Source organism: Diospyros lotus, chromosome 8, assembly GCF_014633365.1.
Source record: "Diospyros lotus cultivar Yz01 chromosome 8, ASM1463336v1, whole genome shotgun sequence".
Classification (NCBI taxonomy): Eukaryota; Viridiplantae; Streptophyta; class Magnoliopsida; order Ericales; family Ebenaceae; genus Diospyros; species Diospyros lotus.
Genome location: NC_068345.1, coordinates 595553 through 865776, shown reverse-complemented (window position 1 = coordinate 865776; position 270224 = coordinate 595553). Strand labels below are relative to the sequence as shown.

General features: G+C 35.7%; 25 protein-coding genes, 2 long non-coding RNA genes and 5 other non-coding genes across 66 annotated transcripts; 17 read left to right on the top strand and 15 right to left on the bottom strand.

Annotated features, from left to right (window-relative positions):
• Window positions 1-942: 942 nt before the first annotated feature.
• On the top strand, window positions 943-7934 carry LOC127808408 (sugar transporter ERD6-like 6). Its single transcript, XM_052346935.1, has 18 exons — window positions 943-1413; window positions 1542-1604; window positions 1684-1773; window positions 1872-1931; window positions 2035-2100; window positions 2192-2257; window positions 2361-2436; window positions 3583-3647; window positions 3734-3826; window positions 4189-4269; window positions 4379-4463; window positions 5475-5521; window positions 5634-5696; window positions 5796-5855; window positions 5965-6030; window positions 6126-6185; window positions 6871-6985; window positions 7680-7934. Exons 1-18 carry the CDS (start codon window positions 1204-1206, stop codon window positions 7790-7792), a joined length of 1479 nt encoding a protein of 492 aa, XP_052202895.1. The 5' UTR covers window positions 943-1203; the 3' UTR covers window positions 7793-7934.
• A 4670-nt stretch (window positions 7935-12604) lies between these two features.
• LOC127808325 (3-ketoacyl-CoA synthase 4) lies at window positions 12605-16306 on the bottom strand. 7 transcript variants are annotated; one of them, XR_008024915.1, is made up of 5 exons: window positions 16149-16306; window positions 14328-15915; window positions 13345-13581; window positions 13186-13263; window positions 12605-12964 (listed from the first exon to the last, which is right to left on the bottom strand). XR_008024915.1 is itself a non-coding variant. In XM_052346825.1 (3 exons), the coding sequence occupies exon 2, from the start codon at window positions 15895-15897 to the stop codon at window positions 14338-14340; it is 1560 nt and encodes a 519-aa protein (XP_052202785.1). In that variant the 5' UTR covers window positions 15898-15915; window positions 16149-16306; the 3' UTR covers window positions 12605-13581; window positions 14328-14337. The 7 variants fall into 7 exon arrangements, 3 of the variants coding, with proteins under 3 accessions (XP_052202785.1, XP_052202784.1, XP_052202786.1); XR_008024918.1 differs by having other exon boundaries at window positions 13186-13257; XR_008024914.1 differs by having other exon boundaries at window positions 13186-13581.
• A 3089-nt stretch (window positions 16307-19395) lies between these two features.
• On the bottom strand, window positions 19396-26691 carry LOC127807076 (uncharacterized). Its single transcript, XM_052344689.1, has 9 exons — window positions 26527-26691; window positions 25934-26005; window positions 25791-25865; window positions 25135-25218; window positions 23189-23258; window positions 23023-23114; window positions 20936-20977; window positions 20760-20840; window positions 19396-19674 (listed from the first exon to the last, which is right to left on the bottom strand). The coding sequence occupies exons 1-9, from the start codon at window positions 26551-26553 to the stop codon at window positions 19600-19602; spliced, it is 618 nt and encodes a 205-aa protein (XP_052200649.1). The 5' UTR covers window positions 26554-26691; the 3' UTR covers window positions 19396-19599.
• A 2573-nt stretch (window positions 26692-29264) lies between these two features.
• On the bottom strand, window positions 29265-32138 carry LOC127807077 (protein RADIALIS-like 4). Its single transcript, XM_052344690.1, has 2 exons — window positions 31882-32138; window positions 29265-29289 (listed from the first exon to the last, which is right to left on the bottom strand). The coding sequence occupies exons 1-2, from the start codon at window positions 32136-32138 to the stop codon at window positions 29265-29267; spliced, it is 282 nt and encodes a 93-aa protein (XP_052200650.1).
• Window positions 32139-48613: 16475 nt separating this feature from the next.
• On the top strand, window positions 48614-55107 carry LOC127807340 (probable LRR receptor-like serine/threonine-protein kinase At2g16250). The gene is made up of 4 exons (XM_052345079.1): window positions 48614-50785; window positions 52536-52664; window positions 54003-54025; window positions 54220-55107. The coding sequence occupies exons 1-4, from the start codon at window positions 48831-48833 to the stop codon at window positions 54870-54872; spliced, it is 2760 nt and encodes a 919-aa protein (XP_052201039.1). The 5' UTR covers window positions 48614-48830; the 3' UTR covers window positions 54873-55107.
• Window positions 55108-55345: 238 nt separating this feature from the next.
• On the bottom strand, window positions 55346-87261 carry LOC127807341 (uncharacterized). Of its 6 annotated transcripts, none has more exons than XM_052345083.1 (18): window positions 86674-86822; window positions 86397-86476; window positions 84431-84741; window positions 83330-83407; window positions 82941-83161; window positions 82347-82439; window positions 80716-80799; window positions 80218-80334; window positions 79334-79439; window positions 79188-79247; window positions 78749-78802; window positions 78234-78291; window positions 77126-77202; window positions 75420-75490; window positions 58271-58331; window positions 56043-56102; window positions 55814-55876; window positions 55346-55718 (listed from the first exon to the last, which is right to left on the bottom strand). In XM_052345083.1, exons 3-18 carry the CDS (start codon window positions 84710-84712, stop codon window positions 55557-55559), a joined length of 1647 nt encoding a protein of 548 aa, XP_052201043.1. In that variant the 5' UTR covers window positions 84713-84741; window positions 86397-86476; window positions 86674-86822; the 3' UTR covers window positions 55346-55556. The 6 variants fall into 6 exon arrangements, 4 of the variants coding, with proteins under 4 accessions (XP_052201043.1, XP_052201044.1, XP_052201040.1 ...); XM_052345084.1 differs by having other exon boundaries at window positions 86397-86535; window positions 86674-86817; XM_052345080.1 differs by lacking the exon at window positions 86397-86476 and having other exon boundaries at window positions 86674-87261.
• A 4158-nt stretch (window positions 87262-91419) lies between these two features.
• On the top strand, window positions 91420-91492 carry TRNAA-UGC (transfer RNA alanine (anticodon UGC)). The gene has a single exon. It is a non-coding gene; the product is annotated as a tRNA-Ala (tRNA).
• LOC127807970 (uncharacterized) lies at window positions 91484-107190 on the top strand. Of its 4 annotated transcripts, none has more exons than XM_052346239.1 (7): window positions 91484-91788; window positions 91887-91994; window positions 92097-92227; window positions 92737-92837; window positions 104846-104905; window positions 105482-105590; window positions 106898-107190. In XM_052346239.1, the coding sequence occupies exons 1-6, from the start codon at window positions 91563-91565 to the stop codon at window positions 105564-105566; spliced, it is 711 nt and encodes a 236-aa protein (XP_052202199.1). In that variant the 5' UTR covers window positions 91484-91562; the 3' UTR covers window positions 105567-105590; window positions 106898-107190. The 4 variants fall into 4 exon arrangements, 2 of the variants coding, with proteins under 2 accessions (XP_052202199.1, XP_052202198.1); XM_052346238.1 differs by having other exon boundaries at window positions 106866-107190; XR_008024837.1 differs by having other exon boundaries at window positions 91485-91788; window positions 105482-105667.
• A 1631-nt stretch (window positions 107191-108821) lies between these two features.
• Window positions 108822-110524, bottom strand: LOC127807969 (uncharacterized). Of its 2 annotated transcripts, none has more exons than XM_052346236.1 (2): window positions 110047-110524; window positions 108822-109465 (listed from the first exon to the last, which is right to left on the bottom strand). In XM_052346236.1, the coding sequence occupies exons 1-2, from the start codon at window positions 110522-110524 to the stop codon at window positions 108822-108824; spliced, it is 1122 nt and encodes a 373-aa protein (XP_052202196.1). The 2 variants fall into 2 exon arrangements, with proteins under 2 accessions (XP_052202196.1, XP_052202197.1); XM_052346237.1 differs by having other exon boundaries at window positions 108822-109450.
• LOC127807967 (probable methyltransferase PMT28) lies at window positions 110483-119434 on the top strand. 2 transcript variants are annotated; one of them, XM_052346231.1, is made up of 9 exons: window positions 110483-110631; window positions 113014-113928; window positions 114020-114169; window positions 115794-116064; window positions 116177-116269; window positions 116965-117139; window positions 117824-118066; window positions 118232-118426; window positions 118870-119434. In XM_052346231.1, exons 2-9 carry the CDS (start codon window positions 113050-113052, stop codon window positions 119066-119068), a joined length of 2205 nt encoding a protein of 734 aa, XP_052202191.1. In that variant the 5' UTR covers window positions 110483-110631; window positions 113014-113049; the 3' UTR covers window positions 119069-119434. The 2 variants fall into 2 exon arrangements, with proteins under 2 accessions (XP_052202191.1, XP_052202190.1); XM_052346230.1 differs by lacking the exon at window positions 110483-110631 and adding an exon at window positions 112438-112772.
• A 401-nt stretch (window positions 119435-119835) lies between these two features.
• LOC127807968 (S-adenosyl-L-methionine-dependent tRNA 4-demethylwyosine synthase) lies at window positions 119836-126031 on the top strand. Of its 5 annotated transcripts, XR_008024835.1 has the most exons (10): window positions 119837-120803; window positions 121451-121566; window positions 122639-122814; window positions 122947-123137; window positions 123236-123322; window positions 124574-124731; window positions 124827-125037; window positions 125136-125311; window positions 125403-125434; window positions 125508-126031. XR_008024835.1 is itself a non-coding variant. In XM_052346234.1 (9 exons), the coding sequence occupies exons 1-8, from the start codon at window positions 119946-119948 to the stop codon at window positions 125274-125276; spliced, it is 1938 nt and encodes a 645-aa protein (XP_052202194.1). In that variant the 5' UTR covers window positions 119837-119945; the 3' UTR covers window positions 125277-125311; window positions 125403-126031. The 5 variants fall into 5 exon arrangements, 3 of the variants coding, with proteins under 3 accessions (XP_052202195.1, XP_052202194.1, XP_052202192.1); XR_008024834.1 differs by having other exon boundaries at window positions 125136-125434; XM_052346234.1 differs by having other exon boundaries at window positions 125403-126031.
• Window positions 126032-126240: 209 nt separating this feature from the next.
• LOC127807971 (uncharacterized) lies at window positions 126241-127999 on the bottom strand. Its single transcript, XM_052346240.1, has 2 exons — window positions 127432-127999; window positions 126241-127349 (listed from the first exon to the last, which is right to left on the bottom strand). The coding sequence occupies exon 2, from the start codon at window positions 127279-127281 to the stop codon at window positions 126898-126900; it is 384 nt and encodes a 127-aa protein (XP_052202200.1). The 5' UTR covers window positions 127282-127349; window positions 127432-127999; the 3' UTR covers window positions 126241-126897.
• A 9685-nt stretch (window positions 128000-137684) lies between these two features.
• LOC127807246 (uncharacterized protein At1g01500-like) lies at window positions 137685-140104 on the top strand. The gene is made up of 3 exons (XM_052344940.1): window positions 137685-138004; window positions 138740-139425; window positions 139732-140104. The coding sequence occupies exons 2-3, from the start codon at window positions 138811-138813 to the stop codon at window positions 139951-139953; spliced, it is 837 nt and encodes a 278-aa protein (XP_052200900.1). The 5' UTR covers window positions 137685-138004; window positions 138740-138810; the 3' UTR covers window positions 139954-140104.
• Window positions 140105-141137: 1033 nt separating this feature from the next.
• Window positions 141138-145208, bottom strand: LOC127807112 (uncharacterized). Its single transcript, XM_052344747.1, has 6 exons — window positions 145064-145208; window positions 143600-143701; window positions 142971-143147; window positions 142170-142268; window positions 141832-142077; window positions 141138-141738 (listed from the first exon to the last, which is right to left on the bottom strand). Exons 2-6 carry the CDS (start codon window positions 143663-143665, stop codon window positions 141439-141441), a joined length of 888 nt encoding a protein of 295 aa, XP_052200707.1. The 5' UTR covers window positions 143666-143701; window positions 145064-145208; the 3' UTR covers window positions 141138-141438.
• Window positions 145209-149841: 4633 nt separating this feature from the next.
• On the bottom strand, window positions 149842-158608 carry LOC127808757 (uncharacterized). 5 transcript variants are annotated; one of them, XR_008024972.1, is made up of 6 exons: window positions 158312-158608; window positions 158092-158157; window positions 152665-157981; window positions 151052-152375; window positions 150219-150318; window positions 149842-150108 (listed from the first exon to the last, which is right to left on the bottom strand). It is a non-coding gene; the product is annotated as an uncharacterized LOC127808757 (long non-coding RNA). The 5 variants fall into 5 exon arrangements; XR_008024973.1 differs by lacking the exon at window positions 150219-150318; XR_008024971.1 differs by lacking the exon at window positions 149842-150108 and having other exon boundaries at window positions 150115-150318.
• A 5727-nt stretch (window positions 158609-164335) lies between these two features.
• LOC127807639 (uncharacterized) lies at window positions 164336-168977 on the top strand. The gene is given in 6 exon segments (XM_052345659.1): window positions 164336-164961; window positions 165344-165411; window positions 165504-166909; window positions 166911-167823; window positions 167933-168083; window positions 168214-168977. Coding segments are annotated over 6 exon segments (3408 nt in total). The 5' UTR covers window positions 164336-164720; the 3' UTR covers window positions 168843-168977.
• A 5210-nt stretch (window positions 168978-174187) lies between these two features.
• Window positions 174188-174260, top strand: TRNAK-UUU (transfer RNA lysine (anticodon UUU)). Its single transcript has one exon. It is a non-coding gene; the product is annotated as a tRNA-Lys (tRNA).
• Window positions 174261-179865: 5605 nt separating this feature from the next.
• On the top strand, window positions 179866-183722 carry LOC127808096 (glucan endo-1,3-beta-D-glucosidase). 2 transcript variants are annotated; one of them, XM_052346460.1, is made up of 5 exons: window positions 179866-180014; window positions 180174-180838; window positions 181011-181334; window positions 182821-183112; window positions 183538-183722. In XM_052346460.1, the coding sequence occupies exons 1-5, from the start codon at window positions 179948-179950 to the stop codon at window positions 183573-183575; spliced, it is 1386 nt and encodes a 461-aa protein (XP_052202420.1). In that variant the 5' UTR covers window positions 179866-179947; the 3' UTR covers window positions 183576-183722. The 2 variants fall into 2 exon arrangements, with proteins under 2 accessions (XP_052202420.1, XP_052202421.1); XM_052346461.1 differs by lacking the exon at window positions 183538-183722 and adding an exon at window positions 183269-183485.
• Window positions 183723-184416: 694 nt separating this feature from the next.
• LOC127808097 (protein LIKE COV 1-like) lies at window positions 184417-188186 on the top strand. 2 transcript variants are annotated; one of them, XM_052346462.1, is made up of 6 exons: window positions 184417-184753; window positions 185377-185429; window positions 187165-187271; window positions 187502-187669; window positions 187745-187972; window positions 188066-188186. In XM_052346462.1, exons 1-6 carry the CDS (start codon window positions 184493-184495, stop codon window positions 188161-188163), a joined length of 915 nt encoding a protein of 304 aa, XP_052202422.1. In that variant the 5' UTR covers window positions 184417-184492; the 3' UTR covers window positions 188164-188186. The 2 variants fall into 2 exon arrangements, with proteins under 2 accessions (XP_052202422.1, XP_052202423.1); XM_052346463.1 differs by having other exon boundaries at window positions 184423-184753; window positions 187748-187972.
• Window positions 188187-189308: 1122 nt separating this feature from the next.
• Window positions 189309-189380, bottom strand: TRNAE-UUC (transfer RNA glutamic acid (anticodon UUC)). The gene has a single exon. It is a non-coding gene; the product is annotated as a tRNA-Glu (tRNA).
• A 752-nt stretch (window positions 189381-190132) lies between these two features.
• On the top strand, window positions 190133-209944 carry LOC127808065 (glucose-6-phosphate isomerase, cytosolic 1). The gene is made up of 24 exons (XM_052346406.1): window positions 190133-190242; window positions 190988-191038; window positions 191123-191199; window positions 191610-191691; window positions 191771-191818; window positions 192059-192214; window positions 192291-192387; window positions 192531-192573; window positions 193321-193388; window positions 193488-193572; window positions 193966-194014; window positions 203984-204056; window positions 204133-204193; window positions 204460-204526; window positions 204873-204929; window positions 205029-205082; window positions 205159-205287; window positions 205646-205709; window positions 205878-205951; window positions 206107-206160; window positions 206242-206310; window positions 208787-208876; window positions 209097-209204; window positions 209571-209944. Exons 2-24 carry the CDS (start codon window positions 190988-190990, stop codon window positions 209619-209621), a joined length of 1707 nt encoding a protein of 568 aa, XP_052202366.1. The 5' UTR covers window positions 190133-190242; the 3' UTR covers window positions 209622-209944.
• A 399-nt stretch (window positions 209945-210343) lies between these two features.
• Window positions 210344-214247, bottom strand: LOC127808066 (uncharacterized). Its single transcript, XR_008024858.1, has 3 exons — window positions 214081-214247; window positions 213912-214003; window positions 210344-210602 (listed from the first exon to the last, which is right to left on the bottom strand). It is a non-coding gene; the product is annotated as an uncharacterized LOC127808066 (long non-coding RNA).
• A 1687-nt stretch (window positions 214248-215934) lies between these two features.
• Window positions 215935-225607, top strand: LOC127808064 (protein ESSENTIAL FOR POTEXVIRUS ACCUMULATION 1). 3 transcript variants are annotated; one of them, XM_052346404.1, is made up of 10 exons: window positions 215935-216145; window positions 217305-217393; window positions 218174-219079; window positions 219159-219279; window positions 219378-219590; window positions 219858-220658; window positions 220821-223437; window positions 224357-224526; window positions 224598-224657; window positions 224881-225607. In XM_052346404.1, exons 1-10 carry the CDS (start codon window positions 216097-216099, stop codon window positions 225270-225272), a joined length of 5418 nt encoding a protein of 1805 aa, XP_052202364.1. In that variant the 5' UTR covers window positions 215935-216096; the 3' UTR covers window positions 225273-225607. The 3 variants fall into 3 exon arrangements, with proteins under 3 accessions (XP_052202364.1, XP_052202362.1, XP_052202363.1); XM_052346402.1 differs by having other exon boundaries at window positions 215936-216145; window positions 224333-224526; XM_052346403.1 differs by having other exon boundaries at window positions 215937-216145; window positions 219378-219569; window positions 224333-224526.
• A 2565-nt stretch (window positions 225608-228172) lies between these two features.
• On the top strand, window positions 228173-231193 carry LOC127807952 (uncharacterized). The gene is made up of 3 exons (XM_052346205.1): window positions 228173-228506; window positions 228933-229148; window positions 230746-231193. Exons 1-3 carry the CDS (start codon window positions 228240-228242, stop codon window positions 230821-230823), a joined length of 561 nt encoding a protein of 186 aa, XP_052202165.1. The 5' UTR covers window positions 228173-228239; the 3' UTR covers window positions 230824-231193.
• Window positions 231194-231910: 717 nt separating this feature from the next.
• Window positions 231911-237668, bottom strand: LOC127807951 (protein ESSENTIAL FOR POTEXVIRUS ACCUMULATION 1-like). 7 transcript variants are annotated; one of them, XM_052346197.1, is made up of 3 exons: window positions 233889-237667; window positions 232810-233003; window positions 231911-232502 (listed from the first exon to the last, which is right to left on the bottom strand). In XM_052346197.1, the coding sequence occupies exon 1, from the start codon at window positions 234837-234839 to the stop codon at window positions 234000-234002; it is 840 nt and encodes a 279-aa protein (XP_052202157.1). In that variant the 5' UTR covers window positions 234840-237667; the 3' UTR covers window positions 231911-232502; window positions 232810-233003; window positions 233889-233999. The 7 variants fall into 7 exon arrangements, with proteins under 7 accessions (XP_052202157.1, XP_052202164.1, XP_052202161.1 ...); XM_052346201.1 differs by lacking the exon at window positions 231911-232502 and having other exon boundaries at window positions 232523-233003; window positions 233889-234949; window positions 235076-237667; XM_052346200.1 differs by lacking the exon at window positions 231911-232502 and having other exon boundaries at window positions 232523-233003; window positions 233889-235000; window positions 235082-235102.
• Window positions 237030-237112, bottom strand: LOC127809067 (small nucleolar RNA R16). Its single transcript, XR_008025070.1, has one exon. It is a non-coding gene; the product is annotated as a small nucleolar RNA R16 (small nucleolar RNA).
• Window positions 237213-237295, bottom strand: LOC127809068 (small nucleolar RNA R16). Its single transcript, XR_008025071.1, has one exon. It is a non-coding gene; the product is annotated as a small nucleolar RNA R16 (small nucleolar RNA).
• Window positions 237669-243108: 5440 nt separating the features above from the next.
• LOC127807611 (LOB domain-containing protein 18-like) lies at window positions 243109-243621 on the bottom strand. The gene is made up of 2 exons (XM_052345613.1): window positions 243388-243621; window positions 243109-243345 (listed from the first exon to the last, which is right to left on the bottom strand). The coding sequence occupies exons 1-2, from the start codon at window positions 243619-243621 to the stop codon at window positions 243109-243111; spliced, it is 471 nt and encodes a 156-aa protein (XP_052201573.1).
• Window positions 243622-249979: 6358 nt separating this feature from the next.
• Window positions 249980-251641, bottom strand: LOC127808455 (uncharacterized). The gene is made up of 3 exons (XM_052347003.1): window positions 251134-251641; window positions 250709-251047; window positions 249980-250552 (listed from the first exon to the last, which is right to left on the bottom strand). Exons 1-3 carry the CDS (start codon window positions 251425-251427, stop codon window positions 250046-250048), a joined length of 1140 nt encoding a protein of 379 aa, XP_052202963.1. The 5' UTR covers window positions 251428-251641; the 3' UTR covers window positions 249980-250045.
• A 1241-nt stretch (window positions 251642-252882) lies between these two features.
• Window positions 252883-256978, top strand: LOC127808961 (outer envelope pore protein 24B, chloroplastic-like). Its single transcript, XM_052347715.1, has 3 exons — window positions 252883-253167; window positions 253267-253626; window positions 256572-256978. The coding sequence occupies exons 1-3, from the start codon at window positions 252970-252972 to the stop codon at window positions 256650-256652; spliced, it is 639 nt and encodes a 212-aa protein (XP_052203675.1). The 5' UTR covers window positions 252883-252969; the 3' UTR covers window positions 256653-256978.
• Window positions 256979-258439: 1461 nt separating this feature from the next.
• LOC127808431 (uncharacterized) lies at window positions 258440-264268 on the top strand. The gene is made up of 11 exons (XM_052346967.1): window positions 258440-259118; window positions 259198-259252; window positions 259366-259465; window positions 259551-259815; window positions 260209-260262; window positions 260358-260497; window positions 260721-261291; window positions 261475-261589; window positions 261677-261726; window positions 263051-263194; window positions 263674-264268. Exons 1-11 carry the CDS (start codon window positions 258573-258575, stop codon window positions 263926-263928), a joined length of 2295 nt encoding a protein of 764 aa, XP_052202927.1. The 5' UTR covers window positions 258440-258572; the 3' UTR covers window positions 263929-264268.
• Window positions 264269-265279: 1011 nt separating this feature from the next.
• LOC127808432 (uncharacterized membrane protein At1g75140) lies at window positions 265280-267723 on the top strand. The gene has a single exon (XM_052346968.1). The coding sequence runs from the start codon at window positions 265604-265606 to the stop codon at window positions 267572-267574; it is 1971 nt and encodes a 656-aa protein (XP_052202928.1). The 5' UTR covers window positions 265280-265603; the 3' UTR covers window positions 267575-267723.
• The last annotated feature ends 2501 nt before the right edge of the window (window positions 267724-270224 follow it).

The window sequence follows — 270224 nt, the reverse complement described above, 5'->3', positions numbered from 1 at the left end:
ATGTGTATTTAGGAGTGCATAATTGATTTGAATTGACAAGATTAAAAAGGTTTTAGTTTGATGATTGAAGACCAGATTGATTATTTAGCAAATTCAAATGACATGATTTAATTCAGTTTGATTTAATTTAAATCGATTTAAATGATTGTCAAATCTTGTCTCTTAATTATTTAATAAATTCAACTGATACGATTTAATTCGGTTTGATTTAATTTAAATCGATTTATAAGATTATCAAATCTTATCTCTTTTTTATTGATTGAGTTGGTTTTAAATAAGTTCATATTTTAAAAATAATTACTAAACATACTAGACCTTAAATAATTATAGCGGTGAGAATCACACATTTGTAAAATATTCATAATATTATTTGTAAAAGAAAAAGAAAAAAATGAAGGACTAGTTCTCTTTAATATTTTTAGACCGTTTTTAGTTTTTTAAAATAATAAAAATATGTTTATTTTATTATTTTTAAAAATATATTTTTAAAAATAAAAAAAAATTCAAAACAATAAAAAATTATTTTGACTGTTCTTAGTTAAAATAACCAAAACACAAAAAAGATGGGATAATTTATTTATTTATTAATATTTTATTCTTATAATGAAAAAAATATTATAAGATTTATCAATTTAAAAAATATATATTTCTTAATAATATATTAATATTCAATAGTTTTAATTTATTAAATAATTAAATTTATTAAACAAAATATCATTAAAAAATTACCTTTAAAATTTCAAACACAACACGTTTTCTAATTTTTTTATTTTAAAAAATAATTTTTCAGGATGTGAAACATAACGCATTTTCTGTTTTTTATAAATAAATTATTAAAATAAAAAAGTTAAAAATAAATTTAAAACTTAAAATTAAAAATTTAAATTTAAATTTAAATTGAACGCAACCTAAATTAGAGTGGCGTAGGAGTTGAGGAAGAAGCAGAGCTGTAAAATTAGAAGAAAAAGACTAAAGCCAAGGGCTCAAGCAATGTGCATGAGTCACACAGATATCGATCATTGCTTCATCTCTGTCATACTCATATCCATCTTCTTCTTCTTCTTCTTCTTCTTCTTCTTGAAGATTCTCTCACATACAGTTGCTTGCCCTTTCTTTGTCTCTGTCTCTTCTTCTCATTCAGCAATTCAACACTGAAATCTACTTCCACAGCCTATTGTGAGACCGCAAGAGCAGCTTCAAAAGATGAGTTTCAGAGAGGAGAGTGACGATGGAAGTGGAAGTGGAAGTGGAAGGGATCTGAGGAAACCGTTTCTTAACACGGGGAGCTGGTACCGAATGGGCTCGAGGCAGTCCAGTTTGATGACCTCTTCTCAGGCGATACGCGACAGCTCCGTCTCCGTCCTCGCCTGTGTTCTCATCGTCGCTCTCGGACCTATCCAGTTCGGGTTCACTGTAAGGCCTACTTTCTATTCGATTTTTTTTTTTTTTTTTGTCTTCCCGCAGTTTTACGGGTTTCTTGAATTTACGTTATGGTTTGTCAATTACGTGCTGATTGAGCGATTTTGCTGCTTCTTCTTCAGTGTGGTTACTCTTCACCTACACAAACTGCTATCACCGAGGATCTCAGTTTAACAGTGTCTGAGGTGTGGTTGAGTCCTTGCTGGTTTGCTTTCAATCAAGGGTTTGTTTCTATAACGTTGCTAAACCTAATTATTGGATCAGTTCTCTTTGTTTGGTTCTTTGTCAAATGTTGGTGCAATGGTCGGGGCAATAGCTAGCGGTCAGATTGCTGAGTATATCGGGCGAAAAGGGGTATGATTGTTCCAATGGTTTTCTGGGTGCCCTATTAAGAGTCTTGTTGTTGGCTCGATTTGAATTATCTAAATAGTTCCTGCTTTTGAAAATTGCAGTCTTTGATGATAGCAGCCATCCCAAACATTCTCGGTTGGCTTGCCATTTCATTTGCTAAAGTGAGTCACCCTGATTATCTATCAATTCGATAGAACTTCTGCAGTTGCACAGAAAATGTGATCTTGGACCTGTATTTATTGTTATACTTGTTGCTTTGCTTAGGATTCATCATTTCTCTATTTGGGAAGGTTGTTGGAAGGATTTGGTGTAGGAATAATCTCTTACACAGTAAGTATTCAGCTTTTATGAGGTTGTCCGAGAGCAGAAATGCATGATACGATACCTTAATTAAAAGCATCTCGTCTTTGCTTAACCGTAGGTTCCTGTATATATAGCTGAGATAGCACCTCAAAACATGAGAGGGGGATTGGGTTCAGTTAACCAGGTTTGCTTCTTTATAAGCTTATTATTCTTACATAGTCAATATTGTCATAATAACAATTGCACTTTCCAAATCCATTAATTTAAATATCTTTTGTGGTTTTTAGCTCTCTGTCACTATTGGAATCATGTTGGCTTATTTGCTGGGGATCTTTGTTAATTGGAGAGTGCTTGCAGTTCTGGGTAATCCTTTAAAGCACTTACCTTATCACCTACTACTGATTCGCTCGTGCTACATTCTCATTTTGATTTACTCAAGTGAGTGTTGATAAGTGATGATTCAATTGGAGATGCTCAGTTCACAGGAATCACTCTTATCCCAAATTAGACCCATTTTCAGCATGAGAACAACTTAAAACAGAGTGGTTTGTTGAAAGAAATTTGAAGATTATCTCAATCTAAGGTTACCAGTTTGGTGCATCATAACATGGTTTTTCCTAGAAGAAGCAGAGAAATGAAGTGTTTACTTGTTTCAGAAAGTGAAGACAGGTTTCCGGATTTGATTTCTGTGTGGACCAATTATTGCAGCTGAAATTTGTTCAACCTCAAATAGTAAACCTGATTAAAAGTGACCCTTGGCAAGTCAAAAAGGTCAAGCCAATGATCTGATGCACTTCATTGTATCCCTCTTTCCTTTCGGGTTTAGAATTAGGGAGAGGGTGATGCAGTAACATTCCTAATCCTGAAGAAAAAGAAACTAGGAATCTCAATTAAAATATGAAAGGAAAAAATAACATTCCTGAACAATTAAAACTCTAAAATAACTAGAACTTTTGATCTTCGTCATTACTGCTTAAATTTACTCAAGCTGAAATAGTTATCTGACAAGTTATGAAGGTAAAGTCGGTGATCAGTTGCAATTTATTTTGTCTTTGTTTTGGGGTTTAGGAAGAGGGGCATACTGAATATACGCAAAAGTAAAGGAATATATAAACATAAAGAATGCATATCATGAAAAAGGAGTATACTAAATGGATGGAGATGATTGGGGAGCTAGAATCCATGTTAATCGCATGTAAAACTAACGCATGGTGTGACTGTTGTTCTAGGAGTATCCTACATGGAGAGACTACAAAGATCCAAACAGATGACTTGAGGGTCAGCTCGTGACCTGAAAAAATTCACCACCTGCCATACTTGGAATATTTTTATTTTCACAAAAAATAAAAAAAATAGAAAATAGAAAATATAATGCTCCATGTAATTGAGATTGTTCTAGATCCTTTTAACAACCAAAAATAGAACACAAACAATAATAGTTTGTGCAATGCAGTATTGGTTAAATTCCAACGTAGGTTTTCTGGTATTAACATGATTTCCATTTTTCAGGGATATTGCCTTGTCTAGTATTGATACCTGGCTTATTTTTCATTCCAGAATCGCCTCGGTGGCTGGTTAGCTTAATTAAGTAATTTATTTTTGTGTCTGCAGTTAATTATGTTGTCTGGTAACTGGAGCAAAATTTCTTTGTTGAATCCAGGCTAAAATGGGATTCACAGAAGATTTTGAAACATCTTTGCAAGTGCTTCGAGGATTTGACACTGACATTACTTTTGAAGTAAATGAAATCAAGGTAAAGATGTAGAATTTATCACAGCTTTGGGCTTGAGTCATATCTCTTGCCCCCTAACAGGAAAGATGATCGGGCTCAGTGTTCAATATAGTGAACATGTGCAACTTTTTCCCTGTATTATACAGTACCGCTCAAACTAGTTCCACTACCATTTTTTTTAACCCAGGAAAAGTAGTTTTTCTTTTCCTTTCAAGGGGGAAGGAGTTTGGGGTATGTTATGGCAACTATCATGTACAATTCCTCATTAAAAGCTTATGAGGGAATGTTTTGCTGTTTACCTTCACAAATCGGCATTTTTGCAGTTAATTTATTTGTAATTTGTGCTCCTGTACTCTTATTTGGAATGTGTTTGGCTGCTGCAGAGATCACTAGCGCCAAGCAGCAGAAGAACTGCAATTCGTTTTGCGGACCTCAAACAAAGAAGATATTGGTATCCCCTCATGGTAATACACGGTCTCTTAAAGTTTTAGTTTTCATTTGATTTCGTTCTTCTGTACTCTAGCATGACAAACCATCAAGACTAATTATTATGTTCTACCTGGTATCCTGCAGGTAGGAATTGGATTACTAGTCCTGCAACAGTTGACTGGAACTAATGGTGTTCTCTTCTATTCCAATACCATTTTTGAAGCTGCTGGTAAGTTAAGTGATTTGTTATCCTTACCATGTATTTCTGCAGGTGATGGTCAAAAGCACCTTTCGTATTGTTTTGCTATTTTATTTATTTATTTGGCTTCATTTTATTTTTTCATCAACTCCAAATTGTCAGGTTTGTAATTGTTCCTGCCAGAGAAGCTTCTGGAACTGCCTTTTTTTTCGAAGTTTGTGGTTGCTCCATGGCAGTTTGACTCAAACTTGAAGGCAGTTCTGGTTGCTCCAAGCTTCTACATTTTTATTGTAAATGATTCTTTTATTACAGTGGAATTGATGTCTGCTGTTGAGCGAAATTCTTATTCTCCTCAATTTGTCCGCATCCTGCTGAAAGTTTTGCTCTATACTTTATCTTCATATGTGTGCATGTTATTTTATCTAAATAACTTAAAAATTTGTGACTTTATGAATAATTTGATTATTTTTTTTCCAATATAGAATTAATTGGTAGCAAGGGAAAAACTTTACTATAATTCAAATTACATGGATTTTAATGGTTGTTGTTAGGGGTTACCCCTTGTTAGGATGAGATTGCATCTATCACATACAGAAATCATGAGAAAATAACACTATAATGTGGTTCAACCTCAATGCATAAACTTACAATGCCTTTGCAATGAGTTAATCAGTTAGCCTGTAGTTTTGTATGGAGAAACTACAAAACCCTCCCATGACCATTTTTGCATGGACAAAATTGGAAACCCTCTTTGTCCTCTCTAATCAAAGTACCTGCTGCAGACTCTGATTATCTGGCTGTGGGACTCTTTGGACACACAACTACAGTAACTTGGCTATATCATTTCACAGATTACTAGTATGACCTGTCAACAACTGAACTAGGGGTGTCTATTTACAGACAACAATGCTAACTAGATTAGGTCTTGTTTACCTATCATCATCCTCTACCCACAATCAGGTTGAGTTTTATTTGACAGACTCGATCTCCATCAGATATGAATTTGAGGAGTTATCTAATAGCTGTTTTGAATTTGAACAGGGATTTCATCAAGTAGTATGGCTACATTTGGACTTGGTGCTGTTCAGGTATGGTTTGATAGATAATTTACCAAATTGTTTTTCTCTAGTCCTGCTTAAATTCAGTCTCGTTTTTTATTCCCCTCAAGCAATTAACTAGAATTTATAACAATATTTATAGGTTATTGCCACTGGAGTTGCTACATGGTTGGTCGACAAATCAGGCCGTAGGCTTCTACTTATTGTGAGTTTGAGCAACATAATATTTTTTTAAGATATCAAGGTGACTATACTACTTTGTATATTTGAAATTGAATGGTTAACCTTTGATCCCTCGTTGTAGATCTCTTCATCTGGAATGACTGCTAGCCTGCTCCTTGTTGCAGTTTCATTCTTCATAAAGGTTGTAATGTGGTGGATTTTATATTATGAACAGTCATTTAAGTTTTTATTTCTTCTCATGTTATAACATCCTTAATGTTTTCTTTTTACCCTGTTTTAATGAGTATCAGGATTTTGTATCTCATGACTCAAGACTTTATAGCATATTGGGCATCATATCTGTAGTTGGAGTTGTGGTATGTCTTTTTTCAATAGTTGCACAAGCATATATGTTACTGGTTTAACTCTTGGAAGTTTTCTTGGTTTATCTGATGAACTTTACTTGTCCCAGTGTATGATAATCGCATTCTCTCTTGGAATGGGACCAATTCCATGGATCATAATGTCTGAGGTACCCATTTTCAGTTCACTATGAACTCTTTATTTTGCTAGAGACTAGTTTCTCCCTTTGCAACTTTCTAGAGTGAATCAGGCCTTGTTTGGCCTTGAGGTGAGGTGAGGTGAGTTAAAATGGTAAAATGACTAACAAGATATGAAGAATGATAAGCAATATATTATTTTTTAATTATTTCACAAAGGGTAGAATTCTAATTTGATAAAAATTACACGCCGTTCAAGGCATCAAAACATTGCAGCCCTCAATGCACCCCAACTGGGGTGCGTGAGGCAGCTGGGGTATTTCCAAACACCCCAGCTGCGCGGGGCAAAGGGCGGGGCCAAATGGCCCCTTAGTCAGAGTGCAATTTTGTGCACCCTGGGGTGACTTTACCCAGGGGCAAAACAGGTCATTTTGAGGGGTGGGCCCCATTTCCCAAGGGGAGATAGAAAGAGATAGAGAAATGGGGCCCACCCCCCAAAATGACTGTTTTGTCCCTGGCGTAAAGTCACCCCAGGGTGCACAAAATTGCACTCCCTTAGTCAACTAGTAGTTCTTAAGCATTCTCAAGGTATTCTTAAATCTTGCTGTTCTGCACCATATGCAACTGTTATGGCAGTACCAAAGATAAAACTTTGCCCTGTGGTTTACTGCAATTATGCACTCATTCCCGTCTTTTCCTCCATATCTGGCATTGCAGATCCTTCCGATCAATATTAAGGGCCTTGCTGGAAGCATAGCAACACTTGCCAACTGGTTCTTTTCCTGGGTCGTTACAATGACTGCAAACTTGCTATTGGATTGGAACAGTGGAGGTTTGGCTTTTTCTCTGTCTCATATTGAATGTTTTGCCTGTATTCAAGGTGCAAACACGTGAATATGAACTTTGCCATCATTTTCATTTACAACAACCATGATCACAAGCCTTATTCGCATTAGATGGAGTCAGCTGAATGAATTTTAATCCGTCAGCCATCTCCATCCATGGTACTTATACCGTCTATAAGACCATTATCTTCTTTGTAAACCTCATACGCTACCACAATAATATATGTGTAATACGACTAGTTGTCATCCCAAAGCACTAGCTAGTGGTGACTTATGATAGTTTTATATGACCATGTAATATACCCTGCAACAATAATATATCTTTAATACGACTAGTAATTGTCATCCCAAAGCACTAGCTAAAGGTGACTTATGATAGTTTTATATGACCATGTGAAATTGCGCCGGGACAATATCAAACCTTAATCCCATGAGTTCTAACTCGCCAATCATTTCTATCTATAGTTATATATCTTATGTAAAACTTTATAACTCATATTGTACTTAAGAGTTGTCATCATCTTCATTTAAACGTATTGATTAGCATAAGGCAATCTCTGCAAAACATTATTAGAACTAGCATAGAAGAAATGGATTTGGGCAGTCTTTTTCAACATTTTATTTTGATATTAGCATTAATTTCAGGCTTGAATTCTAACTGCAATTCCTCCGTCGTGACAGGAACTTTCACCATTTATATGCTTATGAGCGCTTTCACGGTGGCATTTGCCACCATCTGGGTGCCTGAGACAAAGGGAAGGACCCTGGAAGAAATCCAGTGGTCCTTGAGATAATTTCTCTTCTTCTCTTTTTTCGAAGTTTTGTTTGTTTATTTGTTGTATCTTATTTACTATTTTACAGAGTCGAGCGCATACACACAAACATTTGTTCATTTGAGTTTAATTTTGAAAATGAAAACCTTTTTTTTTTTTTTTTCTTTTTATAGTGGTGACTTTAATTTGTTATTATAAGTTCATAAATGCTGACCAAATGAACCATGTTATTAGCAAGGCTGACAGCGAATTGGGTAGCTTCTCTTGTTTCATTGCTTCGTAGCAAATTGTTAAGTCTTTGGAGATGTGATTTAACACGCGAGTTTCTTGTAGAAAGGTTGGTCATGACTCGTGACACGATGGTACACATGAAATGCAAATTGTAGTTGAAATTCATGTGAAATACAAACATAATGTAATCTCAAGTTTCTTAAATTTTTATTTTATCCAAATTATTAAGATCGGCCCAATTGGTAACACAAAAAGTATTGGTTAGTTTTAGGAAGTAAATTTACTTGATCAACAGTGGTTAACTTTTGATAAAAACAGAGGATACTTGAGTTTATTCTCACATAATTAGAAGTGTTTATTCAAGTAATTAACAACCTTTATTTATAAATTATTTAATTCCTTCTTAAAATCTGTAAACAGCTTTGTTATGTGTAAAAAGTGATTATAATTTTTAAATGATAATTAATTAAATATAAATAAATATTGTTAATTCATTAAAAAAATACTTATAGTTGGGTGTCGAAATTGAGAGTACAAAAAATAGCATTATTTATGTTACGAATAAATTTACTTAGTAAATCGAGAAAATCACACACTATTGTAACGAGACTTGGTAACAAAAATAACGTTATTCACTTGTAATTAAAAAATTCCTGAATTTAAATTATAAAAATATTCTTTAAAAAATAAATGTAAAACTATGTAAAAAAACAACATTGAAGCCGAACACTTTTCACAAATACTACAAGGTTCACAGAATCACGTTAAATAGTGATATATCTTGTGATTTTGGCATCCGATTTTAGCAGTCGAAATAACAAAATGACTATTACTCATGATACTTAAACCCATCTCATTTGTAAAAAGACATCTTGTAGTTTAAAAATATTTTTAGAACTCTTTATGATATGTTTTTTTGCTCAAATATCTCATTCGGAGACATTTTTAAATTCTTGTGAACTAAAATAAGAGATATTTGTCAAAAGAACTTAAACCACAAGAGGACTAAATGCAATTTAAATCAAATTATTATCCAACCACATTACAAAGTAGACACCAAATAAGCTAAAGAGACAAATATTCTTTTAAGTGAGATTTTACATGAAAATTGCACAAATTAACCATTCACCAAATAATAAAATTCGTTTCTTACCCCTTTTTTTAAAAAAAAAATCATTTTTATCATTCCCAAACAAATTAATTGCATGCTATACCCACTTTACCACTTATGATCCTACTATCTAATCTGTCATATTCACTCTTTATTTAAAGATTTAAAATAAAAATAAAAATATTAAAAGACCAAAATAGCCTTCACAAATTGAAAATACTAAACCCAAAACCCAACAAACCCCAACCCACCAAACTCGGTAACCAGGTCTTGTTGCCCACTAAACATGATTTTAAATTTTTGACTTCTTTTTTCATTATTTTTTTTTTCAAATTATGCGATAGATCCAAAAAGAGATTACTATTTAAAAGTTACATTTTTATTTTTAAATAAATTTATTATTATTATCATTACATCAAAAGACATTATTTTAGTACTAATTGACCCCTATAATTTATAGGGAAAAAAAATTAAAAAAATAACCAAACCCGATGATCAAGTTTTGTTGTCCACTAAACATAATTTTAAATTTTAAACTTTTCTTTTGTCTATTGATTTTTTTCAAATTACACGATAGTCCCAAAAAAAAGATTACTATTTAAAAATTACACTTTTATTTTTAAATAAATTTATTATTATTATTATTATCATTACATCAAAAAATATCATTTTAGTGCAAATAGAACCCATTAATTTATAAAAATAATAATAAAAAATTAAAATCAAGTTTAGTAGGCAACAAAACCCGATGACCGGGTTTTGTGGACTATCAAACCCGGTGACCGGGTTTTGTTGCCCACCAAACCCGATTGTAAGTTTTTTTTTTTCTATAAATTAGTAGGTTCTATTAGGACTAAAATAATATTTTTTTACTATTCTCGAGTTAATTGAATGTATAAATTACAACAAATAATAATATCTTTGACTTGGTGTGTGGCCAATATCAACGCAATTAATGTATGATCAAGTGTTCTAACTACTAACAACACCAAAAAAAGATTATTGTTTAAAAATTATATTTTTATTTTTTAATAAACTTATTATTATTATTATTACATCAAAAGACATTATTTTAATGTTATGAAACCCCTTAATTTATAGGAAAAATAAAAACAAAATTTAAAATCGGGTTTGGCGGGTAACAAAACCCAGTCACCGTGTTTTGTGGGCAACCAAACCCGATGATCAGGTTTTATTACCCACCAAACTCGATTTTATTTATTTATTTATTTTAAAATTAGTGAATTACATTAGCACTAAAATGATATCTTTTTACTATTCTGAGATTAATTGAATGTATAAATCATAACAAATAACAATATCTTTGACTTGGTGTATGTAGCTAATATCAACGCAACCAATGCATGCTCAAGTATTCTAACTACTAACAACAGCAAAAAGAGATTATTGTTTAAAAATTACACTATTTTTTAGGATAAATTTATTGTTATTATCATTATATTAAAAAACATCATTTTAGTGTTATGAAACCCTTAATTTATAGAAAAAAAAAATCAGATTTGGTGGACAACAAAAATCGGTCACTGGGTTTTGTGGGCAACCAAACCCAATGACTTGATTTTGTTGCCCACAAACTTGATTTTAATTTTTTTTTTTATAAATAAGTGGATTCAATTAGCACTAAAATGATGTCTTTTTACTATTCTCAAGTTAATTAAATGTATAAATCACAACAAACAACAATATCTTTGACTTAGTGTGTGTGGCCAATATCAACGCAACCAATGTATGATCAAGTGTTCTAACTACTAACAACACCAAAAAGAGATTATTGTCTAAAAATTACACTTTTATTTTTGGATAAATTTATTATTATTATCATTACATCAAAAGACATAATTTTAATGCTAATAAAACTCATTAATTTATAAAAAAAATAAAAAAATTAAAATTGGGTTTGGTTGCCCACCAAACCCGATTTTAATTTTTTTTATTTTTTCTATAAATTAGTAGGTTCTATTAGTACTAAAATGATATCTTTTTACTATTCTCGAGTTAATTGAATGTATAAATCACAACAAACAACAATATCTTTGACTTGGTGTGTGGCCAATATCAACACAATCAATACATGATCAAGTGTTCTAACTATTAACAACACCAAAAAGAGATTATCATTTAAAAATTACACTTATTCTTGGATAAATTTATTATTATTATCATTACATTAAAAGACATCATTTTAATACTAATGAAATCTCTTAATTTATAGAAAAAATAAAAAATAAATAAAATCAAATTTGGTGGGCAACCAGACTCGATGGCAAGGTTTTGTCGCCCACTAAACTTGATTTTAATTTTTTGTTTTGCCCATTGGGCAACCAAACCCGATTTGGGTTTTGGTTGGCTAGGTTTTGTGGCTCACAAAACTCAGTAATAATGTGCAGTTTTGAAAAAAAAAATTCACACAAATTAATATAGATTTGGATTGATATCTAGCAAAATATATTCTACTCACAACCACAATCATTCTACACAGTATTAATAAACAATGTGAACATAAAAAAATATTTTTAAAATTAAAATAAATAAAAATCAAATCGATAGCTTGAGATTGAGTAAAATTGTTTGTTTGAGGGAAAAAAAACTTGTTAAATGAGACTTCAATGAAATCGCTGCAATTTATGAAGAAGATTAAATGACCCAACAAGCAAAAAGATTGAATGTATGAAGAATGATTGAATTTGGATAATTTGATAATAGAGAAAAAGAGAGTAACATGAATTTGAAAGAGGAAAAAGAAAAAATGTTATATGAAAGAGATAATGGTATTTTAATAAATGAGGCTAAGGGCAATATATTTTAAAATCTCATTTAGGGTATTTTTAGTATCTTACATAAAAATGATTATAAAGTCTAATTAATTTATTCAAATAGTCAAAAACATTTTTGTTTATGTGAAAGGGATAAAATGATTTTATACATTTGACCCAGACTAATTATGAATTCCTTTCACATTTTACTAAGTGTTTATAACACCATATGAGTTATAGCTTCTTTGATAACTATGAGGACCAAATAATCAAATTGTGAAAGTCAAGTCACGAGCTCTGCAAGTTGTGAAAAGTAGATAGGATAATCAACTAGCAGCGTCAGCAGTTGCCGGCGAAATCTACAAGATTTTGGCACGTTCAAAAACTTAGTCGTCAACAAGATTAATGTCAAAGATTGAGGGTGGCCATTAAACGTAGGGCGGCGGCGACTATCTTTTGAGATTTGGTTCAAAGAAGTCTTCCTCTGGCAGGTTCTATCGCAGTAAATGTATGCCCAATAGCAATGCTAAATGGTTTCTCTCTTGTCATTTTTCATGACGCCACTAAATGGTAACCACCCCATACCAAATAACAGATTGTTTGAACCTGCCCTTGAGTCACCCTCTTAAATTCGGATCATCAGTAAATGTTTAGTTTCTATCTTCCCTTTTATCCCGACCTCTTTACCACCCCTAAAAATGCTTTTTGTACAAAGAATTTGTGCACTCAAATTTAATGCATTATACATTTTAGTGTTATAAACTCTTATGTACAAATAGCATTTCTGACTACCAAACAATAGAAAACCCCAATCAAACGTTGCTAAGTTGCTGCCAATATTTGGGAGGTCATACTAAAATGGGGCCGAAGTTTCCTATGTTTTCCCATGTAATACTACTACAAGTACATCAAAAAGAGTAAAACTCCAGCTGTAAGATGCACAAAAGAACACAACGAAAAAGAAGCTTGTTGTTCACCAGATTTCAAATTTATATCCATATATCAAAGGGCCAGCTAATAGTAACCATAGCAGTCTCCATCAAAGGCTGCTTCACAAAGAAAATTGTCTGTTTCACTCTGCAAGCGAAGGTTGAGAACAAATTCATTGAGTGTGTCTCAAGATCAAGCACTTTCTCAAAGATTAAAGACATGCAATTTATTGGAAAAACACACGTGCTAGTCACTTCCCCATGCCATCAATAGAACATCCAAAACATTTTTAATGGGGCTGGCAAGATTTGCCCATCAGAATAATTGGTGCAATTGAAAAACAGCATTAGAACATTAGTAAGACTCACATTTCCCTGGTTAAACCATGTCTTTGTATGTCTCATCCGAGCTGAAGTTTTTTCGTAACTTCACGCCTTTACCTGTATCTGCCACATTGACAACATCCAGAACTTCAACTGGAAAGTATGGAAAACGAGGAAGAGAAAAAGAAAAGGAGGAAGTAGGACCTTGAAGGAGCCGCGTTCCTCAGTTAACTGATCATGGAACATTCACTTCAGTGATCTTCATATGGGCATGCCATTTTACCAATAGATGCTTTCTCTAAAGAGATGACACATATCATGTAGATGCCTCGCCCAGTAATGTTGTATGTGTACAAGGATAGGTATCTTCAGCATGTTGCATTATGTATTCACTCTTAAATAAGATTTTGTCAGATTCAAATGAGTTCTGAGGCAAGATTACTACACAGGAAACACACAAATGACACAGAGGTAAACTTTCAGCACTTTAACATTTCTATCAAAGCTTTGGGAAAAGCTTCACAAGTCCTTGTTCTGATATTCCTTGTATCAGGATGATTAAGAAGCGCAACAACTTAAATCACATGTTTATTTCTTTCGCAATAATTAGCTAACTCCTACTAAATAAAATACAAACATCAATCATTTCTGCCTGATTTTAATCTTTTTGTGGTACATTACCTCAAAACAGTTACATGCCAAACCAGTTCAGTGCTGAGCAATATAAAATGAGTCACACTTTCATGTGCACATAATAGCACGGAAATTTGAACGGTACCATAAATCATGCCCGATCTTAATCCATAAGTGGCATCATCTAATACCAATGTGGCTAATGGTGAACAGTGCAAAATAAAAAGTCACACTTTGATGAACAATTCTACAAAGCAACAGTAACAGAGAATAAGGAATCATACTTTAATGAATGCATTCACAACATTATCATGATCGCATATTCGTGCAGCATGATATATCCTTATATAGTGTACATTACAAGATCAACAAATAAATAGATTAGTACTCTAAACAAGAGTAAAATTAAACAGGAAAACACAATTAACGATCAAATGGAGAAACTCAAAGACAATTTTTATTTTTTATTTTTTTATTTTTGACAGCTACTTGCAGTCTTGTAGAACACAACACAAGCTACTGATGAGCAATATCTTGAATGAAGCCTAACCAACCTCATGGTGACTACAAGAGTAGCTTCACAGGGTATTTGTCAATGGAATCCTCCCAGGGGCCCTTATGAGAAGGCTTGACATTTTGAAGTGCCTGCCAGACTGCACTATTACATTTGAAGCCACTCCCAAATGCAATCTGCCAGACCCGGTGCCCCTTCCGCATCCTTCCTTTGGCCTCAATATATGCCAATTCATACCAGATGGAGCTTGATGAAGTGTTCCCAAATCGGTGGAGAGTCATCCGAGAGGCTTCCACATGTAATGGCAGTAGCTGTAAATTCTTCTCCAGCTCATCAATCACTGCCCTTCCACCAGCATGTATGCAGAAATGATCAAAAGCCAGCTTGAAATCCGGAATATAGGGCTTGACCTTTCTATTAAATAACTTCTTAACAACCAGAGTAGCAAAGAACAGAAGCTGCTCACTAATTGGGAGCACCAAAGGACCCAATGTAGTTATGTTTGTTTTAAGAGCTCCACCAGCAATTGCCATGAGTTCTTTAGACAAGGACACGCCAGTTTTCCCTATATCATCTTGCTCTTGATAAACACACCGAAAGGCCTTATCATCTGCACCCTTGTGTGTCCTCACTACATGAACAAGCTTATACTTGGCCCGTCTGCTATCAGCAGACTTATTTGACAATAAAACTGCGGCACCACCAACTCTAAATAAACAATTAGGTATCAACATGGACTTCTTATTCCCAAAATACCAATTCTGAGTGATGTTCTCGGTACTAACCACAACAGCATAAGTATTCCGATGAATTTGCAGCATATCTTTTGCAAGATCAACTGCAATCACCCCAGCGCTACAACCCATACCCCCCAAATTGAAACTTCTAATATTACCCCTCAATTTATACTTATTCACAATCATGGCCGAAAGAGAAGGCGTGGGGTTAAACAAGCTACAATTCACAACCAGAACTCCAATATCCTTGGGTTTAACAGAGGTATTAGCAAAAAGATTGTCTAAAGCGCCATACATAACCTGCTCGGCCTCATCTCTCGCTGCCGCCATGGACGGGCGCGGCGGAATGTAATGCATCGCATCGGGGACGTACGTCTCCTCGCCGAGTCCCGAGCGCTCCAAAATCTTGCGCTGGAACTCCAACGACGACTCGTCGAAGTCCCCGGTCAGCCGCGAATGCTTCATGAACCGCTCGTGCGGCGCTTTCAAGTGATCGGGGGCCCGATAACACGAGTAATCGACGAGATAAACCGGTCTAGGCCGAGTCATAATATAGACCGTCGATCCGAAGACCAGAACAGCCGAACAGATAATCACACTCACCAGATTGTACTGCAGGTGAAGCCACAAGTGGCGAATATCGGCTGGATTCATTTGCGAAGCCTCGATTAAGATCATGGCCATTACAGGCACCAGACAGAGAGTCAACAGATTCGAAATCAAGTAATGGTAACCTAGCTTTACATACTTGAGATTCACGCTCTGGAGGAAGTCCGGCAGTCTCCGGCTCTGCCCGTGATGGATCTGCACTCCGACCGTGGCCGCCGTAGCAGCACCGCCGCCGTTGACCTGCGCGTCGCCTCCTCCGTCCATGCCGGTGAACGATCCCTACTGCAAGGAGAGAGATGATGACCTAGATGCCAAATGTATACATACAGACGCGCTTGCATATCTCTCTCTATCTATATATCTATCTATATATATATATATAAATACACAATTATACAACGTCTGAAATCGGATGGTATATTAAAATATATGTGAAGTTGAAGAAATCGAAGAAGAAAGGTCAAACTGAGAGTTCTACTTTCGTAGCAGTAAGTAAAAACAACCGTGAATTTCACCTGTGACAGCGACTGGCAGATTACAATCGTCCTGTTACTCTCCTGCTCTGTTACTGTTATCCTCTTCTTCTTCTTCTTCTTCTTCTTCTTCTTCGGCTTCTTCTCCTCCCTCCTCCTCCTCCTCCACAACTCATCCTTATCGCCTCCATTTATTCCAAAATCTTCCCATCATCTGTTCTTTAAAATTTTAAATTTTTAAAACCCTATTATTTTGTTCCACAACATTATCCATCCTTTACTTTTCTAAACAAAAATTAAAAAAAAAACAAATATTTTAAAATAATCATTAAAAATGCCTTTTTTAAATAATTTTTGTAAAAATATTTTGTGAATTTTGACCAAACATAATAAATAATTATATTCAGGAAAAAAAAAATACTTTTCTTATGTGCCATGAAATCAGCCCACCCATCATTAGAGTCTAGACCAGACCAAATTGGTCCTTTTGGTCTTTGATCAACCTAATTGGCTCGCTTCATTAGTCTCTTATCTCTTTTTGCTTTTAAGTCGGACAGAATGTTGATGTCTTTTTTTCTTCTTTTTAATTGAATTGTGTTTTAATTTTGAATTTAACGGGCTAATTTTCTTGAAATTGAAATATCTAATTAGCTTGTTTAAATCTTTCTAAATTGAAGTCGGTATGTTTAACTTGAGCACTTAGTATTCTATCTAAAATATACTTTTTTTTCAACCAATCCCTAAGACTAGACTGTAGATTGGGAGAAAATTTATATATTTGTACAAAGAAATATTCTTTTGAAATAGACATATTTAATTAATTAGTAAGTTTAAAATCTTTACTTAACACCACATCAATACATTTAGCTCGCCCTCTTAATATTTCTATCTAAAATAACATTTTTTTTTAATCAATTCCTAAAGATGACTCCAATAGAAAAGTTTAATTACTTATCAAGTCAAAATCTAACGAGTCAAACTAAAAGTTCAACTTCCAATGCTGCTCATCATCATCAAAATTTTGGCAAATTCCAAAACCTTTGCTAGATTTGGTGAGTGAAATCAACTAACCCACCCTCGTCATCTCCCCTTTCCCCCCCCCAACGGCCATCAACATTAGAAAAAACCCAAGCTAAGGCAATGGAAGATGAAATCGATCAAAGAACATGGGTTACAAATGCAACAACTAGTAAATTCGGAAAAAAGAAATTACAGACAAGGCAAAAGAGAAAATCGGGGATATGACGACAACCACGTGCAACAGAAACATTGGCATCAAAGAGTAAAACTAGGGGCGATGAGACGAGCGGCGGTGTATTGTTCATCATCTTGCACAGATTTGAGTTTGTGCTTTTGAATTTTTTATTTATTTACGTATTAGATAAGTGATAGTGTATTTGGTTATTGATATTATATATGTGCGTATTTAATTATTTTGTATATTTAATTATTAATTTTAAAATTTATTAATAAATAAATAAAATAAGAAGTTAAATAGAGAGGGGAATAAAAAAATGTGGTTAGAACAAGAATAATTTTTGAGCTAAACTTAAGATATGGAGTAAATTATTTATAATAAAAAAAACAAAGAGTTGTGTTGGGGGGTGGGAATTTATATGTTTGTACATTCTTTTAAGTTTAAGTCTCTTCCTAATAAGAGTTGTGGTCCGGCATTTGAGTTAGATTCTGTGTAATGTGAACTGTGATGCGAAAGCGACCAAACATTTCAATGAATTTGAAAGCAGCAGAGTTCTGATATTTCTAGAACCTTTAGTCAGGTCCCAAATTAGCGGCTTCTTTAATTCGGCCCAAATGGGGCTGCGACACCTGGGATGTATAAATGTAGGATCCAAAAATTAATTCAGTTTAAGCTAGCCAAATACATATTTTTACCCTTATATTTTTGTATTTTTATGATATATTAATTTAAATTTTTTATTATTTTTATTATATTTTTAGGAGAGTACACAGTATGATTTCACCAATTTTTAACATTTTTAGTATGCTAAATTATGTGTAATTTTTTTATCAAATCAAATCACAAGATTTAATTTAGTACGCAGAAATTGCACTGCATTTTAAGGTGCAATTTATACGATTTGTTCAAAATATTAATTTGCCTATTTTTATTATATAATTTTATCAATCATTTAGCCTATAAGGTAAAGCTACTTAATCTCATAAACTTTTAATTTACATGATACCTAACCTCCTACGCTTTCAATTTATCTTCGCACACAGCAAATCCAAAGCATGAATCAGCAAAATAAAAAAAAAACACACACACACACAAATCCACTACAATAATGTAACTTTACACATAAATCATCAATTAATTATAAACACACGTGTATATATATAGAGAGAGAGGGGGGGTGATGGTTTAACTTACAGCTCAATTGATGAAAGTATCCCAAAAATTTGTGCGGTGCAGTGCGGACAATTTTTACGATTTGTCAATTTTTTTAATACCCCTAATATTTTCAAATGATGCATTTTTGAATTAATTTTACACCTTATTAAAATTGAATTATAGTGTACAATACATGAGCACTGATAAATAATTAACAAAGAAATAGTTAAAAAATGAAAAATAAAAAATTAGAAATGCACCGAGATAAAACTTCAATGATTGAATATGACTATAAGCATCGACGTCGATACTACTTAGTGTTTTCACCTAACCTTTTGTTTTTGGCACCAAAGGAAAAACAATGCTGCTGCGAGTAGAAAATTGATTCCGGTCACTCTACATGCTACGGTAGCCATCATGTGCCCCTTCTTGTAGTGATTATTCCATCCACCACTAGATCCATCCCGCCACCACCCTGATACCTCACTACTCACATTTTTTGCCTCTAGCAACAAAATGCTTATCACCACAATTCATGTGCTCGCTCCGTCAAATAACGACAACCTCTCTTATAGATATTTAATCAAGCTCAAATGTGTCGACAATGAGTTCTTTATCATACTAGGAAGGTATACAATTGACTAAAAATTATATAGTTTAAAAATATAATCGAAATAACAAAAAATAATACATATTATCTAAAAATAGAATGCATTTATTAACACTTAACCATTGCCTTAATAGCAAGCAGAAACAAATCACAAGATTTTAAAATATCTTATAATTTTAATTTTATTATAAGATAAACATGTGACATAGGATGCTAGTTATCACTTAGACCCATCTTTAAGAACATTAGAAAGATAACTTTATTGACATAAAAGAACACATTTTATTATTGGTGATAAAACATTAAAAGTGCTAAAAAAAACCATAAAAAAAAATTGTAGCTTTATTTGCTAAAACGAGGAGAGTTTCCTACCAACCAAGATGCCACAAATCTTTGTTCCATCACAATATTAATTAACCCAAGAAAATGACCCATGATAGTGAAGCTACAATGTATGAAGGTTAAATTAGAGGGCATGAAACATTCATTAAGGAATTAATAATGGGTAAAAGTTCCAAATTCAGATTGGACTAGAGGAGAGCCTCCTTTATCAGTTTTTCTGTGAGAGCTTTGGGGAGTCCCATGACACTATCAGTGGTTCCAACCTGCACAAACAGCAGCAATATGGTATTTGTATCATAATATATTTTCAGCATCATAATGGGTGTTCCAAAAGTACTTACTAGAAGAAAATAGTTTCTTTTTCCAATCAATTCAAATAAAATTAGAACTGTTCTTCTCAGAGAACTAATTTACATGATATGACTAGGTATAGCATTGAAGTAGTTGATCATGAGACAACATATTTGATGGTACAAGAATGCAAGAGAGTCATTTTTATATAACCAGAAATGAGAAACCTCCCATTCCATCTGCAACTAAGTTTGAAAGTCCATTATTTTTGGGGCAAATTCATATTTTTGACCATGTACTTTCACTTTCACTTTTTTTTCGCATGATTATCCGAATTTTTTATTTTTTTATTATATAGCTGAACCTAAATTTTGAGTTAATTTAACCCATGTACTTTGATTTTTTTTTCGTGTAATAACTTGAACTTTTTGTTGTTTATGTTAAACCTCTAGACCTATATTTTCGAGTCAATTTAACTCTGTACTTTTATGTGTAAAAAAGAAAAAGGTAAAGTTACATGACAAAGTACTAGTCACACTCTATTTATGTCAAAATACATGGGTTAATTTAACTCGAAAATATAGGTTTAGGGGTATAATCGAAACAATGAAAGGTTCGTGTTACCACACACAAAAAAAGTTTAAAGTACAAGAGTTAAATTGACTCGAAAATGCAGGTACAATGGTGTAATCGAAATAACGAAAAAATCGAATGGTCACACGAAAAAAAACATAAAAGTATAGGGGCTGAAATATAGGTTTGGAGTCAATAAAAACACAGTTTGGCATGCTTTATCAATTTTTTTTTTTTTTTGGGTTGCGGGGGATGAAGAAAGTGGAGATGGACTGAGCTCAAAAGATCTGGTTTGAGGAGAGGCCAAAATCGATTACCACAATGTCATCATTGTCATGACTAATCTTTTGGATCAAACCGGACTCTGATCTTTGCTTGTCCATGTGTTGTTGATATTCTATATATTTATATATATACCTCCTATGGCTAATATTTGCAAACAATGCTAGAAATTAGGTGAACTGGGAAAGGTCATGAGACATACCACTTGTTTAACATAGGGTAGTACCAAAGGATGTTCTATTATTAATGCTCCAGCAACATAGAGAACCTTCCCTTCCTCAATCTGAACTCAGAAATAGGAAGAAACTGCATGTTAACTTACTATATAGGTTTTGAAATAATGAAAGAACAAACAATTACAACAAAAACTTTGTGTACCAGGTCATCAATGACTTGATCTGGTATGTCATGAAAATAGATCTGCAAAGTCATCCACACAAGAATTGTTTCACTTGGTTTGCATGACCATTCATTAGGAAGTTATATATATACATATATATATATTTATATTTACCATGCAAGAGGAACACCAATTGGAAAACAGATTACACACAGTGGCGGAGCCAAGAAATTTTAGGCACGGTGGGCAAAAATTAAAAACTAAAACTCTAAATTATGTTTAAAATTAAATAATATAAGAAAATTAAAAATAATATAATATTAAAATATATATATCAATAAATTATACAATCGACGTATTTTCATATTTTAATAACATCGCATAATAATATCATTATCAATTTTATTAAATATCTATTTTTTAATATACACAACTAGGTTGTCGTTCAATCATTAATCTCCAATTTGATTGCGTAGTCGAGTCTTGATAAATTTCATGATAGACTGTCATTCAATCATTAATCTCCAATTCAATTACGTAGTCGAATATTGACAAACTTTATGATAGAAAATATGTTTTTTGCCATAGTTTCAAATATGTAATTGACAAATTTATAACAAAAAAAAAAAATTAATCCCTTTAATTAAAACATAATTAAAGAAATGGTCAAGGGAGGTTAACATACACAAAAAAAAAAGTGGATCAAATTTTCATATATCTTATTTTTAATTTTCGGCTAATACTGAAAAAAGCACTGACAGTCGCCACTAGCCACCATGACCGATGGTTTTCGACGATTAGAGGCAATCACTTGACACCCTTATTCCCATCAATCAACATACACAAAAAATCAATAAAATCTAACGGCCAAATTTCATAAAACTAAGCTTAAACTTTTGGCCAAACCCAATACGCGTAAATAGACTAGAAATTGCCACCAGCCATCGTGGCCGATGGTTTTTGGCAATAAGAGGCAATCACCCGATACCCTTATTTTCATCGACTAATATATCCAAAATTTAGAATTTTTTAAAAATTCAGGGTGGGCATTTAGAAAAAAAAATTAAAAAATACTAAATTATTATATATAATATTTTTTTTAAAAATCCAGGGTGGGCAGTTGGCTGCATGTGGCTCCGCCACTGATTACACATAAACTTCCTCATGCAGATTGAAGGATGCATATGCCAAGTATAAAAATCATAAGAAACATTTTCTTTCACATAAGATCATTGCATTTCATTACATGCTTATGTAGTGAAACCAGTCATAGTTTCAACATTTTCTACCATGCCAAACAGAGGAGCTCAGGTATCTAATTATAGAAATTCTCAGTACTGCATAACATTGAACTGAAGAGTTTGTATCCAGGAAAAAGAAGACCATTGACTCTTTCCACATAAGACCATTGCACACTGTGCTCATGTAGTCAAAACCAGCCATGATTTTAGCATTTTCAACCATACCAAACAACCAGAGGAGCTCACGCATCTGATCATAAAATTTTGCATGGCATAAAGAAGCTCTAAACATATATAGCAAGTGAAAGTGAGGGTTATTAAACGTTATAGTTGAGTTTCTTATCAAAATTTCAGCCAGCATTTATCAAGCTTCAGACAGCATCCTTATAATTTGTGTGAGAATTTCACACACATGACATTTAAAGTACCTATACCAGGCTAACAAATCTATCTAATTCTGAGATTCAAGAATTCTAAACCCAACCTGTATGTTTTCCCTACCATAAAAAATTGTCACTGATGACTGATATAGCAATAAAGCTGTTTAACATCCGTGAATGATTTCTTCAGCTTTAGAATGTCTAGGAATGAAGCACTCATTATTAGTTAATTTATCTGCTCGCACCAACATATGACATGACCCTCTTACAAGATAATAATAACTATAAGACATGAGAGAACATATTGTTTGGGTCACATAATCATTCCTCCTGTTCTAATTTTTTAGCTCAAACCAGGCGTTGCATAAATTTCATCAATTTGGTTGATTTAAAAGACTGTATAACAAAAAAAAAAAATTCCCTATACCTCAGAACAACAATTACAAAAACTTTTGTAAGGATTTCAAAATGATTCATGAAGCTGAAAATAGAATAAAATCATACCTCCACTTTATCCCACTCTCCTCTTCTGAATCCATTCTTGACATTTGTAACAAGAACAGAGCTTACTGTCGCTGCATGCCCACCAGAATAACCTAAAGCAGATTTGGTAAGATTACCGGAACCATAAACTAATATAATAGGAAATTGTGGTGCAAGTGAAACAAACCTTGGATGAATTGCCGTGCTTCTTCCATGTTCAATGGCTTTTCCCTGACAGTACCTTCATAGACAACAACCTCCAAATGATTGCAAGTTAGCAATGAGATAATGCAAAGTCTTAATCCACCACTCAACAGATCAGTAAAGGGAGCATTGCCAACAATGTTTACCAGAAGTGCATTTTTTATGTTTGAGGATACACAGTACAGATGCAGCGAACATGTCTGCTCATAAAAGGCAACTGTAGCAGATCTTTGTTCCTTTAGGTAATGAATAGACACAACATCTAGCATCCACATATAGGGTTTATGTGGATGTATAGATATGTGATTCTCTCATAGTGCATGCAAGCTATGTATGTTAAATAGGACGAACTTTGCTCCACAGTTCCACCAAAATGGAGTAGGGTATCCCACCTACTAGAATAAGCTCCAGTTCAAATTCCTTGCCCAAAATTATCCCATCCTTACCCTTCTCCTTGTATATAAACATTTTGAATCTTTATCAGCTACCAGTGGTCCTTTGATGGCCAATACAGATTAAGACAATACAAAATTCTTATCAACTTTCAGTGATAGATGTGCCGCCAGTTCTAGCATATACTCAGTATCCCCTTGAGGAACTTAACAAGCTGAATTCACTCATCACACCTTCTGATAGAACAAAAACAACATATCAAGCCTTTATCCTACCATGTGGGGTCTGTACCACACATTTCAATGTAAAATAGTTTTTTAAGTGAAAAATAGAAGAAAACTCAAGGTTTTGGGCCAAGCAAACAGAACCAACATTGACCGAAATAGACCTGAGAAAGCAAATGTGAGTCAAACAGTGGAATGAACCTAATGTATCCACATCATATTTTAGTACAAATGCAAGCACAGATACAATACTCTTCTTTTATAAACATCTCTCCTATAATTAAACTTCAATTCCTTTTCTGCAGCCCTTTCATTCCAACTCTCACCATACAATTGTCCTAAAAGTGTGGAACTACATGAATTCTAGATGTCAGCCTTGAACTACTAAATAATTTTTTTTTTCTCTTTCCTGTGTCCCAGAAACAACTGAAAAGTTCCTGTTACTAACCCTCTGATCTCCAGTACTCTACCTTGTTCAGGGGGCAAAGTGCTCACAGCTAATATCTAATATCACCAACATGCCAAATCAAGAAACTTTAACCTCCAGGAAATAGGTATTCTTCATATAACCAGGCAGTTGAATAATAACCTAAATCAAATGCATGTTGTTGGCTACTTGCAGAAAGATTTCACTCACCAAAACATGTACAATTAATTAAGACAGGAGGCTCAGCATCCTTCTCCTAATTACTAATTAGACACAAGTTTACGCATATACTGGAGGCATGTTATCACATTATCAAGATCAGCTGTTGATATCCTCTCCCTTCCTGAAAGCATGATGGGTTCAAATTTCTGATAAAATCTTGAACATGGGTAGAGACTACCCAACTAAACAACTTGGACAACAACATATCAAGCCTTAATCCCGCTAGGTCAAGCTGGCTATATGAATTTTAGCTCAATCATTTCTATATATTCTGACAAAATTATTACAAAGCATTTACATTCCCAAGTAATTGAATATAAAGCACAATTGCTGTAGGAAGTGGATTTATCCCAAAAGAAATCATCAAGTTGCCACATTTGAGCAGCCTAGAACCCAATACAAGAAGGTACATAGCGTGCTTAGAATGCATCCGTACATCTCATTGAAGTAACTGGTCATTTAAAGCACCAAAGGTGAAATCTTATTTTTTTTAAACTTTAGATGCCAAAGACCAAGAAGACATCCCAGTTTCTTTGTTTGGGGGGGGGAGTTCCTCCAGAATGCAAAATATCCTCCATGCATAGATGATGCCGGATAATATGCAACTTGATCCAAAACACTAATTAAAATAGGCTGTAGCAAGAGAAAATAAACAGCACATACTGTGTCAGCTGCAATTAAAAGTGTTGGTTCAGCATCCATCCCATGGTTTTCAGATTTTTGGAGCTTTGATAAGATGGCATCAGCCTGAGATTCAACGCAATTTACAGAATCAATGAACAACACTGTAACAAAACCATTCCATCTTAGCTATGATGCTTTGCAGATCAAGACAGCAAAACACACACACAAAACTCTATTGAGTTGTATAGCTTCGGAAAGCAAATATGATTTTAGAGGTTAACCAGATTTTTATCTTCATATATTATTAGATAAGTTAAAAATTGTTATGTAATCTCAACAGGATATAACGGAATACAATTGTATCCTTGAGGACAAGATATAATAGGGCATCCCTAATGCATGAGACTCCCACTTTGCAGGGGTCAGGAGAGAAGGTTGTTTTTGTACACAATCTTACTGTTGCTTTGCAAAGAGGCTGTTTCCACAACTCAAAACTATGACCTTCCAATTACAAAGGAGCAACCTTTCCATTGCCACCAAGGCAATTATGTAATATTTGGAATTCATGTGTAGAGATGCACGAAGGTCTAAAATTCATGTAGCCGACCACACCTAATGAAATTAAGGCTTTGGATTATTGTTGTTTATGTAATATTTGGAATCCCATTGTTATTATTCTGAAGGATTTTACATACCTTTGCCTCTGCAAGGGCCATTACCAACTCCTCTGGTTTTTCTTTCCGAATACCCTTCTCATCTATATCTGCAGTCTAAAACCATAAAAGAGTTAACTTCATGACAACCATCATATATACAGCAGATTTTAACCAGAATATACCATAATTGCGAAGTCATATCCCATCTCAACGAGTATTTTGCGACGGGCTACCGAAGATGATCCCAATATTATCTGCACAATAACAAAACGCTTGCATAAACAAGATTTGAAACATATTTTCACAGTTATGATGTGAAAAATCCCCTAGCATTTATGCATACCAAGTGTTTGAAGTTAAACACATAATGTTTGCATTATACTCCATGGAAAAGAAGAGTTGTTCTTTCTTATTCAAATCCAACCGTAAAGATACAAACATCTTCTAACTTCGACTTTGCTCTCTTTTGGAACAAAAACAAAACAAAATTCCTTCTTCGCTTGAGAAACCCAACATACAAGTTAAACCTCATCCCCTTCCTAGGAAAGCAACATAAGATGTGTTTTGGAACAAAAACATAATTTCTCTCGGAAGAGCGTGTGATAAATGGGAGCAAAGTGGTGAAAAGAAACATTGCCGAAATTTGATCATAATTTTCCATTGCTTTCCCTCGGTTTCTCGGGAAACAAATGTACATTTCTTCTCTCCCCAATTCAAGTTGTTCGAGTTGAGATCGGAGAGAAAGAAGAAAATTTGGGAGTTGGAATATCCAAACCTTGAACAGTGAAGAACCGGGCTCCATATTCCTGGGAGAGCTACCGAGCAGTTGCTCGAGTCCCAGCAGACCTTGCTCCAGAAGCGATTGAAACGGCACGACAAGACAACAAGCCACGTTCCCCAATTTTAAGGTTACAAATTGACTATAATCTATAGTTAGATGATGAAGTGAATGAATCTCGTAATAGGATCCTTTGGAACGAATGAATCTTAAAATTTGCTAATATAAAAAAAAATAATTGTTATAAAAAAAGAAAAAAATACATACACAAAGTTTTATATTTGCAATGTGTATATATATATATATATTAAATTTCAAAATTAATTTTAAAAGTAAGTAAAAATAAAATAAATAGGTAGAATAAAATTATATCCAAAAAGAATTTAACCTGCAATCTTCAATATTGACGTCAGAGGATGAAACTGACACTAGTGACAACCAGCATACTATTGGTATCTTTTAGATGACATAGTAATAAAAATATTCTTCGTGTTTTATCACTTTAGGTGAAGGGTATTTTAGTAATGCATTTCATCGCCTCATGCTATCTCATTGCCTCACCTCACCACTTTGAATAATAGGTATTTTAGACATTTTAACTATATTATGTGATTCAAAGTGTAAAGTATGATATATCAATAACATTTTTCTAGGGATAATAAGGGGGAAAGAAAGGGGATATTTTTGTCTACAAACAGTGGAGTTTAGTTTAGTGTAGTTGAATTCTGTAACTTTTTTTATTTCAAACATAAAAGTTGGAATTGAAAATAAATTTATTCATTTCAACGAGAGGTTAACTTAGCATTTTAACTAATAGAGTTTAGGGCTTATGATATTATTAAAAATATTTTTTATAAATTTTTTATTTAAAAATCAAATATCTAACTTGAATTTTGTGTAGGTGAATATGTAGACACGATTGTCTTATATAGTCGATGTACTTACCTTCTCAAATAGTAGTTAAAATGCTTCGTTGAGTTTTTTATACTATAAAATCTTTGTATCCAAATCTTTTTATTTATACATATATATTTTTCTTAAAAAATACGTTTAAGTAGTATTTGTTAATTAAAATATAAACTTCGATAAGATATGAAAAACATTCATGACAAAAGTATTTTTTATTATATTTATTATTTTTTTTAAAAAGAAATCATATGACTTCTTATCTTAAATTTTCAAGATAAATTTATCTTTTCTCACTATTCGAATAACTTATCTTAAACTTTACAGATAAGTTATTTTAATATAATTTTATATTACTCATTTTAACAAACACTATCTTAGAGAATAGTTAAAATTAGTCTTGAATTTGCAATCTGGAAGCCCAAAGTGGCACGTTTTGGCAGTCATTTTTGCCTTTTTTTACTTATTTTTATTTTTCTCTTCCTTTTATTTTCTTCTCATTCTCATTTTTTAGACCCTTTCTGACACCAACCATCTATTATTGTTTTTTCTCTTCTTCTTCGACGAGCCACCATCCTAGCTTCAACCATCCCTCATATTCTCTTCTTTTTTCTTTCTCATCTTTAAAACCCTTTCGAGCATGTTGTATATTGTTTCAAATCCTTTCCCGAGCATGCCATTCCAACTAGGACAACGACTCATTAGAAAGGAAGAGAAAAAGATGAAAAGAAAAGAAAATTGAGATATAGTTGGCCTCAAAAAAGGTTTCTATTAATCCCACGATTGATACAACCAGGCAAAAATGAAATCAAGAACCAAGTTGAGAAATTGAATCAAAAAAATAAGCCAACTACACCAAGAACACAACACAAAACAATACACACAATATACGTGTTCAGATCCGTAAATGAATCCTAATCACGGCAGAGATTTTTGCCCTTAGTCAATCCACTATATCAAAGAGAGTACAATGCAATTACACCGAATCAACAAAGAACATAACGATTACATTATTGCATCAAGAAGACATAATACAAACAGAGTACAAACTGCATCAAACCATGCAAACACAATACTCATCACTGTCTCTTAACATTACCTCCCACAACGAAGCGATTTGAATCGGAGATAGAGCAATACAATGAACATTCTTACCAATCGAAGGATTCTTGGGTTGTGTCACCTATCTCTTAGCCGATTAGGATTTCTTGATTGTGAAAAAATGACGGTTAGAGTTTCATAAGGTCTTTAAATACTCAAACTAAAAGAATGTAAACCACACGATCATCGCTTATAAGAAATCAAAGGCTGTTATTAAACACAACCAAATAATGTTGTAATGCAAATGAAATTAAAGCCAAATAACATGCACACGAAATGCAGATAAAATGCAAACATTTATCATGTAATTTTGAATAACTTATCACAACAGTTTCAAAGATAAATAAGAAAAGAAAATAGAAGAGTAGGCGAAGAAGGCCAAAACAATGCCATTTTAGCCCTTCGGACTATAATTTCATTTGTAGTCTGGACTAATTTTAGTTGTTCTCGTATGTTTATTTAGATTTATATATTTTTTAGAACAAAAAAGAAAAAAATAAATGAATGAGTTTAAAAATATGGGTAAAATGTATTTATTGATATATATACATACATACATATACATATATATATGTATATACCTTATTTTTTTCACTCTCCTCGTTTTGTTCCTTCTCCTCTATTCTCAATACACAAGTGTTGAAAAGAACACAAATGAAAGGTAATGGAAAGAGCTTGATTGTGTCTTCTAACTTCTCCTTCTTCTACTAATATTCCACGTTGAGACTTCACTCCAACTTCATATGCTTCAGCCTACAAAGAGAGAAGAAGCATTCATTTTGAGAATAAGATTCTTAAAATTGAAATGAGAATCTATAAAGTCGAATTTTAAATTTAGATCGTAAAATTATAAAATTTTATAAATAATTAAAAATATATTTTAATGTATATAAATATATGTTTAAATGATAGAATTTTATAAAAAATAAATTAATATTATTTAATAACATGATTATTACAAAAAAAAAATATAAATAAAATATATGTATTTATTTTAAATTAACTTTATCTATTAATTTTAAAAATACTAAATAATATAAAATTTCTAAATATTAAATATATCGTAAGATTTCACCAAGTTTACTAAGTTGGCTGACTAAACTTCGATTCAATATAATTTCAATTTTATTATTGAGCTAATTCATTTAGAAGTTCTTGACACGTAAACTCAAACGAATTGCCTCACAAATTTAACAATAACAATTAAAAAAATTTAAGATAAATTTCAACATTTATGGAGACTTGTGCGGGTTAATTTTTTTGATATTTAAAGTTGTAGTTTATTTTTTTTTTATAAACATTGCATCTATTAGCATGATAGACAACCAAAGGATCCAACAAATAAAAAAAGTTAAAACTATAAATAAATCAATCATCAAAAATGGGCTTATAGATACCTGGCAAGCATTAGCCTTTTACCCTAATCAACAAACTCGTCAGTTGGGCACCGAGAAGTTATGTTGCATGGAAATGAAAACGGGAAACGTTTTCAATAGGAAACGGAAACGTGGAAACGGACATTTTTCTAAAAAAATAAGCATAAATAGGGTTTGAAACAAAAATAAGAAACATTTTCGATAGGAAACGAAAACGTGGAAACGGACATTTTTCTAAAAAAATAGGTATAAATAGGGTCTGAAACAGAAATAAGAAACGTTTCCGAAACATTTCGAAAACGGAAAAACGACACTTCTGAGGTGTTTCCATACAACATAGCCGAGAAGTATGGATCCTAGTCCATACGAGGGGGTTAGTTGGAATATGCTTCATGTCCCAAAAACATGATCACGAAGAGCATTGGATTTTAAAATTACACAAAAATAAAAATAAAAAATAAATTTGACATAAAATAAAAATAAAAAAATATTATTTTTTTAAAATGTAAGAACTAGAAATACGAAAAAATGCTTAAATAAAAAATATGGATTTTTTTATAAATATAATTTTTAATATAAAAATATTATTTAATCTAGAAATAAATATAAATTGACAAAATATATATTTTAACATAGGTAATTGTACATTTTTTTCATTTAAATACTCGAATTTTTTTATGACTTTAGAGACACCTTGAACTTGCAATTTTGAGTCAATTACATTCTTGAATTATATATGTAATTTCGAGTTAATTGCACATCTTAATAAATTTGTTGAGAGCAATGAATTTAGAGGTACAATTGAAACAATAAAAAATTTAGAGGCACAATTAACTCAAAATTGTATAGTTCAGGGTGTCCTTAAAATAACAAAAAATTTAAGTATGTAAATGAAAAAAAAGTGCAAGTATATGAATTAAAATATCTAATTGATCAACATAAATTTCATAATGCATTCAAATAAATTTTAAAAATAAATTTAAAAAGAATTAAAAATTTTGAGTTAGAGATGAAGAAAACCTCGGAAATCGTGTTTTTGATATTTTTATAATATTATAAATGGCCCCAAAATGTTTATGAAATTGTAGAAAGGGTCCAAAAATATTTTTTAGACTTTTTTGGTGTTTCAGAAATAAAAATGTTTCGAAAACATTAAAACGAGAATTGCAATACGTTTCCATGCATCATAGCTAGATGCCAATGCACTCTCTATGAGAAGCCATGGTTACGAAAATAACTATGTGACTAGAAACCCTTGGGTTGGATAGAAGGAACCAAGGTAGAAGAGAGAATTTATATCTACTAACCAGATTCATATGCTCGCACAAGATTTCTGGACTTGTAACACACTACCAGATGTGTAGATCTTTGGAACATTGAGTCGAGCACTTGTTCCAGGGTCTCGTGAACCAATCACGGTACCCTTTCTAGGAGGATGAGCAAGATTTCTGGACTTATAACACACTACCAGATGTCTAATCTTTGGAACATTGGGTCGATCGAGCACTTGTTCCAGGGTCTCATGAACCAATCACAGTACCCTTTCAACAAGATTTCTGGACTTATAACACACTACCAGATGTCTAGATCTTTGGAACATTGGGTCGAGCACACTTGTTCCAGGGTCTCATGAACCAATATTCACAGTACCCTATCTAGGAGGATGAGCTAGATTTCTGGACTTATAACACACTACCAGATGTGTAGATCTTTGGAACATTAATGAGTCGAGCACTTGTTCCTGCAGGGTCTCATGAACCAATCACAGTACCCTTTCCAGGAGGATGAGTTAAGTGTCGATCAATTTGAAGCCCATTAATCCACTCAGCAAGCCCTTAAAGACCCATTTAGAACATCGACAACTCTTCTTATCTAATTAGTTTCGGAGATCTCCGTACGTACGTAAAAACAAAGGCCATTGAATTGAATGAATACCCAAAAACTTCTTAGTCAGTCATATATCAATTACCTCTCTTGTTCATCGATGAAATCGAAGGCCTTCTCTCCCGCCGGTTTGTATCGGGGCAACGGAACGTGGCCGGATTCGATTTGCTCCACATCTTCCACCAGCATCTCGTAGTGCCTCTTCGCTTCCTCCGCCGTCTTGCCGCCCACCGCCCTCGCCACACGCCACCACAGCTCCGGCGATATCCCGCCGCCTAACACGACCAACGCATCCTCGAACAGCTTGTTCTGTTTGGCGGTCCACGTTGAGTTTGAATCCATGTTTCTAGAATATTATCTCTATTGCTGCAACCAACTACTTTTAGGGTTTCATACAGCTCCCCAAATCCAATGCGGTGCTGTGGACAGAAGCGTGAGGCACTTGCTCTGTGTATTCATATATATATATATAGCGGAAACCGAAAGGTGGTAGAAGCTAAACTTGGATCCATGCTTTGATGGATCACGACGACTGTGCAGTTGCTATATTTCCTCCTCAAATTCAAATCAAGTTTGACGTTGAATATATAGCGATAATAAGCAAGATAGATAAGAGTAGACTCAACAATTAATCCCAACCAAGGGAATGGTCATGGTAATGGGGCACATTAATATTGGAATTGTGCTTGGTTTTGGTGTTATTGTTTAGTGGTAGGATCTATGTGATATTGGTGAGCTCAGGATCTTAAACTCGAGTCTCGTGAATGATCTGTACTTGTTCTTTGTGGATCTTTAAGTGATATAATTTAAGTTATGAATATATATATATATGAGTAAAGATAAATTATATTTTAATTTTAAATTTGTATATATATACCAGCAATTGTCATGAATTTATCTCATATAAATGAAAATTTGTTAAAATTGAACCATGATAAATTTCTGCATATTTTATCTTTAATTATAAATTTTTAAATTTTTAAATAGAAGAAATTGAGATGTGGCATATATATATATATATATTTTAAATTACAAATTTAAAAATGACAGGTTTTTGAAATTCACATGCCTTATTGCAACCTGAAAGACATAACTTTTTATGAATAAAAAAAATATGAAAAAAATTGTAATAACCACCCCTGCATTTAGTTTAATTGTAAGAACCATGCATCCTCATGTTTCAAAAATAACAATAACATGCCCTACTGATAGAAAAAAAAAAAAGAAAAAAAAAAAGAAAGAAAGGATAAAATGATCATTTGCTAATAATAATATTGCTTCCATGGTGTCAATATAAACCAAAAAGTGTAAATCATATTAAGTATATATGCTCAAATACATATGAGTCTAGGTTGGTTGGCATAATCCTCCATGTTATTAATGTTTCATAGCCAAAATCCCAAAAATGTCTTAAGGTTCAAAATAATTTTATGGGCTAAAAATGTGTAATTTTTCCCTTGGGGGGGGGGGGGGGGCGCAATGTGCAAACTAATTCTAAAAAGATCTCAAAATATCAAAATAAATATTTTTCATGAATCTTAATTCTAATAGATTTTAGAATGTCAATATATATAGATATTATTTGGAAGGATCATAATTCTAGAAGATTTAGGAAGATTCCATACTTCTCAATAAATAAATATGTCATTGTTTTAAAATATGTATGTTTTTTACACTGATTTCAATACGATTTTAAGTTTTTAATATTTAACTTAAGTATCAGAGTATTTATGCTAGATTTTCTTACTCTTAATTATTCTATTTTTTACCGATTCTAAACAATAAAAATTTTACTTTATAAATTTATTATTTTGTTCAAACAACCACAAAATAATGAATTTCGCCAGTTCAATATTAATTGTCTCTCTTATATATGCTAGTTCAAAATTTTACTTAAGTATCCCAATATTATGTTTCGCTAGTAATCAAATATATCTTCTTAAATCTTACTAGTCAAGATAAAGATGAAGAATGATGCATGTTTTTATTTTATTGTTATTAATTGTCTCTCTTATATATGATAAAATATTATGAGATAATACAAGATATTTATCAGAAGATATCACATGTCACAATTCAAGAATTACAGGTTAGGAATCACCAAATGTTACACTAAAAAATTACGAAGAAAATTCTGCTATAAATCAAACTTGATCCATGTCAGGCTATATAAACACTAATCTCTCCATAAAGTTAGACAAATTTAAATATTAACCCTTTTTGAGATTATCGTTCTTACGTGATCTCTCGTGGCTTGTGTCCTCAATTTTGACATATGAGGTAAATTGTGAGCAGACCTTTGGCTCTTGTCTAGACTAAGTATCGAACTCGTGATCTACTAATATTAACTCCTAATGTAATACTTGACCGTCACTTGACATATATCTCGAGGGTTAAAATATTAACTCTTCTATTACTTAAGAATATCGCTCTTGTGCGATTTTTCATCGCTTGTCCCATTAATTTTGGAATAAGAGGTAAATAGTAGGTAGAGATTTTATTTTACTATATAAAATAAAAAATCAAACCCATAATGTATTAATACAAAGCTTAACTTATTCTAACCCAAATACTTGATCTGTGCAAGCATGAAGCCTTGTGTTACCTTGTTCACCTGCATGCTTCTTAAATATTGCGTGCTAATTTAATCATAAAAATGCATTTCAGAAGACAATAGTTCCGTACTTATAAAAATCTAACACTTAATGATTCAAATCCCAATGCCCGACGACAACATCAATCACTAATTAAGCTATAATAATACATGTAAACTAGGCGTGTCTGTGGACTTGCTTGTGTTTAGATACTCGGCTAAATCGCATGACATAAAAGGACATGGTTCATAAAATAATATATCGATATTAATTTAGTGAGTTGTGAGTATGATCATTATTCTGTATAAGAATTAAAAACTCAATTTATGATTTATTCTTCTTAATATAATCGATGGCACAAACACAAGAGGCGACGTAAGAACGATCATCCCAAAATTTATTTAGATTTGAGAATCTATGCCATTTATTTAGAATTTGGAATTTAGTATTTTAAAATCCAAATCATTTTATGAGAAGTATTTGGATTTGAGTGTAAATCTAACATTAATTTTGAACCTAAAGATTGAAATAACATGTATAAAAGGTCTTCTTTTGAAATGAGTTACATAATTTGAAATTTAAAATAGTAAAAGTAAAATTAATATTAAAAATATTGTTAATTCATACATTAAAAATTGATGTGTCATACTAAAAATACCAAAAAAGACCCCAAAAAAGTAAATATTAAGAAATATATAAAAAAGCCCGAACAAACCTAAAGAGCCAAGAGACCTTCCTAATTTCCTAGAGACCACCCTCCGAGAGACCATGCAATATCCTAGAGATCGGTTGTGATCTCTTGAAGATTGATCTCAATCGGGTGACCACATGCTCTCCTGACATTCGGTCACCACCAGGAGACTATGCATGTGGTTTCTCGAAAATTGGTCAAACTCTTGGGAGACCTATGGTCTCTCGAAGATTGCTCGGCGACAAAATATTGAGAGATCATTTCTATCCCTCGAATGCAGTAAACCGCTAGGAAAATTTCCCCTTAATCCATGATATGCATTCTGCATAACGCACAAATTAAATAATTATGACATTTGAAAATCTCTCTAATAGTCTTGCAAAAAATGATAGACATTATTCATAAAGAATTCTAATTCTAATAAGGTATCAAAATGTTAAGATAAACATTATCCATACGAATCCAAATCCTAATAGATTATAAGATGTCAGGATATACATTATTCATAAGAATCATAATCCTGTGGATTTAAGCTCCATGTTTTTCTATAAATAAGTTAATACTCATCTTAAAAAATGTACGTATTTGATATTGATTTTAATACGATATTCAATTCTTTATTGTTTTCAGTGTCTGATTTATAAGTATCGGAATATTTGTGTAAGGACTTGCCAATGCCCTTTAATCATTCTTTTTCTTGCAAACTCTATGCTACTTTATGACGACGTTTCTACTTTATAAATTAATTATTGTATTTTAGCGGTAACAAAAATAATATTTAAAATTGTATATAAATACACACAGAATTATGCTTGTATATATTAATATTGTATAAAAATTTTGTATATATATTAAAAATTGATATATTAGTAGTAAATATTTATAAGCATTATCTATATATTTTAATATAAGAATCCAATATTGAGAAATAATTATATACATTTTCAGGATTCAAACTCTATAAAATATCAAAAAGCAACCTTAGCGAAAATGAAAATCAAGAAAATTCCCCATAGAATTTTTTTTTAAATGGGTTATCACTAATTAAAATTTTGAATTGTAAAAATAAAAGTTGATTAGATTAATAAAACTCATTTAAAGTGATCCAATTAGGTTTATGGACCCAAATCTATCTCAGCATTTATATGCGATATGAAAATGTGTAAAGAGTCCATAAGTTACTATTGAATCGCTTGATGAGGGTGCTCATTAAAGAAGTCCTAAGACCAAGTCTCTCTCTTCTATTCACACTACAATTGTTTATGTAAGTAGAAAATTATTGCGAGTTGCTCATCATATAGTTATCGAAGAGGGAGACTGATTATCTAATCATAATATATGAATTTTCTTGTGTTGTTCCGATCAATTAATATTGCCATAAATGATTTTAAGCAACTCTTATTCTTAAATTGATATGTTTTGAGGTGGAAATGCTTATTGTCCTCATCTTTTAGACTTTTAGTTGCCATAAATGATTTTAAGCAACTCTTATTCTTAAATTGATGTTTTGAGGTGGAAATGCTTATTGTCCTCATCTTTTACACTTTTAGTTGGTGAAAACTCATCTTTGTGGATGCCTTTCTTTTGAACTCTCGTAAGCTTTAAGACCATTGCCCTTTGCCTTTGGATCTTGGCCTCTTAAGGTGTTGAAATTTAAGTCCAATTCACATAGGGACCGCAGCCAAGTCTCTATCTATTTTTGGTCCAGTACCAAAAATCAATTATGTTTATTAAAAATTAATAATAATATATTTTAATTATGATTTACAATAAATAATAATAATAATAATAACAATAATATTGATAATAATTAAAGTAGAAAATAATACGTAATATATTATGTATACATAGTACATATGATTTTTTAAATTATATTGAAAATAAAAAAAAAATAGTATGAACCAATTTGGATTGGTTCGGTCCAAGCAAATCCTAACCTCAATTGGTCCAATTTTCGATTCAAGATATTTGTGAATTCTAATATGAACACTCCTCTCTATTAATTTTAAGGGACCAATTTGCATGATTTGTATTTATAAACAAATGTGTACCTAATTAAGGAGGTTTGACCTCTCTATCTACATAAGAGAGAGATAAAAAGTTAAGGTTTAGATTAATTGTTGTCTCAAGATTTGAAATATGATAAGAGAGAGATAAAAAGTTAAGCTTTAGATTAATTGTTGTTTCAAGGTTTGAAATATGATCATTTGCCAGCTAATAACTAAAGCAAAAATGTTCAATTATTTTGACAATAAAAAATGTTCGATTATAGTAAATATTTTACTATTATTGAGCCCTTCTGTATATAAGTAGGAATGATATAGAAACTAAATAGTTGTCATGCAATCAAAATTATTGGACGAGAGATTAGGTTGGGTCGAGCCCATCTCTTGTCGTGGTGAAAGTCAAGTTGAGCAGAGTTATAGTCGAATCGTGACAAGATGGGTTATTACCATTGAAAGTAGATTATATTTTTAGAAAAATAATAATAATGATAAAAATAAAGAATTAAACATTGCAATAGACAACAACAAAAAACAATAAGTCAATAAAAGAAAAAAAGTTTAAAAAAGCCTATGGATTGAAGCAAGTTAAATCGTTGTTCTTAGAGAATAAACAATCTTACTACACTGGAAATATTGATTCATATTTTCTCCAAAGATATGACAATCCGTTGAAATGCACTTAAGAGAATCCCCAAACCAAATAATCTCCCAAGAACACTCATAATCAAAAATTAGATAAGAATAATTTTGAATGTTAAAAAAATAAAAAATAAAAATCTGTAGAGAAATGGAGAAGAATAGAAGTGATCGGTAGTGATTTTTCTTTTTTTCAAAAGAAAAACTTTCATATTTAAAGTCTTCTCTCCCAAAGCTAAAAAATAGGAATATAAGTTATTATAATACCCCTTTAGAGAAACTAATGGGATTTTATTCCTAAAGAAGAAGTCCTCTTTTATCTATTCTAATAAAAATATAAATTTTAAATTATAAAAATCAACGGCTACATTTTAAAGAAATAAAATTACACATTTACTAAGAGTTAAGTTTTTAGTCTGATGATAAGTTCTGCTATACATATTTCTCATACTATTTCTTATGAATTAGACTCAATCTAATAGGCCGGTCCAATCGCTTAAAGCCCGGTAGGCCCAGTCGAGCTTGTCAGGGCAAGCTCACACATAGCTGAAATCTGAGATCAGATCGCGGAACTAAGCGAGTTCATAGCAAGGATTTCAGCGATATACTCGGGGAGCTTCCAGTAATGCTTCTAGCTCACTGACCTAACTGATCAATTTGCCGGTTAAACTATTCAGTTCGCATAATAACAAAGTTGCTGAACAACCAAAAACAGGGACTCACTTACTTTATTTCAGACAAGTTAGATCCCTCGTAATAAGGATTCCACTCTCGATTTTATACAGATGGTAAGGACAGCTTGTCCCCCATCATATCATCTTTATACTTTTATATCTTATACAATTGTAAACACCCATCGCTATAAATAGGAGTCAAAAATACCATTGTAAAAAAACAACAATAATAACATATTGTTATTAATAACCAGAGAACAGTCGTAGAGTAAACATTGTTCTGACCAAACCACGTAAAAATTTTCTTGTGTCTGTTCTATTCCATTCCTCCTCTTTGCATTTTAGGCTTCTATCTTCATTACGGGTCTACAAATCACGATCAGTTGAATCTGAATGTCGACAAGCTCCTAATCTTATAAATAAAGAAAAATACAAAAAAAAAGAAAATCATTCAAAGACCAAGTCATAAGCCTAAAGAATAAAAAGAAAACTTTTCCCATTTCAATCCAATCTCATTCAATGACCAAGTCATAAGCCTAAAAGAATAAAAAGAAAACTTTTCCATTTTAATCTAGTCACATTCAATGACCAAGTCATAAGCCTAAAGTGTATGCGTAGGGGACATGCAAGCCTTACAAGTCTTCATATGAGGGACACACATGTCCCTTTCCATATTCTTTAAAAGAAAAATTAAGAATGTGTTGGACACACCATGCAAGTGTGTCAGATTATACGCGGATAATTAACACCATGTCTATGAAGTATCCATACTTTACTTTATATTGCTAATGGCTAAAAATATCAGTCTCATGGACTCTTTTGTTATAAATCTACAACGACCAAACTCATATTTTTTCTCTCATGATTTCAAGTTTTTTTTTTTTATTATTTATTTTTTTATTATTTTAATTATACTACTAAATATATATTTTTAAGTTAATTTAATCTCTGTATTTTGATTTTTTTTGCGAGCGACAATTCAAATTTTTCGTTATTTCAATTATATTTTTTAGTCAATTTAAAATATATATTTTAATATATAAAAAAATAAAAGTAAGATGAGTCAAGTTAACTTTTTCTTTCTTTACACGTCAAAATATAAAAATTAAATTGAGTTAAAAATGCATATATGAAATATAATCGAACTGATGAAAAATTTGAATTGTTAAAAAAAAAATTAAAGTATCTAAGTTAAATTAACTAAAAAATACAGATAAAACTATATAATCAAAATAATTAAAAATTTGATTGATTATATAAAAAAAGAAAAATATAAAAACAAAAATACGTAGTTGGCGTATCTACAACTAATGGAAAGCAGTGATATCTACGGCAAAAATATTCAATTATTTTGACGAATACTGCTCTGTTTGGGTTAGTTTTCGGCAGGCCCACCTCCCCCGTTAAGCCACCATCGTCCTTTATAATCCGACCATAACCGGTGTTGGAAAGCACTCAAGTTATGATTGTAACATTGCGATGGCTCGTTGACTTTTGTGGCGACTTAATTTATTGGTAATTTGTTGGAAAATTTTGAAGTGTGTTATTTGATTTTATAAATTCATAAATTATATTTAGTTTGTGTTCACGTTGGGAGTTGATTGACAGTGATTTGTAGATTCGCAATAAAAAAATGAGCATAAATACAAAGAGGAGAAATAGATAGAACAAATGATAAATCACACATGAAAATTTTTACGTGGTTCAACTAGAATGATATCTAGTCCATAACTGTTCTCTAGTTATTTCGACAAAATAACAATATATTATTATTGTTGATCCCCTTTTACAATAGTCTTTGACTCCTATTTATAGTGTGAGGTATTTATAATTTTCATAAAATTCAAAAAAAAAGGATAATTTTATGGAGACAATATGTCTTTATGAATTTCATAAAATTTGGAGTGGATCTCGCATTATCAGGAGTTTGGTTTGTCTCCGATAAGATAGGTGGGAATCGCATCTGATTATTCCGCAGCCTTGTGTTATGCGAGCTGAACGGTTTCGCTAGCGAGTTGACAACATCGTTGGGAGCTCGCTTGGTTCCGTGGTTTGAACTCGAATTTCAGCGATGTGCGACCTTACCCTGACGACCTCAACCTTAGACCTGTTAAGCTTCAGAAGGTTAGACCGACCTGCTGGGTCGAGCCTAGTCCATAAGAAATGTGATTTGAAAAATACTCATAACAGTTAGTATTTTTAGATAAGGGCTCCCGACATTACAAATATTTCAAAACTGTGGCCAATTTATATTTTTGTTATTGTATTTTTATATATGTTTTTGTATGGTTAGTTGAACTTTTTATTATTTTAATTACACACCTATATATTTATTTTTTGAATTAATTTAATTTTTATATTTTGACTTATAAAAAAAATTAAATGGATTTATCTTATTTTATCTTGTTTTTTTTACACATCAATGTATAAGAATTAAATTGACTCAAAAATACAAGTATAATGATATTATAGAAACAAAGAAAAGTTTTGATGACTACATAAAAAAAAAAGAAATAAAAATACACTAGTTAAATTGATTTAAAAATACAAGTTCAGATGTGTAATCAAGACAACAAAACGTTTGAGTGACCACACAAAAAAAGTATGAAAATATATGAATTAAATTGATTCAAAAATATATATTTAAGAGTATAATTGAAGTAACGAAATATTTAAGTGATCACACAAAAAAAATGTAAAAGTATTAGAGTAAAAATATGGGTTTTGCCATCCTAAAACCAATATGGGTGAGTCAAGAAAGTGTTTTAAATCTAATTTGGATCACGATCACATTGATCGATATGAAATTTTTTGTTAATTATTAAAGAGGAAGAGATTGTCACGACCCAATTCTAAATCATAGAACTATCACACTATTCTTCATAGAACTAGTCTTAACAATGAGTCCCAGTTTGGTGAGCCTCTTTGGCATTGGTTAGAGCCTGTTTGTTAGCTTCAATCCATCATGAAGGTGGTGACAATGAATCCCGGATTTGACTACAAGAGACCAGAAATTATCATTTTCTCTCTGCTTTCTTTCTGTGATGGAAAAGTCTGTGGCCTCGATTATGTTCCATAAACAGTTAACATCCTGTGATGGCTTGTCATGGGGTGTGGAAAGCTTTCTTCCAGACACCCAACAAACCCTAAATTGAAGAGGAAGAAGAGAGAACGGTGATAGTGAAGCAACCCTAATAATTAAGTTTAGAATTAGGTCAGTAATGGAAGAGAGACCTTTCCTTTATATTGTGAATAAATTATTTTCACAAATTTTTTATCATTGATTTTGATTTTTTTTTTTTTGTAAATAAGAATTTTATTAAATAAAAAAATCGTTAAAGCGGCTACAGTTATATATGTTAGGGTGCCATATCCCGAGCAACATAATGAAATACTAAAATATAACAAAACTAAATAAACGAACAAAGACTTCCTCCCAATAAAGAAATAAGAAAAAAAATAAAAAAACTATACAATTATATGTGTTAGAAGAAGTCTTTAAAAGTCTACACTGAAAAAATTAACTCTCGATCATGATCATTCATAAACATTAGAATGATACATTTACGTAAATGTTATCATTTGTGATGTCAACTCTCTGATTATTTTCCAAACAATGACTTAATTAGAATACTAAAAAGAATACTTATGAGTTAATCATCGTTTTACGTAAAAATTGCCATCTATAATATTAACATTTGTTGATGTTTGTTGTCTCTATAATTTGAGTTTTTTTTTAAGTAGTTGCTTGTTTAGGTCAAGAGCATCCAATAGCTTCCTTATAATTTTATTTTCAGTATTTCAGACTCCATGGTCGATTCGTAATTTTCATAGATTTAAATCCAATTTAAAAATTAATCTATCTGGACTCCTTTTAATAAAAAGGAAAAAAACATAAATCATAGAAATCTGAAATATCAAAAGTAAACCATAAAAAGTGTATGAAAATGACCAAATCACCAACAATAGTACAATTTACTCTTTTATTTTCTTTTCTTTAAAAATCCTAATTCTCGATATAACCTAAAAGAATAACAAGAAACCTAAAACTTTAGTCATGGCTAAGGTGCTTGGGGAGGCCTCAAGTTCAAGTCCTCTTGTGAGTTTACCTCATTTTGTCACTTGTGGCTTGGTTGTTTTTTTTTGGCTACAGCTTTGGGTATTAATAAGGAAGGAAGATGACCTATGATATTGCTAAGGAGATCTCTAATAGAATTTTACTTACAAACATTGAATGGTGAGAAATTGTTTAGTTTTGAAAAATCGACTAAAATTGATTTTTTGAAATTTTTCTTGTTAATTTAAAAATTTAGAAACAGTGATGATATGTTGTCTATTGGCGAACAATATAACATTTACCCGCCAGTGAAGGGGGTGCGGGTCCCATGCATGTGGGCCCCACGTGCATGGGTCCGCACCCCCCTCACTTGCAGGCAAATATTATGTTATCCGTCAATGGGTAACATAGTATTTCTGAATTTAGAAAATGTAATTTTTTTAAAAAAAATTATAAATTAATCATTTTTATCTCATTGTAACACAGTTACGTGGCAAAATTTATTACTCTATTTTCATTTTATATCGTATTCACTTCTCATTTTTATTTAGTGAAATCTAATCCTTGGGCTCTCCAAACACTATCTAGATCTCGTTTGGATCCAATGTTCAAATCTTGCTGACGGCGAATTTAGATACATTAATACATTTAGGTTTTGGATTCTAAAGCTGTGTGTGGACACAGTTTTGAATTGGAATAATCAAAAGTTTGGTTTCACAATAGACTTTGGATGATTATCCTTCAATTATTAGGCCGGGAGATAGAGACATTGTGATCCTGCATGAGCACGTCCGTTTGGTCGACGACTTGGTCAATGAGCCCTTTGTGCTTTGGCTGCACTTAAAACAGTTAAAAGGGCCAACAAAGCGTGTGTGCCCCACCGTGGAGCCCGGTTGGGCCTAAGAGGTCATTTGATTTGACAAAATAAATTTATAATTAATAATGAATTCTCAAGCGAATAAAACATATATATATATAATAATTTTATTTAAAATATTTGAGATACTGTTCCTATTATTGATTTTTTTTTCTTTTTTGGGACAAACGATCCCACAAGTAACTCTGATCCATTTATAGTTAAAAAATGTTAATGGTATTCCATGAGTTATATCATTAAGTACGTAATATAGTTAAAATATTTAAAATACCCCTCACCCAAAGTAATGAAGTGAGGCGACATGAAACAGTAAGACACATGACTAAAATACTCTTCATCCAAGATAATGAGGCGGTACAAGATGCTGAAATGTAGTGAGACAAGATAGTAAGATGTGAGAGATATTTTTGTCATTTATGATGTATTATGTAATTTATGGTGTAATCCATAAAATACCTATAACACCGTCCTTCATAGTTTATCGTGTGTTTTGTTACGTGAAAGTTCAAGACAAAGATAATTAACTTTGTTATTATGATTAATAATTGACAAATTGAGCTTTAATAATCCATTGTTTATCACATTTGTGTCATTATTCAGCATAAAAAACGTTAATCATTACTAGTAGTAATATTGATGTTTCTACCAACTTGGTTCAATCAACTCGTTACAAATTTTGACGTGTTTTGAAAAATCTTCACGATCCACCTAATAATATCTTTTTATAGTGATTGTAACCATCAAGACTAATATCAAATATCCTAAAATATTGATATTTTTACCAATTCTATTCAATCAGCTCGGCGCAAATTTTAGTGTATTTTGAAAAGTCTTCACGATTCACCCCGTAATGGGTTTTTATAGTGATTGTAGGCATATCAACCAATATCAAACATTCTAAAATACTGATGTTTTTATCAACTTGGTTCAATTAGCTCGCTGCAAATTTTGATGTGTTTTGAAAAGTCTTCACGATCCACTTAATAATATCTTTTTATAGTGATTGTAAGCATCTCAACCAATATCAAATTTTCTAAAACGCTAATTTTTCTACTTTCTATCAACTTAGTTCAATTAAAACATTATAAATTTTAAAATATTTTAAAGAGTCTTTATGTATACTCAATAATGACTTTTTATAGTAATTGTAAACATCTCAATCAATACCAAACATCCTAAAATGCTAATATTTTTACCAACTTAGTTCAATCAGCACGATGCAAATTATGATGGTATCTAAACACACACACACACACACAAAATGTCACTAAAAACAATGGGATTGAAAAGTAAACAATTTGAAAAGTAAACAAAGTAACGCGTTTTCAGCCCAGTCCTTTCAATTTAATCAATTCCATGTGTGACCCCACACTTTGTACAAATTCGTTCGTCCATTTATGATTGGCCCTATTGAACCTGAGAGTGACTGAAGATGAAAGAAGGATTCCCTCATCTGCTCTGACTGAAAATTTTCTTTTCCATACTTCTTAATTTCCAGCCACCTTCGCCATTGATGTATTTGTCTCAGCTCGTTTATTGATCCACTCATTTATGAGTTAAATTTTATAAAATAATATTTATGTTCCCACTTTACTCAATTAAGCTAAACACATGTGAGTTCGAACAATAAATTATCGAGTTCCTTTATGAATAAAAATATGATCATTTATAGATGAGGTATTTTTTTTTAATGAGTACTTATTTATATAATTATATTATTTAATAAAATCATAGATTTCAAAGTAAAATAAAGAGCTAAAAGTATATTAGAGATATATGTATTCTTGTTAACTACAAGCAAACGAGTTTTAATGAATTTTAAATTAATTATAAAAAGCTCATTTGTTAAAAATAAATGAGCTTGTTATATCTGATCCTATCGCTTTTAAAATTATTATTATTTTACATAATTTTTTCAATGTGACGATGCTCTTTTATAATTATCAAAATTATCCATACATATGAAAATGTTTATTGGATGGGACTTTCAACTTTTGTCTTTTCTTTAGCCTTTATTTTATGACCCCGTCATCTCTGGCCAGTCAACATTTTGTCGGAGCATTTCTTTGTCTTATAATAGAAAAAATATATAACTAATTATATAAGGAAGACTTGTTTGTTAAATTATTTTCAAAAGTCGTCTTTATTTCATTTTTAAATGGTAATATTGTTTTGAGGGAATTTATATATAATTTTGTATATATTTGTTTAGTATATTTGAGTCATGATTAATGATGGGATCATCAATTATGTCACGCCTATTCGTTAGAAAAAGTATGTTTTCTCTGTTTAATACACTTCTTCAATGAATATATGATACATAATTGATAACAGACATAACTTATAACATTACTCTAACGAAAAAGTCTAGAGAACTCGACGGACTTATCGATCGGATTATCGAAAATGGGCAAAAAGATAAATTTGCCCTTAGGCCTTGCTCTCTCTTTTCCCCTCCCATGAATTGCCTCACTCCTGTTCTTTCGTCTCCCTTCCTCTCCCATGGTCTTCACATCGCCTCGTCGATAATCACTGCATCGACTGTCGGCGAGACGAGGCGAGGCGACGGGCATGGGAGCGGAGAAGAAAGAGCAAAGGCAGGGGCGGAGGCAATGGCCCACTTTGTAAATTTGTAAAGTGTGAGGGGTCAAATTTGTCATTTTACCCCTATTCAATGAGGCACTCGGTAGAGTTGTCTGACCCTGTAAAACGACTCTTACTCTAACTAATAACTGAGACTATTTATTATATGCTTGCTTATAGGTTAAGTTTCAATAAATGTACTTTGTTTTTAAATAAATTCTATTATTTTTAATTTTAAAATAATTTTATTAGTTACTAAAATATTGAAAAACACAATTCATTTATCGTTTACCAAAAAAATTATTTTGGAATTGAAAATAAGGAAATGCTATGGCCACAAACAAGTATGATAAACAACACTTACCAACTCACGTGGCACATACAAATTTATAATATTTCTACTTAAAGTTAATAACTGTTCATGATAGTGAGTTAATTTATTATTTATCAAACTTGTATATAGGTATAACATTTCACTTAAAAATAATACATCTCATTTAAAAGCGAGATGTATTTATTGAAAAATAACTATAATCTTCGAGTTAAACGATGATTTAATTCATGAGCATATTGTTGGCGGTCTACGTTATTACTTGAGACTTAATCGGGTGTTTTCATCACAAATGTTGCCATTAACGCGAATGTATCTTATAACGTTTAGGAATATTTATACATTGATGATTTTCGGGCTTGTTATGTCTTCTCCAAATATTTTGTAGGTGAATAATCAGGTGTTGGTATCACCACAAATGTCAGTATTTACATTAAAAGTCTTAAAGTGCTTGGGGAGATTTGAGGTGCAGTCTTTTGAAGATGTTATTTGATGTCTATATACTGTTAATCGGATAAATATTTTTTATTTATTTGTTTTTATATTTGTTACCTTTTTTAGTTTTTTTGTTATGAGGTTCGGGATATGCCTTATCTTTAAACTATAGCCCCTTTGTGTTTTTGTTTCAATGAAATCTTTATTTACACAAAAAAAAAAAAAAAAAACTATAATATTTAAAATAGTTATTAGCATTATCCTTTGAAAAAGATATGCCAACTGGCTACTATAGTTGAGTAACATTTTTCAAACTTTTCGGTTGCCTAACTGCGAACTACAAATAGAAAGGAAAGGAAAAATAAGATAATTTTCCATTTCGAACGGAAGAAAAATCAAACCCATAAAATTGCAATTTCATCTGAATTCTTACCTTTTCATAAATCATAAGTTTCCAACCAAAAGAGAGACCTACAAATTATCTTTGTGGAATGAAAATATTATTTAAACATTAAGTTATGATATTTTTAATATGTAGTGGTAAAAAAAATATGAGCTCAAATAATAAAAAAAAAAAGGCACAAAAGCCTATTGAAAAAAGAAATCAATGAAAATAAGTTACAGCTGCAAAAAGTTATCGGATGATCTAGACATGTCAATTGAGTGACCAAAATCAAATGACTGAGACTAAGAGACAACCAAGTGACCTCACCCGAGAGCCTTTCACCATTCCAAGAGTTCATACGTCACTCGGCTATTACTATTTAGGAGACTTTTGCTGGTCTCTAATATCCTCACCTACAAATTCGAATGAAAGCTCAAAATATCTATTAAGGATTGTAATTCTCTCTTCACTTGTCAATCTTTTTTTTCTTATAAATAAGAGATTCTTCTAGCATATGTACATTCAGAATTCTATTTTTACTGTAATTCTACTTTATCTATATTCTGCACACTCATTCAAAAACTGAATTAATCATCAAATGGCTCACATAGAAGATTATCCGCCTCCTAACTAATGTCTTTTTTATAAGTCACTCGTGAGCTTTGAGGTTACTCATAGGCTACCCCAATTGAGATATTTTCTCACACAATCAAAAAAGAAATTATTATATCTTAATAATAATATAATAATATTTATATATAATAATATGTTATATTTTACTTCACATAAATATATAAATATTATTAAATCGATAATACCATCATTAATACTTTGAACATTATTCATTTTAAGAAACATTTCTCTGTCCTAAATTAATTTTCGCAGTTTTAACTCACTGAGTCATTAATGGCTTGGGTGACCGTACAAGTCCCCCATTATTGCCCCGTTTTCTTGCCCTTTCTGTCGCTTCATAATTATAAGATGATCGAAGTACTAATAAATCAATTTTTCCTTTAATTTTAAATAATAAAATATTACAAAATTAAAATATAATAAATTATTTTTTTGCCCTTTTCTTCTGTCTCCTCGTTGGTTTAAATTTAGATTTAGATGTAAAAATAAATAAATTATTTTGACAATAAGTTCACTGATCTAAATTTGGATGTCCCGACAAAGTTAGGTTTGGTCAAATTAGAGTATGAAAAGAAAGGAGGAAAAGGCTTTTTTTTTTTTTTTAATAAGTATTTTGTAAAATGAAAATAAAAATAAAAATAAAAAATAATTTTAATTTATCGATCTCAAGCATCATAATATTTTTAACCCGAATATTAATATTAATATTTGTGATAATAACACTTAATTATTTATTAAATTAAATGTTGAGAGAATCACAATTATCTTGTCATATCATCCCCCTTGAAATATTAATAGGCTTTTTGATATGATGTTGATATTTACAAGTAGGCTTATGAATTTTGCTGAAAAATTTATGATTTATGTGTGGTGGTAACGCACATAAAATATCGACATTATATATTCATAGAGAGAAGCATTAATTTTGCAGACACCCACTTTCAAAGAATAGGCTCGTATTAGACCAAGAACAATCAAAATTTGTTCTTGAATTGAAAGAGCGCAGCCTCAAGTGGGTGGAATGAGAGAAGGGTAATGGCATGGACGGTGGTATGATCAACAAAAGCAGTAATGGCAATGAGCCAAGAACAAGAAGCAACTGCTTAAAAAACTGCCATTCTTCATTTTCTCCATGTTCAGGCTACGTTTGCTGATCATGGAAGCCAACCCGGTTCTTCTCAAGGTAGCGACGATGGTACTCTTGCTTCTCAACTCGGTCTCGACTCAGGACGATGCACCACTGAGTTCCGAGGCCGACCAGTCGGCGTTGCTGGACCTCCGGTCGTCTCTGGGCCTGAGGGCCAAGGACTGGCCGAGAAAAGCCGACCCGTGCTCCAACTGGACCGGGGTTGAGTGCCGTTCCGGCCGTGTGGTCGGGATAAATGTGTCCGGTTTGAAGCGGACTCGCGCCGGCAGGGAAAACCCCCGGTTCGCCGTCGATGCTTTGGCCAACTTTAGTCGTCTAGCTAAGTTCAACGCGTCCGGGTTTTCGTTGCCGGGGCCGATGCCGGCGTGGTTTGGGCAGAGACTTAGTGCGCTCCAGGTGCTCGACCTTATGTCTTGCTCGTTAACTGGTTCAATTCCACCGTCGCTGGGAAGTTTGAGTGAATTGGAGGCCCTATATTTGTCTGATAACTTGCTTACTGGTGCAATACCTTCTGCGTTGGGAAATTTATCTTCTCTGAAGTTTCTTAACCTTTCGCGAAATTTGTTGACAGGAGCAGTTCCATCAGCCCTTTCAGCTCTTCAAAATCTTACCTTGCTTGATCTTTCTTCGAATTTCTTATCTGGGCCAATCCCATCTGGTCTTGGTTCACTTTCTGGTCTCCAGTTCTTGAATCTGCGCAACAATATCATGGCTGCTTCTGTTCCTGCTGAAATGGGTAAACTGTCTCAACTTATTGAACTTGATCTCGGGAACAATTATTTGTCCGGTTTTTTACCAGAAGAATTAGGAGGGTTGAGAAGTTTGAAGAAATTATCAGCTGGGAATAATAGTTTGGGAGGTTCATTGCCATATGTTTTGCTTCAGAATCTCACTCAGCTGAAGTACATAGATTTGAGTCGGAACGCTTTTGATGGCAATCTATCTTCTGTTCTGTGGTCAATGACTCAGTTGCATTTTCTTGATATCTCGGGCAATAATTTCACAGGTGTTTTGCCAAACATTACTGTGCCGTTTAATGCCACTGGTGCCCGTTTCAACCTTTCAAACAATCTGTTTTTTGGAACTCTGACTGATCTTGTGCTGAAGTTTCGTTCTATAGATCTGTCTAATAACTATTTTCAAGGCCCAGCTCCCAGTAGCGTGGGTAACAATGTTGTTATCACTGGAAACTGTTTAAGGAATTTGTCGAATCAGAAGAGTTTCCAGGATTGTTATTTGTTTTATGCTCAGAGAGGCCTAAGTTTTGATGATAATGTAGCCCCAGCACCTTCACCTAAATCTTCCTCAAGCAGCAATAAACGAGTGACATATATAGTGGTGGGACTGTTCGGTGGAATCGGTTTCATTATGCTTTTAGTATTAGTGCTGCTCGGCCTTCTGAAAACATGGGGCAAGGGAAGTGCAGATCAGAGGGCTGCTAGTGTGGGGCCCATTCCAGGTGGTGGCTCACCACCTTCCAAAGCTTCTATTAATTTGTCAGGTTTGGGTGAATCATTTACATCTGAGCAGATGCTCGAAGCCACAGGTGATTTTAGTGATACAAATCTTATGAAACTCGGCCACTCTGGGGACCTTTTCCGTGGAATATTGGAAGGCGGCTTCCCTGTGGTTATCAAGAGGGTTGATCTGCATTCCCTGAAGAAAGAATCTTACATGTTGGAGTTGGAATTTTTTAGCAAGGCTTCACATCCAAGGCTGGTCCCACTCTTAGGGCATTGCTTGGAGAATGAGAATGAGAAGTTCTTGGTTTACAAATATATGCCACATGGAGATTTGTCTAATTCATTGTACAAGCTTCCAAATTTGGAAGATGGTGGGCTACAGTCGTTGGACTGGATTACAAGATTGAAAATTGCAATAGGAGCTGCAGAAGCTTTATGTTATCTACACCACGAGTGTGACCCACCCATTGTTCATAGGTACTTCACCACTTGGCCTTTTCTCTGTTTTAATTATCGTGTTTCTGATGAAATACATTTACTTTATTATGAGTGATAGTTTGTCTCGTGGCTGTTGGATTCCCGTCACGCACACTACATTTAACTATCACTTTATAGTGCTGATTTTGTGCTTAATTAATTGGCAACTGTTTTTGCTATTTGCTGCTCTAACCACTTAATTAACAAGCAGATAATGAACGTTAGGCGTGCACAACTTCTATGAAATGTCTAATATGAGTTCAACTTTTCACTTGATTTCTGAATTGATGACTGGTTCTTCATTCTTATTAAACAGACAGCATGCTTGTGTGTGTCTGTGTGATGTAGCCATGTTTTAAGTTCACAATGGTGGGAATGGTCACTGTGTCGTCTTGACTGCCAAATGCCAATGTTAACTGGACACTAACAAACTCTAGAATCAGTAGTTTTACTTGAAGTATGCAGATGGAACATTTTATTGAAAATTGTTTCATTTAGTTGCAAAAAGCAAATAATGATGGACGCTAATGTTGATGGGGAAAAAACATACAGATTCCTGGTGGGTAACATACTTAAAGCTCAAATACTTTATAATAAAGTCTTAATTCAATAAAAGAAAATGGAATCAGGGATTGAACAAGCTGTGGCACCATGGAATGCGTCGTGGTGCAGCCTTAAGGTGTCTTGGGAAACTCATTGTTTGGTTTTGGAATAGTATAATCTTGGGAAACTGTGGCACCATGGAATGGGTCATGCTCCTTGATATTGTCATTTGGAGAAGGTTTAATTATCTTCATGCACTGCCATCTCATGAAAATTTTCCACAGAAAGATGGTATTGGAACTTTATTTCATCATTCCCTCTAGGGGCGGACTTATGTTAGGGTGCCCCTCTAGATTTTTGAAAATCCCTTCTAGTATATACTAAAAACAAAAAATTTAGGAATTTTACTAATATTGCCCCCTGATTTTTGAAACCCCTTCTGTATATAATAAAAACAAAAGAAGCTCAAAATATTACTATTATTGGCCCCCCAACTAAAATCAAAATCCTATAAGCTTAAGGGACTTGTACACCTAGGCATATTAAGAGACTATCTAAGGCATAATTATCCTAGTGTTGAAATCCCCCCCCCCCCCCCCCCCCCCCAACCTTCCATCCTATGTTTGCCATTGATTCCCTCACTAGAGGGATGCGTTAGGAAGGGCATCTGGTATAAATTTTTCTACATTATTCTTTTGAATGGATTTGTAATTTTGTATTGTCATTGTGACTTTTAGAAGTTAATTGATATTATAAATGTCATGCTACTGATCCTAACTTGGTTAGGATAAGGTGCAATTCATGATGGAGAAGTTCGAGTTGTGGAAACATCCTCTTTGCAAAGCAAGGGTAAGGCTGCATACAGAAACAACCTTCTCTTAACTCTTTCAAAGTGGGGAGCCTTGTGCATTGGCTGGGGATGCACTTTTGTAATAACTGGTTTTTCGTATGTCAAGTGCCGTGATGGCTGTATTTTGATTGAACCTTCAGTTTTCTTGTACATGAAAGTAACTTGCAGAGGTATATCTGTGAAGTGATGATTCTGAAACTTATTGCTTTTTACCTAATAACAGTGTATGGTCTCAGAGTCCAAGTTTTCTATCAGGGTATACGCCCTCCTTGTCAATAGTGTATAGAGTTGTCTTCATGCTATAAAATTTTGTGTCTACTGGCAAATAATTACTGTTATTTTTTTTACTTTTTGAAGAGATATCCAAGCAAGCAGTATCCTTCTTGATGATAAATATGAAGTGCGGCTTGGAAGCTTGAGTGAGGTGTGTGCTCAAGGAGGGGATACTGGCCAGAATGGGATCACAAGGTTTCTGTGGATGCCACAGTAAGTATTTATCAGTTCATAACCTTCTGGGGCATTTTGAAGCAATGCCGTTTCTTTTTCTAGGTATTTCTAATTTTGCATTCGATTTGAACTACAGGAGATGTTATCAGTTTACTATAATATGTTAAACTATTAGCTTTAGCATCGATGTCTCTCATACAGGACCAACTTTAATCTTTGCTTGCTTGCTCAAGTGCCATTACCACTCCTCTTTAGTCTTCTGCTTAAAGAAGAAAATATTACTTCTTCTTTTCCCTTATACGCTGAAAGCTTAATGAGCATGTGAAGCTGGCCATAAGTACCTCTCTTTAAATTATCCATCTTTAACTAAGGGGGTGATGCCAACTAGTTCAATTTAAACAATGCATGCAAGTAGAGGTGCATATTTGTCGGGGGACCAATAGGGGATGGATTAACAAGCAAAAGAGGGATCTAAACTGTCAAAAGAAGTAAAAACAACATAGGTAAGTCATTGTAACTGATAAACTATCAAGTGACATTACATGAGTGATAATACAACATGAGGTTTGGGGATTAATGGTGTCAAAGGAACCCCCAAAAAAAAATTTCTACCCTGTATTTCTTGTAAATAAGGCAGACCAGGTCCTCACAATTCAGGAAATCACTTTATACTTGATTAGCAAGCCAGTGGAACCTGTCATACCCAGATATCATGTATGATGATATTTATGGTGAGAAATTTTTTGGCCCTTCAATGTACACATTTTTGAAAGAAAATATGTTTTGGCACATAGAATTAAGGGGTGTTGAATGTGGAAGTTGGAAAAATTTATCTGTAACTTTGCTCAAGGGTTTACGAAATCAGGGTACTTTGTATTACAAAACTATGTTAGAGTAGCAGAAGAATGATTAAAATCTATACAAAACATGTAAAATACCATATATGGAAAGTATTGAAATGGACCACAATAACCTCATTAGTATAATACAACTAGGAAACAGCATACCCAAATTTGATAAGACGTATCCACCCACCCATTATAGTTTTTCTTTTTCTGCCTCCTCCCCCCCCCCCCCCCCCCCCCAAAAAAAAAAGGGGTGGAGAACTTGTGTAGTTACAGTGAGGCAGAAACTAATTCTCTTTCATTATCCACCACCACCACTGCACATGCATGTGCTGCCCCTGTTTTAGGAGCTTATATTTATGTGGAAATAGATTATGACATTTGGCCGTGTAAGACTAAAGATAGTACATTTAGATTGTGGTTTTACTGAGACTGCTTATAGTATTATTGCTTTCAATGAAATTGATGTTCCCTCTGCATTTTTCAAATATTGTTCAGCATTTTAACTCACTTTGTTTTTAATGATCTGCAGGACCTCGGAACAAGGCCCTTCTGGTAAGTGCAGTTCTGAACTTTTGTACTCCTGTCAAAGTGAATGATGATTAGCTGTTTCTAGGGCAGAGATGATATGGTGTTTATGTTCCTAGGAAGTAAAAAAGAAAAGGTCTAATGTGTGACGTCTTTTAGGTCTTACCACTAACACCAATCCATTGTTTTGCTTACAAATTAATTGTCTTGGAAATTGACAGGCTCATCTTCAGCTACATGTGCTTATGATGTCTACTGTTTCGGAAAAGTCTTGCTTCAGCTTGTAACTGGTAAACTCGGGATCAGCAAGTCAGACGATGTCAGTACGAAGGAATGGTTGGACAAAAATCTACCATACATCAGTATAAATGAGAAGGAAATGGTGGCCAAGATTGTTGACCTATCCCTGATTGTGGATGAGGATTTACTTGAAGAAGTATGGGCCACGGCAATAGTGGCCAAACACTGCCTTCATCCCAAGCCTTCAAGACGTCCTCAAATGAGGCATATCCTCAGAGCACTCGAAAACCCCTTGAGAGTGGTAAGAGAAGAAAGCTACAACTCTGCAATAAGAACAACTTCATCAAGGAGGTCCTGGAGCGCTGCTTTCTTTGGCAGTTGGAACCACAGTTCATCGGATAGTGGCAATGGTCATGCTGGCCAGGCAAACCGGGAGGGTCTAAGCCTAAGCGGCTTAAAACAGCCCGGCAGAGCAGGAGCAGGTTCACATTCACAGGGAAGCGGAATCTATGAACTCTCCTCTTCACACAAAAGATCATCGAGTGAGATTTTCCCTGAACCAGCTGATATGCAAGATCTAGAAAGGCAGGTTCAGAACCAGGCGGGCAGAGGGTCGAAGAACATTGTGTTCTGATTTGTGATCCATTCATTCGATGAAGTGTTGCATTGGTTGCAAATGACCCTTTAAAATGGAAGGATGTGGGAAGGCCTGGATTTGAAGAAAAATAAGCTTCTACATGAGGGTGAGGGCAAGAGAGCCCTTAAGGAGGATTCTTTTATTAGTTTTAGCCATAGATTTTCTCCGCACGGTCATTGTTGTTGCAATCATAGTGTTCCACAAGAAGTGTAAATTGTAAAAGAATTGGCTCTCTCTGATCTAATCACATTTATAATTTATTAAAAAGTTGGGAACAATTTGATCTTAAAACTTTTAGTTTTAAAACCCAACACTCCACAAATGCCAGGGCTTCATTTGGCTACTAGATGCAAGACCAATTTACTGAGAAAATAGTTGCTTTTAATTGACTTGAACCAGACATACTGCATCAGTTGGCAGCCATTCTAAATCCTCCTATGTTTTATATTTGAATCAAACATGGCCCAAGAGGGAAGAATTCACAGCTAAGCTATCCACATTTGAAACAAATGTTGCAGGAAACATTTACAGTGCCACATGTCACTTCGCAACACATAAAAATCCATCTACGACAACAAGACTAAGCAAGCAAGAACACAGATGAACAAGGCAAAATGAGAAACTTGATTGAAAGCTCCGGTTCCATGCTTTCCAAGAAGCCAAGCAATTAATGATGTTTCCTCAAGTTGCATGACTCATCTTGTTGGATTGAAGATCTTGCCACATGTCAAGGATGTCAAACTCATGGGGCATGAAGTCCTCGCTTGGTCTATAGTACTTGTCCGGGGAATAGAGGCCGAGGTTGCTCACCTGGCTAGTATAGAGGCAGGCAAATCTTTCCACCTATGTAATTTGCAGAAAAAAAGTTACCCACCATATATGGTGTTGGATAGGCCATCTAATACTGAATCACCATAAAGCAAGACATCTCAATTGACCTGATGTGCAAAGCGGGAATTCTGATAGCCAGTCTTCATGAGTTGTCCCCAAACATTATGAAACTGAAACAATTACAAGAAACATGTCAGCTGTTCATTGAATAGGTGAAAATCTCTTAAGAAATGAACTAAAAAAATCATCAAAAATGGTCGGTATAAAAATTTTAAAGACTGACTTCCAGCTGAAAATAATTAGTTTCCAGTTTGAGAGCCCTTGTCAAATGCATACCTTTTGGTGAAATTGCCGCAGAGCTTGTTGATGACTAAGACGAACCTCCTCTCTTTTAGACTACCAAAAAAAAGAACCATCAAGAAAAGTGTAGTCACTGATATCTGCATGCTTTACTCAACGCAAAACACTCACTACAGTTATAAGCTGATCACAAAATTTGGTGCGCATTGAACTGAACGCTTACCAAAAACAAACAAATAAAGCAGCAGGTTCAAATAAGGTACTGCTAACTAGCTAGAGTTGATAAAGATTTGGGTACACCAAATTTGATGAGGGATGCTATTCTGAAAATATGCCAAGCTGAAAAAGATGCATCCTCTTGACAGTATTCACAGAACTGGGACATCCCATAAAAAACATATACTCTTCCATGAATGCGGGACATGCAAGAAGATAATAAGTACTAAGCAATTACTGTTGTTAGATCTGTTCAATTTGACCCTGCTATATTTATGATTTATAAACACCTTTAGTGGTAGAGGTTATGACATTAGGTAGGCTTAATTATAAAGAAACTTATATGCCTTCAGGGTTTTTGTCTTAGGGGTTCCATAGAGGATACAAATACATCATACATAGCAATCCTTAATCTAAATAGGTGGGGTTGTCTACATGAATTCCAGCTTATTAATAATTTTTATCTATGGTCACTGGTCATATGTTTGATCAGGCCTTTATATAATTCAAATCATACCTAAGAATTCCCCAAAAAACATTCTTGGTCTTTCCCTACCTCTTCCACTAAAAACATCTTCCATTTCATCTATACAACCCTCCATTGATCTTTCTCTCACATAACCAAACCATCTTGATCATTTATTACACATCTTATTGTTAATAAGAGCCACTCCAACCTTATTATGAATAACCTCATTTTTAGTTCCATCTTGTTTTGTATTGTTGCACATTGATAGCAACATCTCCATAACATGTCGATGCTTTACTAGCCCATATCTACATCATACAACAAAGTTGGTTTTATAGCCTATCCTGTAAAATTTCTTTTTCGCTTAAGAAAATTTTACTATCACATAAAAACAGCATATCCACTTTTTCTATTTTAATCACCTTGCCTTAATTCTATAAGTAACATTCTTATTAATCTCTCCATATCTTTAGGTGATCGATCCAATATATTTGAACTGATCTTTTCTTGGGAAGTTTTAATCATCAAGTCTCATCATAGCATCATCCATATTTATATTTTTTCTAAATTTACGTTCCATATATTTAATTTTCAATTTGATTAACTTGAAATCATTAGATTCCAAAGTGTTCCTCTATATCTCGAGTTTAGTACTCACATCTTCTTTGTTTCATCTACCAAGACAATGCCATCTACAAATAGAATACACCAACCAAGGTACCTCTACTTAGATGTGTTTAGTGGGTTTATCCATTACTAGAACAAAGACATAAAGGGCTTAATGCAAATCCCTGACGTAATCCAATTATAATTGGAAAATCCCTAGTATCTTATCTACATGTTTCTACTCCATGACACAAACATTTAATGTCATGTATATAAACAATTCAAGCCCCTCCGTTCTCTAAGACCATCCATAAAACCTTTCTTTGGATTTTTGTCACAAGCTTTTCCTATATCTATATACAACATATGTGCATATCCTTTGGTTTATCTCCAAATATTTCCATTAGACACCTTAACAAGTATATAGCTTCTATTGTTCACCTACTATACATGAAACCAAATTGATTTTCAAACAAATTAGTTTCCTTTCTTAACCTTTGATAAAAGCATACAAATTGGCCAGATTAATGGAAGGTGAAATAAGCTTTCTAAAAATAAAATAAAATTGAATATTTGAAGAAATTTATGATCTCTCAGAACCCTTACTCCTTTATTTCCTTGTTGCTCATCTCTTTATCTTCTCTACTATCTTGTTCTTTTTAACTATATGTCTCTTTCTCTAAACCATGCCTCTCTCATCATTATCCACCTCCCTTTGCATACTTCAGTCACTCTAGTCTTCTTTCTCAATTTTCTATCCTATCATCTCTTTCCTCAACAATAAAATTGTTACCCATCACATATTAGACAACAGTAACCAAATGATCATGCTAAATCGAGCATGTTTCCATCTAATTCATTCCAAAATAGAAAAATATGTAATAAGAAGAAGTTTCCACCATGGGTTTTGGGTGTCAAAACAACATGATTCCATCTATACCAAATAATAATCAACAAAGAAACACAGACCAACCTCCAACTGCGCAAGCTCAAATGATAGCCCTTGCTTCTCCCCACCATCAAGTCCTTCAAACCTAAACCAAGAAATGGAACCTTTAATTACAATAATAAATGGACTATATTGAGATAACAACATTTAGAAAAAAACACAAGCCAAACAGAAATACATAACATTTCTCGAAAACAATAACCAATATATCAGAAATTGTTGGAATATCAAATCAAAAAATTTGAATACGAATAAGACCAAGAGATAAGGTTGGTTGGAGATAAATTTGAATACAGATGAGACCAAGAGATAAGGTTGGTTGGAGATAAGGGAAGATTCAAATAATTAAACTGATAAAGAGGTAAGTTCTTAAGAAATAGGAGACATTTGATTTCAAGTGATGAGTCCAGCTTTAGTGATAAAATTTATCCTTTAAAGATATTCAATTTTCCTGTGTTTTAGGAGATCTTGTAGAGGAATTCTTGTATATATATGCCATTAGTATACTCAATAAAATTATTGAAGCAGTTTTCCATTTCATTAAGATTTTTTTCTTCCTCTCTAATCAAGCATTCTTCCAACATTGCTTCAATCAGCTGTTTTTTCACTTTTGTTCATGGTATCAGAGCCAGCAATTCTTCTGGCTGACTCCTTCCCTTCCGATTATCTCATCTAAACTTACCCATCCCTGCGCTCATGGCAGATAATACATCTTTCACTGATAATCCTTCTGCCACCTCTTTGATTCCCGATGCTCCATCTCAATCTATGCCTTCCATCACTTCAAACCTTGATTTCCATTCCCTTCAAAATACCCAACACAAATTGAACGGGACAAATTTCTGAGAATGGTTCCAATTAGTCTTGTTGGTAAAGAAGGGTAAAGGAAAAGTAGGTTAACTTGATGGATCTCTTCCCATGCCTCCTAAAACAGCACCTAACTCCTTAACCTAGGAGGCTGGGAATTCTATTGTAATAGCTTGACTCATAAATTCCATGGAACCAAAAATGGGAAGGACTTACCTATTCTACAAAACTGCAAAGGACATTTGGACAGCAATGCAAGAAATCTATTCAAATCTCGAAAACACCTCACAATGCTTTGAGATTCGATAAGCCATCAAGACTACTCAACAAGGTAATATGTCAGTGACTGAATATTACAATGTTCTAACAGCATTATGGCAAAAAATGAATCTATTCTATGACATAAGCTGGCACTGTTCTAAAGATAGTGCCATATATGTCAAAATGCTTGAAAAGGAAAGAAAAACAACAAACAACAACATATCCAGCATTTATCCCACTATGTGAGGTCGGCTACATGAATTCTAGACTTCCAAGTATTTCTGTCTTTTGTCATATCTCATTTAGGCCCATACACTTCATATCAAGCTTTAGTGTCTCTCCTAAAGTCTTCTTGGATTTGCCTCTACCTCTTTTTTTGACTAATTATTTCATTTCATCAACTCTCCTCATAGGAGCGTCTCTTGGTCTCCTTCTCACATGACCAAACCATCTTAGTCTAGCCTCTCTCATCTTCTTCTCGATTGGCACTACTCCTATTTTATTACGAATAACCTCATTTCTAATTTTATCTTTTCTTGTATGACCGCACATCCATCTTAGCATCCTCATCTCCGCTACGCTCGTCTTTTGCTCATGCTGGTATTTGACTGCCCAACATTCTGAGCCATATAACAAGACTGATCTTATAGCTGTCCTATAGAATTTTCCTTTTAGTTTTAATGATATTTTACCATCACATAACACCCCCGATGCATTTTCCATTTTAGCCAACCTGCCTTAATTCTATGCGTGACATCCTCGTGAATTTCTCTATCTTTTTGAATCACTGATCCCAAATATCGAAAATGGTATTTTCTTTGTAAGATTTGGTCTTCCAATTTTATTACAACATCCTCCACTCTTACATTCTTACTAAATTTACATTCCATATATTCTGTTTTCCTTCTACTTAATTTAAATCCCTTAGATTCTAGATTGTTTCTCCACAACTCAAGCTTAGTGTTCACTCCCTCTTTTATTTCATTCACCAACACTATGTCATCTGCAAATAGCAAACACCATGACACTTCTGTCTGAATGTGTTTAGTGAGTTCATCCATTACTAAAGCAAATGAGTATGGACTTAGTGCAGAACCTTGGTGCAGTCCCATTGTAATTTTAAACAGTTTAGTATCCCCTCCGCATATTCTGACCATTGTCTCTGCACCGTGATACATGTCCTTAAGGGCTTGTATATAAGCTATTCAGACTCATTTCTTCTCTAAAACTCTCCATAATACTTCTCTAGGGATCCTATCATAAGCCTTTTCTAGATCTATAAACACCATATGCAGGTCCTTCTGCTGATCTCGATACCTTTCCATTAGGCGCCTCAATAGGTATATAACTTCCATTGTTGATCTACCAAGCATGAAACCAAACTGATTTTTCGAGACATCTGTTTCTTTTCTGAGCCTCTGCTCTATTACTCTCTCCCAAAATTTCATGGTACAGCTCATTAACTTAATTCCTCTGTAATTTTCACAGTTTTGAACATCTCCTTTGTTCTAGTATATGGGAACCAAAGTACTCTTTCCTCCACTCATCTGCCATCTTTTTTTATTTAAGGGTCGCGTTAAATAATTTTGTTAGCCAAGAGATGCCCTCTTGTCCCATGCATTTTCATGCTTCTATTGGTATATTATCCGGTTCCACCGTCTTATCATTTTTCATCTTTTTTAATGCTTGCTTTATTTCATTTGAACTTATGCGTCGATAAAATGTATAGCTCACGTTCCCTTCGAAGTTATTAAGATGTCCCAACCTAACTCTTGTGTCCTCACCATCATTGAATAATTTTGTGAAATACTCCTTCTATCTCTCCTTAATTGCTCCCTCATTCACTAATACATTTTGATTTTCATCTTTTATGCATTTCACTTGATTTAGATCCCTTATTTTTCTTTCTCTTGCTTTAGCTAATTTATATATATCCATTTCTCCATCTTTTGTATCAAGTCGTTTTTATAAATTCTTATATGATTTTGACCTTGCTTCACTAACAGCTCTTTTTGCTGCCTTTTTTACTTCTTTATAATTTTTTAGGTTTTCTTCATTGTTGCACTGATATACAGCCTTATAGCAAGTTTTCTTATTTCTAATTTTCAATTGTACCTTTTCATTGCACCACCAAGACTTCTTAAGGTTTGGGGCTCTACTATTTGTCTCTCCAAGTACTACATTTGTCGTGCTTCTCAGGACAGTAGCCATTTCCCTTCACATTTGATTTGCCTGTCCTTCTCCATTCCATTCCCTTCTACCCCTTAATTTTTCTTTGAAGATTAATTGTTTCTCCCCTTTTAAATCCCACCACCTAATTCTTGGATTTTGTTTTATGTGATTTTTTCTCTTCCAATTTCTTACTTGGACGTCAAGTACTAAAAGTTTATGTTGAGCAGTCAAACACTCCCCCGGTATCACCTTACAATCCCTACAACATAATCGATCCTCTTGTCTCATGAGGAAGTAATCTATTTAGGTACTTGATGTGACATTTTTATATGTGATTAAGCGTTCGTCCCATTTTTTTAATATAATATTGGTTATAATGAGCTCATATGCTATGGCAAAATCTAAAATAGACTTACCCTCATTATTGATTTTTTGCATGAACGCAACAAGGACTTGGATGAAGTTTGTGGCCGACTCCTAGGTTCTAAACATTTTCCCTCCATTCATGAGGCCTTTGCTGAAATTAGAACAAAGGAAAGTCGCAAGAAGGTGATGCTTAATAACTCATCTCCGGATATAGGTATTCAAAACTATGCTTTGGTAGTTCATTAGAATAGTCCATTCCATCAGAAAAATCAAAAGAATAAAGACAAAAATCTATGGTGCGATTACTACAACAAACCTAATCACACTAGGGAGACTTGTTGGAAACTACACAGAAAACCTACAAATTGGAAATCAAAGAATCAAAATGACCAACCTTGATTGGAAATGTTGAAGGAAAAAATGGTCTCTATTTTTTGTCTAGTCCCATTCATTACAAATCTTTAAATTTAGTTCATGTGCCTCATTGTGATATTATGTTATGACACAAGCGATTAGGTCATCCTAGTTTTGTACCCTAGATTATTTGGTAATAAAGACATTGTTTCTTTCAATTGTGAACAATGTGTTCTTGCCAAACAATCTTGTAATTCTCATCCTCCTCGCACTCATAAACCTTCTGTTAGATGTATACAAAGGAACAGTTTGTATATTTCTCAAGAGTACAACATAAGCATATATATACATACTGTTAGATGTATAAAATATACTGATTGTATTTACTCAAGAGAACATTACAAGAATATATATATGTGTGCATTTACTTAAAAGATAATACTCTAATACCCCCATACTTATCATATTTAACACTCCCCCTCAAGCTGGAGCATATATATTGAGCATGCCCAGCTTGGTACAAATATAATTCACACGAGACCCTCTAAGAGACTTGGTAAGTAAATCAGCCAGTTGATCTTTGGAACCCACATATGTTGTAACTATATCCCCAGAGAGCACCTTTTCTCTAACAAAATGGCAATCAATTTCAATATGCTTAGTTCTTTCATGAAACACAGGATTAGAAGCAATATGCATGGCAGCCTGGTTGTCACAGATCAATTGCATAGACTTAACCTGTGTAATCCCTAACTCCTCAATTAATTGCTTCAACCACACTAGCTCACATGTTGTTACGGCCATTGCCCTGTATTCAACTTCTGCACTGGATTTAGCGACAACAGTTTGCTTTTTACTTTTCCAAGAGACTAGGTTTCCACCCACAAATACACAGTATCCAGATGTGGATCTCCTGTCACTAGGTGATCCTGCCCAATCAGCATCCGTATATCCCACAATCTGACTGTGCCCATGATTTTGATACAATACACCCTGACCAGGAGTAGCCTTAATATACCGAAGAATACGTATCACTGCATCCCAGTGACTATCACAAGGTGAATCCAAGAACTGACTTACCACACTCACAGCAAATGAAATATCAGGACGAGTGACTGTGAGGTAATTAAGTTTCCCAACTAGTTGACGGTAGCGCCCAAGATCAGAAAGGGGCTCCCCCTGTCTCGGTAACAGCTTTATATTTGAATCCATAGGGGTATTTATAGGCTTACATCCAAGCAATCCTGTCTCCTCTAGCATATCCAAGGCATAATTCCTTTGAGAAATATAGATGCCTTGCTTTGATCGAGTTACCTCAATACCCAAAAAATATCTCAAAGGACCCAGATCCTTAGTCTGAAACTGTTGGTGAAGATGTGCCTTCAATTCAGTGATACCAACATCATCATCCCCTGTAAGTACTATATCATCAACATACACCACTAGAAGAATGTGGCGGCCAGACTAGGAACGATAAAAAACAGAATGATCAGCTTCACTCCGACTTAACCCAAACTCAAGAACAGCTGAACTAAATCGACCAAACCAAGCTCGAGGAGACTATTTTAAACCGTGTAAAGATTTTTGAAGGCGACACACCAACCCAAGCTCCCCCTAAGCAACAAATCCAGGAGGTTGCTCCATATACACCTCCTCCTGTAAATCGCCATGGAGAAAGGCATTTTTGATGTCCAGTTGATGAAGGGGCCAGTGAAACATAGCAGCAAGGGACAAGAAAAGGCGAACAGAGGAGATCTTAGCAACAGGAGAAAATGTATCGCCATAATCAAAACCAAAAACCTGAGTGTATCCTTTGGCAACAAGATAAGCCTTAAGACGATCAATCCGGCCATCAGGGCCAACTTTAACAGTGTAAACCCAGCGACAACCAATAGTAGACTTACCCTTGGGAAGAGGTACCAAGTCCCAAGTCCCGGTAGAATGTAAAGCAGACATTTCTTCGACCATAGCAGCCCGCCACCCTAGATGGGAAAGAGCTTCGGGAACAGATTTAGGAGGTGAAACAGAAGATAAAGAAGAAATAAAAGCAGAATATCCAGGGGACAAATTATCATAGCTAACAAAATGGGAAATAGGATGGCGAGTACCTTTACGAAGAGCAATAGGCAAGTCAAGATCAAGAGTCGAAGGCGACGAACCGAAGGAGGAAGAACGAACTGGTACAGGGGATGAGTCTGGAGACGGCTCCCGCGGACTAACGACAACTGTCGGTGCTGGTTGGGCCACGAGTTGTGGACGCCGTTGATAGACCTGAAGATCGGTGCGATCAAGGTGAGAGGTAAAGGATGGTGGAGAGGGTGAAGACATTGGAGCTGGAGATGATGTTAGGTCAAGAAAAGGGATAGGCAAAGGTAACCCAACAGACACAGAATCGGAGATCGCAGATGAATAAGGGAAATAAGGAGATGACTCAAAGAAGGTAACATCCGCTGAAATAAAATATCAAGTTAATTGAGGAGAGTAGCAACGATACCCCTTTTGAAGGCGAGAATAACCCAGAAAAACACATTTGACGGAACGAGCGGATAACTTATCACGACCTGGAGCAAGATGGTGAACAAAGCACGTACTCCCAAAGATACGAGGAGGAAGAGAATATAAGTCAACTCGAGGAAAAAGAATGGAATGAGGAATCTGGTCATTAAGAACAGAAGATGGCATGCGGTTAATTAAGTAACATGCAGTTAAAACAGCATCGCTCCAGTATTGAAGTGGAACATGCATATGAAGGAGAAGAGTACGGGCTGTCTCAATTAAATGACGATTCTTGCGTTCAGCTACCCCATTTTGTTGTGGGGTTCTAGGACACAAAGTCTGGTGAAGAATCCCATTGGATGCCATATAAGATTTAAATGGGAGAGACAAATATTCAAGAGCATTATCACTACGAAGAACACAGATAGGCAAATTAAACTGTGTTCTAATTTCAGCACAAAATGTAGTGAAGACTGAAAATAGCTCTGAACGCGTTTTCATTAAATATAACCATGTAATCCGAGAGAAATCATCAATAAATGTTACAAAATAACGAAAATCGTCTTGTGAACTGACACGATTGGGACCCCATACATCTGAATGGACTACTGAAAAAGAAGAATTAGCACGTTTATTGACTCTACTCGGGAAATAACTACGACTATGTTTCCCAAGTTAACAAGACTCACACTCTAAGGAAGAAATACTAGAGAGACTGGGAACCATCTTCTTAAGATTGGGAAGAGATGGGTGCCCCAACCGACAATGGACTTGTAGTGGGGAAGTTGTCGTCGTGCACACCACTAAAGAAGCAAGGAGAGACAGATAGTAGAGACCGTGAGACTCAAGCCCCGTGCCAATCGTCCGTCCAGTCCTCCGATCCTGCACAATAACAGAATCAGACGAAAAGGTTATAAATCAATTAAGACTGCGAGTGAGTTGACTGACAGAGAGCAAATTAAAGGTACATTGTGGTAAATGTAAAACAGATGATAATGGTAAAGTAGGAAGAGGTAATGCAGTACCAATACCCGTGACTGAGGCTTGAGAGCCATCAGCCAATGTAATAGGAGGTAGAGACTGCGAAGTTTGAACATGAGATAGGAGAGAACGATTACCAGACATGTGATTGGTGGCACCGGAGTCGAAGATCCATGGGCCAAGGGAAGATGAAGACTTAGTAAAGCAGGCAGTAGGGTTACCAGTGTCAGCAGAGAATGTGACAAGTGAAGTAGCCTGTTGTGCTGCCCGAAACTGAAGAAACTGAGTATACTCCCCCTCGGAGATAGTCACTGGGTGTGATAGATGCTTGACAAGCGCCCACAATCATGTTAGCAGTTTTGGCTGCGTGAGGTGGACGACCATGTAGGCGATAACAAGTCTCTCTAGTGTGACCAAGACAATTACAATAGGAACAATGGGGCCGAGGACGACCACCACCCTGATGACCACGATCAGTCACGGGTGTGGACATGGTGGAGCGGCTTGTGGATGAAGATGAAGCCATGACGCGGAAGAGCAGATCTGGGTGCACAAAAATAGCAGATTTGGAGCAATGTCAGATCTGGGCGCACAAAAGTAGCAGATCTGGAGCAGATTGGATTATAGGACCAAAGAGAAGGAAGGACAGATCTGGAGCAATGTCAGATCTGGGCGCACAGAAACTGAAGCTGTCACCGGAGTTGAAGAGGATGGCCGACCGGATCTGGGCAGGCGCGGCGGTAGCGAGGGCGAGCTCTGGGCGAGCCGGAAGAGGATGGCCGGATCTGGACAGGCGCGGCGACGGCGGGGTCTGGGGGCGACCGGAAAATGGCCGGATCTGGAGAAGGAGAGCCGCGATAGCCGGATCTGGAGAAGAGCCGCGATGGCCGCGAAACCAGCGAAGCCAGTGGCCGATGAAGGAACCGGCGGTGATGGCGACGGCGGGCGAAGCGACCGGCGGTGATGGCGTCAGTTGACAGCGACCGCAGTAGCGGCTAGGGTTAGGGTTTGGGTTCTGATACCATGTTAGATGTATAAATATACTGATTGTATTTACTCAAGAGAACATTACAAGAATATATATATGTGTGCATTTACTTAAAGATAAATACTCTAATACCCCTATACTTATCATATTTAACACTTACATTTACTTAAAGATAAATACACTAATACCTCCTTATTTATCTTATTTAACACTCCCCCTCAAGATGGAGCATATATATTGAGCATGCCCAGCTTGGTACAAATATAATTCACACAAGACCCTCTAAGCGACTTGGTGAGTAAATTAGCCAGTTGATCATTGGAACCCACATATGTTGTAACTACATCCCCAGAGAGCACATTTTCTCTAACAAAATGGCAATCAATTTCAATATGTTTGGTTCTCTCATGAAACACAAGGTTAGAAGCAATATGCATTGCAGTCTGGTTGTCACAAACCAATTGCATAGGCTTAACCTGCATAACTCCTAACTTCTCAATTAATTGTTTCAACCACACTAGCTCACATGTTGTTATAGCCATTGCCCTGTATTCAGCCTCTGCACTGGATCTGGCAACAACAGTTTGCTTCTTACTTTTCCAAGAGACTAGGTTTCTACCCACAAAAACACAGTATCCAAATGTGGATCTCCTGTCACTAGGTGATCCTGCCCAATCAGCATCCGTATATCCCATAATCTGATTGTGCCCATGATTTTGATACAATATACCCCGACCAGGGGTAGCCTTAATATATCGAAGAATACGGATCACTGCATCCCAGTGACTGTCACAAGGTGAATCCAAGAACTGAATTACCATACTTACAGCAAATGAAATATCAAGACGAGTGACTGTGAGGTAATTAAGTTTCCCAACTAATCGACGGTAGCACCCATGATCAGAAAGAGGCTCCCCCTGTCTAGATAACAACTTGATATTTGACTGACAGAGAGCAAATTAAAGGTACATTGTGGTAAATGTAAGACAAATGATAATGGTAAAGTAGGAAGAGGTAATGCGGTACCAATACCCGTGACTGAGGCTTGAGAGCCATCAGCTAGTGTAACAGGAGGTAGAGACTGCAAAGTTTGAACATGAGATAGGAGAGAACGATTACCAGACATGTGATTAGTGGCACCGGAGTCGAAGATCCATGGGCTAAGAGAAGATGAAGACTTAGTAAAGCAGGCAGTAGGGTTACCAGTGTCAGCAAAGGATGTGACAGGTGAAGTAGCCTGTTGTGCTGCCCGGAACTGAAGAAACTGAGCATACTCCCACCCGGAGATAGTCACTGGTGAGGAATCATTGGGTATGATAGATGCCTGACCCTCTGAAACGCCCACAACCATGTTAGCAGTACTGACTGCATGAGGTGGACGTCCATGTAGGCGATAACAAGTCTCTCTAGTATGACCAAGGCAATTACAATAGGAGCACTGGGGCCGTGGACGACCACCACCCTGACGACCACCACGACCAGTCGGGGTCGTAACTAGGGCGGAGTGATCTCCAGGAACGGACATGCCACGATCAACAATAATAGAGAAGGCTCTAAGTAGTCTGGCAAATACCTCTGTCAGAGGAGGAAGAGAGGCACTGCCGAGGATCTGTGTCTTAATTGAGTCAAGCTCTGGTCGAATTCCATGAAGACAGAGGATAGAAAACATTTGATCGCGTTGTTGTTGTTGTTTCTTGATATCGGTATCAAATGGCATCAACTCGTTAAAGTCAGTAATAGCAGCTTGAAACTTACCCAAATATGTGGTCATATCCAAATCAGTCTATCGTAAATTGAACAAAGCACTAATCACATCATAAATACGAGTGATGTCACTAGTATACAACTCACGAGCCCGAATCCATAGGGCACTACACTCCCGAAGAGGTCGAAATATCGGCATTAAGGTCGGCTCAATGGTCTGCCACAATAAACTCAATAACTGGGCATCCACTCTCCGCCAAAGAGGTTGATCCCCCTCAGAAACAGTTGAAATAGTCTTCGATAAATAATCCTCAAGGCCATGACCAAGAAACCAAATTTCAACTGCACATGGCCAAGCAGGATAATTATGTCCGCTCAATTTCTCCGTTGTAATAACCGGTGTGCCCGAAAAATGGGGAATGGTCACCGGTGTGGACATGGTGGAGTGGCTTGTGGATGAAGAGTGAGCTGGAAATGAATCCATGATGCAGAAAGAACAGCAGATCTGGAGCAGATTTGATTACACAACCAAAGAGAGGGAAGACAGATCTGGAGCAATGGCAGATCTGGAGCAGATTGGGTTACACGACCAAGGAGAAGAAAGAACAGATCTGGAGCAATACTAGATCTGGAGCACAAAAGCTGAAGCTGTCACTGGAGTTCGCCTGAGGATGGCCGGATCTGGACAGGCACGGCGAAGGCGACAGAGAGATGACCGGGACAGAAGCGACAACAGTGAGGGTGAGCTCGGGCGTGGGCGACAGTGAGGGCGAGCTCGGGCGCGGGCGACAGGCGACAGTGAGGGCGAGCTCGGGCGCGAGCGTGGGCGTGGCAACGGTGAGGACGCAGGAGCGGCGACGACGATGGAGAAGGCAAGATCTGGGCGCGGCCGGACTGGATCTGGAGAAGAGGAGCTGCAATCTGGAGAAGAAGAGACGCGATAGCTGAATAACCAACAGCCGACGAAGAGACCCGCGGTGATGACGATGACGGGCGAAGCAACCGGCGGTGATGGCGTCGGCTGACGGCGACGGCTAGGGTTAGGTTAGGGTTTGGGCTCTGATACCATGTTAGATGTATACAAAGGAACAGTTTGTATATTTCTCAAGAGTACAACATAAGCATATATATACATACATTTACTTAAAGATAAATACACTAATACCCCCTTACTTATTTTATTTAACACCTTCCATACCCTTTCATCTCATTTATACTGATATTTGGGGACCAACCCGAGTTCCAACCTTAACTGGTACTTACTAGTTTATTACTTTTATTGATGATTATTTAAGAGAGTGTTGGGTTTATCTATGAAAGAGAAATCTGAAGCCAGTGCAATTTTTATTCGATTTCATAAACATGTACAAAATATGTTTTAGTCCTCTATTCATATACTTAAACCAGATAATGGGAGGGAATACTTTGGCACAGATTACACAAAATACCTTTTTGATCATGGTATTTTTCATCAAAGCTCTTGCCCTTACATCTCCCAGCAAAATGTGATAGCTAAAAGAAAAAATAGGCACCTCCTTGAAGTTGCTAGATCCATTATGTTCTCTAGCAATGTTCCTAACTCCTTTTAGGGGGAAGCTATGTTAACTGTTGCATACCTAATTAACATGCTTCCTTCTAAAACCCTTAAATTCAAAACTCCTTTGAGTTTTTGCTGAAAACCTTTCCTAACATCCATATTCTTAACTCTCTTACCCCAAGGGTCTTTGGCTGCACTACTTTTGTTCATATTCCATCTATACATCCGAGTAAACTAGATAACAAAAGTCGAAAATTTATTTTTGTTGGCTATTCTCTAACACAACAAGGATACAAGTGTTATTCTCCTACAACCAAACCATTCTATGTGTAATGTGATGTTTTCTTCCTTGAACACCAACCCTACTTCTCTTCAGGGGGAGATATCTATAGAAGAGAAGCAGTGGGACTCATCTCTATCTCTTCCTATTGTTCTGTCTCCCATTGTTTCTACAAATCCTTCTCCATTGAAAAAGACGAATGTCCCTAAACATATTCCAGAATTATGTGCAAAGGGAGCAAAAAACTCCATTGATATGCCTCAACCCTCTAATCAACCCCTTAAAGTCTATTCAAGGAGATCTAAAACTTCTTCTCAAATCCAATCATTTGAGCTAAATGCAAGTTCTAACCTAGAAGAAAAAAGAATTGAGGATAATCTAGACGTACCTATTGCTATAAGAAAGGGAGTGAGGTCTTGCACCTAACATCCCATCTCAAACTATCATACTTATGCGAAGATATCTCCAAAGTATATGGCATTCACTGCTTCAGTTGATGAGGTAAAAGTTCCTACAAATATACAGCAGGCTTTGAAAAATCCTAAGTGGAAAGAGGTTGTATTAGAGGAAATGAACGCCTTGGTTGACAATCAAACTTGGGACATTGTTGAGCTACCCAAAGACAAGAAAATAGTGAACTACAAGTGGATATTTATAATAAAATATAATATTGATGGAAAAATTGACAGGTATAAGGCATGGTTGGTTGCACAAGGCTTTACTCAAACATATGGAATAGATTATGAAGAGACTTTTGTCCCTGTAGCTAAATTGAATTCCATTAGAGTATTACTGTCTATGGTTGCAAATCTAGATTGGGAACTTCACCAATTAGATATAAAGAATGGCTTCTTGAAAGGAAGTATGGAAGAAGAAGTTTTCACGCGAATACCTCCTGGTTTTGAATCATTTGAAAATCAAAGTAAGGTATGCAAACTAAAGAAAGCTCTTTATGGTGTAAAGCAATCGCTCAGGGCATGGTTTACAAAATTTAGTGCAACTATGAAGAAACTTGGCTATCAACAAGGGCAGGCTAATCACACTGTGTTTATCAAGCAAACTAAAAATGGAAAATCTATTCTAATCGTGTATGTGGATGACATGATTCTTACAAGTGATGATGTTGCAAGGATTCAACAACTAAAAGAGTGTCTACAAGCTAAGTTTCAAGTGAAAGACCTTGGAACACTTAAATACTTCCTTGGCATGGAAGTGTAAGGAGTAAAAAAGGTATTTTCATTACTTAGAGGAAATATACTCTAGATCTTCTCGCTAAAATAGGAAAAATATACTCTAGATCTTCTCGCTAAAATAGGAAAAATAGGTTGCAGACCTGCTAGTACTCATTTGGAATAGAATTGGAAATCAAGGAGCACAAAGGCTTGAATATCCTATGAATAAGGCAAGATACCAAAGACTGTAGGAAAATTGATCTATCTATCTCTAACAAGACCATATATTGCGTTTAGTGTAAGTGTTGTAAGACAATTTATGCATGCTCCTACACAAAGACATCTACATGCAATAAACCATATTCTCAAATACCTCAAGGGTACACCAAGAAAGGGCTTATTGTTCAAAAAATGTGATAACCGTGAAATAGAATGCTATATTGATACATATTGGGTAGGAGTTGTTGAAGACGATAAATCTACTTCAGGATATTGCACTAAATTATAGGGAAATCTAGTTACTTGGAGGAGTAAAAAGCAATCAATGGTAGCTAGACGTAGTGCAAAAGCAGAGTATAGAGTAATTGCTAAAGGAATATGTGAATTAATCTGGTTGGAAAGACTGTTACACAACTTAAAGGTATCATGGGATGCACCTATGAAGTTGTACAGTGACAGCAAATCAGCCATTAACATAGTTCACAATCCAATTCAGCATGTAAAGATTGATCGACACTTCATCAAGATTGAAATTGAAAACGGGAACAATTATTGATGTGGTCACAAATCAAGACCCGACCCAAAGCCGACCTAACCACGCCGGAACAATATTTTAATACTTCTTAAGTTTTAGAATTCTACTTGATTTAGAATTCTACTTCTTGTTTCTACTTGATTTAGGATTCTATTTCATGTTTGATTAGAATTTATTTCTATTAGGATTCTAGTTGGATTTTGTTTACAAATATTAGATGGATTTGGATTAGCCAAACACTATAAATATGCCTAGGATCTAGAGTTTTATAATCAAGTTTTTCTCAATCAAATTTCAGTAACCTATTTGGGTTTTCTTAGCAAAACAGTCTTATTTTTGCGTCTTCTTGAAAGTTAAGCTTCGGCTATTGAAGTTTGTTTTTTCAAAGGTTTATTTGGTGTGTGTTTTTTTACACATGCGCTACACGCTGCGTCAGGTGGTATCAGAGCAGTTCATCAACCAATCAGATGGTCAATTTTGAAGGTAATGGTAGCAACCAGCCTCATGACGGTGATTAGGGGTTGCCCGCGGTTTGGAGAGCAACAACGGAAAATAACTCGTACAATGCAGCAACAATTGGAGCGAATCCGCAACCAATTGGGAGTTTTACAACGAGTTAAAGATAATCGAAACCGGACTAATGGTGTGAATCAAGACGACTATGTTAAACCGGGAAGACCAGCCATTAATCCGGTCTTCGTTAATCCTAAAAGACCAATGATGAATGATAGCGACGATGAGGATGATCTTGGTCGTATGATAGCAAACCCTAGTGGTAGAAGTGTTAGAAGGAATGCGCAACAACACAACCATTAGGGAAATGATTAGTATAAACTAAAGAATGGATTTTCAGTGAGTTTGGAGCTTAATCTCGAACATTATATTGTCCCAGCAACCTCCACGTTTGTAAACTCAAGTCTGATTTATGCTGCTAACATGACAAAAACTCCAAGGTTGTTGACTCATACTGGGGTGTTTTCTAGTCCCGATGGCTCAAGCATTGCTTCGCTATCCAAGAATGGTGGTGTTTCTTCTAATCGATGTGCGACTGTAAAGGAGATGAAGCCCATGGTAGCAATTCCTTCTACAATTTATTCAGGCTCTGGCATGGTTGGATCGAAGGCAATAGGAACATATTCATTTTTGCGATTGCAAAAGCAAGATGATCACAGGGGTCTCTATGTGGAAAGGGGTGTTGGATATCCCATGCTAGTTAACTTGGGTAGTGCAACTGCTTTCGGTATTAATCTGAAATTAAATTCTAAAACTAAGAATACTGTAGCAGTTGATGCTATAGCTGATCAAGTGTCACCAAAGGAGGATTCAAGCATCAATATTTTAAGTGATGGAGAGACTATTGAAAGTCATGGAATAAGCTTCTATTTAAAACAGTTGCAAAAGAATACTTTTCCAGGCAAGAAAAATCTACGAATGAATTCGAAAGATGTTGAGGAATCAAAATCAAGAAAACTGATGAGAAGAGAATGAGATGTGATAAGATCTACCAGATTAGATAAGCGCTCAAGATGGAATGTTCAACATCCTCAATCTAACAGTAATAATACAATGGAGGCAGAGGGCAACAAACATGGCGATGGTTGGACCCATGCCAACGAAGATAGGGCTAAGAGGGGGAGGAATGTCTTTGCTCATGTTCCCTTAGCAGAAAAGTTCAAGCGGTTCAAGAAGATGTCAAACAAAAGTTGCACAAATAAGAAGTACAAGGCGACAGCTGACAAGCATAGGAAGCACAAAGTGTTTGAGATTGGAGATGAAGTCAAGATATTCTTGAAGAAGGAACGGATTCCAGCATGACAACAGAACAAGCTCAAGCCAAAGAAGTATGATCCTTACACAATTACAAAGAAGATCAATGATAATGCTGATGTTGTGGATTTGCCTAATCATATGAGTATTTTCAAACATTGAATGTGGTTAATCTCTCTTTGTACTTACCAGACGTGGATTTGTCCTACCTAGATCAAAATTCGAGGTCGAATTTTTTCTCAAGTAGAGGTGAATGATGTGATCACCGATGTGGTCACCGATCAAGACTCGACCCAAAGCCGACTTGACCCAAAGCCGACCCGACCACGCCATAACAATATTTTAATATTTCTTAAGTTTTAGAATTCTACTTGATTTAGGATTCTACTTCATGTTTCTACTTGATTTAGGATTCTATTTCATGTGTGATTAGGATTTATTTCTATTAGGATTCTAGTTGGATTTTGTTTACAAATATTAGATGGATTTGGATTAGCCAAACACTATAAATATGCCTAGGATCTAGAGTTTGTAATCAAGTTTTTCTCAATCAAATTTCAAAAATCTATTTGGGTTTTCTTAGCAAAACAGTCTTGTTTTTGCATCTTCTTGAAAGCCAAGCTTTGGCCATTGAAGTTTGTTCTTTCAAGGATTTATTTGGTGTGTTTTTTCCACACACGCGCTACACGTTGCATCAATTATCCTCTTGTACATTCCAACTCGATATCAAGAGGCTGATATTCTAACTAAAGCTATGTCCAAGCCAAGTTTTGAAGTGTTAATTAGCAAGATGGGAATTATTAATATCTGCTCACCAGCTTGAGGGGAAAGTGTTGGAATATCAAATCAAAAAGTTTGAATACGAATAAGACCCAAAGATAAGGTTGGTTGGAGACAAATTTGAATACAAATGAGACCAAGAGATAAGGTTGGTTGGAGATAAGGGAAGATTCAAATAATTAAACTGATAAAGAGGTAAGTTCCTAAGAAAAATGAGGCATTTGATTTCAAATGATAAGTCCAGCTTTAGTGAAAAACTTTATCCTTTAAAGATATTCAATTTTCCTGTTTTTTAGGAAATGTTGTAGAGGAATTCTTGTATATATACCCCATTCGTATACTCAATAAAATTATTGAAGCAATTTTCCATTTCATTAAGATTTTTTTCTTCCTCTCTAATCGAGTATTCTTCCAACTTTGCTTCAATCAGCTATTTTTTCAGTTTTGTTCAGAAATTAATTCCCCAATGCTACAGTTAATATTTTGATGGCTCCAAATAGAACAACGGTTGAATCATGCTGTATGGTGCATATACTATAGTATAGTAGGATAATAATAGCTTGGACTTATAAAGTTGTCCAGCAGATCAGGATTTTGGACAACACCCATCCAGCATGGAATTGTCAGATTTTCACCCCCAAGTCACCCTCATAGCAGCTGCCCCAAGTGGGAAGATGAACTCTTCCTATGTGCCTAGTACTTGCCAAACTTTGCAATGTAGCATAATGTGGCAAAATATGAAAAAACAACTTACTTTAGAGACCATTTCAGACGTTGTATTTTGCCTTCAACAAGGTCACGCTCTTTCCTCAACAGTCGAAGTTCCTGCATATAATGGTCTCATTAGTTATGAAGAATGAATTACATTAGCAAGCCAACTGGTTTCTTTGAACCCATCAGAGTAATAGATAATTAACTGAGAATTCAGCAAACAAACAATAACTCTGTCATCGGCAGGAATGCTCTTAGTTCTAATCACAAATAAAATTTAGAGACCAAGTCAATACTTATCCCCAAAGGATTGCAACAGAGAAAGAGAGAGAGAGAGAGAGAGTTTATCTCCTAGTCAAATGGATTTCCGCAGTCTATCCCTATCCCCGGACAGGGGTTTACTGGATTAAGGCAGTTTTTACTCTTTCTATAAATCTTTACTTAACACAAAAGGAAATAAATACACATACAAGGAATCAGTGCCGAATTGGTTTGACACCCTGAAAGAGCCAAAATCCACATGGAGGACTAACATATGAACCTATGGTACATCAGATGAAAACAGGAAGATACAATAATTCTCCTCTTGGATATTGAATTTTTAATAGATTTGTTTTATAGGTAAACCACCTGAAACTTTGAGTCTATTATGTCAATGCAGCCAAAGGAAAAGAAAAACTATAAGCTGGAAAGAAAAGGGGAAGAGCAATGGTATTTCAATATCTGTTGTACAAATTTTTTGAAGCGCATTGAAGTACTAAGCAAGAAAAATGGACAAGGATAAAAGAGACAATTAGACAGTTAAAAGAAAATGTGTTTCATTTACAAAGTCACAAAATGATAAGCTTGGAACGGGATGGTGAAAAAAATATGTCCTTACATGTATACATTAGAAAAATCAAGAAGAATAGAAACAGACATGGGACTATGGGAGACAATATGAGACATTAAAAAATGTATTCATTTTCAAGCAAGTCAAAAAATGGTAAGGTAGGCAGAGAACAATGAATGAGTATATGTATTTACATTTATACATTAGAAAATAATGATTTCTTCATATTCAAAAATATACTTATTGTTGTTTAGCAAAATATATATACTTAATGTTTAATGATATCAATAATAATCAGTTTTCACATTCAACTTATCAAGAAAAAAGTGTTTATAAGAAATCCTAGTACCTATTTATTTTGAATTGCCATGATCACAACTTTAGAAAACTCAATTTGTAAAAAATTTGAAATGTCCACTTTATAATTCCTGAAATTAAAAAGCCCAAAGAAAAAGAGGCTGACAGGTATTAATCTACATTTTATGTTAAATGGATTCTAAATGATTTTCTTCAAACTCGCAGTATGTTTATTGTTTGATATTTTCCTATGTGATGAACGTGTGTGCCACCAAATGTCCTAATCATGTCCAAGTTGGGAGAAAAAGGAAGAGTGGGTAGGACAGATTTTGCTCGTGTGAGACAGAATCCAGAAAAATGGAGTTGTTGACAAACAAGTGAATTACATGGACATGGCAATGCTTCAGAAATAGTTAAACTTCTAAGTTGCTCATTGACTACAGAATGAACATCAAATAGTAAATTAACTTTTTCACCAAATAGAGAACATCAAACTGTTGAATAACGCAAATATTAAAGACACTTAAAGATACTAGTCTCTTTTTTGGAGCCATCACAGCTAGAACTAGAAACCATTAACTGAACAAAAAAGGACAAGAAAAACCCAGGTGTATCAATACCTCACGGGTATCCCTCAGATCCCAAAGGAGCTCTACCTCCTTCTCAAGCTCAGGAACAACTAGCATTGTTCTCCACCCTGTTGAAAAGAGCATCAAACCAAAATCTATTTACTCAGGAAATGGAAGAACAAATATCATACCCAGGGCAACAAAAATAAAATCCCTTTTTTCTTTCAAATGAGGTGGGGATCTAATTAATCTTATTACATATATCCTTCATTTTTGGCCATCACTGCAGCATATACAATGCTTCCCAGGCATAAGTGCAAATTTTTCAATTGAATTTTTTCTTAATTATTTTATTTATTTATTTTTGGTTATTATTATTATTATTTATCTATAATGCTTGAGAAATAGTTGTCTTTTTCATTCAAAAATGCAAAATGAAAATTAAAAAATGCGGTATGTATTACTAAAAGTAGGCAAACCAAGAGTTACAAGATACATTCATTAACATTTATGCTTCATGCAATTGGAAATTCTAGGATCTTTAGCAAGCTTGCATGAGAATAATTTCTAAAATAGAAACAAGATCAAAAAGTGTTCCTCATAGGATCTATATGGAATTAAAATTGGGACCTTTCTAACCAATTAAGACTGCTATTACTTTCAGATGCCTTCAACAGTACAAACATGATTAGCATTGTGGATTTTACCTGATACTACTTTCAAATGCTTTCAATGCAAGTATGATTGGAAAATAGTAATCTGAAATGTCGTGCCCAAAAGATATTAAATAACTTTCAAGGCCCCTTGTCAAGATAGAAGAATACACTGGAATAGTTAACTGTAAGATTATAAGTACTGTCATGTTCAGGAGACATCTATTTTATAACTCAAATTGACTTTAGTGTCTCAAGAAAGGTTCGCCAATATTTTTAAGTCAAACCAAATTGGACTTGCAGCACTCTTCAATACCCAGAAAAGACAAACATTACACATCTGTTCTAAAATTTCTCAACATATTTTGAAATCAGAAGTCAAATGAAGCTATTATAGATCCCAATACAGACTTCATAAACCTTTTTTATAACTCTCATCAAATTCCAGTCAACAAAAGAAAATTCATATGCTACTGCAACTAGTAAAAAGAGATGCAGAAAGATACCTAGAACCTTTTTGCTGCGTAAAATGTCTCCATATATATGATCCCCAACATAAAGAACCTGAAAATTGTATGCATACTAGAGCTTAGCAAGTATAAGAGCTCAATGGAGAGAACATGATCATGATGTCAATAGACATAATTTCCTTGAGCATTTCTGAAAATGTAAATACACTAAATATGGAATAAAAAGAAAACTAAAGTGACTTCCGAAAGACCTTGTTTACTTAGCAACAAAAATAAGCAATTAAAGATGAATAATCAACTAGTAAGTTCCTAACTGAATTGCAACGTAACTGGTTGATTAAAATGAACTTCACAAACTTGCGATACAATTTACTGCTAAACAGATATCCATACTTCGCCTCATACTTCCACCCTATACCAAAAAAAAAATCCAGAAGAAAAATACACCTAAAAGGCAAATAACTTAATTAAACAGACACAACAGCTAAGACAGTCATTTATGGACAATGTTGAGGAATGATTTTAAAAAGGTGTGTAATCATTGTACAAACCTGCGAACTCGACTCAATACCAAGTAGTTTATGGAGATGACCGACATTACCACCCTGCACACATCCAAACACACAAGTAGCATAAGTATTTTACCAAATGAAGTTTAAAATCGTAGAAAACTGGCCTAGAACCAAAAGTGGACCATACAACCACATTAAACAACAATAACGAACAAAAATCACAAGCCTAAATCCAACTAGGTGGAGTCAACTACTTGAATTCTAAACCTCCAATCATCTCTATCCATTGTTCAACCAAGTTCTCCTGGGCCTTCCTCTCCCCCTTTTGCTAAAAATTTTCTCCATTTCATCCACCTGCCTTACAGGTGTATTTATCGGTCTTCTACTCACACAATAGTTTATTTTTTCTTTTTTTCTTTTTTCAGAATAGTACCATAGTTTTTCTTCCTAGATAAGTATATACAGCTTTAAGTGTTACCTGGAATACTCGACAATCCTTATTCATGATTTTTAGTGGATGGTGTAAAGCAGCTCCCACCTAGGCAGATGAAGATGTATGCATAAGAACACAATAAAAGAGCTGACAAGCATGGAGAACTTGTACAGGTGGAAATGTGCTTCAACCTGAGGTACAGGAGTGCCATTATCAGTGTTCAGTAGCACTCCAGAGTCAGGTACAACCTCAAAGAGGTTGGCACGTTTCTCATCATGGAAGAAACTTGGTTTTGCACTGTTTAAGAAAATAAATTGCTTTTTCAGAATATTAACAGAAGGAATTGCATAAACTGAAAAAATACCAAAAAGTTGCTGTTTGTAATTGTTTAATAAGATAAAATAATCAGTTTCACAACTTTGATGCACTCTCCTATACCAATATGGCTTCAGATCTCAAAAAACAAAGAGACTTGCGGACTAGTTTTAGATAACACATCAAAGTCCTAAGAACAGAGGAGTCCATCATAGGCTGCCACCTATTTGGTCTCCCCCCAACCCTTTCTAAAGCCCACCCACAATCAAAAAAAAAAAGAGCAAACAAGTTTACAAACACGCTAAAATGGGTGGAGAAACGGGATCCAGCACAGGAGAAATGCCACACTTAAATAACAGTAGTAAACTCAGATGAAACCACCACTTCCCCTTAGTAACTCATCTTTGTCCCCAAAACAAGATTACAAGAAACTGTAGCATACTTCATTAGTTAACCCAAACATTTTGCAATTAGATTGGATCATTTCAATGCAACAAGCAGTTACCTGGTCCTGTAAACTAAACTAATAAAGATGGTACTTTCCCCATTCGGATGTGGAAAAAAAAAACAAATATTTAAGAACCATTACAGTGGAAAAAAATACACCGTGAATGCAAGTGCCAAATAAGATTCATAGTGCTAGACATATTTAATCACAAGTGAACTGTAGGTGAATGGGATAAAGGAATGAAAACAACTGCAGCTGCAGTAGCCTTTGCCAATTGTCAATGATAGGTTAAAATGAGAAAAAAAACAGAACCTTCCAGTAATGACCACATCAAATAATCGGAGCCACTCAAATTTTGAAGTGGAACTACCATCCGCTGTATGAGGCCCACAGAGAAAAGTCATTACTATGTTTGTGTAGTCCCATAGACTGCAAAAGACAGAAGTGCAAGCCGCAATAATATTAGTTCTAGTGATAAATATAACAAACTTCAGAAAGCTACAAAACAGAATTCATATACAAACCCAAGAAGTACTTATAGTATAAAAGGCCATAATGAGAATGGGACCAAAATAAAAATCTTTCAGATAAAAAAATATGCAAAGGACAAAATTACTGGCCTCCTTTCATGTTCATTGCAGAATTTTAGAGGAGAGTCGACAGGCTCATGAATCTTCTCCGAAGTATATGTCAACTTGACAAGGCAAAATCGCAATAACACTATCTACAGAATGTATATACCATCCATCCAAAACTTCACTTCTAGTAACATTTTTCAATGAAAAGAACTTGGTGCAGAAATAAACTAACCTATTTGTCACCAAAAATGTTGCACGGCCAGAGTCTCTGAGCATTTTCAGCATGGGAACAATTGATGCATCCTCATTGATATACCTAACACAAAAGACACAATTATCACGTAGGAAATAAAAAGACTTGGTTGGACAATTTTGCAGTCATGACAAAGATCAAATAAAACAATGTAACTCCAAGTCCAATAAAACATGTTGCCAAAAAATAGGTATGCATTTGCTATTGAACTCATGCTGTTTGATCTAAGTTTCTTATGATTTCTCTCCAGTTCATTGAACCAAAGCATCCTCAGATACAAAGTCTATTTATATATTTCAGCTCTTCTTCTGTCCTCTATTTTTTCCCCAAATGGAAGAGGGGAGATGGAACAAAGTCTTTAAGAAAAGAGGTACAGGAAGATGAAAAACAAAACAAAAAAAAACTTGGCGGGAGAATCTTAGTAAGATAGAAATGATAGGGGAAGTAGAATTTATATAGCCAACCCCACATATTGGGGCTAAGGCTTGATATGTTATATTTATTGTTTATGGAAAGGGGGGAAGGGGGAGTTTCCAACTTCTCTCAACTCAAATAGCAATCCAGAGATAACCAAAATAGCAATTACACTAAATTGAACAGTAACATAACAGGATTTTTCCATACGAAAAAATGACGTTAATAAGAAAGTAAATCATACACAAAATAAGCTGATGTTCAAGATGAAGGATGAAGAAAGTTCTAACCATAAATGTTAGAAATACAAAGACTTGGACCGGCAGGGGATTGTGTCACTAAATTATTAGATCGCTAATTTCTCAAAAGTTTAAATTGTTAGGAAATTGGCTTAACTAGGTAAATCAAGCTATCCAACACTCCCCCTCACATTTGACTCGTCATTCATACGGACAAAAGAGGCAAAGAAATGAATTAAACAAGGTGCACAGGAATATTGTCCCAAAAAAAAACATAAATGGAAAATGCATTTTTAGGACAACTGAATCCAAGACCTCATAAAATTAAAGGTCTGATTCCATGTTAGATCACCAAACATCCCCAAAAGTTTTAAACAGCTTGGAAACTGGGACAATATGTCAAGCTATCCAACAAAATCAAACTTCATCCAAGCAAATTTAGCCCCTACTATATTAAGAAGATATAATCTAAGGATAATAACTATTTATATATATAGTTCCCCCTCAAACAAATCCAGCAAGGTTCTCCTCCTAAAAGGACTCAAATTCAAGTCTCTGTGAGTTACCAACCAAAAACTTATAAACTTGTCCCGTCAGACAAGTTATCGGGACACCAATTCATTCTTGGCTTACCATAAATGATGATGAAGCATATAAAAGTACCAACTACTATTTCAGATTAGGACTGAGAGGAAAGTTCATACAATCTTAACTCATATTAGGAATGAGTAGAAAGGAAGAAGAAAAGCATAAATGGACTTCAACAAATATCTAACAATTTTGAAACTCTTAAAAACAAGCAATACGCATAAACTAGAGAATGATCTTGTCACAAGAGATAAGCATCCTGAATTTTTAGGCATAAAGCCTTAAAAGAGAAGGAAGCCCATTTGCCCTCTTTTATTAACTTTGTAAATCTCTTATTCATGACACTGAAAAATAAAAGTTGGGACTTACATTTCAGGATTTTTCGCGACCATTTGCTTCAAGGTCCCATCCCGATGGCACAAGTCCACAGCAGCTCGAACATCTCTGTACATACGAGAATAGCTGCAAATAGTTTTTCGTATTAGTTACATTTGAGAAGAAGAAACATGTGACTGGTCAAAAAAACAAAATAAGACAACATATATTGAGTAATTTGCCATACATTAATAATAAAGACAAACAAGACCCAAGGATAAAATGGAAAAGGGCAAGGGGACAGATTTTGAAGCACTGTAGCACCTTAAGAAACCCTGGACTCTGGAGAAGATTCTTCAGTGGGAAGTAAATTTGCTAACAGCATTTACTTATTTGACAATTTTTAATCCCATCACTTGCTGCATTTTTGGAGGATTCTCTTTCCTACTTACCAGTGACAACATTATGTCCACGCTTTCCTTTCCTTCTCAGTAATTTGCCATATGGTTTACATGCTCCCTCTCAAGTTTATCAAAGATATATTATCATTATATATGCATTTAACAATCAGTTGACAACCTTCTTTTCAGTGGGAAAGCAATTGGAGGGGGGGTTGAACCTATTAAGTCTGAATGTAGTATTCCTTACTCTGTGCCATCTGGAACTTTTCCAGGATTATTGTCCTTGAAGTCAACAAGTTGAGCAAACAAGTATGCTTCAGCCAGAGAAAAAAGGGTATCAATAAGGGCATAATCAGGTTCATCAAATGAATCTCGAGTCAGAGTGCTTCCGTATGCGGCAACTTTATCTTCTTTTGATAACTCTCTAAATCCATGATAAGCTACTTTTACATATTTATGCCTGTCCATCTGCATATCAATAATCAAAGTAGTAAACAAAAAACATGTTCCAAATTAAGGAAAATTGTATGGAAATAATAGAATCAGCTAGTAGCTTCTGATAAGACTGTTGGGCGTGTGTCCCTTTGGGTGGGATGGGGTGGGGTGGAGAAAAAAGTACATGAGAAGGTAAGCCACCTTCAATATATTGCCCCTCTTTTTATCGAGAACCAAACCTCTGACCATGTACTTCCAGTCAAAAGTCCACTCCAACAACTGCACAAAACATCCCATCTGTCAAAAAAGCTGCTGAAACTTGTTTCAAATGCTAGAATAAAAAAAAAATGCTACTAACTGAGAATATGACAATGCTTGCGTATAATGGCATATGGGCCCTTAAAATAACAATATGAAAAAGAAAAAAATAGTTAACAAATTTTAAAGCAATAAGAAACGAGTAGTGCAATCTATAAAAAGTAAAAGTAGCCAATAAATAAAGGATGTCCCTAGTGCATGAGACTTCACACTTTGCAAGGGTTGTTCTCTGTACGTTGCCTTGCCATTGCTTTTTTGCAAAGAGAGTGTTTCTAGTCCACAACTCGAACGAGATTCCAGTAAAAAAAAAAAGCAACCTTACCATAGCTACCACAGCTCTAAAGTAATAAATAAGTATTCCCTCAAAATACTGCAAAGACTGAAAGCATGTCCAATTATTATTATAAATTGCTTGGATATAAATCAGAATTGACAAACTTCAAGTGAAAACACTAAGAGGGATGTGCATAAGATGATATGTGTACAACTTTCTGATGGATAATAATGATTAGTATTTTTTTTAAGGAGTCTAGATGTTTGTAGCAGGTTAGTCTTCCAACCTAGCCTTTAATTGAGTCCATGGAGAGTTTTGGGGAAAACAAGTCAGTTAAGGAGTCTTGGAAAGTTATTTTTTGTATTTGAGGGTCTAAGTAATTAAGAGTGGGCCAAAAGTCAGCCAAATGTCATTTATCTAGTCTGTTAGAAGTCCAATATGTCCTAGTACCTGGAGGGGTCTATAAATAGGGGTTTCCCTCCATGTTTTGAGGCAGCTTTGAAGAATATTTCAGTCTAATATCTTTTGATATTAACTCTTATTTTCTCGGATCAGTTATCTGAATTCTTCAGGTTTCTATCCAAGGAGGTGGACTCCTCCCACACATCCAACCTTTTACTATTTTTCCTCTGGGCAGCATCACTTTCAATGCAATAACATGGAAAAACAATAACTTAAGCTGTGCAGGTTGAGTAAAAACGAAAACTAACCTCTGAAGCATACCCCAAATCATACACCAGCTTTTTAACAGTGCCATTGTACGCAAGAGACTCAAACGTTTCCGATTTGTATTGCGCGAGGGTATAATCCATGTCAAAACCCACCGCAACAATATTTTTCATATTTAAAGATCGATTACAAAATATATGTTTCCCTATTCGAATGTCGCTGCCGCCGCCACCAGGAGATGACCAAATACACGGGCCCTGACCACCTTCAGCAGTCATACTCTGTGATTGCGATACATTGTCATCAACACTAATCCCTTTCATTGTACAACTGGAATCCAACTGATTAGCTCCTGAAATCATTTATCAAACAAAAAAAGAAAAACCAAAATAATTAGCGCCTGTTAGCAACTAAGAATGGAAACAAGCTCACATTTTAACTGCACAATGGATAAAATCAACATAAATTAACTATTGAAGTAAATATGAATAACAATGCATGAAAAGCTGAAACGAACCAGGTATTTGACCAGTCTTATAGTATCAGCAACTGAACTGCCAATATACAAGTTACCAAAATGCCTAGACCATTTTAATATGCACTACAGTATGGATGCATGCTTCCATGTGTTTTTTTCCCGTAAAGTCGGAACTTGATTCTGGTACATGCGCAGGCATCCAAGTCACCTTTACAATAAAGCAACCACTACCTCCAAGCTATCTTTCGGAATAAAATAATAAAAATATTAACCTAAATTTGGGATGTAACGAATTCATTTGAGCATGTGCGCATTCCATTAATTACGTCAAACACAAACTTCATTAACGACCATGAACAAATATTAAAGCGTCAGAGATATCCTTGGATGGAAATAAGAAGAAATGCATCAAAAATAATCAAAGAAAGTGGTATATGGTAGTAAAGCAATCCAATCACAAAAAGAATAACTTCTACATGCATTCTTTTTTGCACCAGTTGGACTGATTTGGTATTACATCCAGATGCACATTAAATCACTAAACATTCAACCAGCTAACCAGAGAAGCAAAACACCTCCAGCATGAGCATACAAATTCTAGTGAAGCAGGCTGGAATTGCACATTGAGCAACAAGAAGTTTGTGCTTCACATGAAAGAATATTGAACAGAAAAGATTCAAGTGCTTTGGATCACATTTAGTGACAAATCACTCACAAAGCCGTTACAAAGACAAAAACAGTTTCCATTATGATTAGGCCATATTATTTTTAGGATTCGTGTCATTCAATTGTCTCAATTCAGTACTTCCTTCGTTATTTTTGTCTCCTTCTCTTGACTATGCCTTCATTATGATAACAAACTCACTCTTGAAGATAAATTCCCAGAGAACTGAGTAACTGTTATGTACAGAGCCCATACAGTCAATATGATAGCTTTAGTCTATGTTACTCCAACTACATGCAAAGATATAATGATTATTCCAAACCTTTCATCCGAGAAAACTTACAGAGTTCATCAGACGATCCATACATTCTAAAACTTTTCAAGAACCCCCCCACAACTGGCAATATGTGTTACTTTATACATATTATTATATGAAGATTGAAAAGCGAAAACCAAACCTCATATCAAAGACCAAAAGAATTATTTTGAATGCAATTTTATTCTATATTAATCCATATTACTTACCATGAACCAGTACTACCCATCAGTGATATCAAGTATTTGAAACAATTGGTACTCCGATCTCAGTTCATAATGTGGATCCTCCCATTCAACAAAACTTAAGACTTTGTCAAACGACCCCACCATTTTTTTAAAAGAACCTCATCTCAACAGTCACTGCATTATACATCTATTATATTGTGTGTAAAAATTGAAAACCGAACTTGGTGTTAAAGACTAAAAAGGAGTTTGGAAAAAGAAAATAAAATGAGGAAGAAAGAAAGGGATATGAAGCGCAAGTCAAAGTTCAAGAACAGGAAACAAGACTTCTGCAGTTCGTACAAACAAAACGTTAATGGCTTACCTTCAAAGACCCTCGAAAGAACACGTCGTTGTGTTTCCAACTCTCAAGTATATAGCCCAAGTTTTGCTCCAAGAACCCACCTAACAAGTCCAATTCCTCACATAAACAACTGTACTTCTCTGCCAATCACTCTACAAAACTAACCGCCTACTCCAATTAAACCCCTCCCCAAGAATCAACAACCAAAAGAAGAGCATGGAAGCAAACACATAACAATCCACAACAATTCAATAGAAAACCCTAAAGTCATCAAATAAAAGAAAGAAAAAACACACACCTACGGTGGGATTCGCGCTTGTTTTGCAGGAAGAACGACGGAAAGCTCTCGAAGAAAGGGAGCGAATGGAATGGAATTCGGAAGGGGAAGTAAAGAAGAGTGAAGAGAGGGAAAATGAAACGGTAGGTTTCTTGGGAATTCGCATTTTGTGCTTAAATACGCATTTTTGAAAGTGGGCAAGCGAGGAATCGGAATCGGGAATAAGCTTCGCCTTGGCGGGATTACTATTTGGCGCTGCACTTGCCGAAGGCATTTAAAATTCATACGAATTGTTGGAATTGTTATACAGCTTTCATTGCCGGTTTTGGATTGGAGGGATTATTCGCGGTTCGGATGAGATTATCCATTTCGGGATGGAAACGGAATCCAATTCCTCCAAATGCGCTTCGGTTTTTGTTTTTCGGCGAAGCTGACGTTGGACAGGATTGCCACGTAAGCTGAGTGGCGGCCAATGCGGCGGCGCCGGCGTGCGGCGGGGTTCTAGGCTTTTTCCGGCGGTGTTAACTGAGAAGCAACCTGGCCGCGGAAGCGCATTTTAGCCGGGAAGAGCAACCGGGACAGTCGTGGACATTGCGCTTTCTCGTTGTGTTTGTGGATGCCATGCCACTAAATAAATCTCTATTTTCTTTTTTATTTTCAGGAAAAACGTTGTCCACTTCAGATTCTGTTTTTTCTTTTTTTCCTAATTTAAAAATAACAAATGGACAAGACCAGTTGGGCGAGAGTGTGCGCGATTGATGTGAAATGTTTAATTTGCCCTTACAAAATATTTAAATTGAATAACTCACCTTGAGAACAAAGAGGGGATGGATTGGGTATTTCACCTAATTAACCTTCAGGTAATAAGAATGTAAGCTTTCATTTACCTAGTTGACTAACCCAGTGTGTTGTTTTAATTGATAATATATATAATTTAATTCTTCATTATTCTTACAAAATAAACAGTTCACACTAGCTCCCTAATATAAAAAGTAAATTTTATTAAATAAAAGAGGTGGAGCATAACAAATAACAAGGGATTAGATTATACGTGAAAGATAAACAGCGAATTATTTATTTGATGAAAAATTTAATTCATTATATAAGACCATTCGACTCTTAGTTTAAATAGAAGATTAGTAGTATTGAATATCTCAAATAATAAGCAACTATCATATTTGAATAACGAGATCAGAGATTAAAGTAAAAATTGCACAAGATAAGTTATGTTATTTGGTAGTCGTTCCACAATAAGAGTGGAGCTGCAATGCATAAAACAATCAGAAGACGCACAAGAATTCTTCCATATAAGTTATATGATACTCGAGTTAAATATATTTTTCATAATACTTTGTATAAGCAAGTGAAACAAATATAAACAAGCAAGCAAATGTTATAAATAAACGACTTAAGTTGTCTGATATAGGTATACGGCGTTCCTCCAAAAATATAAGTAGGTATTCAGTGTATGGGAAGATAAACAATAGAAAAAATTTCAAAAGCCTCATAAAATATAGGATTGAGAGTAATCATACTTGTTTGAGGTCGGTGAAATGAACACGTGGCACACATGTATTAGGGGTACAGGTGATGGTCCCAGGTTAAGCATGGAACAGTTCTGATGATAAACCTATATTAAGGAATAGTCTTTCGAGATAAGGGATGTCTTAAAAGTTAGTTGTCATTGCGTTAGATAGTGATGGGGTATAATTGTCTGGGATAATGGTTTCTTTTATTTTTTTTCAAAAATGATTCAACCATATTTATGTAGTGTGAAGTTATACTTAGCAAAGACAAATTGTTTGAAAAAACTTATTATCATTTTCTAAGAGAGCATGTTTCTTCTTATGAGACAACTACCTTACTCCCAAAGATTAGGGTACAACACTCACCATAATACAAGATATTATAATTTATAACCACCGCTGATTTAACATCACTAATACAAAGATATTCTACAAGTGAAATTACGTCATCCCACAAACCAAAAAAAAACACATAAGGTAACCCTCAAAACATTCAAATATCACTTGATGGGTGGGATATTCCTTTCCCACTTACGAGAATAAAGGAGGCAACAACTAAAATGTGACATCTTTAACAACCATGACTTGGTTTCACTTTGTTGGTATGAATCAGATTCCTGAGAGCAAACATGCAATAATTAGAAGGGGCTTCTTGTGCACCTCAGCCACGAATAACAGTTGAAGCACATTCCATCGCTTTCTATTTCACTTGGTTGACGAATCCACTTCCATCTTTTGAAAATGGATAAAGCATGCACGTGTATCACGTTATTAAGGGGTAATCACGTTAGTTTCACTTTATTTGCAAAAAGATTAATATTATTTAATTATTTTAATTTTAATGATTAAATTCAAATTCACTCAATAGAGTTCAATTTTATCAAATATGTAAAATTGATATAGATAAAATATATTTATGTTGATTTGACATATTAAGTATCATATAATAATAATAATAATATTATTATTATTATTATTATTGGACCACATGTACACATAAGATTATGTGTAATAAGTTTTAATTTAATTTTTTATTATTTTACTTATATGTATATGTAGGTCCCACAAATATTAATCTTATATAACACTTGAAATACAAAGTCAATATAAATACACTTTATTTTAGATGTTAAATAAAATTGCATTAAATTGAGTCAATTTAGTCAAATTTAGAATTAATTGTCAAAATTGCAAATGATTGAATAAAATTGTAAATTCATAAAAATGATTTGATTATTTTCATGTTTAATCATTTTTATTAATGGAAGTGTTATTTTGTCACTTAAATTTAATATTTGTGATGATATTTTATATTAATTTTTGTACAATATATCATACGATAAATATATAACACGTTAGTGTAAAATGTCATCATAAATGCTAAAATTAATTATTTAAATAGTATTTCTATTTTACTAGTCAAAATACCAAATTATGCTTGATATTGGATCTGATTCTCATCCAAATTGTTTACTTTTTTGTTTTTTTGTTTTTTTTTTTTTGTAATTGGATCCGATTCTCTTTCAACTTGTACGCTTTACTATTTGTACAAGTATGGGACAAAATTTATGAAATTTGGTAAAATTACATTATAAACTTTACTCTTTTTAAAAATATCATATAATTTTATTATAGGTAACTAATTAAATAAGTTGACAATCTTGTTCCTAATTTTACAACTTATATTTGTTTTCATATTACAAAATATTTCACTTACGTTATCTCCTTCATTTGCTTTGTTGATGCACCGCTTGTTATCTCCTCATCTTTCTCTAAGTCATCAATGGTCTAGAGACATCTCTTTGTTTTCGATCTCTATTTATTCTGTGTGTCTTTATCAATAACCAATAAAATTCATAGAGATCAATGGTAATTTCAATAATAAGCATTTCTTTATGACAATTTATCAACTAATGAGATTTTATCATAAATCTCATCGATTCTGTCAGTTCCATAAATTTGAAATCTTATCGCAATGAAAATAGACTTTATTTCAATTATCGAACAATCTCTCTTTCTCACACACACACTCTTTCTCTAAATGACTATCTCTTAGTTGGATTTTCAATGACATTTCACCCAAGATACCAATGATTAGTTCGAACTCAAAATTTTAAGTTATTTATTTTCATTATTTGGGTATGTCGAACCCATATTTGCATGCATCTAGCAAGTGTCATTGCTTAACATTTGTAATTTCTTTGTATTTTTTGTTTTTTTATAATAATAGTGAAAACATGCACATCTTGAAAATTTTAAAAAGTTAACAAATATTAATTAATGGCACGAGATTAAGTGATTTATGTTTATAAAACTCACAAAAGATTTATCCCACTTCTAAAAAATATTAAAATAGTACTGGTATCATTTGACATACATTTTGCATGTTTTTTGTTTTGATATTATATTTATTGGACATATAATAAATATTATCACTTTTATACGTGATTTTGTTATTGCTACTATCTCACATCTTTATTTTCTATCGCCTCTTATAATTAGTATTTCATTTGATGTCATTAGTAACTCTGATTTATTTATCGAAGAGTTTTCTCATTATTAACATATTTTACAAAATGTAAATTGCTCAACCATTGAGCCAAACGAAAGTTAAATTGACAATTAAGAAAGGATAAACTATAAAAACAAAATACTGAACTTCTAGATTTGTAATAATTTTAGAATTTATTTTTAATTTTTATTATTCACTAATTAAATTTGTTAGTTTGTTGCAACTAAAGAGCACAAATAGAAACCATTAACCTTTGCCATTAAATGATTATTTAGTGAATAAGTTGAATATAAATAAAGATAAGACAGCTAAATTACGTGCTTTTAATTGATTAACTTTGAGAAAAATTAATAAATATTATGAAATATTAGTGAGTAATGAACACAAAACTCACATTATTAATAACAATTAATGATTTCTAACAATATTATATAATTATAATAAACTGATAATATAAATTATAACAAACTTTTGTCAATATTTTTTTTTTGTAATTTATCATCTTCTAAATATAAAATCCAAAATTTTAATAATATTTTATGATTGTAACAGATTTACAAATTTAGAAAATAAATTGAAAAAACAAATTTTCATAAAATTGTAATTCAATTAAAGTTCATATAAAATTATGACAAATTTAAAATTTCAAGATTTTTTGGGTAATCTATTCAATAAAAAATGATTATTTTTAATTTTATGTAATTTTATTAGGGCCGATCAATTCAGCCTGGGGATGTAGCTCAAATGGTAGAGCGCTCGCTTTGCATGCGAGAGGCACGGGGTTCGATCCCCCGCATCTCCATTTTCTTTCGTTAAAGTTTATTTTCTTTTTAAATTTCGAGCCGACCCCAAAAACGCCACCAAACGCCGCCATGTCTCCGCCGACGGCTTGCCTTATCCTCTCCGGTTCTACCCCGTTCCCGCCAAAGCCCCCCATTATTTCACCACCGCCAAAACAACCATACGGCCATCACCAGGGGCTTCATCGTTTTCGCATCAACAGCTCGCGCAGAGAAGCCACTGCTCTTTCATTGCTAGCAGCCATCGTTCCCTGCCTCCAGCATCCCGCGGCCTCAACTGCTCTGTCCATCGGGATCTGTACGGACTTCTATTCGCTCTCACTCCTTGCTTTCACTTTGAACCCTAATTTATTGATTCACATGCACCAACTCTTCGTTTTCTCAACGTGTTCTCAGCAGGACCGAAGGAGTGGCTCAGGGAGCAGAAGAAGAAGTCGTCGAAGTTTCTCTTGGCTCCCATCGACGCCTCTCGCAACAGCCTTAGCGCTGCTTATCTCTTACTAAGTCCGCTTTATCTCTCTATCATCTTTCTGTGTTTTCGTGTTTTTGTTAATTGTTAGGCATTTTTGTTGCTTGATTCGGTTGAGTTTGGACGGCGATTCGCAGCGAAAGGTGGTTCGGATTTGGGTGATAGCGACTTGGAGGAAGTTCAGAAGCTGCTGAGATCTGCTGCTAGGGATTGCGTTCCTGAGGACAGGAATTCTTTTGTCACCTTTCAAGCTAGAACGGGAGTCGAGGTTTCATGTCCTCTATCTAATTAATCTCCTTTGATATACAATCTTAGATGCATGTTACATGCTTATTTAAAATTTTATTGAAGGAAAACACCATTAAGATAGGAAACCGGCTTCCAACAAACGCTGTTTGTCAAGCTTGCAATATGATTCACTTGTGTGGTACTTGAGGCATTTTCTATTATTTGTGGTCTTTGCTAATGCTGGGTGTACGATAGAAGAGAATTTCCTTCAGTGGGATTTGAGGACTGTAAAGAGAGGAAACTTCTTACTTCGCACAAAAAAGATAACAAGAACTGTTCCAGTGCAAAAAAGAACACTTCAAATGTCACAGGGGGATTTAGGATTAGCAAAATAGAAAAAAGAGGTTGATAATGCCAGGCATACACATTCCAAATTTGGGAATACCATAGTCCATAGTGGCGCATACATTACTAACTGAGGAACGAGGAGAGGAAATGCAAATCTTATTTTCCCAATTGAAGTGTGGGCTTAAGTTATGGAATTGGCAGGTTTGCACGTTCAGGTTGATTCTGAAGAATGCGTCTTCATTGCTTGAGGATAAAGATCCCCTAAAGTTGGAAGCTGAAGTTAATCTTACTGACCTTTTAAGGTAAGTGAATGTTTATTTTTTTATTTTTTTCCCTTGCCAAGATAAGCTCAGGTTGTCAAATAGTCATTCTAACTTGTCTTCAATGCTTTCTAACATGTTGGTGTCCTTTATGCTTCCCGCCAAGTTATAGTAATGCATATTTAACCTACTCATTAGTGGGATAATGGCTACTTTCAGATCATGTTGACTTGCTTGTTGCTTAAACCAAACATTTATGAACTTAGCCTTTAGTTTGGTATTTTCCTGGATCTTCTGCAGACATCAGCATTTAATACTGTATTCATTATCATTCTTGTTACTGATTATAGCAACAGTGAACGAATTGGTTGGAGAATGAATAACTCTTCCACCATAAAAATTCTATTGATTAAGAAGATATATATACAGCAAACTACCTAAATATTCTCCTGAAAAATCTCCTATTTTCTCTCCATTTTACAGGGATAAGAACATAACTTTAGACTAATCTAATTTATATCTTGGATTTCTTTAGCTGATTCCAAGATTGCTTTTATCTTCTACTCTCCTTTATTGATTAGGATTAGAATACTTTAGCTGTGATCTCTTTGATCACTCTTGATCCTTATCCATCTAGCTCCTCTCTCTCGTCTCTTTCTTCTTCCAACACTCACCCCCAAGTTGGAGAATAGATATCCATCATTCCCAGCTTGTTTCGAAGAGCTTCAAATCCTTGTTTTTGCATAGCCTTTATTAAAATATCTACTTCTTGGTCTTCAATAGGGACATAAGTAAGCCTTATGTCTCTTTTTTCTATCTCTTCCTTCACAAAATGTCTATCAATCCTTACATACTTCATTTAGTCATACTGTATCGGATTGTTTACTTTGTTTATAGCTGATTTGTTGTCACTATAAAGCAATTTAGGAGAATCGACAGGCATAGAGAGGTCTTTCATTAACCTTTCTATCCAAATCAATTCACAAATACGCTGTGCAATAGCCTTGTATTCTGCTTTTGCACTGTTGCGAACAACCACTTGCTGCTTCTTGCTTATCCATGTGACCAAGTTCCCCCATAACTTGGTGCAATATCCTAATGTGGACATGTTGTGCTCAACAGATCAGGCCCAATCTGCATTAGCATAACACTTTATTCCTCTTTCTTTGCTTTTCTTGAACATAAGTCCTTTCTCGGATGTCCTTTTTAGATACCTTAAGATATGGTATGCAGTTTCAACATGCCTTTTTGTTGGAGAATGCATGAACTGACTGATTATACTCACAACATAGGCAATATCTGGCCTTGTGTGAGATAGGTAAATTAACTTACCTACCAAACACTGAAATCTCCTTCTGTCAACTTTACTGTTTTCATTTCCTTCTTCTTTATTCTTCCAATTAGGCTCTAGATGAGTGCTTGCAGGCTTACACCCGAACTTGCCTGTTTCTCTGAACAAATCATGGGTGTACTTCCTTTGTGATATGAAGATACCCTCTTTGCTTCTAGCAACTTCCAGATCTAGGAAATATCTCAGGTCTCCCAGTTCTTTAACTTCAAATGCCTCCCTTAGTTGATTCTTCAGATTTTCAATCTCTTGTATGTTATCACCAGTGATGATTATGTCATCCACATAGGCTATTAGAATAGTCCTTTTCCCATCAGCTCCCATCTTTGTAAAAAAAGTGTGATAAGCTTGATCTTGTTTGTATCCAAGCTGCTTTAAAGTATCAATAAATCTCTTAAACCATGCTCTAGGAGATTGCTTTAGGCCATATCAAGATTTTTTCAGCTTGCATACCAGTTATTTAAAAATCGACCTAGGCGGCCGCCTAGGCGCTAGTTGGCCCCTGGCCGTCGTGATTTTTGCCTAATCAGCCCCCGTAGGCACCAGCTTGGCTAATCGGTGCTGAGTGGTGCCTAATCGGCCACAGCGGCCGCTTAGCCCCATGAATCGCCTCGGTCGCACATTAAGTTTAGTATAAGTTGATTTAGGGTTTCTTCCCCCTTACCCATTCTCTTTCTCGTCTCACCGTCGCTGCTTGCTCTCTCTATTGCCGCCGCTACCGCCGACCGTCTCTCGTCACTTTCTCTTTCTGTCTCAGCCTCTCTTGTCACACGCCGTCACCATCTCTTGTGGACAATGAACTCGCCGCCGCCGCCGCTTACTCTCTTTAGTTGCAGTCGCCGTTAACGTTGCCATCCCTGCTTGCAAGAAGATTTCCTCTCTCTGGTTGCTCTCTCTCTCTAAGTCTCAACATTTGTTATTTAATATTTATTATTTAACTTGGTTTAATATGTGTTAATGTTCCTTTGTTATATATGCACAATATTATATATATAATATAATAATTCTATTAATATATAGGTATATCATATATGTGATCTGTTTATAACTTTATATATATATATAAATAGAGATAGATTTATATATATAGTCTCTATATATATGATTTGTTTATATATATATGTATATATATATGTATGTGTATTTGGGATAATATAAATTTTATTTAAATAATTTTTGTATGCATTGCCTAGGCGCTAGGCCCCAGCCTAGCGCCCGACTAGCGTTTAGCGCGTTTTAGAACACTGTGTCAGATCTTTGGATCTGGCTTGGAGTCTCTTCCGAAGTTTGGGAAGAGATTTGGTGGGAAGAAAGGAAATCAGAGAGAGAGAGAGAGAGAAATAAGAGAGAATAGAGATTGAATTAGGAGGGAAAGGACTTGTGGATTAATCTTCACCTCCCCATCCTCGTGAGCAGCTTCTTATTTATAAGGGTTGGTTACACTAGAGACTTCCTCTAACTACTTCTCTAGAATCTCCGAGTGGCCATGTGCCAAGTAGGCTGCTATGTGCCAAGTGGCTTATTACAGTTACACCAATCTCCCTTTATACCCGGCTACACAACTCTAATTACAGACCAACCCTTGGGTTGTGACACTCCCCACCCCTTGAAATATTTCTTATCCCCAAGAAATTAGAGAAAACTGGCCACCCTGGGATAACGCTAAAGGAGCTCCGGAAAGTATTCCCAGGTGGTATTATCCGGATGCAGGTGTGTCCATTGGACTAGAACTTGAGTGATGGGCAGGGAATCCTTGTAAATGACACGTCAATCGAGCACTGCCTTAGGCTTGATTTCCAATACCGTATCATCTTGTAGGTCGGGAATTTCCCAGCTAGTATCAGTCGTGATTCCTCTCGCTGGCTTGAGAAGAGACACATGAAAGACCGGATGTAAACCCACGCCATTAGGCAATTGCAGCTTGTATGCCACGGTTCCTATCTTAGCCAGTATCTTGAAGGGACCATAGTATTTGGGGCTAATTTTAGAGATAGGTCCCTTGTGAAATAAGTGTTGTTGGAACTGTTTTACCTTCAAATAGACTTCGTCACCCACCTCAAAGGTTATGTCCGTGCGATGGCTGTCTGCCCTCTGTTTCATCTTCTGTTGGGCCATGCTAAGGTCCCTTTTTATTATTTGTAGAGCGTCCTGCCTTGTTTGCAGGTAGTGGTCATCTGATATTTTTGCGGGAGTGTAATGTATCAATGCCGGAATTATAGGTGGAGGGTAGCCAAATAAAGCCTCAAATGGGGTCCTTTTGTGAGCTGTATATGGAAGTTGGTGTTGTACCACCATTAAGCTAGTGGTAACCAACAACTCCAACTTCTGGGTTTTGTAAAACAGAGGCATTGGAGGTATGTCTCCAAGCACTGGTTGACGCGCTCCGTCTGTCCATCGGTTTTTGAATGGTAGGCGGATAACATTTGCAGCCCTATTCCCAACCCTTGACATAGGGTCTTCCAAAATTGGCTTGTAAAAATTTTATCACGATCTGAAACCATAGCCTTCAGTACTCCATGTATTTTAAAGACTCCGTCCATAAGCTTCCTAGCCACTTCAGTAGCTGTAAATGGGTGGGCAAGGAGAAGGAAGTGACTGTACTTGGTCAATCTATCTACTACTACCAAGATGGTGCCAAACCCCTCATACTTAGGTAGGGCCTCAATGAAGTCCATAGAGATCTGTTCCCAAGCTTGGGAGGGAATCTCTAGTGGTTGTAATAGGCCTGGGTAGGGTACTTGCTCATGTTTGCATCGTTGGCAGGTGGTTCATTGCAACACATATTTAGTGGCATCCTTCTTTAGGCCTGACCAATAGAATAGTTGTCTTACCCGATGATATGTTACATTAAGCCCTGAGGCCCCCCTATGGGAAAATCATGTAGTGCTTGCAAGATCCTGCTTCGCAGTTGATCATCTTCCCCTATAACCACCTGACCTTGGTATTTTAGCAAGCCTCCTTGGAAGGAATATCCTGCCTCCCCTTGAGGGTGTACTGTCAACCTAGTTATTTTCTCCTTAATCCATGCTATGTGCTCGTAATTGTTAGTGATCTCCTACATTCAATTTGGTACCAAGGCTGAGATGACGTGGCAACTAATTGGTTCCACCTTCCTTGATAGTGGATCTGCCACTAGGTTTTCTTTGCCCTTCCGGTATTGGATGATATAGTCATACCCCATTAACTTAGTGATCCCTTTACGTTGCAATTGGTTGTGTGCCCTTTGTTGAGATAAGAACTTCAAACTTTCATGATCTGTTCTTATAATAAATCTCCTACCTTCTAGATAATACCTCTATTTGTCCATCGCCACCAACACAACCAACAATTCTTTATCATATATGTTGAGGCCTAAGTGTCGAGGTGCGAGGGTTTGGCTCAAATAGGATACGGGTCTGTCCTCTTGGCTTAGCATAGCCCCTACTCCCACATCACAAGCGTCCGTTTCTAGCACAAATTCTTTCGAAAAGTCTGGGAGGGCCAGCACCGGAGCTTGTGTCATTGCTTCCTTTAATTTCGCAAAATCCTTATTTGCTTCACTGCCCCAATGGAAGTTATCCTTTTTTTGTAGAGTTGTCAAGGGCTTACTCAATATTCCATAGCCTCTGATGAACCATCAGTAGTAACCAATGAGGCCTAGGAATCCCCTCAACTCTTTTAGTGTTTTTGGTTTAGGCCAATTCTTCATAGCTTCCACCTTCTGGGGGTTTGTACTTACTCCCTGACTAGTGATTACATAGCCTAGGTATTCTACTCCTGGCTCGGCAAAGGTGCACTTAGACTTATTCACAAATAGTTGATGGCTTTTGAGAATTTCAAATACCTTTTGGAGGTGGGTTACATGCTGGTTTAGGCTGGGGTTGTAGATTTATATGTCATCAAAAAAGACCAGCATGAACTTCCTAAGTAAGATAGGGAGCAAAAATGTGGTTCATGAGAGCTTGAAAGGTGGCAGGAGCATTAGTAAGGTCGAAGGGCATTACCAAGAACTCATATTGTCCTTGGTGGGTTCTGAAAGCTGTTTTATGGCAGTCATTTGGGTTCATTTTGATCTAGTGGTATCTGGAGGTAAGGTCTAGCTTCGAGAAGATGGATGCTCCTGTTAGTTTGTCTAGGAGATTCTCAATGATCGGAATGGGCAATTTGTTTTTGTCACGGTCTCAGCCTGACAATGAGAGTCTCTCCAATCCGGTGGGGATTTGGAAGCGATTCAGAGAAATAGAATAGAGTAATATATATATATATATATATCACAGAGAGAGAGAACAAAGAATGGAAAAGAGAGAACATAATTCAGTATTCTCATTCACTGCCTTCCATCGTGGAATGGGGCAGATATATATAGGCTGTTTGGAGGAGATATTCTCTTGTTAGAGGTGGGCGCGCACCTAGTACAATTCTTAACAAACTATATTCCTCCTACCTCCCTTACACGTGGCCCTTTTTATACTCTAATATTGCTAATATAGAAATTGCGAAGCAAGTAAATGCAGAAATTAAAAATGGAACTAAATTAAGGGCTGAATTCGTGACAACTCCCCCTCTGTTAGCTGTTTCTTGTCCCGTAAGAAATGCTAAGGAGGCTGGCGGCTCGTGGGAACTGCTTGAGAAATTCCGGAAGGTATTCCCATGTGTTGTCTTCGGATGTGCTACCATGCCATTTGACCAGTGCTTGGATGAGTGGAGCCCCATGTTTATACACTACTCTTCTGTCGACAACAACTTCTGGTTCGGTTCTTACGCTGACTTTTTTGGGGAGGGCTGGTAGTACAGGACTCGTTGGTTGAACCCCCACCAACTTCTTCAGGAGCGAAACATGGAAATCAGGGTGAATTTGTGACCTTGCAGGAAGCTTTAACCGATAGGCCACCTTCCCTACCTTGGCTTCGATAGGAAATGGTCCATAATACTTGGGGCTAAGCTTAGTGATCCTTTCTCAAGAGATTGACTTTAGGTGGTTATGCCTCAGCCTTAGATACACTTCCTTCCCCTCTTCTCACTCCTTCTCACTCCTTCTTCGGTCAGCATTCTGTTTCATTCGATTTTGGGCCAAGGCTAATTCTTGCTTCAACTGTTGTGTTATTCTCCTCTTTTGTTGTAAATAGTCTTCAATTGAAGCCACATTAGAGCCTCCTTCCACTGCTGGTAGCATGGGTGGTTTATACTCAAATAGAGCCTCAAAAGGGGACATTTTAATTGCTGAATGGTGGTTGGTATTATACCACCATTGGGCCAGGGACAACCACCTATGCCACTCCTTAGGCTGCAACAAACAATCGCATCTTAGATATGTTTCAAGGCTCTGGTTCACCCTCTCAGTTTGGCTGTCAGATTGAGGGTGATATGCAGTAGATAAATTGAATTTTGTTCCTAGAGACTTTATCAGCTCTTGCCACATCAAGCTGGTGAAAATCTTGTCCCTATCAGAGATTATGGTCTTAGGGGCCTCTCGCAATTTAATCACCCTATCTAAGAAGATCCTAGCTACATCTTGAGCTGTGTAAGGATGGGTCAACCCTATGAAATGGGCAAATTTAGTCAACCAGTCTGCCACAACTAGGATGTTGTCCTTACTTTCTGATTGGGGCAGTCCCTCCACAAAGTCCAACTCACCATTTAGAAGGGATTCTTTATGTCTAATTGATGTAATCTCCAATCCAAGTTGATTGCCAAGGATAATAATACTCGAATAGAATTAAGTTTAGCCACAGGTGAAAATATTTCTTCATAGTTAAGGTCTTGAGTTTGAGTAAAACCTTGAGCTACAAGCCTTGCTTTGTTCCTGTCAATACTCCCATCTGATTTGTATTTGATGGTGAACACCCATTTGCTGCCTACTGTATTCTTCCCATTTGATAGTCCATTATCTCCCAAGTATCATTTTTTTTCCGGTGCTTTCATCTCTTCGATGACAATTGCCTTCATTTTTCTTTCTTTAATGCTTGATAGATGTCTTTAGGAAGATCCACATCATCCAAACTGGCTATGAAGGACCTAAACTAAGGGGATAATTTTGAGTATCCCTGAAAGTTTGAGAGTTTGAGATGGGGTGTTTAGTGCATGATCTCACCCCTTTCTTTAGAGCAATAGGAATATCAAGGTCATACTCTTCATTCTTTGCTTTGTCCTCCCCCCGACTAGGAGCCTCATCATTTCTGTTAGCTCTCTTTTGGACTTATCCTTGGTTCAGATGAAATGGTTAACTAGTCACGGGGCATCCTTGAATAAACCAAAAGGAGGCTTACTTTGAACCTGATCATTCTCTTGAGTTTTGTTTTCCTCGTTCTCTCCCCCTTAATGGGTTTGATTAGAGGACATAGGTACTTGACAACTTTCAGGTGAAGGTTCAGATGGCTTCAAGATTGAGCTGGGTGTAGGTAAGTGTTGTTGCCAAAATACAACAATTAAAATTTGTGATGTGGGGTCTACTCGAGCTTGTTGTCGGGTGAGATTAGGTTGCCGTAAAAGATGTCGCCTCAAGGGAGTTTGCCGCTAGGATGCTTGCCGCAAGGATTTGCCATAAGCTCTTGCCACAAGTTCTTGCCATAAACTCTCGCAACTAGCTCTTGCCAGAAGCTCTTGTCACTAGCTGTTGCCACAAGCTTTTTGCCTTCGTCGCTAGGTCTCTCCGCAAGCTTTTTCCTTTGCCACGAGGTCTCGCCACAAGCTTTTTCCTTCGCCGCAAGGATTTGACCCCATTGATGCTCAAAAAATGGGTTAGAGGGCTCGCGGGAATCTTCTCCCGCGAAGACCCTCCGATGCCAAAATCAGTCTCGGATCCCAATGACTATTCGCGAAAATAGTAAAAGTGTATTCTAAGTGATAAGATTTACCGAAGTTGGAAGTCCTCATTAATGTCCTGTAGCTGGGTATTTATAGGGCACGATTCTCAAGGGTGCTTGGTGCTGACACGTGTCGTTTGTTGAGTGAACCATGTTCAAGGCGTGTGACTACAATCAAGTCTTTGATGCAAGGTCTTGCCACAAGACTTACCGTTAGGTTTTGCTTTTGCCATAAGGTCTCGCCGTAAGGTTTTACCTCCGCCACAAGGTCTCGCCGCAAGGTCTCGGCTTCGCCACAAGGTCTCGCCACGAGGTTTTGCCTTCGTCACAAGGTCTCGCCGCAAGGTTTTGCCTTTGCCACAAGGTCTCGCCGCAAGGTTTTACTTCCGCCACAAGATCTCGCCGCAAGGTTTTACTTCCGCCACAAGATCTCGCCGCAAGATTTTGCCTTCGCCTTAAGGTCTCGCCGCAAGGTTTCACTCCGCCATAAGATCTCGCTGTAAGGTTTCACTCTGCCATAAGATCTCGCCGCAAGGTTTTTCCTTTGCCACAAGGTCTTGTCGCAAGGTTTTACCTCCGCCACAAGATCTCGCCGCAAGGTTTTGCCTTCGCCATAAAGTCTCGCCGCAAGGTTTTGCCTTTATCACAAGGTCTCGCCGCGAGGTTTTGCCTTTGCCACAAGGTCTCGTCGCGAGGTTTTGCCTTTGCCACAAGATCTCGCCGCAAGGTTTTACCTTCGCCATAAGATCTTGCCGCAAAGTTTTGTCTTTGCCACAAGGTCTCGCCGCAAGGTTTTACCTCCGCCACAAGGTCTAGTCGCAAGATTTTGCCTTCGCCACAAGGGGGCTCGCGGCACACTTTCGCAAAGCTGCTGCCGCAAAGGGGGCTCGCGGCACATTGTCGCAAAGCCCTTGCCGCAAGTCACACTGCCGCGAGCGTTTTTATTTTTTCTTTAAAAATTCTCATTTTTTCTCAACTTATTTTCTATGGCACAACAGTAAGAGAATAGAATAATCTGGAGTGAGCACCATTGGATCCCAATGGTGTTCAGTTTCAGTAATGTTCCTTCGCTAGGAATGTATATGGAAGAATGGTTGTGTTTCAACAAATGAAACATTACAAGAGACAATGAATTTTTTTGTAATAGGATTATAGCATTTGTACTCTTGCTGAGTAGGAGAATAGCCCACGAAGATGCACTTGAGTGCCTTAGGATCCAAACACTTTAGGAGTAAGAGAGTTTAAGACTCAAGAATGATGAGGAAAAGATTCAAGAAGGACATTTAGGGGAGTCTTAAACTTTAGAACTTTTGAGTGAAGTCGGTTGATGAGATATGCAGATGTAAGTATAGCTTCTCCCCAATAGGAATTTGGGACTGAATGGGTAAACATGAGTGCCCTAGCTGTTTCAAGAAGATGGCGATTCTTTTTGTCGACTATCCCATTTTGTTGGGGGCTATAGGGACATGAGCTTTGGTGAATGATACCGTACTCTAAAGTACTGATTAAACTCATTTGAGAAGTATTCTCGACCATTATCAGTTCTTAAAACTTGAATTGATGTTTGGAAGACATTGTGCACCATTTGATGAAACCTCTTGAACACAAATGTCACTATGAATTAAATGAAAGGGTTTTGATGGAGAATACGCACGGTTAGGATGAGGGCTTCTGGTTTGCTTTGCAAGAATGCAATGTTCACAAGTAAAGTCTTTATTGCTTGAAAGAAAAGGATACAAGATTCTAAGATACTCAAAACTAGGATGTCCTAACCGTTGATGCAATAACATAATTTCTGATTCTGAAACAGCAGATAAAGAAGATTGAATAGGAAACCTAAATGCAGTAGAATGATCAAGTCTTGAGGTTTGATAGAGTCCTCCTCTCTTCTTAGCACTGCCAATCATCTTCCTTGAGGATAGTCCTAAAAAACACAATAAGATTGAAAGAATGTCACCAAACAACCCCTGTCCTTAGTTAATTTGCTTATTGATAGCAGATTACACTTTAAATCAGCTACATATAGTACTGATTTTAAAGTTAGTCCTGCTATATAAGCTGTTCCTTTCCCTTTTGCTAAGGATTTTGTTCCATCAGCCATAAAAAATAGTAATATCTTGATCACAAGGTTCATAATTGGACAGCATATGAAGAGAACCTGTCATGTTATCTGATGCTCCAGTATCTATGATCTAGCAGTCTTTAGGAAGAGTTTTGGAAATAAGAGTATTCGGCGTTACCTTGCTTTGCTAGGGATCTGAATTTTCAGTCTTAGCAACCTTAGTTTGACTCAAAAGTTGCTGAAGAGCTTCTAGTTGGTCTGCTGTTAAAGTGAAGTTTGTACTTCCTTTTCCAGCCTCCATCATATAGATGGTTTGTCCTCGGGGTTGTCCTCCCTTCCTTTGATTCATTGGTTTCTAGTTTGCTGGCTTCTCATGAATCTTCCAACAAGTTTCTCTTGTGTGGTAAGGTCTATTGCAATGATCACCATTATTTCTCCTTTTGAGACTCTCCTTTTGTAGTGATGATAGGTATTTTCCCTCGGGAAACGTTAAGGGCTGAGGTTGGGGTATAGACCTTGCTGTTTGAATACCCTGAATCTGTCAACATCACCTTTTCCTGCTTTCTTCTCGCTGTTAGAATGACCTCTCCGATGGAGAGAAAAGGCTTTGTATCGAGTAGCCTGCCCCTCACTTCATCAAGGTTTGAGTTTAGTTCATGTAAGAAGTTGAAGACTCTCTCCTTTTCCACCATCTTGTTATATTTCCTTCCATCCGCATAACACTCCCATGTAATCTCATAGAACAAATCTATCTCTTGTCACAATTCTGTTAAAGAATTATAATACTCAGTAACAAATCTTGTAGCTTGTCATGTGGTTCGAATGAGTGACCGGATCTGGAAGCATTGGGCTGTGTTTTCCATGTCAGATTATATTTCTTGGATTGCCTTCCAAATTTCACTAGCTGTCTTGTAAAATAGGTAGGTCTTTCCAATATTTGGTTCCATAGAATTCCCTAACCAAACCATAACAATGGCATTCTCGGCCTCCCATATGCATGCCATATGTAGTTGATTCAGTGCTCGGTTTGGAGACTGCACCAGTTAGGCATCCTATCTTTCCCTTACCTTTAACAACGAGTAAAACTGATTGGGACCATTCTCTGTAATTGGTTCCATTCAGTTTGTGTTGTGTGATCTGGAGAAAGTGACTTTCCATGGTAGTTGGAACAACTGGAGCAGCTGGAATTGAAGTATCCTTCATTGAAGGAGGATTAGAGGTAGAAGTCTCACTGGCTGCTTGTTTTTCAGCCATATCGTGGACTTTAAGACTCCTCTATGCAACAAGAAACCAAAAACAAATGCCACAAGAACTTGGCTCTGATATCATGAACAAATCGGTTGGAGAATGAATTAACTCTTCCACCGTAGAAATTCTATTGATTAAGAAGATATATATACAGCAAACTACCTAAATATTCTCCTGAAAAATCTCCTTTTTCTCTCCTATTTTACAGGGATAAGAACATAACTTTAGACTAATCTAATTTACAGATTTGGATTAGTATATAATATATCTTGTATTTCTTTAGCTGATTCCAAGATTGCTTTTATCTTCTACTCTCCTTTATTGATTAGGATTAGAATACTTTAGCTGTGATCTCTTTTATCACTCTTGATCCTTATCCATCTAGCTCCTCTCTCTCGTCTCTTTCTTCTTCCAACAAACAGTTATACATCAACCTAGTTCATTGTTTTAACTATGTAGATTCTGATTCTTTTTTGACACAAAATTATATAAAATGCGTTTGAGTGATGAAATACGTTTTAAATATATGTGTTTATATTGATTTAAAGTTTGAATCTCCTAATTGATTGTTTTCATATATGAATAGACTTCTTTTCCTCCACAATTGCAGGTCCTTTGCCTCTCTCAATTCCATGGCAAATGAAACTGATATTCAATTGCCTTCCAGTAGGTGCGTCTATTCTGTTTAAATTGGGAAGTTGATGGTGGTTTGTATTCCTGAAATAATTTCATACGAGTGTACCTCAGAAATTCTCTTCATTGCTCTTAAATTATTACTAATTCTTATGTTTGTTATCATAGAATATGCCAACTTGCCAAAATCTGGACCCGTAACTAGAACTTTGGAATGTCTCTGAAAATATTACACGTATTGGTTCTAAATTACACTGATAACCTTAGACCACTGAGATGTCTCTGAAGTTGTAAAACCCCTTAGCATCAGCAGTGCCTGTTCGGAACTTTCTGAGTGCTATTATTGCCTTTTCATTTGCATGTGCGTTTGTACCACTAATTATTAGGGTCTGTCTACCCTTATTAAGATCTGCATTTCAGAATGTTGTTATCGACATATTACTATTTTTAACAGTGATTTTGTTGTACGGGAGACTTCTAAGATCTGCATTTTCAAGTTGAATTCTGTAAAAGTCGGTCTTTTTTGGGCAGAAGCTTAATTCTAATAATAACTTTCTCTAGTGTTCTGTGTACTATTTCCGAATATCTAGTTTGTTTCTTTTGTTTGCTGCAGGCAGAAGGTGGCAGATGCACTAATGGCTACAATAACTTTCCTGAACAAATTCGAGCAGGGTGTCAAGGATTGCCTGGAAATTTGATTCTCTCAATCCTGCAGACTTTATGTACTGCTTTTCATCTCTTCTTGAAGTTTTTCAAAAGCTGCTTCTTGCTATGGGGATGAAGACATTGACTGTTAAAAGTATACTGCTTAGCCCCTCCCCTTTCAGATTATGTGGTTTCAAACTTATTTTGTTTGATGGAACTTCTTTCTTTTGTTAGTGAAGTCAATTCTGTGCAAAGGTATAGCATCTGCATTATCTTGATTATATTTTAATGAAATCAGTCTTCATCTTCACTTACTGTCTCTCATGGTTACCTCTATTTAAGTGACGTCCAAAAATTTGCTTGGGTCTGCTCATTTTATCCCATTTCTGGAATATTTGCTCTGTGCTAGACAGTAGCATAAGTACAAGCCCCTCTCCTACTCTGTGCCTCTATATTACATTTCTGGTAGAATATGAATCCTGCTAGATTTTCATTTTATTGTTCCTCTTATAAGAAATGAGTTTTCTGTAGGGTGATTGCTTCATGATATGCTATTGGGAAATGAGTTTTACCTAGAAATATTTCTATTCACATGGATATATATTTGTGCATTAAATAAATGGAAAATGAAGCTGTCTTAAGTAGATTTGTTAATGCATGGGGTTATATATGTATATGTATATATATTTGTGGAACTCATTTTGATTCTCTATATAACTTGTTGGATAGGTTTTGCAGAAAAAGAAAATTTGGTTTATTGGATTACTTAATTCAAAGCTATTTCCAATTGTTTGCATCCTTGCTTATAAACTATGGTTTTTATAGTTTGTCTGTATTATTTGTTCTACAATCTAATATTTTATAAAGTTTAGTGATTGCTTGAATTTAAACTCTGCCTTGTGGATTGAGTAATCCCCGTGGAACTTAAATGAGATTAAGGCTTGTGATTATTGTTTATGATTTCTTTGAATTTGATTATTATTTTGGCTTCTACTACCGCTCTCCCCTGGTGAGGGGTAATTCAAAGCTGATCCAAACATTAATACTTGGATTCCAGCAATTTCTGTGCTTCTGCTGTTATGCTTCAATTCTTTGAATGATAATATTATAATCTCTAACATTTTCTCGTTTTTCCTGTTTGGAGAGAAGTGGCTTAGAAAATTGTTGGTTACATAAGTTAATAGATGATATATGAGGAAAATTTTGCCTGCAGCAGCTGTAATGTGTTTATATTAAAAGCACATCTGTCGCCTTCTTCAGAAGTTCTGCAAAGCTATTGTAGTTTATCTGACATGTTGTAGAGTAAACTAGCAGGTTTTACTATTTTATGGTAGCAATTGGTATTTGTACAGGTGACAGATGTGTACAACTCTGTTGTCTGCAGAGCAACCTTACAATATGTTAGCAAGTTACATTAGGCAATGCTGAAGCTTGGTGGCAATTCTCCAGGTGGAGGATGTGTACAATTACTCTTGTCTGCAGAGGAACTTACACATCTTTGAATTGTTTAGCAATATAGAGGTAAAGCCAAGTCATGCTAGATTATTCCTGAATATTTTTCTTATTAAACCCCCTTTTAAGGTTACTCTGTATTCTTTCAACCGTGCTTTGTGGCCATGATGTGTTACAAATTTGATTCTGATCATTTTGATATAATCAACTGTGTTATTTATTTTAGATCCCTTTCTATTTAGTGGCCCCTTGGTCTGACATTCCCTCATCTGTTCCAAGGCATATCAACTGTGTTATTTATTTTAGATCCCTTTCTCTTTAGTGGCCCCTTGGTTTGACATTCCCTCATCTGTTCCAAGATGCCAGTGCCTGTATTTGTGTAATGTACAAGGATTGGCAGGTTTTTGAAGTCTAATTTATACACCTGTTTATTCTGCTCGTACAAAAAGTTATTTTAGTTAGAGATGGAGTGAAAATCCTTGCGTGTTGAGTGGGTCTGTCACAAGCTATCCCGTGGTCTGACCTCTAGCTGTGTCATCATCAACTGCCCCTTATCCTGACCAAGTTAGGATTGGTGGCATGACATTCATAGATTTTTAAAAGTCGCATTGACAATATAAATTCATGCAAAAGAATAATGTGGCAAAATTTTGTGCTAGATGCCCTTCCTAACTCAGCCCTTTATTGAGGGAATGACTGACCTCTAGTTATGTATTGGAAGAAATCTCCCATCACATTTGAAAATGTAGCCGTAAACTAACCAAGCTGTTCACTAATATGTTCTCATTTCAGACTTTTCAGTTCGTTATGTAAACCACTGACCTTGAACTCTATTTTTGATCATGTCTGCTGAACAAGCTAGCTTTGTCGAGCTCTACCGCCATGTTTGTGAACATACATCATCTGATTCATCTCAAGCTTTAATCCCACTAGGTGGGGTTAACAACTAGAACTCTAGCTCCCCAATTATCTCTCTCCATGGCCATATTTTTGAAAATATATAATTATATGTATACTGCAGATCTATGATACCTCTCATATAGAAACACAATACAAATTAAGCTGCATAATGTGAGAACTATGTGTTGGGCTTTTCCCATCTTCGTGAAAGCCCTCCATGTTATAGATTCTTGCACCAGAGCTTGAGATCACTCAAGGCCATACAAGTTAAAGCTACCTTATAGTTCTTGTTACCTTCAATTTGATTCTATATAATTGCAAATGAAACGAGCTATTAAAGAACAGTCTGGACTTGGCTCACCAATTAAAAGGCTAGCTTGTGTTTGCCCGATTAACAATTGAACTGAGCACAAACTTAAATTTTGGGCTTTAAAACCACTTAGGTCTTGGTTCAGCTCAGTCCATTTGCTTTCCAATATAGCCATTTTTTTTCTATTTTTTTTTAATATGCCAGGGGGTGGGGGGAAGCATGTTTTTCTCCATCTCTTCAAGAAAAAACAGAAAGTTTTTGTTCATGACATGCTTTACCAGATTACAGTTTATAATTGGAATAAACAATAATGGAAAAGTATCCTCACTCACAAACGATTTTTTAGTAATGCTGCCAGACAGTGTCTACTAAATTCAAAATATCTTGTAGTTTATATTTCTGACTTTCTTGGAGAATCATGTAATACTGATTTAGTATTTTGTTCAATTTAATTTGTATTCTGGAGGCAACACCACCAAAGAATGATGTCGACATCCAAACTATAATTCTTAACACCAATATTTTTTGGTTTTATTGACCAAGTGCAATCTGTATTACTGAGGCAACACTAACAAAGAATGATGCCTACATCTAATCTATAATTGAGTTAGACGTATAATATATAGACTTGTGGAGAGTTGGCTCTTTATGGAATTGTTTGACTGGGTGAACCAGAAGCCTGCACCAAATACAAGCGACAACACGGTGTTCCATCATCAGGATGGGTCTGAAGTGATCTGGGCAAGTTGCGAAGCTTGTTGAACAGGTTTAGTGGATCATGCAAAAGCCCAAAATGAGCATCTGGATCCCCAATTTGTGAAAGCTTAACATCAGAGAATCCTAGGGATGGCAGGAGATGATCTGGCCAATCACTATAGAAATGGAAAATGGAGCTGGAGAGCGTGGTTGATGGCTTGTTCATGAAGTCTGCTAAGAGGACTGTGCCAGTAAGAGTGCAATTATCAGCTATGATCTTCAATACTTCCATGGCTTGTGAGTGGGAGAGGTAATAAAGGATGCCTTCGAGAACCCAGACTGTATTCTTCTCTGGGACAAATCCTGATATCTGAAGCTTTTCAAGCCAGTCATTTTCTCGGATATCGGCTGCCACCTGTTTTAGAGATTTTGCTGTCATCATCACATGTTGACGATTGTCTGTTGATTCTGTTGCTGCCTGCAGAATAGTTGTCTTCATTTGTAAGACTTCAGGAAAGTCGACCTCAAAAACTTCGCTGTCTTTCAAGCAACTTAACCGGTATGCCCTTGTGTCCATTCCTGCAAAATAAGTAACTACATTCTGCTCAAAATTTGGTTGTTCCACTTTCAATTTTATTCTGGAAATAAGAAGTGAATGTGATAAGTCCTGCTTAGTGCAAAACCATGAATCTTCTGAGGCTGTGGACTTGTTTAAGAAGTAAACTCCGATGATCAAACATCCTTTATTGGCACCAACCTAAAGTTTTAAATTGATTGAGCTGCCCATGGATGCAGTTGTGGACACGCATGAATTAATTGTTCTTATGATAACTTTCCTTGCGCTGAATATCTATGTTAGGTGCCAACAGGTTTCTAAAAGAGACGTGGATATTTTGGCAAAAGTAAGGATTCTTTTTCTATATTGGACATTTGTCTGTTGGATACTCATTCCAACAGAAACAGGGAACTCCGGGAGGAATATCTCCTTCTGAGTTCTGGTAATTGCCCGTGAACCTTTAATTCATGCATTTTTTTTTTTTGGCGATAGTTGAAAGTTATTGAAATACTTGATTATCCATGAATGACCAAACATGAGCATTAAAGTTGCTACATTTTTACAAACTTTTGCTGCAGGTATTCATGCCATGAGAGAATGAGGGAAGAGAATCACCAACCTGCACCAAGAAGAACAATCTGTGCTGCTCCACCCTCGAATGAATCTAGAGCAGCTTCGATTTTGGAGTCGAACCACAGGGTTCGAACAGCAAGGATTACTCCAGACACCTCTCTAGCATTGTTATGACAATCCTTCTTTATCTTCTCATAAAAGCTTTTCAGGTACGTTTCTCCGGCAAGCAACTCTGCAAGCGGGTCATGGATCACGTGCTTCCACAACGCCCGCCCGGCCGCAGTCTGACAGGCCGATCGCCGAAGAGGATCCCATTCATTCTCAATAGCTGCATGGAGTTCCCGGACCGGGTCTGCAAACAAAAGGTCAGGTAGATTAAGCTCCGGCCATGTCCATTGTTGTTGGGGCTTGCCATTTTGCTCTGTTGACATGATTCTTGGTTTTGACAGAGGTGTTGAGTTGAGGGAGTGATAGAAGAGGAGCTTAGAGATAATGCAGGCTTTATAAAGGAAGGGGGGATTCATTATTGGTGAAGATGTAGGGTGAAGATAAGGAAAGAGAGCCACACATAATCAGCGCCTGGCAGAACAAGCTCAATCGTATCCAGCTTCTTTGCCTTAATGAAAGGAAGGTAATGAGGAGTCCACGACTACCACCAATTTAATTTTATGTACCTGCATTTCATCTCTCTCAAATATTCAACGCTACCGTGATATCACATCATTATATTGATAAAGCATAAATACATTACAATAAATAAAATAAACTCTATTTTTTATTTTTAAATTTATCAAAAACTATCCATTATCATTTATTTAAAATCTATATGCATGACAAAATATAAGTGAATTATAAATTTAATGATGACGTATTACAGTTGTATTAACGGTTTTCTCTTCCTCTTTCTCTACTAAACTTGTCATTTTTTTCAAGTGGAAAAAGTAAGACAAAGGATGGACGATGGATCCCACAGAAAAGATGACTGTTTATTTTAAATTATCAGGACTGAGTGGTTCTAGCCTGCTCATAAAAAATTCTGAGTGTTGTTGTTATATTGTCTAAAAGTACAGTACTAATCTGTTTTCTTTTGCTCATCCACCCCACGCTGTCCAGTCTAGCGGTTTGGGGTTGGGGTTTCAGCTACCAGTAACCACCACCAGGCACAAGGTCTGGGTTTAGGTGGGGGTAGCCTTAAGACTCGCAGGTTTGAATATTCGATCTTAAACCCTTCCATATGCCTGCTATGGGCGGCTCCAGCATGTTGATGCCAAACTTGGAAATGACAACTTTGCCCAATCTTATGGGTTCATTTGGACTTTGGAGTGGGTATGGGCATTGGGCACAATATTTTGCCCAATGGGGTGGGTATGAAGAGAAAAGAATGCTTGCACGTGTAAGCACAGGATGGGCAATGCGCCCCCCCCCCCCCCCCCCCCCCCTCAATCTATATGCATTAGTTAATATATATTTTTTATTTTCTTAAACATGGTCCTACTGTTTTACATACAAGGCTGGGCAAGTGTTTTACCTTAAACTAGTTGTTATCGCTAATGTGTTAAAGACTCACATCTATTCTTTTTGGGCAACTTTTATTTTGGACGAAATTGTTATATTGTTCATGTTGAATAATATAATTTGCTCGACGCAAATAAAATTAGAGAGGGAGGGAGTAGGCTCTTTTCCCTCACACCACTCCTTTTGTGTTGGGTTTGTCTGATGTAGACGAGAACATTTCTCTTATTTTGGATATAATTTAGTTAATAAAAAAATAACATTATGTCAAACCCTTAATTTAAAAGTGCAATAGTTTTAAATTTTAATTGATAATTTGAGATAATAAATTAATAAATGAGTTTTTTTTTTCTTTCAAATTTCAATTAGATGAATACATGCGATATGCACTAGAGACTAAATATATTAGGTGATGTGCATAAATATTAAGAGAATGTGGGTATAGATATAGAGGTATAATTAATTTGTGTTTTAGAAAATAAGGAGAAAAGGGAGGTCAAATTAAATGAGGATAGAATATCCATATGGTCAATAGCCATATGGGCCATATCTTAGCTTGGGCCGGTCACCACCTCATAGCCCACTGTCGCCCGTTAACATTCTTTCTCTCCACTCTTCTGGATGAGAAAAATATTAAATACAATCATGTTGTTTATTTTATTTTATTTATTTATTTGGCTGGAACGATGTTTATGTTAATGAACATATCGTGCTAAGTAACCCATTAGTTGTTATAGATCCAGATTTTGAATTATGCCATTGGGTGGTAAGCCCTTTTCTTTTAATTTTTTTAATATAAAAATTATATATTCAAATTAACAGATTAACAATTCATAAATAGCTTGTGACATTGTAGCGACTGTTTTAACTATTTTCTCCCGTTAAAAAGATGTTGATTTTCGCTTGTCTCTACCATGATTCCACTATATCCGGTAGACGCCTACAGAGTCGGAGGTGCACTGTCGACCCACCTGTGTAGGAAATGTAGTCTCAACTCGTCCGAACGTAAAGAAAATGAAAATTACGAGGACTGATTTGTTAGCAATTTCAAGGAAGACAAAAATTTTTACACCACTAAACTCTGGCTTCCTCCATACGCAAAAAAGGTTTTGGATTTCTGCAACATCATGGATCAGTATATAATAATGACTTTTCCAGGAAAAAGTTGAATTAGGTAGATGACGGTCCTAATTACCAAACAGGCCTCGAGCTTGCTCCCTCCTTCTGGAGTGGGTATTTGGAGTTCTTCGTTTCTTGATGGTAATTTAGCTACTGCAAATGTCTTCACTTACTATACATTTCGATAATCCGATGTTTAGCTTCGCGTGAAGGCTTCTTCAGAAGTGTGCTCTTCCCCTGTTTTTGATTTAATTTGAAGCTGCTGTTACATGGATCTTCGGATCCCTTTACTCTTGATGTGTACTTGGCACTGCTAGTTCTCTCTTGTTTTTTCATTGTGAATAGTTCTGATTTTTACTACTTGATTATTCTCTACGCATAGATTTGGTATTTGAATTATTGCTGGGTTTGGAGAGAGATGGCCATAGCCCGGTTCGGTCGCCAAGCAAAGCGCTCGTATGGGCTTTGCGTCAAGATGACGGCAGTGACTGTGTTGGGATTGTGTTTTGTATTCATTTGGTCGATGTTTTCGTCTTCTTCTTCCGTGGTTTCTCAGAGGAGTAGGTTTGGTGATATCACCGAATCGGTTTCTGCCAATGGGAAGCTTACTGGCTCTGCGATTGTGTCCGAGAAGAAAGAACCAAGAAAGGATCTTGGAAATAAAGATGACAAAAAAGCGAATTTTGAATCTGATTTGGAAGAGAAAGGTGGGAATAAGGTTAATGGGTCTTTGTCTTATATGCCTGCTGATGCACACAAGAGAGGGAATGGAGGTTCTGTGAAGAAAGAGGGAACTAACGTTAAGTCACCCAAGAAGGATGAGAGAAAGAAACCTGGGTTGGTGAGATCTGAAGGTGAAGAGTTGCAGAAAGATCAGGAGGGAGAACAAGAAGAGGAAGTGGAAGAAAATGAGACGGAAGAAAAAGCAGCAGATGGAGAAGAAGGTAAAGGAAATGAGGACCTGGAAGAGGATGCTGAGTCGCTTGCGGCAGATGATGTGAATCTGGAACCTGTGGAGAAGGTGGATGATGAGGGGGGCGGGTTGAAAGGTACTGGGAAGAAGAGAAAGATAAAAGGGCCTTTATTCGATCCAAAAGCTCATTATACTTGGAAATTATGCAGCACAAGAAGCAAGCATAATTACATTCCTTGTATCGACATTGAAAGTGCCAGTGGAAGGCTGCAGAGTTATCGGCATCATGAGAGAAGTTGTCCTAGGACATCTCCAATGTGCCTTGTTCCCCTTCCTCCTGAGGGCTATGCGACTCCATTTAGCTGGCCGGAAAGCAAATCAAAGGTATATGAACAGTTTAATGCAATTTATATGGTTGAACTTTGATGTGATGATTGGTCAAGTTACTTTTTTCCATTTTATTATGATCTTACAGATATTTTACAAGAATGTGGCACATCCAAAACTAGCAGCCTTTATCAAGATGCACAATTGGGTAGTCAAGTCTGGAGAGTATCTCACTTTCCCTCAAAAGCAATCTGAATTCAAGGGTGGAACCCTGCATTATCTTGAATCCATTGAAGAGGTATATTATTGGAGCTTTCTTGTATCATCTTTCTTACATTTTGACTGCTCAAAAGGCTTTTTAATCTATAGCACTACCAAAACTCAAAGAGAGGAGTTTAAAAAAGAATAAAGAGTAAATTAACATTTCCCTGGAGATAGATTTAGTTTTACATTGATGGTCCATTAACTGTGAGGTTGCTTCCCTAGCCTTGAATGGGAAAATGAACCAAATTAAGTTTTTACAGCAGATTTTGTGATCATATTATTTCTATACAAGGTGGCATGACTATTATTGAGTCCAATCTTGAGTAGTTTAGTTAAATTTAGGAACCTGTCTGTCCAAATGACTTGGATGTATTCAGGGCTATTTGATAGATCTTTCAGTTTTTATTTTTAATTTTGTGTTTAGTTTTCATTTTCATTTGAAAAAATGAAAACTTATATCGTGTTTGATTGTGCACTGGGAGCTTGGAAATCCAAAAATGTGTTTTTTATTTTTAAGAAAAGTGCTTTATGATTTTTTTTTCTTTTGTATTTTTTGGTCAAAATTAGAAAGCTCCTGTTGGCATCAAAAACTCTTTTCTCTTTTTGTTATTTCAGAAGCAAATGTAGACCCCACCTAATGGGGTTAAAGTTTGTGATTATTGTTGTTGTTGAAGCAAAAGCAGAAATTTTGGAGCTTCTACTGTGGCACAAAAATATAAGTAGAAAATAAAATTATTTTTAGTCAAAATTACTGTCAATCAACATTTAAAATTAGAAACATTACACTTATTGTTAGATAACTCCTTAAATTCAAAACTTGATAGAGATTGAGACTCTTAGATAAAATTTCAATTTGACTGTGAATATGGAATATTGATGAGTCTAGAAGATGTAATCCCATTAGAGTTATTGTTTTTTTATTGATCACATCTCAATAATTTGTGAGATAATATGGTTGGGTTATGAGGTTGTGTGTCCAGAGTGTACTGCAACTTGACAACTAGAGTTTTTGGACTGAGTGACTAGTTATTCGGAGTTTGTGAGGGTTAGAATGGTTTTAGTTTTGTCAATGCAAAATTATGTCGACAAAGGGTTTTGTAGTTTTTTTCATGCAAAACTACACATCAAGTGGATTTTATCTTATTGTTGTGGGATTAAGGACATTTTTTGTTGAGATTGAACCACGTTAATATTTTTAAATCTTGTTTTCTCTTGATTTCTATGTGTAATGTGCACGATTTGATTGTAACAGTTATCAATCGCATCTATTTTTTTTTTTTTTTCATCTTTTCACAAACCAGTCAAGACATAATCCATCTCCTTAGCAATTATAACATAAAATCACTTGTTGTGCTCCTTGCATCAGCAACACCCAGATATTCTATGGGAGTTGTCAACAAGTGGTCACCAGCAACACCTCTGGCAATATTTCCAGTGGCCGATGGTGAAGGATGTCGGAGGAGGGAAGGAAACGAAAATGAAATGAAAATACCTTTTTCTGGAGAATGTTGTGCTTTCATATGCAGGCTATAGTCTCTGCAAGTTAATGCCTATTTTGGATACTGCCAAAAAGTATCCACAGTAGGAGTAAAATTTCTGGCTTATAATTGCTATCCTTGTCATTTCTGATGCTATTGAATTAGATTTGCTTTTTGTAGATGGTACCAGATATTGAATGGGGAAAAAACATTCGCATTGTTTTGGAAATTGGATGCACAGACTCAAGCTTTGCTGCTGCTTTACTTGATAAGGATGTTTTGACACTTACTCTAGGTTTGAAGGATGCCCTAGTGGACCTGGCACAGGTTGCTCTTGAGCGTGGTTTTCCTGCAGTAGTCAGCCCTTTTAGAAGTAGGAGGATTCCTTTTCCCAGTGGTGTTTTTGATGCTATTCATTGTGGTGAATGTCAAACACAATGGCATTCTAATGGTTCGCACGTTCTTATCCTTCATCCTTTCTCCTTTGTCAATCTTATTGTCTGTCAGATTATTTTCGTGTAAAATCCAAGATTTAAAGCAGTTTACACTTCCACCACTTTCAGGAGGCAAGCTTCTTTTGGAGATGAATCGGATTTTGAGGCCTGGTGGATATTTTATTTTGTCGAATAAACATGATAGTATTGAAATTGAAGAAGGTTGGGCCACCATATCTGTTTAAATTCTTACTATTGCTTCTTGAATACTTAATAGCTGTCATTTAAGTAGTGGAATACTCAATTCCTCAAGAAATTGCAGTCATTTTCATTTCAGTTGTGATAGACATCATTACATTATATTTAAATAATATTTCCTCTCAAGGCATCATGATTTTTTTTGACATTTTTTTTCCTCTTGAATTCTTATACCAGTCTGATCTGGGATGATTGACAGTGTTAAATGGAGTGGTTGAACTAAAGAGACCAGCCTTTGTAAATGGCTTATCTTTCAAGGAGACTTATGATTCTTCCTTACCATTCTGACATAAAACAACAAAATTTGAGTTTTGCATTCTCGATATCAAAATGTTATTTTGATGATGGATTCCAGTCACATGAATGCTTCTACAGGATGTTGTTGCTCACCCTTTCTATCCATATAGCTGTTTAAATAGGAGTATGCTACATGTGAGAATTAAATGTTCCTTATTTTATTTGATGGAACCTGCAAAAACCGATGGTGATTATTGAATAGGATTTATTTAAGCTAGCTATCTTGAACTCATTCCACTCCATCCCAAAAAAAGTGCGTGTGCAACTATCTGTTTATATTAGTGTGTTTACAAAGCCTATAAGTGGCAGTCCATTATGGAAAATTTGTTTTTCTGCTTCATGACATTGCTTCCTTTTTTCAGCTATGTCCACACTGACAGCATCCATCTGTTGGAATATCTTGGCTCATAAAACTGATGAAATCAGTGAAGCAGGTGTCAAAATTTATCAAAAGCCAGAATCAAATGATATATATAAATTAAGAAGGAAGAAAGATCCTCCTTTATGCAAAGAAAATGAGAACCCGGATGCTTCCTGGTAAGCTGAGAGCAATCCTCCCCCCACAACCAAAATTCCAATTTATTGTTTTTGGTTCTTCACTTGCCAGTTGCAGTTTGTTGTACCATAAATGATGCTTCAGTTTGGCAGCAGCAAGATCAACCCCCTTGAAATTTAGTATGAAATTTCGTTGTTTAGAATTGCCTGATGTGAAGTGTTGTAAAGCAACAGATTTAGCTTAGATTAATTAAGAAGTTTACCTCTGAAAAGTGAAAGAGAAAACAAAGGGTCTTGTTTTTCATTCCCATAACAACTTGCTGTCCAATACCACTCATATTTGCTTCTTCCTTCACTTCATCAATTTCATCTAGCTGCCATATTTTAGCAGTTGATTACTATATGCATTGTTGGATTTAGATTTTTCTGGTTAACAAAACCATCCAACTACACCATGTTTATCTATGAAATTGGGCTTCATCTTGCTGATAAGAGGATGGCAATACTAGTTATGGCCTTATGGGTACAATTCTTGTCATTAGCATATTATTGGACTTTACAGTCAAGACATGCTGAAATAACAGCAGGTATGTTCTGATAAAATGTGGCAGCTAGGAGTACTGATACAATTCTTGTCACTAGGAGTACTGCATGTCTGGTCCCATCTCATATATTTTTCTTTTATTCCGTCACCTTTTTTATATTTTAGCATTTTGCTTGCCACAGGTATGTTCCGATAAAAAGTTGCTTGCACAACATTCCTGAATCTATTGAACAACGTGGAAGCGAGTGGCCTGAGGAATGGCCGAAAAGGTTGGAAACTTTTCCGGACTGGATGAACAACAAGGAGAAACTCATAGCCGACACTCAGCACTGGAAAGCTATTGTTGAAAAGTCGTACCTTACTGGAATGGGTATTGAATGGTCAAATATCCGGAATATAATGGACATGAAAGCAATACATGGAGGGTATGCATTACAACTCAAGTGCAATTTTGTATCCCTTTTTTTATTCTAGACTTTGGTTATGTTTTTTGTCCTCTCACCTAATTTGGTTTTCCAAAAATTAATTGTACTCTTCATTTCACATGATTTAGATTTTTGCCTCCCCTTTTTCCATTTCTAAAACCACAGATTTGCTGCTGCCCTTTCGCAACAAAAGGTTTGGGTTATGAATGTGATCCCTGTGCATGCACCAGATACACTTCCTATTATATTTGAACGTGGTCTGCTTGGTATTTACCATGACTGGTGTGAATCTTTTGGTACCTATCCAAGATCGTACGACCTTTTGCATGCTGATCATCTCTTCTCAAGGCTTAAGAACAGGTAAAAACCAAGTGTTTTCCTTTCTAGCTTTCGTGATCTCCTGTTATAGTTAGTCTATTCTAGCTGGGAAGGCAAACAATTCTTTTGCCTTGGATGAAAGATTACAATGGGCAGGACACTATGATAGAGCTTTTTAACTAGGAAAATCTATGCTTCATGCAAAGCAGCATATGGTGTTTAACAGAACTACTCTGGAATGAACAAATAGATTGTTCAGAAACAGTCCAGGTTCTGTTTTTTTTCCCTAATTTCAGCTTTTGTTTCTGCTTCCATATCTACTTCTGCATTATATTAATTTGTGATGCAACTAATTCATGGCTACCCACATTAGCAATCACTAACATCTTGGTCCCTTTTTATCCAATTTGCCTATGGCCAAACTGTTGAAATTACTTTTGGGTTGGTTAATTTTCATATTTTGGTGCCATATGACTGTTTTGCAGGTGTAAGCAGCCCGTGGCAATTGTTGTTGAGATGGATCGGTTGTTAAGGCCCGGTGGTTGGGCAATTTTGCGGGATAAGGTAGAGATACTCGATCCATTAGAAGGAATTTTCAGAAGTTTTCACTGGGAAATACGGATGACTTATTATCAGGACAAGGAAGGTATCATGTGTGTCCAGAAAACCTTGTGGAGACCCTGATTTTCTGCTGTGCTGCCTGCATTTTAGAGCCCTGCTTTCCTCTTTTTCGGTTGTCGACGAGAATCTGCAGCCGACCCTTTAGGTAAAAAGTCCTAGTTTCCTTACTGTCCTATGTTTCACGATCTCCTACAACATCCGATTGACAAAGCTGGTGCCCTGTATTAGGATTAAGGAAAGTGATTCTTGTAGTCAGTTTTGTTCGAGATTTAAGACAGATTTAGAGTAGTTTTAGGACACAACTCTGTATTTTTGTTGCGATTGTACTCGTTTGTTTTATGACAAGCAAACTTAAATGCGATTGCTTGTACTCAGCCTCATCTGTAATTGCCCTGTTATTTTCTTTTGACAAATTGGACGAGTTTCTTCTTTCTTTATGCACATAAACCATAAACAAAATGCAGAGTCATCTTTAAGGCATTTGTAGTTCCCTGTTTGGTTCATAGAAAGAAATGTATAGAGATAAACAGAAACAAAAGGGCTGATGCAGCCCTTAATTGTACACAAATATGTATATACATATATACAAATGATATGTGGGTGAAACCATACCTTAGGTTTGCTTTGTTAATGTAGAAGCACTCTCTAAGCCAATCTAAAATTGAAATTAAGCCAAAGGCTTGGTCTTTTATAAGAATAAATACTATTTTGACCAATTAAGACTCGACAATAAGAGGCGGAACGTTTGGTTAATGGGAGTGATGGCTAGTAGTTGATATTTCTTTTAAATTACCGGAGATGTTGGTATAAATAAGTAAAAGCACGTGCTCTTTAGGACAATTTGCCCAGCCGGTTGGGCCGGAGGCAGAGCGTTCGCGGAAGCGAGCACCAGAAGTACGAGCGCTCCCAAGAGAAAAAGGCGGAAGAATCGGTGGATGAAATGACTTGGAACACTCCCTCGCTGGCCGTCGCCGCCCGGTTCACCCTCCTCGCCGTTCTGTCCGCCGGCACCGTCTATTGCTTCTACAAGTCCCGCCGCCTCAGGAAGCTCGCCTTCCAAAACCCTAACCCTAAGCTGTCTCCTGCCAGAGGCAAGCTCTTCTTCGTCTCCCAAACTGGCACTTCCAAAGCCCTAGCTCAAAGGCTGTTCGATTTCCTCACTGCCAAAGGTCTCGCATTTGACCTCGTCAATCCGCAGGATTACGAGCCGGAGGATCTGCATAGAGAAACCCTAGTCGTGATCGTCGCTTCCACTTGGGAGGACGGAAAGCCGCCTCCGAACGGCAGTTTCTTGGCCGATTGGTTGTCGGAGAGCGCCGACGATTTCAGAGTCGGATCTTTGCTGCTGAGTAAGTGCAAGTTCGCCGTGTTCGGCGTCGGGAGCCGGGCGTACGGCGAGACATTCAACGCCGTTGCCAAGGAGTTCTCGAGGCGGCTGCGGGCGCTCGGGGCGGCCGAGATTTTGCCTGTCCGGGAGGGGAATGTTGATGAGGGTGATCTGGATGAGGTGTTCGATGGTTGGAGTGCGAAGTTAATTAGAGCTCTGAAAGGTGGGGCCTTAGAAAATGGGGGCTCTGTTGGATGTAAGGATGATAATGAGAGCGAGTTTGAGGTAATTAGCGAGTCAGATGATGATGATGCAGAAGACAATGGGGAGGAATCAGGGATTGTTGATCTTGAGGACATAGCCGGAAAAATTCCTCCTAGAAAATCAACCACAGTGGTTCAATCCAATGGAAAATTGAATGGTGAAAAAGAGATGGTGACCCCTGTGATCAGAGCAAACTTGGAGAAGCAGGTACAACTTGATTAGTTGAAAACTTGCAGAAATGTGGCAATTTCTGAACACTTATTATTTTTATTGTCTATAGTCAGAAAGCTATAAATAAAGGGATAAATTTTCAATTATAGTCATTAGTTTAAATTAAACGCAACATGATTTGTTTTGTTGGCCGGCTGGTTTAAGAATAAATTGACAAGGTTGGATACTTATTTTTCCTCTTGTAATGCTGACCCCTATTGTCATTTCGCCTATTTTATCTTTGCACTTCTTTAATATTTATATTATGTTGTAAACTTGCAACTTGTTTATTTCCGTTTTATTTATTAAGATTTTTGTTTATAATAATTATTATGAGTTTACTGACATCTATTGGTAAAATGGATATCACTCCTTTTTGGAATTGAAGCTTAAACCTCACTTGTACTTGTGCCACTTGGAAAAGTTATCCATCTTGATCTTAGAAAAAAATATTCTTATTTGGTGAAACTCATAATATTATTAGCATAAGCACAATGTAATATCTTTGTTAAAGATGGAATAGCCATCATCTAAATGACATAATCTTGATATTTATGATATCTCTGAGCATGTCCTAGCTCCATTTTCGTATTGTAGTCCCATTTTTTTTAACCCTCTCTTTCCAAATGACATCATCTTTGCAGGGATATAAAATCATTGGTTCACATAGTGGTGTTAAACTCTGCAGATGGACCAAGTCGCAACTTAGAGGGCGTGGAGGTTGCTACAAGCACTCATTTTATGGCATTGAAAGTCATAGGTGACTTCTATTGACTTTTTTTGTGTGGTTGTATTTATCATTAATAAAATATTGCTTAAAGTCATAGATGTTAGGGTCCATGGTGTGTTGGTTTATCTTTTGAGATCCTAATTACAGCATAGCAGTTTGAGTCTAAAAATACGTAGTGGGCTGCAAATAGTTTTAAGTATTGTAAGTATTAAATTTTGATGAACTCAACAAGGCCTTATAAGTTCAGAGTCTGATTGTATGATAACTCATGTAAAAGTTGATATCACAATAAAAGGATGTTGTTTCTTGTAAGTTTCAACATATAGGGGTTACTTTATATATGAAAGGGTAAAAGCATGGCCTCTAAATGGTTTCTTACAACCATTAGTTAGCCTTGTCATACAAATATAATTTATCATAACTTGTACATCCTTTAATAGTTTTTAGCCTTGTCATACAAGTGAACTGCAATGTTTTTCATAGAAATATAATAAATATACATCTGATTGACATAGGCTCTTGCATTGGCAGATTGCTGCCTTACCTTCATGTCATGGCCTGAGCCTGACAATGCCTTTCCTTCCAAACCAATATGACTTAGAAGGACCAAACACCGAAACAGAGAGCAGAAACAGAGAGAAAAAGAGAGAAGAATGAGGAAGAACAGAGAGAAGAGAGAGAGAGATCTTGCAGAATTCTGATATTTTCGTTAGTTTCCTTCATTCCCTGAATAGGAGAATATACACGAGCGTTTGGGAGGAGAGATTCTCCTGCCAGGGTGGGCCCTACAGCCTAACAAACTTGATATTCCCCTAACTTCCCTGCACATGGCAGTAACTACCTCTACACTAGGAATTACAGCAGTAAAAGTAATTAAACTAACTTCTACATTAGGAATTACAGCAGTAAAAGTAACAAAAATTTAAATAAGCCATGGTAAGGGCCCTTCTCGTGATGCTTCACTTTATATATGACGCTTTGATCTTGTGCTTACTTTTTTTCAATTACCTTCTCTTTCAAGAAAGCTTATAGTCATTAAAAATTGACAAACTGATTCTGTCTTTCTCTTCTTTCTCCCCCCTCCCCTTTCTTGATGAATTAGGTGCATGGAGGCTACTCCAAGCTTGGCATGTGCCAACAAATGTGTTTTTTGTTGGAGACATCACACAAATCCTGTAGGGAAGAGCTGGCAGTGGAAAATGGATAATCCTTTAGACATTGTAAACTCTGCAATAGATCTGCATACAAAAATGATAAAGCAAATGAGAGGAGTTCCAGGTATTTCTTATATTTTTGGTTTACTCAGGTGATCTTTAAAGTGTGTCAATCTTTGCCATATTACATTGTAATTTTTTTCATGTCACCAGTAACTGATTACCTCACTGGAAGGGTGGACTAATTTGCCTATAGGTGTTAAACAGGAGCGCTTATCAGAAGGCCTTTCTCCAAGACATTGTGCATTATCACTTGTTGGTGAACCTATTATGTACCCTGAGATTAATTCACTTGTAGATGAGCTTCATCGGAGGCGTATTTCTACTTTCCTTGTAACAAATGCACAGTTCCCAGAAAAGATTAAGATGCTGAGACCTGTCACCCAGGTTTGAGGCCTTCTTTTTCTCTTTTTAACTCTGATTTTTTAATGCTTTGGTGTTGATTTTTTATGCAAACCCATTTTGGACTTTTTTGGGTGATGCAGTTATATGTAAGTGTAGATGCTGCAACAAAAGAGAGCTTGAAGGCAATTGATAGGCCACTGTTTAGTGATTTCTGGGAGCGATTTGTTGTAAGTACTTCCCCCCCACCCTTACTCAAGAGCGGTTGAGAACAAGAAAGGGAAATTAAATAGTAGATATAAAGAAGGCATTTTACCAAATTATGAGGCATAAATAGAAAGATTTGACTGTGAGAAAGAACCAAGAATAATGATCCAAAACTCAAAAATGTTGCATGAAGGGTAATTGAGTACACAAGGCTTATGGTATTCTGGAGTTTGGGAAGGATCAGTTGTGTTTGGTCACATTCTTATTTAGAGAGTCTTATCCATAGTTTTAACCATAAAAAACCACGCAACTTGAACCATGGGACTAGGGTCATCCTTTTAGAAAAGCTACATGGATGGCATAAAAACATTCTGATGCCAGTAACTTTACAATTTACATTTGTGACTAAGATGGGTTGGACATGTGAAGAGGGGACCAATAAACACATAAGTGAGGCTAGTGGATGAAATGGAGGAAGTTTGTTGCAAAGAGGGAGAGAAAACTTAGTAGGGAACCTTTAAACGTGACATAAGATAAATGACCTTACAGAGGATATGCCTATGGACAACAATGGTTGGAGGTCTATAATATACATAGCCCATCTCCACCTAGTGGCATTAAGGCTTGTGATCGTTGTTGTTTTGCGAACAACTCACGTTGATATATCAGTGATCTTACTATGATTGTGCTGACCTTAATCCCATTGAAAGAGCATTAGACAATAAATGTAAAATCCTGATTCCCCACAGCTTGCTACTTTCTTGTAGATAACAGAACAGCAAACATCTATTGCTGAGTCTTGGCTAAGTGTAAGCTCAGCCAGAATAATAGTTGTGAATGCTTACTAGCAGGACTGGGAATTTCATCAAATATGCACCTGTCCTTTCTGGATAAAACATTGTGTCCTTTGTTCTTGAGACAAACACTAGTTCTGTATTCAACCTGTGACAATGTCCCTTTTCCTTTACCGTTTTGCCACTTAACTGTTACTACCTATGCTTCTGCATTGTTCTCATCTATTTACCTTCAAATGTAACTATGATTGATCGCAATAAGATTTTATGATTGTGGTCATCCAGTGTGCTCTATTTTGGCTGCCAAAGCTTTTAGGCCAATTCAATTTTTGGTCCAACTGCTCAAATTTTCATGAGAGGGAGGTAGCAGAACTGGTTTGGTGATAAGAATTTGTTTTTATGATCTCCCGGCATAATTTCCTCCCATCCCTTCTCTTCTAATGCCCTACTTATTTAAAGTACTGCAAAAATTAATGGCAGGATTCTTTGAAGGCTCTCATGGAGAAGCAGCAGCGAACTGTTTACCGTTTGACGCTGGTTAAAGGGTGGAATACAGAGGATGTAGATGCCTATTCTAGTCTCTTTGCTATTGGGAATCCTGATTTTGTGGAAATTAAAGGAGTTACCTATTGTGGATCGTAAGTTTTTCTTCTCTGGCTAGGCTTGTGTTTTCATTATTATTTTTGTTAATCACTGAACTTAAACTAACACAGGTAAGAGGAACTTTTGACAGGTCTGCTACATCAAAGTTGACAATGGAGAACGTTCCCTGGCATTCTGACGTGAAAGCTTTTTCAGAGGCTTTAGCTCAGAAGAGCGGAGGGACTTATGAGGTTGCTTGTGAGCATGCCCACTCATGTTGTGTTCTCTTGGCAAAAGTGGATAAGTTCAAGATTAACGGCCAATGGTTCACGTGGATAGACTACGAAAAGTTTCACGATCTGGTTTGTAGCTCCACCTCATCTAATACTGAATGTTCTAAAAGGCATCATGGATAAATGCATCTGTTCGTGAATTATGTACTCATTAATTCAATATCCAGGTTGCTAGTGGAAGACCTTACGACAGCAAGGACTATATGGCTGCCACACCATCTTGGGCGGTCTATGGAGCTGATGAGGGTGGGTTTGATCCAGAGCAATCTCGATACAGAAAGGAACGGCATCACAAATCAAGTCGCTAACTGTGAGCTTGGGCTGTCTATGGGAGCCAAAGAAGGTAGCTTTGATCCTTCACTCTCAGCACATATAAGAATGACAACATAAATCAACTACTGCGCATTCTGAAATTTTCACCATCGATACAAAAGGGTCGAGTGCAGGAATACTGCAGTCAAGCACGGTACGTATTCGTGTTGCCCCTGTTTTCTCAGCCGGCATTATGTTTTACCATATTTAGTTTCCTTATGGAGCAGTTGTTAACCAAGGAAGAAGAGGGGCTAAAAGCCTGCAGCAGATGTTTTGAGCATTAGAGGAAGGTAGGTGGAGGATGGCAAAGTGTCTTGTGTGTGGCATATCCCAAAAAGTTGACGTTGGGAGTGGGGTCATTTTTACACGCAGTATAGTTTTAGTTTTATAAAGAAGTTGTTTTCACGACTCAAAATCGTGATTTTTCGATCATCGTCTTTTTGTGGTACATTTTATATATGAAAGGGGGGAATTTGAATTCAGGTAAGCTTGTCAGTCTCAGATGTCGGTTTTGATTTAGGGAGCGTTATATGATGTTTTATGTAATTTATGAGCAGTGAAAGTTGGACTTTAGCACAATAGCAGTAAGAGTTTAGATTGGCTTGGATTTGGATGAGTTGATGGGTGGAACATCGGCCGCCGTCACCACCCTCCCTTTGTTGACTTAATTGCATGCAATGCAAATGCGCAACTACTAAAAGTTGATGTTGATGAATTATAATGAATGACTTTGTTCATTTTTTGACTTCCAGCTCGGCTGCCCCGTTCTTGCTATAACAAAGTTTGAATCTCTTATGTATTAATATTAATTAATTTACATGATGATAGCAATATTAACAGAACCATATTCTAGAATAATTAATCTGTTCTTAAAAGAGGGGTCTCCAAACGTTCTTTAAATTACAGAAATAGTTTAGAGATGTTGATTTTTTGTGTGTATTTTTTGAACCGAAACAACACTTCAAGATACGTTTATTATGTGCATTACAGATCGAACAAAGCCTCTTGGGTTTTTTTCTTTTTCTTTTTCTTTCTAGTTTAGATTTATTGAAACTTATTTAACATCGCCACAAGCGAGTAGCAGCTCGCTACCTACCCACTCTTGGATTAAGAAATTGAGAATGAAAGCACGCTCGAAGAAGTGTGAGTGGAGAAAGGAATTTTGGAGCTCCCAGAAAATTACAAGAATGTTTTCTGCCATAGCCATAGTGGCGTGGAGGTTGAGCTGGCTGGGCAGGGGAACGACGTCGTCCTCGTCTGACTTCTTCTTCTTCTTCTTCTTCCTCCTAATGCTGCTGCTGCTGCTTCTTTTCTTCTTCTTCCTAAAGAAGAACCAGTACCAGTACCAGTTCTCACCTCCCATTCATTGGAATTTACAAAACCAAGAACAGAATCAAATTACAATGAACACAATTCAATTCTCAAACCAGTAATCATAATATTACCCACTTTTCCCAATTCAAAATATTTAACCCAAAAAGAAAAGAAAAAGAAAAGAAAAAGAAAAGACTCCATTTTCCAACAGCAGCCTCCATTAACGACAGTTTCTGAGCAACACAAAGGAAATAAAAGGTTTTCCAGAATTCAGATTTGGACAATTGATTTGAGTTTCGGCTTTCAGCTGCTCTTACGGGGCTTGCTTTTGCGCCGAGCTCTGCTTCTTGGCGGCGGCTGCTGCTGCTGCTCTTCCTTCTCTCTCTCTTTGCCGCCCACAGAAGACGAACCCCCCGCCGCCGCGCCTTGCATCTTCGGCTCCTCCTCCTCTTCTTCTTTTTGGCTCGTCTTTGCTTTCTTCGAGTCCGTCTCTGCTGCAACTTCAGCTTCTTCTCTCTGTTCTTCCTTATTAATCATCTCTTCACTCTCAATTTTCTCGACGACTTTCCTCGGTCTGCCCCTTTTCCTAGGAGTCTGTTGCTGCGGCTGCTCGGTGCCTATCGACGATGATTCTGCTATTGCTACCGATAGTTCCTTCGTCTTCTTTGGCATCTTCTTCTTCCCCATCGATCTTTCCCAAGCTACCAACTGATCAATCCAACAATACCCAGATTGTCAGATAGGAGAATCGACGCCTGTTTTTCCACCAAAATCAAATCGTTTAATAATCTGATCAGGTTTCTTCCTCGAATCTTCACAGTTACAAATAGAACAAACCTGAACCAGTAAACAACAAATTTCTGGTAACATATACAAGCCCAGAAAGCCCCTCTTCTTCTTCGCCTTCCACTCCACCAGATTAAAACCCCACCCAATATCAGCAACCTCTGATAGCAGTAGTACTGATCAATTCAACGATACCCAGATTGCCAGAAATCCAATGAACCCCTTCAGTTTTCCCTGCCGAAATCATAATTTTTTCTAGGTTTCTAACTTGGAGATGAACAACTCTTCGCTAATACTCCCTCTGAGCGAGATGAAAAGCCCGAAGCGCCATCGAAGTCTTTCTTGCCCTTTTCATCACTCTGGGCTTCAATCCAACATCGACCAGAAAGCTTGACAAAGAGTTCGAAAAGCCATCATCAGTAAGCACATCTTTCCTTTTCCATCTCGGGCTAAAAGGCATACACACACACACACACACATATAGATATATTTATTTATCTCTATCTGTCCATTCTTTTGCTGTAGACTGTAGTTGCTCTCTCTCTCTCTCTGCGGAATAAAAGACAAAAGGATGAGGAAATAGGGCTGAAAGCCAGTGCCCTCTCTTTCTCTCTCTCTCTCTCTAAAGCCGTTGTGTAATAAAGGGCTGATCCTTGGAATGAAGAACAAAAATAAACTCGAAATTTTGGCATTTTCTTTTGTGATTTTAGGGAAAACAAAAGAAAGCAATTGTGTCAGTTATTTTAACAAATCAAGAAAAAAAAAAAAAGTCAACAAATAAATCATAAACAAAAAGAAGATAACCCTTTTCCTGTTTCCAAAGTTTAATATACTTTGTCGAACATTTATTTTTAATAATATTTATATATTAATCTAACGTAAAATATAATATATTATAAACAAAATACGAATAAGTGTCCAAATAAGATTTGAATTCTTACTTGTGTGTTTAGAATGATAAAAGTGAAAGAAAGTGAATTAAGTGAGTGTAGTTTGCAACAAAAATCTCACTTTAACTAAGAGATTGATTGTTGGCTTCATTTGTGCATATTTCTCTCGATCCTAATTGTTGAGATAAGTTGGTTTCTTAGTACTACTTTATTGTCTAAATATTGTCTTTCTCTTATTGTCTAAATATTTCTCTCCTTCTTAAATTATACATACGAGAATAGATACGATATGAAATAAAAATAAAATTATAAAAAATATCTATAAATAGAAAATATAATTTTTAATATAAAAAATAGTTAATCATTTTAAAAATAAAAATAAATTTTATAATACATATAAAGAAATTCTAAAAAAAATACAAATTTAAAGTCAGAAATATAGATGAAAATGATTTCTAATTTTTGATATTTTTTTACTATTTGTCAGAATGTTTTTTTACATTTTAAACATAAAAATATTTTAAAAATATTAAAACGATACTTCCGAGACATTTGCGTACATCATATATATATGTTTAATTATTGTGCAACAAATGCTACATCTAAACAATTTGATTATATTGTTGTATAAATTGTTTGTTGAAAAATAAATTATTTTAAATATTATTAATGAAAATAAATATACATAATCTTTGATAAAAGTGGGTAACCAAGAAATTTAAAGTTTAGTAGTTGTGTCGGAATGTATTTTTATAAAATAAAATAAATATATTAATAAAAGTTATTGTATAAATGCATTTTGACATGATGATTGAATAATAATTTTTTTTTTCAATTTTATATATTTTGATCTAACACAGATATTTATTTTCATCAATCAAATTTGAAATAAAAGAAATTACTTTTATTGGTATTTTCAAAATAAATTTCTTCTAAAGTTATAGCTCCCCAAATTGTTCATAAATTAGATTTATCAAATACCTGGTTTTAAGGGAAAGGGGTAAAATGGTAAAAGAGCAAGCGGCAGCCAGGGAGTAGGGCCAGCGACTCAGTCTGACCACTTGTGTCGCTTCTCCCGGGTTTCGAGCCGCTCTGCTGTGCTGTCCTCCACTCACGGCGACGTGGGCCGCCTACGCCCAGCCGTCCGATGCGTCCGTTCCACGACCATCGTACGGTCAACAGTACGTCTATCCTCCGGACAGCTGGTGCTGACGTGGACCGTCAGATATTTAATCACAACAATCCTGGCCACAGGATTGGAGGCTCTTTGAATTTGACCACACCCTCCATTCTTTCATTTCTACTCACATTCCTTAGGTGCAAAAAGGTGAATTCTCTCATGGTCTCACACGTTATTTCACATATATGGGAGAAGTTAATCATGAAATATGACAACTCTCAAGATAGGAGACACAATGTATAGTACTCATAAAAATCTATCCCCACAAGAAAATAAAATTCTCACATTGCGACTATTATGACTCGAAACTGCATTCTTGAGTGTAATTTTCTATCATGTGAACCATCCGTGCTATGCCCGTGGGACTACTCTCACATTCCTAATACTAAAATAAATATATACCTATTTTTTTCTCCCATCGCTATATGGAATTTTGATATAAAATTATATTTTGATTTTTTTAATTCTTAAGAAATTCAAAACAAGTCTCAATAAAAAGGTTTAAACTTACGTGATATTGTAAATAGTTTATCACACGCGTTTAAGAGATTGAATTATTATAAATTTATGAGTTTGAATTTATCTCTACGTGAATATCGATAATTTATATCTATTTGAGGTGTTAGGCGTTACTCTGTTATTTATCTGTTCATCTACTCAAGTTGAGGGCGTGACAAGTTGTAGATTTTAAAAAAAGTGATAATTCCAATCGAAAATCATATGTACTTTTAAATTTCTCACATTACAAAAAAAAAAAGATTTAAACTTATAACGTCATAATTATAATAAAAGATGGATCACACTTGAATCATCTTTAAAAATATCGTTTTAATTTTAAAAAAATTATTTAAATACTCAATTATGATATCTTTTTATAATATTCATGCATTAACATATATCACATTTTGTGTTATATAAATATTATTAAAAATACGAGAATATGGAATACTTTAATTTAAAATCACCACTTTTCATGAGCTAATCTTTTATATCAAAAGGGTCTCATCTATTAAGATAAGAGATATAACCCTTACAAAATTATCAACCCTTAAAACATTAAAACATGTTTGCACTTATTTTCTACTATCTTGTTGATGAAGAGCGATTATATCTATCAAAAGTTAAGATGATATCGGCCTAGTCTTAAAAGTGATGTGTTCTTTCTAATAAATTGTCACATGTTATCATTTTTTTCTCTTTAATTTATATGAAACATGTGGGATCTAGAAGCATCGGTTATGTATCGTTCTCAAGGCTATACTCAATATGGGTCATATCACAAACAAAGATTCAACAAAAATTGTGTTCAAGCTATTTTAGATCAAATTGCCTTTTTCTAAAAAATGGCCATATGTGGGCTCTAGAGTGGTCGAAGAAATATGGATCACACATCAACTAGAACCATATTCACATGAAATGGTTTAGTATAAATCACGCTCGAGCTATCTTGATTCGAGCTATATAAGTCTTGAATTCAAAACTTAAGATCTCGACCAATTTATTATTTTTCTCTGTCTATCCCTCTCTATTATTAAAAATTACGTTAAAAATTAAAATCCCCGTGCTTACAAAAATTATGGGACAGGGCCCGAATTCTAGTTGAAGTAGCATCACTGCACAAAAATTACTTTGATCAGAGAAATTGTCAAATGATGATGATTGCAGGGTTGGCCATGAGATTTTAGGGGCCTAAACAAGCTCACAAACTAAAATTTTATTGGGAGCTTAGATTTTCAAGATTTTAAATCAAATTTGATATTAAGGGTTTGCATGATTTGACTTTAAAATTTAAAAAAATTAACTAAAAAATTTTAAATGTTAAATGACTAAAACATTAATTTTTCTTACAAAATTTTGATACAAGAATGATATTTATTGTTTAAAAAATATTAAAATGTAGAAAAATTCACTAAGGAATTAATTTTTTTATAAAATTTGTGGAATTGGTATTTATTATTTAGCAAATATTAAAATTTAAAAAAATTCACTAAAACATTAATTTATTTTACAAAATTTGTGGGATTGGTATTTATTGTTTAAAAATATTAAAATGTAAAAAAATTCAAACGTGTTGGTGGAGTGAGTTAAATCAGTAATCTAAAAAACTTTTAATTTATAACCTATTAGTCAACTAACAAAACTTAAATAAAATTAGTGTAAATTATGTATTTTAATACGTATTTATTATATATTTAAAATATATATTCAAATTTCTAACTTAATTTTTAAGGGGCTTTCCATGTCCAGGGGCTTTAGACGATTGCCTTGATCACTTATCTTCAAGACCGGCCCTAGACAATCGTACACACGAGAGTTTATGTGCTTTGAAACATCATATTTTTAGAAAAGCATAAACGAAAAAGATAAAATAAAATTAAACAAACACGGAATATAGAAAACCATCAAATTGTTTCCACATTTGTGGTATTTTTCATATAATATAAATTTTAAAATAAAATTGAAATATTCCTTCGACATCCAATCTTATTGACGATATTTCAGAGCCTATTGATACCAAATCCCTCTTAAAGAGTAGTGCTGGTTTTGGCTAGGTTTTTTTTCAAGATGTTGGCCGTGCCGTGGTATTCAATCTCAAGCTTGCAAAAGGACAAAGCTCTACCCCCAAAAATATTGACGATTAAGTCCATTACAAATGATTCGAAGTAGACTGACGTGCATTTGTAATTATTGTGATTTAAAATTTAAATTTAATTATGATTAAAATATATTTATAATTAAAAATACTCATTTAACAGTTGGAACAAAGGGCAATAGGAGTTGGGTCAAGTGGGGATCAAACTTGAAGACCCAATTGGACACGAAGGTGGTTGACCGGTCTCGGTGGGTCCCACGACCCCCAAAGTAAAAAAGGAAATAGTCGTCTCGACGGTCGGATCGATGTGGGCCCCAACTCCGTCGTGTCCATTCAATCCGAATCGTGCCCCAAGATCTATCTGCCTTCTTCCTCTTATCTAGCTGGGCTCCATTTTCGTCCACGTCATTCGCCACTTGGCGCGTCCAGTCACACTCCATGCCATGAAAAAAGGTTTTTGATGCTGATGTGGGTCATGCACGTGAAATAATAATAATAATAATAATGATTTATTTTTAATTTAAAAAAAAATTTCAAATAAAATAAAATAAATTATTTTAATAATTAATTACTATTAAGATATTATTATAAGTATATAATTATAATATCCAAGAGGCTAAAGAATGATAATATATATCGAGAATAAGTAAGAAAATAAATAATACTAACTGAATATCTTTTAAGCTGAATGTAGACAAAAAATTCAAGCGTGCTAAAGCTAGGGAAGTTTAAAGATAGGTGACCCCCTGGGAAGTTCGTATAAGCCCATCAGAGTAAGTTATTTTACTCCTTCCTATCGCTCGATGCGAGATGTTACAAGTGGTATCAAAGCCGACCCCCGAGCCTTTGAGCGTAATAGTATTTTATTTATTTATAATAATAGTATAGATATTAATTAATATTTTTCCCATTTTAATGAAAGCAATAGTATTTTATTTATTTAATGCATATTGCCAATCCTTTATTATCTTTTAAATCACTTAGTATTTTATATCTTTTTGTTTTTACACATTGGAAAACAAAAACACAAACTATTAACGATGTTATACGTTATTCCCGTATCACTCTTTACGGGCCAGACTCAGTCCAATGGGCCGATCCAATTATCTAGATTTTAGAGAGTCCAAGCGACCTCGTCAAAGAAAGCCCATAAACCACCGAAATCCAAATCTCATAAAGCAAGCATTCTGTGAGCTCCTGGTAAAGCCCCTAGCGAGCTCTCAACGATCAATTGACGAGCTCACAATAAAACCCTCAGTTCGCTGGACCGCCCAGGTCGCTGGCCTAAAATCGCCAGCTCGCATAAGTGGTAAAACTGCTCAGAAGTTAGTGGTAGGGACTATTCACTTTATCTGCAACAACCCATACCCCTCGTAATAAGGATCCTACTTCTGGTTTTGTGCAGACGATAAGGACTGTTTGTCCTCCATTATGTAATCATTGTATTTCTATATGTTATCTAAATTGTAAAGGCCCCTCAGTATAAATAAGAATCAAAGATATCATGAGGGGTAGGGACAGAGAGAATAATCAGATACCGCCATTTTGAGAAAATAATCAGAGTGCGGTCGTAGAGTAGGTATCGTTCTGGCCGAATCACATAAAAAATCCTGGTATTGACTCACGTCTAAAACCTTTGTATTCTTCTTCTTGGCACTTTGGACTTACTCACTGCAGCCCAAAACGAATCACAGTCGGTCGAAATTGAACGTCGACACGAAGCAAACTCGAAACAAGCTAAGTCTACTTCAAATAGATCTAAATTCCTAGAATGCAAGAACTATAGAAAATGAAGATCTAAGATGATATGGCCAATTATGAGCCCAAGCTTAAGGAGAGATTTGGGTCAGAGAGAGGCTCGCAAGAGACTTGACTAGGGATTTACAAAAGCCTGCGTGAGACTTGTTGGAGACTTGGTTGAAGGACCCGCGAGAGACTTGTGATAAGCCATGGGAGACATTTTTGGGCGACTACAAATCTCTAAAAATTTAATCTCCAAATATTATTCACACAAAACTATGAAAGAATGAAGTTAATCTCACCTCTAATATTTTTGCCTATAAATTTGAAAGATGACTCAGAATGCCTGTCAAAGATTGTGATTTTTCCTCCACCTATTAGTCTCATCTCCCTTATAAATGAGAGATTCTTCCTCTAACAAAGATAGACTCACAACTCTACTGAAAATATAACTCTATTTATTTTCTGTATTTTATACTCTTATATATAGATTAACTTAAGTATTGGAGAGTTTTGTGCGAGAGATCACCCACGTCCTTGACCAATTTCTTCCTTGTAGGTCACTTATTTCTCACATGTCACTTGCTTATCTTATGTGACACTCTTTTTATAAAAAATATATATATATTATTGTATTTAAACAATAACAAAAAAAAAAAAAACATAATCATTGTCCAAATAAGCTAGTACATAGTATTTTACACCTTTGATAAATTACGCCTTAAATTTTTTCTTTAGCTTATATCATCTATATGTAAGCAAAAAAACAACCTTTCTCAATTAAATTTCGAACTTTAAGATTTAGTATAAATATAAGGAGTCAATCCTATTTTTTAAATCGCACTACTTACACAATCTATTCAAAAATTATATCAAATCATTTATCAAAAGATTATCTTATTATCTATATGGTTAGATTAAAATTACATGAATACAAAAATCACATTAATTTCTTAATGATTATTTGATTGATAAGAAATTAGTATAAGTTTTTAAAGGTAATACTAATTATTGCCTTAAATACAAGTTATATTTATTACATCTTATTTTTAATATTTAAGTAATTTTATTGATTGATTAAATGGTTTAATATATGATATATTTATTATAAAATTCTTCAAATATTAAAAACAAAATCCAATAAATGTATCTTATGTAAAATATAAGGTGAATTTATTTTTTTTAAGATTTTGCTAATCAATGCTACATTTAATGTATTTTGTTTTTATTATTCAAATATTTCTAACCAATAAAAATATTCAAATATTAAATATAAAATATATTAAATACGACACTCGTTAAGTAAAATTTATTTTTTAAATATAAAAGTAAACTCTTTTGGGTAGCACAGACAATTTGCTCACGCTTTTGAAAGTTTAAAATATCGAGAGATAGTGAATTTGATTTTATCTATGTACGCAACATTATACAATCACTTACAATTTATTTGAGAGGTTAGGTTCGGGTTTCGACTCTCAACTAATTTGCCTATACACCTAGAACCCTAAACTCTAGAGATGGTAGAATAATTTGGATTGAAAGTTATTTATGTATTAATTTTTTTTTAAGTTTCTGTGTTATAAAAAAAAATAAAGAATAGTGTATTATTAATTATTTTGAATGTTAGAAAAATAATGATTGTGGTCAATGAAATATTAACTCACAATCGAATCAATTGGTTAAAAGGGGAAAGTGAAGTACAAAGGCGGCCGCCCATTGTCTTGTGAAACTTTCGTCTGTCGGGCAATGTCACGAGAAAAGCCACTTGTCAATCAAATTTAACATTAATTTTTGGTAAACTATACAAGCCAGTCGTAGGATTAATTACATTAATAATAACTTAAATTTATATTCTATTATTATTTAATCATTAAAATTTTAAAATAGTTACTGATTAATAGCTAAATTTTAAAATATTATTTATTAGTCACTGATATTTCAAAACTGTTACTATTTAGTTACTGAACTTTAAAATGTTACCTATTAGTTATTGATATTTCAAAACTGTTACACTAAACTTTAAAATATTATCTGTTAGTCACTAATATTTTAAAATTGTTTCTTATTCGTCACTCGTGAACTTAAAGTTCAGTGACTATCGAGTGACGGGTGAAAAACGATTTTGAAATATTAATAACTAGCATGTAATATTTTAAAGTTTAGTTACTAAGCAATAACAGTTTTGAAATATTAGTAACTAATAGGTAACATTTTAAACTTCAGTGACTAAGTAGTAACAATTTTGAAATATCAGTGACTAACATGTAACATTTCAAAGTTCAGTGACTAAACAGTAACCGTTTTGAAATATCAGTGATTAACAGGTAACATTTCAAAGTTCAGTGATCAAATAATAATAGAATGCAAAGTTGAGTTATTATTAGTGTAATTAACCCCAGTCCATACCATATGTAGTACGAAATATGTTTTATTTATTATAAAAAGTATGTTATATAATATATCACTTAAATATAATAATAAATTTATTAATTAAAAAAATTATCGTTAAATTATTTAAACTTTATAAGAAGAAAAAAATGATTAGAAGGTGTAGGACAATCTTTGGGCAAATATTCAAATGTTTAAATCAAGCATCGAAAACTTTAATGATGTATTGAAATTAGTATTAAAAATATATATTTTTTAAATGAATATTTATCTATTTATAGAGAAATATGAAATTTTTTTGAAATTTAATGAAATTAGAATTTTCATGTATAATATTTATCCTTTTAGCATAACAGTTGAAGAGATTTTTGAATATTAAATTTATTTAACTTGCACTTTGTTCTGGACCCCCAATTAACAAAAAAAAAAAAAAGTGTTCTAGGTTGGAGCTTGGTTATGGTTTTCGAAAAAGTGTAAGGATCTTCTAGTGTATCGAGACTATAATGGACTCTTGAAAAATGTTCTAGGCTGGAGCTTTTGGGTATAACACATCAATAGCACTTATAAAGAATTGTTACAGAAATGGTGATCTTGTAGTCGTTTATTCATACAAAGTGAAAAAGAACTGCCTCCGATGCTTTAAGAACAAACTCTTCAATGCTTTAATTTAATTAATAGTTTTTGAAGTCTCAAAATTGAATTGTTTGAACTATAATAATAATATAATAATCTAATCTAAACCCGAATTTAAGTAGGAATCATTGGTACGTGAGAGGGAGTTACAAACCCGTCCTGGAGCAATGACGGCCGTGTGTTGGTAGCCGTTGGATGTTTCTCTAGTCGCCGCTCCACTCCATCGCCGTCCATGGCCATCCTTTTCAAGACGACCGAACGCTGGGACTATGAGTTTTCGATGGACAAAGATGTGGTCCGTTCATATGATCTGAACATGGTCCAATCGCATAGAGCTTTACCCACCCATCACGTTTCTGCGTTTTCATTAAACTATTTGAAGACCCATCACGGAATTTAAGGATTTGTACGATGCGGAGGAAGCAAAGCAAAGCCAAGCATACGTTTCGGAGAAACAGAGTTACAGAACCCAACCCAACTTTTAGTTGCACTACCACCACCACTACCACCACCACTTGTTTTTTGGGATAAAAGTGATTTGAAGAGTTGGGTTTTTTGTGCTTAAACTGACTGTTCTATTACGATTTGAGCCGCAAAAATTGAATAGCAGAAGATCAATATCAGCTGGGAGCTTGAGAGTGACTCTAGAGATCGTCATTCTGAGTTATTTAGAGGTTTCTGATCCATATATTAGGATCGAAAAGGATGGATTGAGCTAGCTCGTGGATGGTAGATTTTCTTGGTGAATATTTAATTTATGATATTTTTCTTGACGTGTATTTATCCATTCTTGTGGCTCTGGATATATCTTTCAGATGGTATATGCATACATACATATATATATACATATATATATATAGAGAGAGAGAGAGAGAGAGAGAGAGAGATTTGTCTGGATCCATGACGTGTGTTTACTACTAATTGCCGGCAATTCTCTGTCTAATTTTGAATCCATGGCGTGTGTTTATTACTAATTGCTAGCAATTCTCTGTCTAATTTTCTCGCTGGATCCATGACGTGTGTTTATTATTAATTGCCGGCAATTCTCTGTCTAATTTTCTTGCTCCCTAGTTCCTCACTCCCTCCCTCTGTCTCTCTCTCTCTCTCTCTCTGTGGAGAGTCGAGAGTTGCGAGGTGTTAATTTATCTGAGATCGAAATTGGAGAAGAACTCTGTTTAGCTTTGGATCCAGATAAAACTGGTAGGTTCACTTCTCTTATATAGTTCATAAATCAAAGTTTCGGGATTATGTTTCTTTATGTTCATTTCTTGTTTTTCATGACATTTATCTTCATAATCTGGCAGAAATATCTTTTTCTTGTCATTTGGGTAGAGGTATTCACTATGGGTCTGACTTATTTTGAGCAAATTTGATAATTTCCTATGAATCCAGTTGCTTCCAGTCCCGAAAATTTTATTCATTTTCTGCTCTATTTTGTGGGTTCCTGTTCTCCTGAAGTTCATCTCATTCTGCTAGGTGCCATAGGTGCTGAGTAGTCTTACTTTTAGGCTTTAGTCGGGTCTCAAATGGTAGACCGAGACTGCTCGCAGGTCAAGCTGAAGACGTCCCAGTCATGTTCACCCATCTTCTTTGCCACTAAGATAGCACCCTGGTGGCGTTAGGTGTGCCATGTTTGGCAATTAGATTTAAATCCTCTTTCAGTTGTGATTGTGATTGTGTCTTCTCTTTCAGTTGTGATTGTTTCCTCATATTAAGGATTTCTGTTCCTAAACTTGGTGTCTCTTCACTAACGGTCAACCCTTCAATTGCTGGGTTTTCTTGAGTTTCATATAGCATCAACTGGGTTTCTTGGTTTTCCTATTTAATGCCTTCCATCTTCTCATTCTCTAATATACCGAGAGAAAACTCCAAGAATATACTATTTGTAGCTCAGATTTCACTCCTAATAGAGAATAATCTGTTTGATCGGAACAGGGTTTCTCAGACTTTCCAGGAATATCTGCCAATGCTGGTATCAATCAAGGGTTGAGTTCAGCTCCTGAACAATGAAGAAAATTGGGAGCAAATTGGCGTTGCAGTGGTTTGATCTGAGAGTTTTCTATGTCAGAATCAGCAATTTCTCGGTTGAAGATGATCAAGCCCCTGAATTTCTAACCCTGAACCACATCCCTCTATGCCCTGACACCCTGCTCGAAGTAAATGGCTCGAGATGTACAATCAACTCGGAAGGAATCTCATCGATTCTTCGACGAGACAGAATCGACAAGAAATCCGAGGAAGCCACGTACGTGAGCACGGATGGAATAAGGTTTACGGGGAGTGTGAAATTTGAGGTTTTCGACGACGACGAGCTGCCTCTGCTCTTCGGGTTTCTGGAAAATGATTTCAATGGAGAATCGGAGTGGAGCATGGACTGTGAATTGGCAATGGCGGCTGCTGGTGGGTTCATGAAGGGAAAACAGAATCCTGGTTCGGAAACAACGATGTTGTTGTCGCCTAGAATTGAGGTATACGTTGCCGGTTGTTTCTTGGGAAAGCCGGCCATTCTAACCAGGAGCTTGCAGATTGGTTCCCGGAAGAAGCAGAATTATTGGAAGGGCATGCTGCATTCCATCCCGGAGTACGACACCGTTGATTCCCGGAAAAATGTTGCTCTGCAGGTAAGAAAATTTTTGAATCCCAGGACAATGTTGGCCCGTTTGGTAACGGATGCCGTTTTGGGCTCCGCTGTCCCTTCACTCACCGGCAATTGTGAGTCGCTAGAAGGTGGCCGGAGGAGTAGTTAGCTACTCCGGGTGTCTCCTCCGGTCATCGACAAGTTCTAGAAGAATAATGAAAGATTGAAAATGAACACAAAGACCGAAAAGTCTGTTAAACGGCCTATGTGTGTTGGTTTCCTGTTGTTTCTGCAATGCAAATACAACCGTTTGTAGATAGCAATTTCAACATGGTGTTTGCTTTGGCAGGTAGTCGACTACAGAAGCTACAGACCAGAGAGTGAAGAAGATTACAGCATGTACTGGGGGAGAACACAGTTGATGGAAGGTGAGGAAGATGGGGAGCTCTCCTGGTTCAACGCCGGCGTCAGGGTAGGCGTCGGCATTGGCCTCGGCGTTGGGATCGGAGTCGGCCTGCTTGTCAGAACCTACCAGGCCACAGCTCGAAGCTTCAGAAGGCGACTTCCATGATTTATCTATTTCTTCTTCTTCTTCTTCTGCAAATTTTCATCGGTTCAGTTATTTCGTCTGCTTTGTGCTTTTTTCATCATCTTCTTCGATATGCAACCATGCCATTTGTGTAGCAGAAGGTAACTTGTATTAGGGCCTTGGGTTTCCGCCATTCTTACAGACTTGAAGTTGCATTCATTCTCCTGTAAATAATTTCGTTCTTCCTCCATAGCCAAACCTCAGACGACGATTTGCTGCTGGCATAGGCATATTCCAGTCTTTTCTTACACTAAAGCAGTGAGCTTTCCTTGGGATTAGAACGTGCCATGAAACCCCAACACGCCCCCCCAACTTCGGTAACTGGCTAAATATTCTACTAAATAACATAAATAATTACTAAACTTTAATTTAATATATAATTCAATAATTATAGTCAATTACCATTAAAAGAGACTAACAGAATATTGACATTACTAATAAGGTAGATAACTAAATAACACAAATAATCATTAAACTTTACACTAAATTACAAAAAAATCACTAAATTTTAGACTAAAATACAAAAATATTAATATTTTATTAATTTTTTTAAACGACAATTAACGGTAGTTATATAATTATATACTAAATTAAAATTCAGTAAGTTATAAATTGAAATTCAATGTATTTTTTATACTTTAGTAGTTCAATGAACTTTTTGCATTTTAGTACAAAGTTCAATAACCATTTATACTATTTAGTCAGTAATTGATCAACAAGCTTACTTTAAAAGCGACAATTTTAGGAGTAAATTATATAAATGATTACTGAATTTTACACTAAAATACAAAAAAGTCATTAAATTTCAATTTAATATATAATCCTATAAGTACCTCAATTGCTGTTAAAAAAACTAACAAAATACTAATATTTTTATATTTTAATACAAAATTTAATAATCTTTTTTAACAAAATTCAGTGACCTTTTTATATTTTTATACAAGGTTAATGTATTTTGTATAAACTTCAATAACCATTTGTATTGTTTAACCATCCACGTTATTAGTGTTGACATCTAGTTAGTTTTTTTTTGCAACAATTAATAATAATTATGAAATTATATATTAAATTAAAATTAATGATCTTTTTGTATCTTAATATAAAGCCCACTAACCATTTATACAATTTAGCCCAACTCTAATCCCTTATGGTAAAATTGGAATCTATTGACAGATTCTATAATTCTCATATTTGAATTTGAAGAGTTATCCAACATGAATGATGAATGTTTTAAAGCTAAAAAACAGGCATAATAACCACAAATGACAATAAGATAGGAGGACAAATTGTTTAGCTTACTTAAATTCTCTGTTTTCTTGGTGGACAGCAACACGTGCTGCTACTTGTTAGTGTTCCTCAACACAACCAGTCTCGTCAAGAGCTCCTTTAACTCACTAAAACTTCAATTCTCATCAAGAGCTTTTTTTTAACTCATAAGAACTTCAATGGAGTTAAGAGGACAACCGGTTAGCTGGCTGGTGGTGCAAGGGGTTCCGGTTCTGGAGCCACCTCTGCTCCAGAGTAGCCATTGTTGGTGAGCTTGGGCTTGTCACTGAAACCCCAGAAACTTGCAGTTCGTTCATCGTCTTCTGTCATCAACCTTGAGAACTCCTCGTGATTGTACGTCAATGTTGCCTTTCCACCAAACTCGGTTGGCAGATTGTCGACATCAAAGTAGGACCTCATGAGCTCGACACTATCTTTATTCATTGGGTATACGAATTTCACCTTCTGGAAAGTTTTGGAATCCAAGAAATATTTAACAATCTGCAAAGACAACAAACACGAGTTAATCCAGGGGAAGGGCACCAGCATACAAGATCGATACGAGAACATGCGCAGCTGGGTAGACGAGCAAACCTTCCAGAATGCTTCAAATATTTTTGGCGGGCTGTAGAGAAAGGCTACGGCTAGCCTTTCAGGGTAGTGGTTCTGCAGAATGTTGACAGTCTCCCGAGCAGACTTGATGGGTACACTGGTGTTTAGAGACCATCCACTAAAGTCTATTAACCATGCCATTTGCTCTTGACCTTCTGGAAGGTTGAGGATGGCATTCTCCAAGAGATACACTAGGTGTCTGATCTGATTGTCTATTGAATTTGTATTCTGCGAGACGAACAAGCAGCGGGAGCATTGAAGATAAACCGAAACTTATTAAGGACTCTGCATATCTACAAATGATGATTCGATGCCATTACCTGCAATGCTGGCCTCAGTATCAGAACAGTCCTCCCATGGCGGTCACGAAAATTTGCCCTGAATACTTTTCCAGTCTCACCTTCTACTGCAATTTCATGCTGGCCAAATAGCAGAAAGACAGGAAAGAAAAAAGGAAAAAAGAAAAAGGGAACAAAGATCAATACGATCAACCAACATACGTCTACAAATCAATCTCAAGGAATCAAGCCTACAGATAATTACAATCATATGATAAGCAAATCCAAGTATATGCTAGGAAGGCATATGTCTGCACAGGAAAAACTAGGAGGCCCATTCGAAACTGGTGAACAATAACGGGACATTTGCTTGGTGTAGTAGTTAAATACTCATGTCTCAACTTTGATGGAAACCGGTTTGTGCATATTATGCTGAAAGTTAGCTCGATATCCAGAAAGAGCCTCTAAGCACCTACACTAGGAATGGCTATAACAGATGAACGATCAATATCACAAATATCATCAACTGATTCCAGTACCAACAATCTTTCGATAAATAACACAATGAATTCTCCTTTTCTCTTGTTATTTTATTCTATATTATTGTTTTTGGCTAAATCAGAAAAGCAAAAGTAAGGCTACGTATTAAAATGACCCTCTCCTAACTCTCACAAAGCGGGAAGTCTCCTCGTGCACTGAGGATGCCCTTTTAATTTATTTTTTCCTAGCAGGTTCAGATACACTTGAAAATTGAAACTGTAGTATTTTTTGTTTTCTAATGGTACCCTTTACAATTTTAACTTTTGCAAAGAACCAGCACATGGAAGCTTTGGCCTATCTTACCCAACGAATTTCCTCAGGTTTATAGGTTGTTCTCCACTTAACTGTCGCTTCCAACATTTTCCTTGATTTATCCACATTGAAGTTCCGAGCAGCCAAATATCTCCTCAAGCAAGCATCATTGCAGTACTGTAAGCTACGTCCAGATAGGGGTCCAAGAGCAGCTCTAAGCTCATTCACCTGCATTCAGCCAAAAATTCCAAAGAATCAGTATAAATCCAATCTGAACTGGATGCTGTAATAGCATAACTTAGGCAGTACTTTCAGAAGCAGTCATGTGTCCTTCCTGTAAGACTATCATGGAAGCTAAAAGTTCGTTTTTGGAAGAAAATGAAGAGGAACATGAAGATTGTGTAACTCATCCACGTAACTGACAGACACGGCATTATCAAGTACAAATCAAACGAACACTTGGGTAAAAATTCAACAGACATATTGAAGCTGTTCTACAGAATTAACTATGGAATATGAGAATTAATAGAAAAGGTATGAGCACAAGCATGCAATGATTCAACTTCAAAAAATGATGGTAACACTTTAATCTGAGAAGTGCCTCAATCGACACATATTTAGGGAAGTCAATTTATCAGCTTGTGTGCCCAAAACTTCAACATAATCCAACATTGCATTACCTTTGACTCAGAGTGCAGCTCATCATTCTCCTGATTGTGATGAGAATTACTCCGACGGCGAAACATGATTCGAGCTTCTACAATCTGACAGCTGAGTCCAACCTATGCCATGTAAGATTTACGTTATTTCATTGAGAAGTAGAATAACTACAGACTTTGTATGTTCAATTTATATGATGCACATTATATTATAACAATTGGGGAACAAATAAACATGCCAAATTCACTGGAAAGTAGAAATAAAGTTTGCATTCCTCAATAGGCAGGCAAGAAACTCCACTGCAGTGGAAGAAGATACTGACATCAGAGCAGACTTCTGATCAGTTACTATGACATGGAAAAAATCTAAATGAATGAAGATGAAGTCTTTAAGAAAGGGGGGGCATATAGAAAGGATTGGCTGGTGGCTGAATGGCCAGTACTGGCCAATCGGTATCGTGAGCATGAGCATGAACACACTGTTCCCGTGCGGAAGAAGAAACAGATGATAATGATAAGGAATCAAATCATTGACAAACAATTTTCAAAGAAGATGGAACAGAAGAAACAGCACCTAAGTTAGGAAAAAAATCAAAATTAGTGAGTCAGAAATTTTAGCAATTGAAACATCGAAGAACACTGCACGAACTTCCAATCAGTAGAATGAGGTTGGCCAATTTGTAGAAGAAGGTAAAGTTTACCTATCAGTAGATCAAATAAAAGATTCACAACAAAATATATTGGATTTCCATTAAAAGGACCATAGTTATATAAGCATTCAGATCTTGGAGAATGGTATTGATTTTTCCAGATTAATGAAACAAACTTAAACAAAAGCCAAAATGCAGAGATAAGAATCCAATTGGCTCTAATGAAGTGACAACTTCCCAAACAATGTTACCCTCAAAACTAACTTCCTGTTTTTAGAAAATCATATCACAAATAATTTTCCACCACAAAACAAAAGCAGTTACATAGAAATTGATGTATTTCCTCATCTGCTGGAAACGCCAAGAATGGAGAAAAAGAATTCATACCCAGAGTGAGTAAAGAAATTTCATAAATTTTGAACAGAAAAGAAAACAAATGTCAAACTGGAACACGCACTGTTTGGTTGATCAGAAAGAGGAGGAGAAAATCTTGAAGTCAATTTCGTGGGATTGTTTCTGAAAATTTGGCACATGCAGAAAGTCAAGGAACAGATTTGTTCCTCGGCCCCAATCTGACGAATCGATTCAATGTAGGAGAACGCTCTAATTTCCATTCGATCCCCACCCCAAACAAGCAGAAAATTAAAAATGACCCCCGGAATTCAGTATCACGCTGAGATCCAAATACCCAGAAAATCAAACGGATCTGAGAAAACAGGCATCTGCCCAGATATCTAAACAGTTCAAATTGCCGTCTAATTGCAGCAGAGACAATAAATAACAAAAGTTCAGGACTGTCAAACCAGAGAAAAAAAAAAAGAGTTTCTTTACATACCGAGACAATCCACCCCAGGGAGCGAGCGAGCGAGCGAGAGGGAGCTGGGTCCGTGGGAAGAAATTCTTTTACAGTCCCAAAGCCATAAACAGAGAGAGAGAGAGAGAGAGAGAGAGAGGGGATTGAGTTGCATTGAATGAAGGAAATATGAACAGGAGGATATTTTTGTGACCATCGCGGCAGTCGTTTCAGAGTACGGCTTTGACTACACGTGCCGCCGTATGCTAAAGTCACAGCCAGTTTCCCCCCACACAGACGACGGTTCTATTTTTTCCCGCGCCTATCCCCCCAAAAAGTCAACCAGATTGGTTTCTGTACTACTACTGGCCTAGCCTCGCCCAATGTAATGTAGATCCATCCATCCATCCATCCAACTTTTGATTTTGAACCCACCCCCAAATCAATGTGACTCAATTAGTTTGATTTGGTTTTGTTTTTCCATAATTTTATTTGATTCTTAGATTCAATCGATATTAAGTTGAATTTGAGTTAATCTATCGGTTCATTACGTTAAGAAGTTTGATTAGTTTAAATTAAATAATTTAATCGTAATTAACTCAATTTAAATTAATATTATTATTATTATAAATCTTAAATCAACTCGGTTGGTTTTGATTAGAAGTAGAGGGTCTTAGCATTTCTCCATCCACCGCGTCATCGGACCCGGAGACGTTGGAAAGTCGAGATTAAGCCGCCACGTTTCGTGTTTTCATTGGGTGATCAAGATGAATCGTACGGCGATCTGAAAGCACGTGCACAGTGTAGTTATTTAATCACAAGCTAATCATGATGTAATTTTCTTTCAAGAGTTCACTTGTTTTGGCATTAATTATTATTATTATTATTATTATGGAATAAAAGAAAAGATTAATTTTTACCCTTTATAATTGAATTTTCGTCATTTGTCTGGAAGGTATTGATTAAGTCTTAATAAATTCATCTTTTATAGGTGTAGATAAAGTATATTATTTTTAATTTTAAAATAATTTAGTAATTGATAATATATGATGTACGTAAATAATAATCTTATTTATTGACGTACATTAAAAATAATACATGTTATCTAAAATATAAAATATATTTATGGAGACGCGTCATTCAATTATTATTATTATTATATTAAATAATAATAATAATAATAATAAAGACAATGGTAAAAGTCGTTATTGACGATGATGTCATAGGAATGTGAATTAATGAAAGGTGGTGAAGTCTCAAATATATTGTCTGTCGTTTAGAAGAAGCAATCGAAGAGGTGGTGGGTGCGATGAGCTGAGCTGTATGCCACTGCTTGAACTTTGATGGAAACAAGCAGGCAGGCGGCGTTACACTTTTGCCATTTGACATATGTTGTGTGGAAGGAATGGACGGAAAACAAATAGAAAAAAGGAGAGAAGCAGCAATTGTTTTGTGGGCATGATGATGATGAAGAAGCATATAGCCATCAAGGAAGGAGGAACCTACCCATTATTCAAGACCCAACCAACTCCCATCAAAAGACAAATTAATTTACACTAAAATCTTCACTAAATTTTAAATCCATAAATCTTAAATTTTAAATTTTTCATATTATTTAACTCACTATAAATAATTCTTTATAAATGTCTTAACCAAACTCGAGAAGGCAAAGGATCGTGCCACTATTCTGTCGCTGTAAGATTTGTATTCGTGATTGCCTCGTTGTCTATCTTTCTTATTGCCTTGTTACTGTTTTGTCACTGTTAGATTTATAGATTCATTGTCGCCATGTCGTCGATCCTTACCGTCAGATCTATAGATTGTCACCTTGTCGTCAAAGTCCTACATGTCATGTTGTCGATGAACGTCAATCGCCCACCCTAAAAAGTAGAGAATGAGTGTGATTTTGTTCACCTCCTTTTAACTTAAGGGTGAACCTTACCCCTCAATTAGTGCTACGAGTCTCCCTTCAATTTTGAATGCTTCTTCCTCATTCTTTCTCATCCATTATCTCATTTCTCTTCCTTCTTCTATTTCATTTTCTTTCTCAACAAGTCTCTCGTCACCTGTCTCGCCTCTCCTCATCGATCGCAACTGCATCTTCTCTCGCCACAGAAAGGCAGTGAGACACCAGGCAGCAACGACAAGAACCGATTGCTGGTAGGGGTGTTCAAAAAAACTAGTGCACCGCGGAAACCGGCCAAACCAAACCAAACCGAATCGAACCAGTTGATTATTTTTTTTTTTTTTTTGCAGTCCAAAACGATTTGATGATTGTACAAACCGCATGGTTTGCGGTTTGTATAGTTGTCAGTTCGGTTTTAAACCAAATCGCCCAAGAAAATATAAAAAATATATATTATTATAAATTCACCTCAACAGCCCCTAGAACCCTTATTATTATAAAAATCACTCTATATTTTTATAAAAATATATAACAATTTTATAATAATATATAACTATTATAATTACTAACACATTATAATAGTTTATAATAATATATAATTATTCTATCTAATATATTTATAATATATTATATATTGTCAATAGTTATTTTCAAACCGTGGTAAACTGCACCAAACTAGACCGCAGTCTGGTTTGATAGGAAAATCGCATCAGCAATTTGACTTGCTGAAAATGGTTCAAACCGGCCAAACCGCACCATACACACCCCTAATTGCTGGAGAAAAAAAGGGAAAAGAAGATAGACAAGAGAGAGAAACAAGATAGGTTTGAGAGAGACCCACCCTTAATGACTTTTTTTTACCTTTATACTAACTAAAGATCACGTTTACCTCGGTTAAAGAGGGTGAACAAAATCGCACTCGAAGAGAAAAGAGACGGAGGCTCCACAAAATTGACGGGGGGGTGACATACACCCCTGTTCATGGTGGTGCACAAAATCACACTAGAGGAGTAGTCTACAAGCACGAACTACTATTAATTGCAGATGAAAGCAGATGAAAATGATGTCGTTTTGATTTGGTCTAGACTTAGTTTAAGAATTCTTTTTAATAACTAAACCTTGTTTTGGCAATAATACACACACACACACACACGAGGAAGAACGTTACAATCACAAATTTCGTGAAGAGAATAAGAATCGAAATCAAGACTTGTAATTTCAATTTAAAATGAAGTGTGTGATTTGGAATAAAGTGGACAATGGGAGCAGAGTCAAAAGAGAAAAGGGGAGGAGGCGCACTAGGAGTAAAAAAAAGTTGGAAAGATGGGATTGGAATGGAAGCAGGGCAACTCACAAAAAAGTCTCAAAGCAATTGGACAAAAAGAATGTGTGGAGAAGGCATCAGATTCCCCATATTTGAAACAAACAAACAAATGGAACCACCACCCACCACCCGCATTTGGGTCTTCTTGTGATCGATCGACTAGAAGATGTATGAATCCAGTGATGCCCAAACTTGTTCATCGTCCCTCTCTCTCGAATAATTGAAAGTGATTTTTCACTAACAAAATTCATTGGATACAACAACAGAGTCCGCCTAATTCTTGATGGGATCTAGTCACCATTCCAGGGATTGGCTTGACTAGTGGATAACAACAAAATTCCTCAACTCTACTCTACTCTAGTCTAGTGACATAGTGAAGGAGGAGGAGGAGGGAATTATTTATTAGTCGTCGGGTGCTTATGATTCCAACCCCAAATATCTTTTTCTTTGCTTCCAACATAGTAACCCCCACAATTTCTTCTCTAAAGCAGCAGCATACTGAAGAGTCTCTCTTTAGCTGTAGGTTCCTCCCCTAAGCTAGCCCCAAATATTTTTATGGATTTTTTTGCACGTTATCGATTATTGTATAAACTTTTACACAAACAAGTTCATAAAATCGAAGCAACAGCCCTTACATTATTAAACAACGAGAATTACGGTAACAGTCAACACCTACCAAATTGTTGAAATCTTCAAACATATGAAAGGAATAACAAAATCAACAAAAAAGAAAACCAAGCAGAGAGCAGGGCAACTTTCTTATGATACTCGTTTTTTTTTTATTTTTACTTGTAATTTAAAATTTTGAAAAAAAATAAATAAATTTACCGCTTCTAAAAATTTGAAAATAAAAAATAAATTTGATATTTGTAAAAGGAGAGTTGCTCCTTTTCGAAATAATTTTTATTAAAATCTTAAGCAGGATGTCGAAAATAAGATAAAAAAAAAAAAATAGCAGGATATATGATATCAAATGCAAAAGTAAAAAACGATAGAAAATGAACTTGTTTGGTAGCATTTGTTAGCAACTAGCATTCTATACTTTTCCCGTATTAACTACCTTTATATTTAATCAACGGCGATAAAAGGATTCAAGCGGATTCGAACCGCTAACCTCCCAAACACGATTCTCAAGTGTCTAGGCGCTCTTACCAATTAGAGCTTATGAATCCACCACATTTTCAATGTTTTATTATTGGTAAATTAAATATACCCAATTTCACCAAAGTGCCCCCCAAATCCACATCAAATTCACCTGCCTATCCATTTTGCCCACAATTAAAATTTGTGAATCACCCACCAACATCATACCACCCGAAATAAAACGTGGTAGCTAAACAAAACCATAACAATATCAACGTACTACGTACACCTAATCCGTGCCTAAAAGGCAAACTGAACGCGTCATCCCTCATTTACACCAAAAATTCAAACCTTCAAAAGAATATGTTTCTTGTGTAGAATGCGGATTTAATTTCGAAATTAACAAGCCAAGCCTTTTTTAAAGAGTCGAACCCTTGGTATTAATTTACGCAATTAAAAATTTGGATCAAGTCGATCCAAAAACGATATAAAAATAAACAAATTAAATACCACACCAACCGTTGTCTCAAATTAATCACCCCCCACCAGGCGTGTGATCAACCCACAACAAATTCTTAACAAATCGATCTATCCCACTAATTAGCGCCAAACGTTACTTTTACAACCCACTAAACAAGAAACCCCACGGACAAAATAAGTTCAACGATAAAATAAGTTCAAGACAATTTTTTCAATTACAACACCTACACTTCACAAAAATTTCATGTAAATAGGAAAAACCACCTCAACTTATACGAATTGAAATGACCACACCTGCAATTCAAAATTAACCAAAAATTTATTTTGCTCATATAGCAACATTAAGGGTTGAAATTCTCAGTAACTTGTAAAAATAAAATTCAAGCAGAAACGCAGAGATTTACACTAATTAAATCTTAAATGATGCACGTATACTTTTCCCTAATGCCTTTAATAACTTCATACTGAACTAGTAAAGGAACTGATCAAGTCGAGACCGTTATCCTGCAGAATAAGACCAAAACGTTACAAATTTTTTAAAAAAATCTGTGTGTTCCTGAAACAATAAAATTACGAATAATGCAAGTCTTGAACAGACTATTTGCGGGCAAATAAATGACTAGTAAACAAAAGATCAAGCAATACCATCCCCTAGCGCTAAATCTAACACCAGACATTTGTTAACCACACCCCGCCTCAATAAATAGAACGCATTCTTAACCACAGCCACTAATCAAACATTACAATCAACATTCAAAGCAAAGATAAGAAAACTATAATCAATAGCCTTAACATATATAGTATAAAAACGCAACTGATGCATGATAAAAGTATACAAATAAAGCAGAATACAGTACTTCCAACCGTTTAAACATCACTAAATTTTGCCCAATTATTAAGGAAAGCATAAAACAGATCATTTAATACATAACATTGGAAAATAGGTAAAGTGACCTCCTCCTTTATACCAAACTGCTTTCTTGAAGGAACGCTTTAACATATCTACGATAAAGAACCATACCACAAAAACTAGAAAAAAAAATATACCCAAAATTGATCACAGACCATCCAGTGGTAATGCAAGATGAACCGACAACAAATCAGTAATACCAAAGAACTAAAGCGAGACAATTAACTAAAGGCAGGCGAGACTCAAAACTCCAGCAACATAAAACCAATGAAAAGTAACCCCTTTACAAACAATAAGTGGTAACACCTCTTTCAACCAAAATAGTACCTCTTCAAGTGCCTTCAGGAAAACATGGTTCACCATCAAAAGCAGCAGCATATCGATATTCAACAACCATTCACCAATATCAGAGCCAGCAGAAACCCCAGGATCTTCCAGCAGCAACCCCAAGATCTTCCTGATAACTTGCAGCGCCGATTAGCAGCCACACCGTAGCGATCACTCTGCCGCATTGTGTGCTCTTTACAACTCAGGTTAGTATGAATAACTTCTCAGCCTATAGCATATTACAAGAATACTTGAAGCTAGTAGACAAACGACGTAGAACGACCGCCATCCCGTTAGCTACAAAAAAAGTTCCGAAGTACTGACGTAACAAAACTGCACAATCAAACATCTTTTGCAGTGACAACATAACTATGTAAACATTGTAGGGAACTTAAATTGTTACCCAGTTGAATCAAAGCCATTTGGTAAAAAACATAAACAGATAATTTAACTTTGAATGCTTCCAACTTATTGCAAATCATTAATTAATTTCCATAACTTAAGGCCACACAATCTAAATACTTTGGAACCTGCATCTCAAATTTGGATTAAAACCTGCACTTTCATAATATGTTTTGGTAAGATGATAGCTCGCTCTTTAATATTAATATTATTATTATTATATTTTGTAATACTGCCGACATATTAGATAAATTGATAAAGAAAATTAGAAAATTACTGTAAAAGCAATGATTCTTGTACCTCTTGCAATATATAGCCGTGGTGCTTAATCCGATATCCTCGCTATTGCTGGATCAATAAAATGGACAGTTGCATGGACGTCCTAGTTGCCTTGATTATCATGAAAGATAAATCATACACAATCAGGACGCCCACCCAACGAACTGTTTGATGCAGATAAAACGAAGCAGCAAGAGAGAGAGAGAGAGAGAGAGAGAGAGAGGGGACACCCGCAGAGAGGAGAGTCGGGCAAAACCCCGTACCATCTCCCCTCCAAAAACAAAATAAGAATTTTATTATTTTTGGACCGGCCATGCAAGCGCACCTGACATGGCAACGGTCGAGTAACAACAGATAAAATATTCAGTATCTAAAATATCTTCCAGCCTGCCACATGCACAAGCCAAACATATACCTTTCGAATTTGAACCCATACCAAGAATATCTGAGAAATTATCAATCGCGTCGTTATAAACTTGAGTTACAATCGAAGGCACCAAATAAACAACTTCTAGGGACTTCATTGCGTAATCGGCGCACAACCACCTCTCCTCCTCCATCTATGAGATCGATTAAAGAACCTGTGCATCTGCCGGCTTTGAGCAGCCTTGACGCGACAGAAAAAGATCCAAACACAAAAATCCTGGTTAAGAAACAACAGAACGGAGTTAGCCGAGTAGATCTGATCATTGATAACAGAAGCAACAAAAGCAAAACAATAATACAAAAAAGTCGCAAAATCTAGCGCTCGAATTTGCAAAGGGTACCGGTTGAAGCATCGTAACATTTGAGCCGAAAACACAGGAACCAAAAGATAAGAGAAACATTTTTCATAAACTGATCGGTACCACAAGATCCAGCATAAAAGGAACCTAATCGTTCAAACACAGAGCTGGTAAATATCACTACAGATCTACCGCCAAAGAACTTACCAAGAAGTGCCAGGCATCGCCCAAGAACGGATCAGCAACGCAGGTCAACGGATCTTCCCTAACCGCGCCAAGGTCCTCAGGATCTGAAGGCAACGCCGAGCAGAAAACGATTCTTGAAACACAAGCCTTCAGATCCGCAGCGGAAGGCAGACCGCTGAATCAAAACGCAATAACACATGATCAAATCGTAGATCGTTGAACGATCTATACCGATCTGAAAAAAGATATTAACGAGGAGACGCAGACTCTATTAGATCTGAGGGAGAAGCAAACAGAGATTGAGGATGGAGGAACGAATGGAGAACAGAGAGCCAAGGGGTTGTGCGGTATTTAATAGCAGGGAGGCCCGATCCAACGGCTGAGATTAACTAGGTTGCGTAAATATCGGTGGCTGAAAGTTCGCGGGCGAAGATAAGATGAGGCGGTGAATTGACTAACATGGGCCGGCGGCTTTAGTAGACTTTTTTAGGGAGAAAATTCTGGATTTCGTTTTGGGTTTGTTTATTTTAAGTTATTTTTTAAATTTAATTTTTGACTATTCTAATTGCATTTTATTACTTAAGAATTCAGTCAAAAAATTAGTTTTTTAAATGTTTTTATATATTTTGTTCCAAATAATTGAAAAAGGAAGAATTAGATCAAATTGATTTTTGATTTGAAATTGTTGATGATAATTTAGTTTATAATTTAACAAGTATCTAACAAATTTAGTTTATTTAGAAAGAGTATAAATCTAAAATTTTGTTTTAACGAGATATGTATGAATTTTAGCTATATATATATATAATTAGCATTAATAATAATAATAATGATAGCGGGTTCAAACTGAACTTAATCAAAATTTGATACTTTTCTAATATGTAATCAAGCATTTGATAATATTGAAGTCATTATTTTGTAGAGCTTGGAGATTTATTCGGTTGCAAATTCTTAAAAAATTTAATAGATGCCTGCCTTAACTATCAAGGTGAGGATATGAATTTTCTGTCTCTCATCAACAGCCACATTTCCAACATATGAATTTTCATATTTGACTCAAAACTTAAATATGTTATAATATTTTTTTCAAATAAGCAATTTTCATGCCAGACAAACGATTATGTGATTTGTGCAATAAAAATGAAAAAGAATATATTGCCCAATTTTGAAGAGGCATGTGACAAGAAAGAATTTTAATTCAGACTAAATTATAATTTTAATTTTGGTTAAATTATAAAATTTATAATTATTTATAAATATATATATAAAAAATTAAAAAGTCAGCTCAAGCCTTGACCCAGCCAGCCAAAACGTGGCTCCGCCACTGCATATATATTCATTGTAAGCATCATATTTTAATGAATTATAATTTAATTATTTTTTTATTTTTATCTAACAAATTGTTCCATCAAATGTAGGTGAAATTTAAAAAAAAAAGAGTAAAAATGTGTCTGAATCAAATGCTGATGAAAGTAAAAATAGAAGATCAAATGAAAATCGAGACTATTTAACATAATTGAGGAAAGAAAAAGAACAGAACAGAACATTTAGCATAAAAAACTATGCCAATCATGCGCTATTTGAAATGAAATTTAAAATTTCTTTCTATTTTATTTTATTGTTTATAATGTCACAACTTAAAATATAAAATTTCATTAAATTTTATGGATTTATATTCAATTAATCTATTTTTTAATAAAAAAATATTCTTCGTATTAATAATAATAATATTATTAAAATAAAAACTATTATAAAAAATACATATACCTTCGCATGTTTATATTCTGCAATGAATATAACTAATATGTTAAATTTTAAGATTAATTAAACATATTTTCAATATTTTAAATAAAACAACAAATTAAGTTAAATTAAATTAAAATGCAAAAATACTTTAAACTAACCTTGGAGAGTGATGAAGCCCAACAAGGCGAGACAGACTGTCATTCTTCCTTACAATTTCTGGAAGATTTGTTACTAAGATATACATGCCTAAAAGTAAGTAAATTACCTACATTACCGCTACTTTTTTTTGCAATAATAAAGAGTTTGAATTTCAATTAATTATGGCCCTCCAAATAAACAAGACAGATTTGTTAACTACAAAGCACGGCGTTAAAACAAAAGGATTCAAGCGGATTCGAACCGCTAACCTCCCAAACACATTTTCAAGTGCCCAGGCGCTCTTCCCAGTTAGAGCTTATGAATCCACAACCACGAGCACAAAACCTCCCCCCCCAAATATTCCAGAAAAACATCAATCAATAACCAAAACAAACCATGCATTGCCAAATCTTTACAATGTCACAAAAACCCTCAAAGCAGCTAACAATATCATGATCAGATTAAACATTAACATAATTACAACAGAATTTATGATGTTTTCCAAAAAAATTGCATTTAATAATATATTACCACCCACCACCGCCCCCCTTGAAACAATTTAGCAGAAACTGTATTTTAAGTGCGGTGAGGATCTTTTCTACATTCAAACCAATTAGATTTACTGTCCGTACTTGCAATTGTTCTAATAATTTTCATTTATTAATAAAATATATTAAAACACGTTAAAACTTTCTATAACACCTACAAAAATGTTAAAAAGTGGACTGAATTCACTTGACTGACCAAAAACAAAGGCAATTATCAGTTCTAACAAAAAAATGATACCATCTTAACCAGATTATATTGGCATCACAAGTACACCATTAGGCTGAAGATAATCATAAATAATTACAAAAATTAATTATTAAAATAAAAAATATCAATAAATAAAATAATTTAAATAAATCTACAAAAATATTACAAAATTTTATTATATTATTATTATATTACATTTTTAAAATGCATAAATGTGTAAAAACTAAGATACACCTATACTTTAAAAAAGATTAATGTACTTAAAAAGATGAAAGAAAAAAACCACATAACTTTTTACTAAATAAATTTAATGAATACACTAAAAATACGAACACTTCTTACTAGTTAAATTTAATGAATACATTTCAAAAAAAAAAAACAAAAAATGCTTAATACTTCCAATATCTGCCATTTTCTTACACTGCTGGTAAAACACAATGTCGTCTTCTTGCACAGATTAATTTGTTTGCGCAGAAAACTTGCCAAACTCACTACATACCAAGTATCAACTAAAACTGGTTTAAGGAAAAATAACTTGCAACCAGCCAATTTGGTTTTGCGGCATCAGCTCTTAAAAACCCTTCGCAGAACATGCGGTTATAAATAATTTACTTTTAATAAGCAGCAAATATAAACTCTAATAAGGACAAACAGGAGCTTATTAACCCCTAAGAAACCCGTGATACAATCATCCGGAGGGCGCTGCTGAAACAGGACAAGAAAATTTCAATTTTTAGGAACATGATAAATAAAAAATAGAGCTCAACAGGCAATTTCCTATTCACAGTAAAACTAATCCCCCCATTAGCGTTTAAAAATAAATGTAAAGGAAAATATCAATTACAACTACGATAACATACAATATGCCTTCCCCAAGGGCATACAAAACGTCTTAGGAAAAGCATATTAAAAAGACAGGAATACTTCCCCAAAAAATACCAACTGGTTAATTCTTGGGTTAAAAGGCTTAGACAGCTTAGACAAAGCCTTCACAAGCCAACCCAAAGTATAATGCACTACTTTCTTTAAACCTCTTAAAACAAAGTGCAGAACACCACCGATTACAAAACAGCATGTACTTGATAGAGACGCAAGAATGCAATCCGGGTGCTGAATTGACACATTAACGCACACTTCGAGAACATTAACAAGAAAAGATACCTCCCAACTTCAGCAAAAGATGCTATATAATAGCTTGTTAGATCGACTCCAATACTTCGGTTGATGAGGAAACATTCCACCGTTCCGTCTTTTTAGTAATTTCTTCGGGTTGCCAATAGTAACACGCCAACTATGGTAATAAATTCTTTGACGGACGTAACAGCAACACTCCGGCAGATTCACCACAGCCATCAGTCCACAGAATCTTGTAACCTTCACAATAACGCCAGTAACAAACTCGAACCCCAACAGCCTAATCAGATTAGGCCAGATGATCCTTGAAGCTAGTCACATACATCAAACTACAACACCAATATCATAAATGGACATAATACAGAAACTGCACTATCATCTTTCGAGGTAGAAGTTACAGTAGTACCGGGTAGAAATTGATAGGAATTTCAACTATGTAATACCACATTCAAAATCGTGTCACATGCAAACTGAAACAATTTCACAAACTAACGATGTATTGCAAGCTGTCCAACGATTAATAATTAACTGAGCAAATTAATCTTTGTGTAATCAGAACGGCGTTCGAAGATATCTCGTAGAATAATTTCCAGATCTGCATACAACTATGCTATGTAGTATGGAGGAGTATCAGATAAGACTTAACACAAAATCTTCAATGTGGAAGAAATGGCAAATTAATATTACGATATTGGAAGGTCAATGACATCTTGCAAGTATATACCGAAATTAACAGTTAAAATATTTTAAGACCAATATTTAGCGTATAGAATACTTCCAGTTGACATAATAGCTATCAACGAAATTATGAGAACAATTGCCGGATTTGGAACAATCCTGTGCTCTATTGTAGTAAGGCTAAATGAAATTATTAATAAGAGAAGAGGATACAAGGTCAATTTTGAAACTTGATGTCAAAAGGTTTAAGGCATAGATTAGTGTACCTCTTGCAATGATATCCTTTGGAGTTAATCCCATCCTTCCTTTTGCTGGCGATCAAACGCATAAGACCATAGACGTCCTTTTTGCCTTTCGTAATGGTTAGAAGTAACCATTTAGGCAACTAGGACGTCTAATGGACCGATATAAATCAGATGGAAGAAGCAAAAAGAACCAACAAATAAAAGAGATGCGAGACACGACGAAGGGAGAGCCGGGCAAAACCCCGTGCCATCTCCCCTCGAAACACAAAAAGGAAAATTTTATTACTTTTTGACCTGCCATGCAAGCGCACCTGACATGGCAAAGGTCGCTTGACAACAAAGAAAACAGTGCATCTCAAATTTACTCCAGTCTGCCACATACACAAGCCAGACACTATACCTTCCTCGCATGTGGTCGCATACCAAGAACATCGCAGAAACTGAGTCACGTACTCATATACTCTCCTAACAAAAAACACATCCAACAAACCATTTCTACAGCCTTCAGAGAAGAACGAGCGTCATCAGCATCTTCACAAACCACGAGAAAGAACTATCTTCAATCAGCCGGACCAATATAGATGCCGTTTATGACGGAGATCAACAACCGCAGAGCAGGATAAATAGATACCGTCTTAGATCTGCAAATAACCAAAAGGGAATTAGCCATGACTGCATCGGATGGTTAAGGAGCACGTCCATACACAAATCAAACATACGAGAGAATAACAATGCAAAAAATACTCCATACTCCAGATGATTCCTGGACGAAGACACCCCGTGCTACCTCGATCGATTAGATCAAGAATCGCAATCGCTGAACCAAAAGGGTTCATTCATGTCAGATTTCTCAAAATGGAAAGGCCATAGGGAACAAACAGGAAATTTTGTTCAAAAACAGATCTAACCAGGAACAAGAACATACGAATAGAAGCAAGCACCTATCGTTACACATCCGATCAGCAACATACCTCAACAGATCTGTCGAATCAGCGACAGGCTCTTCCAGATCTGAAGGCAGGGCCGAACAGAAAACGCTTCTTGAAGCACATACCTTCAAATCGAAAACAAAAATAGAATCGCCTACCGAACGCCCTAGTATCCATGATCAAATTGTAGATCGTCGAAGGAAGCATGCCGGTATGAAGACGGAAATCCAAGACGAATCCTAGAACCTCGTAGATCTAAGAAAATCAGGGAGAGGGAGAGGGAGACGGAGAGGGGCATTGTTGACGATGAGGAATGAAGGGAACACAGAAGACTCAAGAGGGGTGAGGGTTATTTATTAGCAGGTGAGGTATGATCCAACGGCTGAGATTAGGTTGCGTAAATATCACGGGCGTAAATATCACGGGCGGAGCGTTCGCGGCCGCAGATGAGATGAGGCGGTGATGTGTTTGTTTTTTCTTCTTTTATCAAATTATGAGGCGGTGAATTGAGTAGTATTATTGGGGGAGGTAAGGAATCCTTAATCGGACGGCAAGGGCGAAGCTTCTGGATTTCGGTTAGGGTTCAATAAATAAATGATAAAATTATCCTTATTTAGTTACACAAGCATATCCTGTACTAGGCGGCTAATTACTTAAATATCCAGCCTCAAATTATATTTTACAAAATTGTAACTCTTTCAAAACAGTATGAGAATTGAAATTTTAAAATTATAATTTTTATCAAAATTTATCAGATCTATTGAATAAAAAATTAACATTAATTTGTCCCACTTATATAGCATTTTCTAAAATGAACAAAATAAAATTATATCAAGAAAATGTTGAAGTCCTTTTGGAATCAATAATTAAAATAAAATTGAAAAATATTTTAATATTTTTATCAGTTTATTAAATTTTTTATAATTCACTCAGATCATTTTTTTTATTTATAAAATTTTAAATAAAAAGTCTCATGAGTTCTTTTTAGTGAAACTAATTCAAATGCCTGATGACTTGGTTAAACATTGTAAAAAATAAATACAAGATTTACTAGAGAAAGGCCTCGCTAAAAAATCAAAATCCTCCTGGTCTTAGCCTTTTAAATAAATAAAAATGTTGAAATAGTATTTGAGAGTGTATAAATTTTCGACCACATCTGATTTATTTTGAAGTCAAATCAAGAGAGAACACTGATCTTCTTCGGATTAGGTAGACAAAGCCTAAATATCTGAATTATAAAAAAAATATATATTGAAAGTAGAAGAAGGAACGCCCATATTAGTCATAAATTACAAACCATTTAATAAGACATTGAAATGGATAAGGTATCCCTATCCCTAACAAATCAGACTTATTAAAAATATTATATAAAGCAAAATTATTTTCAATTTTTGATTTGAAATCTAGATTTTGGCAAATTAAGATCGCAAGAGATAAGTATAAAATAGCTATCAAAGTCTCTTTTGGACAATATGAATGGAATGTTATGTCTTTTAATTTAAAAAATGGTAAATTATATAAAATCTCTTTGCAGTTATGGTCATGTGCAACTTATCCCCTGTATTTTTTATTGTACAGAAAAATTCTCTTACACTTTTAAAATGTTGCAACTAGTCACAATTTGTTGTTATTTTTCATAATTTTGTGTAATTTATTGATTAATTAATGCAATTTTTTGTATTTTTTTGATATATTAGAATTATGTGTGTAGAATTATGTATTTTGTATTTGATTGTTATACAAAATTATGTAAAATAATAATAAATTGTGGCTGATTGCAATATTTTAAAAGTGTAAGGGAGTTTTTTGATGCAATCAAAAGTACAGGAAGGTAAATTACACATAACATAACCCTAAGTGTATGTGTTTATATAATTTACCCTTTAAAAAATGCACTATAAGAATTTTAAAATATTATGAATGATATTTTCAAACTTTACAGTTTATATTGATAATATTTTAATATTTTGTAATAGGATCATATTATTTGTACATCAAGAGTTATACCTTCGATTATATACACGCGTGCAAATAACTAAAATATTTCTCGCATCTTACCATTTTAAATAAAAGATATTTTAGTCATGAGCTCCACGCCACCTCACTGTCTCGCTTCATCGTTTTGGATGGATGAAAGCTATTTTAATTATTTTAACTATATTATACAACCTAAAAGGTAGATCAAAAAATACAAATAGCATTTTCCTTTCTAATAACATAAAACAATATTAGAAACATTTATTAACTGTGAGGCATGATCTAACGGCTGAGATTGAGTAAGTTGCACTGTCGTAGATGAGATGAGGCGGTGAATTGAGTAGTATTATTAGGGTAGACAAGCAATCCTTAATAAATATTAGTAGTTTTATTTTATTTTGTTCAACTTTTTATTTTGAACCTTGCTATTTGGATAGAATCTATCTAGATATAATTGTTTTTTTTGTCATTTCAATTATTAACGTTAGGATAATTATGTCATTTAACATTTTATTTACCAACAATACCCTCTCCAGCTACAATTCAAAATTTCATTCTATCTCTTTCTTGTTAAATTTAAATTTTAGTTTCTCATATGATTTAATGAAGTTTTAGAATCCCAAAAGTCACAATGACTTTAAATATAAATTATTCTTTTTTGCTCGAATTGATTGACGCACGAGATCACTAAAAATATCAATAATAAAATTCGTCCAATAATTCAGACAAGCCCCAATTTCTGGCGAATTGCATTTAAATGTAATCCGCCACATACACATACAGTGCTAACAACTGCATCCTAGATGCAGTCCACTGACTGCATGCAGTGGCAGTACGGGCCAGTGCATATCCCAATGATATTTGGTTATTATTATCGTTACTTTTACCTAAATTTAACCACGATTTTGGAATTTGTGGTTTTGGAACTAAAACTGAACATGATTTTCATTTCGACTCCCAACCCTTCTAGTTCCAATTCGAACTGGTTTAATAAAAAAAATAATAATTTGAACTTTATTTATTTAAATCAAGTTGCCTCAAAGGAATCAAAACCCATTTAATTAACTTACTATTTGAATTTTTAATCCCTTTATCTAAATAATAATTATTTTTGAAAATACTAGTTATTATATATTCAGTTGTAATCGCATATAAATCTTTACCATTATTGCAATCTAATTCAAATTTAATTTTTTATTATTGTTGTGTTGTATTATATATATATTATATTTATTTAATTTATTTTGTAATGATTTGAACCAGTTGTGATTTGGATTCTAATTTCAATTTTGATTCTTTATTTTTAGAAACTGTTACAGGTTATTTCTCGCTCTATTCTGTGTGGGCTGGACTTAATGCAGTGGTTCAGTCCAAATGCTCAAGGCTCAGTAAACATTGAACTGAGCTCGTAAAAGTGAGTCCGTATAATACTGGAGCTCAGGCTCAAACGTTAGGACCAAACGAGCTCCCAGTAACGTCTCTGACTCATCAGCGTATTTGGGCAGGCTCTCAGCTATGTCCTAAGCGAGTTCCCAGCGATCTTTGTAGCTCGTCGGCTCAGCTCGTCAACTCGCATTATTGAAGGGGCGTATGTCGCGGTATATCAGCAGGCCAATGGCCGCCCTGGCTGGACTATTCGAGCCCATTTTCTCAGCCCATTTGGCCGACCCATGCCAGTTCCTTCATGTCCCTCTCGCAACAACATCATTACAGTCGTACTTGGGTTTTTGGGCGTTCACCTCAGATCTTATCTCATTAATGACGGATCTCATCTACATTAATGAAGATCTCGTCGACACCTTTGCTGCGGCAGGGACGCCCTCGTCGACTATTCTATCCCATCACTTGTACAAGTATGGAGCATACAGAAGGGCTTCTTCTCATATATATATATATCGACCAGCCATCTTGAGGGCCGGGGTATGTACTTTTTTCTACCAACTTATGAACTCCCGATATATTTTGTTTACCCGCTCACTGACTTGAGCTTCGGAGTACCCTGCAGGGACGGGCTGACGGCTCAGCAAATCGGACCTGATACTTCATTATTTCTCTCTCGAATCCACCATGCCAGTGCGGGCCAACGAATCTTGGTTGACCAATTCCAAACGTCGACAGAAACCAAAACTGAATTGTAAGTTTACGATTCTGATTCCGATTCCAATTTTTGAACCAAAATCAAAAAGAAAATTTCGATTCAATTTTTAGAAAAATAATTTCATTTCCATTTACAGTTCAAAATAAAATATGACCATGTCTACTTTTACCTACCTTATCTAATATAACTTGTATTCTCTTTTACTGGACTTATAATACTTTTGTTAATAAAATATTTTCTTAAAATATTATATTAATAAGATTTGAATTTTTGACATTTAAAAAGCAACTAATTTATAGATGACTTTAAAAATTAATTTATTTAAAAAAAATAAAAACTAAACTCAACTTGTCAAGTGTCACCAAATGAAACGTCGTTTAAAATTTTTATTTTTTATTTATACGTGCATAGCACAAATTAACCCCTAAATTTATATACCATCGCATATATAAATATGAAATGTGTTTATTTCTAGAATATATAATTTTAAAATATTAAGATTGCATTCTCTTTGTTGTTTTTAAGTCATTTTTAATTTTTACTTTTCTAAAATAATGAAAACGTGTTCTCTTTACTATTTTTAAAAATATATTTTTGAAAACAAAAATAAAATTGTAAAAAAAAATTCAAAATAACAAAAAGTTATTTTAAGTATTTTCATACAAAATAAACTCAAAATATATTTATTTATTCATACTTTATTATTGTAATGGAAAAGATATTACAAAATTCATTAACTTTAAAATCTATAGATTTTTTTAATAATATATTAATATTAAATATTTTTAATTTAATGAATAATCAAATTTATTGAATAAAATATTATTAAAAAATTATTTTCAAAATTTCAAAAAGAACGCATTTTCTAATTTTCTATTTTGAGAAATAATTTTTCAAAATGACAAAGAGAACACATTTTCAATTTTCTAAAAACAGACTATCAAAACAAAAAATTAAAAATAAATTCAAAATTCAAAACTAAAAATTAAAAAGTAAAGAGAACACAACCTAAAAGTTTGTACCATCATTTTCAAGAAGTGGTGATACTATTTGCAATTAAACTAAATTCAAGGTGATTACTATAATTTACAATTTCGAATAATTACACAAATCAACAATTTTTTTAAGAATAATAAATTAAATATAGTCTAAAAATGTAATCAAAACAACAAAAAATTCAAGAATACAATTAATTTGAAATTGTATAGTTCAATAGTGTAATTAAAATAACAAAAAGTTTGAGTGTCTAAATAAAAAAAAATGCAAATATAAAGACTAAAATATATATTTTATTAAATAAAAAAAAGTAAAAATATAAAAGTTAAAACATATATTTCGCCAAATGAAGATGAAATGAGACTTGAAGATGATGGAAAGCATATTTGGGCTCACATGACATGAAAAGGCAAAGAAGAAAAAGGGAAATGAAGATGAAATGAAACTTGAGGATGATGTAAAGCACATTTGGGTACACATAACATGAAAAGGAAAAGAAGATGGAGTGGTTGGAGTGACTTGGAATTTTGATCTGCAGAGTCAGAGTGGGCATAGGAATCATCATTTGAGCTGTGGACTCACCTTCCTCTGACACTACCTCTCACCACCTAAAGTTTAAAGAATCTAAGCAACTCTTCTTTTATAAGTTGCTATCCAAATTACTACCAAATCTATAGCCTTTCATTCTCCATAAATTATGCACAAACCATCATTTTGTAATGCATTATGCAATGCAATCATCTACCAATTGATCAGCCATCAACCTATGCTTGAAGTAAATGCCCAAATGATTTAAAGGTAGATGCTAAAGTATAGAGAAACTACAAGAGATCACATACACGAGACTTCTCTCGCCGTCAGAGTTGGGATTTACACGTAATATTTGTCTTAATTTTTTATTTAAAAAAAAAAATCACTTTGATTGTAAAAGAGCAACTTTCCTATTGTCACTAAGTTACTAATACTTGCCAGAGAAAAAAACCACAAGAGATGGAGTAAAATAAAGGAGGCTTGGATGAGAAGATCTTTGAGGCCTCTGCCATTGCTTAGATTAGAATGAAAGTCAGGGCAAAAACTCAATTGCTACAAAGACCCTCCCATCCCAAACACAGAGAGGATGAGAGAACTAACTTTCACGTCAATCCTTCAATCCTCAAATTTTCAAAATCATTGGATTGCTTCTGACTGAACTTTCCACCTTCCCAAACCCTGAAAGACCCTTCCCAACTGCATGAAAACTGTGCCATTCCTTTCTTATATTGTTTCCAAAAGAACAAACCAACAACAGAGACTAGAATACCTCGTCTTTGGTAGCCGATCTCACCTTCTTCTTCTTCTTTTTCTTCTTCTTCTTCTTCTTCTTCCAGTTTGGCGTTGAGCATGGCAACGAGGTCGGACTTTGCGCAGAAGCTGCTGAACGATCTCCGGGCTCGGAAAGAACGGATGGTTGCAGCTCAAAGCTCTGGCTACTCATCCCGGGGGGCTGGAGGTAAGTATAAACTTATTATCTATGGAGCCTCTGCAATCTGCATTCATGTTGAAATTGGACTAGAAATGTTAGATCTCAAACCGCAAAAATCTGGGAAAAATGATCACTTGACCAGGGTGGTGGAGATGAATGGTAACTAGTTATTCAAGTTAGGAATGCTGAATTATTCTTGTTCAATCTGTCCAAGCAATTTCAAAAAGCTTCTTACCCACCTATTCAAAGCAATTTGAAACTGAAACTGAGAGTAGAGAAGAATTTCAAGTGTCAAACCTCTTTTGCTATTACCACTTCTATGAGATTATGACAAGAGATATGAAACAGATACTAATACCATTGAGAAGTTTTGGTCAACAGTAGGAAAACCCATCCACGAGATTTAAGACATGAAATGAGAGACTGCGTCCATATAGATGTTGAAATGGATTTTAGTTGAGAGTTTTAGACTTGGTCAATGAAAATGGTAGGAATCCATCCAAGTGTTGATGTTTTAATGTTCCTTATGTGTCTGGACCAGCAGCAGGTGTATATGGAAAGCCCTCACAAAATTACAAAGGATCTCGGCAAGTAAAAACACTAGAATATGTAAGTTATTCTTCATACCTGCAAACAACTCGATATTGAACAGTTCATGGAAAAACACAAACAATAAACATGCTTCTTTGATCCGGTGGTAGGCTGGTTCAAGACCAGCAAACCCGAAGAGAAGGTCAAGTTCTGGTACCAGATCTCTCAACCTTGAAGAATCTTCACAACAGCTCGTTCTTTATGGAGGAGGCCGAAACTCAGGACAGACAAGAGATCTAACCATGGCTATGGCTATTGCCCTTGGAAATAAAGGAAAGCTCACTAAATTGGAGTCTATGGGCAATAGTCCAATACTGAGTTTCCTGCAACATATTGGTAGCAGATCAATGGGCGCAGGGAAGATGGAAAGAAGCAGAAGATTTGATATGAACCTACCTTCAAGCCAATTTCTGAATCTCTCCAATATCCACATAAAGGAAATATCAAAAGGAGCACAGAAATTGAATCAAATCCTAACGGCCTGCTCCAATGGCCTCAACTTCGATAGGTATTCGATAGAAATTGGGAGAGAACTGCTCAAAGGGGCTATGGACTTGGAAGAGTCCCTGAGAATGCTTGTGAACCTGCAGGAAGCTTCGGAATACATCGTCAGCCCTCAGAGAAAGAACCGCATAAGATTGCTCGAGGAGGCTGAAGATGATGAAGATGGCACTGTCGTAATGGCTGAACAGAAGCAAGTTGCCCGGCCAAAATTCTCGTTTGATAAGCCCTCAAGGAATTCTCGTAGCATCAAAGAGGTTAAAAAGGCTGATCACAAGCAGAGTCTAATGGCCCTAACGACTGAAGCTCCCACTTATCCCAGAAAGGAAGCTCTAAATAATTTGAATTTAGTGCCTCACAAGAGGTCAGCCAGCTGTGGCCCTGATTTCAGAGCACTTGCTGGACTCTCAGAAACAAAGAAACAAACAAGTTTGTCACAATCCCAGCCTGAGAAGGGGAGAATCTCAAATGTAATTGCTAAACTAATGGGACTGGAAGAACTACCACAAAAAGTCGATTCAAAGAGTATGCTGAAAGACTCAACTTCAAAGAAAAAAGAAGGTACTGTTTCAAAGAAGACCGCACATGCAAGTACCAAGAATGTGGAAACAAAGATGAGAGATACGACAGCTTTTATAGCAATTGATAAACAAGTGAAACAAACCAACAATTTACCTCTACAGGATATCCCAGTGACTCGAACTTCCAACTCTGAGTTAAAGGGTCCTGATAGAAAGTTGCCCTCGAAGGACTTTGAGAGATCAGATATAACAAATATAGTATCAGGTTCAAGAATGACAAGCATTTCAATGGATAAAAAACCAAGCAACATCAGCCAGTTGCATCAATATACTCGAAGTCCAAATAATTTGCTTGAAAAGGTGAACAGACAAGAAAATGCAAAGCACAAAGAAGAAGTAGGCATAGATAGAGAAGAAAGCAAGAAGAGAGTGCTAAAGGATGACGTGCAGAAATACAGAAATCATGAAGCTGCAAGCATGTCAGGTGAGAAATTTGATGGCAATGAGGGTACACCGTCAAAAAGAAATAGGAAATGCAAATAGGGTTCCCGTGAGCAATCCCCAAAAGCTCCAGCATGCTCATGGAATTAATCAGGAGCAGGTCCACCAAAAATCTGAGCCTCAAGAAGAAAGGCGTCAAGCAGAAAAGAGAGAGCAGCAACATGAAAAACAAAAGTTGGTTAGAAAGCAAAAGGAAACCGAAGCAGAACTCAAGAATCAATCAAAACAGATGCATGATGCTATGAGTTCACAAAAGAAGCAGAAACACACGAACCAAGCTGTGCCCAATAGAAAAGGTTCTAAAGAACTTACTGCTGAAAGGCCATTAAAAGGACTGCCAAGTAGCAAGAGCCAAGAAAATGCTGTTAGAAATAGAAGTTCTACTGACTCAAATGCCAATACAAGAAATTCAATTACTGAAACCTCAGATCAAAGTGCATCCCTAAGAGAAAGAGGATCTGAAACCGACAACAGACAAAGAAGAATTCCAGTAGTTAAAGAAGAAAAGCATGTCCATGTCCCAGCCACAAGAAGAAAGGTAGATGTAACAAAAGTCAATACAAGTGAGACCACTCGTAGAATAAATGAAGTCGCAACAAAAAGAAATGGAACTAGCCATAACTCAGCAAGGCCACTGAAGTCTCAGGTTTCAGTATTGCAAGAAATCAAAAAGAGAAACCTAGCAAAGACCAGCAGCTCAGAAGGATCAGAACAAATGGCTGGCAGCAGGACCAATGAAGCAGAAGTACAGAACACCATGCTGAAATTATCAGAAACAAGCAATACAAAGATGGATGGAGCACCATCATTGCATAAAGAAGCTGAAAAGGCACTAACTTTGAATGGTTCTGCAGAAGATGAGCTGCAAAGCCCAGCCATTACACAAATTCCTACTCCAGATGAAAGTGTAAGCTTATCTTTTTCTAATCAAATTACAGCAAACAAAGTGTCAATTATAGATAAAAACGTAATGCTAAATTATTTGCATAAAAACTGCTTACTTCTTAAATTGGCAGCACCCCTCACTGTGTTTACTGGAAGCCATGCAGAGCCCTGAAATAGCTGTGGAGCTTTCTACAGTCCACATTGGTGGCCAAGAGCTAGAACTTGTTTCAAGCAACAGGCATGAACAGGAGAATCAGAACACAATATCAACTCCACTTAATGGTAAGTATAAATGCATAACCTTGCTTCTTAGTTAAGTTGTGTGCTAGATTAGTCAAAGACTCGGCTATTAATGATAGATTAACACTTCTACATCATGGTCATAATTACAGCTCATACTTTCCATGTGCAGGGGCTGGTGGAGGAAACAATAAAATCTCTTTCCTTTCACAACATGAGCAAAAGGAAATTTCAACACCAAGCATGCAAGAACAATTGACAGATAATGAAACACACCTCAAGCAGATTCTGATCAAGAGCCAGATATTCCTTAACACAGCAGATGCGCTATTCAAACTCAACATACCCATCAGCATTCTTCATATTACCAATTACAGCAGTCAGGAAGAGGACAGCAAGCTTGTATTAGACTGTGCCTATGAAATAATGAAAAGAAAAGGAAGAAAACAGGAGCTTACTCTTCATCCCTGCCAGAACATATCTATCATCTCTATAAAGGTAATAATGTCTCTGAATGACTTGGTGAAGGAATTGAATAGAGACATTGAAAAGTTGAAATTCTATGGTTGGAATGGGAGCAATGAACAAGATGCTGCAGATTTCCTGCATAAAATGCTTGACAGAGATATCCACAATAGAGATCCTGATGTGAACAGTATGTGGGAATTGGGTTGGAATGAGATGATGTTTTGGATTATTGAAAAGGGCGAACTCATAAGGGAGGTGGAGAAGCATTTACTCAATGGGCTGATAGATGAGGTGACAAATGATCTACTTCACTTGAGTGTTTTTGTTGATTGACAAACAAATGAAACATCAATTTGAGTGAAACTGGTTTTGTTACTATTGTGTGTTGTAAAGCAACATTCACCTATCATGTGTTGCAAAGCAAATTTCACACTGTTGAATGCAGTTTTGAAAAGATTGAATTAAAAAGGTGACGTGTTTTCTGCAGATGTAAGTACAAATTTCTGTTCTTATCACATATATAACCATGCAAGTGACCAATTTTCTGCTTACCTAGCTCAGACTAGAACTCAAAATTTTGTTGAATCCCAGGTTTGTTTAGGCTTTTGTTATATTAATCCTTCCTGTTTTCCTCCTTCAGTTCACAAGGTGGATAAAAGGAAAAAAATGAGAAAGTACTTTCTAATGTTCTGTTTTACTCAAATTAGGGGAAGTCAATATTATTCTAATTTTGTTTTTCTTTTCTTTGCTCTCTCACATTCCCCTCGTTTGTCTTAAAAACAAAGAAAAACAAACAGAAACATCATTTTGCAAGTTTAAGTCTGATGAATACACATGAATACTAGAACAAAATATTCAGAAGCATTTTCAAATATCTGAACCAATCATGTCATTGGTGATTAGTAGTGGAATAATTTGCAAAATAATTATTAGAAAACTGGTATTCCCCTCCTCCTCTCACCCACAAGGCCAAAATATAAAAACATCAATGAGACTAGCCAATAATAAATTGTGAGAGCTAGGTTGCACGGAAATAAAAATAGGAAATGGATACAATACAAAACAAAAACATGGAAATGGCATTTTTCAAAAAAGTAAGAAACAGAAACGCGTAAATAAAAATATAGGAGCTTTTTTGTAAATATAATTTTTAATATAGAAAATTATAAAAAATAGTTATTCAATCTAAAAATAAACATAAATTTCATAGTGCATTCAAACAAACATAAGTATACGTTCTATCATCCATGAACCATAACTTACTGAATAAAAATAAACAACAAATTTTTAACAAAATAATCAAACATAATACAATTTATGAAAGTTCCTCCACTTTATCATTCTCTTTCTCCATAGTCTCATTGGCATCTTTATCAAAGAGTGTGGTCTCCAACTCTTGTTCATCCAAGGAGAAGTTAGCAAACTCAAGAACACTCATATCTTCCATACTTCCAAATTCATCTCCACCTAAATCCCATATCTTTCTCTTCTCATGATAATATTGACAGGTGTTCCTTGATAAAAGACAAAAATTGTTATGAATAAAGACTAAATCCTCTACACGTTTTGGAGTTAATCTATTCCTTCTAAATGACTGAACAAAGGAATAAGTACTCCAGTTCTTTTCACAACAAGAGGAGGAAGTAGGTTGTCCAAGCACCTTAAAAGCTAACCTTTAAAGCAAAGGTGCATTTGAACCATAAGATGCCCACCACTTCCTAAGTTCCACGTCATACCTTCTTATAATAGAATCTGGATCTCCAAATGGCTCACTTTTGAGACAAAACTCAGCGAACTCATCATTAGCATTAGCACGATCATCTTGATTAGGAAAAAATCTCCTAAATCACTTAATTCTTTCCTTTGAGACTTCTCCATCCATATGTGGAGGCATTCTACGTTCTCTCTCTTGAAGCCATTTATCACTATAAAACCTTCAAAAGACAAAATGGACAAAATTTCAAGAATAAAAAATAATTAATAAATAGAGTATTGAATTAGAAAAAAGTGGAGATTAAATTTGAAAATTACCTTGAGTTCAATGAGTGAGCTAGGCAATGTAACGAAGTGCTATTTTTTGCCCAATAAGCAAGAATGATGAATGACATGATAAAACGATAAAAAATCACTTAGTAGTTTTCCTTCATGTTCATAAATAACCTTCTTCACCTTGATAATCATAGAATCCCACATCTCATAGACCAAATGAAGGCATGGCTTGTTTGTATCACAAACTCTAATCATGTCATAAATAGGTGCAGTGAAAGCAAGAATGTAATCAACTTTATCCCACCAATCCTCATTCACCACCAATTTATGAACAAATCTAGCTTTCCCTTGATCATCATCTCAATATTGTGTCAATTGATCACTAATAACTATTGCTTCAAGTGCACATCTAATAAACTTAAACCTTTTAAGCATAACAACAATAGAAGCAAATCGAGTACGGAGGAATAAAAAAGATCATATTTTCTGTTATATCCCTTATTTCCTTGGAATTGTAGTTCAATTGGTTGAGCACTGCCATGTCAAGGCAGAAGCTGTGGTGCTGAACATCCCCCCTATAATTGTCCATGCTCCCATAGCAATAACATATTTTGGTTCGGGCATTTGCTCATATAATCTTACTAAAGAAGGAAGAAGTCATTTTCATTGTTACTGTTCTGACTGTTAAAATGAGGTTTGCTTGTCTAGGACTCAATCTCGGTACCAGTCCATAACAATCAAAGTCGAATCATGAGCCTATTAGTGAAGCAAATTCAATGAAGCAACAACGACTACAAGCAACTTCAAAGAAGTAAATCGATTGAACATGTCCAGTCTCATTGAATGATTCATTATGAAATATTTGATGACCAAAACATCTCCATGCACTTCAGTGATTCAATGACACCCATCATATGTCTATTGATTATTTTCTACATTCCTTGTTGCACATATGTTCTTCAAAGCAAGATTGAGTGTATGGACAGCACAATGAGTCCAATAAAAATGTGGAAACATACCTTTGATGATTTTCCCAACTCCTTTACAATTAACAGCATTATCAGTAATGATTTGTACAACTTTTTGATGACCAATTTCATCTATTACCTCTTTCATCAAATTAGCAATGAATTGTTTATCCTTTACTTCACCTGAACAATTTGTAGCTTTAACAAACATAGGACTATTTTCATAAACAACCATAAAATTAATCAAAGGACCTCTTTGTAGGTCACTCCAACCATTAGTAACAATGCTAACACCATTTTCCAACCAAGTGTCTTTAATAGGTTCCAACGACTTATTATAACCCAAAGACACATAACCAGATGAGCATCAACAAATGAATAAGAACTCAAATAATATGGATTTCTTGCAAGATTAAAAGGTAAACCCCCAGTATAGAACATTCTTGCAATCTCAGCATCTAATTGTGCTCTAGTTTGCATGTCAAAAGCTTTAGCAATAGGTGAATCATCGGATTTTCTCTTCTTTAAATGTTCTAAAACACTTGGTTCATGTAACTACAAAAAAGCACTACTAGTTGATAAAGGCACCTGCTTAGGTTGTAAATTTGAATTTGCTTGCAACTTCTCCTTCAACTTTTTCATTTTAGAAATAGATTCAGGACTTACTTTTTTACAAATAGCAATCCCTTTCTCACTGATCTTTAATAGGTGAGCCTTAACTCTTGTGTATGTCCCAAATTTTAGTAAACCACAAAAGTTGCATGTCCACTTCCAACTATCCCCTCTTCCCCCCATTTTCTCGATTCTAATCACATATTTCCACAAGGGACTATTTTCTTCATCCCTAGTTTTTGATGAAATACTCTTGTTAGATCCTGAACTTGAAGTTGAATGAGCCATAACAGCATATGACCTATATAAGGGGAAAAAAGAATGAGCAACACCCACGGTACCCTTAGATTTTAATCCCCAAAAAAAAAAATTATTTCATCAAAACATCAACCAAGTCCAAGCTCATTTAATCAAGAGTCAACTAGCAAGACATCAGCAAAAGTCCAATATCATCATTTAATTAACACACCAACCATGTCCACATTTCAATTCATTCCCATACTAAAGCCTAGCAACTTGAGGATCTATTAAAGTCTTTTTTTTTTTTAATAATATCAAGCACAACAGACCTTTGATGATACACACAAATCGATCAAAAACCTATCATGCGAAAACCAACAAAATTATTTAAATCCCAAGAACACAACAAGAGGAATTATTCACAAACATACATACATAAATACATAAACAACAACCCGAGGCATTTTCATGCATCATAGTGTGAGAGTGGATAGCAGGCCTAGTTGTGCTTTTATAGTACTCTACTAGGGTCACTTCTAATGGGCCTTGGCCAACACTATTTGTCCAACTAAATCTCAAACAAATGGTCATAGGGTTCCAAAAGTTGATTCAATATCAAATAGTGTAGTCTCCATGTCTTACTGTAACTATATTTGTCATTTTCTATCATAATCTTTTCAAACTTAGAAAAATTAATGGGTAGCCTAACTATGCAACAAATGAATTTTCCAAATATATTTTCCTTTCCCTTTTTCTTCGAGATAAAACTAAGGCAAGTCATTTTCCCTCTTTTTTTTTGGGGGGGGGGGGGGGGGGGGGGGGGGGCAAAATCAAAATTTGTTGAAGTATGCTTCATATCCAAATTCGAGTCCGTTATCAAAATTTGACCCAATCTAGAAATTTGAGAAAAAAAAAAACCCAAATGTGAATTTTTTTGAGGAGCTACGTGGTAGCAGAGGGATTGGGTTATGGTGATAGCGAAGTCCCTGTGATATGGGCAAGTATGTAATGTCTCTATTCGACAGTTTCCTTCAAGATGTGAGAGTGGGTAATTCAGTATGTTGAGATTTCTGGATTTGTGAGATCTTACAAATTGTATTGCTTCAATTTCTTTGTAATGAAACTGTTTGATTATCCCCATACACTTTGATAGAATCACGTAAATCTTATTAGTTGTTTTTTTTGCTCAATTTTGCATCATTGCCTTTTCACAACAAAAAAGGTGCAAGGTAACTACTTTTTTTTTTAATCCAGCTCGCTAATTAGTAAACCAAAATGCTATTTGGACGCTCTAATAACATTTTTTTTGTCACTCATGTATTATGTATTAACATATTGTACTCTATGTTGCATCAATACAAACGTATAATACATCTATTACCAAAAATGTCACAACTGAGTGTTCAAATAGCATTTCTAAATTGATAATTTTACTTTCTTTACTCTTTCCCTTCCACAAGTCCCAGAAATCATCACAACCTCGTCTACAATAATATCCGAGATTCAGAATATGCGAAGCGATACAACACATCAGTTGATCAAGACAATGCAAAGACTTGCATCACAGTAAGCTCCCTCTACTCTCAGCTTTCCCGAGAACCAAACGGAACAGAAGTAGAAACAGACACAGCATATGCATTCACATCTTCGTGTAAATAGAGATGCATTTGGATGAAAGGGTAAGGCGTACCAGCTCGCGATGATTGTGTATGCAATGCGGTAGAGGTCGTCACTTTGGATTTCCCTCTTTGTTCTTGGAATCAAAAACAAAAACAATGAAGAAACATCAAATATGAATCAATTGCAGGTCTGATAAACCAAACAAGTTCGCTAATGAATTAATTTTACACAGTTCGCTAGAACATCAACGCCGTCTTAGCTCAGCTGGTAGAGCGCGTGGCTTTTAACCACGTGGTCGTGGGTTCGATTCCCACAGACGGCGTTTGCAATGTTTTTCTTTGTTTTCATTTTCGTCTTCTCTCAAATAATTACCTTATTTTTAAATTAAAATTTTATTTTTTAGATTACTCCCCATTACTGACGTCCTCAGCCACCTTACCCCTAGAGTTATCCTAAGTAGGTAAATCAAGAGATGTACCCAAATGATAAGGGTGGTAAACCTTAACACCACTAATATCACTCCCAGAGTCGGCTCAATGACATTAGGAGTCTTAGGCAAAAAAAATGTCAAAGCCTTTTTTGAGAGTATTAATTTTTTATAAAAAAATAAATCATATATCTTCTTATGAGAAAATTTCATTAAATTAAAAAGAAAAAATCAATCAACTACAAAATACGATAATCTCTTATCGACAATAAATTTTTAATTAAAATATAATATCTCATAGATTAAAAAGAAAAAACCAAACAACCTATTACAATAAATAAAGAAATAACAAAACTATTTTTTCTTGAAACTCTAAGAAAATTGATACAAACCGAGTAAAAAATTATAAATTCCTAATTTTCCTATAAAAAAAACAAAACGAAATATTAAACTCATAGCATTAAAAAGATAAAATTCACTAATAAAGAACAAATTTTAATTCTACAAACATGTGTTGTTTTTGTCGAATTTGAAGCGCACAAGAGAGAGAGAAAGTGAAGTGAGAGAAGAGAGTAAAGTGAAAATGGGTTTAGTGGTGGAATTATGGAAAATTGAGAATTGGAAAGCGTGAAAATGCTACAAAAATTGGGCAGATAGTCTTTTAGAGAGGGGGGGGGGGGGGGGGGGGGAGTGACAATATTTTTTTATAAATTTAGTGTTTTATATTTAATTTTTTTAATAAAATATTTATTATTAAAAAAATAAATATATATAAATTATAAAATTTTTAAATTAGGGGTCTATCAAAAATTGGAGTCCTAAGCAACTGCCTATTTTGCCTTATGCTTGGGCCGACTCTGATTACTTTTAAGATATTTTTTCATAATAAAACATTATATTTTTCTCAAGAATCGAACCAATATTAAAAATTTTCAGACAAGCTTTCAGCTTATCTCTTTACCACTTGACTATGGCCCTGGGGTGAATTAAAACTTTATTGATCTCTCCTAGCCTGTTGAATGACAAAAAAAAATTTACATATGAAACACATAAAATATCTATATGCTAAAGAGTATATTTATATTTAAAATAGGACTGAGCATCATCTTCTAACTCTTTTTAAGTGTATAAAACTAAGAATATTTAAAGGCAAAAATCATATTTTTGTCTGAATTTTTACGTTATGTTCTAAATCTTTTTTTTTTTTTAAATTTTAACTATTATATTGAATTATATAAAATTATTCATTTAAACACTTGACCAACAAGTAATACGTAAATGTATCGACGTAATAGTTTTTCGACTTCTTCTCAAATTCATTTATCTATTTGTTCGAATGTGCTTTTTCTAACTATTTATTCTTTTTATATGACATCTCTTTTTTTATAATTTCATTTTTTTCTTTTTAACATCTACTAAGCTCCCTTAGTTTTTATGACTACAACATGTTAGATTTGACAACATCTTCGATCTAAGCTAACATAGTTAAAGAAAGAGAAAATTAAGGAGACATTGCTAAAAAAAAAAAAAAGAGAGTTCGAATATCAAATGAAAAAAAAAAAGAGAGAAAGAAAACAGAGAAGATATCAAAAAACTACAACGTTAATACGTTAATGCATATACGTTACTTGTTTACTATATAATTAAATGAAAAATTTTACATAATTGATCAAGCGTGTTTAAAAATTAAAATCATGAAAAAATTGAGATTTTATGAGGAACATAGATAAAAGTTGAAATGCATAAACATACTTTTGGTCTTAATCGATCCAGATCAAAATTAAATTTGACAAATAGACAAGTCACAGTAATATATATATATATATTTACATTTATTGGAACATCAATTCAAAATAAAAACCGGATGCATCCACAAATTAAATCACACTTATTCAAGTTTGGGTAGAAATGAATTTTTCATTTTTTTTTTCCAACCCCACAGACATAGCACGGATGGTTCACATGGTAAAAGATTACACCCAATAATACAAATTCGAGTCATGACAATCACAATATGAAATTTTATCATCTTGCAGAGAGATTCCTTATATACACTATATATCGTACCTCCTGTCTTGGGACCATCGCATTTTGTGATTAACCCATGAAACAGTGTATGGGGCCCTCGAGGGAGGGATTTCACCTCTGTTTTTATGCACCCTTGCACCAAGGAACGAAATTTTCAACCCAATTTAAATTTGTCAGAAAGTTAGAATTACAAGTTGGGCCCATTCCCAGTTGGCAGAGAAGTACAATGATTGTCTTTGTTTATTGACGATGTTGCCCCCACAACGAGGAACGTGACACACGTCTTCAAAATCTTCTAGCCTCCACAATGTCCAAATTGCCCCCAAAAAATAAAAAATTAGAGTCGGAGACTCAACGAGACCGAACCAATTCAATTCAGTTTAGGTATTAATGTATTATTTATGAATTATTCGTAAATTTTTAATTGAATATATTTATAAATATTTAATCAAATTTATTAATATTTATAAACCTCTAATCAAATATATTCATAATTTTAAATAAATTAAGTTTGATTGAACTCAATTTTTACTCGTTTTATAAATTAAATTTTAAATTTAAGCTCAACATCGACTTATTAATTTTATTGAATGAATTTAAACAAATTTTTATCTAATCGAATACTGAATCGTCTGCAAACAACTCGGTTCATTTACGATCTTACTCAGATTCAATTAAATACTTATTTTCTAAATTTTGAATTAGAGACGAATTTTTTAATTTTTAATGTCTAGATTGAAACGTATTTTTGATATTTTTTTAATATTATGAAAGAATAATATTACGAGACAATGTGTCATTATTTTATCTGCTCAACATCTCCTCTAATGAGAATGATACATAGCATTACTCATTAGAAAATGGCCCCAAAATGTTTTTCAAATTAGAAAAATGATTTGAATTTTTTTTTATATTTTGAAAACAAAAATGATTCAAAAATGCCAAAACAGTCACTGAGATATTTGTGCACATTATAGGTCAACTTTAATAATCAACTCAATTTTAATAACTGTGTTCTCATCTAACAACTCCAACACGTTAGAAATGAACTTGACATGAAATTAAAGTGTGAACTTGACTTACGAAGACAAATAGAATAAAGTAGATGTGGTTCCTTCCTAGTATGAAGTAAGTAATGTCCAGGACCGAGCATTCCCGGCCATCTGTAGATGCTACAATATTATTTTAACTTATTAGACCACTGTTAGAGAGTAGCATGCTGTGAGCATTATGGCCCCATTAAATAAATATCGATCACTTGGAAGCTTCTTGCTTTTGAACATTGCTTGTGGCCCAATTATGCATTTATGCTGCCCTCTCCTCCTGGGTTTGTTCCAAAAGCAACCAAATACTCTGCTCCAAACTCTGGGAAAAGAATACACGGAAATGGCACTCTCTTTGCATCTCTCAAATTCGCCTTTCCATTTAATTAATTTTGCACAATAAAGGGTGTACGTGTTTAGCCCTTCGCTTCCATTATTACAAATAATTTAATTGATAAATAATAAATATATCGTATTTTAAAATATTTAATCAATCAATCAGTAAAAAATATTTCTTGTCACATCGCTATTGTTCCAAAAGGAGTAGTTAACATTACTTCGTTAACAAATTTTAGGGATTATTACTAATTCATGTGCCCTCACACTAAACATCACCAAATTAAGCTCAATATCATACTTACATTTTTTGATGTCGTGTATTGTGTATTACTATTGTATTCTGGCGATAATAAATATAAATACATAAAATATTAATAAAAATATCAAAATTAAGTGAAGAAAACTTTGGATCTTCAAAAGTCATTTCTTAGCAGAGAAGAAAAATGGGATATATGGGCACGCCATAAAAGCTGTCTTTTGTACTGCCATTGGGAACAACAAAAGCAAATTCTTACCAAATTTTCAACACCGGGCTCATGGATTATACGTGTCAATAGCAAATCATAATTTATATAGAAATATTATTTGAAAATTCAGTTATAATATCTTTAATATTATTTATTTATTAATATGTTATTCAAGATAAATAGTTTAATAATATAATTATTTTTATTAAAAATAAAATGTTTAAAAGTAACTTCAAACTAATAAGAGTTTTTTTTTTTCATTATAACGATGAATTTAATTTATATATTTTGATATTTTTTATGTGATTACTTAAATATTTTATTATTTTGATTTTATTTTTATATTTATATTTTTTAATTAATTTAATCTCAATATTTTTATATGTAAAAAATTAAAATAAAATTACAAAATATATATCACATTTTATTTACATCAAAATATAATTCTTAAAATTAATTTAAAAATATAAATTTAAAAATGTAATCGAAATAATAAAAAATTTAAATCATCATATAAAAAAATATTAAAATATATATAGTGAATTAACTCGAAAATACAAACGAAAAAATATAATAAAAACAAAAAAAATTAAATGAACACACAAAAAAATATAAAATTATTAAGATAAAAATATAAATTTGCTCAATTATTGCTCATGAAATTGACCTAAATTACTTAAATTTAGTATAATTTGCCTTAATAATAATTTTTGAAGAAAATCTCAGATAATGCAGCCACTGCTCCGGCAAGAGCCGTGTTGGTGCTGGCAATAGCAGTACCCTTAAATCGAAATATTCGAAACCCTGTCCGGCTCGCCGGGTGCCACGTGCAGCGTTCTTGAAGAGCCACTACTGCGCTAGTGGCGAAGCCTGGACTGTCATAACGGCTACAATCGAGGACACTTTCGTCACTTTACATCGACCATGCTTTGATTTATTCATTAATTTTTAATATTGGTGGAAATACATCCTTTTTACCCTCTCAAAATTTATATTTTTATATTTTTTATATATCTACTCATTTTTTATTTAAATTAAATAATTATAATTTTAATTAATTTAACTCTTATACTTTGATTTTTTTATAATAATTTAATTTTTTTATTATTTCAATTAATCATTTATATTTTAAAATTAATTTATTTTTTATGATAATTTAATTTTTATTATTATTTTAATTATATTATTAAATTTATATTTTTAAATCAATTTAACCTATATATTTAGACTTAAACAGTGTGTTACGTATATCTTTATTTTATTTTATATTTTTTATTTGTAAAAAAATATATATTAAATTGAAAAAAAATAAATTTAAGAGTATAATTGAAATAATAAAAAATTAAGATTGTTATATGAAAAAAAATTTAAATATGAGTTAAATTAATTAAAAAATATAAATTTAAAAATATAATTAAAAAATAAAAAATTAAATAATTAAAAAATATATAAAAATATATAGATTTGACCTTTTAATATTAGTAAAGGGGGCTCCAAAGTTGTTGAGTTTCCAATTTTGCCATTGCCAGCAGATTTGTTACGGAAGACCCTCCCACATGCATTGAATTACGCAGTAACGCACCGTAATGTTTCGCCGACCGAAAGTAACTTTCCAGTTCTACCCTCGCCCTTCCCATTCCTCTCTATTTATTTCCCTTGCCTTCTTCCCGAAGAGAAAAGTAAGTCTTCCTATAGGTCTTCGACAATGGCGACCCTTCCTTCCTCTTCAGCCTTGTTCATATTTTTCCTCTTTCACGTACTTCATTTGACCAGTAAGTCCTCCAAATTATTCTAAATTTCTTGTTATATCTTCTTTTGATTGATCATTTATGTATCTTTTATTGAAAAGGGACAAAGACAATTCAATTTTGGTTAGTAATTTCATTTTGGAAATTTGCAGAAAGGATAACTGAACCTACTTTTGTCTGCAGATTGTGAGCCGTTTATCGGGGTGAACTATGGCCAGGTTGCCGACAACCTGCCGCCGCCGGAGGCGACGGCGAAGCTGTTGCAGAGCACGGCAATCGAGAAGGTCAGGCTGTTCGGAGCCGACCCGGCAATCATCAAGGCGCTGGCGAACACCGGCGTGGGGATCGTGATTGGCGCGGGCAACGGCGACGTCCCGGCCTTGGCCTCCGACCCGAGCTTCGCCAAGAACTGGATCAACTCCAACGTGCTCCCCTTCTATCCTGCGAGCAACATCATCCTCATCACCGTCGGCAACGAGGTCCTGTTCTCCGGCGACCAGAATCTGATGAACCAGCTCCTGCCGGCGATGCAGAACCTCAACAACGCCCTAAACGAAGCTTCCTTGGGCGGGAAGATTAAGGTCTCAACGGTTCATGCCATGACCTTGTTGAAGCAGTCCGATCCACCATCTTCCGGAATCTTCGACCCGAACATTGCCGATCTGATGAAGGGACTGTTGGAGTTCAATAATGCAACCGGTTCGCCTTTTCCGATCAATCCGTACCCATTCTTTGCTTACCAGAGCGATCCGAGGCCGGAGACTCTGGCGTTTTGCCTGTTCCAGCCTAACTCGGGACGAGTCGACTCGGGCACGAAGATCAAGTACACTAACATGTTTGACGCTCAGGTCAGTGGATTGTGTTGCGTAGTTTTCGTTGATACTAACGTCTTCTTCCAGAACTCAAAAGTTCTTTTTAGCATTTAATTCAATTTAATCAGTACATAATGACCAATTAATTGATGGCTTGTAATTGAAAAGAAAATAAAGATTACAGGGATGTTTGTGATGAATTTTGCAGTTGGATGCGGTGCGATCAGCGTTGAACGCTATGGGCTTCAGCGGAGTGGAGATTGTGGTGGCGGAGACGGGGTGGCCGTACAAGGGAGACGCCAACGAGGTGGGTCCGAGCATGGAGAACGCCAAGGCTTACGTCGGTAATTTGGTGACGCACCTGAGGTCGAAGGTGGGAACGCCGTTGATGCCCGGGAAGTCAGTGGACACCTATCTCTTTGCACTCTACGACGAGGACTTGAAGCCAGGACCTGCCTCCGAGCGCTCCTTTGGGCTATTCAAGCCTGACTTGTCCATGACCTTTGATGCTGGCCTTTCCAAGGCTAGCGAGGTAATTCCCAACTTTAATTTATCTTAATATCACACAATTTTGAACTTGTTTAACTAATTTAGGCACTTTTAGTCTTTTAAAGCATGATTGATGGCTTACTTTGTACCTACTCGAACCTATTATACATTTATCCTAGTAATTATTGGATCCATTATATAAATTCTAACTTATTAATTATTATTTATAACTTTTATCTTTTGTAAAGTTGTTTTAACCATTATAACTCATGTTAAATCTAAGTGTGTATGGAAAATGTCTAGTGATTATAACTCATGATTATTTCAATAGGAGGTACTACAACTTTATTACAAATAATTTATTTTAAATTTTATCTGTCTTTTTATGATAAACATCCATCTTAATGTCATTATCTTAAGTCATTGACTTCACATCAAGCATTTTCTTGAGGAAATGAATGAGACTCCAGTTTAAATTGTACAATGGGTATGATGGGTTTTTTTTTTTTTTTTTTTTCATATTAGATGATAAGAGATCAAATGTTAACAGTTATAGTGTATAGGGGCTGGTCACTCTGGTTCGTCCATATGTGTTAGTGAACATGCAATATGGTTCACCAGTCATTGTCCCGTTACAGATTGGGTTCCTGCAGCAAAAGAATAGCTCACCAATCAAAGGAGTGGGGGAGCTTTTCCTGTCAGATATCACTTGGCTGTTGTCTGATTGGAGTGGGTGCAAAATGTCCCCACATCTCGCAATCATTCTGGAAAATTCATGTAGGATTAATTTAACAGGGCAATCTGAAAGATAGATGCATGCTACCTCATCACACTTGACTTCATTTTATTCGTTCAAAATATTACTTAAGACACTTTGTGACATTTTTAATGATACCTATACATAAATGTGTTATATTTTATGTTAATGCACGAATATCATAAAAAATATCACAGTTAACGTTAAAAATAAGATATCTGACAACTGAATCCTATTGTTGGGCCACGTTTTTCCAATGGCAACAAGTTTTTATTAAGAGGTAATTGCAGTGTACTGGGTATGCTAATGATATATAAGACTTGTAAATTGATGGGATCAACACCTCAAGTTGGTAGATTTTATTTTTTTAGAGTAAATTACACTTGGAACCCCTATAATTTTACTAAATTCCAGGGTGTACTCCCTATATTTTGGAAATTGCACTCTCCTCCCATTCATTAAGCGGATGTGAAGAAGTCCGTTCAAATGTTGACCGTCAGAGATACTTTGTGGAACGCAAGTTTTGAATGGTAGAATTATTCAGTCTAATTTCTCAAATGTGAAAGGTACCTCAGAGGTTTATGGTGCAATTTACCATTTTTTTTTATAATTGCATCTTAAAGGGTTTCAATATATAGCTACATCATCCCTTTTTATTTAGGAAGAAAAGGTGTGAAAAGAAAAATGATCTGTGGTACACTGCCATTATTTTAGTTACTGTTGATAAGCTGCCATTTAACTCTTTAACTCACATGATTATTTTGTTTGAAAGGCTCCATCAACATCAAAAAGCCCGGTGACTCCATCCCCAAAGCCCCAAAAAGCAGCAGTTTGGTGTGTGCCCAAGGCAGGTGTATCGGATGCCCAGTTACAAGCCAACTTGGATTATGCCTGTGGGCAAGGGATTGATTGCAGCTCAATCCAACCAGGTGGAGCTTGCTTTGAGCCAAACACACTGGCATCTCATGCTACCTATGCCATGAATCTACTCTACCAAACTGCAGGCCGGAATCCATGGAACTGCGATTTCTCCCAAACAGCTACTCTCTCATCCAACAATCCCAGTAAGTCTTCAAACTTCAAACAAGCCACTCATTGTTCCCAAGTCCTTAACTAGACAGAATTTTCGGTTACTCAATGGCCTGAATTATATGGGAATGATATGTTGTTAAACCAAAGCTCTCGTTTAGTTCTTTATGATGAGTGCCAATTTTTATCAGATGATGGATGACAAACTTTACTAGTGAAGATACTAGATGCTGTGTCTTCAGCAAGGAGCTTCCTCCATTGACCTGCAACCAAACTACACACTATGTCATTCCTAGGATTGACAGAAAGTAAACAGGCCTAACTTCAAAATTTCAGGGTTTAAAACACCCGTGCCAAGTTGCTTGTCTCGAGTCTTGAGCCCTATCATTTGTGTTTTTTTTTGTGTCTCGTGCACTAATGAGATAAAGGTTTGATATATTGTTGTGTTGTTGTCTCGCAGGCTATGACGGCTGCAATTACCCTGGTGGAAGTACCTAAGAGCAGGAGGAGTAGCCTCCACCAACATGTATTATTATGCTTGTTCTTAAAGCTATTATTAGGCAAGGTATATTTTGTACAAGCAGAAGAGGGAGAATAAAATTTTGTAACATTCCCACTGTTATAAGTTGTCCTTGATTCCTCTTCCTTTTGTATGTGTTTAGGGGATCAGCATGATGTTCATATATTACCACTGTAATTGAAACTTCAGTTTACACGTCTGCTTCAACTAAGCTAGATCTGTGAAAATTGAAGGGTTCCCATTGATTTTGCAGGCTTTGCTCCCTTATTTTCTGCATCATTCTGAAGCAATAACAAGAAATTTTCTAGTATTCTTTTAAATTTATGTAGCAACAAAGTGAAGTGAAAGCTAAAAAGGAAAGGAAAAAAAAATAAAAATAAAATAAATTGCTAAGGTTAATTATTGGTCATTTATTAAATATTAATAAATATATTTTTATTTTTTAAATAAATTATATTTATTTTTAACATTTAAATAATTTGTTTGATTGACTAGATATAATATATTTATTATTAATTAATAAAATTATTTGAATATTAAAAATAAAATGCAAGATAAGATGTATTTATTGATGAACTATTACCCATTACCCAATATAAATAAATGATAATAAATATATCTTATTTTTAAATGAAGTATATTCATTATTTTTTTAATGTTATAATTTTATTAATTGATAATAAATGTATTATTTTGAATTATTTAATTAATGAATAAATTATTTAAATATTAAAAAATAATAAATATACTTTATTTAATAATTATTAGCATTGCCTGTGAATAAATGCAGGTGCATAAAAAGGGCAAATTATTTTGTTACACGTGTGATTCGTGCGTTGGGTGGCACGAAGAGCGTGACAAAACGGCGCCGTTTGGTTGATGCCGTAACCCCAGCATGGAAACCATGAACCATCGACGAGCGGCAGTGCGGGATAGTTCGTTGGAGTCGTTAACGAAGAGCGGAAAGGGATCGGAACAGGGAAGGAGAAAACCTAAGAACGGACGATATAATAAGGAAGAGAAAATGGGGACGAGGGAGAGGGACAGAGATCTGGAACTTCTGATACCAGTGGCCGATTCCACAGTCAATGGAGGATCAAAGCCATCGCCGCCTTCTGCATCCGCCGCTTCTTCGCATTATCATTCTGGTAGAGAGGTCTGGTCTTTTCTCGTTTTCAGCTTCGCATCACTTTCTGTTTGGTTCTCAGGAAAAATCGAATCAAAGAAACCCTAGGACTAACAGATTCCAGAAACCACTCCTTCAAAGAATTCCAGCTCAACGGTTCCCCCAATTGCAACGATTGATATTTATATAGACACACACACACATCATTGTTTCTAGCCACTGAATCTGATAATCTATGAACTGATTTAAAATCAAATTTCGTTGGCTTTTCATTCGTCTTCCAGTTAATCATACATGCAACTGTTGCTAAAAGGTTCTATTACTTGAAAGCAACTAGCACGGGTAGTCTGGATGGCCTAGTCATAAATGCATCTTTGAGAATTTTAGTCCAGTGCGCTGTGATATAATCAGAAGATATTGAGATAGAGTCTTATTTAGATAGTTTGAGATATACATCTCGTATCCTGCAGTAGGGACATCATGTAATATAGAGTAATAATACCTTTGATTTTTAATCAGAACTTGACAAGCTAGTGATGATCCCCATGGCATGTTTCTTTCTGTTGTTATCCATTTCTCTGTTTTTTCTCTTTTGTTTTATTTAGCTATCATGGGACTACCTCATATTCATCTCATATTTTTTCCCTTCTCAGGCATTCTTCAAAGTCCTCCGTAGCTGGGCTACAAGAAAGTTCATGTCAGGATGGTAAATTCTCGCTTCCTGATTATTCATTGCGTCACTATTTTGTTTATTTCTTTAGCAATGGGAAGGATGTTCTTTTCTTATCAAAAAATCAAGGATTTGGGTTACAAAATCATCATTGTAAAAAAAAAAAAAAAATAGAAAGAAGAGAAAGCGTTACGTACTAACACAAACCTCTTCTGAACTTCGCAAAGTAGAGAATCTTGTCTATTGATGCCCTTTATTGACATAACTTTCCAAACAACTATATTCCATATTTTAGACATTCACAGTGGATGTAAATCCACAAATAGAATAAAAGCAATTTGTAATACCCAATAGCTCAGAGAAGAGTAGTATATATTGAGGATAAGTAAGAAATGAAACAACATCAGCTGGATATTTTTTTGGTTAAATATCGGTAAGGAACTCTGGAGTTAAGCGTGTTTGAGTTGGGGAAGCTCAAGGATAGGTGACCCCTGGTAAGTTCGCGTAGACCCATTAGGGTAAGTTGCTTCGGCCTTTCCTATCGCTCGATGCGGGATGTTACAAGTGGTATCAGAATCGACCCTTGGAGAATGCGGTCCAATGAGGGCAGGGAGTGGCGCCGGGGCGCGAGGCCTGATCAAGGAACGGCTCCTGGCAGATTTCTAGGATAACAGCCTCCAAATGGGAGAAGGTCTGGGACCAGTTGTAAGGTCGCATAATGAGAACATCATGTGTTCAAGAGGGGGAGAATGTAATACTCTAGGAGCCCAGAGGAGAATAGTATATATCGAGGATAACTAAGGAATGAAACAACACCAACTAGATATCTTTTGGACTGAATACAGGCAAAGAACTTCAGGGTTAAATGTGCTTGACCTGGGGAAATCCAAGGATGGGTGACCCCTAGGAAGTTCGCGTAGGCCCATTAGGGTAAGTTATTTTGGTCCTTCATATCGCTCAATGCGGGATGTTACAGGTGGTATCAGAGCCGACTCCCGAGCCTCTGAGCGCGGTGGTGGGGCAAACCTCAGCGAGGACGTTGAGTCCCTAAGGGGGGATGCGTGTAGACACCTTAGGCGAATCCCACATTGACTTTGCAAAGGGAGGGAGATTTATGATTAGTTGTAAGGTCGCATGATGAGGACGTCATGTGCTCAAAGGGGGGAGGGGAATGTAATACCCCAAGAGCTCAGAGAAGAGTAGTATATATCGAGAATAAGTAAGGAAGAAAATAACATTAGCTGGATATCTTTTGGGCTGAATGTAGGCAAGGAACTCCGGGGTTAAGTGTGTTTGAGCTGAGGAAGCTCAAAGATGGGTGACTTCTTGGGAAGTTCGCGTAGACCCATCAAGGTAAGTTGTTCCGATCATTCTTATCGCTCGATGTGAGATCTTACAGAACTACCATACCATCAAGTTTGGTAGTATGTCCTTGTTGTGTAAACTTATAAATGGTATAGGGTTATGATAAGAATAAGACGCGTTTTTTGATATTATTATGTATTTAAAATATAGTACTACTTTTCATTTAAAAAGTTAAAAAAAACAATGTTTCACTAAGAAGAACATCACTTTTAGAGCACAATTGAAACTTCTATCAAATAAAACCTATGTATATATCTATCTCTTTTATTATATACGTATTAAGTTGGCTTCATATGACTAATATCTTTCCATGTTAATGTATCCTGAAATGTACTTATCATGAACCATTTACAGATTTTTAGCCACTCTTTTGACGCATACTAAAAATTTTCAACATTGCTTGCAGTGTCATTTTATTTCCAATAGCCATTACTTGCTACTTCACTTGGAGTTTCATTCATTTTGTGGATTTCTTCTCTCCAATCTACGATCATCTGGGGATCAATGTCTTTGGTAAGTGCATGCACTTCTCCGCTGCTTTGCTGCTTAATTTACCGAACCAACTATTCTGCTAGTCAACTAATTGAAATGTCTATATATACAAGAAAAACCTCCCATTAACTGCAGTGGATTTTAAACAAGTGACCTGGTTTTGTATGGGTTTTTTACAATTATCTAATCTGCATGAATCGATAGGTTTTATGTTGGTGAATGAGTGAATATTCATTTATCCAAACCTGCAGGTCTTGGATTCATTACCTCCATCACATTCATCTTCTTAGTAGGCATTTTCATGTCCTCGTGGTTGGGAACCTCCCTTCTTGCTCTGGGGGAATGGTTTATAAAGAAAATGCCCCTTGTGAGCTACATTTACGCCGCCTCAAAGCAGATAAGTGCAGCAATATCACCAGGTAAATTAATATGCCCGTTGCTGTCCTTGTACTCTAATTAACAAACCTTTCTCATACATTGGTAGCATGATATAGCAGACCAGAGCGCTAATGTCTTCAAAGAGGTGGCCATCATAAGGCACCCACGAATTGGTGAATATGCATTTGGATTCATCACTTCAACTGTCATTCTTCGGAGGAGCACAGGCGATGAGGAGTTCTGCTGCATCTACGTGCCAACCAACCACCTCTACCTCGGAGATATTTATCTCATCAATTCAAACGATATTATGAAGCCTAATCTCTCTGTTCGAGAGTGCATTGGTACGTGGTATTGCATTCTCCTTTTCTACTCCAATATCCTTCCTAACTTCAAATCTAATGCTGGCATCTACCTTAATGTTTGACCTGATGCAGAAATCGTCATCTCTGGCGGCATGTCAGTGCCCAAAGTATTGACCACAGAGGATTCACAAGTTGTTCCAGCAGCTAGAATTGGTAACTTTGCTCCATGAGAATACTGATTGTAACTATGGACTACTTTGTTTGGTTTGATAAAAATGGAAGGATTAAGGTTCAGCCTTCATTTACGTATCATTGTCCCAAATGCAATGGTCAAGCAACCTTCTGCAGAAAATTTTATGATTATATACAGATTGTATGATTTATATACATATAATAGCTGTCCATTCGATTAATCATGAACCCAGAATGAAGAAAGAATTGAAGCCTCTCCTGCCAGTTAGCAGATGCTGCTCTTGATTTGTGTAGTTTGTTGCAGATTTTTATTCATATGTTTAAATTTTTAGAGGATCATACACATATTTGGAACACAAAATAAATTGAGTGATAGAAACTGAGTTAAAAGAGTTGATCATACAATCTTTCTTTTGGGTCGAGATTTATAGCAAATTCGATAATATTTAGAAATTTATGGCACTAGACACATGATCTGGCCATAATTCTAGTCAAGTTTAGTTTATGGTTTACGAGGTAATATCTTCAATATTAGTGAATTACGAGATATTCTCTAACATATTTTATTCTAAAGGAGTTGAATTTTGACAAAATTATAATTATTTATATTATTTAATCAATGTATAGTCAATGGTTTGGTCCAATCTATGCCCATTTGGTCATAAACGGTTCAAACTCTTTTTTTTTCTCTCTCTCTCTCTCTCTCTCTCTCCTTTTGATATAATTTTTTTAAAAAGGTCTAAAACAATTAAACAACAATAAATGCACATTACTTTTTGATAAAGTCCTTTTATTCTATCTTATCTCAAATAATGCTATTAGTTGATGATATTTTGAGTAATTTATTCAGCTATTTTGATATTAAAAATAATATACAATAAATACATCTTAAAAATAACGGTTAACATTATCCTTTAAAAAAAGATGTATATATATTCATATATTATTCAAACAATAATTTTCATAAAAAAAATTTCCAAATAAAAACTGAAGCAACGGAAAATCAGTTCTAATAGTTGTTTCTCAATGAATACAAAATAAAATAATAAAATTAGTTATTACACATACAAAAATAAATAATAAAACAATATTTAAATCTCGATTACATTTAACAAAAAGATAATATGAATTTTAATTAAACTAAAATCAAAGATATTATGTATTGAATTATACAAAAAGCTAATTCCGTTACCGGGAATCGAACCCGGGTCTCCTGGGTGAAAGCCAGATATCCTAACCGCTGGACGATAACGGAACTATTGCTTAAGGAAGATTTAATATTATCTAAGTTGTATTACTATGGAGACAGTTCACCCAAATTTATTAAATTAAAATAAATGACACCATTAAATTAAAATGAATAAGTAAATTTTTATAGGAAAACAAATATTTGTATTATATGTTTGGTAAGATATAAATTTATTTGCTAATGGATCCACATAAAAGGACGACGTGTAAGGCCACAAATAAAAAGTTTTCAACAGCACCCATCAATTATTGGCCTTGAAATTCGTAGCAAAAGCCATAAGATAAGATGCCCCCCATTCCACTTTTATTAAAAACTAAAATAAAATAAAAGAATAACCCTAATCATGCCTTATAATTTGAATTGATTTTTTACTTCTCAATAATTACATTTATTTATTATTGTAATAATAAATAATAACATGACAAATTTAAATAAAATTATACTTATTTATATAAATGTTAGGCTAAAATTTTCATATCTTTACTCTTATATTCAAATAATAATTTTTTTTTTTATATTTCACAAGTCAAGTAATTAAATCATGATAAAGTTGAAATTTATATTATTAGATAGTAAATTTAATTTCTAATCTTAAACAGTGACATAAATTCTTAATTTATGATTCATCTCTTTTATTAAAATTAAAGATAGGAAGACTGTGGAAGAACTTTAATAAAAAAAAAAACATTTTCGAGGAATCAATCAATCAATCATCATCACCGTATCAGGAATTTAATGTGGACCGTGCTGTACCGTATAACTCACTTCTACCACCCTCTCCGCCCATCTATATATACGTCATCCACAGTATTCAGTTTACAACTCTTTCTCTCGCTCGCTCGCAGTTTCCAATTTCGTTGATTTCCAGGTTCGTAATTCAATGTCAATACGATCTCTGTTTCCTTTTCATTATCTACGCTGTTCTTCGTGAGTATGCGGGAATCGGTGTTCGAATGGAAAAGGATAGGGCAAGTGATCGTGACAGTAATCAATCGTAGTAGAAAACATCAGACACGGAGAGAGAGAGGATATAAGTCGAAAGCGTTATTTAGAAATTGAATAAGAATGTTATTTCCGCTGCTTTTATATTCTAATCTTCTTTTGTTGTTCCTTTCCCTACTTGAAATCGAACTGGGAAGAAGAGAACTTCGGGTTTGCCGCTCTTTTCCAATTTCTCTTCCGCAAGTTCCCAACGCAGCTTCCGTTGGATCCTATCAACGATTACTGCTGGTTTCACTTTGCTTTTTTAACTGATTTTTTGTTATTGAAAGAGATGCTTTTCGAATCTGCTTCACAATCCGAAGTCGACTCGATTTGCTAGCAATTCGTGGTTTTACGCAACTATTCGGTTGGCTGTCCGACACAGATGTAGGGGGGAAAAAATAAATTAAAATAAATAAAATAAAAGAATCAAAAGATAGAAAGAAAAGGGAAGGGGAATTGTTTGGTTTTTCTCGGCGTTAAACAGTAAAAAGATCTCATTACCATAAAAAGGGCTCATGAAGGTATTAGCGAATTGCCATTTGTTTGCAATGTCAGGATTTATATGTGATCCGTGGTTTGATATGGTTCGAGCAAGGAATTACCCTAATTTAATTTTGAAATTACTGCAGATGGCTTCTTCTGCCCTTATCTGTGAGACAGAGCAATGGAAGGACTTGAAGGTAAGTCTATGCCTATTTCTATCCTTTGAAAGAATTATCCTTAACGTATTTGATGTGTACTGTGAAGCCTGTATCTCTATGCAGGCCCACATTGATGACATTAAAAAGACACATCTACGAGATTTGATGAGTGACACTGAGAGATGCAAATCGATGATGGTGTAAGATATCCAATTGTGCTTGTTAAATCTGCAATCACATCTCCATTTTACATAAGAATCTTGGTTAGATATTTCATGAACATTGGAATCACATCTCCATTTTAATGCTTTGATAGTTTTCTCGATAATAGTTTATGATATCCTATTGAACTTTTTCAAGCTATAATCTTCTTTTTATTTCCGTTTTTTGCATAATAATATCACTTACAAGATATTGCACAGACATTGATATCTAATGTGCATTTTAATTGTTATATGGTTTTCTCCATGATGGTGTAAGATATCCTATGGAGCTTGTTAAATCTGTAATCTTCTTTTACTTCCATTCTTTACATTGTAATCTCACTTCCAATATATGCAAAAACATTGGATTTTAATGTTCATTTTATTGCTTATATGGTCTTCTATAGGGAGTTTGATGGGATACTACTGGACTATTCACGCCAGCGAACCACCCCTGATACAATGGATAAGCTATTCAAATTGGCAGAGGTGCCTTAGATAATTCCTCTTTTTAGTGTATGGAACATCTTTTAAATTGTTAAATGTGTTGCCTTGTGTCCTAGTGCAGGCAGCATCCCTCAAAGGAAAAATTAACAGGATGTTTAACGGGGAGCGGGTAAGTAGCAAACTTGCAAACTGACCTACTCATTTACTTTCCTAACTTTTAATGCTGTATCAAAAGACACCTTCCCAAATTGTTTGATTACTTGGTCTTTAGATTTTTCCATTTGAACTAGCTACAATTTAGAACTTCCTTCATAGATTACTTGGAAATTTATGGCAAAGCTGTTGTATTCAGACACTAAAATTTCACAATAATCTTATCCTTCAACATTGTTTTATGTGGTGCCTTCAGATTAATAGCACAGAGAACAGGTCTGTTCTTCACATAGCTCTCCGTGCTCCAAGAGATGCAGTTATACAAAGTGACGGCAAGAATGTGGTCCCAGATGTTTGGCAAGTTCTGGACAAGATACAGGAATTCTCTGAGAGGGTGCGCAGTGGTTCTTGGGTAAGGTTTAGTTGTTAATTACCACTTACTGAAGCAATGAATCACATTGCTGTCACTAATGGATACATATTGATAGGTTGGAGCAACAGGAAAACCTTTGACCAATATTATTGCCATTGGTATTGGTGGCAGCTTCTTAGGGCCTCTTTTTGTGCATACTGCTCTTCAAACAGGTTGACTTTGTGAATTCAATCTTCAGCCACATGGAATTCTCTAATTTCCTTGCCTTCTCCTTTGCTTGTTCTTTGTATCAGATTTGTAAACTCATTTAAAGACATCCTGCATACATTTTTTATTCTTTCTTGGTGATCTGCAGATCCGGAGGCTATTAAGTCTTCAAGAGGACGCCAACTGCGCTTGTAAGTACAGATTTTATCAGAACTATAAATTCTTTACTTTTGGTACCTTTTATGAGTGAATAAGAACTTTCTCTGACTGCAGCTAATAAATATTGTTTCACTTCTAACTTCTATTATGCATGATTTTTGCCGAATGTGGTTCTATGAAAAGCTCTATGTAGAACATTTTGAGCTTTAATCAAATCATAGTTCATATATAATTTCTTTGCGTGCTATTTTTGACGGTAAAGATCAGGAGTAAGGAAAGGTTTAGATGTTATGAGGAATGCAGTTTTTTTTTTAACAGTTCCAGTGTGGAAATTTCTGGGAACACTTTTAAGGCTTTCTTCGAAGTTTTGAGAGTTTATTTTCTTTTTGGAAATGCGTATTTGAGAAAACACTAAGTTGGTGGATGAAGAAAGTTAAATGATAACCTTTTTAAAATTTTTGTGCTATCCCTTGTGGGATACATGCAATGAGTACAGGGAGATGTACTTTTTCTTTTTTAAATTTTCCTTCATTAGGTAAGTAAGGGTGACTATATCCTAGAACATTCTCAGGCATTCATCTCATGATCAATCTCCTAAGATGCTATTGTGATAATTTAAATTCCAGTATAAAGGGTTTTGGTTAATCGTTTTGATTTCTTTTATACATATAAAATGCCATATCCTTTAGCGCAGATGAACCTGCCATGATTATAATGATTTTTTCAGATTGGAGTATGGAATTATGTTATCATGCTCATGTTTCCTGTTCTCTTTGCAGTCTGGCAAATGTGGACCCAATAGATGTTGCAAGAAATATAACTGGATTAAACCCTGAAACTACGCTAGGTGACTCTTAGATTTGGATTGTTTGGTTCATATTCCTGCTGAATATTGCAAACTAAACATGTTCTACTCTTGGGTTTTGTTCTCCTGTGTTATCTTCAGTTGTGGTGGTGTCAAAGACTTTTACAACAGCTGAAACTATGTTGAATGCTCGAACACTGAGGGAATGGATCTCATCTGCTTTGGGGTTAGCCTGATAGCACAATTCTTCTTTATTATTTATGGCATAATAAGCGCTTTGCTTTGAATTTCATTGGGATGAGGAAGAATTTATCAATCATGGTTAGTATGACAGATGTTTTCGCTATATATCAATTGTAAAAGGAAAGGGAAGTGACGCATTTGAAGAAAATTAAGGGATAATAACTGTCTTCGTATAATTATTTGGTAAGGAAAAAGCATGCATATGCAGGGAATCATTTATAATATTTTGGATGGTGATGAAGAATTTTGAAATCATTATCTTTCATTGGTGGTTGATATCCAGAAAATCTAACAATGATTTTAGAAAAGGTAGCATCAGACCAAAATAAAGTATTTCCCTATCTAGTCACATACTTGTTGTCATGTAATATTGCAGGCCTGAGGCAGTTGCAAAGCATATGGTGGCAGTCAGTACTAATCTAACGGTATTGAAATATTCCTTTATATCATGTGCTCAGTATGCAATTTTCCCTCATCTAGTGCTTAAGTTGTTAAAAATATCCCCCCAGTCTAGCATGTTTTTGTTCATATTACCTCTATTGATGTCTTATTCTATCTCTTCCATGTTCCCTTTTGTCCTCATTTTTTTTATAAGATTAAATTTGACCCTGTATGTTTCTTTTGGAGGAGTAATAGATTGTCATGGTCATAAAAACTGTTTCTTGGCTAACGTACTCATTCATGTTTGTCTCCTTGCATGTTCCCCTTTGGTTTTGTATAATTGGTAGAAGGCACTTGAATGAACACTTTTGTTATTGCATACTTGTATATATGATGATATAGGCATATGACAACAACATACCAAACCTTTATCCCACCCTGATGATACAGGCATGCCATAGAAAAAACAAAGGAACATATAAAAGGTTGTCCCCATTGTATGAGGTTCTTCAGTTGTGAGGGTCAGTTGAGGGTTTTATTCAAACACACCCTTAGGGCATCTCCAATGAATGCGCCAAATGCAGCGCCAAATGCATTTTGGCGCAGAATCATCTCCAATGAATACACCAAAATGGTGTTGGGCACAAGTTTCAACCACTAAATTTGGTGTTGAGTGAATAGTGTAACACCAAATTTGGTGTTACACTATTCATCAACACCAAATTTTCATTTTTAGTTTATTTCCAATCTTACCCCTCTTTGTATAACTTCAAAACAATTTATTCCCTTTGTATCCTTTATCACTTTTATTATATTTGTATATTTTGATTAATAATTAGAAATATAAATTAAATTATTACAAAAAATATATATCGATGGAAATATTTTATTAATATCTATAAAATGAGTATAATATTGAATATATTTTAAAATATTTAATATATTTTATAAATACTATGTTAATATAAAATGAACTATTTTTGTTTATGTATATGAATTTTTTTATTTTAATAATTACTTAATAGAAAGAAAATATTTTTAATGTAAAAATTCAATAATATAATAAAAAGCAATAACATTTCCATTAACTTAAATTAAAAATACATGATGAAAATAGAAAAAAAAGCTTAAAATAAAAACAACAACAACAACATAACTTAAAAATAAAAAACATTTATTGGAAAAATAGTGAAAAAAAGAAGATAAGAAAATTAATTGAAATATTAAGTGAAAAAAACATTTATTGAAAAAATAGTTTCTTTGATTTAAAATATTAGTTGAAAAATGAGATGGATAAATAATTAGGTGGATAAACAATTAGTTTGCTAAAAGTTAGGCAAAAATAACTAATTAAAAATTTAGTAAAAAAATTAATTAGAATAACATATTTTGAAAAAAATATAAAAAAATTATGACTGTAATTTTTAATTTTTTTTTATAAAATATGACTAATTATTTTTAATTATATTATACTATTAATATTTATTAAATATTTATTTATAGAATATTCTTTAAAAATTTCCTTTTACACCAATTTGGTGTTAAACATTGGAGAGAACACCAAAATGGTGGACACCAAATTGGCGTAAATCACTGTTGGACACCAAATTGGCGTCCAATTTGGTGTCCAACATTGGAGATGCTCTTACCCTTACTTTTCATAAAGAGACTGTTTTCACAGCTTAAACTTGTGATCTTCCAGTCATAAAGAAGTAATTTTATCATTTCTACTATGTCTCACACTCAAACAGAGTAATATGTAAAAGGGCGTCCTCAGTGCACAAGTCTCTCCACTTGACAAGGGTCCTATTTTGCATGCAGCCTCCCCACCCCCTCTTTGCGAAGAGGTTGATTCCACAACTTCAACTTGTGACCTTCTAGTCATAAAGGAGCAACCTTATGGTTGATGCTAAGGCTTTCCTTCAAATGAAGTAATATATATCTTTGAAAAACGAATATGGATATATTTCAAAGTATTTTCAAACGGCATTCTAAGTCAGCTGGATTAGGAGCTAAATCCAGCTTTACCATATTTTATGTCTTTCATACATGTTCAAAAGGCAACAATAGTCAAACAAATAGGCACTTAGTTAGATGCGTAGATCCCTGTTCAAACTGTTTTTGAATATCAGATTATGATCACAATTAAGTTTGGCATTTCTGAACCCAGATTTAGATTTATTGCAATATGTAGTCTGCATTAATTTTTACATGTTGGGAAGACACGTGCTTTAAGGTTGGTCATATGTTTGCACATGCATGTTATATGGTACTTGTACTACTACAAGCTGTGTAAAGACAGGTTTTGCCACATTAAAACCCACCACCTACCTTCCTTCCATTTTGCCGCAGATGATTGGATCATTAATGCACGTGTTTGTCACTTCATTAGTCTCGGCTATACTTACTCTAGCTGCCAATTGTATGCAAAGCTAAATGTAACACCCAAAATCTGAGGCAAAATAGTACATGAAAAAAAAAAGGAGAAAATAAATATTGGATCATCACTGAAAACTAGGGAGTGGAGAATTAGGATAAAATAACTCTGATGAAACATCTACTAGTAACTAGATATTAGTCCTATTCCACACTTTTTACACAATCAAACCTTATCTCAAGTCTCCCAAAACATTTCTTACGACCCTTGTAGCTCATTCTTCTTGGATATTTCAAATTCCTATGGCTCATACCCAGTCCAGGTGTAAATTATCATTTTTCCCTTGGGGTCATTTTTCCCCTCTAATTCCTTTCTCAGGTATCCAATTCCATTTTTTTTAACCAATTAAGGGTTTGAAATTCCTTGGGACATTACAAGTTACACTTTGGTTGGTTAAATTATGTTGATGGTGTAAGATTTAGGGGAGCTGGAATTGTTTTTTCAGTTTTTCTATTTTAATATCATCTTAGTGATATATATCATAAAGATTTGCAAGTTTCCTTGATGATTTAGGAATTAGAATTTCTTTACCCCTGTCTATACTTATGAATATCAAGTGTAGGTGTGTGTCTAACCATCTTAACTCTTAGATTTTCATATTAGCTTCCCAAGGGTATGTGTTCAAAACTTGTCTATACGTATGTGGACATTGTAAGTATTAGAATTATTAGTATAATTAGATATATTGCATATTTATCTATTTATTTGTTATAACTATGTGTAATTAGGCTAAGTCCATAGGCTAAACCCGTAGGTTATTAAGCCCATTGTGCCTATTATAAATAACACACTAAGAGACTAATCTCTAAGGTTTTTCTCTCATAATTGTTTTCTCACATGGTATCAGAGCCACCGGTGAGAAAAACTCAAGTCACCGCTGTATATCTTTTTCTAGCGACCTAAAAACCCTAGTTTTCTTCTTCACTGTCACTGTTCACGCAGGGAAAAAAAAAAAAAAAAAAACCCTAGTTTCCCTTCACCGTCACTGTTCACGCCGTAATATCACTTTCCGACTGTCGTTTGCTGGAAACGACCCCACCCTGGGGTTCGCCGCCTTCAGGCCGAGTTGCCGCCAGAAAATCAAAGCTGCCAGAGCTCCCACACGCCGCCACGCACAGCCGTTTGCCCCCACGCGCTGGCGCGTGAAGGCGCGTCCGCCGTTCATTTTCCTCCGGCTTCTCCAGATCAGCTCGCCTCCCTTCCCTAGGCCTATTCCCGGTGTCAAATCATTGCTATGTCTAACCTCAGTGATGCAATTTCTGTTGGTGCTACTCCCGCAACTACACCTGTTACTCCTGCTGCCTCTCAGTCCTTTACTGTCTCCAATTTCGGAACAGCGAATATCACCACGGTTAAGTTGATAGGGTCTGCCAATTATCTCTCATGGACAGCCTCTGTCAAAATGTGGTTCAAAGGGCAAGGCCAAGTCGATCATCTTACCACAAAGGCTAAAAGTGTGCCGAAAGCCAATCGGGCTAGATGGGAACAAGTTGATGCCCAATTATGTAGTCTCCTATTGCAGTCTATTGATCCATCCATCATGCAGCTCTTTCGGCCATTTGAAACTTGTGTTGATGTGTGGCAGGAAGCTGAAGAATGTTATACGAATGACATCAAGCGTTTGTACATTGTGGTCTCTAATATCAAGAATTTGAAGCAAGAGTCGTCCATGGAATCTTATTTGGGACAGGTTCGGGCTCTCATGCAAGAATTTGATGCTCTTCTTCCCATTAATATGACCAAAATCGAACAGGTTGCTCAAAGAGAGAAGTTTTTTTATGGTTATTGCTCTTTTCGGTCTAAACCTAGAGTTTGACGCCATTAGACATCAAATCTTGACCAGCTCCACTAATCCTACCATGAAGGACTCTTTTAAAAGGTTGTTGAACATGACCGGTGCACATGGTATGTCCTCTTCCTCTCATGTTGTTCCTCCAGCCGAATCTTCAGCTCTTGTATCTCAGGCTTCTCCCTCAGGAGGAAATAGAGGCCGTAATAATAATCGGACACGTCCACAATGTACCTTCTGTAAGAAACTGGGTCATCCTGAGGATAGGTGTTGGAAGAAACATGGTCGGCCCGCTGCTCCGCCTACATCATCTCCCAGTGCCGCTCACGCATTCCAGAGTGATCCTAGTTCTACCCAATCTGTACCGGGTTCATAGTTGATACCTATGTCTGTAGCTGAGTATGATGTTTTTTTGAAATTTCAGACCACCCAACAGTCTCATCCTGGTAATCCTGTTGCTTGCATTGCTAAAAGCCCATCTCTTGGTCCTTGAATTATAGATTCTGGCGCCACTGATCATATGTGTGGTAATGAACTTCTTTTCTCTTCACTTACTTATTCTGATACCTTGCCTACAGTTACTCTAGCTGATGGCACCAAAACTGCAGTTAAAGGGATAGGCCAAACCATGCCTACTTCGTCTTTATCTTTAAATTCGGTTTTATATGTCCCTGGCTGTCCTTTCAATTTGATTTCAGTTAGCCAGCTTACTAAAACCCTTAACTGCTCAGTCACTTTCACTCCTACCTCTGTTTGTGTACAGGACCATGGTATGGGACGGACAATTGGCGTCGGGCGTGAGTCACAGGGTCACTATTATCTTGTTGTGCCAATGGCTTGCACAAGTGCTGCTTCCCCAGATCTCCTCCACTCTTGTCTTGGTCATCCTAGCCTCTCCAAATTGAAGAAATTAGTTCCTAGTTTGTCATCATTGTCTATTTTTGATTGTGAGTCATGTCAATGTGGTAAACATGCACGTAGTTCTTTTTCCAGTCGTGTTAATAATAGGGCTGAGGCTCCATTTTCTCTTGTGCACTCTGATGTATGGGGGCCCAGTCGTGTCACTACTACTCTTGGTTTCTCATATTTTGTTACTTTCATTGATGACTTTTCTCGCTGCACTTGGTTGTTTCTCATGAAGAGTCGGTCTGAGTTGTTTTCTATCTTTCAGACATTCATTGCTAAAATAAAAACACAGTTTGGAGTTTCTATACGTACTTTACGTAGTGATAATGCCCCCGAGTACTTTTCTTCTCAATTTACTACTTTTATGACTACTTGTGGCATTCTGCATCAATCTTCTTGTCCTTATACACCTCGACAAAATGGTGTTGCCGGCGTAAAAATCTCCATCTCATTGAAACTACACGAACACTACTTTTACATGTCAATCTTCCCACCAAATTTTGGGGAAATACTGTTCTTACTGCGTGTTATCCGATCAATCGCATGCCATCTTCAGTGTTACAGGACAACATCCCTCACTCTCTTTTATTCCCCTCCCAGCCCCCTTTATTCTGTTCTCCTTCGTGTATTTGGATGTATCTGTTTTGTGCATTCCTTTTCACCGGAACATGATAAACTTGCTGCCAAATCCCTCAAGTGTATTTTCCTCGGTTACTCCCGGTTGCAGAAAGGCTATAAGTGTTACTCTCCTGAGTTGAACCGCTATCTTATGGCTGCTGATGTCACATTCTTTGAACAACAATCCTTCTTCTCAGTTGTTCAGCCCGATTCACAGCGCCTTGACCAGGTATTGCCTATTCCTTCTCTTTCATTGCCCTTATCAGATCCTTCTGTCTCCTCCTCGGTGGACCCTTCACTTCCATCTTCCAGGTCACACTCATCGACTCCTCCACTTCTTACTTATCACCGCCGTCCTCATCCTGCTCCTGGCACCGACATTCCTCTTGACTGCGACTCTCCTGACTCACTCTCTCCGTCAGTGGTCACTCCTGCCATGGATCCTCAGCCCTGACAACCTTCCTATTGCACTCCGCAAAGGTACACAGTCTACTCGCAATCCACATCCTCTTTATAATTTTTTGTGTTATGACCATTTGTCACCTGCTTATAGTGCTTTTGTTTCGAGCCTTTCTTCTGTTTCTATTCGTAAAACAACAGGTGAAGCCATGTCCCATCCTGGTTGGCGTCAGGCTATGTTAGATGAGATGGGTGCTTTGCATTCTACTGTCACTTGAGATTTAGTGCCTTTGCCACCAGGAAAGACTCCCGTTGGTTGTCGGTGGGTGTTCACCCCTAAAGTGGGCCCCGACGGACAGGTGGAACGTCTTAAAGCCCGCTTGGTTGCCAAAGGCTTTACACAGATCTATGGGTTGGATTACAATGATACCTTCTCTCCAGTTGCTAAAATGGCCTCTGTTCGCCTATTTCTCTCTATGGCTGCCACGCGTCATTGGCCGCTCTATCAATTGGATATTAAGAATGCCTTTCTTCACGGTGATTTGCAAGAAGAGGTTTATATGGAGCAACCACTTGGTTTTGTTGCTCAAGGGGAGTCCAATGTAGTTTGCAAACTCAAGAAGTCTCTCTATGGCCTAAAACAATCTCCACGAGCGTGGTTCGGCAGGTTCAACATTGTGGTTCAAGCCTTTGGTCTTACTCAAAGTGAAGCTGATCATTCAGTTTTCTATCGATATTCTTCTTCTTTATGTATCTACCTCGTTGTTTATGTAGATGACATTGTTATCACAGGGAACGATCAAATTGGTATACAAAATCTGAAGGAACATCTCCATCAGCACTTTCAGACTAAAGATCTAGGCAAACTCCGATATTTCTTAGGTATTGAAGTTGCTTAATCAAGAGATGGGATCTCAATCTCTGAGAGGAAGTATGCACTTGACATCTTAGAAGAAACTGGTATGGTGAACTGCAAACCGATTGACACCCTAATGGACCCAAATGTCAAACTCTTGCCGGGACAGGGGGAGTCTTACTCAGATCCTGGAAGGTATAGAAGATTGGTAGGCAAACTGAACTATCTCACAGTCACTCGTCCTGACATTGCTTTTGCTGCGAGTGTGGTGAGTCAGTTTCTCAATTCTCCATGTGATTCTCATTGGGATGCTGTTATCCAGATTCTGAGATATATCAAACAAGCACCGGGTAAAGGGCTACTCTATGAGGATAAGGGGCACACATATATTTGTTGTTATGCAGATGCAGATTGGGCCGACTCTCCTTCTGATCATCGGTCGACCTCTGGATGTTGTGTTCTTGTGGGAGGAAATCTGATTTCTTGGACAAGTAAGAAACAAAATGTAGTAGCTACATCCAGTGCAGAGGCAGAGTATCGGGCTATGGCTAATGCAACTTGTGAGCTTATCTGGCTTAAGCAACTCCTAGAGGAACTCAAGTTTTGTGAAGTGTCTCCTATGAAGCTTGTTTGTGATAGTCAGGCTGCCTTGCACATTGTTTCTAATCCAGTGTTCCACGAGCGGACTAAGCATATTGAAATCGACTATCACTTTATTAGAGAAAAGCTGGTTGAAGGTGTTATTGTTACAGAGTTTGTTAACTCCAGTGATCAACTTGCCGATGTCTTCACCAAGTCTCTAAACGGTCCTTGAATAGAATATATATGTAACAAGCTTGGTGCATATGATATCTATGCTCCAGCTTAAGGGAGAGTATTAGAATTATTAGTATAATTAAATATATTACATATTTATTTATTTATTTGTTATAACTATGTGTAATTAGGCTAAGTCCATAGGCTAAGCCCGTAAGTTATTAGGTCCATTGTGCCTATTATAAATAACACACTAAGAGACTAATCTCTAAGGTTTTTTCTCTCATAATTGTTTTCTCACAGTAAGTATTAAGTATATATTAAAGAATCATCTAACATAAGATGATGTTATCTGTAACAATCTCCAATGGATTAGAGTGCATTAAGTCTTGGTATAGGAGTTAGCCCTTCTATTAGCTCCTTGACTAGCTCTTTTGAATGAGTTCCCATGGTTTTTTTTTTTTTGGTGGTATTAGGGCCAATTCATGATTATGACCATTTAGGCTTGAAGAGGATGTAGGGCAGAATTTGTAATTGATTTTGGTTAGGTTGTCAAACATTGGTTGATTGGGGGCCTATTACAAGGATGTGAGGTCAAAGAGGGGATGTTATAGCACTTGACATACATTGGGATGTGTTGAGTGTCACATTGGAGTTGTAATGGGAACGTTTGTTTAGTGCTTTCAGATGAGTTCTTATTTTTGTTGCTTTATTGTTTAGAGATGTTGATGCTAAATTTAACTTGAGAGTGAAAAGAAGAATATTTCTATCCCAAAATCTAAGTGAGAGGGTGTAATTGTTTCCCCTCTTATCAAATCTGAGTTTGTTTGTCAAATATTGTTAAAATTAAATAATCCAAGTGTCTAGTTTGAGTATGGGAGTCAAGCATTCATTTCATCGCCTTACCCTTGATATATCTATTGGGCATGAGTGATAAGAGGGATAGATGAGTCATGTAACATTAGAATAAAGGTGCATATGCGAGAACTTGTGTGTTAATTGATTGTTCTGTTTGCATTGCTCATTACATGTATACTATATTCTTGGTTGAGGATAGGGGCAGAGTCAGGATTTTGATTCATGGGGGCGAACTTAAATATAAAAAATATAATTTCAAAAATAAGATAATAATGATAATATTAAAATATAAAAACTTTTTACAATTGTTTCTTACGACTTTTCATACTAGAAATTGCAATTGTTCAAGAAAGTTACATTGATAATTTGAATCTTTAGACTCGTCATGGCCACGAAAGGCTAGTCCTTGCCATAGAAGAAGTCGAACACAATCAATTGATGCATTCAGACGAATTCAATAATCACAAAGTGTTTGTTCTAATTGCCTGAAGAAAATTGTCTCAATATTTTGCTCTTGATTCATTAAGGCTTCACAATTATTGCAAACTTAATTGTGTGCACTATTGGCATCTCTAACATGAACTTAAAGTCTATCTTTTTTTTTTTTTTTTAAAATTACTGAACCCTTCTTTCACAAAAGAATCACCATCTCCTTGTTCCCCATTATTTGTTTTAAAAAAATAACAGTATAAGCAAAATGCAACATCTTTGCTTATACTATATTCCAACCAGTCACCAAATTCATCGAACCAAATTGGAATGAAGTGTCTTGATTTCGAGATTGACACAAATGTCTTTGCAAGTAGACTCTTCTAATTTGATCTCAAAAATTAACATTGTAATCAATTATTGTAATTCTTAACCTAGGATCCATAGGAAGTTGTACAACATCAATTTGCTTAATACTTGCTTTGTTAATTTGTTCATTTTCTTCAATATAAATTTTCCCCATACTTGTTTTCTTCGCTTCACAATTTTCTTCAATACTTGCTTTCTTTGCATCATCATTGAAAAAAAATAAAATCATGAGCAAATTGTGAAAAATGTTGTGATGGTTACTACTGGGCCATTATATATTTGTTTTTTTCAATACTTACTTTTTTTTATTTCTAGTAGTAAAATATAATATAACTTTCTTTATTTCTAGTAATGAATCATTGTAAATTTTTTTTTTTTTTTTTTAAATCTGGCCCAGTGGGGGCGCAACTGCCCCCACTGGGCCTCACATGGCTCCGCCCTTGGTTGAGGATGACCGTAGTTATCATGTGGTTTTGAGTTACATTTTGATATTGAATTAAAATTAATTGTCAAAAGTTGATTAGATTGAATTGATATGCTTGATAGTATTTTATTTTTTTTAACTCATGTTTGAATCCATTTAATCTTCAATGCAGCTTGTGGAAAAGTTTGGGATTGATCCTAATAATGCTTTCGCATTTTGGGACTGGGTTGGAGGCCGATATAGTGGTAAGTGCATTAGCTTTTCCTTGTAAATTCCATGATAAAAATGTGATTTTGGTTGATCTTTGAACCTCTTTTGCAGTTTGCAGTGCTGTTGGAGTTTTACCTCTGTCTCTCCAATATGGGTTCTCAGTTGTTGAGAAGTATAGTAACTTATGCATTTCTCTTATTTAATTGCAATATTTGATTTTTTTTATGAATTTAGATTTAATTTAGTAGAAATATATATTTATAAACAGCTGTATACTTTTATGGGGTGTAAAACTTACATTCTGTTAGCAGCATAAAGGAAAATTCATGTTGAAATGAAAGAAAGTATTTATAAAATGATCACGGTGACACACTATGGTTTCCTGTGTCTTATTTTGGTTGGTTATTGCATGAACTTATTTATTTATTTTTTCAAAAGGTTCCTGAAGGGAGCTTCAAGTATTGATCAACACTTCTACTCAGCACCTTTTGATCAAAATATTCCGGTATGTGCTTCCTCACTTGAGCTTATGCATGTTTATTCTTTGCTTAACTATATTCCATACAAATTTGAATGTTTATTTAGTGTTCTTGCACTTCTTGTGACACCTAAATAATCTCAAAACCATGTGTCCAAGGAATAAAAGAAAGATTGAGCCTAATTTATGTACTTTAGGCCAATCTATTTCTGTGGATCATCAAATATCAGGCACTGTTTGCAGCTTTCATGTTCCAGTGTCAGGGTTAAATACACAAACTTGTTTAAGAAGATTATTCTATCCAGCTTCAAGGTATTTCTGACAGGTATTTTTTTATTGGATGCTGATATATGATACTGCATCATTTCTTTAGGTGCTCTTAGGTTTGCTGAGCATTTGGAATGTTTCATTTTTTGGATATCCTACAAGAGTAAGTAGTGACCTGCCAAATATGTTGTTTTCTTGCTTTCTATTTTAAATCTTACCTGATGATGCCTTTTTCATGATATTGAAACTTATGATGTTCCAGGCTATTTTACCTTACTCTCAAGCCCTAGAGAAGCTTGCCCCTCATATTCAACAGGCATGGTGGACATTTTTGCTGCTTTGTGTTGTCCTCAAAGATTATTACATCTGGTTAAACTCGCTCAAACTTTTAGGTTAGCATGGAGAGTAATGGAAAAGGGGTATCAATTGATGGTGTGGTGCTTCCTTATGAGACTGGTGAAATTGATTTTGGTGAACCAGGAACAAACGGTCAGCATAGCTTTTACCAATTAATTCACCAGGTAATTTACTTGTTCTGTCTATATAGTATGCAGGAAGTAAACATTTTTTCATGAATGTACATATAAACAGTGAATCCGTACAACTGGCTGCTGGGAGTAGTTCAATTATGTTTCTGTTCTTTTTCTGTTTGGTAGCCTGCAACTCTCTCTAGCTTGAAGTTAACCTTTAATCAGAGAGATTGTGTAGAAAATAAATTTCTTTTTGACTGTGACAAAATATGTGAGCTTACCAAAGGGATGAAACACAGGAACTAATTCCCATGTGGCAGTGCATTTCTGCAGTCAATTTTGTTTACCTTGAATGTATTCTTTATTAGTTGAAACTTTGTCTCCTAACCCATCTTCTTGGAATTTTCAGGGAAGAGCAATTCCTTGTGACTTTATTGGTGTTGTGAAGAGTCAGCAACCTGTGTACCTGAAAGGTACCTAACTCTTCTTTATTTTTTTATTATTTTCATTGGGTTACAACGCCCAATCTTGGTGACTTATATTTTTTAGATCCTTTTTTCTTTTTCTTTTCTTTTGGGGTTGGGGTGGGGGGGTCCTTTCTGGCGTTTCTGTCTGCTACATCTCTATTTAATGGGTTGCAGGTGAAATTGTAAGTAACCATGATGAGCTTATGTCCAACTTCTTTGCACAACCAGATGCCCTCGCTTATGGGAAGGTAAGTTCAATGTTATTACTTTATCCTTGTTGAGCTTATGTTTGATATTCCACATATGTGGAGATTGCAAGATATGTTCTTATTTGTCTGCCCTAAGATTGCATTCTGTACCTAAATCTGGGATTCTCTAACTAAATTTATGTTTTTTCCTAAAGACCCCAGAACAGCTGAAAATGGAGAATGTCCCCGAGCATCTTATCCCTCATAAGGTTAGTTTTAGCTCACTCCAATTCAGTGTTTTTTATTTGCAGTTGAGTGCTTATTTCTAATAGTTGCATTATCCTTCTCAGACCTTCTCTGGAAATCGTCCATCTCTCAGTCTTCTACTCCCATCACTGAGCGCTTATAACATTGGACAGGTTTGTGGTGTGGTCAATTTCTTTAGTTCTATGACTTCTATCACAAATCAGTGCCTACATGTTGAAAATCCTTAGAATGTTTTCAAGAACTTTACAATTTAAAAAATATTATTTTTTTTGGGTTCTCGTTAGCAATCTAGAAGTCTGAAGTCCCTGGAGGTCCAGTACAGATTAAGTCCATGTCTAGAATTTTCATGAGTTGTTATGATCAACTCTTAAGTCTTTTGCTAGAAGTCTGAAGTCCCTGGACAGATTAAGTCCATGTCTAGAATTTTTATGAGTAGTTATGATCAACTTAACCAAAGTGTATAGACTTTTATCTCTAGGGTTAAGTCTTCCTGGGTAGTCCATAACCAGGACTTGAGGGTTGTGCATGTTACGACAATTGGACCAATTAAATGGTAATCTGAAACTGCAGTTACTGAATAGCCTAGACCAATAAAATATGCTGTTTGATTGCTGAATTTTATGCTTCACTTTTTAATTGAATTACATTGAACTTTATGGAATTTTATGGTGGATGGATAATGAATTACTTGAAGATCCGGTAGAGTACCAACAGCATTATTTCTTAGGCAATTGGATTATAGGTTGAGGGTAAAGCGTCATTTATGCCAGGAAAGCACATATTCTTTGGACCTATTTGGCAGTAGCTTCTTTTCTTTTTTTTGGTGAAAAAGCTGGCTTAAAGTAGTAGAGAAAAGGCTAGCTTAAAAAAATATGTAGTGTTTGTAGTTGTTAAAAATTCTAGTCTTTTGTTAGCAATTTTTGTAGTAACATGATTTAGAAAATGATAATGATGCCCATAGTAAGGTAAATATTATATCTTAGGAAATAGTTGCATAAAAATGTGAAAGTATTATCCTATTTCTTTTGGGGGTAACTATATAACCATCCTAGGGTCATCCTACAATGGTTGTCCTTATTCCTATTAAATCTCTTGGGATAACTATATAATCATCCCAGGGGTTTGTTTCTACTAGGAATAAGGAGAACCGTTGTCTGAACTGGTTTAGAACATCAACAGATATGCTCCATTCCTTAGAACGATTGGAACAAGAAACTGGCCGAGTCAAGTTTGCCTCCCAGCACCAAACTATCCATTCATTTGACATGTCGTGATGAACTTCTATCTCAAGCCCTTGGCCCATATAACCTTAGAATTAGCAATTAGTCTGTCCCAAGGAGTTAAATGTTTTTACTGCATTGCTTCTATGCCTATCCCAAATCTCTGTTAATAGTGTACTTGTTCATCTATTGAATGTTAGAATTCCCTGTCAGTTGTTTGTCCCAAGGTTCGATATTTTTACCACCTTGCCTCTATTCCTATCCCACACCTGTTTTTCCCATAGTGTAATTGTCCATCTAATGAATGCTCTAGGATGCTGGCCGGGCATCCTAGTTGCTATGATCAGGTTTGGATAGCACCTAAATCTACGTCTGTTGCTTAGTGAGCCAAATATATATCACAATCCACTGCAAACACACTTGGCATTCTAAGCTTAGCATGGGTTTCATGTGCACCTAGGCAGCCAAGTATCTACAAGGTTAAGACGTTATAAAGCACCAGTGTCTAACTGAAGTGGCCCTTGAACTGCACTAAGTGATCACCTTTTACGTGCAGATCACACAGCCTTTCCTGCTTTTGACTCCTCCACTAATTCAAATTAAATAAATAAAATCTCCAAGAACCAAACTTAATGAATGGAGCAAAAGCACAATCTTGATGGGAGTAATGTGTCAGCTCCAAGAAAATAAGTGAGGATTATCTACAGACCCATACATCATAAACCATTTTAATATACGTGCTGTATGTCTGCCAACTTTTAGGGGTAAGACAGAAAAAAAAAAAAAAAAGACCAGAACAATAATTTTGAATGCGGTACTTGTTAGAAAATAGGTGCCCCGTTTGAGCTGAAACATATTTTGCTTGGTAGCATAGTGTGCTGTGAGTTCAAATCTTTTTGTAGCTTCGTGTATAGTGTATTTTTTAAGCTGGTTAATATCTTGCTACTTGGACTTTTTATGACAAGATATGCTGGTTATGACCACATTTAGGTTTGAAAGGCCAAAATAGGCATGAAATGGAACTAATCCAAGATCAATGAGAGCATGGACTACTAATCCTAGATCAGTGAGAGCATGGAGTATTATGACTCTAGTTACATTTGATTGATAACTTTTGATAGGTGTTTTTTCCCTCATGGAGCAGTACTTCATGCTCCAAAGGAGCATGCACAACGCACACTTAAGAAAAAAAATCAATTAATAACTTCTTTTTGGCTTAAAAAAGAATTGTCTTTGTTGTTTTCTGGCGCCATCCTTGCCTGAACTGAAATTCATGGTGCAAATTCTCAAAACGGGCCAGTAAAACATGGGGAATGTGCTATATGCATATCTATGTCTCACTTTTAAATGATCAACATTTCTGCTTGTGTGGACTAATCAGGCAGTTTTTTATCCTTGGTTCCTCTAGTTGCTGGCAATCTATGAACACAGAATTGCTGTTGAAGGCTTCATTTGGGGTATCAACTCTTTTGATCAGTGGGGTGTTGAGCTAGGAAAGGTATTTCGCTATTAACAAAACTACCAATACTAAAAAAAAATTCTCTCAAAATTATTTGATTGACCCGCCCTTGCAGTTGCCATATCGGGGTTGTGCTGCTTTCCCAACATAAATTTATGTTCACCCCACATGCTTTACCAGCTTGCCATTGTTTTCCTATGCCAGTTTCCTGCCTTTTCTTGTCTTCTGTTAACAAATATGTTACCATGTAAAATTGCAGTCATTGGCTTCACAAGTCAGAAAGCAACTTCATGCATCACGCAAGAAAGGAGAACCAGTTCAAGGCTTCAACTTCAGTACTACTACAGTGTTAAAAAGATATCTAGAGGTATGGGAAAGTAGTATTCAGTAATAATGAATGGGAATCCTTCTGTCGTTATGTATAACCTAGACGTCAAAACCATTTTCCTAACAAAACTGCTGTTTTCACGACAAACCTCTGGAATTTTACTTTCAAGATGCAGAATCGCAAGAAACTATGATTTGAGCACTCTGAACAGTCTGAGCTTTAAATGTGAATAACATGGCTTATACTTGCAGTGAAAAGATATTCCCTCGGTAGATGAACTACACAAACTGAACTTCATTTAACGACTTCACTTTTCCATGATTCCTTTATAAGGAGGCACTTTTGCGAGGTTTTGCTTTACTCATTTTGGTGATGTTACTCAACTTATTTTCTCCCACTTCACAGGCAAGTGCAGATGTGCCCGCAGATCCACCAACCCTTCTTCCCCACATGTAAATGCTGCTTGTTGAAAGATTCACCAGCCTTTGGGTCATCACATAACTTGGAAGCTCCAATGAAGTATGGTCAAAACTATCATATACTTTCCGACTTCCATGAATGTTCTGTGGCTCCTGTGATATTGTGATATGAGTTGATTTGCCTTGAAACTGTTTTCGGATTACACAAGTTTTGGCTGTTTGAACTTTGAAGTCGTTATATGAACTGAATCCCTCGTTTGATTTCAGTAGCCGGTGGGGCTGTTTCCTGGAAAGACTTTACTTTTCAGGCAGAAAATAATGGTGTTTAGAAGTGGGTATAAAATAATTATGGTTTGGTGAGCCGAGATGGACTTGCTGGTCAATTTTGTTGTTTTAAGATATTTGCCAGGGCGGCTGAAAATAAACTTTAAATAGTACATATGTGACACACAGGTTTCCTACAGCTGGGCTCCTTGTCCTAGACCATCTCTAATGGAAATCACTATCCTAATCTCAATTATATTATAAATAATTAACTCTTTTACTTCAATTTTATCTCAAAAATTATACATGTTTCAACCAGACTCTTTATTCTTTTTTTATTTTGATTCCTTATTTTATTTATTTATTAATAAATTTTAATTCTATTTATCTTACCTTATTTATAATAATTAAATATTTATATACATATAATTAATAATCAAATACATAAAATAATAATATATATATATATATTGCCAGTGCTGGAAAGGTCCTTGATGGCAGGAGAGAGGGGAAAGGCTTGCCTAGCCAAAGGGGCTACAAAAGAGAACATGGTAGAGCATGCAACAGCTAGGGCCATCTCCGACGGGATTGTAATCTTTAAGTTATGGTTGTCAAGTCAAATATAGCATGCCAAACACAAATTGATGCGTCCAACGCGTTTCGTCATCGCTAAAATGATTTGCCAAAAAATTGGCCAAAAGTCAAAACCATCACCACATGTGGTGATTCAAATTTGCCCAGCTATCCTTGCCATCTTTCTCCACCACAACAGCCATCAACAACATCGAAAGAGAGCCGAGCAGATGCGATGAAGACAAAATCAATTGGAAAAGAGAAGATGTAGACGTAGTAAGAGCAGATTCGGAAAAAACGATCAAAGAAAACAAATTACAAGCACAACAAAAGACAAAATTGGACCGATGACCATCAAATTCACTAGTTGCAGTGACTAGCAGAAGTATCGACGACGACGACGATTAACAAAATGCAATAATTAGTGTAAGTCAGCTAGATCAAACTACACTAGTTGTCTCATTTTTGCATTATCCTAAATGATCATTGATAATGCGAATATAGCTAATAATACTTGAATGTTGAACTGGATTCATGGAAAAATCTTTTGCATAATCAATTAACATTATGGGGTGCAATTACATGCAATCATAGTAGAGAATTATATTAGGATTTATTTAAGAACAGAGACGGATGGTGACATTTATTGTCCAATGAGCCAAAGAATTAATATATAAACAAAAAAAAAAAAGAGTAAGGGTATGTATAAATCATCTAATATATGTCTATAAATATGCATTTAAGATACAATTATGTTTTAGTCAACATTTTTAGCTCATGTAAAAACAAGGTACAAACATTGTCCTTGACCCCTTGATTATACAACAAACTAGATAGGAAAACTTTAAGTTTTGTGAGCAGTGGTAAAAAAAATTAATATGAAGAATTGACACTTTTACCTCCAATCCAAAATTCTAATTCCGCCTCTATTTGTGTACATATAGAAAATTTCTGTTGCTTACCACTTTATGAGAAGGTTCTCAAATGCTTAAAAATTATAGAGTTTAGGAGAAAATGTATTAAATGTTACTAAAAAAGTTATTTAAATACTTAATCTTAATATTTATAATAACATTTTATATGAATACTTTATGTTATATATCATATTAATATAAATATATATAATTTTATTTTTATAAATATTAAATTTATTTAAACATTCAAATAACAATTTTTAAGAGTGGGTTCTTTTTTGCTCCAAAGCCCACGGTAGATCAATACCGCGTGGATACGTGGGACCATATTATTGAGCATTTGCGTGTTCACTATGCCCTCATGAGTCATGATGTGACCTACAACTGCAGGTGAATAATTTGTACACAGCTAGTCCAGGAAAATCAAGCACCAAAGTGGACTTGCTATGCAGTGACAGTACTCTTGTTTAGGCACTAAATTATGATATTTTTAATAATATAAAACACAAATTCCAATAAAAGGATTATTAAAAATATTAAAATCAAATATTTAAATAATATTTCCATTCTAAGAAGCACAAATGTTCATCCTAAATGATCAAATAATGAATGATGCATTGTTATGCGATAATTAATTAAAACCGAGTAATGCTAAGGGCAATGTTTTAAGTGTAATAAATACATTTTATTTTCAAATAAAGTGTATTTATTATATTATATTTTTAATTTTTAGATAATTTTAACAATTAATAATTTAAAATATGTAATCAATCAATAAAATTATATAAAAACTAAAAACAAAATATAATAAATCTATCTTCTTTTACTACTGTATTTTACTATTTTTCTTAAAACAATTATTAGTATTGCCATTACCTGTTAAAATTACTACTATTACCTTTGAAACCTGAAGTTGAAAATTCAATTCCTAGTATACCCTCAAGCTTTTTGCAAAACTAAAACTCAAAAGATTTTATCAAACTAAAACTTCAACAAATTTATTTTTCAAGCCATGAGTCTTGACTACGTCTCATTCACATAGTTAAAGAGTGATAGACTCGTTGACTGATGCATCCAGTCACTAGTGCAAAGATCAATTGACTTGGGCATTGCTAACCTACTCAAGATTCTCTTCTCTTCTCGGCCTTTCATCTTTGGTTTGATAAGACTTAAACGCGCAATTAGTGGCCTTTATTGTTTATAATATAATTTCCTAACATAAAATTGTGTTAAAAAAAAAAAACGTTCTTAGCAAATGGGCAGTAATCATGTTTGCTTTTCCTCTACTTTTCCTCCACTTCTATGTAAAAGTTGACCATAAAACCGTGCTCTCATGGCTTCAGGCAAAAACAGCTTCCAAATAACTGAAAGTAATTTGTTGTATTCTGTCTTCACCCAAATGTATACACAAACAAGAAGTGATTTTACCAACGCCAAATAGAGAATTTTTGCCATAGCTTTTCGACCTTTCTAGGTACCTTTTCCACCTTTCAATAGAATGCTTCCACGTCAACCCAGATCAAAATGGATAGAATTAGCTTAGCACCATAATGGCTTTATACAAATACATTTTTTCATCATCCAATCTCATAAATCCCATCTATATCATTAGTCCTATGAATCTACCAGTAATCTTTAGTTAACATTTTAAACAAAGATATGCAATGCACCAGTGCTATTAGAGCTAACCTATGGCCAGTAACAAGTGAATACAACATATTTTGATATGAATTCTAGCCTAACAAAGACACCAAAAATGAAAAGTATCCAGCACTATTGGGTGACCTGTAGTGTAACATCTATCAAAACTCAATTTCACGTTAGTAGTTTATTGAAGAAATTAAATATATTACTATATCACGTAAACTCATAAATCATCTTCAGTTAAAATTTTGAATAAAAATCATCATAATATTATAAAATAGCAACAAAACCAATCCGAAACCAAACTACAAAGGGAATTGGACCAAAACGGTATTTCGAAACTAATTTAAATCACGTCATTAATTGACGGAAAATGTTTTGGATACATTATCTCTTTTAGCAAACCCACATTCTTTAGTGAGGACCCATTGCAAACATATGAGTATATGATGTGCAATTTAGGAAACACATGGATGACAATAATTGTTCTTAGTTGGGCACTTCATTAGTTACACATGGCTGTCTGTGACTTAGCTAGTAAATTGCAGAAGTCTTGGGAATGCAACAGCCAGGTCTTGGAAATAGGTCTTAGAGCTTAATAGCACATGAATAAATTTGGAGAACAACTGAGAAACACTTGAATCAATAAAAGGAAAAATAAGAAAGAAATACTACCCCAGTTCAAGAAGAAAGAATAAAAGATTCAACTCAAAACGAAATGATTCAATTCTTGACAAAAAATGAATCGGAATCACAGTATCCATTAGTTAATGCGACAAATATCACGTAGGAAGGACAAAATAACAAATCCAACTCAAAACGAAATGATTCAACTCTTGACAAAAATGAAAATTGAAATCATGTTATCCATTAGGTAATGCAACAAATACCCCGTAGAAAGGATAAAGTACAGAGAGAGATGAGGTTTTTACCACTTCGGCCATTCGATCCCTCCGGAACTGCGACGCTCAAACCCACTGGAACCAATGCTTTTCCTCTGGCCGGAACCTTATTCTCCGCCGCTCTGAAAATCAAATGGAAATCCATCTTCAGTTTTACGCATTCCAAAACAACATACAAATAACATTGGAACATCGGTACCTGGAAATATCATAGCCAGCGGAAAGAAAAGAAGCTACAGAGTTCGGTAGTTGCAGCAGAAGGGTTTGAAGGATACGGAATAAGAAGAAGAAGAAGAAGAAACGGATTCGTGTATGGAAGATTTGCCCGCGAAGATCTCGTTCAACAAATTGGCGCCAAATCTTGCCGCCATATTTTCAGGACTTAGGGTTAGAACGTGCGTTTCGGCTACATTATATACTTGACGTTAACGTTGCATCGTATGAATTTGAAACGAATATTAACCCTTATATTTGTTATAATAATATTGTTTTAATTTATGATAATGGGATTAAAGTGATTTATTAAGTTGGGATGCATAATATTTATATGTAGTTGATATGATAATGTGTTTGATAATTATAAAAATATTGGGATCAAATAATAAATAAATTATGCATACTTAATTACACGAGAATATCACAAAACACGTTTAAATATAAACTTTTCTATAAGAATTGAGTGCGGTATGATTTTTCACTATCAAATTAGTATTTGTGAGTAACAAGGGGTAAATTTATAAATAAACATTTTAGGGGTAAATTTATAAATAAATGTGATTTAAGAATGTTGTTTTTAATAACAAATTTGGAGTGCCTAGGAAAAAAATAGAGCACAATCACCTGTGCAATTAATGAATAAATATATAGAAAATTTGTTAACAAAATAACTAAAAAATGATAAAGTAAACCTTGGTAAATCAAAATTTAAATATCTTATAATATAATAGTAATAACTTTGTGAGTAACAAGGCGAAATGCCTAATAAGTCACTATAATTTAGTGTTGGGGGCTAAATTAGGGTTATTTTGATACGATAATAGAGCTAGTATTATAAATAAATTAAAATACCAATAGATGGCATTAAAAGGATATTAATTATAATGGTTAACGTAACTTTAAATTAAAAAATAGAATAATTTATTTGAATACTAAACAAATTTACCTAAAAAAATCGATTTACACTAAAGTGTGATGTGCTATATACATGTGAGTTAAAAAATAAAAATTTGTTGATAGATTTCATTAGACAATAATTAACAATTGATTTTTAACAAAATTTGAATGAAGATTAAATTTATTGTGTTAGCAATTAAAGTATACTATAACTTAAGGTTGTAATTATAAATATTATTAATAGAATTTGTTTATTTTTTAAATAAAATATATAAAGAATACTTTAAGAACTCACAATACCAAAGCATATTGTTTTATCGTATAGTATTAAATATTAAAATTTTGAAGGAAAATTTTCTTCATAAAAAAATATCAATTATAAAATATACAACTCCTAGAGATAGTATAGGTAGTTCGTTGTATATGTTCGAGAGTTTGGCTTACCAGAAAATTGTGAGTTTAAATTTATTTCCGTACAATTACTAATAATCTATATTTATTTGAGAGATTAAGTAATGATTTAGACTGCAAAGAAGTAAATTTTTTTGTACCAAAAAATCTTAATTGTCTGTTTGGTTACAATTTAATGTATTTCTTCTAAATTCTGCTACTATTATGGAAAAATAAAATAATACAATAGACACTGAAATTATTTCGATTTTACATTTCCATTTTTGTTAAGTAATTTCTCGTTGTATCTGAACCAGTGCAGTGTATATATATATATATATTTTATTGGTTAACTCTGAAATTCGAGTAATTTGCAGAACCAAATAGACTTATAATTTTCTATATTGGGTTTCTTTAAAGTTCCAAACACGGCCTTATCTTCGGGCATTAAACACCTGGGTTTACTAACGTAAGCCGGTGAGTGATGTCCCTTATCGTAAACCCGTAAATTCGATATATTTCCAATTCTTTTAATTGAACAGTTGCTTTGCCCTCGAGTTATATTCGCCTCATTCGCTTTCATTTCTCTCTCTCTTTCTCTCTTCACCTCCACTCACTGAATCGCAGCACCAAGAAAAGGGTTTCTTTGGCGTCTCCGAGCTCTTAACCCCCCTCCATTTCTCTCTCTCTCTGCAACTTTCTCCGATCATCCATGGCCGAGAAGACTCAATTCGATTCCCGCACCATCCAGATCCCCAAAGGTAAAACTTCCAGGCATTCCCCTATCCCTCGCGCCTCCAAACCCCAATTTGTTTGTCGATTGCTCCTGGCGTCTGCTCCCCGATCCCCGACGGGCCGACTCTGTTTTGTGCGAAAACCCTAGTTCACTGCGCGTTTTTGGTACCGTGACTGTGTGGTTTTACTTTTTTCGCTTTGATTATAAAGTAGTTGTTGGTTGTTGACTTGTTAAGAGTATGACGGCGAGAAGAAGATAATGCTTGACGGTTTTCATCCATTTTGTTCTAATTGTTGCTTTTGCTTTGTTCTGTAGTTGATTAAGCCTTTAACTTCGTATTTCTTGGTGTTTTCCCCCCCAGCGTTGGGGAATTTATCTATTTAGGGTTTTCTTTTTAACACCACACGTATTTAGAAAGGTAGGGTTTTACTTTCTATTTGGATAAATGTATAGTAGGGTTTTACTTTATATTTGATAAATTTATCGGAAAGCGGTAGAACCGAGTGCATTTGCTTCGGGATCTATTTTATTATGTTTTGAATTTTACCCTATCTCGCTTTCTTTTGATGGAGTCGTGTCGTCAGTCCCTGCACTTGGCCCGTGCTGTTTTATGCAGAAACTAGAAAGACAGCCATTTTTTTTGGGGGGGGGGCTTGTGCTTGGGTTCTAGTTTCAGGGCCTTTGCGGACAATATGTTTTACCAATCACGCGAAGTGATCTACTGCTTATCAATTGGGGTGAATGCTGGGTTATGCGTGAGTATATATAAGACTTTTTAATAATTATTGGTACAGGTTGATGCCAAATGGCATGCTTTGAATATTTAGTTTGCATAAAGAATGGGTTCAGTATATTTTTAGTCAAATGTGAGTTTTTTTTTTTTTACTCAATGTAAGTTGCATGCAAATGCGACCACGTGGAATAGTTATGGTTATATAGCTGTTGGCTGCTATATTGCTGCTCAGAGACTGCCGCGGGTTGGGGGGGGGGGGGGGGAGAACAGATTACCTAACAATCATTGCTTAATCCTTTTTAATCTGTTTTGTTAAGCTGATTTGGCAAAACTTCTTAATTCTTACACGTTTTTGGCTTTTGCCATAAGATTAGCCAGGCAGTTTGACAACTCTGGCATTTCATATATGAAGTTCAATTTTTTCATCAATCTCTTCTCTTGTTATATGTAGATGTGCATGGATCTGACAATCCTATTCCACTTTCACCACAGTGGCTTCTTCCGAAGCCGGGGGAGAACAAGACTGGCAGTGTACCTGGGGTGAGTCATTTACTCATACTTGAAAGAAAAATAAATCATTGAATATTATTGTGACTTGATCTCTTAGTTTGTTATTTCTTATTTTGGGGGAGGGGACGGGAGGGTGTTGAATTACCTCAACTACCCTTGCGATATGGAGAGGAAGGTTAGTTAAGTAGCAAATGATGACGAACTTCAGTTGATGTTACAATTTTCATTCTACTGTTAATATATGGTCCACAAAATGTTATCTAATAACATAAATGATAATTAACAGTTTGTTTATGCGAATCCTCAGTGTCAAGTGTGTGTATCTAGCCTGGTTTACAATTTTTTATTAAGACTTTACTGTGCTTGATGTACCTTTTTTGTTTTTTTTTTGTTTTTTGTGGGGGGGGGTATAATTTAATAAATGTTTGACATTTTCAAAAGAAAGTGTGTGCTCACATGAAGCATCCTGCTTTGTGGGGGTCATTTTTTTTACCTCTGCATTTCAAAATGTAAACTAATTACTTGAAAGTTTTCATCAAGTCTGTTTCTTCACAAATTCTGACAAGGGACTTCAATATGATTTCTGATTATGTAAGAGTGCTTTCTACTTTTTAGCCATTTCTTAGGGGTGATTAATAGAATTTATCACATTTGATAAATATATATATATATTCATACTCTTATCAGCTATAATGTTTAAGATTTCCTGTACTACTACATTCAACATGGCTTGTCCATTTTATAATTTTGCAATAGGTTCTGAGCTCTCTCTGTCTCTCTCTCTCTCTCCCTCTCCCCCCCCCCAAGCAGGAGAACAATTTTACCCCATATCCAGGTTATGCAAGTCGGTTAGATGTGATGAAGCAATCAGGAAACAATGAAGAGATATATGATGCCCAGAAGAAGAAGGATGTTTTCAGGCCAACTGTGCTTGATATGGATTCTGGTCGGCGTGACCGCTGGCGTGATGAGGAAAGGGAAACTAATTCCTCCATTCGAAAGGATCGTTGGAGGGAGGGAGACAAAGAGCCTGGTGACACCCGGAAGGTGGATCGGTGGGCGGATAACTCTTCTTCCAGGACCTTTGGAGAAGCACGCCGTGGCTCATCTGAGCGTTGGACTGATTCAAGTAGCAGGGAAACTAATTATGATCAACGTCGTGAAAGCAAATGGAACACACGCTGGGGGCCTGATGATAAAGAGACAGATGGTTTGCGTGAGAAGTGGATAGATACTGGTAGAGATTTGGATGTGACTGTTGATAAAGGGTTATCTCATCATGCACAGGATGAGAGGGACATGGATCATTTTAGGTCATGGAGATCAAATACTCAAAATCGAGGAAGGGGAGAACCTTTGCATCATCAAACTTTGACCCCAAGCAAACCAAGCTCTACATTTTCATATGGACGAGGACGCGGGGAAAATGCTCTTCCTACATTTTTGCATGGTCGAGGAAGGGTTGTCTGTGGTGGAAGCTCTGTGAACAGTGCTATGCATTCCCAATCTTTTGGAACTGCGACAGAAAAGAATGAAACTGGCCATGGAGAGTCTTCCCCTTTAAGATACAGCAGGACAAAATTGCTTCATCTGTACAGGATGACTGACATGAAGTCCTGTAAGAAAATATTGGATGAAGTTGTACCAGTTCCTTCCCTTACACAGGAAGAACTGTTGGAGCCTCTAGCATTTTGTGCCCCGGCTCCTGATGAAGTGGTACTTTGTGTTTTTGATTTGTTCCAGTGAACTCTATTGATGTCACTTTCAGCTGTATTTATTACTTTATTGCTTGCAGGCTATTTTGAAGGGAATTGACAAAGGAGATATTGTTAGTAGTGGTGCACCTCAGGTTTCTAAGGATGGATCCATTGGAAGAAATTCAAATGACTTTGGCCAAGCGAGACGAGCGAAGTTTGGTACTGAATGTGTTCATTCATTTTATCATTCTGAATGGATAGTTTGTTTAATTTTCCTCTATGCTCTTAACTTTTGTTTGATGCGGCCTCATGAGCAGGTAGTAGAGAAGATGTGTTGCTTGCTTCTGATGATTATAAAAGTGAAAATGTTGACAATTCCCAGGGTGGTTATTCCAGTCACTTTGATGGTGTATCCCGTGAGAAAGAGTTGCACTCTTACAGGCCAGACACAAAACCTGAAACCTTACAGGATAAACAGATCTACTCTGAGAATAAATTAAATTCTGAAGGTATCTCAACAAAAAAAAAATGTAATTTTATTTCTCTTGCCAAAAATCTTATTATATTAGGTTTTTACTGAAATGATGCCTTGATGAGAATTTAGTACGTTGGATGATTGATGAATCCTAATGCTAAATTGGCTAAGGAAAGTGAATGGTTTAGAAGATGATCTAGAGTTTAATGGTTGCAATCTTCTGGCTTGCCAGTTATCTTTCTTGGTATTTTCTTTGCACGAGTTTTATTTGTGTTGAAACTTTTATATTGCACATTTCTCTAATGTGTTTTATTATCTTCAGCCTCGGCAGAAGATAGTGGTCGGTATAGGACTGATGAAGGGGCTGTTATTAAGGAATCTACAGTCCTGGGAAATCTCTCTGTTCCTCCTGGAACAGCATGGCCATCCCTGTCAGTTGGAGATCGTTCACCTTTGGCCTCACATGATTGGAGAGAGATTCCGACTGACCTTAGGTCAAGAATTTCTGAGTTTGGCTGGTTACGACCACAGAAAGATATAAACAATGAACAACGGGGCAGTGGCTTAGGGGATTTATCTTACCCTGAAGATGAATCTAAATGGCAGGTTGGCAAGGATGCTGTTATTAGAAGGCAGCCATCTGCAGTCTTGGACAGGGAACTGGAAACCCGGAAACTTCTGCAGCCTTCTCCAGAGGAGCTTCTGCTTTACTATAAAGACCCACAGGGTGAAATTCAAGGCCCGTTTGCTGGGATTGATATTATTGGATGGTTTGAGGCTGGATACTTTGGCATAGATTTGCAAGTTCGCCTTGCAAATGCGCCACATGACTTGCCATTTTCTTTACTTGGTGATGTTATGCCACACTTACGAGCAAAAGCCCGACCTCCTCCTGGATTTAATGCACCAAAACAGAATGAAGTTGTGGATGGAGCTAGTAGGTCAAACATCAGTGCCCTTGGAAAGCTTCACACAAGCTCTAGTGAGATTGAAATGATGAAGGCTGAACAAAAATATGCATATGGTTCAACAACAGAAGCTGAAAATAGGTTTTTGGAGTCCTTGATGTCACGAAATATGAGTAGTACGAGCGCAGCCTCACTTGAGAAGTTTGCCTCTGAAGGTTTTTATTTTTTTTATTGGGTTTAAAAATCCCTTATTTGGTTTTAAAGCATAATTGTTTCAGCTCTATTATGTGTGCCTCCCTTGTTCCCATTTCAATTTAGGTACTATGATTTCGAGTGGCTCTCTTGATTTGACTTCAATAACCGTATCCTTGTTGCAGCCATGCAGGGATTTGTAGGGAACAATGCTAGTACTATGCCCCCCTTGGGAGTGGAAAGCTCCGATAACCTATACCTCTTGGCCCAACGAATGGCACTTGAACGACAGAGGTCACTGCCAAACAGTTACCCGTATTGGTCTGGGAGAGATGCATCATCAATGATTCCTAATTCGGATATTGTCCAGGATTCCACAACTCAACACGCAAAACTTCTGGCTTCAATGGGTGATAATTCTCGCCAGCAGCCTCATTCGCAGAATCTGATGTCTATCCTTCAAGGCTTAACTGACAGGTCTACCTCTACATTTAACAATGGAGTTGGTGCCCGGTCAACTTTCCCTGTCCAGGGGGGATTAGACCCACTTCAGGAAAAGCTGGACTTGCATCAGGCTCAGAATTTACCCCCTCAAACTGCATTTGGGATCCAGCAACAGAGGCTGCAATCGCAGAATGCACCCTCTTTAACAAATTTACTGTCTCAAAATTTTGATAATTCCTCAGGCGATTTAACCCTTGAGAAGTTACTCTCTTCTGGTCTCTCTCAAGATCCACAACTTTTAAGTTTGTTGCAACAGCAATATTTTGTGCAATTACATTCACAGCCACAAGTTCCATCTCAGCAAATGTCGGTGTTGGATAAGCTATTGCTGCTTAAGCAGCAGCAGAAACAGGAAGAGCAACAACAATTGTTGCGACAACAGCAGCAATTGCTCTCTCAAGTGCTATCTGATCATCACCCTAACCACCGGATGAGCGAGCAACCTTATGGACAATTACCGGTTTCTGTATTGCCATCAGGAAATGCTTCTGCAGATCATCCGAGGTTTCACCTGGCACCACACGAGTTATATCAAATGGGTTCCCAAATTCCAGTTCCAAAATTGTCAGATGAACGCATTTCTAACTTTCTTAATGTTAATTTACCTCCCAATGCTTCCCAGGATGCAAGTCATATTGTTGGTTCTGAAGCCTCTTCTATGCATTTACAGAGTCAAACACCTCAAAAAAGTTGGGTTGCTACTCTGCCTGATGAAATTGATGACACACAAAAAAAGAACTCACTGACATCAAGCATGATTGATAGCTTGCCCCAGTCGGAGTTGGTTGACAAATCTCCAGTGGTGCAGGTTTCAAAAGACATTTTGAGAATCAATGATCCTGTCACAGTTTCAACCTCTGAGGTTACTGTGGAGTCTGTGCCTTTAGAACATCCTGGAAAATCTGTTGAAGTAGAATCTGCAATTAATTATGAGAATGAAGTTTCAGTGCCTGAGCAAGTAAATGAAATGATGGTTCCATCTGGGGAAGAGCCCTCCACAGTGATGGATATTAGAAGTGTTGAAGCTCGTGATATAAAAAAGCCTTCTGAGAAGAAGTCCAGGAAGCAAAGGTCTTCCAAGGCACAATCTTCTGACCAGGTGAAGGGAGTTTCTAAAACACCGTTCTCCCAACAATCAAAGACATCTGAAACTGACATTCATAATGTTTCTGATGTGAAGAATGAGACACATATTGCTTCAGGAGAAATATTTCCCAGAATGTCTCCACAGGAAACTAGAGAACACAAATCTGAAGTTCCTAAAGTTGACACAGTGGATGCTGAACAAACAAAGAGCTCATTGCCTGCAAGTGCACTCAGGGATGGTGGTGATTCTATGGATGCAAAGGGTGAATCCAGACTGGTTGGCCCTTCACAGCTTAATGCTCAAGAACAAACTGGACAACGGGCTTGGAAGCCTGCCCCCGGTTTCAAGCCAAAATCACTACTGGAAATTCAACAAGAAGAGCAGAGAAAAGCACAAACAGAAAGGGGGCATTCTGAGATCCCAGCATCCTTTACCTCCACTAGCGTCTCTACTCCTTGGGCTGGGGTTGTTGCCAATTCTGATCTTAAAACAGATTCAGGGGAATTAAATCTTGCAGAACCAGAAAATCGCATAAATCAAAAGAGCAAGAAGAGCCAATTACATGACCTTTTGGCAGAAGTTTCAGCGAAGTCAAATGAAAGAGATGTTGAGGTTCTGGACAGTAATCCCCTACCGATCACAACCTCTCAACTGGATTCAATTGACGATGACAACTTTATTGAGCTTAAAGACACTAAAAAGAATCGAAAAAAGTCTGCAAAATCCAAGGGTGTTGGAACTAAGGCCTCAGTGCCTCCTGCTTCAGTAGTTGGATCAAGTCCTAATGAGAAAGGCAAGGTTACGCGCCAAATACAGGAGGAGAAGGAACTCTTACCTGCAATACCTTCCGGTCCATCCTTAGGAGATTTTGTTCTTTGGAAAGGGGAATCCACAAACCCTTCCCCAGCTCCAGCATGGTCCACCGACTCTGGGAAACTTCCAAAGCCGACATCATTGAGGGACATCCTAAAGGAACAGGAAACAAAGGTTTCGTCTGCCCACCACCAAAACCCAATTCCAACACCTCAGAAGTCCCAGCCAAATCAGCCCACTCGAGGAAATGGTCCTTCTTGGTCGCTATCTGCAACATCCCCAGCTAAGGCTGCATCTCCCATACAGATTGTTTCCAATGCTTCTGCTCAATCAAGACCCAAAGGAGATGATGATCTATTCTGGGGTCCTTTAGATCCACCAAAACAAGAAGTGAAACAGTATGACATTTTCTCTTTCTTTTATATACTGTGTTTCACACATCTGGTTATGCTTATTTCTATGCTTTGCTTCAGCATTGTTACTTTTCTCATACTAAGATTGTTACTTTTAGGATTAATTAGATCAACTATTGTGCTGAATAAGTTGTCTGACCTTCTTTTGATTGTTGATAAAATTTATTACTTCTAGGATAAAGAATAACATTGATAAAATTCGTTGAGACTGTTTGGGCATGTATGACACGATCAATATATTTGAGATCAATATATTTGAGTTATGGAAAGTGATACTATCCAAGAGTAATGATCTTGGTTTGAGATTATAAACAAATGCATGATTCATTGTGGTTTATCCAGAATTATAGCCCCTGATAGTGTGGAATGAAGAAAGAGGATCCATGAAGCTTTAAGTATTGTGAAAAACACAAAGTGGAGATGGTGATTGTTCGTTAGATTCCTGTCTCTTCCAAAGAAAAGGAAAAATACTCATGACAATTAGAGAATTAGGAAACCAACTGGAATTATTTATGGGGAATAAAACCTAAGCTCCTTGATGGGGTGTACAGTGAGATTAAGTCTTGTGCTTGCTGTTGTTGCTGTACCTTGAGCTTCGTTTGTCTTTTTCTTTGATTTTCTTCTTTGAAAGTTATTGCGGCATGTGCTCTTGTATGTTTCTCCTTGGTCATGACTATCCATTCTTGTTCACAGCTTATATCACAACTAAAATACCCAAGTAGTGTGATCTTGTTTAATGCATTGTTTTTTAATTAAGTAGTTCTAGCATGTCTCAGACTTGTTTTTTTTGGTACAAGAGTAAGAATTTTGTTTCACGAACAAATTGTTGTGTGATTAAGAATTTGAAAAGTAAAATTAAGGGCATCTATTCTGCAAGCAGGTCAGATTTTCCTCTTTTTGCCAGCCAGGGCAGTAGGGGAATCAAAAACACTCCGAGCAAAGGGACTTCAGGAGGGATGTTTAGCAGGCAAAAATCTATGGGTAGTAGACCTGGTGAACGATCCCTATCATTGTCTCCTGCCACTTCCCATTTGTCCCTGAAAGGGAAGAAGGATGCCGCGAATAAATATTCAGGTAAGCCATTATGATTGGCATGTGATTTAACTTTATGAGATAACTGACTTTTTCTTCCCTTATCGTTGCAGAGGCCATGGACTTTAGAGATTGGTGTGAGAGTGAGTCTGTGAGGCTTATAGGAACGAAAGGTGAATCTGTTGCTATTCCTGTCCACGTTATTCTTCTGCACTTTTATCCATTGCACCACCCCCTGCCTCTACCCTCCAAACAAAAAGAGGAGGGTAGAACTTAAAAAAAAGAAAAAAAATGCTGAAGATTTTGTTGGGAATTCAGGATTTCGTTTTAGTAGTTACAAACTGAGAAGATATAGTCTCTCTGGTCTTCTGACTTTTGTTTTTTCATCTTTGATAGATACAAGTTTCCTGGAATTCTGTTTAAAGCAATCCAGGTCTGAGGCTGAGATACTTCTGATAGAAAACCTTGATGCATATGATCCTGACCATGAATTCATTGACAAGTTCCTCAACTACAAGGAGTTGCTACCTGCAGATGTCCTTGAAATTGCCTTTCAAAGTCGGAATGATCGCAAGGCTGCTGAAATTGGTGCCAGAGATATGAATTCTGACAATGCAGGTGTCGGGGACTCTGAGCAAAACAATGCAATGGTTGCTGATGGATCCAAGGGTGGTGGGGGAGGGAAGAAGAAGGGCAAAAAAGGAAAAAAGGTGAACCCATCAGTTCTGGGATTTAATGTCGTCAGCAATAGGATCATGATGGGAGAAATTCAGACCGTGGAAGATTAGGAAGGTTTGCAGAGTTGCTGTATATACATTTGTCTTTTGAAACCTCTGTAAATGGGTTTTATGTAGGAATTTTTGTTTTCCTCAAAGCAGCAGCAGCAGCAGCATCACTAATTTATCTGCTCGAGCAATTTTGTGATATATTGTCGAATACTAGAGAGCCCCCCATTTCTTGTTTTTGTTAGAACTTACATAGCTTTCCATCTTGAGAGATTCTTCCCTTCTACCCTTCACTTACTAGTAGAACACCCTGGGTTTCAGTGTTGAATTTGATAGAACTTGTCATAGTGACTGGATCGAAATTTCTAAAAATTTGGACCTCTGATTTTGTGCTTGTTCATCATAGCTTCACCGTATAATTTCATAAATATTCAGCCTGAAAAGCAGCGGAAGACTGACTACCGAAATCCCGTGCTCTGGAAGTTTGTCAATCCTGTTATTTCGCCAATGGACGTGGCAGGTACTTGAGCAACATGTTGTGAAAGTTTGGTAGATTTCTGGGTCGCAAGCGTTTGTACCAGCTTGTATAATGAGCTTATACAAGCTTAAATCATCAAAGTGTGAAACAAAAATGTTGTAAAGTATTATGTACACATTAAATATTCTTCGGAGAAAATATCGAAGTCTTCTTTCAGCTTACTCTTCATTTCATGTCGGATATTCATACACAATTATTCAAAGTTGCAAACCAAATTTTGACTGTTCCAGCCCCCCCCCCCCCACCCTTAGGATAAAAATGTAGTTTATGCATTTCGTCCAAGATTTTTTCAACTCTGGATCGTTAAAAAGTATTTTAGCTTGACAAAAGAGGAAAGTGGCTGTGGGGCTAAGGGTTAAGGGAAAGCAATGACTTTGGTTATATATGGTTACTGGATTGGACTAGAATCGATTCACCCAAAGAAAACCACCACTGGTTGCTCCATGTGGCGGCTATTCATCATCTCACGCCCCAAATTTCAGGATCAAACTTCCCTCCCACCACCCTCTTCATCATCCTGCTGCTTAGTCATTCAAATTACTACACTGGCAATGGTAAATCCTAATCCTAACCCCCTCAGTGACAACGTAAGTAGACGCATGAGCTGTGATCTAAGGCATTAATTGGAAAGTGGAGATCTGTGAAGTTTGTGAGGAATGTAAACAAACAAAGTTCTAGCAACATACTGCCAGAATAAACCATAATGTCTCGTTATATTATAATGGGTTAGAATACACTACACTTGTGTAGCTCAAACCATAAAAGAGTGCCAAAATACACTCACTATACGGTGGCCAATCCAATCCATATTCAGATTGTCTGAAGAACTCTTTCGAAACAGCTTATTTTTCACCTCAGTAACTTAATATGTGGATTCTATCTATGTAACTTTTCTTTTATGGCACCGAAAAAACAGTATATGCCCCTGCCGCTCGCCTTCTGCTTTGAGGCAGGAAATAAGAAAACCTTGATGAATACCGGGCAGCAATTTCGCGCACTCATCCAGCTTTCAACTAGTTATTTCCAAGTTTAGTGGCCATCTTCTTGTCTTTCTCAGTCTAGGTATCAATTTTTCTTCTCTTTTTCGCATTCTGGGAAGCACAAAAACTGTTAGATGGCATTTTTTTGGATACTTCATGATCAGATCAGCAGTTATAGTCATTTCCCATGCTTCGTAGTAGTTTGTTGTAACCCAAGAGAAATTGTTTGCTTCAGATGCACCTCTTTGTCTGTATAATTAAGTAATTAAGAATAAAAACCTAGAATTTGAATTCTTGCATTTACGTGTATACTTCCCCAGTTGTACACATGTTAAGTGATCCTTCCTTGTAAACTGGAGGAATAAGGAAAACATGACTGACCAGTCCCGGGCTTAACAGGACTCCTTATCTCAGTTTGTATCCTTAATGCTTGTTCTCACATGGTTGATGAGTATGCAAAACAATAAAGCTTAATATCCCAAAAGATCACCAAAACATGGCCAAAGGTTACCAAACACTGTACCTATTCAATTCAAATACACACACTTACAATCAAAGCAATATAAACTCAAATTTGATAAGGTAGCAGCAACTCAGACCGAAGAAACCCGAGTACCTAGTAACTGAGGCTTGTTAAGTGGAGAATAGAGCGACTGAGATGAAGAACTACAAGATTGGCCACAACACTACACCCAACAACAGAGTGTACAGTGTTAATTACAACCTGGCATCCTGCAAACTCCCATTGCTCACAGTGGTCTGGTCTGGTCTGGTCTGGTCTGGTCTCGCAAGGTGGACCTATAAACCTAATTGATTTTATAAATGGTGTGGTGATCCCAAGTATCGTATCACAGCAAGGATAGTGAGAGCTCTCGCTTCCAAGCCCAGAACTTGTAGCGGACCTTACCTTCCCCACCCAATACGAATCCTCCATCGGAGCCGTGGGAGAGCTCTCGCTTCCAAGCCGCCGCCGAGGCCGGTGAACATGGACCAGAATAAAAAAAATATATGTATTAATAGTTTTATTATTATTAAGTGGGTGTGGGTGTGGGTGTGGGTGTGGCAGCAGGCTAGCGTTTGCTTGCTACCAATGGCGATGATCCTTTTGACTATTTCATTTTAACACTCTTTTATTCAAACTTAGTAATATTTTAAATATTATTATTATTATTATTGCTACACTGTTAAATAATGTCTACTATTAAAATGTTATCTAGGCGACATGGCATTTATAAAGTGACACTTTATATAATATTTTTATATTAATAATTAGATGTATAATTTGTTTATACAAAAAAATTCTTTTTTTTTTTTTTTTCAAGTCGGTGGAAACGCCGTCGGTGGTCAATGAGATGCCAAAGCATTAACGTAGTGCCGGCGTACCCAATCCCACCTCCTCCACCTCTGCTTATTAATAATCATCAACCCCAGCCCAACCCAACCCAATAATACTCTCTCTCTCTCTCTCTATTGTTTTGAAGCTCCCCACCCCCACAGCAGCACAGTGGTGAAATGAAGAACGAAGAGCAGGCACGGACCACAACAACGGCCTCGCCGGCGGCGGGGGCGGCTTGGAAGCGAGAGCTCTCCGACGGCTCCGGTGGAGGATTCGTATTGGGGAAGGTCCGCTACAAGTTCTGGGCCTTGTCGGCCATACTGTTGCTTGCTTTCTGGTCCATGTTCACCGGCAGTGTCACTCTCAAATGGTCCGCCGGTAAACTTGGCCCTCTCTCCGACGATGACTTCGATTCCCCGATCCACCGCGATCTCGACATCCTGGTCTCCCTCTCTCTCTCTCTCTATATATATATATATGTATATGTATATATCTTCACATCTATATTTTGTTATGGCGGTTTGGATAAATTAAGTTGTGTACTACTCTCCTACAAGGTTTGGAGAGCTGTGTACTTAGTTTGGTTGATTCACGATCTTACTTTTTCAAATTCAAATTGATTGGTAACTGAGATTTCCTTTGAACTGAGTTTTCAATTCAACTACTTTTCCAGTTCTTAAAGTTAGTATTTCCTCATCCCTGTGATGTGAGCATACTGTGATTGAAAGCTTAAGATACTGAAATCAAACGTGAAGACAACTTCAATTAGAAACAAAATTAGATGATTTTGGAACCCTTCCCCGATCAGCTGGTTTTACTTCTGCTAAGAACTAGGGATTTGCTGAGGCGTGTTGAATCTCTATTGGCAGGAATTACAAGAGCGAGAGAAGTTAGTGAAGCACATGTGGAACGTATACACGCATAGTACTACCATCCGATTGCCAAGCTTTTGGCTGGAGGCTTTCGAGGCTGCCTACGAAGACTTGACCAATGATGTCCCCGCCGTCCGTGACACCGCCATTTCGGAGATTGCCAAGATGAGCTTCAGGTCCTTCCATTTCGAACCGCCTCCCGTTCAATCAACGGTTAGTCCCACTACCTTATTGACTTCAATTCCCCAATCTTTTGCCTACTTTTCAGTTATCCTTATGGCTTTATGATTTAATGATCATTGAGGGTGTATTAACCTATCCAGATATTTGATTATGGTTTGGTGGAGTTAAGTTCCCTGTCATGATCTTTTGCAAATTCTCGTCTTTGGCCTTTTGAGGGTCAGATTCAGATTTTGTAGTTTTACAATCAGTCAGAACAAACTGCCATGGTGGTGAACATGTAAAGTGGCAGTTCAACTTGATTATAGCTTTGGTGAACTAGAGTAATATCTCATTTCTGATCCTTTTGCAATTTCTTATATTTGGCCTTCTGAAGATGGGTTCAGATTTTGTGGTTTTACAATCAGCCAGAACTATACTGCCATGTTGGTATATACATGTCCAGTGGTAGTTCAGACTTAATTTCAACATTTATTGTTGAACAACCCCCTCCCCCTTCCACTCAGAAATTAGAAGAAAGGTGGGGGTGGGGTTACTCCATGTATATAGCGAGTCAAAGAATGCACACTATCTTTTGTCTTTTGTCTGTTCTGTAGGTTGTGACATAAGTCCTTGTTAGTCTATGGTAGTTTGTGTATTTATTTCTGTTGGTATTCCATGCATATGAAATTTGTTTTAAGTCATTAATATCCGATATTGTTAAGGTATAACTTCTTTGGTACTTTGATGATTTTTGTCTTATGTGGCCATTAATAATGACATCATATAGTGAACTTAAGGCTTGATATATTGTTATGTTTTTGTTTAGGCTAAGCTATTAATAAAAAAGAAAAAAAAACAATTATATGTGGGAAAATTCATTACTGGCAATGTGTAGTTCCTTAAAAGCAATATAAGAATTTATTCACAGGCAATCAACCTCATTTTCTCAGTATCCTTGTGGCTTGTTGTGATACTTGGATCACCATTTATAAAATCAATTAGGTTTAGGTCCACCTTGCTGAGACCAGACCACTGTGAGCAATGGGAGTTTGCAGGATGCCAGGTTGTAATTAACACTGTACACTCTGTTGTTGGGTGTAGTGTTGTGGGCAATCTTGTAGTTCTTCATCTCAGTTGCCATATTCTCCACTTAAACAAGCCTCAGTTACTAGGTACTCGGGTTTCTTCTGTCTGAGTTGCTGCTACCTTATCAAATTTGAGTTTATATTGCTTTGATTGTAAGAGTGTCTTTGAATAGGTACAGTGTTTGGTAACCCTTGGCCATCTTTTGGGATATTAAGCTTGTGTTTTGTATACTCATCAACCATGTGAGAACAAGCATTAAGGATACAAACTGAGATAAGGAGTGTTAAGCTTGGGACTGGTCAGTCATGTTTTCCTTATTCCTCCAGTTTACTTGACATGTGTACAACTGGGGAAGTATACACGTAAATGCAAGACTTCAAACTCTAGGTTTTTATTCTTAATTACTTAATTATACAAATAAAGAGGTGCATCTGAAACAATTTCTCTTGGGTTACAACAAACTACTATGAAGCATGGGAAATGACTATAACTGCTGATCATGAAGTATCCAAAAAAATGCCATCTAACAGTTTTTGTGGGTGGTTGTGCTTTTGCTTCCCAGAATGCGAAAAAAAGAAGAAATATGGATACCCAGATTGAGAAAGACAAGAAGATGGCCACTACACTTGGAACTAACTAGATGAAAGCTGGATGAGTGCGCGAAATTTCTGCCTGGTATTCATCAAGGTTTTCTTATTTCCTGCCTCAAAGCAGAAGGCTAGTGGCAGGGGCATATACTGTTTTTTCGGTGCCATAACATAAAAGAAAGTTACATAGAATCCACATATTAAGTTATTGAGGTTAAAAATAAGCTGTTTCGAAAGAGTTCTTCAGATAATCTGAATATGGATTGGATTTTTGGCACTCTTATGTTTTGAGCTGCACAAGTGTAGTGTATTCTAGTCATCATTATAATATAACGAGACATTATGGTTCATTCTGGCAGCATGTTGCTAGAACGTTGTTTGTTTACATTTCACACAAACTTCATAGATCTCCACTTTCCAATTTATGTGTTAGATCACAGCTCATGCGTCTACTTACGTTGTCACTGAGGGGGTTAGGATTTACAATTGCCAGTATACTAATTTGACTGACTAAGCAGCAGGATGATGAAGAGGGTGGTTTGTAGGGTAGTTTGATCCTGAAATTTGGGGCGTGAGATGAATGGCCACATGGAGCAACCGGTGGTGGTTTTCTCTGGGTGAATCGATTGTAGTCCAATCTACTAACTATATAACACTTTCCTTTTTTGTCAAGCTAAAATACTTTTTTAACGACTAGTTGAAAAATTCTTGGACGAAATGTATAAACAACATTCTTGACTGTTCCATATTTTCTCCGAAGAATATTTAATATGTACATATACTTTACAAGAACATTTTTGTTTCACACTGATGATTTAAAGGGTTTGAATCACCCGATGCCAAAATCAAGGGTAACAAGTTATCAGATGCCCCAAGCTTTTAGGTGTTGTATCCACAAGACAAAAGGGCATTACATTATATGCAATTAGTATTTGTATCAGCTCATTATATAAGCTGGTACAAATGCTTGCGACCCAGAAATTAACCAAACTTTCACAACATGTTGCTCAAGTACCTGCCACGTCCATTGGCAAAATAACAGGAATTGGATTGACAAACTTCCAGAGCACGGGATTTCGGTAGTCAGTCTTCCGCTGCATTTCAGGCTGAATATGAATTTATACAGTGAAGCTATGAACAAGCACAAAATCAGAGGTCCAAATTTTTGGAAATTTCAATCCAGTCACTATGACAAGTTCTATCAAGTTCAACACTGAAACCCAGGGTGTTCTACTAGTAAGTGAAGGGTAGAAGGGAAGGATCTCTCAAGATGGAAAGCTATGTAAGTTCTAACAAAAACAAGAAATGGGGGGCTCTCTAGTATTCGACAATATATAACAAAATTGCTCGAGCAGATAAATTAGTGATGATGATGCTGCTGCTGCTTGGAGGAAAACAAAAATTCCTACATAAAAACCATTTACAGAGGTTTCAAAAGACAAATGTATATACAGGACAACTGCAAACCTTCCTAAGCTTCCACGGTCTGAATTTCTCCCATCATGATCCTATTGCTGACGACATTAAATCCCAGAACTGATGGGTTCACCTTTTTTCCTTTTTTGCCCTTCTTCTTCCCTCCCCTTCCACCCTTGGATCCATCAGCATCCATTGTAGTTGATGAACTTGTCAATGAATTCATGGTCAGGATCATATGCATCAAGGTTTTCTATCAGAAGTATCTCAGCCTCAGACCTGGATTGCTTTAAACAGAATTCCAGGAAACTTGTATCTATCAAAGATGAAAAACAAAAGTCAGAAGACCAGAGACTAATATCTTCTCAGTTTGTAACTACTAAAACCAAATCCTGAATTCCCAACAAAATCTTCAGCATTTTTTTTTTTTTTCTTTTTTTTAAGTTCTCCCCTCCTTTTTTTTGTTTGGAGGGTAGAGGCAGGGGGTGGTGCAATGGATAAGAGTGCAGAAGAATAACGTGGACAGGAATAGCAACAGATTCACCATGGCCTCTGCAACGATAGGGGAAGAAAAAGTCAGTTATCACATAAAATTAAATCACATGCCAATCATAATGGCTTACCTGAATATTTATTCGCAGCATCCTTCTTCCCTTTCAGGGACAAATGGGAAGTGGCAGGAGACAATGATAGGGATCGTTCACCAGGTCTACTACCCATAGATTTTTGCCTGCTAAACATCCCTCCAGAAGTCTCTTTGCTCGGAGTGTTTTTGATTCCCCAACTGCCCTGGCTGGCAAAAAGAGGAAAATCTGACCTGCTTGCAGAATAGATGCGCTTAATTTTTACTTTTCAAATTCTTAATCACACAACAATTTGTTCGTGAAACAAAATTCTTACTCTTGTACCAAAAAAAACAAGTCTGAGACATGCTAGAACGACTTAATTAAAAAACAATGCATTAAACAAGATCACACTACTTGGGTATTTTAGTTGTGATATAAGCTGTGAACAAGAATGCATGGACATGACCAAGGAGAAACATACAAGAGCACATGCCGCAATAACTTTCAAAGAAGAAAATCGAAGAAAAAGACAAACGAAGCTCAAGGTACAGCAACAACAGCAAGCACAAGACTTAATCTCACTGTACACCCCATCAAGGAGCTTAGGCTTTATTCCCCATAAATAATTCAAGTTGGTTTCCTAATTCTCTGATTGTCATGAGTATTTTTCCTTTTCTTTGGAAGAGACAGGAATCTAATGAACAATCACCATCTCCAGTTTGTGTTTTTCACAATACTTACAGCTTCATGGATCCTCTTCCTTCATTCCACACTATCAGGGGCTATAATTCTGGATAAACCACAATGAATCATGCATTTTTCATAATCTCAAACCAAGAGCATTACTCTTGGATAGTATCACTTTCCGTAACTCGAATATATTGATCGTGTCATGCATGCCCGAACAGTCTCAACGAATTTTATCAATGTTATTCTTTATCCTAAAAGAAACAAATTTTATCAACAATCAAAAGAAGGTCAGACAACTTATTCAGCACAATAGTTGATCTAATTAATCCTAAAAGTAACAATCTTAGTATGAGAAAAAGTAACAAACAATGCTGAAGCAAAGCATAGAAATAAGCATAACCAGATGGGTGAAACACAGTACATAAAAAAAAGGGAAAATGTCATACTGTTTCACTTCTTGTTTTGGTGGATCTAAAGGACCCCAGAATAGCTCATCATCTCCTTTGGGTCTTGATTGAGCAGAAGCATTGGAAACAATCTGTATAGGAGATGCAGCCTTAGCTGGGGATGTTGCAGATAGCGACCAAGAAGGACCATTTCCTCGAGTGGGCTGATTTGGCTGGGAATTCTGAGGTGTTGGAATTGGGTTTTGGTGGTGGGCAGATTTCCTGTTCCTTTAGGATGTCCCTCAATGATGTCGGCTTTGGAAGTTTCCCAGAGTCTGAGGACCATGCTGGAGCTGGGGAAGGGTTTGTGGATTCCCCTTTCCAAAGAACAAAATCTCCTAAGGATGGACCGGAAGGTATTGCAGGTAAGAGTTCCTTCTCCTGCTGTATTTGGCGCGTAACGTTGCCTTTCTCATTAGGACTTGATCCAACAACTGAAGCAGGAGGCACTGAGGCCTTAGTTCCAACACCCTTGGATTTTGCAGACTTTTTTCGATTCTTTTTAGTGTCTTTAAGCTCAATAAAGTTGTCATCGTCAATTGAATCCAGTTGAGAGGTTGTGATCGGTAGGGGGTTACTGTCCAGAACCTCAACATCTCTTTCATTAGACTTCGCTGAAACTTCTGCCAAAAGGTCATGTAATTGGCTCTTCTTGCTCTTTTGATTTATGCGATTTTCTGGTTCTGCAAGATTTAATTCACCTGAATCTGTTTTAAGATCAGAATTGGCAACAACCCCAGCCCAAGGAGTAGAGACGCTAGTGGAGGTAAAGGATGCTGGGATCTCAGAATGCCCCTTTTCTGTTTGTGCTTTTCTCTGCTCTTCTTGTTGAATTTCCAGTAGTGACTTTGGCTTGAAACCGGGGGCAGGCTTCCAAGCCCGTTGTCCAGTTTGTTCTTGAGCATTAAGCTGAGAAGGGCCAACCAGTCTGGATACACCCTTTGCATCCATAGAATATCACCAGTACCATCCCTGAGTGCACCTGCAGGCAATGAGCTCTTTGCTTGTTCAGCATCCACTGTGTCAACCTTAGGGACTTCAGATTTGAGTTCTCTAGTTTCCTGTGGAGACATTCTGGGAAATATTTATCCTGAAGCAATATGTGTCTCATTCTTGACATCAGAAACATTATGAATGTCAGATTCAGATGTCTTTGATTGTTGGGAGAAGGGTGTTTTAGAAACTACCTTCACCTGGTGAGAAGATTGTGCCTTTGGAAGACCTTTTTATAGCCAACCACCCGTCGACTAGCTACCATTGGATATCACCTATCTTAATTGTGTTTTTTAATACATTTTTTTTCTTCTCCTCCTTATATTAAGATTTTGTGAACAATTTTTTATTTAAGAGCTTTCCATTGCGTTTGTTTTTTGAATATTGTGATGCAAAATTCGTTTTTAATTTAATTCTTAAAAGTTTAATCTTTTTAATGATAATTCATTGTTTTAATTAGACATTTTTATGTAAATTTAATCTTTATATTTTTATGAATTTAATATTTTTTTATACATAAAAATACAAAAAATAAATTAATTTAAAAATATAAATATAAAACGTAATTTGAACAATAAAAAATTCAAACCACTACCCAAAACAAAATATCAAAATACACAAGCGTAATTAAAATATAAAAAAATTTGACTGATCACAAAAAAAAAAAAAAAAAAACACATAAAAACATAAAAGGCGTCGGGAAAAGCAACTAACTGCAGAGACTGCGCAAATGGGCCTACGTGAGCGTGCGTCAGGCTGTCGTGGGATGCTTCTTATCCTTTACGACCAACTTCGCAATTTTAACAAAAGAAAAAATTAGCCCCTTTAAAAATATGGGAAATTGAGCGAGTTAGTCGCCCGACCCGTTTTACAACGCCAGCCAACACTGTTACGAAGAACTCTTCTTGATTGCAAAAGCTAAACCAGTCGCCCATCTCCAAAGAACAAAGTCTTCGCTTCCGAAACCATTATGTTTCAATCGAATCATACACTACTACATATTTGTTATAAAGACATGTTAACAAATATTAATAAAAAAAAAATACTGAATCGACCAAATTTTTTAATAAACCAAACTTGTTTCAAAAATCAAATTAGTACAACCGAACAAATACTAAAACCAAAAAACTCAAAAAAATCAAACCTGACTGAATAACAAAAAAAAAAACCTAAAAATTTAATAAAAAAAAGTCACCCTTGACATTTCGATTGTTTGTTTAACGTTTAGGGTTTATTGTTTCAGTTCTTTTTGTATATTTTTAATATAAAATTAAATTAAATCAAAATAACTGAAATACTCAAAATTAAAAAATAAAACTGAATTGAAATACAATAGAACCGGAGGAAAGCACCAACTCTGGCCCTTTAACCTAAATAGTGACAAATCGAGACAACTGACCTTCTCAGGCTTAAAGCAAGGTCAACGTTTTGCAGAAAGATAATTCAGGACCTGGGTTTCAGCTTGGTTTCCAATCCCATTGTGCTCAGAAGATGCCATAACAAATCATAGACATCTCATATGTCCAGACATAATTTAGCTACTTCATCATGGCAAGAAGGTATCGTCGGGCAATACAAGGATATGATAAACATACAACCAATTGCCAAGCAAAACTAAAGATACTTGCTTGCCCGTAAAAATAATTAATTCAATGTAAGAAAGAAAAATCAGAGAAAATCTGCTTTTAATAACTACTTTGTGATGCATAATCTCAGAAGCATTCCAAGCATGGAAAATCGGCAGACAATCAACACGGCATCAGGTTCTGACCGCCCGTCTGCTTTTTCTCATCATTGAACGATGCAATCGAATTGTAAAAACCACAAACTTCAATAATACTAGCTTATCAGTATGCATTCCGAATGGAAAATCCCACCAAATGAGTCGGATTACTTTTTAAGATACCAAGATGTGGATCACATAAAAGTAAGATGCAGATCATGTTTTTGATCCAAAATTGGCAATCAAGATGAACAAGAAAATGAAAGAAATACCAGCAAAACCCACATACTACCTACCCCAAATATCGTAATATAAAAACATTCAGCAGATCGAAAAACCAAGAAATCAGCAAACAGCAAATTCTGAAAGCAAAAAACTAAGAGGAAAACGAAAAACGTAGAAGTTAGCGTGTAAAAATGGTCGGTAATGGCATCAGACAATAAGCGGAGTTTTAATCAACACAATATTTCAGTGCGTAGGATAAGATGATATTGCATCATTTGCCAATATCTGAGGAACCAAAACAAAGAGCGAAAGAATCAGGGAAAATCCTATAAAAAAAACTAAAAACTAAGAAGATCATGGAGTACCGTGTGAAAATGATCGGTAATGGCTTCAGACAATAAGCGGAGTTGTAATCAACACAATATTTCAGTGCGTAGGATAAGATGATATTGCATCATTTGCCGATTTCTCAAGAATCAAACAAAGAAGGGAAGAAATCAGAGAAAATGAAGAGTGAGTGTCGGTGGGTCCATTTGACCCCAAGGCAATTAAATAGATAAATGCTATGGGCTGGTAAGCCAACCATACCGATTTCTGCATCCGTTATATCTCCTCGCAACGTAAATTTGCAGGACGAGGAGAGGGTAAACAGATGCATGAACGAAAACACGAGGAGACTCATACACAAAACCTTACTTTGTTGACCTGAGAAAACTTAATTGCCATAATCAATCACACGAGCTTTGACACAGAGCAACCAGCAAAAGAGAAGAATCGAACCATCGCAGGGAGAAGACCTATTCAGAGATGGGAAAGTGAGAATGGCGACGGCTATCAACAGCGGTTAAATAAGGGTTCCGGGAAGCAATTAGGGTTTTGCGGCCGCCCTCCGGACTGGGCTGTGACTGTAAGCTGCTTGATTCATTTTGGGCCAACGGCCTCAAATCGGGAGCCCAGCCTCTGGGCTGCAACATTGTTTCTCGTTAGAATTGCTTCAAATAATGGTAAATTAAATCCATTTTATTCTCTTAGAAAAAGAAAATCATTTTTATTTCGTTCCTTTCAAATTTTGTTATATGTTTTATGTGATTCATAAATTTAATTCATTGTTTTGATTGATTTTTTATTTTTTTTTTTCAAAATTTTGTAAAAGAAAATAAAAAATTCTGATCCATTATCTATTTTTATTTTTAAAGATTTAAAAATTTGTAAGCACGCAAAACACTGATTTTCATTTTTATTTTTCATTCCCTTAATGTTCCACTCACATTGATATTCGACAACCCCACTTATATGCCCCTCACTTGAGATGTTAAACAAACTAACTTAATACAACTATTGCTAACACTTAGATCGACGAGTGAAAATAATATAAGAGTGTGTTTGATTGCATATATTTTTCATGAAAAATATGTAATCATTACATATTTTCTATGGAAAACAATCAAACACTCATAATTTTTCTATGGAAAAATATGTAAGGTACAAGCATTTAAAGCTTTTTTCCATGGAATTCATTTTCCAAGGGGATGAGATGGTTTTTATTTTCTAACTAATATTACCTAGAATTAAATTCTAGGTAATGTAATCAAACACAACCTAAGAGTATATGACTCTAAAAATTGACAATCTTATCGAACAATATACTTGTTTAAAAACTAAACACATAAAACTAAGAGTGGCAATGGGTGAGGGCGATCAGGGTTACTTCATCCTTGGTCTTGAACTCTAATATCTCATTTTATATCTTAACATGGTCAAGCAACTCAAACCTCTTCCTCCATAAAATTTGACAAAGTTAGAAGGGGGTTCTCGCATTCCAAATCTATATATTCATACATAATATATAATAATTTTTTTATATATTTTCTACGCTTAGTAAAATAGATAATATATTTATATATAAAGAGAGCGGGCAAATTAGGACATGGGACAGATTTGTTAAATACCATTCCCACCAGTGACGTATTTAGGGGGAGTTGGCACCGGTTTCAGCCCATGCCAGTCTCAACCCAAACATAATATATAGGGATGGCAATTGTAACTGAAACCGTGGGGAACCGAACCAAAACTGAACCAGTCAACGCAGTTAAAAATCGTTTGACTGGGTAATGGTTTGGTTTGGGAAAAAACCGAACACTATTTCAATGGGTATGATTTGATTATGATTTTTATTAAAATCAAACCAAATCCCGAACCGAATGATGGGTAACCGAACCAAACCGAATATATATTATATATAATATAATATGTATAATATGTATATCTAATATACATTATATACAACCCTGCCCACCTAAGCCTAGCCCATCTTAGCCCAATTGCCTTGCTTGCAAACCTTTCTCTCATTCTCTTCTCCTTCTTCTCTCGACCTCGCTATCTCTCGCTCTCTGCCTCTCGTTAGTCTGCGCGCCCTCGCCCTTGCTCTCTGCATCTCTCTTTGTAACGACCCGTTAGTGGGTCTAGGTGTTATGGGTATTTTAGTTTGCACATTAGAGTTGTTGCATTTATTAATTAATTGTTAAAAATATTATATGAGTTGGTAATGGGGGTAAATTAATGAAAATAATATTTGGTGTGAAAAAGTCTCAAAGTTGTGGGCTAAATGGGTTTGGGCCTTATTTGAATTAGACCATTGATAAATAATTAAATCTTAAGTGTAAATGAATTGGGTTGAACCCAAATCTCAAGAAAAGTCCATTGGGCCTTAATTGGATTGGGCCATATATTTTGACTTGGGCTTGGGCCATGGGCATAGAGAATGGTATCTTAATTAAAAAGAAAAAAGATTAAGAAAATGGTAAAATGACCAAAATGGGTAAGAGATATGTGAATTGTGTGTGTTAGTATGAAGGGCAAATTAGAGAAAATTAAAAGGGAGACGGATTGAAAGGAGTTGGGAGACAAGTCTCCCACATTTTTTCCCTCATTTTCTTCTTCTTACTTTCTTGTTCCCTTCTTCTTCTCCCTCTCCCGATTGTCTCTTCTTCCTCCATTGTTCTTCTTCATTGAATCTTTAAGTGGAAACTATGGAATTTTCAATTTCAATGGGTGTCTTCATCTCTTTGGATTTGCAACCATCTAAGGCAAGTTCCCTTCCTTCTTGTTTCAAATTCAAGATCTTCTTCTTCTTCTTCTCCTTATGATTGTGTAAGTTCTTCTTCTCTTTATTATCTTTTAATGCAAGTTCTTCAACCTTGTTTCCATCTTAGAAGGCTTGTTTCCTTCATTTTTAAGTTGTTGCTCTTAAATTCTTATTCTCGGATTCACTGACCATGTTATGTTCTTTGGTCTATAACTCCTTGTGTTTATATCCAAATTGAGATCTGTTTGTTGGGTTGTAAACTAGACATCTTAAGCTTCATTTTAGACACAAGAATCGAATTTTTTGACTAAGATTTGATCATGTTATAGCCTTGTAAATCCCTGCTAAGATCTGGAAATTTTACTGCTTTCGAGTAAACTGACCTTGTTGTACTCTTTAGGGTATAACTCTCTGTGGTTATATCCAATTCAAGATCTGTTTGTTTCTGTATAAACTAGACTTGATAATCTTCATTTGGTAAATTTTTTAGAATTTTTGGCTGTGTTTTGAGCCTACAGTATCCTTGTAAATTCTTGCCTAGAATCTGGAAATTTTCTGCTCTATTTTTGAATAATCTGTTCTTGCTTCGGTTTTGGGGGTATAATGCTCTGTGGTTATATCCAAATTGTGATCTATTTATTTTTTCTATAAAATAGACTTCATGGGCTTCGATTCGGTATAAGATTTGAAATTTTTGGTTATGATTTGTACCCATAACAACCTTGTTGAATTCTATGTAGAATTCTGTAAATTACTGTTACAAATTCTGCCTTGTTTCGGTTTTTGTGGAATATCTCCTTGTGGTTATTTCCGATTTCAAATCCAGTTGATGTTCCAGAAACTAGACTCATTAGGCTTTGATTTGGTATATCGTTTGTGGTAATTGACCAAATATTGAGCCCAGATTGGATTTTTGAAAATATGCTTGAAATCTGGAAATTTCTGAAATGTGTTGTTATTCAACTCTTCCTATGTAGTCTATCCTTCCTACGTTTAAAATTATGATTTTTGTATAGTTCTTCCATTGTTTTTTTTTTAATTATTCTTGATAACCCTCATTGTTGGATAAAAGGGTTTTATTTTCCTTATTTCGATAAATCTTGCAATATTAATTCGTTTTCTTGTTGAACATTGCAAAAATCTAAATAGGGTTTTGTGTCACCCTACATTTCTTAAGGAATGACATTTATTCATTAGGGTCTAGTGTCATGCAAGATTTAGTGTTTCTTGCATGTATAAATTTTGATTCCTTGCGATTATTATTGGGGTAAAAATATACCGTAAATATTGTTTTGGGCATTTCTATAAGTATGAGTAAATAAATGTATTAAAATTTACCCTGTGATCATAAGATAGTGCACACTTTAATTTATGTAATTGTGCATGTTAAGCATGATTTGAGATTTTTCTTAATCATTGAGGATTGACATGAAATGGGGATATGCATATGTGATGCATGATTATACTGATTTGCGCACCTATTATTTTGCGCGACGGCTAAGTCCGTGGATGAGAAAGGATATCCTATGAGCGCTTGACGCAGGTGAGGTGGCCATCAACCCAGAAGGCGTGGCTCAAATTGTTATCATTTGTTGATGTATTTTCATGATGCATATATATTCATGAATGGATATATATATATATATATATTGGCCGTGAGAGCCTTGAGAATTAAGTGAAAAAATTCCCTACTATTGGTGCATATGCATGAGCATGGGAACGAGTACATAATATATGTAATAATCACGGCATGGGAAATTAATGTAAACGGAGAACTTATGAGTCGCGTTATACTAATATCTTCTCCTAGAGTTGTTTATTCTATCTTGATTATCCCTGCCTTTGATTCTATATCTCCATGCTTTATAAATACACTTGCTGAGCCTTGTAGCTCACCTTGTTTACTCTCATGTCATTCCAGGTACAAGTAGAGCAATGGTTGAGGGCGAGCCTAGTGGGGCTAAAGCCCAGGGTTAGAAGTGTACAGAGACCTTCCAAATTAGATGGTCTATGTTAGCATTTGTGATGAGGGCAAGTGTGAGAAAATTTTATGTTGTAAAATTTGTTAGTGCCCTTGTATTTCATTTTGTTTAGACTATGGTCTAAGATGTTGTAAACCTTTATGTTAGCTTCCGCTGAGTTTATCTAAGGATAATATTATGGTGTTGTATGTTATTGTTCTATATCACACTTGTGATGACCTCCTTTCGGATATCCTATGCTTGCAGGACTATCCGGTAGTGGGCCACTACAGTTTTGGTATCAGAGCAACCCGGGCCGTGTGTTGGGACCGTGTACTAGCCTAAGGCTGGGGGTACTGGACCAGTTACCGTGTATTAGCCACAGGCTGGGGGTACTGGACCGAGGACACTGGACGGGGGATTATTGGTAGGTTATAAGAGCAAAAGTTGGGATGAGAGGAGTCCTTGTACACATAGGAATGACAAGTAGAGTTAAGGGTGTGTTTAGTGGTTTGAATGAAGTTAAGCTAAGATAACGTTCAAAAGGTAATTTGATTGTGTTTGAAAATGAGGGGTTAAGTCCTTTATAGCAGTGAAGAGGTGATGAAATGGTTCGCCGAATATTGAGACCATGTATTGTCTCAAGATGTCCATAGAGAGTGAAACCCACGGAATGAGGAATGGCTCTAGCATGGAATAATACTACAGGTGATGCCTATCAGTGACGGGTTTAATGCTAGGGACCACTGAATGCAGGTGGGAGGTGGCCACTAGGTTAGCTCATGTTGAGGGACCGTGACCCTCTATATGGAATAACCAGTCTGTTGTAGAGACGATTAAACGCCGAAGACCTAGAGTGAACTATAGGTTATGTCTGGACTAAACCTAATTTTCGTGGGGATTGTAGTGTCATGGTAGTGCCACTAGCATGGCGCGGCGGTTCAGAAGTTTGTGTAGCCTGACTTAGGATGTAAATTTCCAATCTTCGAATGAGATGACAATTAAGATTCGATATCATTTACCTCGATGTGATTAATTATTAAAAATTGCAAGAGGTTGATATAATTTGTTTGTAATTGATATGCTATCAAGGGAAGGATAAGGGAATGAAATGTGAAAGTACTCAAAACATAACATTCATTCCATATGTTCAAATATAATACAAGAGATCAAGCCGTACAGTCAAAAAAAAAAAGGGGGGGCAAACCATAAAAATTGATAATGTGCCAATGCTCAAGGACATCGGCGGTGGCCAAAGATGACTGGACCTAGCTCATCAAGGTCATCCGAGAGCGGCATCTGGCTGTTGCTCGTTTCACCAGGGTGAGGTAGAGTAGCCTCTGGGATGGTGGGAGGACTAGAGCTCCAGTTGAAATTTGGATCAAATGGAGGAACAAGTTGGGGATGCGAAGAATAATATGCGAATAGTGAATCTTGCAAATAAGCTCGATAGGCTTGCAGCTCACTAACCTGTTGCTAAAGAGCAAGAATGTGAGATACACACCCATAAACAGGATCCTGAAGCCGGGCTTGAGCTTCAAAGAGAAGTGTATCAGAAGCCCAAAATCGGTCATTTACAGAAAGCGGAGTCAAGAGGTTGACGACATTTCTGATAGTATAAACTTCACGAACGGTAGCAAAATGAGCAGTACCACCCTCACAACGAAAATAAGGAGCAAAAATGCACTGTGGATGACATCCTCTATTTAAGACTACACAGGCACCACATCGAGACCGGGGGTTCATTGTGTTGTGCCTTGGCATGATAGATATGGATTTGGTTAGATCTAAGCAAATCAGATATGTGTTAGATCTAATTGAATGGATCAAATCAGATATGGGTTAGATCTAATCTGATAAGTCAAATTAGATAGGGGTCAGATCTAATGGGTCAAACCTGAAGCAGATCAAGTCCGATCGGGTCGGGTCAGGCCGAGTCAGATCGGGTCGGGTCGGGCCGAGTTAGATCGGGTCGGGTCGGGCCGAGTCGGGTCGGGTCAGACTGATTGGGTCGAATCGACCCCGATATGGCAGCAGTTGCAGAGGCGACGAGGGTCGTTATGGCGGCTGAGGGAAGCCGAGCAAGGGCCGACGGCTGTGCGATGGAGTAAGCAGCGGTGACTGCGTGACCGAATCTGGCCAAGGTGTCGACCGATTGTGCCGGCAGTAATGGCTGGGAGGAGCTGGTGATCAGTGACTAGGCGTGAGGAAGCCAAGCGATGGCTTGCGGCCGATGGCGATGCAACACTGGGGTGGTTGCCGAGCCGGTGATGGCGGCCGTCGGAGGAGGTGGCGAGGCTCGCGGTCGGTTGTTGTTGGCCGATTTGTGAGTTGCAGAGAGAAGGAAGAGGAAGAAGAAGATGGTGATCGGCGGCTAGGGCATGAGGAAGTCACGCGGTGGCTTGCGGCTGCTGGTTACGCAGGTGCTGCGATGGCTATGGTGGAGACGGCCGATAGAGGCTGTGCACGGTGGCTGTTGCCCTAATTGTGCGTTGTAGAAGAGGAAAGAAGAAGGAAGAAGGAAGAAGGAAGAAGAAGGGAATTCGGGAGAAGAATGAGAAGGAAGGAGAAATGGAAAATATATATATATATATAATAATAATAATATATATGTAAAAATATATATAAATATATATATATAATATATATACCAGAAAATCCTTAAATATATATATATGGGAAAAATTCCTAGAAAATAGGAAATGGAGATTTACTAATATTTCAGAGATTTTGGAAAAAAAAAAAAAAAAAAGGGTTCGGGCACGTGTTTTGAGATAGTGCACAAAAATCGAGATAGTGCACCAGAATTGAGGTGATGCACGAGAATCGAGAATTTGCATGCGTTTCAAAGTCAAGGCACACATACTAAGGAAGTGCTTTGAGGCTCAGTCAAAGGTGTTTCGGGGCTTAAGATGAAGTGACTTGTGCAAATTTTGAAGTTAGCACGCAAATCAAGATGATGCGCTTATTTCAAGGTGAGGCACGAATATCGAGGTAGCCCAATAAGTTTGAGAATATGGAGATTGTAGCTTAAACAAATATGATTGAGGCTAGGTTGGTAATCTTGGTTAAAAAGTCGTTACGAGGATGTTGGTGTAACCATGATAGCTTGAGTGGTGGATGTGGGACCAAAGGCTAGAAGTCATGTTGTGGGTGTGAGGTAAGCAGTGACGGACCCGAGCTATGTTGTTGAGAACTCATGTTGGGACCGAGTGTGTCCTTGTGGGAGCAGCCCAATTGTGAGATTAGGTGTTGACCCACCGGGTGCATAAGGACAACAAAGTGACTGTGCAAATGGGCAGGGAACGAAGACCTGTGGTAAGCATGGTAGGCGTGGTGAGGATTGTGGTTAAAGGTTCCACAACCAGATGGTGAAATGGTAGGACCACTCACTCATTATAGGGTTTGACAACCAAGAGAAAGCCAAGCAAGGTAGAATTGAGGATCGGGTGCAACCTATTCAGATGGGTTGCCTAATGAAAATTCTTAGGTAAGGGAAGTGACCCCAGTTGGCAAGTGACATCGGGTAGTAAGAAAAGTCTCATTATCTTTGTTGAACATGAAATAATTCCTAGTTAGGAGAGTGGTGTGGTGAATACTTCGTTAAGCTCGAGGTATGGACTAGGGTAATGCCATGATAGGTGTGTGCTAATTTGGAGTCTTGGGGAAACTCAATCCTCACTATATCGGGCCATTTGAGATTTTGGAGAGAGTGGATCCTTGGTTTACAAGTTAACGTTACTTCCTCAGTTGTTGGGGGTGCACAATGTTTTTCATGTATCTATATTGAGGAAATATGTGTCAAACCCCCAACACGTGATAGATTATCGAGCTTTAGGGGTTAGAGAGGATGCTTCATATGAAGAAATGCCTGTTAGCATTTTGGAGCGAAAAGAAAAAGTGTTGTGAAATCGGTCAATTCCGTTTGTTAAAGTCTAGTGGCAACGTCATTCTTCAGATGAGGCTACTTAGGAGCTCGAGAATGAGATGATACGTCTCTTTCCCCGGCTATTTGACTGACTAGGTATGAATTTGGGGGACCAAATTCCCTTAAGGGGGGGGGGAGAAACTGTAATGACCCGTTAGTGGGTCTAGGTGTTATGGGTATTTTAGTTTGCACATTAGAGTTGTTGCCTTTATTAATTAATTGTTAAAAATATTATATGAGTTGGTAATGGGGGTAAATTAATGAAAATAATATTTGGTGTGAAAAAGTCTCAAAGTTGTGGGCTAAATGGGTTTGGGCCTTATTTGAATTAGACCATTGATAAATAATTAAATCTTAAGTGTAAATGAATTGGGTTGAACCCAAATCTCAAGAAAAGTCCATTGGGCCTTAATTGGATTGGGCCATATATTTTGACTTGGGCTTGAGCTATATATTTTGACTTGGGCTTGGGCCATGTGCATAGAGAATGGTATCTTAATTAAAAAGAAAAAAGATTAAGAAAATGGTAAAATGACCAAAATGGGTAAGAGATATGTGAATTGTGTGTGTTAGTATGAAGGGCAAATTAGAGAAAATTAAAAGGGAGACGGATTGAAAGGAGTTGGGAGACAAGTCTCCCACATTTTTTCCCTCATTTTCTTCTTCTTACTTTCTTGTTCCCTTCTTCTTCTCCCTCTCCCGATTGTCTCTTCTTCCTCCATTGTTCTTCTTCATTGAAGCTTTAAGTGGAGACTATGGAATTTTCAATTTCAAGGGGTGTCTTCATCTCTTTGGATTTGCAACCATCTAAGGCAAGTTCCCTTCCTTCTTGTTTCAAATTCAAGATCTTCTTCTTCTTCTTCTCCTTATGATTGTGTAAGTTCTTCTTCTCTTGATTATCTTTTAATGCAAGTTCTTCAACCTTGTTTCCATCTTAGAAGACTTGTTTCCTTCATTTTTAAGTTGTTGCTCTTAAATTCTTATTCTCGGATTCACTGACCATGTTATGTTCTTTGGTCTATAACTCCTTGTGTTTATATCCAAATTGAGATCCGTTTGTTGGGTTGTAAACTAGACATCTTAAGCTTCATTTTAGACACAATAATCGAATTTTTTGACTAAGATTTGATCATGTTATAGCCTTGTAAATCCCTGCTAAGATCTGAAAATTTTACTGCTTTCGAGTAAACTGACCTTGTTGTACTCTTTAGGGTATAACTCTCTGTGGTTATATCCAATTCAAGATCCGTTTGTTTCTGTATAAACTAGACTTGATAATCTTCATTTGCTAAAATTTTTAGAATTTTTGGCTGTGTTTTGAGCCTACAGTATCCTTGTAAATTCTTGCCCAGAATCTGGAAATTTTCTGCTCTGTTTTTGAATAATCTGTTCTTGCTTCGGTTTTTGGGGTATAATGCTCTGTGGTTATATCCAAATTGTGATCCATTTATTTTTTCTATAAAATAGACTTCATGGGCTTCGATTCGGTATAAGATTTGAAATTTTTGGTTATGATTTGTACCCATAACAACCTTGTTGAATTCTATGTAGAATTCTGTAAATTACTGTTACAAATTCTGCCTTATTTCGGTTTTTGTGGAATATCTCCTTGTGGTTATTTCCGATTTCAAATCCAGTTGATGTTCCAGAAACTAGACTCATTAGGCTTTGATTTGGTATATCGTTTGTGGTAATTGACCAAATATTGAGCCCAGATTGGATTTTTGAAAATATGCTTGAAATCTGGAAATTTCTGAAATGTGTTGTTATTCAACTCTTCCTATGTAGTCTATCCTTCCTACGTTTAAAATTATGATTTTTGTATAGTTCTTCCATTGTTTTTTTTTTAATTATTCTTGATAACCCTCATTGTTGGATAAAAGGGTTTTATTTTCCTTATTTCGATAAATCTTGCAATATTAATTCGTTTTCTTGTTGAACATTGCAAAAATCTAAATAGGGTTTTGTGTCACCCTACATTTCTTAAGGAATGACATTTATTCATTAGGGTCTAGTGTCATGCAAGATTTAGTGTTTCTTGCATGTATAAATTTTGATTCCTTGCGATTATTATTGGGGTAAAAATATACCGTAAATATTGTTTTGGGCATTTCTATAAGTATGAGTAAATAAATGTATTAAAATTTACCCTGTGATCATAAGATAGTGCACACTTTAATTTATGTAATTGTGCATGTTAAGCATGATTTGAGATTTTTCTTAATCATTGAGGATTGACATGAAATGGGGATATGCATATGTGATGCATGATTATACTGATTTGCGCACCTATTATTTTGCGCGACGGCTAAGTCCGTGGATGAGAAAGGATATCCTATGAGCGCTTGACGCAGGTGAGGTGGCCATCAACCCAGAAGGCGTGGCTCAAATTGTTATCATTTGTTGATGTATTTTCATGATGCATATATATTCATGAATGGATATATATATATATATTGGCCGTGAGAGCCTTGAGAATTAAGTGGAAAAATTCCCTACTATTGGTGCATATGCATGAGCATGGGAACGAGTACATAATATATGTAATAATCACGGCAAGGGAAATTAATGTAAACGGAGAACTTATGAGTCGCGTTATACTAATATCTTCTCCTAGAGTTGTTTATTCTATCTTGATTATCCCTGCCTTTGATTCTATATCTCCATGCTTTATAAATACACTTGCTGAGCCTTGTGACTCACCTTGTTTACTCTCATGTCATTCCAGGTACAAGTAGAGCAATGGTTGAGGGCGAGCCCAGTGGGGCTAAAGCCCAGGGTTAGAAGTGTACAGAGACCTTCCAAATTAGATGGTCTATGTTAGCATTTGTGATGAGGGCAAGTGTGAGGAAATTTTATGTTGTAAAATTTGTTAGTGCCCTTGTATTTCATTTTGTTTAGACTATGGTCTAAGATGTTGTAAACCTTTATGTTAGCTTCCGCTGAGTTTATCTAAGGATAGTATTATGGTGTTGTATGTTATTGTTCTATATCACACTTTTTGATGATCTCCTTTCGGATATCCTATGCTAGCAGGACTATCCAGTAGTGGGCCACTACACTCTTGCTCTCGCTGGATCTCTCTTGCTCTCGCTATAGCTCGGCCTCTACTCTCGCTTGCCCTCGATCTCTCTCACCCTTTCTGCCTCATTTCTCTTGCTCCTCCGCGCGAGCTCGCTAGTCGCCCTCGCTCTCTATATCTTTCTTGCTCTCATTCGCCCTCGCTAGATCTCTCTTGCTCTCGCTAGGGCTCGGCCCCTCTTACTCTCGCTCGCCCTTGATCTCTCTCACCCTCGTTGCCTCTTGCTCTGCCTCATCTCTCTTCATATTAATTTATTTTTTATATTTATAATTTTGTTAGATGGAGTTGGCTTATTCATTTCAGATGGATATGCATCAATTTGCGAAGAATATATTAATGTTGTTGATGAATGTATTAACTTTCCGTAACTAATTTTTTTTAGCTTAAATTATAATTTAATTATGCACATATTAATTTATCAATCTTAACAATTGTAGGTTTAGAAATGTGATTTTATATCCCATAAGTTTTGTAACTTTATGCAAGAATAAGGTAACTTTATTAGAATTTATCTTTGTTTGTTGTAAAATTATCAAAAAAATTTATGAATGTTATTTGTCTTTGTTTGTTGATATGGATTAAACTAAAAAAATCATGGTTAAACCGAAACCGAAACCGAAACCGAATGGTTTGGTTATGGTTTTAAATTTTTAAAACCAAGTGGGTAATGGTTTGGTTTTGATTTTAGTAATTTAAGTTTGATTTGGTTATGATTTTGGCAAAAATCGAAACTAAATCAAACCATTGCCAATCCTAATAATATATATATATGACAACTATTATGTTATCTATTATCAGACAACATAACAATAACCCGACTGAGAGAGAAAAGATGGACCCCACGCCTCTCTCTCTTACCGGACAACTCCCGAAAGTGTGGGCTCCATAGCAGTGCCTATATATATATATATATATAAAAGTTCACAAACTCCCTTAGAATTGAATCCGTACTAGTCCCCTAGACATCCGTCTCTGATTCCAACTCCGACCATGATTAAAACTTGATCGAGGATTTCCTGAACCTGACTTAACCCCGGTAAGACAAAAGCCAAGAGTTTGAGCGAAATTTAGTCTAAATAATTTGATGTCTTGATATATACAAAAGGAAAAAAAGAAGATAATAGGTGAAAGATTTTGCAAAAGGTGGTGAAATAAGGATTCTAGCTCACGAGTTGCTCATCACTGTCTTGTTCCTTCTTAACATCGGCAGGAGGCAAGAAGCAATCCATGGTCAAGCCGCAAATGTTGAAATCGATCTCTTCAATCCGCCATGTCTCCTCGATCTTCGCCCGGTGCTTGAGCGTGTGGCCGTACCGGTAAATGGTCGCCGTCGTCTTGCCGCCGTGGGCTATATTCAGGCCTTCGATGCACCTGTAATCGTCGATAAGAGACTCCATGCTAGTCTCCCAGAACACGCTCTCGTCTCCCCTCGAAGCCTTCATTCTCACGAGCTTCGAATCCTCGAACTTCACCAACAGCCCCGTTCTCTGGCTGAAATGGCCCCAAATCTTGTGGTGCACGATCTCCGTGTGCGGCGTGCTCTGCGATTTCATGATTTCTGAGCTCGCGTCCAGCTTGAGCGTGAAGCAGGCTTCGTTGTTGATCGACTTCTCTCCTATGCACATCGCGTTCAAGAACAGGTTGGCTGTTGATCTTGGATCCAGGCCCTGTAGTACTAATTTAGGCTTTGTTTCGGGGAAGATTTTGTAATAGAATTCAATCAAAACGAACGGAATGGGAAGTAGAGAGAATAGTTTTGACCCCATTTCTTCCATTTTATCCAATTTTATAGAGCATTGATGGCGGAGAGGGGGTTTAATTACCTGAAAGAAGCGGCGGAGAGGCCTGGGAGGGCCCTTGAAAGCCTGCGATGGCTGGGACGAGGATTGGCTCCACGACACTTTGCCATCGCTACCGGCGCTGACTTTGAAGCCGGAAACAACCAGCTCCAGGAACCACAGGTTGGGATTCTTCTGCCACAACACAAACCCCCCCACTTCGCAGTTGCGCTTCGCGTTCGCGGTGTCCCCCGTTTGGTGGATGTCCGACGACACCATCTTCACCTGCCCCACCGCGTACATACTGTTCACGGCGTCCAACGCCGCCTGTCCCCCCGTCGCCGCCGTATACTGTTGAACTATGTATTTCGCCGTCGAAGCTTCCTGCCGTACGCACGTAAAACGTATTGGATCGAAACATAGTGTGAATGAAAAATGGGGAGGTTTCATTAATCAATTAATTCGCTTACAATGGAGCCATCTTTGATGGGCAAAGTCATGGTGTGGCCGGTCTGGACCTGGAAGGGGATGAGCGGGGAGCCAATGAGCTTAAGCAACAGCATAAACTGGTCATTGCTGGAGCCGCCGGCGAGGACGGTGGCCAACTTGCTGTCGGAGCGCTGTGCCTTCATCCAGGCGCGCATGTTCTGCCACCGGAGAGCGGCGGTGTTGCCCATGTTGGTGAACATCTCCTCCGGAATGGGCACCTCCAGCACCGTGTCCAGCCCATCTTCTCTGTCGAAGTTTGGGCACAGTTTCCTCATCGATCGATCGATGGGAAGATGACGAACAAGCAAAAAACAAGAAGCGATCGATGCTGCTCTGTTTCCTTTTCTAAATCTTTCCTCTTCTCTTCTTTTCTTCCGTAACTTTTTGGATCAATGGAGCAGAGATGCTGTCTGTTTCGATCGGATCATCGGCAAATTGGGGATTGCGAAGGGAATGATGAGAATGGGAATGAAAATGGGAATAGGAGTAGTTTTCTTGGCAAAGGTGATCCATGGCCGTAGCAGTCGTGTGGGCACGATTTTGGCGGGACATAGCCTGTTTATTTTGGGATGCGGTTCGAGGGGCAAATGAGGGCGTGACATGTGGCTACGTAGGGAGCTTTTCGGATTTTCCCGCATGGCTGTTTTGGGCAGCTGTGAGGTGGCGAGATTCGATTGGGTAGATGGGGGAGCAAACTGTGTGAGTTGACGCTGTCTTGGACGACAAGAAGGTCGCCCACAACACAATGCTCTTCTGTCTTGGTTGACTTCTCAACAGTGTCTTTTAAATAATACTTACATTGCTTAATTCTTAAAATTTGTTATTTGTATATTTTCATGTACACCCTGTTTGGTTTTGCGACTTCATTTCTAATTTTAAATTTGTATGTTCGTAACTAGAAAAATAAAGGGATTTCATTTTGGGAATTCGATTTCATGTAATTGAACATTAAAAAAAAAAAATCAAATTCTATCAAATATGTGAAATTTGCTAATGAATTGTACAAATTTAAACAAAAAATTCAATTAAATCTTATATTTTAAGCTATACTATACCAAAAGAATTCATTTTCAAGTGAATTCTGTATAAAATTATTTTACAAATGAATTCTGCAGTTCAAATTCATTCGTCTCAAACATTGCCTTAAACATGTACTTCAATAAAATGTGATATTCTTACTGTTTCCCTCCTCGCCTTAATTTGAGATATCTAACTTAAAAAGTTTCATATATTGAGTGTTTTGCTTCGTATTATTTGTATAAAAATTAAGACTTACGAAATTGAACCAATTGAATAATTGTTCAAATTGAAAAAACAAGAAAAAAAAATCTAAAATAACAAAGTGTAGGTATATAAAAGTAATATGGATGAATAAGATAAAAGCATAAGCTGATCCATGGCACCTTGCCTTTTGTTCTGTTTCTGCCAAATCCGTCCATCTCTAATTTATAATTTGGTCAAAAATGATATTATATTTTTAATATTTTAATAGATTTAGTTATTTTAATTATTTTTAATAAGAAAATTGAATTGAACTAAAATAATTAATAAATTAAAGCAAACCATTATACAAATTAAACCGGAATAAAATGTCAATTTCAATTGATTTAATTCGATTATTTTGATGCAAAACCAATCGAAAATGGGTAGTTGGAAACTGATAAGAGAAGAAATAAAATAAAATAATTAATATTATAAATTTGATGCATCGCTGTCTACACAATTTCGCCGGAACATAAGTTGAAGAAAGTGGACCTTCGCCAACGCCAAGAAAATCAATTTCTTATCCCGCTCGAGAAACGCCGGTCGCTCACGAAATGCAGGCCGCTTTGAAGGGCAAGTATGAATCGGACAAAACCGCCGCCGTTGCTACCGTCGCCGCCAACGCCGGCGACGTCAAGCTCCGGGCTTCCTTGACCGACGCCACCGTCGTCAGCGGGCCCAGCTTAAACGGCCTGTCTCTCGCCGTCGAAAAGCCGGGCTTCTTCATCATCGACTACAACGTCCCCAAAAAGGTACGCAGCCACAATTAAGGCATAGCCGGGTACTTACAATTGCCGATGTTTGACAATCGTTTTAGTGTTTTTCCTTTTCTGTTTTTTTTTTTTGGTTAGGATATTAGGTTTCAGTTCATGAACACAGTTAGGGTTGCGGAGAAGCCATTGAATTTGACTTACAGTCACAGTAGAGGGGATAACCGGACGGCACTGGACGGGACGCTGGTTTTCGATCCGGCGAATAAGGTGTCGGCGAATCATGTACTTGGTTCGGGAAACTGCAAGCTGAAGTACACTTACGTGCACGGCGGAGCGACCACGTTCGAGCCGAGCTACGAATTCGCAAAGAATTCGTGGGATTTTGCAGTTTCGCGGAGGGTTTACAGCGAAGATGTGTTTAGGGCTTCGTATCAGACGTCGAGCAAGGTGTTGGGGCTGGATTGGTCGAGGAATTCGAAGTTGAACGGATGTTTCAAGGTATAGATAATCGTTTCATATTCTCTTCATTGGTTGGATCGCAAATTGAATTATGGTGCAGTGGCTCTGCATTCTTAAATGGGTGCTAAATTACTAATGATTTTTTTTTTATGGTTTTTAAGGGCTTAAACTGATTGATTATTAGCTATTGGAACTCAAACATGCCGGGATTATTTTGTTTGTCGTAGTTAAGCCAATTTCTGATGGAAAATTCTAAATTGCTAAAAGAACTTTACTATCGTTGCATACAATGCAACTACTCAATTTGCACTGTAAGTTTGTAGTCATGCACGAGTGTTTGTTGTTTTTTATTTTATGGTTCTCTAGTAGATAGATATTTGATTGAGTTCCTGCTGTAGAAATGTTTTACTTACCTGCGAACGATGGTTGTTGACAACAAACTCAAGTTCAAATAAAGTTGTGAGTCTAAATGATGACTGCCTAATCTTGCTAAGGCAGTGCTTGCAGATATTTTGTTGAAACCTATGGATCTTTATTCTCATACTAGGTGATAAAGTAGTGATTCAGATAGTCCAGGATATTTCTTACCCAGGAAACGGTATGGTCAAGGAAGTTAAATCTGTTTGTGATTTAGATTGATAAGAGATTGGAAATTAACCAGTTCAATAGGTTTTAGCTTCTAAGGATTAGAAAATGAGAAAATGCCGTTCTTTGTTGAGGCCCTAAGAGTACTGCTGGCGTTAAATTCGTAATCCAAATCTGAAGTCTGACAATAAACAGCGACTTAGTGGGTTAATACTAAACCACATGGATATGCATAGAAGCCTTGGGTTATGTTATCAAAAAAAGGGAAAGGTTTAATAAAATATGAAAAATAAAAGTGTGTGCTCTGTGTGTTTGTTCCTTAACTTTCATTGTTTTGAAAACCAGACTGGATTGACTGGCTTGACCAGTAAAATAGGGAACGAATCCAGTTCAAGGTAAAAAATCCAGTCGGCAAAAAGTCAGCTTGTTTTTCTAGTGAACCACAGTCAAACTAATGAATTATTAGTATGGGCCACTTTTTTTTTGGTTGCTTTTCAATTTTGTTTTTAAATGTTAGAAAATATAATGATAATTTGAGGTATATGGAAAGAATTGATTCCCACTATTTAAATACCGTCTATCATGTGTTAAATACATGGACAGCTTTTTATGCAATTTAAATATTTGATCTTCAGTTTTATTTTATTGTCCACTATTTGAAGGCCATCCATCATTTTGTAAATACATGGATAACTTTTTCTGTAATTTAAATATTGGATCTCGAGTTTTATTTATTTTCATTTCATCACAATCATAGGACAATCTTACTTAATGCATTCTGAAATTTATTGAGTATTATGTGATGGATTTTATTTTTCTAAATTTTTATATCATAGTTTTAATTAATATATTTATGTATTCTGTAAAATACATCCCAATTCGACCCTATTTGACCAATAAACTATGGACCTCTCCCCTTTTTTGGTTTAATACCTTGATCCAGTTTCCTAATCATTGTTTCACATACTTTGAGTGGATTTTTCTTCTATTTGTGTTCTGCTCTGAAATCACACAGCACTCTTTAGCCGCTTGACTTCCTATGTTCTTACTTATCATCGCCTAGATTGCTTCACCATTCTCGTCATGGTTATTAAAATTGAACTTAGTTGGCTGGTTGGATGGCATACCAATCACCAAGTCACTATAGTTCAGAAAAAGGACTGGAGGTGTGTATAAACCAATCAAAACTGGTTGATTTTACTGGTTTACAAAAAGTTGGTTATATTAATTTTTATCTAAATTATTAAATATCTCACAATGTTTACAGATCTATTTTCTTTAATAGATGGGTAAAGTACTCTTTTGTGAAAAAAATGAAAAAATGATAAAAGGAGACGATATAAACAGCAACTCCTTTCATTTTCGTAAAAATCCCAGTCTGTCAAGTACGAACTCTTTGTTTTAAGTCCCTAGTCTCATTTTTGGTCATCTTCATTCAGCCATCGCTTTACCTCCATCACTAGTAGTTTATGTTAAACTCTACTTGCATGTATAATGATGATGAGATTAGATGATCTTAGTTAATTTTTTGTATTTATAATTAATTTGTAATTATGAAATTTGAATATTTAATTAATGATTCATGCTCTTATTATATTTTAATATTTTTTGAATGTTAATAACTGGCAATAATATATTCTTGTGGCCTAACAAGTAACGTTATTATATTTTATATATAAATTTCTGAATCAGCAGTTTGACCAGTCAGCTATTGATTGAATTTGTGAACCAATACCCTGACCGATTCGATGATCTGTCTACTTTTAATAACTATGGTTCTTGTAATTGGACATTCTATTGAGCAATGCTGGGTGCTTTGGAACACAAGGCAGTGCCAATAGGATTAGTATTCTTTAGAAAATAATACATCGCAACTAGATACGTGCTCTTAGGAATTTATTTGTCAAAAGAAGAATATAGAATATGAAGCAATTTCTCATATTCTGTTCTAGAAAAAAATTATTGTTGGTGACTATTTCTCTGATCCAGTATCACATGTTGTTTTGACATTCTTTTCTAAACTGAATTACAATTCTTCTTTTGAAGCCAACTTTTGCTGCAAGGGGAAGCACAATTCTATTTTCATTCTAGATACTCTTTTGGAGAAAGGCAATTTGCTAAATGTTTAAAGCCTAAGTTTCCTTTACAGCCTATCAGTATTTGCCTTGGATTGGTCCGAAATTACTGCTTTGGTAGCTGATTACAGATTTTTTTTATAGCATCAGTGAGAAGTTAAAAATGGTTAGGGCTTAGCTGCATCTATATGCTTAGTTTGCGAGGCTGTTTCTGCCTGTAAAATAAATTTCAAAGGTTTGTGCAATCTTTTTAAAACAATTTGGTTGAAGAGTCCGTGCCTCCTGGATGATAATTCTAACATTTTGTCTCTGATCTCTCCCCAGATCTCCGCATCCGTCAATCTTGGAGAGGAGAAACAAGTTCCAAAGTTAAGTGCTGAGACGACATGGAATTTTGAAATGTGAATTTTCATCCCATTACTGTTTTAATTGGGCTGTTCTGTTGTGGAAATTTGAATTTGGAAAAGCCAGGTTGCTGTGGCTGGGTTCCCTGTACCACCCAGTAGAGGAAAACCTAGTGCCTCTGAACATCAACATACATTTGCAGTAGCAGTTGTTCTGTTTGTATTTCTAAATGAGCTGAGCATCATGCTACGGCCAGCTCCATAGCCATTTATTTTCAGGAAAATATGTTCCCATTTGGACTCGTAAACCTTTGATTTCTTGCTGCCGAATAGTTTTATTTTCTAGTTGATATATTGACGCTGGGACAGTGCTCAGCTCTTTCCTTTTGTTGGAGAATCTACCACAGGAAGAATAGGATGGGAGAGTTCCCACAAAGGAGAGAGTATTTTGTTTTTTTGGGGCACTAATCGTGAACACATGGTAGCATGTAATTGGTTCGGGACACAATGGTGTGGTGCCTTGGAAATACAAAATATTTTCTCCTTTGTAAGGCTGACTTCAACCAAATTCCCAACGTGGCTTTCTATTATATTATAAATAATTTATTTTTTATTTTAAAAATTTTGTCTGCTCTAATAACACTTTCAATTCTCTTATTTATTTATTAATAAATTTTAATTTTATTTATTTTATCTTACATATAATTTTTATTATATAAAATAAATAATTAAATAGCACATACTTAAATTTAATAATTAAAATATATAAATATACAATATTATTTATTTAATGTGTCAATAAATTAAAAATTCAAAAAGAAGATCGCAAATCAATTTGAAAACTTGATGAACAACGAGCTACAACAATAGGTTCATTATCAGTTGTTCTACTCATTAGTGTTGTTGTTGCTTTTCTTCATCGTTGCTGTCTTTGGATCTGGTAAGGCTCTTTCGCTATTGCTTGTTGCCTTCGTTAGTCTTTTGTCGTGTTTGTAACTCATTTTTTATGACGTTGATGGTCATTGTGGAAGAGGGCAAAATAGATGGCGGTGCTATCCTTGAAGATTTCGATCGTAACAATTGGCAACTCTTTTGAGCTTTGCCAAAATTTTGGTGATGGTGAAGGCTGTTGAAGGCGTGATTTTGGGGTTAATTCCCTAAATTTGGCGATAGTGACTCGTCTAACAAATTGTTGGAGTCAGTCTAAGACAATTCTCCCAGCTTAACTTCATGTTTTTATCACAAACACGTGATAAAATATGATTGGTTTGGAGTACAATAATAATACCTTAGAGGCATATAAGACTTTTTTCTCTTGTGAAAATTTTAACAGTTTTATTTTTTGAACGGGGGAAATGCAAACCTTTCTTTTGCTTGACACTATAAGTATAAATGTCATATCAAGTCATTCATATTATGTATTTAGCTTGAAAATATAAATTTTTAAAAAAATAAAAAAGGAGTTTGTTTACTTTAATTGTGTTATATTTGTAATCTCAATATGTTATAATATATAATTGAATTGTGATACAATATTGGGATAGTGATAGAATATTATGGTTTTATTAATTATTTTCTCAAACAAATCGAAACAATCAACACTATCTAACATTACCAAAGTTGATCAATGTCTTTTAAACAAATCTCAAATCTCATAATGTTTGGTGAAATGTACTCTTGTATCAGCCGATTAGTTCCACATGTTCCAAAGAATAAATTAAAAAAAGAACCGTTTGGCGGTTTGTAGGGAAATTAGAAGTTCCGGTTCGTCGGCGGTCGGCATGATCCAAACCGGAAAAAATTGCGATTCGGCAACCAATAACAGTTCACGGGGACATGGCGCCTTTTCCCAAATTTCGAACATTTGCCGCCGAAAACACGACCATCACTCTCTGCACTCATTTTATCATCTCTCTTCCTAATCAGATCCATCAACACAAACCCTAGCTCTTCGTCACTTTGCTAACCGATCTCTTCTCTCATGGAGAACGACGACGATTACCAGTCCTTCTCACCTCCCGAAGAGCCCTCGCCTCCGATCTACCCGCGGAAGCTCAAGCGCTTGAAGAAAGCGACCAAAGTCTCGAATGAACCTCCGCCGGAAACTGAATACCCGGACATTCCGATGCCACTAGTTGATCCTTTCAAATCTCAACGGTTGGAATTCCCAGATTCCGAGGAGTTGGGTGAGCCTCTACGATCTCAGTTGCCTTCCACCGAGGGTTTTGATGTGGAGGATGGGTTGAATTCTGGAAGTAGTCGATTGCATTTTGGAGTAGATCGGGAAGAAACTAAGAGAGCTTTGGATTTTAATGATGGGACCGATGGATTTTGGGAAAGGTCTGAGCAAAATTCTGGAAATAAAGAAGTGCTCTCTGATTTGAAGATGGGAGGATCCGAGAAGAAGCGGCTTGATGGAGCAGAATCGATTGGAAGTAACGAGAAGAAAAAAAAGAGAGCTAAGAGTCTTGGAGATGATGCCAAACCCAGAATTACATCTTCCTCCAACAAGAGGAGAGAAACAAAGGTAGATTTTAAACCTCTGGTTTACTAACCATGCACTTTTCCCTAACGGGTTGCTCAGTGATGGTTCTGCTAATTTACAGGAAAGAAGAACTTATCTACAGCAGCTTCATGTTGAGTCTCAGAGATTATTGCGAGGTAAAATACTGCCATATGAACCTGCAAGAAAATCATAATTGAAATTGTAGACATCCCATTGATTGGTTTCCTTGTGCTTACATTTGTGTGTTTGCTGCATTTTCTTTTCATAGAAACTAGAGATGCCACCTTTAAACCTTTACCAATTGTACAAAAACCTATATCCTTGGTTCTGGAGAAGATTCGGCAAAGGAAGCTGGAGATGTTGAAGAAGTGAGTGACTGAGAAATTTTTTCTTTGTTAGCATTGATTTTCTTATCCTTTTTGCAAATTTATGATTCCATTTTGTGGGTGGCAGAACTGCTAGTCTAAATAGTATCTTCTCTAATGACGAGAGCAATGATTCTTTAAAAGAGGGTGTGCTGCTTCATCACTCAGAGACTGAAACAAGAGAAGTTGAAAATTTTACAGAAGTGATGCAAGAGGAGGCAACTGAATGTCATATGGAAGTAGAGAATAATGTTGATGCTTGTCACAAGAGTGAGTCTAAGGAAGCTGGAGCACAATCAAGTCATAGAGATACTCCATGTCATAAGGGTACTTTGCCACGAATTATAAGTCAGGTATTTTTTTCCTCACCAAAGGCTGCCTTCCATAAAAGATAGCATTTTATTTGGGTTGAATTTCTGATTGCTAATGTTGTTTTGTAGTTTTTATCATTATGACATGATTATGTTATGTGCAAGTGGGATTTCAGATGCATAATGCATCCATAAATTTGACCAGTTCACATGGTTGTTGTCTGAATTGATTATGTAAATTTGTTTTCATCAAAACCTTGTCAAGTCATTAGGCAGCAGGCAAGTCACCAATTCTGCATTGTTAGATTTACAGAGGTAATAATAAGCAGCTAGATGAATCTACTTTTAAAGCCAAACTACCTTTTGTAACATGAGTTAGTCCATTTTAAAATTAGACAAATTCCTGAACTAACTCTTGCTTCTTTCTAAGTACAGGCCTTGGATGAGCAAACGATGCATTCATTCCGACCTCCAGTCAATAATACTCAGGTTTTCTTCAATTCCTCAAGGGAAATTGCTTGTCCTCACTTCTCTCTAAGAGGTTGTAGAAATATTCATTATTTCTCATCATTTTCATGTTGCAGGATCTATTTGATGATTCCCAGACAAGTCAGGACAATGACAAGATGTCTAATGACCAGAATGATTGTCCGTTAGAAGAAGTTTTAGCACCATCAATACTTGCAATGAAATTGAAGTTTGATTCTGCCCCTTGTGATGACATGTGAGAGTTAAAAATGTTTATAATCCTGTAGAATTGACCGTCCTTATATTCACCTTTGATTTTATAACTTATTAATCTGTCACCTTGCTTGATTGGCATGCATGATGCGAAAATACATGCTAGCTGGTGCAAAAGTTCATTTTCTTGTTATTTTTGTAAGTATGAAATTTGACCCAGGTGTCATCTTCTATCAACTATAAAGATGTTCTGTTTCATTTTGCAGATATTCTGATGAAGAGGATAATGATAAGGAGAACACTGATCCAAGCTTAGATAAAGCTGATAATGGATGCTCTTCTCAAAATGGTGATCCTGTTAAAGCTTTTGTTGACGAGGAAGCTGAGGAAGAAGATGATAGTGACAATGACTTATTGCGCTTCCAAGAAAATGAAGAAGAAGACGACATTGAAAGCTTTGAGGAATTTAATGATCTGATAGCAACTGAGTGTGAAGAGAAGCCAGTTGATAATGAAAAACGCACTGAACTCCATCAGAAGTGGCTGGAGCAACAGGATGCAGTTGGAACAGAGAATCTTTTGCAGAGACTGAAATATGGCTCAAAACTAAGAGACACAACTTTGGTTGCTGAAGAGGAAGAAGACGACGAAGATGAAGAAGATTTTAGTGACGAAGCTGCTGAAGATCCTGTAAAAACAAATGTAGTTCGTCTAAATTCAAGAATCGCAAAGCAAATGATTCCTCAGATGTTTTCTGATAAAAATGAGGGCTATTTATCATCTGATGGTGAAGAGACAGAAAAGAGGCTTCTCAAAGAACGCCTCCTTGGCAAAGCGGTGGGTTATTATTGTCTAAAACTTGTATTTTTGAAAAGTCTAGTTTTTACTATTTTATACTGTTCTCTCTCTGAATTCTGCTCATTAATATAATAATTTCATTGGCAAATACACCATGTCTTTTTCATTATTTTTTGTTCAGTTGTTTCCTACAAAATAGTTTATTTTCATAAATTTTAACAGGAAGAGCAAGGCAAACTGTTGTCTCCTGTTGAGGATGAGAATTCGAGAGAAGTCTTTGGCCTCATAAAGAAGTTGAACACCTTTCCGGATGCAAAGAAGAAAGAAAAAACATCATGTAAGATGTTTCTTTGTAGCTCATTTGTATTGTGGACTTACATGTTTTACCAATTGTTGCTTACTAAGTTTTGTTACGTTCTTGCAGCTTATTTTGATAAGATGCTTAGAGGAAGAAAAAACATTTACTCTTCAAAGGTAAAATTATCTACGTTTGTTGCAAAAATAATAAGTCATTTGGTATCTTTGTTTGCTTTTACAAAGCATTAAGTTCTCCTTGCCAGAACTAGACAAAGTGATGACTGCCATATAAGATTGCGCCCTCATTTCTGGTTTTGGACAGCCACTTTGAGAAACATCTATCACCATTTTATTTTAGATGTCTCTAATTTACTTTCATCCAATTCCTCAAATTTGCTCATGTCTTTCCATTGGTGAAAATATAAATACAAGAATAAATTGAAGTTTGTTACTTCTGGAAGTCGATGTCCTAGAATATATTTGCAGGATGAGGGGTTTCTGTGGCCCCTTAGATTTATAATTTCCAGATGTTCTAAACAAAATATCATTGATTGGCAAGTTAAAATTTATGCAGCCAACCCCACCTAGTGTCTAGTTCGATTAAGGCCTGATATGTTGTTGATTTAACTAGAACGCCCCCCCCCCCTCCCCCCCTCCCAAACGCTGCGTGCAAAAAAAAAAAAAAAAAATCCCAAATATACAAAGCAAGCAAAAATAAACAAATTAAATACTTCAATCAAATTCATTTCTTCTTCTAATCTAAAAAATTGAAGCTATAAAAACTTAATCACAAACCTGTTTGTTTTTCATTGTCCTAATATTTTATGGCTGACTCTTTCAAAGTGTTGAAGCAAATTATTTTGACCATATTTAATTTTCGCTACTTAAAATTCAAAGCTGCATGCTGTAAATATTTTGAATTATATTGGATTTTAATGTTAATAGTTTGTTTGAGGTATGAAATTTGTATTGAAATTTATAAACCATTTATTCCAAAGAAAAAAATATGACTACCACTAACATTTCCTTTTCCAGTGTAAACTTTTATCTTTAACAATAAAGTTGGATCTTAAATTATATTGAATTCAATAGTTTTGGCTCCCCTTTTGTCAATGTATCTCCTCCCCATGCTAGAAAACCTGTAACTTTACATGCTCAAAATCTTGCACTGCCAATGACTTATGTGGATGTGTTATTATTCTATTATACTACTGGGACTTATATAATTTCCTACATAAGACAGTTCATGTCAGGTCCCAAAAAATAAACTAATAAAAATTATGCCATAATTGGTGTCCATGCCATATCAGGGCCTGCAGGTTTCCTTTAATGTTGAGGTCCTACTCTTTGTCTATCAGATCAGATCTAGGTATTAAAAAATGCTCCTTAAAGTTCGGTTGGACGTACAGATATGTTCTGTTATTTTGTGGGCAGCCCTATTCTTGCATGCAGTTTGCACCATATAGGTTTACTGCACTATATCGGTTGATAAATGTTGCAGTCGTCTTTCCTTGGCCGTGCACCAAGCCATTCGCTTCCTTCATCTTACAAGCAAGGGGCAAGCGCTGTTCGATCTTTTGTTTTTGGACGGGATGACAGTAACAGCAGGAGCTCAATCTCACTGTCGGAGGATTCTTCTGATGTGGTAAGCTTTACCAAGATGCATAATGAACATTAACACGTCATCTGGTTGATATGTAGTGTTCCATTTTGTCAGTACCCAATTATGTTCATTTTGGGAAGTCTAGGATCCAAATCTCATTATTTTCAAATGAAAGCTTACAAACATCTAATGGTGGGGTGGTGGATGCTTAAATATGCAATTAAAATTCTCTTTCTAAATGATATTATTTTTTTATGGTTGATATTAGATATCCGAATGGAGTAATAAATTTATGATGTAACTTATTAGGTATCATCACTGAAAGATGTATGAAATAATTGGCAGTGGAACTCTTAAAACCGTTTTCGTTTGGATCCCTGCAGAGTTCTATTCTCAGCCTGGATCAAGATTATCTGTTTCATTTTACCAGTAAATTTTTGCCTTTTCACTTTCCCAGATCTCTCTTGCTGTGCCCATGCAGTAGCTCTCAGGATTTGCTAATTTTCCTTCCTAACATGCAGATTTCACGAGAAAACCGGCCAACAAGGAATGGCACGGCTAAGTTTAGTAGCTCGCAGTCCAAACGTAGTGCCCAAAGCTCTGAGAGTAAGAGTGCGGCTGAAACATCCACTGGCACTTCACTATTTGAGATATTGAAGCGATCATCAGTGCAGTCCAATGGGTGCAACCAAGAAGGTTTGGTTGGCCTAACTCAAACCGTATTTGCTGCTTTTAAAGTTCCAAAGAAACCCATAAAGATTGAAGGAAGAAACTAAAGGCAAAGAGGAATGAATAGCATTATTTCTTGCCCCAAGTGAGGATGTTTTAGTTTAAAGAATCTTTTCAACTTTGCCAATTTTATGTTCTTGCTGAGGAGTGAGGGGGACTGAAGCTTACAGGTACTTTTGAGTGTCACGGGGGACAGCCATAACCATATATGTTTAGACAGTGAGCTGTCATGGGGCATTACGGTGCCGCTTGTGACAAGAGCTCACTAGATCTTGCCGTCCCATTGCAAAAGTTGAATTCATTTTTCAGTTTCTTATTCAAGCAAAAATTTCATTATACTCCAACAATTTGATAAACAATGTCAATTCTTATAAATTGACCGTGTACAAATAAATTTATAATATTTTTTAAAATTAATAATCATTTATAGTAGTGAATAAATTTATTATTAATTTGAATAGAATTATTATAAATTTATATGTTTTATGTCAATCTTTGAATGTTTATTAAAATTGTTTGCAGTGATAGAATTTCTCAATAAAATTATGACTTTTCTTTTACTTTACCATTAGAAAATAAGAGAGAATAAGCAACTTAGGCATATATTTGTGTTATTTGCCTTCAAATTATAAGAGGGGACTATTCTTACTTATATTAATAAATGGCATGATAGTTGTATTGTTAGGACAAGTGGGTGGTTACATGGTGGATGTTATAAAATAAAAGATTAAATAATTATAAAATGTTCGCTAGGATTGTAGTTGTTGGGCTTAACCTACTTAGGTAAAACTCAACGAATGATAAATTTTTAAAATATGACAAAATTGGTGAATTTTGTTGAAATATAAATTATGTGAGTTTTTATAATTCAACAATAATAATAAAAGACTATACATTTATTAGCTTTTGTCATTGTATGATATTGATTAATTTAAATATTTTAAATTTTTTTATGAATATTAATTTTGATAAAAGATGTCAAAACAAAAAGATCTATTTCTATTGATTGAGATTATAATTTTTTTGTGAATGGATTGACATTTGCCTATCATTGAAAACTTAAAAGAAAATATTTATATTGATTTAAAAAATAAAAATAATTATTTGATGGGATATTTTTATATTAATATATTATATAGTATATAAATAATATATATTTAGATAAAAATAAATATATTGATAATACTCAAATTATGACGTCAATAATTACTTCGATCCAGAGCAGAGGGAAATCTCCCGTGTTTAAATACGAGTAGTTTGTAGTTTCCAATTCTTTATTATCCAAAAATAGGAACCAATTAGATAAGAGCGATGGGGGCTTCTCGGTCATTTGGGCCTTTCTTCGCTGCGTTGGTACTCGGCTTTCCTTCCACGTTTCTCGCCACAGATGACACCAGTGAAATATCGTCCGTAGGGAATCCGCTCCCTCTTATTACCACCGGCTCGCGCCCGAGGGTTGTCTCCTTCCCACCATCTCTGCCTGAAATATCGAAATCCAAGTCTAATTTTCTTTGCCCTAATTTTCACTTGAGATTTCAAAGTAACGAAGCTTCTCTGCACTTTCACTCTGCTCAAGCAACTTCCTTCACAAATCCACTCTTGGTCGACTCTGACTTTCTGTTCAATCAAGGTCACAGCACAGTGAGACGAAGATCTGGAGCTATATATAATGATCCACCGCCTCTGAACTTGGCCGCAGTGGTGCTCGAAAAAGCTTCGACAATGGCGACTTGTGAGAAAGGCAAGTTTTTTATCTCAATCTGTTTTCTTTTCCTGTTGGTTTCGCCGTCTAGGGCTTTTGTGAACTCGAACTCGGCTGTGAACCAAAAGGGGGCTGAGGATGAGAATAGAAATCACGCTGATGAATCCAGCGTGTTGGATCAGCACCGTCGTCTGCTGGAACAGCTGGAGGAGATGGTGAGAAACCTTAGCGAGCTGGTGTCTAGGTTAGACTCGCGTCTTCCGGAGACGCCGAGGGCTGGACGTGTAGATGAAAAGCACAGTGTTGAGGAAACTAATTATGTTCGGGGGAATGTTAAAATCGATTCAAACAATTACGAGGGCGGTCATTTGGTTGAAGGGATCAAGGAGAGTGAAGATGGTTTAGATGGTGGTAAGGTTAGGGATGGGGAAAGGCCGGGAGCGGTGTCAATTACCAAGTACAGTCCATTTTGGTCGGAGGGATTTCATCATGTGTCGGCATTGAAACTGAATTTTGATGCTACTTGCATTAATGTATTGCCATTTAGAGATTACGAGGGCTTGAGCAAGTATGTCGCGGTTGGCAATGCGGGGGGGAAGGTTTATGTCTTTTTGCGGAATGGTGATGTTGCTGCCGAGTTTTATACTTTGTCGGATTCACCTATTACTGCCATGTTGTCATATATGTCTGTTTACAAGAATGAGAGCTTTGTCGTTACAGGGCATAGTAATGGTTTAATCTCAATGCATAGAGTTTGGGAGGCATCAAGTGGAGAGGAGTGGACTTCACTGTCTACTGAAAATGTTCGCAAATTTGCTATAGAAGAAAATGTGGATGATGGGTCATCGATAACAATGTTGGAAGTGCATCATGTTGGGAGGATCAGGTATCTTTTGTGCACTGATGTTAGTGGGAAGATTAGGGTTTTTAGAGAGAACGGAATGCTCCATGGGTTGGGCGTTCCAACAAGAAGACCACTTGCATTCTTGAAACAAAGGCTTTTATTTCTGACAGGGACTGGTGCTGGATCACTGGATTTGAGGACCATGAGAATCAGGGAGACTGAATGCGAGGGGTTGAACCAGTCTTCTGTTGAGAGATATGTTTTTGATGCAACAGACAGGTCAAAGGCATATGGTTTTACGAGCCAAGGTGATCTGATCCATGTGTTGTTACTGGGGGATATTGTGAACTTCAAGTGCAGGGTTAGGTTCAAAAGGAAGTTTGAAATGGACAAGCCTCTAGCCTTACAGGCAATTAAAGGGTATTTGCTAATTGTTAACCAAGAGAAGGTGTTTGTGTATAATGTCTCATCAATGCATTACGTTAGGGCTGGAGGCCCCCGGTTTCTTTTCTCAGCTGGTTTTGATGAGATCAGGTCATCATTTCTTCATTATCAACCTATGCACATGGACAAGCAAAAGAGGACAGAAATACCTTTACTAGCTAGTGACCATGAGAAGTTTGTTATTCTTGGTCTTGGGGGTGGGTATTTGGGAATGTATCGCTCCAATCTTCCAGTTTTTAAAGGGGAATTCAATACAATGCTATGGACCAGTCCACTATTTTTCTTTGTTCTTTTCCTCTTTGGAGCATGGCAATTTTTTGCCAAGAAGAAAGAAGCACTTACTTCATGGGGCCCAGATGATCCTTTTACCTCCACATCTATTAGTAATGCAGTTCCATTAGGTTCTGGCCCTGTTGACAGATCTTTTAACGAGGCTCCGAGAACTGGTGATGTTATGGATCTGAGAGGTGGTGGTATAAGAGGCCAATCAAGAAGGTTTGTGTCTCCATCTGGATATCATGGTGGATCAGCTAGTTCCTATAGGCCTACTGTGGCAGATGCCAACTCTAGACCTTCTGTTGATCCTAATTATAGAACGCCATCTGAACTGAAATTTAGGGGATCAAATCTAGAATCTACAGGCTTTCATAAAAGAAGAGAGAGTTTCTTTGCAAACAATTCAGTCGTGGATGATAGCCACTGACTTGCCTGATCAGTGGCCTGAACTGTTACTAGATCCAGTCAATGTTGTTTTTAAGTTTAACCTTATAATCTCGCCTTTTGCTTGCAATGGTCATAAACTTTGTAATTTTGGTTGTCTGAGGAAGAAATAATAGGACTATGTTATACCAATGAATTCAGCAAATGGACAATTGTGGCCTTTGACCCCTTGTGTATATAGGTCCATTCTATCGACTTTTTAAATACTATAGTGTTGCCTGATGAGGCAATCAAAAGATCCTCCCTCATATGTGGAACCGCATAATTGAACAAATTTCTTAAGGATTATGAAATTGACTTTTCTAGTTTTCTTTTTTTCGTTGGTGCCAATACAACAACAACAGCATTGTTGGTGGTGGTGGTGGTACTAGGTTATTTCAATTTGCACTTGTTCTTTTTCTCTTATGGTCACAGTACCAACTGTCCTCAAATATTATGTGGTGGACCATTTGGTTACCATCACCCGAGCTGAGATGTCTCTTTCTCTGCTCGTGGCAGCAAAAAGAAGTTATTTATTTGTTTATTTCACAAGCTTTTTGTATTTCCTGATTTATTTCAGGGGCGAAGGGGTGATGTTTATATTCATTATATGCATCCCGTCATGTCTTCTCTTAGTTAGTGATTTCTGATTATCTTCCAGTTCATTGGAAGATCGAGATTATGGGCAGCTGTACCAATGTGTTTTGGGTGGAATCTTTTCCTGTTCTCTAGCATCTTTCTCTAGAGTCTCTGGAAGAGCATCCTGTAAAGATAGAAGGGTTTTCTTTGTTAGAGTACATGCAGTGTTACATGGTTCACCATTTCATGGAACAAACTATCTTGTCTATCAATTAATCCCTCATGTTTAATATCTTTATCCCACACATTTTCTTCAGATGGCCAAGAATATACTACACACAGCAAAGAGAGAGATCAAAAGGTTATTCTTTACCCATTATTATTGTGTGCTTTCAGAATGCTATAGTTCATAGCATGGCTCTACTACTTCAGGTTATCTTTGGAATAAGTGAAATGCTCAGAACTGCCTTAATTGCGTTTGTAATTTGATTTAAAATTCCATTTACTTATGCATTTGAATTTGCGTATAATATATATATATATATATATTATATTCCCCCTAATTCTCTCTTTTTCTTTCTTCATTTCTCATATGATATTGATTGCTGAACCCATCATATGCAAACATGGACTAGGTGAGATGGAGGACTAAAGAGGCTATCTGCACTGTAGTAATGGACTTTTTGCCTATATGCTATGGAAAGAGACATTATTAATGCTCCACTTAGAAGTGGCTGCCTTTCCTTTCTTTGTAAATTGTGCTTAACCGAGTGGGATTGGCAATGAAATGTCACACTTCTCAAAATTTTCATTCCATTTCAAAATTTTGGAAAGAAAATAGAGGAAGTTGGTGTTTATATATATATATATATATATTTTAAAGTTTTGGCAACACTTTTGAAAGAAAAAAAAATTAAAAACGGAGTGTGTTTCATTTATTTTATTCATTCTTAAAAGTTTCTACAACCATCCTCTCTCTTCCTCCCCTTAACAACCAAGAAAGCCTTCTTCATCGTTCGCCCGTGTCGACCATTGCTACAGTTCCTGTAGACTCCACCCTATCCCGTTGTCCTTATGACGAACTGAGGCCTTTTCAGTGAACTGAGGTAGATCTGGTCGTTCTCGAGCAGATCCGAGAAAGGTAATGTTGAACACGAATTTAAGAAATCAAATATTATTTTTAGTTTTTATTTTTATTTACTTTACAACCAATCAAAAAAAAAAAAAATGATATTAACTGAAAATAAGAGTGACTGATTTTTTGATAAATTTAAAAATTAAAATAAAATTAATTTTCTGTGGCTGCTGAGTATAGTTATAATCTATATGTTTGGGCTCAACGAGGTCCACTAGTTGAAGTTGGGCCCACTGCAGTGTGAGTGGTCAACCCAATAGCAAGTAACTGAGTAATGTTATTAAATGATTTATTACCATAAAAGAAATGTCAACAATTATCATTTTATTTAAATCTTTTTTATGGGAATTTGATGAATTTCCATTTTTATTTCTTTTAAGTATAAAATAAATGAATTGTGCCAGACCGAATGCAAGGACCGGGTCAAGCTCAATGACCCGTCCCGATTACAAACTCCGGACCCTTTCTTCCAGGAAATTACGGAGATGGGTATTGAAGCAAAGATTGTATGAGCCTTACTGAAGCAACCTTCGAATTTGTGTTCGGCCATTCAAATTTTCAACATTTACATTTCTACCCCACCTCGCTAAACACAAGCAATTATTGAAGTATTCTTTTCGGTATTAAATTGTTAACTGATGTCTCCTTTTCAGTAAATGCACGTTAATATTAGATAACGTATATTTATTATATTTTTTAATAATTAAACAATTTATTAACTAATGATAAATATATTACGTTTTGAACAATTTAATCAATCAATAAAATTATTTAATTACTAAAAATAAAATATAATAAATGCATATTATTTAAAAATAATCATTATCTTTTACCCATTTATCTTTTGTATTATTATTTTTATTTTAAAAAACTAATAGTTGATAAAGTGAAGATGGTGTGATGTATAAATATTACAAAATTGTGACACTATTCTCATTCT

Bases quoted from the DNA above. Each gene is read 5' to 3' on its own strand.
- LOC127807971 (XM_052346240.1), bottom strand. From the start codon at position 127,281: ATGGGGAAGAAGAAGATGCCAAAGAAGACGAAGGAACTATCGGTAGCA.
- LOC127807952 (XM_052346205.1), top strand. From the start codon at position 228,240: ATGAAGAACGAAGAGCAGGCACGGACCACAACAACGGCCTCGCCGGCG. The intron at 228,507-228,932 runs GTCTCCCTCTCT...CTCTATTGGCAG, and splicing joins ACCGCGATCTCGACATCCTG to GAATTACAAGAGCGAGAGAA. The intron at 229,149-230,745 runs GTTAGTCCCACT...TTTGCTTCCCAG, and splicing joins CGCCTCCCGTTCAATCAACG to AATGCGAAAAAAAGAAGAAA.
- LOC127807970 (XM_052346239.1), top strand. From the start codon at position 91,563: ATGTCTCCGCCGACGGCTTGCCTTATCCTCTCCGGTTCTACCCCGTTC. The intron at 91,789-91,886 runs GTACGGACTTCT...ACGTGTTCTCAG, and splicing joins TGCTCTGTCCATCGGGATCT to CAGGACCGAAGGAGTGGCTC. The intron at 92,838-104,845 runs GTAAGTGAATGT...CCACAATTGCAG, and splicing joins AATCTTACTGACCTTTTAAG to GTCCTTTGCCTCTCTCAATT.
- LOC127808408 (XM_052346935.1), top strand. From the start codon at position 1,204: ATGAGTTTCAGAGAGGAGAGTGACGATGGAAGTGGAAGTGGAAGTGGA. The intron at 2,437-3,582 runs GTAATCCTTTAA...TCCATTTTTCAG, and splicing joins GAGAGTGCTTGCAGTTCTGG to GGATATTGCCTTGTCTAGTA. The intron at 4,464-5,474 runs GTAAGTTAAGTG...GAATTTGAACAG, and splicing joins TACCATTTTTGAAGCTGCTG to GGATTTCATCAAGTAGTATG.
- LOC127808431 (XM_052346967.1), top strand. From the start codon at position 258,573: ATGGAGAACGACGACGATTACCAGTCCTTCTCACCTCCCGAAGAGCCC. The intron at 259,466-259,550 runs GTGAGTGACTGA...TGTGGGTGGCAG, and splicing joins AAGCTGGAGATGTTGAAGAA to AACTGCTAGTCTAAATAGTA. The intron at 263,195-263,673 runs GTAAGCTTTACC...CCTAACATGCAG, and splicing joins CGGAGGATTCTTCTGATGTG to ATTTCACGAGAAAACCGGCC.
- LOC127807968 (XM_052346234.1), top strand. From the start codon at position 119,946: ATGACTTGGAACACTCCCTCGCTGGCCGTCGCCGCCCGGTTCACCCTC. The intron at 122,815-122,946 runs GTATTTCTTATA...ATTTGCCTATAG, and splicing joins GCAAATGAGAGGAGTTCCAG to GTGTTAAACAGGAGCGCTTA. The intron at 125,038-125,135 runs GTTTGTAGCTCC...TTCAATATCCAG, and splicing joins ACGAAAAGTTTCACGATCTG to GTTGCTAGTGGAAGACCTTA.
- LOC127807077 (XM_052344690.1), bottom strand. From the start codon at position 32,138: ATGGATTCAAACTCAACGTGGACCGCCAAACAGAACAAGCTGTTCGAG. The intron at 29,290-31,881 runs GTAATTGATATA...CTCTCTTTGTAG, and splicing joins TTCATCGATGAACAAGAGAG to GCTGAAGCATATGAAGTTGG.
- LOC127807112 (XM_052344747.1), bottom strand. From the start codon at position 143,665: ATGTTTCGCCGTCGGAGTAATTCTCATCACAATCAGGAGAATGATGAG. The intron at 143,148-143,599 runs GTAATGCAATGT...GGCTGAATGCAG, and splicing joins AGCTGCACTCTGAGTCAAAG to GTGAATGAGCTTAGAGCTGC. The intron at 142,269-142,970 runs GTAAGATAGGCC...CTATTTGGCCAG, and splicing joins AACCTGAGGAAATTCGTTGG to CATGAAATTGCAGTAGAAGG.
- LOC127807967 (XM_052346230.1), top strand. The intron at 114,170-115,793 runs GTATATTATTGG...TGCTTTTTGTAG, and splicing joins ATCTTGAATCCATTGAAGAG to ATGGTACCAGATATTGAATG. The intron at 116,065-116,176 runs GTTCGCACGTTC...CACCACTTTCAG, and splicing joins AACACAATGGCATTCTAATG to GAGGCAAGCTTCTTTTGGAG.
- LOC127807951 (XM_052346204.1), bottom strand. From the start codon at position 234,839: ATGGATGCAAAGGGTGTATCCAGACTGGTTGGCCCTTCTCAGCTTAAT.
- LOC127808065 (XM_052346406.1), top strand. From the start codon at position 190,988: ATGGCTTCTTCTGCCCTTATCTGTGAGACAGAGCAATGGAAGGACTTG. The intron at 192,574-193,320 runs GTAAGTACAGAT...TTCTCTTTGCAG, and splicing joins AGAGGACGCCAACTGCGCTT to TCTGGCAAATGTGGACCCAA. The intron at 205,083-205,158 runs GCATGGTGGACA...TCAAACTTTTAG, and splicing joins TTGCCCCTCATATTCAACAG to GTTAGCATGGAGAGTAATGG.
- LOC127807340 (XM_052345079.1), top strand. From the start codon at position 48,831: ATGTTCAGGCTACGTTTGCTGATCATGGAAGCCAACCCGGTTCTTCTC. The intron at 50,786-52,535 runs GTACTTCACCAC...TACTTTTTGAAG, and splicing joins GACCCACCCATTGTTCATAG to AGATATCCAAGCAAGCAGTA. The intron at 54,026-54,219 runs GTAAGTGCAGTT...GGAAATTGACAG, and splicing joins CTCGGAACAAGGCCCTTCTG to GCTCATCTTCAGCTACATGT.
- LOC127808096 (XM_052346460.1), top strand. From the start codon at position 179,948: ATGGCGACCCTTCCTTCCTCTTCAGCCTTGTTCATATTTTTCCTCTTT. The intron at 180,015-180,173 runs GTAAGTCCTCCA...TTTTGTCTGCAG, and splicing joins TCACGTACTTCATTTGACCA to ATTGTGAGCCGTTTATCGGG. The intron at 181,335-182,820 runs GTAATTCCCAAC...TTTGTTTGAAAG, and splicing joins GCCTTTCCAAGGCTAGCGAG to GCTCCATCAACATCAAAAAG.
- LOC127808432 (XM_052346968.1), top strand. From the start codon at position 265,604: ATGGCGACTTGTGAGAAAGGCAAGTTTTTTATCTCAATCTGTTTTCTT.
- LOC127807246 (XM_052344940.1), top strand. From the start codon at position 138,811: ATGAAGAAAATTGGGAGCAAATTGGCGTTGCAGTGGTTTGATCTGAGA. The intron at 139,426-139,731 runs GTAAGAAAATTT...TTGCTTTGGCAG, and splicing joins GGAAAAATGTTGCTCTGCAG to GTAGTCGACTACAGAAGCTA.
- LOC127808325 (XM_052346825.1), bottom strand. From the start codon at position 15,897: ATGGACGGAGGAGGCGACGCGCAGGTCAACGGCGGCGGTGCTGCTACG.
- LOC127807076 (XM_052344689.1), bottom strand. From the start codon at position 26,553: ATGGAGCCCGGTTCTTCACTGTTCAAG. The intron at 25,866-25,933 runs GTATATTCTGGT...TTATGGTTTTAG, and splicing joins GATATGACTTCGCAATTATG to ACTGCAGATATAGATGAGAA. The intron at 25,219-25,790 runs GTATGTAAAATC...GTTGAATCTCAG, and splicing joins TGGCCCTTGCAGAGGCAAAG to GCTGATGCCATCTTATCAAA.
- LOC127808455 (XM_052347003.1), bottom strand. From the start codon at position 251,427: ATGAGGAAACTGTGCCCAAACTTCGACAGAGAAGATGGGCTGGACACG. The intron at 251,048-251,133 runs GTAAGCGAATTA...TGCGTACGGCAG, and splicing joins CCATCAAAGATGGCTCCATT to GAAGCTTCGACGGCGAAATA. The intron at 250,553-250,708 runs GTAATTAAACCC...TTAGTACTACAG, and splicing joins CTCTCCGCCGCTTCTTTCAG to GGCCTGGATCCAAGATCAAC.
- LOC127808064 (XM_052346402.1), top strand. From the start codon at position 216,097: ATGGCCGAGAAGACTCAATTCGATTCCCGCACCATCCAGATCCCCAAA. The intron at 219,080-219,158 runs GTACTTTGTGTT...TATTGCTTGCAG, and splicing joins CCCCGGCTCCTGATGAAGTG to GCTATTTTGAAGGGAATTGA. The intron at 220,659-220,820 runs GTTTTTATTTTT...TCCTTGTTGCAG, and splicing joins TGAGAAGTTTGCCTCTGAAG to CCATGCAGGGATTTGTAGGG.
- LOC127807969 (XM_052346236.1), bottom strand. From the start codon at position 110,524: ATGAATCCCCCCTTCCTTTATAAAGCCTGCATTATCTCTAAGCTCCTC. The intron at 109,466-110,046 runs GTTGGTGATTCT...AGCAGAATGTAG, and splicing joins GATTGTTCTTCTTGGTGCAG to TTACTTATTTTGCAGGAATG.
- LOC127807611 (XM_052345613.1), bottom strand. From the start codon at position 243,621: ATGAACCCCCGGTCTCGATGTGGTGCCTGTGTAGTCTTAAATAGAGGA. The intron at 243,346-243,387 runs GTTTATGGGTGT...CTTTAGCAACAG, and splicing joins AAGCCCGGCTTCAGGATCCT to GTTAGTGAGCTGCAAGCCTA.
- LOC127807341 (XM_052345080.1), bottom strand. From the start codon at position 86,926: ATGCCTTCGGCAAGTGCAGCGCCAAATAGTAATCCCGCCAAGGCGAAG. The intron at 78,803-79,187 runs GTAACACTTAAA...GGATGTGTGCAG, and splicing joins AGGATTGTCGAGTATTCCAG to GGTGGTAATGTCGGTCATCT. The intron at 58,332-75,419 runs GTAAGTTGTTTT...TTCTTGGTTTAG, and splicing joins CGTCTGAAATGGTCTCTAAA to GTTTGAAGGACTTGATGGTG.
- LOC127808097 (XM_052346462.1), top strand. From the start codon at position 184,493: ATGGAAACCATGAACCATCGACGAGCGGCAGTGCGGGATAGTTCGTTG. The intron at 184,754-185,376 runs GTCTGGTCTTTT...TTCCCTTCTCAG, and splicing joins ATTATCATTCTGGTAGAGAG to GCATTCTTCAAAGTCCTCCG. The intron at 187,670-187,744 runs GTAAATTAATAT...AGCATGATATAG, and splicing joins AAGTGCAGCAATATCACCAG to CAGACCAGAGCGCTAATGTC.
- LOC127808961 (XM_052347715.1), top strand. From the start codon at position 252,970: ATGCAGGCCGCTTTGAAGGGCAAGTATGAATCGGACAAAACCGCCGCC. The intron at 253,168-253,266 runs GTACGCAGCCAC...TTTTTTGGTTAG, and splicing joins ACTACAACGTCCCCAAAAAG to GATATTAGGTTTCAGTTCAT. The intron at 253,627-256,571 runs GTATAGATAATC...ATCTCTCCCCAG, and splicing joins AGTTGAACGGATGTTTCAAG to ATCTCCGCATCCGTCAATCT.